This window comes from Trachypithecus francoisi, unplaced genomic scaffold (assembly GCF_009764315.1).
Source record: "Trachypithecus francoisi isolate TF-2019V2 unplaced genomic scaffold, Tfra_2.0 Lachesis_group13, whole genome shotgun sequence".
NCBI classification, from domain to species: Eukaryota; Metazoa; Chordata; class Mammalia; order Primates; family Cercopithecidae; genus Trachypithecus; species Trachypithecus francoisi.
This window is the reverse complement of record NW_022681458.1, coordinates 40649344-40931036: the sequence shown is the minus strand read 5'-3', so window position 1 is coordinate 40931036 and position 281693 is coordinate 40649344. Positions and strand designations below refer to the sequence as shown.

At 42.5% G+C, this 281693-nt stretch overlaps 4 protein-coding genes, 3 long non-coding RNA genes, 1 other non-coding gene and 1 pseudogene across 12 annotated transcripts; 7 read left to right on the top strand and 2 right to left on the bottom strand.

Moving 5' to 3' along the window:
- Positions 1-16717: 16717 nt before the first annotated feature.
- Positions 16718-22194, top strand: LOC117095241. The gene is made up of 4 exons (XR_004441871.1): positions 16718-17461; positions 18821-18965; positions 20601-20653; positions 21683-22194. It is a non-coding gene; the product is annotated as an uncharacterized LOC117095241 (long non-coding RNA).
- Positions 22195-57634: 35440 nt separating this feature from the next.
- CUNH1orf229 (chromosome unknown C1orf229 homolog) lies at positions 57635-68470 on the top strand. Of its 2 annotated transcripts, none has more exons than XM_033232028.1 (2): positions 57635-59033; positions 66626-68470. In XM_033232028.1, exon 1 carries the CDS (start codon positions 57759-57761, stop codon positions 58431-58433), a length of 675 nt encoding a protein of 224 aa, XP_033087919.1. In that variant the 5' UTR covers positions 57635-57758; the 3' UTR covers positions 58434-59033; positions 66626-68470. The 2 variants fall into 2 exon arrangements, with proteins under 2 accessions (XP_033087919.1, XP_033087920.1); XM_033232029.1 differs by lacking the exon at positions 66626-68470 and adding an exon at positions 61961-62754.
- A 4221-nt stretch (positions 68471-72691) lies between these two features.
- LOC117095238 (aldehyde oxidase 4-like) lies at positions 72692-146083 on the top strand. Its single transcript, XM_033232026.1, is given in 37 exon segments — positions 72692-72745; positions 75461-75518; positions 79579-79675; positions 82661-82769; positions 86912-87038; positions 89486-89547; positions 94028-94111; positions 94712-94792; positions 97410-97428; positions 97431-97535; positions 97792-97884; positions 100692-100843; positions 102551-102644; positions 104063-104172; positions 106526-106710; positions 107797-107959; positions 109894-109986; positions 110588-110757; positions 111347-111461; positions 112021-112143; positions 113942-114014; positions 114017-114031; positions 121080-121201; positions 125070-125209; positions 126134-126221; positions 126539-126625; positions 126812-127000; positions 127976-128203; positions 130953-131048; positions 132793-132921; positions 136580-136654; positions 138195-138247; positions 138756-138870; positions 139052-139117; positions 142379-142564; positions 144449-144616; positions 146030-146083. Coding segments are annotated over 37 exon segments (3978 nt in total).
- LOC117095239 lies at positions 122136-124580 on the top strand (annotated as a pseudogene).
- Positions 146084-159745: 13662 nt separating the features above from the next.
- Positions 159746-241846, top strand: LOC117095234 (aldehyde oxidase 2-like). Its single transcript, XM_033232021.1, is given in 39 exon segments — positions 159746-159799; positions 162581-162671; positions 163543-163639; positions 164884-164992; positions 166429-166509; positions 166511-166556; positions 167914-167975; positions 170574-170663; positions 172961-173041; positions 175254-175398; positions 177369-177461; positions 181645-181796; positions 183710-183803; positions 185286-185395; positions 187165-187349; positions 188961-189156; positions 191215-191307; positions 192349-192518; positions 193741-193855; positions 194792-194914; positions 198067-198097; positions 198100-198162; positions 198930-199054; positions 199791-199924; positions 202331-202418; positions 205529-205615; positions 205792-205983; positions 208484-208711; positions 212659-212754; positions 215070-215198; positions 217505-217576; positions 218375-218427; positions 220678-220792; positions 222564-222629; positions 222742-222766; positions 222769-222911; positions 225417-225584; positions 237379-237454; positions 240253-241846. Coding segments are annotated over 38 exon segments (4056 nt in total). The 3' UTR covers positions 237433-237454; positions 240253-241846.
- Positions 210798-257780, bottom strand: LOC117095237. The gene is made up of 3 exons (XR_004441870.1): positions 257650-257780; positions 237211-237321; positions 210798-211344 (listed from the first exon to the last, which is right to left on the bottom strand). It is a non-coding gene; the product is annotated as an uncharacterized LOC117095237 (long non-coding RNA).
- Positions 220074-220242, top strand: LOC117095502. The gene has a single exon (XR_004442037.1). It is a non-coding gene; the product is annotated as a U1 spliceosomal RNA (small nuclear RNA).
- Positions 257658-270407, top strand: BZW1 (basic leucine zipper and W2 domains 1). Of its 4 annotated transcripts, none has more exons than XM_033232024.1 (12): positions 257658-257841; positions 259293-259366; positions 261712-261888; positions 262037-262131; positions 262696-262761; positions 263467-263602; positions 264331-264440; positions 264566-264736; positions 265096-265242; positions 266293-266431; positions 267471-267593; positions 268744-270407. In XM_033232024.1, the coding sequence occupies exons 2-12, from the start codon at positions 259303-259305 to the stop codon at positions 268773-268775; spliced, it is 1260 nt and encodes a 419-aa protein (XP_033087915.1). In that variant the 5' UTR covers positions 257658-257841; positions 259293-259302; the 3' UTR covers positions 268776-270407. The 4 variants fall into 4 exon arrangements, with proteins under 4 accessions (XP_033087915.1, XP_033087914.1, XP_033087913.1 ...); XM_033232023.1 differs by having other exon boundaries at positions 257668-258124; XM_033232022.1 differs by lacking the exon at positions 257658-257841 and adding an exon at positions 258472-258624 and having other exon boundaries at positions 268744-270406.
- Positions 270408-272550: 2143 nt separating this feature from the next.
- LOC117095233 lies at positions 272551-276205 on the bottom strand. Its single transcript, XR_004441869.1, has 2 exons — positions 276159-276205; positions 272551-273882 (listed from the first exon to the last, which is right to left on the bottom strand). It is a non-coding gene; the product is annotated as an uncharacterized LOC117095233 (long non-coding RNA).
- Between the last annotated feature and the right edge of the window lie 5488 nt (positions 276206-281693).

Sequence of the window (281693 nt, the reverse complement as noted above, 5' to 3'; positions counted from 1 at the left end):
GTGGAAGGGACCTGGTGGGAGGTAGTTGAATCATGGGGGTGGTTATCTCCATGCTGCTCTCATGCTCTCATGCTCTCATGATAGCGAGTGAATTCTAATGAAATCTGATAGTTTTATAATGGGCTCTCTCCCTGCTTTCCTCTGCACTTCTCCTCCTTCTGCCATGTGAAGAAGGACGTGTTTGCTTCCCCTTCTGCCATGATTGTAAATTTTCTGAAACCTTCCCAGCCAGGCTGAACTATGAGTCAATTATAAATTGACTTCCTTTATAAATCACTTTCCTTTATAAATCACTCAGTCTTGAGTATGTCTTCATTAACAGTGTAAGAACAGATGAACACAGAAGAGATGTTTGGTCTTACTGAAAATAGAAAAAATTTAAGTTAAAAGTTACAATGAAATGCCATTTTTAATCTATCAGGTTGGCAAAAATACAAAAGTTTGACAATATATTCAGTTGCCAAGCTGCAAGAAAACAGGCAATCTCTTGTCTCACTGATAGGAGTATAAACTGGAACAACCTGTATGAAGGGAAATTTAGCAGTATCTATCAAAATTCCAACTGTATGTAGCCTTTAACCAGCAACCCCAATCTGCGAATTTATCCTGTAGCTTGGCTCATCTATCTGTGAAATAATGTGTTTCCAAAGTTATTTTTTGCAGCATTGTGTGCAATACTAAACTACTGGAAACAACTCAGGTATCCATTCATCTATACAATAGAATTCTATGTAGCTGTATATATAACATATAAATACAGCTACATAGAATATAGCTTTATGTATTATAAAATATATAAACAGAGGGCTGGGCACAGTGGCTCACGCCTGTAATCCCAGCACTTTGGGAGGCTGAGGCGGGCGGATCACGAGGTCAGGAGATCAAGACCATCCTGGCTAGCATGGTGAAACCCCATCTCTACTACAAATACAAAAAATTAGCCAGGCGTGGTGGTGGGTGCCAGTAGTCCCAGCTGCTCGGGAGGCTGAGGCAGGAGAATGGTGTGAACCCGGGAGGCGGAGCTTGCAGTGAGCCGAGATTGTGCCACTGCACTCCAGCCTGGGCAACAGAGCAAGACTCTGTCTCAAAAAAATAAATAATAAAAAATAAAAAAAATATATATATATAAACAGAATGAGGGTTGGGCATGGTGGTTCACATCTGTAATCCCAGCATTTTGGGACGGCAAGGCAGGCAGACCACCTGAAGTTAGTAGTTTGAGACCAGCCTGGCTAATACGGCGAAACGTTGCCTCTACTAAAAATACAAAAATTAGCCGTGCATAGTGGTGAATGCCTGTCATCCCAGTTACTTGGGAAGCTGAGGCATGAGAATCACTTGAACCCAGGAGGCAGAGTTTGCAATGAGACGAGATTGTGCCACTGCACTCCAGCCTGGGTGACAGTGAGACCCTGTCTAAAAAAAAAAAAAAAGAATGAGGACATTCTCTAAACACAACTATAGAAACGCCACCAAGTTATACTGACAAGTGAAACACAAAATGCAAAAAATGTGTACAAAGTGAAGAGGGTAATAGTAAGATCCATATTTACTGGTATTTGCATAGAGAAACTCTGGGAGAACACACAAGAAGTGACAATGTTAGTCACCTATGGAGAGAATGAGTGGAAACTAGACAGAGGGAAATGGGTGTGGGCAAGACTCCACTGATTATATTCTGATTCTGTTCCATTTTTAAACCATTTGAATGTGTTATCTAATTTTGAAAATGAAATTCTAAAAATAACCTTGAAACATTCCTTAAATTGTTCATAAAGTACAGAACATAAGCACACTAAAGCTTGAGAACAACTTGACTAAAATAAGCAACAAAGGTTAAGTTTCTATGCAGGTCTAGGTATTGAAATCATTCTCCTGTAACATACCCATCAAATTCCTAGGTAAGAATGGGAGATGGTTGGAGAATTCTAAAGTCTGCTTTCAGAGTTTAGACTAACCTAATATTAAGCCTCCGTAATAGATTGTGAGTATTAAAGGAGATAGAGGAATCCCAATGTCACTGAAGGTTGAAGTACATAGGTAAGTTAAATATGCATATGTGGGGCTCCTTTATAGGGTGATCACATTTTCTGAACTGTGCCAGGTCAGAGGTGGTCTGAGAAATGCAGCTGTACCATGGAGGCACTAGGACATCACGTTTGAAACCTGTGCTGTCTTGTGGTTTTCAGGGTGAGGGATGTAGAGGTGACCAGTGTTGGAAATCTTGAATTGCACAACACTTTTAGTAGTTGCTTTTAAAGTTGCCACTTTTAGTAGTGGCTATAATGAAAATTATAGCCACCAAACACATGGCAGAAGGACGTTGGTGGGGAAAGAGAGACAGAGGTAGAGAGAAAGCCTGAGGATAGAATCTTTAGTGATTCTTTCAGTTGACGTTGTTATTAAATTCTCACTTCTATCACCTAGAGAATTGCACCTGTAACTGCCCAATGGGTTCACCTTGCCCCCTGCCTACACAGAGCCAATTTATCAAGACAGGGGAATTGCAATCGAGAAAGAATAATTCACACAGAGCTGGCTGTGTGGAACACCAGAGTGTTATTATTACTTAAATCAGTCTCCTCGAGCATTCGGGGATCAGGTTTTTAAGGACAATTTGGTGGGTGGGGGAAGGACAGTGAGTTGAGAGTGCTGATTGGTTGGGTCAGAGATGAAATCATGAGAAGTTAAAGCTCTCCTCTTGCTGAATCAGTTCCTTGGTGGGAGTCACAAGATCAGATGAGGCAACTTATCAATCTGGGTGGGGCCAGCTGATTCGTCAAGCGCAGGGTCTGCAAACTATCTCAAGCACTGATCTTAGGAGCAGTTTAGGGATGGCAGAATCTTGTAGCCTCCAGCTGCAGGACTCCTAAATCATAATTTCTAATGTTTTGGCTAATTTGTTAGTCCTACAAAGGCAGTCTACTCCCCAGGCAAGAAGGAGGTTTGTTTTGGGTAAGTGCTGTTATCATCTTTGTTTTAAACTATAAACTGAGTGCCTCCCAAAGTTAGTTCAGCCTATGCCCAGGAAGGAACAAGGACAGCTTAAAGTTTAGAAGCAAGATGGAGCCAGTTAGGTTAGATCTCTTTCACTGTCTCAGTCATATTTTTGCAAAGGCGGTTTCAAACCTGATAATTCCCAGATGTCTCACGGGGTATGAAATCAAGGGCTGCTCATATATAGTTTATTGATACCAGGTCAACCTAAAATTTGCATTTATGGGCTGATTACTAAATGGTTCACCAAGTCTTTCCAATTGCCCTGATTCTTTTCTGTACTACCTCCAGCTTCTTAAATGCAAACAAACTTTATTTCCCAATACCTTTGGTTATTCATAGATTTCTGAAGTTTTTCATTCATAGTTAGGTAAAAAGAATTGTTTTTTTAAGATTTTATTCTCCACTCTTTCCCTCACTTCTCCCCTCATGTACACCCATTTATTCTACATAGCTGAATCCCCTATGGGTTTTAATAAGGACTCTTTCAACTCAGTGGGTGCCGAATTGTGGCTTGGGATTTAATATCGCTAGTAAATAGATGAAAAGATGGACAGCTGTTTGGGTGTCACTGTTGAGGAACTAGTTTCTATATGTTCTATAAAGTCAACCCTGCCCCCAGGCAGTTTCATTACAGAAACAGGTTCACCCATAGATAAGAAGATCTCATTATTTATCCTTATCTGATGATGGAGTCCTTCCTCAAGTCAATAATAATTCGCTTCTCGGTCTTGAGAACACACTGATTTGGGCAGGAACCAGAGTAAAGGTGTAAGAGATTTTTAATTGCATATAATTACTCAATTATCTATCATGTGTTTAATAATAATGGCCTGTGGAAACTTGGCCAAATTATGATTCTTTGACATCAAGACAGGAAAGAGCAGAAAGATAGATATCATATAAAGAATAGGAGTTGCCTTCCCTTAAAATTCCTTCTACCCTGCAGCTGCAGGCTGTACATCACCACAGCTTCCCTCTGGCCCACCTGCTTCCACTCAAGCCCCTCCTCCTATCTTCAGGTCACATGGACTTCTGATCCTGCCTGTCCAACTCAGGATCACTTTTATTTTTTCCCTCTGGATGGTGCATAGCTCCCTCTGACTTTATTTTCTGCCAACTCATTTATATAAGGTGCTAATGCTAATATCTAAGAGGGAGGAGTCTTGGGTGACCTTCTGTGGCACTCTAGGGACTGCTGAGCAGAGGATAATGAGGACCTCAGTGTGACCATCTTAATTACATTTTGTAATGCAATCTATCTTTAATAAATTTTGGAAAGCGATATCAATTTATTTCTCCAACTAGGGCTTTGCAGGCATTTATAGAATTTTCTCTAGTCTGTACCCCCCAATAGATAAATAAATTTTTTTTTCTCAAAATTGGGGATAATGACAAGAAATTTATTTTTTGGTGAATGAAGCTTTTGCTTTTTATGTGTGATCTGTGTTACCTTCTGAGGATCTTCTTGCCATTTGTATAAATGAAAAATCTGGCCAGGAAAGGTAATAATGAAGGAATCACAGAAATGACAAACTCCAGAAGGTTTTTAAATTCCCAGATTACTCAGAGAAAATCCAACGAATAGCTGTGGATGACCACTCAGAAACTGAGAGTTAGGCACAAAAATAGCCACAGATAATGCTCTATCATGACTTCTAAAACAGAGCGACAGCAAAGGAGTTCCTAAACATACAGATTGATTCCTAGCTGCTTGTTTATTATGAAAAAGCAAGAAATTCATGGCTTCCTGCTCTTTCCTGAGCTGTTCCACTCTTTGTCTCTTGCTTGTGTAGTCAAGGGATCACAGTGGTCCCTGAAACATCCCACAAACCCAAACTTGAGATCTCAAATCATTTAAAGTTGTGATCCTGGTTTTTTTTTCTCCCCAAATCTGGCTGCCCAATCCATTTTATTCTGGAACATGGGAACAACATGTTGATAACTGGAGGATGGCACCCACTACCTGGGACACATAAGGTAAGCAAATAGGAAAGTCACTACATGCAGCACAAATTCAGTGATTCGCTAACTTGCAGTTTCAAACATCTGCAGAGCCCTGTGCTCATCCACACGTGATTGCTGTATCAAGTTTTGGTACTACACTTTGTGACTGTCAAGTCACTGCCCATAAAAGATATGGGAACATTTATGTAGAGGGTGAAAGAAAGGCTGGAAGCAAGACAGAAGTGTGGGCAGAGGCCACAGCATTTGAAGATCTCCCCGTTTCTGGGGGCATCCAGAACACAGACGTGTTAAGGATTTGGAGTGATCCTTGTTCTATAGAAAGCTCCCTCTTCACTGAAGGAGATTCTTCTGGCTTCAGTGCTGTGGAATATAACCTGGAATCTAGAAGGGAGCAGAACACACTGCTTAGAACCTAACATAAGGATCACAAAGCTCCAGCACTAAACCCCAGGGGTTTCAGTTCATAAGAGACCTTTTGTTCTCATGCAGAGCTTTATCAACTGTAACTCACAAGCATGGACAATTTCTCACTCCACTGTTTGATTGATATCAAATCCCTGCTCAGATACCATCTTCTCTAGGAGACCTCCCCAACAGAGCCCTGGCTCCTTACAGAATTGCATTTTTTCAGTCAGCACCACAATCACAGAGTACTTCTCGAGTGCCAGGTGCTATCCACCTCTGCCTCCTGGGTACCTGGTGAGCCTTCTAGCCTTGAACATCTCATTCTGCTCTGCCAGATGACTGGTTTCTTATGTGGGAAGGTTCCTTTCTTTGCATTTCTGTTTTCCTAGACCTTGCACATAAAAGGTGCTCAAAAAATACATGCTGAAATGAAGTGTGCAACAACAAACACACTCTAAAAGAGTCAGAGGGTCCGTCAGGAAGAGGGTCAAATAAGTTTGCTTTCCTTGGAGTGGTCTTTCATTCAACAGATAAAACATCTGTGCTGGGACCTTCAACAGAATCTACCAGAGAGTATCAATTGAGCCAGCCAGAGCAGTGAGGGGATTGAGAACCATGTTATTAAAACTCAGTGTGCTTGGTCTGAAGAAGAAAAGAGCCCATGTGCAGTGTGGGCCAGTCTCAGCTGACAGGGAGGAAGGACTGCATACGTGCACGTCTAAAACGTGCAAGTCACAGTGACTGGTCAACTCAGGATGGAATCCCCCATCCCTCCCATCTCACTCCTGTCCCCTCCCTGCATGTCTAGGCTGGTGCTCTCGATGTTGGATTTCACTCCCTCCCCTCACCCCTTGACAGCTCCTGCTGCCACACCAGAGCTCCCTGACACTGAGCCCTAGCGGCAACCCCATCTTCACCTTTCTGATGCTTGATTAGGCAGCCCAGACCCCTACTCCTGCCCAGAATGCTGTCCCTCCTCAAATTTCTGAAAAACCTGTGGAAAGAGGGAGTAGAGCCATTCACGGCTCTGATGGGAGGCACAGCTAGAAAAGAGGATACAATAGGAAGATGGGATTCCACATTGTGTGAGAGCTGGCCAACACGAACGCCTGGCTTCCAGATGCTGTTCCTGCCAACAGGAAGATGTGCTCTAGGCAGCTTTCAAATTGTTTTACTGTGGCCCATAAAATGCACCTTATGATGGGACCCAGCACATGTGCATGAACACACACACACACACACACACACACAGAGAGAGAGAGAGAGAGAGGAACGAAATTACACAGGACAACACTTATTTGGCTACATGTCATACACTGACACTTCTTCTGCACTGCTTTCCTCTCCCCTCCTTTCCTCCTCCCTTCTTTTCTATTTATTCTTCTAAATATGCTGGTCCTAACTGAATTTTCACAGCTTACTAGTGAATCACAAGGGACAGTTTGAAAAGCACTGAGTAAGATGGAATTTCTGTAACAGTGGCCAGAGAACACCTGCATCAGGGCCTCGGAGATGCTTGGTTAAAATGCAGACTCCTGAGCCTCACTCAGACCTCCTGAAGCTGAATACTTAGGAGTTGAGACCCAAGTGCAAGCTCCAAAATGAACCCCTGCACTGGAAGAGTTTGGAGCAGCTGGCCTCTAGATTCCTTCCAACTCCAAAGACTGGGATTTATTGAGCCCATAATGTACAAAGCGTTATGCTAAGAGTTATGGGAGACACAGATCTATCACGTGGCACCTGTCCTGCTGGAGAGACAGCAGGTACATGTGGAGGAAGTTAAACAACAAGTTTATCGTGAACAGGTAGCTCATGATTCACACAAAGAGGGGTCTAGGCACATGATGCCCTGAGTCCAGAAGATGGGGACCTGTGCACTGTGGTTTTCAGGGAACCCTCAGCAGTGAGAAAACCCCTTGGCCCATTAATTAGGAAAAGTAAACTTCTAATGAACCATGCTTTCCGCACTAATAACCATAACAGCAACCACCGTAACAGTAATATGTAGTTAGCATGAATGGGGCTATTTCATTGCTTGCAACATGTGGCTTTCTGTTAATCCTCTTTGGAGGCTGACAGCAGTCCTCTGGGCTAGGTCGGTAGTTCTCAGATGTGGTTCCTGGACTACCAGCAGCAGCAGCATCACCCGGGAATTTGTTAGAATTACACCTTCTCAGGCACAGACCTACTGAGTCAGAGATGCTGAGGTGGAGCTCAGCAATTTGGGTTTTAACAAGCCCTCCACTGGACCTCCATGAACCTGTGAGTTAGGTTATAGTTTTGTCCTCCTTGTTACACAGAGGGACACCAACACATGTCACTGTGTGTGGAGTGGGCTTCCCAGAGTCGCCCAGCTAGTAAATGGGAGAGCCAAGGTTTGAACTCCAGGAGTCTGGCTTCCCAGCCACATGCTTACAAGGAGTGGAAAGGACTCCCCCTCGCACTCTTCCAGTGCCCTGGATGTCGTACTTGAACCTCAGGCACTCACAGAAGTGTGCTGTTTACCACTCACAGATTGGCTTTATGAACAATGGGAAAATCAAGGCAGCAGACATTGAATATCACATCCATGGAGGCTACATATCAGATGATTCTGAAATGGTACTCCACTTACAAAACTTTCTGGGGTTCCAGTATTTGTGGCCATAAATTAAGTGTGAGCTTGGATTCTTAGAGTATAGCTTTAGAAGGTTGTGTCCACCAACATATGCTCACTTTGCGTGCATATGAGTTGTGAGCCAGGATGACTCACATAGCTTCCAATCTCCACCCCCTCTGTCTGGAAGGTAGCCAGGGAGCTGCTGCCTCTCAGCTTTGAGGCACTTGGTGGCAGAAGGTCCCCGAGGCTCACTTTCCATTTGCCACACTCTAGTTACAGAGCATCCCCTCGATGAGTACCTCCCCTTGTCCCCAGAAAACATCCATAGAGCAGGTCTCAATCATCCCTTTCTCTCTTCCCTCCTGACACCTTCACCCTAGGCAAGGCCTGTGGGGGTCAGGGAAGGACACAGTTGGCATCTGGAAGGAGGGTCAAGGTTTGGGCCTGTCCCAGGCAAGTCTCTCCTCTGCTTATGCCCTGGGAACCTCTTCTCTACACACTCCCAGAATCTCCTCTCCTGCCCAGAGCCTGGGCCCCACCCTAGGCCTTTATCCAGGCCCAGCTGTCTCGTGTCCAAAATCACACTGAGTCCTCCCATGGCCCCTTTACCCACAGTCTAATCCCTTGATAATAGGTATGAAGACATCACTGGCCCATTTGGCTTTCCCCACAAAGTTTCTTTCTATTCTAGAAGCTTCAGAACTGTCTTTTCTCTACCCACTCATCTCATCAGAGGGACGCTCCACCTGTTCTCTTTGCTTTCTAATGATCCCTAGGATAGAAATCCACAGCCCACTCCATTTACAGATGGAATTTTTATGACCTGCCCACACATGGTTTTATAAGATGTATTCTCAAAAATTCTCAAAACAGATGTAGTCTAATTTAATAACAAATCTGCATTATAACGCTTCAGAGGAGGAGATGCTGTCCTGAGGGCCAGCAAACAGCTATTTGTCTTAACTACACAAAAAGTTGGGAAGGGCTGTACCCACCTGGCAGAGCTGTTCTTTCCACTCTTTTTTCTACCTGGAGTCAGACTCAGTGATTTGGGAGAGTCACTCTGTGCCACCAACACTGAAATACTTTGGTTGAGTCATGATCAGAAATTTTGGGCTTTGCTTGGGTTTGCATGGTTTAAATATGCAAGAAAAAAATGGAAAAGATCCCAGGAAATATTATAGAAACTGATGTCTCCAACCTAAAGAAAAAGAAAAAAGGTCTGAGTGTTCGTAATACCAATAACATTTTTTTTTCTTTTTTTGAGACGGAGTCTCACTCTGTCGCCCGGGCTGGAGTGCAGTGGCCGGATCTCAGCTCACTGCAAGCTCCGCCTCCTGGGTTCATGCCATTCTCCTGCCTCAGCCTCCTGAGTAGCTGGGACTACAGGCGCCCGCCACCTCGCCCGGCTAGTTTTTTGTATTTTTTTTAGTAGAGACGGGGTTTCACCGGGTTAGCCAGGATGGTCTCGATCTCCTGACCTCGTGATCCGCCCGCCTCAGCCTCCCAAAGTACTGGGATTACAGGCTTAAGCCACCACGCCCGGCCTCCAATAACATTTTGAGGGTGTCTAGTAACTTTTTTAAAAAGCAAAATTACATTGTTTCCATTTCAACCAAATATGGAACATTAATTGATTTAAATTGTAGAAAAATATTTTATTTATCCATTTATATAAAGATGTATCTACTTAATCTATAAATTATATATATTTAATTTTAAATTATATGCATTTTAAATTAAATGTATATATATTTACTTATATATAAGCATAAATATTATATACTTATATATAAAAATAAAATCCATATAATTTAAAAGTAGACGGTCACCTAAGTAGGTATGAGATTCCCCTCTGTGGTGGTGCTGAGAATTGAATACAGAAACACATCTTAGAAGGGCTGGCATTTCTCCTTCCTGCGTGTCTGAGGCCGAGCCTGCAAGACCAAAGACCAATTTGCCTTCCAATACAACCTTCCAAAGGTTTGGTTTTCCCCATGGAGCATATGTAACAGAGACCTGGATGAAGCTGTGACAGCCAAATGCCACCTCACCACCAGAGAAAGTAATAGGAACTGATCATCATAAAAAAGGCCTTTAAATAAATAAAAGAACAGTATTTCAATTATAAAAGTTGCATTGTCTCTTAAGTGCTTAATTTATTCTCAAAGTGTTCTTTCCTGCTGATTCTATAATATTCTACAGCTAGTCTCTACTACGGACTCACTGTGGACCTTGTTGTGCAGGTTGGCATTTTCATCCACCAGGTTAGAGATAAACATGTGCAAATTGGTTGATAAGACAATTCACAAGCAAGAATTTGATGCAACGAATCTGATAAGATTGCTGGAGAAACGTATGAAAAATTCTTAATACTACAGCAGGAAAAAAGCTATAGAACAATTTAACCAGTGGAGTTACTGGAAGGAAAGAGGAATTGTCATTATCCCCATGAAATTCTCAGTTGGATATCCAAAGATGTTTTATCATCAGGTAATTTTCAGAAATGCTTGTAAGGCTAAAAAAAATTTACCTAGATCTATTGATACTAATTTTTAGAGAATAACTTAGTGATTCCATAGGTTTTGCTGCTGGTTTAGCAATTTCATTTCTTTTGCTCTAGCAGCTATGGTGCTATTGGTTGATGAAGAATTACTGATAACAAAGAAGTCTACAAGGAAAACTGATATTTAAAACACCACAGTTCTAACATACAGATTATTTTGAGGACTGCCTTAAGTCACAATCCCATTTAACATATCTTATCATGTTTCTGTGTGATCCTTAAGCATTACTTCTGGAAGGCTTCCCTGACCTCCAATACCTACACTGCACCATCCACTCCTGATTCTTAACTCAGTACAGTTGCACTATGTTGAAATTGCTGATTTCCCTATAGGGTTTCTCACTGCAGGAACTATACCCATGTCTTAGTCATTTCTTTATTCCTCTCTTTATTCCTCCTAGCATAAATGTTTGGATGGAATGATGGATAGATGGATGGATGGAATGATGGATGGATGAATGGATGGATGATGGATGGGTGAATGCATTGTTACATGAATGAGGTGAAACAATTTTGGGGGGTATTGGGTCTTTCTCTGTAATTTCCTTGAAAATGCTCTACAACTTCTAGAAAAATAAGCTCAGATTGCTTGGTCCTTCCTACAAAACCACAGTGGAATTACAGAGAAGACATCAACATTTCTGCTCATGATTTATTGTTGTTGTCTGTAGATTTCTCCCCACTCGAAAAAAAATATCACTTGGTATTGGAGAAACAGCCAGACACTAAAAATGAATCTTTTTAAATCAGTGCCATTGAAATCAGAGATAGATCCCCAAAAAGGTAATGTTGGTGGGATTTTAGAATTTTTTTTTGCAAGAATTGAGTTTTGTAGAATTGTATGAAAAGATTATTGGAACAAAAAGATAAAAATATCTAAACATTCCTACACTGAACATCCATGGGCTCCTTGCCTAAGAGACATGTCTACTAGGCACTTCTCATGCTTCTAGCAACCACCTTCCTATAGGACAGGGAGCAGCTCTAATGCCTTAAATTGCCCTAAACTGGGTCATGCATCTGAGTCAAACTGGGTCCTGCGTCTACTTCAGCACCTCTACTGCTCTATTAGCATTTTCCCACTGGTTAACTCGGAAACATAATCATCACTTTTTTTTTTTTAAATTTTTATTATTATACTTTAAGTTCTAGGGTACATGTGCATAACGTGCAGGTTTGTTACATAGGTATACTTGTGCCATGTTGGTGTGCTGCACCCATCAACTCGTCAGCACCCATCAATTTGTCATTTATATCAGGTATAACTCCTAATGCAATCCTTCCCCCCTCCCCCCTCCCCATGATAGGCCCCGGTGTGTGATGTTCCCCTTCCCGAGTCCAAGTGATCTCATTGTTCAGTTCCCACCTATGAGTGAGAACATGCGGTGTTTGGTTTTCTGTTCTTGTGATAGTTTGCTAAGAATGATGGTTTCCAGCTGCATCCATGTCCCCACAAAGGATGCAAACTCATCCTTTTTTATGGCTGCATAGTATTCCATGGTGTATATGTGCCACATTTTCTTAATCCAGTCTGTCACAGATGGACATTGAGTTGATTCCAAGTCTTTGCTATTGTGAATAGTGCCACAATAAACATACGTGTGCATGTGTCTTTATAGCAGCATGATTTATAATCCTTTGGGTATATACCCAGTAGTGGGATGGCTGGGTCATATGGTACGTCTAGTTCTAGATCCTTGAGGAATTGCCATACTCTTTTCCATAATGGTTGAACTAGTTTACAATCCCACCAACAGTGTAAAAGTGTTCCTATTTCTCCACATCCTCTCCAGCACCTGTTGTTTCCTGACTTTTTAATGATTGCCATTCTAACTGATGTGAGATAGTATATAATCATCACTTTTTAAACAGAGATTTCTTTCAAATGTTTAATTAACCACACCCAGAATTGTGATTGAAAGCAACAGTTAAGCTCAGGGAAGACAATGACTAGTTTAGCTTTTTTTTGCTTCAGATTAATATACATGTATAATTTTTAACACACTCAAAGTTGCCCAACTCTAATACGCCCTTTCATCACGCCTGGCTCCCAGAACATTTTCATCTACCTTTCTCAAAAGGTAGAGTCCTGACGAGGCTTCTCCTTGCTCGAGACATTCTCTGCTCTGCTCTTAAAGGAAGAGAATCTGAGATCACACACTCATAAATTGTACCCACCTGGTAAAATCTGTATTGAGGGAGTTCTAGAGGTGGTGCCTAAATCTCCATGTTTTCCCAGTTTAGGAACTTTCGACACTCTGGGAGCCCCACAGGACCCAGGCTTGGACAAGGGGACGCCAAGCCTTGTTTATGACTGAGCACATAGACGGCTGCTCAGCACACCTCCTTTCAAAGAAAATTGTTTAAATATACTTTTAGTGGCCAACATTTTTCCTCAATGAAACTAGCTTTATTGTTTTGTGATTATACAAATAATATATGCTCACTGTTTTTGCAAAGAAATTGTAAACAATACAAAAAGTTCAAAGAAAAAAATTAAAATCACCTGGAAGCCCACCATGCAGAGATAACTACTATTCATATTTTGTCAACATCCTTTTCTATACATCGCATATGTCTATATGATTTTGAGCAATTGGGATCATTTTGCATGTGCTGCGTTTAGTTGTGGACACATTTTTTAAGAGTTTTCTTTCTTGTTCTGTTTTGCTTTGGTGAGGAAAGAGAATGCTGCCTCCTCCTCCCTGCTTCTCCCCACTTCCAGCCACCAGGTAGCCAGTGTTAACAGTGTGGTATACGTCCCTCCATTTCTTTCCTGACGTACCTGTAATCATAGTTCACATTCACACACTTATACAAAGGTTTGGTATAAAATAATGTAACGTTTCTGCGTGAGAATGTTCCTCTCATTTCCAACTTACTACCTTTCTTCCTCACCTAGTGCATAAGTAAGTAAGTACATTGAAACCAAGTATTAAGCTCCATGAAAAAGCAATAGTTTTGAGGAAGCAGTAATGAGATAGAGGGTAAGACTGGTGTGCAAAATCTCTCTGCCTCCCTGGAAAGTCCACTTAACATATTTCCTCTCAAGTCACCTCAGTCGTCCTCTATGAATCAAGAAAGATAAAACCCAGAGGCCAGTCAACTCAGTGCACTGTCACCAGACACCTACTATGTGACTGATGACATCATTGAGGCAGTGGGGCTGCAAATGGGATTTATTACTGGAAGGTCTGAGTTTGCACCCTATTTCTGTACATTTAATGGCTGTATGACCCTGACAAGTATCTAGTTCTCATCCCAGTCTCTTCATCTGCAAAATGGGAATGGTATAAGTATCACAGAATTATAAGGATTAATACAATAATACACGTGAAAGTATTTTTAAGTTATGAAGTGTGTTAGACAATATGGGAGATAAAAAGGAAGTGTGGTGCAGTACCTAATTAAGAAATTAAATGTTGGCCGGGCGCGGTGGCTCAAGCCTGTAATCCCAGCACTTTGGGAGGCCGAGATGGGCGGATCGCGAGGTCAGGAGATCGAGACCATCCTGGCTAACACGGTGAAACCCCGTCTCTACTTAAAAAAAAATACAAAAAAATCTAGCCGGGCGAGGTGGCGGGCGCCTGTAGTCCCAGCTACTCGGGAGGCTGAGGCAGGAGAATGGCGTAAACCCGGGAGGCGGAGCTTGCAGTGAGCTGAGATCCGGCCACTGCACTCCAGCCCGGGAGACAGAGTGAGACTCCGTCTCAAAAAAATAAAAATAAAAATAAAAATAAAAATAAAAGAAATTAAACGTTATCCAAAGAGGTGACGCGAACACAGATGGAATCATTTCAGTCCTGGAGCAGTTAATTGCTGCAGGCAGGGCCATATACCCTCATGTCCAAGGGCAGTAACTCCTGTGGATAAGAGATGTGCCCACACACAGAATGCACCAGTTTCATCCCATTAGTAGAATAACACCCTGCATCCCTTGATCTACAAAACATGCTAAGGGAAGACCCTTGCTCTGGGTCACATCCACCAAATACTCATGGCTGGGCCAACAGGAGCAGTGCAGACCCAAAATGCTATCTGTTCGAGGCGAGACACCTCCAGGAGAGCAGCTCCAGCTCATAGGCTCAGGGGGATTCCTATAAGCACACAAGAACCATTATGACATAGAAGCCCCAGCAAGAAGGCAGGCAGGACTGCTGGTGAGGACACGGCTGAATGTGCACCTTTCTAATGATAAAAATGACCACAAACATCCTAATACACATGCCGTCAGACCTACCACTTTCACTGCTAAGAATTTTGAAACAACTTTGAGATCGATCCATATACCATAAAACTCACCCATTTAAAGTGTACCATTCATAGAGTTGTGCAACCATCACCAAAACCTAATTTTAGAACATTTAGCCCACCCCCCCAAAAATATTTATACACACTATCACTGCTAGAAATTTATCTGATGGTCATTTTCAAGAAATTTTTTGCCAAGACATATATGCAAAGGTGTTCATTTTTGGAAGCTATTCTTAGAAGAGTGGGGGGAAATGCACAGTGTTCCTTATTTAGAAACTTCTTCAGTAAGTTATATTACATATATGATGGAATATTGTGCAGATATTAAAGCAAATGAGATGGATCTATATATGGTGATATAGACAAAAATACCCAAGATTCATTAATAAGTTAAAAAAAACAGCAGAATGGTGTTTTTACTCTTACACTTTTTAAAAACATTCTATCACAAAATTATGCCATATTCATAAATAATCACAAGGAATTGATGACCAGTTACTTTTAGGATGGGACAGGGCAGACAAGTGGGCAGGGGTGCTTTCATTCTCCATCCTGTACCTTTCTAAAATGTTTGATTTTTTTTAAGTATACACCATGTTCATTTTTCCCTCTATGAAATCTTTGAGACCAGGTATATTTTGGGATTCTAAATTTTTCTGATTTTAAAAGATCATATGATCTCTACACTATTTATTAAAGTCCTCAGCAGAGTCTGGGGCAACATGCCACATTCAAGCATGGTAATACTTCTGCAGTGAAGTTTATGATTACTTACACCAAGTGAGATCTTTTGAAGACTATGAATCTCTCATTGGATGAGATCAGGGTAAGTTTCTCCACCAAATAGGTGCTTAGGGCTTTTCAAATTCAGAATTGCAGGTAACAGACTGGGGACTTATAATAGCACTATTCAACTTTTCTTATAATAACCCAGTGTGTGAGAGCAATGAGATGATGGACAAATGAGATTTTGTTTCTTATATTTTGCTGTATTTTATTCTATAATTCTTTGCCAGTTTTTTACTCCCCAGAAGCAATTGAGAATAATAGTTCAGAGGAACAAGGAGAAAGAATTCACGAGGACAGAGTGTTCCTCCCCGAATGACAACTAAGGGCAAAGAGGGTCTGCTCCAACAAAAACAAGCTCTAAATTCTACTAGTTGTTAACAATTTAGGCCAATTTGCTACTGCTTTGCAGAGTTGGAACCTCAGAGTGAGGCACTCTCCTTATTGACTTCAACCTTACACTACGAGAGACTCAGAAAGGAGGACAATGCCAGTGGGCGTTCAAAGTCTAACCAGTTAATGCCGCTGAAAATGGTGAGAGACCCCTGCAACAGCTGACGACCACATTTCAACAGTAAGGGACTCGTCTAGGCTTTTCTTTGTTTCACAGATTTCATGGAACAGCACCTTTGCTATTCTCAGGTGGCACACACCTTTGGATGAAACCACTGGTCCTATACCAGTGAACCTGTAGCTTTATTTTGTGGCTTTTGCTACTTCATTTGTGACTGCCTTACTGTCAAAAATTCACTTACTGATGGCAAAGAGAACAGATTTCTAATTTTATTTCCAGGCTGCTGCTCTAGTTCATATCTACACAGATGGGTCTATATTAGTTGGTCATGGCAGAGCTGAATTGGGACAGGGTATTAACACCAAAATGACACAGGTGAAAGAGGTTGTTTCAGTTTCGCCATCAGCCAGAATTGGACTTCATAAAATATTCCCAGACTGCACTGTATCACCTTTGGGCTTTGTGACGCAATGACTAGAATTCTCCACAGCATCCCTAGGAGCTCATTCTGAATTACCTGGTAATAAGCCAACTGGAACTTGGGAAGAGGGCTTCACCTGCCTTCTCTAGTGGGAGGGGCTTCACCAAAACTCAGCTTCCCAGGAAACCAGTGGCTCCTCACCCTTGACTGGAGCAGCTGTAACTTTTCATGGGCTCCAAAGTTCAGTGAGGAGCAGCAGCATTCCCGGACAACTCCTGTGTATTAATTACACATATATTTAAGTTCTAATTGCACCCCAAATCCAGACTTCCTGGTGCCAGACAACTTGTTCATTCCTCAGTCAAGTCCACTTTCTCATGCTTACTTTATGAAAAGGGCACCCATGATAGGGTCAGGGTCCCCCCTCTAGAATGCAGACCTCCTTATTTGAGAACAGAGATCTCCCCAGGCTGCCCTCTTGGAAGGACAGAGGGCAGAAGCCTTACTGAGCCAAAGATCCTGGTATCTGGAGAAGAGCAAGCGCGGCATCCCATTTTGAGAGGGGACAGGTGCAGATATCCCTGGTTTGGTCAGCTGAACTTGAAGACCAGTGCCAAGAGTATCTCACTCAATGCTGGTCACTCAGTGACCCAGGTTCCAAGCAAGTCTCTCACAAAGCTTTAATGAGTACCTGCCCCTGGAGTAACATAATGAAGACAATACTGAGTGCTGTACAGTCATACCTCACTTAACGACAGGGATATGATCTGAAAAACACATCTTTAGGCAATTTTGCCATTGTGGGGACATCACAGAGTAGTATATTTTCATAAACCTAGATGGTATGGCCTACTGCACACTTAGGCTATATGGTCTGGCCTATTGTTCCTAGGCTCCAAACCGGCGCAGCATATTACTACTCTGAATGCTGTAGGCAATGGTAACATAATGGTAAGTATTTGTGTACCCAGATATATCCAAACATAGAAAAGGTACAGTAAAAATCTGGTATAAAAGATAAAAAAATTTACACCTGTATAAGACACTTACCATGAATGGAGCTTGTAGGAGTAAAAGTTGCTCTGGCTGGGTCAGTAAGTAGTGAGTGGATGTGAAGACCTGGCACATGAGTGTAGACTTAATAAACACTGCACACTTAGGCTACACTACATTTATTTTAAAAATAATTAGGTCAGGTGTGGTGGCTTACACCTGTAATCCCAGCACTCTGGGAGGCTGACGCAGGCCTATCACTTGAGTCCAGGAGTTCAAGACCAGCCTCAGCAACATGGGGAAACCCTGTGTCTACAAAAGAAAATATGAAAATTAGCCAAGCATGGTGGCATACACCTGTAGTTCCAGCTACTTGGGAGGCTGAGGTAGGAGGATCACCTGAGCCCAGGAGATGGAGGTTTCAGTGAGCCGATATCATGCTGCTGACCTCTAGCCTGGGCAACAGAGCCAAAAAAATAAAGTTAAATTAAAAAATAAAGTAATTATGCCACAACACTATGACAGCTATGATGTCACTAGGCAATAGGAATTTTTCAGTTCCATTATAATCTTGTGGGACCACTGTCATATATGTGGTCCACTGTTGACTAAAACATCATTATGCCACACGTGAATGCATTTAAAACAACCCTTCAAAGTAGGTATTAATGCCCATATAATTCAAACAAAAATACTTTGGAGAGCAAAGGGAGCCACTGACATTAACACAAAGACAACCAGTGTAAACAGGGATTGTCCTGGGCAAAGCAGGCTGTGTGGTCACCTGGTTCTGGTATCTCCAGGTCACAGACAAGATCCCCACGGCATGGAGAGTATAAGTGATCCATATACCGAGAAGAAGCAGAGCTATTCAATCACAGGGATGTCTGGCTCTAAAACTCACATTTCTCTACACACCACGCTGCCTTTCTCTGTGCCTGCATTCTTGTGTTCACTGCCTGGACAGGGATTTTCATAGGCTTGGTAAGTATGCAGCAAATCCTAAATAGAACCTCAGCACATAAAACACATAAAAACAGAGCCATTTTGGTTGAACTAGGCAAATGGATCTTGCAGTCTATCTATCCTCCCTCTAGCCTCCACTTTTACCTCCTGGGTGAAAAAACCCTGTCTTGGCACTGGTTCCACAGGGAACACCAGAGTCAGCCCCTTTTCCAGAGGTGGAGACAAGCCAAATGGAAGGTATCTGCAGGACGCAGGGAGGATGGTGATTGTTACAGGGTGAGAAACACAGTCGAGTTTGAAAGGTTTCCCTATTTGATTCTCTGCCACTCTTCTGTCCATTTCCACCTACAGAATACCTGCCAGACTCTCGTGGAATGCTTTGAACCTATCATCAGATGGAGTGCTAGTGGCACCTGGGAGAAGTGGGTGAACACCAGGTGTGGCTGAAGCCTGCAGAGCTCCTGTGGGATCACTGAGTGGAAGCACCTGTTCCCAGGTATGCTGCATCCCTGCCACCTCCTCCTCCTGTCCTGTACAGCCTGGGGCATCCCTCCCCAGTCATCAGTGAGCAGGCGGATCAACTGGGCATCAGTTAAAATGCAGATTCTTATTCTGTATGTCTGAGTGGGGCCTCAGAGTCCGCATTTCCGTCAACCTCCCATGTAATACCTGCACTGCTGAACCACGCTTTAAGTAGCACTCCTGACTGATGGATATAAAATGATAGTATCTCCATCATAAGGAGGTGACCAGGAGCTAGGAAGAAAGTCATTCTTACATTGGTCCAGCAATTAAAGATTAGTAAGCTGAGTTCATAACGGACAGATATAAATCAATCATTCACCTTGCAACCACATCTTATGAAACAGAAATCTCTGATTCATCTAGATATTTACTCACATCTGGAGAAATAGCTCAGTAACAGTGTTAAAGCCATTCGTGTTTAAATACCACTTAGTGTGTGTCTGGTTATTTGCTAAGGAAGATAGAGCCTACATCATCTAAAGTTCAACTTTGGGCCGGGCGCGGTGGCTCACGCCTGTAATCCCAGCACTTTGGGAGGCCGAGATGGGCGGATCACGAGGTCAGGAGATCGAGACCATCCTGACTAACACGGTGAAACCCTGTCTCTACTAAAAATACAAAAATTAGCCGGGCGTGGTGGCGGGTGCCTGTAGTCCCAGCTACAGGGGAGGCTGAGGCAGGAGAATGGCATGAACCCGGGAAGCGGAGCTTGCAGTGAGTGGAGATCGCGCCACCGCACTCCAGCCTGGGTGACAGAGCGAGACTCCGTCTCAAAAAAAAAAAAAAAAAAGAAAGAAAAAAAAAAAGTTTAACTTTGGAAATTTGCAGGGAAAAAAAGCAATACATTTCAAGGAAGTTCTTGCAGGGGGAAGCTGTTATATTGGATTACATTTTGAAAAACAGCTTCAGCTAAAACTACAAATGCTTGCTATTTTTCACACCTGCATTTCAAACATTTATAGGGAAAACTGGATAGTCTTTGGGTGGTAGTTCTTGTTCTTCTTTCAGAATAAAGACTTCATTTTAAAACGTGACCCAGATTTTTAAAAATTGAGGCAGCAGAAGTTCTGCAAGGCCCTGAGTATTTAATTAGTGCTGTTAGAAAGTTTCCAGGTGATTTTGAAGTTTTGTGGGAAGCCCTCAGGGAGCGGCAATGGATGGGATGTGGTGGCAGTAACTTGAGGGATTACCGAACTTACCTCCTTTATCTCTTAGTTTCTCTGAAACTTAAAAATACATGCATATTCCAACCAAGCTGATGCCCCATCTAGACTGGTTCCCTATATATGGAGACAGGAGGATGGAGATCCTCGGCTAGACTTTGTTTGGGGACCCTGAATTTAAACTTCCACCACAGGTGTTTACCTTCATCACTTCTTCCCTTGCTCTTTAAATAGATACACCAAAGCAGTGACTTAGCAATCATCCTGGGCATCCTTAGCAATCATTCTTCACAGAGAACCCACTTGGGCACTCTGCTTGTTCACTCAGTAAAATAACATTCCCAACAATAAGGAAAATTATGACATCTAGAAAACCATTATTTTCCCATGTTTTGCTTTTGTCCAGTTGTGTATTTTTCCTTTCATCATATTCTTTTTTGCAGGTTAATGAAGCACTTGCTCAAAGCATTAGTCTCTCTGCCACTGGATATTTTAGGTAAGAGGTATCTGATACTGTCCTACAATTATTCCCTTTTAGAATGGAAAAGGGACTTTGAAAAGATGTGCTCAGTTGTTTATATTTTTAATATTAAGTCTATTATTATTTCTTTTATTTCTTTTTTATTGAAAGGTTTTCATTAGAAAGAGAAACGCTGTATTATCAGAACAGGAAGGCAGATAATTTTGAGATGAGTCCCACAATTTCCTTCCTGCAATGCCTTATAGATTTGATATTAAATGATCCTGTGAATAGTGAGGACAGATAAAGATAGAGGGATTTTTGCAAAGCTTTTAGTGCTTCCCAGCATGGATTTAGTGCTTATACCTTTCAGTCTTAGTGTCTAATAGGATGCAGCACTTTGGGATTTCTAATATTTCTTGCTCTCCAGAAATCTTGCGTTATATCCTGCCTCTTGTGACTGACTCTCTTCTCTTGTCTAATGGGAGATTGGTTATAAAAGCTGTGATGACCAAAACAACCCCATACAGATAGCATGGGAAGTTGAGCAAGGTACCCCATCAGACATGAGAATTTGTCCAAACAAGCAACAGGAAGATCTCACTGGAAGCAATAAGAAACTAACCATGCTTTTACCATATTGAGCATACATGGGCACATCTCCTAGGCTTATTGGGAGGGTTGTCTGGTATCCTGGTGGCATCTATAAATACAAAGCTCACATCTGAAGGTAGGTTGGATCTTCTTGAATGGGGAGGTCATGCCTAGTGTCAGTAACCCAGAGGAAAGACATGAATTTAGGAAACTAGAACTGAGGGAGCTCAGATTCTGTTGGTCTCACAGGTCAACCATGGAAGTTACAGGCACCCCTGGCCAGTGGGTATAAATAATAGTCACCATCATGAGGAGGTAGACCAGAAACCAGGAAGAACCCATGTATTGGTTCAACAATTGAAGAGAAGTAAGCTGAGTTGTAAAGATCAATGAAATTGTCTCTTTTTCTTGTTCTTTTGTTTCCTCCTTTCATTTATCCAAGTTTTATATGAACATTCTAACTCTGATCAGTTGGTCTACGGAGAATCAACCCAAGAGTCCTGCATCCAGTATAAGAAAAAAAGAGGGAAACAGTGCTCCGTTAGGCCAATGTGTCAGTGGTAGGATCAGACATAGACCCCAAAGGAAGTGAGTCTTGGGTGAAAGTCAAGGCCATAAGGACCACCCAGTGCCAACCCTGAGGTTCTGAACTTTATTTTTAGTAAGAAAAGTGAAATTTCCTCACAGCAATAGGCAAAAATGGAAAGCTATCCTGGCATACCAGTATAGAATGCCACCAGAGACAAGCAGCTGGCAGAAAAAGCCAGGCCACCAGCAACAGAGACAAAGAACTGTGAGCTTGAGAGGCTATAGCAGATGACGAGGGATGGATAGTGAGGGAGAAAGACATTAAGATGCAACAGAGGCTCGGTGGCTAGTCTTGGGACCCAGCCAGGGCTTATTGTAAAATAAGCACTTGGTAACTTTATATATCTTTGCCTTGGCAACCAGGAAACTCAAAGTTAAATTTTATGCTTCATTTAGTTATGTTTTGTTGTTGCTGTTGTTGTTTGTAGAGACTGAGTCTTGCTCTGTCACCCAGGCTGGAGTGCAGTGGCATGATCTTGTCTCACTGCAACCTCTGGCTCCCGGGTTCAAACAATTCTCCTGCCTCAGCCTCCCGAGTAGCTGGGACTACAGGTGCATGCTGCCACCCCCATCTAATTTCTTTTGTATTTTAGTAGAGACAGGGTTTCACCGTGTTGCCCAGGTTGGTCTCAAACTTCTGAGCTCAGGTAATCCTCCCGCCTCGGCCTCCCAAAATGTTAGGATTATAGGCATGAGCCACCACACCTGGCCAGTTTTTATCATATATAAATTCCTACTCTCTTATTATTCATTTCATCTCATTTCTTGACTCTCATCTTTTACACTTATTTTAATGATTTGACTATTGTATTTGTATCTAATGTGAATGCTTTCTATAAATAGACTCATGTAAGGCTTGTTTAGGAAATAAGTGAAATTGAATTAAATATGTATGTCTCACATGAATCTTTTAAGTTTCTCGGCAGATGAAAAAGACCTTCCTTATAACAACGCTTGTCATACCTGAAGAACATTATTTAGCCAGTTCTCAACCTTCTCTTTACCAGAATTGATTTTAACTCATTTTTAGCTTTTGAAACAAGTTTACAGAAAAGTTGCATGTATACTATAAAAAATTTTATTTCCCCTGAATCGTTTGAGAGTAAATTGCTGACCTAATGCCCCATCAGCCCTGAATACTTAAGAGTTTAGTCCTACACACTATACAATATACCCATCAGAATCCAGAAATTAACACCGGTACACAACTACTATCTCATTATCAGACTCCGTTCAAGATTTGCCAATTGTACCAATCAAGTATTTTATAGCAAAAATATTCAATACAGAATCTCACTTTTCATTGAGTTGTCCTGTCTCTCAGGTGTCCTGGAGCAGGGATCAGGTCTTCCCTCTCTCTTTGACAACCATGACTTTGACACTTCGGAAGGTTTTGGCCAGTTATCTTGTCCAATGTCTCCCGTTTGGAGTTCGTCTATTGTTTTGTCGTGGTTAGATCAAGATTATGCGTCTTTGTCAGACTATTACAAAAGTGACTCTGTGTTCCCCTCATGGCATCCTGCCAGGCAACACATGACTTCGACGTGTCATACTTGGTTAAGATGGCATCTACCAAGACTCTCCACAGTGAGGTGGTTTTTCTCATTCTGTAGTTAATAAATATTCTGTGGGGAGATACTTTGAAACTACGTCAATATATTGTTCCTCATTAAACTTTCTGTTTATTTATTATTATTATTATTATTATTATTTGAGACAGAGTCTTGCTCTGTTGCTCAGGCTGGAGTGCAGTGGTGCAATCTCGGTTCACTGCAACTTCCACCTCCCAGATTCAAGCAATTCTCCTGCCTCAGCCTCCTGAGTAGCTGGGACTGTACAGGTGCCCGCCACCACGCCCAGCTAATTTTTGTATTTTTAGCAGAGACAGGGTTTCACCATGTTGACCAGGATGGTCTCGATCTCTTGACCTCGTGATCCGCCCACCTCAGCCTCCCAAAGTGCTGGGATTACAGGAGTGAGCCATCGCGCCCAGCCTGTTTATTTTTTACAAAAGTATGGGCTTATGGTTTCCTGTTTTATTCAATGGGTGATAATTTGTTACTATTATTATTTACTTAATACAATTAATTTTATGCTCCAATCCTAACAGCTGATTCCAGGACTAGGGCAGGGAAAGTAAAAAATGAACCTGGAATATTTAATTGTGCCAGAACTCAAGGAAGTATTCACAGAATAATGGGGACATGTCAAAAGGTCACCGAGGTGGATGGAAGGAGCTCCCACTGGTCAAATCTGGTCATAAATTTTTGCTCTTTTTTTCTAAGAACAGGTTTCCCATCATGCAATCATTTTTATGATTCTTCTTTGGACCTATTTTATTTTGCTGTATTTCTCCAAACTTAAACATTTCTAAAAGGCCCCTAGAAAGCATACTGAGATACCATCAGTAGGAGACTGCCTCCTGATCTTTGCTTTTTAAAGTCCTCACAGCATTCTATTTCTGGAATTCACTCTACTGTTGACCTGTGGCCCATTTTGGTTTCTCTCTGAAAGTCAACTTAGATGTGAAGCCAAAATATCACCAGAGCCCTCCCCACTTCTTCATTCTCCTTAGTTGCAGAATCATAACAACTGTAGAGGGAACAGAATGTTCAGAGTCTACATGGTGGTCACATTCCCCTGCAGGCAGGTCTACACAGGAAGCCAGACCAGAACCAGAAGTTTCCCTAACAAACATAGAATTCAAAAGGGAACATCAATAAACTGACTCCTTAGTGCAGTTATGCAAGCCAAACTCACAAATCCGTCTTACTGTCAGCCGAGCTGGGAAATACCCAAATTTGGCAGGGGTTCCCAGCCCACTGCCAGCATTTACCTCTCTTTCTGTTTTTCTCCCAAGCTCACAAGACTTCACAAACTCCTCTTCTGCTTAATGTGTTAACATAGTCACTTTCTGACAGATACTTCTGAAAAATACTGTGCAACTTTTAACACATATATGTCAAAACCAATTTCACTACAAGAAAAATGGTAAAAGAGGAGTTGTCATACTCAGAAAATATTATAACCTGTATTATCCATGATAACACTAAAATCATAGAATATATATACATGTGTGCATGTGTAAAATACTAATATCATAGGGTGAATGGCAGTGTAGGAAGACAAGGAGTTGGAGTATTTGTGAAAGAAAGAGAAGAATGGAGAGTTTATAGGAAAAAGAAGAAAGTCTCATTCATTTAGATGACCATGTTGGAAATGGCAGGTCATTTCCCCAATGCTGGCATCAATTATTTAATATCAGCAATTTTGTCCAGATGGATCAAGTTATGTAATTTTGAGGAACAAAACTTGCTGAGATTTTTGCAGCTAATGAAAACCTTGACCAAGAGTAGCAAAATAAAAGAAAGTTACTCAAAGGTGAGGATTAATTTCAAAATCATGTAAGAAGGTGAAAATCATGCAAAAGGGAAAATTGGGGTGATTTACTATTGTAAAAATGTGCCCCCAAATAGGACAAGAGATTAAAAAGAGAGCTGATCTTATCAAATGACAGCACCAAATGATACCTTTTCATAACATCAGTAGAAGTACCAAAAGATATCCTTGAAGAGCAGCTCAAAACAGCAGTTAACCTGATTGTTTATACTGCAGCTAATTAAAAGCGCAAATGTGACAGATCTGACCACTAACTACCATGTGATGATGATGTCTGTGAAGATGTTCTAATTGGCAAAGGGCTTGAGAGTGGTAAAGAGAATGTCATGTTTCATGATTTGTGAGATTTGTGTTGAACATGGTGTTGATATATTAAATATGTGCAGTTCGCATGCATGGCTGGAGCCAAGCACCAGACACAGAACTGCCTGAGCAGTGGCCTTCATTAGGACACTCCACCTCACAAATGTACCAGCTGAGGCTGCACTGTTCATCAAGAGACACCTAGCCCCAGAGAGTTTACTTTTCCCTGTGTTAAATGACACAATGTTTCTTCATGCTGTAAAAACAATGGTTTGGATATCTGCCCATTTGTTACAAAATGGAAAAATAACTGAGACTTTTTCGACTACATTCATGTTTGTTTGACCAAAAAAAGGTGTTTCAGGCACAAGATTGAATTTTTAATTTTTTTTCACAGAAGAGGAAGTGGGGGTGGAGAGAAATGAGAGAGAGAGACAGAGAACACAAGCGTGCACATTGGAACAGACACACAAAGATACAAAACCCAGATAAAGTGAATGATTTCACATTTCGAAGAGTGGCTTTCAAAAGCAGGCTTATTAAAGCCAGTCACAAAAGGACACATATTGGGTGATTCCACTTATCTGAGGCACCAAATTCATAGAGACAGAAAGTAGAATGGTGGTTGCTAGGAGCTAGGAGAGGGGAACGAGAAGTTAGTGTTTAATGGGGACAGCATTTCAGCTGGGGAAGATGAAAAAGTTCTGGAGATGGATGGTGGTGATGGTTGCACGACAGAGTAAATACACTTAATGGCACAAAGTGCTACACTTAAAAATGCTTAAAGTGTAATTTTATGTTACATATAAAATGCTTAAAGTAGTAATTTTATGTTATATATTATTATATATAAAATAGTAATTTTGTGTTATATAAAGTAGTAATTTTGTTATACATATTATAATAAAGTAGTAATTTTACGTTATGCATTATTATGTTATGTTGTAATTATTAATCACTGCTTTTTAAAAGAGGACTTCTTTAGCAGGGTTTTTTCTTGCAAGGCACAGTTGTAAATGCTTTGATCTCAGATGGAAAGACTACTACAAAGGAAATGATACTTCAAAGTTGAGTGGAGAAAGTTGATCATAGGACCTCTATGTCTGTGTTATTGTTGAAATAAAGAAACCGCATCATGAATAAAAGTCCTTCACTGAAGGTTTTTTTTCTCCTGAGCTGAAAAATATTTTATTGGAACTTTCCAACAAAATCCTCCTGGATATATTGAAATATTACACTTCTTAAGCAGGATCTGGACCTATCCACTCCGTGACTGCCCAACATAGCTCATAAGACAATGCAGTTGTATCACAAGCGTATGTGAGTCTGGGCTTTCAAAGTGTCTCAGCAATAAGTCAAAGAGGAGGAATGGCCACCATCTGTGTGCTTGGTCTCATAAACTGTGTCATTTGAATTCATTTTAGCCTCACTTCCGGCAAAATACATCCTCATTGCCACAGCAACTAGCCCACCAACCAACAATATGGTTTAAAAAGAAAAGTATTTTGGGTTTTCTTTCTTTTCTCAACCATAGTCATTTAAAATGCTGCTCAATATTTTTGAAAACAAAGATATATTGTGGAGTACAGTTTTTAAAATTGTTAGGCTTTTTAAAGTTAAAAGTATATCTTCCTTTGTTGAAATGAAGCAGATTATTCTCCTCATGGTGGGCTCATGTCTCCCCTGCTCTAAGTACTTGGTGAAACGTTGAGGAGCATAACATCCTACGTTTGTGGCATATTTTAACTCTTTGAAGCCAATTTAACTTACCTGATTTCCATATTCTTAGCTGAAGCTTCATTTCCAGTCCTACAATCTAACCACAGTCTATTCTGTCTTATCAGGGGCTCTAAAGTTCACATAGACTGAGAGAAAGGAGAAGGTGATATCTACCCTCATTGTGGTTTTAGAGCGGCCTGTTCTAAAGTTGAAATTGATGATATGACAGGCACTCACAAGATAAGTGGCAAATCCCATATCCCTGGTATGGTAAATTTTTAGTAAAAATGCTGAGGCAGAGCTTTTTTTTTTTTTTTGCCTATCACATAGGCAAATAACAAATAATCATTTTGGTGTCAGCAAGCATGTAGAAAAATGAGTAGTCTGTTTATGGTGTTAGCCATAATTTATTTCAGTGGTTTAACCTTTCTCGAAATATGTATTACACTTCACATTGTGCATACCGTTTGAGTCAATAATGCTACTATTAGGCATTTTTCCTAATGCAACCTGAGCAGGAGGAAGAGGCAGAAAGGTGGTTGGGGAAAGCTTCTGGAGTAGAGATCTAGAAGACGAGTCATGCTCATAGAGAAAGGCAGGCGAGGGGGCAGATGGGGAGTTATTATACAGAGAAATAGCAACACCTACTCGCTGTGTCTGGGGAACATGGGGCCACCTTGTAGAAAGCACAAAGCAAGGGATTCTGGGAAATGAAGCCAGGAGTTAGTCAGGGACCACAGAGGCCATGTTCCCACCCACTGACACATTTGGTGTCTGTCTTTTAGGGGTGAGGATCCAATGGAGGGTTTTCAACAGAAGGAAGTCACGGTTGAGCCTGGAATTTAGATAGTTCAGTCTAGTGGCTGCATAGAGGATGGATTTGAGGAAAAGGCAAGACTAATGCAGAACTAGGAAGTGGGGAGACCCTTTGGGAGGGTGTTGCAATAATCTAAGCCAGAGAGGATGAGGACCTGAACTTAGGGAGTACTAGTAGGGATGGAAAGGAGGGGACAGGTTCCAAACTTACTTCAGATGGAAAACTGATGGATTGATGGCACTTGCTGAGGGAATGGTAAGGAAGTAAAAAGGAAAGAGCAATGCTCATTTCTGCCTTGGGTAATTGGAATTGCATTTCACTCAGTTTTATTTTTCCAGAGCCTGGCCCAGTGCCTGACACATAATAGGTGCTCAGTAAACGGTTGTTGAATTAGCAAAATTTTAGCTTAATTTGTAGTGCTGTCAATATCATGCTATTATCATAGTTGTATACCACAGATTTGCTTTTGCATACCACTAGCATTTGTATACCCCTTTGCAATTAGTGAAACCTTTTCCAGTCTATTACCTCATTAATCTCCATAACAACCCCATGAGCTAGGTATTAATATTGATATGCCCACTTTACAGATGAGAAGACTAAGGCTCAGAGAGGTTAAATTCCCCAATCAAATTACAGTTAGTAAATGGTGTAGCAAAGACTCAAAAACAGACTCTAAATTCCATACTCTGTTCACTATGTCACAGTAGTTCCAGGTTTTTAAATAAGCCACTTCAAATGACAAATCAGCATTTGGTTCATCCACATATACTAAGGCACAATAAAGATAAGTTACCACTCACTAGTCCATGTGTGGTGAACTGTCCTTATTATTCTGTCATAGCTAGAGGGAAAGCCACACATCTTTTATTCTAATATCTTCTGGCAACAGACTTAGTTACTTGAAAAGCCCCTGGAAAACACATGACAGCTGTGCCTCAGAACAGGGGCACATAAGTCTGGACCTGAGCAAATGAAGCCTACTGGCAAGACAAAGTCTTAATGGAAACTGGAACTTGACCCAGATTCCTTATAGTTCAAATCACTGCAGCATCCGTATACCGAGTACTGGTGACACCTTCTCCCAGGCTGTGAAGTCCAGCATGACATGGCCCCTGCTCCTGAGGTACTCTTGGTGAGAGCCTGCCACATCTGAGCATTTAGATATGTGCACTTTGCATGCATTAGACAGGCCTACATGTGTCAGTCAGCCATGCCTTAGCTGGGCAACCTTAGGATAATAACATATGCCCCCTGAGCCTTCGTTTCCTAAACTGTAGGGTGGGAGTTCATAGATATTGGGGACTGAAGCTTTAGGTGCACCAGACTCCAGGATGGGAAACAGGCAAAAGCAGCCAAGAATTCAACTCTTTCAGGGAAACAGGGACTGAAATCCACCCTCATCACAATGGAGAACAGAGCTTTATTCTCTGTGAGAAACAGGGACTGAGGCTGAGCTTTCCCGTTTGTATTAGTCCGGGCTCACTTTGCTATACAGAACGACCTGAGACTGCGTAATTCATAAAGAAAAGAGGTTTAATTAGCTCCCAGTTCTGCAGGCTGTACAGGAAGCATGGCTGGGGAGGCCTCAGAAAACTTACAATCATGGCTGAAGGCAGAGGAAGCAAGCATATCTTCACATGGTGGCAGAAGAGAGAAAGCAAAGAGGGAATTGCCACACACTTTTAAACAACTAGATCTCAGGAGAACTCTCTCACTATCACAAAAACAGCAAGGAAGAAGTCTGCTCCCAGGATCCAATCACCTCCCACCAGGACCATCCTTCAACATGTGGGGATTACAATTCAGCATGAGATTCGGGTGGGGACACAGAGCCAAACCATCACTGTTCATTCCTGACTCTGAGGAAAGCTACAATGGTTGTCAGGAAACTAGGAAATGGTCCAACCAAAAACAATCTCCCCATGGGAAAAGAGCCCAGAGCTGCTGACAGAGGGTCTGATTCTAAACCACGAAACCAGATGAGAGCAACCATAAAATCGATAAGGGATAGACGAGAAAAAATAAAAGAAACTCTCCTCAGGATAAGCTTGTAGACTGAAATTTTAAAAGCATGCAAAAAAAAAAAGCCTAATGCCGTGCAATACAATAAATAAGATAATTTATTATCAAGGGGTGAATAGAGCAAACTGAAATGATTTTAAGATAAGTATGTGTAAGATCCTCAAAGAAATGTACCTATTTTTTTAAATGGGAGACTATGAAAAAGTTGACTATGAATCAAGAATATGTGCATGTGAAAAGAGCCAAATACCCTGATAATGAAAAACATTGTCATTAAACTTAAAAAAACTTGAGACAATACCTAGTCAAAAACAGAATTTGTGAATTTAAAAATTATGTGGAGGAGTTCACTGAGAATACAGCCCAGAGAGATAAAAAGATTAAAAATATGAAATAGAAATTGGAGACATGAAGGACAAACCAAAATGCCCTGGCATGTCTAACGGGAGTTTCAGAAGTAGCAAATACAGGGAATAGCAGAAAGATGTTAGCTAAGAATTTTCTAGAACTGAAAGAAATACAAAATTTAAAGTCTGTAACAAATGCTGAGGAGGATATATAAAAATAAATCAACATGTGGACACGTTAAGGTGACAGATAAAAGACAAAATATTAAAAAGCCACCAGTGTCAAAAGACAGATTACTAACAAAACAATGACACTAGACCATTTTAACAATCCAGATGCCGGAAAACAATGGAGTAATGTATTCGAAAGGCTAAGATAAAATAACTGTCAACCTAGATTTCCGTAATCTTTTGACGTGGTTTGGCTGTGTCCCCACCCAAATCTCATCTTGAGTTGTAGTTCCCATAATCCCCACATGTCGTGGGAGGACCCAGTGAGAGGTAATTGAATCCAGGGGTGGTTACCTCCATGCTGTTCTCATGACAGTGAGTGAGTTTTCACAAGATCTGATGGTTTTGTAAGGGGCTTTTCCCACCCCCGCTTCACTCTGCACTTCTCCTTGCTGCCGCCACATGAAGAAGGACATATTTGCTCCCCTTCCGCCATAATTGTAAGTTTCCTCAGGCCTCCCCAGCCATGCTGAACTGTGAGTCAATTAAACCTTTTTCCTCTATAAATTACCCAGTCTTGGATATGTCTTTATTAGCAGTGTGAGAATGGACTTTTCCAACGGGAATGAAAGAGCTTCTCGACCACAAATTTTCATGGAAAAAAAAACAACAAATAAACTGGAAGGAAACAATGGGATATAAAAAGCAAAGCTCTAATGGGAAAAAAATTATTAAAACTTATCTTACATGGGTGTTTATGTGGATTCAATGAGATACTACATATAGTGTTAGCAATGTGTCTTACACAAAGTAAATACTCAATAAATGGTGCCTATTCATTAATCCTGAAGACAAAGACAACCCTGCCACATGTTTTCATTATAAAAGTTAGGTCTTCTAAAACTCTTCCATGTTATTACTTTAAAATGCCCATACTGAGAATTGTGGTATATTTACTCCAGTATTTTTCTACATAGCTTTACACATACATTCTAATCTATGAATATAATTTTATAACCTGCTTTTTTTCACTTGATATGCTGCTATCATACTTCATCTTCACAACTGTTATTTTAAATGGCTGTATAATATTAAGACTGATTAAGGTAAAAATTTGCAACTTAAACATTATGGGGAGATGAACTAGTATTCAATATTTATAAGCTTAAAAAATTCTGGCAGATTCCATATCAAGAATTCTGTAATAATTACTTAGCCAAAAACCTCTAATTTTTTATTTATTTTAAGAAACATATTGTAACTGACAATATTTGGTATTTTTAAAGATTCTACAAGGAGTAGAACTTTTTAATGGTCTTGTCTTTTCTTTCTTTCTTTCTTTCTTTCTTTCTTTGACAGAGTTTCACTCTTGTTGGCCAGGCTAGAGTGCAATGGTGTGATCTTGGCTCACTGCTACCTCTGCCTCCCGGGTTCAAGTGATTGTCCTGCCTCAGCCTCCCGAGTAGCTGGGATTATAGGCATGCATTGTCACCTCTGGCTACTTTTTGTATTTTTAGTAGAGCCAGGGTTTCACCATGTTGGCCAGGCTGGTCTCAAACTCCTGACCTCAGGTGATCCACACACCACAGCCTCCCAAAGTGCTGGGATTACAGGGATAAGCCACTGCACCTGGCCTTTAATTGTATTTTCTAATCATCATTTAAATGCCAGTAAAAGAAGGTATCCTTACTGCTTATAAAATGGAGTATGCAATGTAGCTTTCAGCTTATTTTTAATTCACTACAGAACATCACCATGGATGCTTCTCTCAGTATAAATCCTGTTATGGGCACAGGACAGGTATATGTGCACCTTACTCTACTGTATCAGGAGTTAGAATCTAAATGTTTTATGCATCTGAGTGTCACATAATACTTTACCTGTTCTATATACAGGTTGATAGAAGCAACTCTGTCTTCTGTTTTCTGAGTGATATTAAATAGTTTGTTCTATCAGCTAAAATTATTTCCTTGTCTTTCTTCTTCTTTATGCACCATAATGTGGAAGGAAAATTCTTGAATTCCATTTGTTCATCCAACAAACATTTATGGATTGCAGAGATGTAAGCTATGACAGACACAGAATCAAGTGGGGCCCAGGAATCTGTGTTTTCAATGAATTTTCCAGGAATGTGTGCCACTGACAGATAATGCAAACCACTGACTGATGACCGAGGATCACTTAGGAACTCATTACAGATAGGCAAGAGATGTGAAAGGCATAAACTGGGACAGTGGGAAGAGGGAGGAAGAAGAAACAGATGTTCCGAAATGCTTAAGAGGTAAAATCAGCAATTGGCCAGGGTTGATGGAGAGAGAGGTAGTACAAAAAAATAAAGAAAGAATAGATTCCAAATTTCCATCATGGATTTTCAAAGTTGTGGTAGTCCCAGGGACCGAAAATTCAAGTAAAGAGGTACACACTTTAAAGAGAGAAGTGTGAGTTCAGCTTGGCTCTGTTGACTTCAAGGTGCCAATGGGAGATCCAGCAGGAAGTGTCAAGAAGAAAGCTGGATATCCAAGTCCAAAGTTCAGGACCTGAGCTGAAGATGTACATTTCAGAGTGATCCACCGAGAAGTGATAGCTGAAACCATGAGAATCCGGGATGATGACACACAGAGAGGGGAGGAGAGAGATTGAGAGAGAGGGTGGGAGAGAAAGAGAGAGAGAGAGAGAGAATGGGCCAAGGTTGAAAACTTGGGGCCCTTAACTCTACAGTGGAGATCACACAATTGTATTTGTTAGCATTTTTAATGTAACCCAAATGTTTTAGCACATCACAGATACTAACAAAGAAAATGTTTGAAAGTTTATTTCAGCATAGCATTTACAGTTTTTACATTAAATCTTCTTGAATCTCATTTTTATAGGGATAAATTCTATTTAAACAGCTATTGAATTAAAAATACAATCAGATTATGTCAGAATTTAGCCCTTGGAATGAGGGAAAGAAGTGGAGTGATGCTAGGATATGAGCCCACTGCTAAAGAATTTAGCTGGAAAATTCTTCCTTGAGAGAGAACAAATCCAAGCCCTTGTTCCTTGAGAGAGAACAAACCCAAGATCTTAGCCATCATCCTCAGACTTTCTAAGACACCCTGATAACTGGAAAAGGGACTGAAGAGTTGTCCTTCCATGGGTCAGATGACTTTGGGATGAATAAACCTTGTTCCAGAAGTTGGGCCACAGGAAAATCGGTCATCTGTTCCTAAAATCACTACCATGCAACTGATTTATTGGACCATTGAAAGTTAAACATTACTTGTTTTTATAAGCAGGTCCAGGCATTTTTTCTGAAATCTACCCAGGAATATCAGAAAGTCATCTGCAAGTAGAATATGAAAAGCTACAGAGACCTGGACTTTAGGAGGAATCAGTCATTTAAAGAGCAACATCTTTTATACTTGGAAATTCTTGACACAGCATGGAAAAGTGAGATTCATTTCTTTCTATGTCTCCGATTGAAGGGGCATTTACACAAGGTCGTAGAAGTACTAACACTAGGGAAACTGGAATATTCTCCTGAAGGGGTCCTATACACCTGTTATCCAAAGCAGTACAAAATTCCTTAAATTACTGAGATCCGAGAGGAGTTCCATGTGTTTCTGCTGACACCATCACAAAATTCAGCAGCAATCCACTCCTCCAAGGTAAGCACTGATGGTCAATATGTTTGTTTAATGAATGAATAAATGAATGGATAGATGAATGAATGAACCAAACTCTATATCAGGACAAAAATGTCATCTTGAGTAATTCACTAAGAATAAATCCAGAGAGATATAGAGATGAAAAACATGAGAGAGAACACAGAAGGGCAAACTGTATTAAGATTATGCCAGGACATGAAAAGGGTGACCCATAGATGCTTTCTGCTATTGTTAGTCCTCAGAGGTATTTCTAGCACCCATTTCGGTGTCCAGAAGCCCTGGGGGTTTTCGGATAAAATACAGAAGCTCTATTGATACCCTTTGCAGAATCTTGGGGGGTTTTGTTGTTTTTGTGACGCTTGCCCATACCAGAGGACTCAGCCATGCACTTCTCAAGCTTGGCTCAGAGGGCTGCATTTGAGCCAAGGCTTAAATAATACAAAAAGAGAAATCAGATCCATTTCCCAGCCCCTCACAGTTCCATCTCCTTGTTCTTCCCATGACAATAGATGACCAAGAGGAGCCAGAATCAGCAGAGGCCAGTGGAGAGGCCCTTCCAAAGCAGTCTGTGTCTCATTTGCTCTCTTATGGCTAACAACAGCCCACCCATAAGACCTGAAAGGTTTACAGATGGATTCCAGCTTTACTCAACCCATTGGTCCTAAGGATATCAGAAGAATTCTTCTTCAAGTGTTTCAGACAAATACCAAAATTACCAAATTGGTATTACCAAGCACCAAAATGAAATAAATTCATGTGTCCACTAGAACACAGTACCAAAATTAAATAAATTCATGTGTCCACTAGAACACAGTACCAAAATTGAATAAATTCATGTGTCTGCTAGAACACAGTACCAAAATTAAATAAGTTCTTGTGTCCACTAGAACACAGTACCAAAATTAAATAAAATCTTGTGTTCATCCAAGCATTCCAAGACAAGGGGGTCATGCTTTGTCATTAGATGTCCTTATTTAATATTAGATTGAGATATATAAAATCGCTGACATAGTCAACCTTTTTTTTTTTTTTTTTTTTTTTTTGAGATAGAGTCTAACTTGTTGCCCAGGCTGGAGTGCAGTGGTGCTATCTTGGCTCACTGCAACCGCTGCCTCCCAGGTTCAAGTGATTCTCCTGTCTCAGCCTCCCGAGTAGCTGGGATTACAGGCGCCCACCACCATGCCTGGCTAATTTTTACATTTTTAGTAAAGATGGGTTTTCACCATGTTGGTCAGGCTGGTCTCAAACTCCTGATCTCAAGTGATCCACCCACCTTGGCCTCCCAAAGTGCTGGATTACAAGCATGAGCCACTGCACCCAGCTGTATTCAACCATTTTTTACCTATAAAGATGGTAATTTTATATGGCTCAGCTTAATAGATGAGGAAATACTAGGAGAGCAAAGGCTAACTGTGCCTAATCCTGGAAACACGGGAAAGCATTAACTAAGGCAGATGTGCCTCCGAAATGCTGCTGAGGTAGAAAGTAGCCCTAGATGCTAATCAAAGACTTCTTAACATTCCCACGCACCATCTCATAGCACAAGTCCCCTTTTCTCCTTGAATGCTATCAAAAACCTCTTATGACGCATCCCTTAAAATTGCTCAAACTCAGTTATTTCAACAGCCTCCTCTGAGCTTTAGGGAGGTCAACTGTGTTTCACAACTGGGAAAGATTATGTAACTAGAGCAGGCAGGCAGCTGTGAAGAGCAAGGGTGCAGCGTGGGTTCCAGGTCTCCCTGGCCCTGACCTGGACTCCATGCAGCCTGGGAAGACACAGGCATTCATTTCCTTTCTTGAAACGGGGTCCAGGGTCTTGACGTGTCTAGAAACCAAGCAACTCCTTCACCTAATCAGTATCTGTCTAAAAAGAAAAATGTCAAAAACGAAAAATACTCCCTTTACACATTCAAAAGTCAATTCCAAAAATGATACAGACACATACACACACATTTAGAACTTCCCAAGTCTTCCCAGTGGAACAAATTACCGAGTCCTTGAATTAATAAACAATACGGACATTGGTTTTAAGTGAATATTATCCTTTTTTTTTTTTTTTTTGGCAGTCTCTTTACTCAAGAACAAGGTTCTTTTCTAGAAAAATTTTAACTTATACACACACAGAGAGAACTTTTCCATTTACAATTCTCAAGAACTCTTTGTCTCACAATTAAAAGGTGGACAAATAATTCTAGATAGCCATGACGTGGTATCCTAAACTCCCCTAAGCTCCCTGACTTCCTGCCCTCAAAGTCTCAGGCATTGACCTACAAATCAGCTCACTTTTCCCTTAAAGTTTCAGCACCAAGCTCTCATGTGGAAGGTTGGGAGCTATGTTGGCATCCACACGGAGACCCCTTTGCATACGCTGGGGGCAAGAAGAAGAGTTTCTCCACAAAAGCTAGAATTTAATCCCTACCCCCACCTTCCAGGATGAGCATAGCACCCTTGTGGGCAACGCCCCAAGCCCTCTTTCCTTAGCTAAGTGGGAAGAAAAATCAGAGGAGGGACAAAGAGGAACCAAAGAGAAAGAGAGCACCAACCTCCTCCCAAGAGAGGAGACCCGGCCCTGCCTCTCCTCTCTCCCACCTCCTGTTCAGAGCAGCCTCAGCCTTCTCAAGCCTCCATCCTGTGGACAGAAAAATCATTCAAGATGAAGACAAGAGAACATCTCAATGTGAGTTTGGGTCCCTCTGCTTGTCATGATGCAAGCTCTCCTTACTGAAATGTCCTCACAGTGAAATCAGTAACCAATCGACTGTCTTTAGCCTTTGACCTGTTTTGGTAACAACACTCCTTCCTTTTGAAGGGGAGTGGGGATAAAGGGGACAGTGAATTTCCCTTAGCTTGTTAAGCACCTATCCCCTCTTTCTGAACCTTTGGCCATGATTTACCACAGCTTTCTGGGGTTAGCTTAGCTCTGCCCGTGGTTATATAATACCTCCACAAAAACCTCAGAGCCCGAAGGATCCTGCCCTCCTCTTGGATCACATGGTACAGTAGCTCACCTAAACTGCTAAAACTCTCAAAATGAGACTCCAAGAACTTGTCTCATAGTCAGTTATATCCTGATGCATTCTGGAGCTCTCGGAATGTGTACACAGCAAGCCAGTGGGGGCTGCTTATCCTCTCTGGAAGGACAGGTGAACTAGCAGATGATGTTCTATGAATTCCTTTAACCTCATTCAGCCTCTAGACCAGTAGCGAGGAGAAGGCCTCATGGCAAGAGCATCTTCTACCCCTCAAACAGAGAGAGGCTGCACCCTGTAAAACCTGCCCCCACTGTTAACAGGGAGGAACTTTCTACACCATCACCTCTTCCACTCTACCCCTCAACCAAGAAGCAGGCTAAGCTCCACTCATAACACTGTAGCTGCTCCCAAGGACCTTCCCTCGTGAAGCTCCCCCGTCAGTGAGATGGTTGCCCCAATGTGCCAAAAAGTGAAACCGACACCCGGAGGGGGCAAAGCCAGGGCAGCCCTGCCAGTCAAGCTCAGGATGCTGAAGCGGAAAGCTGGTCCTGTCTCTTTCACTTCTTCCTCCAATTCTACCCCAACCTCCACATTCTGCACAAGACCCCGTTTCAGGAAAGGACATGAATGCCTGTGTCTTCCCAGGCTGCATGGAGTCCAGGTCAGGGCCAGGGAGACCTGGAACCCACGCTGCACCCTTGCTCTTCACAGCTGCCTGCCTGCTCTAGTTACATAATCTTTCCCAGCTGTGAAACACAGCTGACCTCCCTAAAGCTCAGAGGAGGCTGTTGAAATAACTGAGTTTGAGCAAGGGAACCCTCTGCCCCTTCCTCAGCCCTTCCAATGCGCAGCCCTGGATCCCCTCTCAAGCCAAACCCAGAGATGTCACTATACATGCATTTTGCCTGTTCTCTAATATGATCCATCCTTTCTGTGGGGGAATGATTTGGTTTGTCACCTCATCTGACTTTCCAGGACCCCCACACCACTTCCTCTTGTCTAAGGCCAACTATATTCCCATTTCCCAGGCACTTTTGTAGTGTTTGTTTTCCCTGTCAAAGGCAGCTGAGAGTGTTATACCATCACCGAAATGTCACACAAGAAGACTGAGACCTGAGATCCATTTTAATACGAGTGGAGTTTAGAGGCTTATAGTCCCTGGAGAACTTAATCTTCCATTTGATTTTTAATCTTTTTTAAGTTTTAATGATTGGCATGGCCAGATGGACATCCTTATCTCAATCTCAAGTATGGTTCCAATATGTTGGCACCAGAAGGTTGGACTTAATGATGCCCTTTCAATAACAATATCATTCAATAATAACACCCTATTGCCCTAAAGAACTGGTCATCGTTCATGATGTTGCAACACAGTGACCCACATACAGAGATGAGATGTTGAAATGGGAAATATTAATAAGGTCTAAGGGAATGGTCAATTTCAACAGTCAGTTTCAAAAATTACTGCCTCTAGATAGCATTTCACTTAAACTGGTTTATATCTCAATTCTACTATGCTTTGTTCTCACCTCACCACTAAAATCACTCTCCCCAAAGTCCCCAATGCCCTCTGGGCTACTGGATACAATGGACTCTCTTTGATCCTGAGCCTCTCAGCAGATTCATCACAGTTGACCCCACTCCCTCCTTCTTAAACCACTCGCTTTCCTTCATTTCTGTGATGCTTCATCCTCCTGCTTCCTCCTCCTCTGTTTGCTTTTTGGTGTTTTTTGGTTTTTTTGGGATTTTTTTTGTTGTTGTTACTGCAGATTCCCATTTTTTCTGCCCATCCTTTAAATTTTGGTATTCTCGGACTCCATTCTGGACCTCTTGGGTTTTATTCTATAGGCATTCCCTAGATACTCTTATCCACTAGTAAATAACTATAAGCATTTTGAGGACAAGGCTTATGCCACTCATCCTGTATCCTCAGCCCTAAAACAGTGCCTAAACGTAGGGTACACCTAATAAATATTGGATAGGTTGAACTGATATTTTTTTCTGTAGTCAAATCAAATCTATGGCTGACTCCCAGACCCACTCCATCAGCCCCTGTATTTCCCTACAAAAAGTGTAACATTCACTATACTGTACATCTTAAAGAAAGACAGGGATCATTCTTCCCTGTACCTTTCTCCTGTCCCTTGGGTAAAATTTCTCAGGTTAAACTCCTGAGTAGAGTTTTTCAACCTGTGGTTCACTGCCTGGTAAGGGTCGTAAAGTTAATTTACTATGTTACAAACACCTTTTTTTTTTATTGTTTTTATTATTATACTTTCGGTTCTAGGGTATATGTGCACAACGTGCAGGTTTGTTACATATGTATACATGTGCCATGTTGGTGTGCTGCACCCATTAACTCATCATTTACATTAGGTATATCTCCTAATGCTATCTCTCCCCCCTCCCCCCACCCCACGACAGGCTCTGGTGTGAGATGTTCCCCACCCTGTGTCCAAGTGTACTCATTGTTCAGTTCCTACCTATGAGTGAGAACATGTGATGTTTGGTTTTCTATCCTTGCGATAGTTTGCTGAGAAGGATGATTTCCAGCTCCATCCATGTCGCTACAAAGGACATGAACTCATCCTTTGTTATGGCTGCATACTATTCCATGGTGTATATGTGCCACATATTCTTAATCCAGCCTATCATTGATGGACATTTGGGTTGGTTCCAAGTCTTTGCTATTGTGAATAGTGCTGCAATAAACATACGTGTGTGCATGTGTCTTTATAGCAGCATGATGTATAATCCTTTGGGTATATACCCAGTATCGGGATGGCTGGGTCAAATGGTATTTCTAGTTCTAGATCCTTGAGAAATTGCCACACTGTCTTCCACAATTGTTGAACTAGTTTACAGTCCCACCAACAGTGTAAAAGTGTTCCTATTTCTCCACATCCTCTCCAGCACCTGTTGTTTCCTGACATTTTAATGACTGCCATTTTAACTGGTGTGAGATGGTATCTCATTGTGGTTTTGATTTGCATTTCTCTGATGACCAGTGATGATGAGCATTTTTTCATATGTCTGTTGGCTGCATAAATGTCTTCTTTTGATAAATGTCTGTTCATATCCTTTGCCCACTTTTTGATGGGGTTGTTTGATTTTTTCTTGTAAATTTGTTTGAGTTCTTTGTAGATTCTGAATATTAGCCCTTTGTCAGATGGGTAAATAGCAAAAATTTTCTCCCATTCTGTAGGTTGCCTGTTCAGTCTGATGGTAGCAAACACCTTTTTTTGGTTTTTTTTTTTTTTTTTTTTTTTTTGAGATGGAGTTTCACTCGTGTCACCCAGGTTTGAGTACAATGGCACAATCTCAGCTCACTGCAACCTCCACCTCCTGGGTTCAAGCGATTCTCCTGCCTCAACCTCCTGAGTAGCTGGGATTACAGGCATGCACCACCACGCCCAGCTAATTTTTGTATTTTTAGTAGAGACAGGGTTTCACCATGTTGGCCAGGCTGGTCTTGAACTCCTGACCTCAGTCAATCCACCCTCCTCAGCTTCCCAAAGTGCTGGGATTACAGGCGCGAGGCACCGTGCCCGGCCAACAAACACCATTTTTAATTAAGTCAAATAGGATATAATGACACACAAAATACCCAAATATTTTACACATAGTAAGGGAAAGTATTTATTTCTTAAGGATCTGTCTGTCTGCATATACATATGAGCGGACTGGTAAAAATGTAATATGTACATCTCACAGGTGACTATGGTTGAAAAAAGTTGGAGAAATACTGCTCTGAAGTGCCCATTCCCTATATCCAGGTCAAATGTAACCCCAGTTACTACTTCTTCCTCCAATTCTACCCCAACCTCCACCCCAACAACATAGAGTGATATATGTCCTCCTTTTCAGCCCTAACAAACATTGCAAACTTAAATTCACTCCAGAGCAAGTTCAAAATAAGCCTTTTCATTTAAATAGTTTCATGAAAGGACAGGCTGCTCAAAACTTGGCGACTTGTGTTGTCGCTTCCGTTTCTTCTTCTTTTAAACAAATTTCATCAAAATAAAAATCAATGGGACATGGTATATTTTTCCAAAATACATTTTTATAGCATCAAAATAACTAGATAATATCTATGAAATTCTACAAACAGGTGACAAGATTGGGCCACCACAGATACTACTTAGGCCTGTGAAGGTGACCCACAGTGCTTGCACTCTGTCTCCTCCAGAGGGTTTACAAAGGTGACAGCTAGGCACCTACTCCAGATCCTAGAAATAAGGGTATTCATTGTAGTACACTCTCCTTTCCAATCGTTGTGGCTTTCTGAAATCCTGGGATAATATATCTGGCTGATAGTAACTTGGGAGAGTGTCACCTTCTCTCTTAATGGCTTGCCTTTTTTTTTTTTTTTTTTCTTTTTTCTTTTTTTTTTTTTTTTTTTGAGACAGATTCTCACTCTGTCACCCAGTTTGGAGTACACTGGCACAATTACGACTCACTGCAATCTCCGCCTCCTAGGTTCAAGCAATCCTCCCACCTCAGCTTCCTGAGTAGCTAGGACCACAGAGGTGTGCCACCAAGCCCAGTTAATTTTTTTATTTTTCATAGAGACAGTTTTTCACCATGTTGTCCAGGCTGATCTCGAACTCCCAGACTCAAGCAATCCCCCCCACCTCAGCTTCCCAAAGTGCTGGAATTACAGGCATGAGCCACCACACCTGGCCAATGGCTTGCTTTTTCAATGTGTTCATTTTTCAACCAAGACATATATAGGTTACAGGAAGCCTCTTGACCCAGCACGACATACACCACCGTCTGAGACCTCATTGGAGAGCTGGGATTGTCCATTTGTCATGCAGCCATAGCCCTTCATCCTGGGAAGCATTTGTTCTTCTTTCTGGGAGTTCTCAGACCTCTGAACTCTTCATCCTTACGTGCAGATAGACTGGGCTTCGTTACCTGCCTTTAGTGCTTCTCCCCTAGCCCAGCACTCAAAACAAAAACATGAATTGTATCATTGGTATATGCTATCCAGGGGAAAGGAGAAAAACCTTCTAAAGATTTAATAATATGGAAGCTGTAAGTAATAGGGACAGGTAAACACCTGTAATATTGCTCAATGCAGACTGGCAGAAAATGAGACTGGAGAAACCATCCTGTAACCTGGATACCAGGAAAAATCAGATGTATCAGCAAACACAATCATCCTGCAGGAGAAAGTGACACACAGTCACAATGTGCAGGGCTTAAGGTTCAGGAGCATCACTGAATGAGTTCTGATCCCAGTTCTACCACTTACTAGTTGTGGGGCTTTGGGCAGGTACCTAACCACTCTGAGTCCCAGTTTCCTCACCTAAAATGGGGATTATGGCAGTGCCTGCCTCATAGAATTGTGAAGATTGAGGGATGTAACCCATGTACCTGCACGTGACCAACTGACAGTGTTAGCTGCTAATGTCGCTTATGCTCTTGTTATCACTAATAAGCAAACTCACTCTAGACAGGTGTTTACTCATTCACTTATTCATTCATTCAATATTTACATCAAGTACCTGTTAAATGAACGTTCAGCCTCAAACATGACAGACACACTCCAATTTTGGCCAAGGTGGTAGCATTGTTCATCAAACTTCTCTATGGCTAAAGTAAAATATCACTTGTACATTTCTGCCCAATTTTAAGCCCACCAAAGGGCCTTTTGGTCACAGTTTGACTTTCCTGTAGATGTGCCTGCAGGAAGAGTGCACAGCACTGGCTGCAGTCTGGTTTCTCCCTGTAAGTCAATGCGGTGGGTCTGGTTTCCACAGCAGTCCCTGGGGAGTTTGAGGAGTCTTCTAGGGGGCAATCCAATCTAGAGCTCTGATACAGTCAGGAATCGACTGGGTGAAGAAGCTGACTTTACCTCAAGCTATAATGAATGCCACCTTGCAAAGGCCTGGTTGATCACATGTCTCTTCCCTTAGTGCTATTTCTCCAGGCCTGGAATCCCTGCCCAGTGGGCTGGCACCTGCGTGCTCTCATCTGCACGCAGCTGAGGTATAGGGACCAGAGCGACGGGCTGGGCCCTGCAGACCTCTCCCTGAGCCCACTTCTACCACAGGTAGCCACCTGACCCTGGGAGGACAGTTTGGAGTGCAAGGACCTCATTCTCCAGGGTTATTGACAGGATTCAGTAGTGTGGCACATGTGGAAAGATATAGGTGGCACCATGTGGAAATCAGGTGAAAGACCATCACAGTCATAGGATCTCTATCACCTGCCTCCAGCACTCAAGCCTGCCAGGAAGTGGGGGAGCAGGGAATTGCAGGGCAGTAGGGTGTGAACCTGTGTAGCTCCAGCAGCAGAGAAGAGCTGGCTTCTGGTAAGGACAGGGCTGCCTCTTGGTCACTGCTGTGGGACCCAGCTGAGCAGTCTAGATGGACTAGTAAGCCACCTGCTGATGTCACCTGAAGCCTCCCTGGGTCCAATAAATTCCCTAACTGCCTGCTAATTGCCAGCATTAGGCACTGCTTAAGGGATGTCTTAGGTGTCTTATGTGAGTTAAGGCAGCAGTTAGCTACTGCTAATAAGAGCATATGAGTAGGGAGAAAGTTGTATAAATCAACAATGAAAACCCTTTGATGGTTTCTCTTGAGTTGATGATAAAACATATAGTTCTTAACATTGCTATAAAACATATAGTTCTTAACGTGGCTTCCAATGCCTTGCATGACCCTGCTGACCTTTCCTGAGGCTCCTTGTGCCACAATTACTGCATTTAGGCCACATGGCCTTCTTCAGCATCTTACGTGGGCCCAGCTATTCTTTTCTTTAAGGTCTTTCCACATGCCCCCTGGTTCAGTCAGGGTCCTCCAGAGAAACAGAACCAATAGGATATATGCACTCATATGTCTGTATGCATATCATCCATGCATCTATAATGTACACATATACATTTGCATATATATGCACATAAAGAGATTTATTTGAAGGAATTGGCTTGTGCAATTGTGATGGCTGACAAGTCAAAATCTGTATGGCAGGCTAGCAGGCTGAAAACTCAGGCAGGGCTCCTATGTTGCAACCTTGAAGCAGAATAATTCCTTCTTCTTTGGGAAACCTCAGTTTGGGCTTGGGCCTTCAACTGATTGGATGAGGCTCACCCACATTATCAAGAGTAATCTTTTCTTAAAGTCAAGTGATTGTCAATGTTAGTCACATCTACAAAATACCTTTACAGCAATATCTAGACTAGTGTTGAACCAAACAACTGGGTACCATAACCCAGCCATGTTGACACACAAAGTTAACCATCATGCCCTGCCTGTCTGCCTGGGATTTCCCCCACATCCTCACCTGACTGGGACCTTCTCACGCTTGGATACTAGCATAAAGGTCACATCTTCAGGAAGCCAGCTCTGACCCCTCAGCTTATGTAGGTGCCCGCAGTTGGTCCCCTGGTAGCTCCTGATATTTTTCCTCGATTGCCCTCTCCCACTTCTAAGCACATCTCTGTGTGTCTGTGTATTTCTTCATTGTATCTCTCCTAGTTGAACCTAAACTCCATCAGGGCAGGGTCATGTAGGTTTTAGTCACCACCGCAAGGCTGCTGTAGCCCAGAGTGTCTCTGGATGCATTAGAGAAAGGGTCCCTTCCTGCAGGTGGATGTGCCCCTCACAGTTAGGGTCTGGTGAGCAGAATGTGGGCTGGATGTCATCCCACTGCCTCCAGCCCTTGTGCAGGAGTCAGAATGCATACCCAAGTGGAACAGTGGTAGATGGTAGGTGAGATGGCGCCTTCCATAGGAGACGGGATGAACAAGCATTCCCCTGACACAGCTGTGCAGGGCCCAGGTTCTGGGATGCTTGAACTTTGCCCCAGGGACATCTAAGCCAGAGACCCCTGATGGTAGTCAGCCCTACTAAGAGGATAAATCAAAATCGGCTGGAAGGGGCATGTGTACCTTGTAGAAGCTTTGACTCAGTTTAGCACTCTGTTTATAATTTGAGCAAAGCTTTTTAAAGCCTGTTATTTTTTAAATTCCGAATACAGAGGATAAACCCTTGGGTGAACCCTTGGGCATGGGCCCAACTAGGAGCATCAGCCAAAAATAAAGATGTTTCTAAACTCTACTAATCCTTTCAAAGCCCAATTTGTGTTGTGGTTAATACCCGAAACTCCAGCTGGCTTTGCCACCCCACCCACACAGTCCCCTTGGCCATGTGCATGCCAGGCCTCAGCCAATCTCTCGCTGTTTGGCAAGTTTGCCAGCTTCTGAATTGCTGTCTGGGCCTACCCTCTTCCAGGACAGGATGAGGCAGTTCCCTACACAGATAGAAACCAAGCTCTGCAGCAGAGCTCAAAGCTGCCCTAGAACTGGTCATGAAGGACATTTGAAAAGGCCATCATCTTCAAAAAAGAATGACCCAGGTAGACATGATTTGGAAGAGGTGAGAAGCTGTCAGCCAGGACTAACATGTTTGTTCTATCAATGGTGGATTTAGTCAACAAATATTTGCTGAGCCCCTGCATAAATGTGGTGCTGGGCAAGGCCCAAGGATTCAGCAGTGAACAAGATAGAGGTCCTACTCTGGCTTTCTCCAAGGCCTACCAGCCAAATGCTCCTGGGATGAAAGGGAGGGAACAGCTTCAGATGATTTTCTAAATCAGCTCAGGCAAGGGGTCATTGTGCCCACTACCTCCCCAACTCCCCACAGGCTGTGTGTCCTCGAGTATGCTTATTAAAAATTCTCTTTTGGAATCTTGAAGATCACAGTGGATGGGAGGCAGCACTAGACTGCAGCTCCCACTCAGATGGACAGAGTAGTGGGTGGAGGCTCGCATTGTAACTTTCACTCCAGAACGACTGTAGGAATAAATCAGGAAAGCTGAGAGAACCCACAGACCCTCTGAAGAAAGCAGATTGCTCCTGCAGGACGCAGGAGACACCCCAAATACTGTGAGGGCCCACACTGTGGAAGTGGAAAAGGGGGAGTGTCCATCCCGAAACACACACCATCACTGGGGAACCTGACGATCTAGATCATGGGAGAAGATGCTGACTTTACCTGGAGCTGAGTCCATTTAGAGAGCCAAATAAAACACAGGGGTAGAGGAAGCAGCAGGAAAAGCCCTGTGGGCTTGCTGGGTCCCCTAGCAAGCCATTTCTGCCTTGCCTCACAGGGGTCCTTGAGGAGGGCTGCCAGAGGCACTGGGGAAAGGCCAAAGGAGAAGAAAACCTCCAGCTGAACTTTGTCACAATTTGAACCAATCCAGAAGTCTCCCGGTCAGAACTTGGGGAAGGTGTGAACAGGGTGTGCAGGCTCCACAGGTGGTGGAGGCATGAAAGCCCTGGTTGCTTTCACAGCTGGGAGGTGGGTAGCCTGGGGCAAGTTCTCAGCCCTGCCAACCCAGTGCCAGGAAACAGACTCAGCGCCATTAATGGGGCACAGTGGGAGTGAGACTGGCCCTTCGGGTTGTGTGGGAGCTGGGTAAGGCTGTGACTACTGGCTTTCCCCTACTTCCCTAACAGCCTGCACAACACGGTAGAGGTAGCCATAATCCTCCTGGGAACAAAACTCCATTGACCTGGGAACTATACCCCCATCCCTCACAGTACCTACAGCAAGACCCACCCAAGGAGTATCCAAGCTTAGACACGCTTAGCCCTGCCCCCACCTGATGGTCCTTCCCTACCCACCCTGGTAGCAGAAGACAAAGGGCATATACTCTTAGGAGTTCTAGGGCCCCACCCACCACCTGTTCCTCCCCATACTACCATAGCTGACGCTCTCTTGAAAGCGTCACCTCCCAGCAGGAGGCCAACCAGCACAAAAGTAGTGCATTAAACAACCAAAGCTAAGGGCCCTCACAGAGTCCATTTAACCCCCCTGCCACTTTCACCAAAGCAGGTGCTGGTATCTACTGCTGAGAGACCCACAGACGGTTCACATCACAAGACTGTGCAGACAACCCTCAGTACCAGCCTGGAGCCTGGTAGTCTTGCTGGGTGGCTAGATTCAGAAGAGAGGTAAGAATCACTACAGCTTGGCTCTCAGGAAGCCACATCCCTAGGAAAAGGAGGAGAGTACTACATCAAGGCAACATCCCATGGGACAAAAGAATCTGAACAACAGCCTTCGGCCCTAGACCTTCCCTCTGACAGAGTCTACACAAATAAGAATGAACCAGCCGGGCGCGGTGGCTCAAGCCTGTAATCCCAGCACTTTGGGAGGCCGAGACGGGCGGATCACGAGGTCAGGAGATCGAGACCATCCTGGCTAATACGGTGAAACCCCGTCTCTACTAAAAATACAAAAATTAGCCGGGCGAGGTGGCGGGCGCCTGTAGTCCCAGCTACTCGGGAGGCTGAGGCAGGAGAATGGCGGAAACCGGGGAGGCGGAGCTTGCAGTGAGCTGAGATCTGGCCACTGCACTCCAGTCTGGGCGACAGAGCGAGACTCCGCCTCAAAAAAAAAAAAAAAAAAAAAGAATGAACCAGAAAACCAAATCTGGTAATATGACAAAACAAGGTTCTTTAACACCCCCAAAAAATTACACTAGCTCACCAGCAACGGATCCAAACCAAAAAAAAAATCCCTGATTTACCTGAAAAAAGAACTCAGATGGTTAGTTAACTAAGCTAATCAGGGAGGCACCAGAGAAAGGTGAAGCCCAACATAAGGAAGTCCAAAAAATGATACAAGAAATGAGGGGAGAAATTTTCAATGAAATAAATAGCATAAATTAAAAACAATAAAAACTTCAGGAAACAATGGATGCACTTACAGAAATGCAAAATGCTCTGGAAAGTCTTAGCAATAGAATCCAACAAGCAGAAGAAAGAACCACAGAACTCGAAGACAAGGTTTTCAACTTAACCTGAGAGAGGAGAGAAGGAGACCCCCATATTGTCATATGTTGTTTTATACTCAGTACCTGTTTTAAGAAGAAACAAGGAAACGAAACCAAAGGCAGGCAGCCCGATGCCAGGCACCGGACCCAAAAACCAGGCCTGGGCCTGCCTGCCCTTAGCCTGATAGTTACAATTCAACCCATGACCTAGCAACTGATGTTACCCATAGATTCCAGACATTGTATGGAAGGACATTGTGAAACTTCTCGTTCTGTTCTGTTCCACCCTGATTACCGGTGCTTGCAGCCCCTGTCAGAGAACCCCCTAGATTGTTCAATCAATCACGACCCTTTCATGCAAAACTTTCAGCGTTGTGAGCCCTTAAAAGGGACAGAAATTGTGCATTCAACAAGCTCGGATTTTAAGACGCTAGTCTGCTGATGCTTCCAGCTGATTAAAGCCACTTCCTTCACTATCTCGGTGTCTGTGGGGTTTTGTCCATGGCTCATCCTGCTACAAACCCAATCCAGCAAAGACAAAGGAAAAAGAATATAAAAATATGAACAAAGTCTCCAAGAAGTCAGGGATTATGGTATACGACCAAACCTAAGAATAATCAGTGTTCCCAAAGAAGATTAGAAAGTTTGGAAAGCATATTTGGGGGCATAATCAAGGAAAACTTTGGCAGCCTTGCTAGAGACCTAGACATCCAAATACAAGAAGCTCAAAGAGCACCTGGGAGATTAATCACAGAAAGATCATCACCTAGGCACATAGTCACCAGGTTATCTAAAGTTAAGATGAAAGAAAGAATCTTAAGAGCTGTGAGGCAAAAGCACCAGGTAAGCTATAAAGGAAAATTTATCAGATTAACAGCAGATTTCTCAGCAGAAACCCTACAAGTTAGAAGCGATTGGGGACTTATCTTCAGCCTCGTCAAACAAAACAATTATCAGCCAATAACTTTGTACCCAGTGAAGCTAAACATCATAAATGAAGGAAAGATACAGTCTTTTTCAGACAAACAAATGCTGAGAGAATTCACCATTACCAAGCCAGCACTACAAGAACTGCTAAAAGGAGCTCTAAATCTTGAAACACATCAAAACAGAATCTCTTTAAAGCATAAATCTCACAGGACCTATAAAACAAAATACAATTAAAAAAAAAAAAAACAAGATAACAGGCAACAAATAGCACAATGAATGGAATGGTACCTCACATCTCAATAATAACATTGAATGTAAATGGCCTAAACGCTCCACTTAAAAGATACAGAATTGCAGAATTCACTGACCATCTGCTGCCTTCAAGAAACTCACCTAACACATAAGGACTCACATAGACTTAAGGTAAAGGGGTGGAAAAGACATACCATGCAAATGAACACCAGAAGTGAGTAGGGGTAGCTATTCTTATATCAGACAAAACAAACTTTAAAGCAACAGCAGTTAAAGAAAGACAAAGAGGGCCATTATAGAATGGTAAAAGGCCTTGTCCAACAGGAAAATATCACAATCATAAATATATATTCACCTAACACTGGAGCTCCTAAATTATAAAACGATTACTAATAGACCTAAGAAATGAGATAGGCAGCAACACAGTAACAGTGGGGGACTTCAATACTCCACTGACAGCACTAGACAGGTCATCAAGACAGAAAGTCAACAAAGAAACAATGGATTTAAACTATACCTTGGAACAATGGATGTAACAGATATTTACAGAACATTCTACCCAATAACCATAGACTATATATTCTGTTCTTCAGCACATGGAACTTTCTCCAAGATAGACCATATGTTAGGCCACAAAATGAGGCTCAATAAATTTAAGAAAATTGAAATTCTATCAAGCACTCTCTCAGACCACAGTGGAACAAAACTGGAAATCAACTCCAAAAGGAATCTTCAAAACCATGCAAATACATGGAAATTAATAACCTGCTCCTGAATGATTATTGGGTCAAAAATGAAATCAAATGGAAATTTAAAAATTCTTCCAACTGAAGGACAATAGTAACACAACCCTATCAAAACCTCTGGGATACAGCAAAGTCTCTGCTAAGAGGACAGTTCATAACCCTAAACACCTGCATCAAAAAGTCTGAAAGAGCACAAACAGACTATCTAAGGTCACACCACAAGGAACTGGAGAAACAAGAACAAACCAAACCCAAACCCAGCAGAAGAAAGGAAATAGCCAAGATCAGAGCAGAAGTAAATAAACTGAAACAAAAAAAATACAGAAGATGAATGAAATAAAAAGCTTGTTCTTTGAAAAGATATATAAAACTGATAGACCATTCACAAGATTAACCAAGAAATGAAGAGAACAAATTCAAATAAGCTCAATTAGAAACAAAACAGGAGATATTAAAACTGACACCCCAGAAACATAAAAGATCATTCAAGGCTACTGTGAACACTTTTATGCACATAAACTAGAAAACTTAGAGGAGATGGATAAATTCCTGGAAAGATACAACCCTCCTAGCTTAAACCAGGAAGAATTAGCTACCCTGAACGGATCAATAACAAGCAGCAAGATTGAAATGGTAATTTTAAAAATAACCAACCAAAAAAATTCCAGGACCAGATAGATTCACAGCCGAATTCTACCAGACATTCAAAGAAGAATTGGTACCAATCCTACTGATACTATTTCACAAGATAAAGAAAGAATCCTCCCTAAATCATTCTATGAAGCCCGAATCACCCTAATACCAAAACCAGGAAAGGACATAACCAAAAATGAAAACTACAGACCAATATCTCTGATAAACATAGATGCTAAAATCCTTAGTAAAATACTAGCTAACTGAATCCAAAAACATATCAAAAACACAATCCACCATGATCAAATGGGTTTCATACCAGAGATGCAGGGACAGTTTAACATAAGCAAGTCAATAAATGTGATACACCGCATAAACAGAATTAAAAACAAAAATCACATGATCATCTGAATAGATGCAGAAAAAGAGTCGACAAAATCCAGCAACGATTTATGTTTAAAACTCTTAGCAAAATTAGCATATAAGGGACATACCTCAATGTAATAGAAGCCATCTATGACAAACCCACAGCAAACATAATACAGAATGCGGAAAAGTTGAAAGCATTCCCTCTGAGAACTGGAACAAGACAAGGATGCCCACTCTCACCACTTCTCTTCAGTGTAGTACTGGAAGGCCTAGCCAGAGCAGACAAGAGAAAGAAATAAAGGGTCCAAACTGGTAAAGAGGAAGTCAAACTGTCACTGTTTGCTGATGATATGATTGTTTACCTAGAAAACCCCAAGGACTCCTCGAGAAAGCTCCTAGAACTGATAAAATAATTTGGCAAAGTTTCCGGATACAAAATTAATGTACACAAATCAGTAGCTCCTCTAAACACCAATAGTGACCAAGCTGAGAATCAAATCAAGAACTCAAACCCTTTTACAATAGCTACAAAGAAATAAAATAATTAAAAATATACCTAAACTAAGAAGTGAAAGACCTCTACAAGGAAAATTATAAAATGCTGCTGAAAGAAATCATAGATGACACGAACAAATGGAAACACATCCCACGCTCATGGATGAGTAGAATCAATACTGTGAAAATGACTATACTGCCAAAAGCAATCTACCAATTCAATGCAATTCCCACCAAAATTCCACCATCATTCTTCACAGAACTAGAAAAAGACAATCCTAAAATTCATATGGAACCAAAAAAGAGCCCACATAGCCAAAGCAGCACTAAGAAAAAAAATCCAAAAGCATCTTACCTGATTTCAAACAATTTAAGGACTTAAATCTAAGATCTGAAACTATAAAAATTCTAGAAGATAACATAAAAAAAAAAAAAAAAAAAACCCTTCAAGACATTGGCTTAGGCAAGGATTTCATGACCAAAAACCCAAAAGAAAATGCAATAAAAACAAAGATAAATAGCTGGAACTTAATTAAACTGAAAAGATTTTGTGCTCAAAGGGAACAGTCAGCAGAGTGGAAGAAAATCTTCACAATCTATACATCTGACAAAGGACTAATGTCCAGAATCTACAAAGAACTCAAACAAATTAAAAAAAAAAAAATCCCATTGAAAAGTGCATTAAGGACATGAATAGACAATTCTCAAAAGAAGATATACAAATAGCCAACAAACACATGAAAAAAAATGCTCAATATCACTTATGATGAGGAAAATGCAAATCAAAACCACAATGCAATGCCACCTTTCTCCTGCAAGAATGGCCATAATCAAAAAATAAAAATAAAAAAACAGTGTATTTTGGCATGGATATAGTGAAGAGGGAACACTTCTGCACTGCTGGTGGGAATGTAGACTAGTACAACCACTACGGAAAACAGTGTGTGGAGATACCTTAAAGAACTAAAAGTAGAACTATCATTTGATCCAGCAATTTCACTACTGGGTATCTACCCAGAGGAAAAGAAGTAGTTATTTGAAAAAGATACTTGCACATGCATGTTTATAGCAGCACAATTCGCAATCGCAAAAACGTGGAATCAACCCAAATGCCCATCAATCAATGAGTGGATAAAGAAACTGTGGTATGGCGAGGCATGGTAGCTCGTGCCTGTAATCCCAGCATTTTGGGAGGCCAAGGCGGGCAGATCACCTGAGGTCAGGAGTTCAAGACCAGACTGAACAACATGGCAAGACACTATCTCTACCAAAAGTACAAAAATTAGCCAGGCATGGTGGTGGGTGCTGTAATCCCAGCTACTCAGGACGCTGAGGCAGGGGAATCGCTTGAACCCAGGAGGCAGAGGTTGCAGTGAGCTGAGATCACGCCACTGCCTTCAACCTGGGTGACACGAGCGAGACTCTGTCTCAAAAAAAAAAAAAGAAAAAAGAAAAGAAACCATAGTATATATACATACATGATGGAATACTACTCAGCCATAAAAAGAAATGAATTAATGGCATTTGCAACAACCTGGATGAGATCAGAGACTATTATTTTAAGTGAGGTAACTCAGGAATGGAAAACCAAACATCATATGTTCTCACTTGTGAGAGCTAAGCTATGATGATGCAAAGGCATAAGAATGACACAAAGGACTCTGGGGACTTAAGGTGAAAGGGTGGGAAGGGGGTGAGGGATAAAAGACTACAAATTGAGTGCAGTGTATACTGCTTGGGTGATGGGTGCAACAAAATCTTACAAATCACCACCTAAAGAATTTACTCATTTAACCAAATACCACCTGTTCCCCAATAACCTATGGAAATAAAAAATTTTTAAACTAAATTTTTTTTTTTTTAAACTGTGAAAAAAAAAAGCTCTTTTGATTTTTCTCTTCCACCCCCAGGGTCTAGGAGAGTCAGAATGTTTCCAGGGTCTCCTGTGTTCTTCGCCGTAACTGAAGTTGTGGGTGCAGTTTGCAGGGAGAGGGACCTGGTCCCAACTTTGACAATAAACAGCCCAATCACACTGGAGCAGATTTGAATGACCTGTGTGGATTGGTTTATGGACCTGATATGAGGTCCCTCCCCCTTGACTATGAATTCTCTGCTCCCCTCTTCAGTAATTCTCAATGCATATGGGGGCAGGGGACATATGTCAATTTAAAAGTCATTTCACGATCCCAACCAGTATAAGATTTTCATTTAGAAAATAAAATTACTTTGAATTTTCAAACAGAAAGTTATAGGATTTTTCTATTTATCAAAGGGGAATATGGATTTTAAAGGATTAAGAAATGGTCCTTCCCATCTGGGCCCTGAAAAGGTTGCAGGTAGTCCAACTACTGATTCTTCCAGCTGCACAGCAACCTTCAGCCAATCAGACATCCCCATTTGCCCCAGGTGTGCTATACCATACCATCACTTCCCAAGAGTGGCATGACCTGGACGAAGTTAGGAAGCCCTGCCTGTGGCTCTAGCCATATGCTGACCAATGTCATAGCCAGGAGCCATGTGGGGCTCAGGACCCTCTAAATGAGCCTAGTCCAGATTGAGATGTGCTGCATGTGAAAAGCACACACTGCATTTTGAAGATGTGGTACCAAAGAATTCAAAAACACCTCAGTAATAATTTTATACTGATAAGATGTTGAAATGATATTTTGGATATACTGGGTTAAGTATAAATCACTAAAATTAATTTTACGTTTTACTGTTTTTACATAGCTACTAGAAAAACTTATGTTTTATACTTGACTTCCACCTGTGGCTTGCATGGTAGTTCTGTTGGACAGCGCTGCTGTGGACAATCCCTTTTGCATTGTGACATGAGGGAAAAGGCAGAGGCACCATCAGGTGGAAGAGATTTAGTGGCTGTGGGGAACCAGGAAAGGAAATCAATCATTTGATTAAAACACCTTCACAAAGTCCAGCATGTAAAAGTGAATACCAAGAAAGAGGGGAGTGGATAGGAAAGAAGAGAAGAGAAAGAAGGGAAGGGAAACAAAGAGGAAGAGAAGGGAAGAACAGCAAAGGAAAAGGCTCTAAACCTCATTCATTCCTCCGTTATCACCTCATTCCTGAGCCCCCCCCTCCAATGTCCCCAGCACAACAGACAATCCCACTTCTGCTCTGCTATTATATTTGGCTTCTGGAAAACTCCGCTTGTCACTTTGGTTCAGTTCAACAAGTACATTCTATGCACCTGCTATGTGCAAAGCATTGTGCTGGGCGAAGGAAGAACCGCAGTAAATGGCACAAGTCCCTGCCCAAGGAGTCCAAAGTCTAGTGGAGAGCCAGCTGTTGAAAGAGGTGATTACTGCACAAACCACCCAATGCTGGGGACCGCATGCTGAGGCAGCACAAAGAACTGAAAGCTGTTTATTCATCCAAAGAGTTCCCTGACTCTGCCCCAGCTGGGTGGCAAGTTTCTCTAAAGAAGGCATCATGTTATATTTTTTCTGCATCTGTCACCGAGCTTCTGCACTCAGAAAATCCTGATCAGTTGAAAAGGCTGGAGTGATGTGGTGGCTTTGAAATCACATGCGGGCTTCAAATCCCAGCTCTGCCTCTTAATAGCTGTACATATGACCTTAGGCAAGATTTTCACCTACCTGTGCCTCAGCTTCCACAACTGTAAAAGAGCAAAAAGATCTACCTAGTTGTGTCTTTGTATTTAATGAGCTTAGCTCTGTAAGTGTTTACCACAGTGCCAGCACATACTAACAGCTAAATGTTAATGATTATTGTAACGACTATTGTTATTATTCCCCAACCAGTCCTTGGTGTTCCCAGCATCATGTTTGTTTTCTGTTTTTCTTAGCCTGCAACACCCTCGTGGAGAAATGAGTGAAGAAAGACTTCCGATGGGGTCACAGGGGCAGAAGGGGATAGGTGTCTGGGGTCTGGCAAGGATATTACAAACAGTACTCCATTATTCCAACTTAGTATCAGCTGTAACTTCCCTTAGCCACAAGACTTGTGCCAGCCTCAACTGATTAAATATTAATACATGTTTAATGCATTTGAAAAGACTTAGTACAGTTCTGTACTAAGGTACATAAGATATATGGCAACAAATTGTTAATTGTATGATGGTAGCTTTTTTGTGGTTGAAACTCTTAGACTCATTCCTTTTCAATAACAAAGACAAAAGAGGTAACAGAGAGCAGACTGAGATACATAATCATTTATACATTTATTCAACACATTTTAATGGAACATCTAAAAAGTTGTGGCCAAGCACTTAAGGAATGGTAAAAATAAATTAGGGATCCTACCTCACAGAGCTTATAACTTAGTTTAATTATGTATTGCCTTATAATGAAAGCAATGCAAGTAGAAAGTATTGTACCAGGCACAGCCTAAATGCACTCCCATGGATGGTGATGAGGAGATGACATCCAGCTGATGGGTAGGATCTAGACAAGTGGACATAAAGAAAAAGAAACTCCAGGCGGAGGAAAACACAGAAGCAAAGGTTTGGGGGTAAGGAAGGAATCAGGTATGTCTCAGAATATAGACAATTTGACTGGAGGGTAGGCTGTGAAGGGGAAAATCTGGAGATACAATTAGAAAACTAGCCTGGATCAGATTATAGATGGTGTATTAGTCTGTTCTTATGCTGCTAATAAAGACATACCCAAGACTGGGTAATTTATAAAGAGGTTTAATTGCCTCACAGTTCAGCATGACTGGGGAGGCCTCAGGAAACTTACAGTCATGGCCTACAGGAAGCAAACATGTCCTTCTTCACATAGCAAGAAGTGTGAAGTGAAGCAGGATGGCAGGGGTGGGTGCGGTGGGCTGGGGAAGCCCCTTATAAAACCAACAGATCTCATGAGACCTCACTATCAAAAAAACAGCATGAGGGTAACCGCTCCCATGATTCTATTACCTCTCACTGGGTCCCTCCCAGGACAGGTGGGGATTATGGGAACTACAAGATGAGATTTGTGTGGGGACACAGCCAAAGTATATCAGACGGTCTTAAACATAAGTGAAAGCCTTCTTTACATAAGTTAAACATCAGTTTAACTTTACATAAGTTAAAGACAGGTTTTACCCTGTCAGCTGCACAGGTCTGTAATTGTAATTTGATCAAGGAAACAATATAATCAGAAAGATTGATCTTGAAGACTGTGTAACATGAATCAGCATGAGACAGAATAGTTGGGAAACTACTTTAATAATCAAGAGGTGACAAAGGCTTGAGGGAGGACATACTGGTAGTAACAGAAAGATTCAAGGGACAGGATTTGCCCCCACAGCTGGATGGAGTGGCCAGGGAAGGGATCAAAGATCAGTCTAAGGTTGTGCTCAGGAGAGTGGGAGGACAGGGGTGCAGGCACCCCTGTCTCCTTAACAGAAGCAGGCACCACAGGAGGAGGAACTGGTTCAAAGGGAACATGGTGACCTGGAGTTTAGATTTATAGCCTGGCAGGCAGCCAAGGGATGTATCCAACAGGCAGTTAGTGCAGGTTGGCAAGAGATCTGGTGCAGACAGATTTATGAGTCATGAATGCAAATTAGTAATTAGAGTCATGAGATTGGATCAAACTCACTGGAGGGTGAAACTGCAAAGAAGGAAGAAAAGCAAATGCAGAAGGTGAGGAGAAAAATGCAAAAAGAAGGAGAAAAAAACTGAAGAGGAAGGACTGGGCCAGGGTGGCCTCCACGGGGAACACCAACCGAGAAGGCAGATCTCAGAGAGAGGAGTAGGAGTCAGGAAGCACTAAACGCCTTGAAACAGGATGGGGTCCTGAGGCTCCTGGCACACTCCGAACATGCGCACACCTTCAGACAGAGCCAAACCCCTGCAAGGGGAAGTGGGTTACCCTTCGACAGCCAGATTTTAAAGACCCTAAAAATTCCCCCAGTTTATGCCCCACCTCTGCCCCCCTGTACACACCTACTGAAAACAAACTCTCCTCTACCGGCCTGAAAACCGCACCATCCTAACTCTGACGTGGATGAAGGCACCCCGAATTCCAGGAAGCCTCTGTCAATGTGTCTCCCGAATCCAGAAGTTCTTAGGGTCTGGGTAGAGGCTGGAATCCCCTCCCCTGACTCCCGGCCCTCCCTTTCTGGTTACCACACCCGCAAGACTCATGGACTCTTGTCTGCCGCTGGGCAGTGGCATGGATGGCACCGTCCTAAACATGCAGATGGGCGGGTCACTGTGCAGGGAGGAGGTCGCCCAGGCCGGTCCTCAAACGGAGGGAGCACAGGCAGTATGTCCGGGATGGGAGGGGGAGGCCTTTCTTTAACGGGAGGAAGGGAACGAACGGCACAAGAAAGGACTAATGGACATCTTGGTGATATTTAGAAAAAAATGCGCACACTCAAACCGCCTGCCTGGGAGGCCACCGCTCAGGAACCTGCTGAACCGCAGCTGACCCTGAACCGGTCCAAAGCTCCTGGCCATTTTGACCCAGGTTCTCCCCGTTCCCAGCGTCCGCATCCCGCCAAGAAATCTGAGGCTGCAAAAGCTTTGGACGCAAAGCGCCTCGAGACCCACGCAGGATTACGGTTTGCCCTGGACGTTAGACTCGGTTCAACGGACACCCTCTGCTTCCACGCGGGACGCAAATGCTTCGCGTTTTCAGATCAAGTCAAAGAGCCCGGCCGTCCGCCACACCCCCCACACCAGACAGAGCCTGGGAGAGACCGCCGGGCCGGGCGGGGCTCTTGGGCAGGTCTGCGCAGCCCGGCACGTGGAGGCCCTGTTGCGCCAACATGCGCCCCGGGGACACGCAGGGACGCCGCGGCGGTTGGGCGCGGCCGCCACATTGACCCCCCTCCTCGGCCCATCTCCCCCAGCGCCGCCACTTCGCAGTCCCCGGGGACGCAGGGACCAGGGCTACGAAGCAAGGCCCAGCAGCAGCGACTCCACTTCTCCCTGCAGGAAATCCTTGTAAAGAGCACAGCAGACGTCTTGATGATGCAAAGCATGACTGGTGGCATGAGTGACGGGGAGCGAGAGGGCGAGGCAAAGAGGAGAATTTAAGAAGAATATGCGTAGGCCGTTCTGATTGTTTTTTCCAGTTGATGCATAATTTCTTGAAAAGCATCTGAGTAGGAAACAGATGGAAAGTTTTGAGTAATCCATACTGTAAGGAGAAGTACTCTAAATGGCTTCAAATAACTTGATATTTCTTTCACTCGCATGTCAAACTTAAAAAAAAAAAGTCACAGTAATCTCATTATCCAATTCATCTGTGTTTTAACATAATGCAAGTACAAACGGATGTATACTCTGCTTTCAGGAAAGCAATTTCCTCATCCAGTGCCTGCTCTATGCCGGTAAAAGAGTTTAACTGAAGTGGACACCTGGCTTTCCAAGTGTAGGAAAGATAGGGTGTTGCCTTCTTGGAAACTGAGCAAGGACAGATACATGCCAGTGTTCGTTTGAGGATTATATAACCAGTGGTCTGGACTCACTGAGAATACTGGACAACGTATTTCACTACTGCGGAAGGGCCGTCCTCCTTTTCAGAGCATTGGTTTGCTGTGCTCTGCAGAGAACAAGGCCTGGGGCTGGAGCGAGGAAATGGGTAAGAAGAACTTGGAATTAACAGCCTGAGGTGCAGAAAGGCGACCCAGGATGGTGAGTACACTGGTATGGACTGGTGGAGTCAATTTGACATTAGAATTATTTTTCCAGCACAAGACACTGAATGAGCTATTTGGCAGATTTATATGCTTACCACCTTGAAAAAGCAGTAGTCAGATTACACTAACCCTCTTTCAATTGCAGCAGAAAATTACCTTGGAAAACTGGATCAAATCCTTCCTCTTGAAATCCTTCCTTCCTATCAAGGACAAGCGGTGTTGAACTCAGCAAAATTCCGATCTTTGTGTGTCTGCTATAACTTTCTACATGTATATAATGAGAAAAGAAGACTGCCAATGATTGTTAGTTACAAAATGCAGCTTGAGACGATCTCTCAAGCTAAAACTTTATAAACTTGTTACACCGGCTGCCAACCTAAGTCACAGAGAAAGGCTCTCTAAAAGAAAAGACACTGGTTTGGAAATATAGCATTACAATGGGAATATGCACGCTATAGTAAACTATGTGCATATTCAGGGAGGTAAAGGAAGACAAGAGTTTTTAAAGGAAAATGTGAGAAGGATTACATAATTGTTTTGAAGTATACTTGGCTTACAAAGATCAATAACAGGTGACACCAGTCCAAGATTGGACAGGCAGTTGTTGGGCAAATGTCCGTGTAGAATTTTTTTGGGTTTTTTTTTTTTGTTTTTTTGTTTTTGTGCAAGGTTTCAATGGCTTTTGTACAAGCTTGTGGTTTTGGTAGAGTCTTTTGTGATAGTTTTTGTTATTAGTCATATAAGCATGAGCACCCTCTTTTCGTGGCCCTCTTTGGCTCTATTTGTCAGGGATTTCCTAACATTAGTGGCTCCATTTGGATTCTGATAGCTTTTACACTGCTTTAAATGTAATGACCCTCCTGAACTAAGCCAAAATGACTAATAATGGAACAGTCCTCTGTGAATGATTATTCTTTATTATGCCTCTTTGCATATACAAAGAAATTATTTAAAGCCAAGAAAATCTTTTTTACTGATTATGCTATAAAAACATCTTGTGGCCTGACACAGTGGTTCATGCCTGTAATCCCAGCACTTTGGGAGGCCAAGGAGGGCAGATCACTTGAACTCAAGCGAAGTATTGCTCCTCACAAGATGGCATTAGCTGCAAGGGTCTGCCGGCAGACCCTGACCCAAACGGCAGTTGAATAAAACGTACACTGACACACAGATATTCTGCTTTGCCAGTCCAGCTGAGTGTCCAACTGCCTGCACACCATGAGAGGTTTGTCACTGCGGGCCAGCCCTGAGCAGCTTGTACTCCAGGCATTTATTTAGTATAGAATTAACAACAGAGACTTTAAGTAGACACACTTGTGGATAATTAACATGGTTAAGAGAGTAGTTCTAGGAAGGATTAAATCTCAGTTAGGGCAGTCTAAAGTAAATACTATTAGGGAGCAATTTCCCTGGTCGACCTACCCCCAGAGGGCCATCTCACTCAAAGGTTAGTTAATGGAGGTCGGGTAAACAGACTTAATGGGGAAGCCTCTATTGTCCCTACTATTTACCCTATGACCTAATGCTCTAAGGTGAGAACGGCTGCCTTCAATTATTACAAGCTATGTAACCTTTTTGGCATTCCAAAAGATTTGTGACTATTCCCTATAACTTTCCCTAATATTTTCCTTTAATATTTCTGCCACCATCCTGAGTGAATCCCAACACTCAAGAGTTGGAGAGCAGCCTGGGCAACATGGTGAAACCCTGTCTCCACAAAAAAATGAACAAAATTAGCTGGGTGCGGTGGTATGTGCCTGTAGTCCCAGCTACTTTGGAGGCTGAGGTGGGAGGATTGATTGAGCCCAGGAGGTTGAGGCTGCAGTGAGCCGAGATTGTACCACTTATCATCTTGTGCTTTGGTTTATCGTGAACAGACAAGTACTGAAATAACTTGGGAAATTCTGTGTATTACATCCAAATTTACTTCTTAGGTAAGTTTTGACACTACTGAATAAGAGTGTATTTCACTTACCAATCTTTAAATTTCCTCTAATTTACATGAAAAATTGTTAAAGGAAAAAACTGATAGTCTAAATTTAAATTCTATTTTATTTGGTGTGTTTAACTTTTTTCTGTTATTATATACTGAACTCTACTTCAGTTTCCATATCTCTCCAGTGGGTGCTTATTTTTTAAAGATTACATACTTTTTTTATTTTTTGAAACTAAAATGACCGCTTTTTAAAATTTAAGATAACATTACACTATTTTGACTTTATTTTAGCTTTTCTTGACAACAAAAACCCACAAAAATAAAACTGAATTTTAAGCATTCAAACAAGCTCACATGGGAAGAAAGATCACTAGATTTTATAAAAACTATGCCTTTGTTCTACATACCATTTTTTAAACAGGCTCTACAAATTTTCAAATAATCATTAAGCATAAATGTGATGAACCTGGAGTGCTTTCTCTACCCTTCATAATGTATTTCTTTCAATTTTGATAAAACTTCTTACTCAAACTCCAGAATTTTAGCTTTTGAACTGATTGCAATTTGCTTATGCTAGGATAGGACCTTATAGAAAATAGTACCAATGTCAAAGGATTTAAAATAGAAAATTAAACATAAAAAAAACTTTAAGTGTATTTTGCATGATTTGAACATGTTGATTCCCTATGCTTTCTGCCATATTTAAAAAAAAAAAAACAAAAACTCTGCTTGGTTTATTGGCTAAAGTAAGTATCGTGTACATTTAGTCTCCAATATTCAAAGAATTAGGAATTCTTTTTTATTTATCCAGAAAATAATGAACATCTGTTTGGAAAGAGAGAAAAGCTCATACAAGTTAAATAATTTTGGAGGAATTAATAAATTTTTTAAAAAACTACTTTGCTGCTGATTAATTATAGTGAGTTATTTGAAATGTTTTTGTTTTTAAACCATATTCCTTGTCTTTTTCTGAATTTTCCTTTTAGATTCCACTAATGGACTCTAAATGCTGTAAGCCATGGTCCATCCCTGTTGCCTGCTGTACAAAGTTCATGAACAGAAGTTGATTTTCTAATGGATTTAAAGACAGTCGGTCACTAGTATAAACATTCATAACTAAAATGCTTAGAAAATTAGGAACAATTCTTAAATATTCTTATTTCATATTCACAAAATATCTTATACCTTCAAGTATACATAAGCAATTATGTTTCTAGAGCTTCAACAAAAATATAGTGTTTAATTCAGTATAATCAATATAGCATTTCTCAATTGTGTGCAGTACTTCTATGCTATTTTTATCAAGAAAATGAAAGCCTAGACCATAATGTTTCTATTACGAGAAAAAATGAGAGAACAGAAAGGATTTTGTGGTTGCTCACTCAAGAAATTGCGAAATTTTTTATTTAAGATGCTATGCCTAAAAATTATGCTTACTGAGTTTTCATCATTTGTCTGTATTAAATACTGAGGTATAACAAGTGATAATCCACAGTTACTATGAAATGAATATTCACTTTTTTTAATGCACAGGTCTGTAGGCAATTCACCGGACTTTCTAAGGCTCTCAGCTATCAAGGAATTATTGATTCAATCAATGAAATGTTGAATAAAGTCACCTCCTAAGATGATTTATAGAAGAAGAATTTAAGGAAACTGTGGAAATAATTCCATAAAATGATGGAAATATTTGCCACCATAACACCAACAAAGCAATGTTTAGACGAATTCTATTCATTGATTTTTTTTCTTCCCTATGTTTATACTCAAAAGTGAAGATTGTTTGTTTTTGAGACAGGGTCTCGCTGTGTCACCCAGGCTGGAGTGCAGTGGCACCATCTGGGCTCGCTGCAACCTCCACCTCCTGAGTTCAAACTATTCCCCTGCCTCAGCCTCCTGAGTAGCTGGGACTACAGTCATGTGCCACAACGCCTGGCTAATTTTTACATTTTTAGTAGAGATGGGGTTTCGCCAGATTGGCCAGGCTGGTCTTGAACTCCTGGCCTCAAGTGATCCACCCACCTCGGCCTCCCAAAGTGTGGGATTACAGGCGTGAGCCACCGCGCCCAGCCAGATTGGTTGTATTTGATTACCCAAAATAGATCTACAGATGCTCCCAAATTTACCATGGGCTTATGTCCCAATAAACCTATTTAAATTGGAAATATCCTAAGTCGAAAATGCATTTAATACATGTAACCTACCAAACATCATTGCTTAGCCTTGCCTACCTTAAACACACTCAGAACATTTGCATTAGCCTATAGTTGGGCAAAACCATTTAACACAAAGTATCTTTTATAATAAAGTATTGAATATTTTGTAATTTTTTGAATGCCATACTCAAAGAGAAAAACAGGATGGTTTTATGGGTACTCACCGCTATTGTACACAGCTGAAGGCATCATCATAAAGTCAAAAAATCGAACCATCATAAACTGGAGACCATCTATATTGTGTTAAGATGAGAATGGCCAAATGTCTGCAGTCAGTATACCTACCGGTTATGTTCAAAAGGCATAAATGGTCAATACTTTTCGCATTCGAATTATTTTCAAAATTGTTCAGTCTAGCATATTCTTTTTTTTTTTTTTTTGAGACGGAGTTTCGCTCTGTTGCCCAGGCTGGAGTGCAGTGGCACGATCTCTGCTCACTGCAAGCTCCGCCCCCCAGGTTCATGCCGTTCTCCTGCCTCAGCCTCCTGACTTGCCGGGACTACAGGTGCCCGACACCACGCCCGGCTAATTTTTTGTGTTTTTTAGTGAGATGGGGTTTCACCGTGTTAGCCAGGATGGTCTTGATCTCCTGACCTCGTGATCCGCCCACCTCAGTCTCCCAAAGTGCTGGGATTACAGGGGTGAGCCACCGTGCCCGGCCCAGTCCAGCATATTGTAACATAAATATTCAAAAGTTGAACAACAACAGGCTACTTTTTGTCCAATTTTTATATATACAGACTTTTTAGTGGCCCTGATTTTCAACAAGCTGATTTTGTACATGGCATCACCATAAGGCCACTTGACTTAATACATTTTTGAATTCCCACTCATTCCCTCTTGCCTTTTTCTTTTGCGCTTTTCCTTCCTTTGCATTCACTATTTTTAGTTCAGGAGCAGCTTGTGTGGGGGTCAAATGAATGACGTGAAATGTGGCAGGCTAAACAGGAGTAGGAAATTAGGGAAGCAATTTATATTGTAGACAGTCTCGGGAGTTTTTATTGGAACTACAGCAATGAAAATACCAACACAATAATAACCAATATTTGCATGCCAGCTTCCAGTTTGCAAAACATTTTCATGTCCTCCGCTTCCCTGAGTCTCGTAGCAGCCCTGAAAGTTTGACCCTGTGTACTTAATGTTGCTTTGTAACTTTTATCGGATCATTGTATGCAGTTATCAGTTTCTTGAGGGCAGAAACTATGTCTTGTAGTTCATGAACATGCACACATATATACACCACACAGAAACAAACATTATTAAACCGAGTGCCAAGTGGTTAAGAGATTCAAGTAGCAGATTTGCTGGGTCTGATAATGAAGGAACTATTCTGGCTGTCAAGGAGACCAATGACACCATCAGAGAGGACTGTAAGAAAATCCACCGCAGACGGGCCAACGGGAGGGGCCTGAACACAGGAAGACCAGGGAGAGAACACCTAGGAATCCCCCTAAGAGTGTGTAATCCTGAGCCCTTCACATCTTGTGCATGGAAGTCATTATTTTTAATGACTAAATTGCTTTCCGTGGTATCTATTTCTCCAATTTTTTTTTCCGTTGAAGTACATTCATTCTATTACAAATTTTTGGTAGTATAAGCAATGCAAATGTATAAGCATCAAGTAAAACATAATGGTTATATCCTAGTACTTATTCCCAATTTTGTTTATTTGAATTTTCTCATTTTAGATTTGTTAGATATTGATATTATTAAACTTTCCAAGAAAAAATGTTAGTCATATTTATCAATTCTATTCTTTTCCCATTTTCTAAATATTTTTCTACTTTTATCTTTCTTATATACCTATTCCTCATTTTTCTTGATTGAGTTTTCTTTTTCTACCTTTTTTTTCTACCTTTTTTGTAGCAATGGGGGGGGTCTCACTATATCGCCCAGGCTAGTCTCAAACTCCTGGCCTCAAGCAGTTTTCTCACCTCTGCCTCCCAAAGTGCTGGGATTACAGGCATGAGCCATCTCGCTGGGCCTTTTTCTACCTTTTTAAATTGAAAGTTTAGTTCTTTTCAATCATTCTAATTTAATAAAACCATTTAAAGCTATAAAATTTCCCCATGTATATGGCTTTAGTTGTATTTCATAGATTTTGATATGCAATCTTGTCATCGTTATTCTTCTATAATCTATATTTTCTGCTTTTATTCCTTCTTTGAGCATAAGTATTTAGAATTTTATTTTAAAACTTACCTATGCTTATATGTTTTTGTCTTTTTGTCATTATTTTCCAGTTTGGATTCCACTGTGATCACAAATGATTGTTTAAAGGGGAAAACAAGGAGAAAATTTGGGAAACCTGGAACAAAGTGGGAAAAAATGTAAACATGAGACAGAGCATTAAAGAGTTAAGAAAAATAGTGAAAACAAGGCATGAATGAGAAGAGGAAGTGAAAGGACCCAAGGGGCTGGACAGAGCAAAGGACTGGGTTGGTCAGTATGGGCTCGACAGCAGGGTCGGATTGTTGAGTAGGACACGTGATATGAGGCAGTGTTAGGAGTCCAGAAAGATGTGGGGAGGGAGGGACACAAGGGTATTGGAAGAAATGAAAGAGAATCCTCAGGGAAAACCCAGCAGCTCCTTGTTTGCGAGGCCAGGAAATGTCTTCCTAGATCTACTCTTGATTCTACTCTAATGGCTCAAGTGTTCGACTTAATAACATCTTTTTCCTTTTCATTTATTGGGTGAATTTAATTATTTTGCTATTTTCTATTAAATAGGAGGAATGGATTTTAACATTGAAATGTGCCAGGAGCCCAGGAACTGTTCCACTCATATTATTTTCTTCATTCAACATTCATTTCTGACTTCCTATTATGAACACTACTATGTCGTATGATAAATACAAAGAGTCAACTTCTAAACATCTCACTTATTTACAGCCCATGCATGTATGCCAGCTCCCTTGTCACTGAGCAGAAAGCAGCTACTCCCACCTGAGAAAGAGTAACTGCCAAGGTAGCAGTTACTTCTGAACCAGAAGAAAATTCCATATACCCACCATCTACCTGCAATACCACACTTGCCAGGAGAGTAGGAGAGGAGATGCATATCCTGAGCCACTCATTAGCCCTTTCTTTCAATGTGGCATTTAATTAATTAAGCTGCCCAGAAATGTCATGGCATTCACAAGTCTACAGAGTGGTCCTGGCACATAGTACTTAGCAGCCAGGTCACTAGAGCCAGGCTGCCTGAGTTTGAATCCTGACTCTATGGCTAGAGTATGATCTTGGGCAAGTTTCTTAAACTCCCCATGCTTCAGTTTTGTTTTGTTTTGTTTTTTGACCTCTAAGTGGGGGTTGTAATAGTACCTGCCTTGTTAGTTTTTGTTTTGTTTTGTTTTTCGAGAGTAAATGAACCCATGTTTAGAAAAGTGACTGGTACAAAGTAAGCACTCAATGTAACTCTTCTTCTTGTTATTCCAGAATGGTGGCGTCCTCACCAATGCCCAGTCACAGACAGTGCTGGCCCCACAGAGAGAATGCAGCTACCTGAGAGAACACGGATAGAGGTGCTCAAGTTAGAAAGAGCTGCAGCATCACTCAGTCATTTGTATCAGAAAGTAAAATAGCCATTCAAAAATTTGCAAAGCAAATTGGAGAGAAGCCAAGACTTCCATAGAAATTAGTTGATGGGGATTTCCTACATGGAGACTTTTTCTTCAGCAAGTGTATAAACTGCAGCACAGACCTGTCTGCGATGAGCATTAAGAGCCCTGAAATAAAGTATGGGGCTCAACAGGGACTCTGAACAATGTGGACCACCCAGAAGAGGGAGTCCAGGAAGAATGCAGACTGTTCTCTCAGCCACAATGCTGAGGTTTAAAACGTATTAGTTCTTTAATGAGGAAGAACAAGAAATTGAGGGCAAAACACTCTGAAATCTTTAGTTATAAAGGCTCCATTACAGTATGGCTTTAGTTATTCTTTTTTAAAAATCCTCGTGTTCTTTATAAAGTCATAGTGAAATCAGTCCGGTGCTTGACATTGAAGAAACAGTGACCCAGACATGGACGGACCCTGCCCTCATAGAGTTTACGATCCAATAGGAGAGACTGATATTATACAAGTAATCACACAAATGTCATTGCAAGATTTGATAAGTGTGTAGAAGAAAAAGAAGGGGTCAGTGAGGATAATGTCAGAGGACTTTTGGATTTAGGAATCAGAGACAACTTCTTTGAGAGAGCAATAGTAATGCCGTGCCCTGAAGGATCAGGGGGTATTCGCCAGGAGAAGAGCTACAGTAGACAATACCAGGAACAGCATGCTGAGGCTTGGGGATGGGAACTGTGGGGTGTGGTCCAGGGACTGGGAGAGGCCTATACCTGGAGCATCCTCAGTGAGATGGAGAGCTGGGGTGGTGGGGACACTGTGGGATATAAGGGAAGAGCTGGACCCCCAAGGATTGTGTGGGCAACGTTAGCATCTTCATTTTTTCCCAGACACAGGGTAAGTCATGGAAGGGATTTAGGCACACAAGCAACATATTCCAATTTATATTTTTAATGGATCATCCCAATTGCAGTGTGGAAAACGAGTCTGTGGGTCTAGAAAGGAAAAGAGAAGTCTATCAGGGAGGCTTTCAGCCTGGCCATCAGAGTCAAGGTCATGGTGAACACAACCAAATACAGAGACCCCTTTGCTAATACTAGATCCTGAAAAGGTCATGTCTGTCTTGGTGAGGCGGACTCCCCATTCTACAAAATGGCACCAAAACCACAGAAGAGATCACTGAAGTAAAGTTCCTCAAGCAATAAAACATTTTTTGGATTAAATTTTGTTTAATCAAAAAGTATCAAAATGCGATTTAGCCGTTATGAAGTTTGTGAAAAGAATCAGTGGGTTTGACCCACTGAAATAAGTAACTGGGAATGTGATGCTGGAGGCTGAGGGGCCCCCTGAATTCAGGACAGTGGAGCAATAGATAGAGGAATTAGGGAGACAGCAAATCACTGCAGCAACGTTATTGAAAGTAATATTGACGACTTTGACTTCTGCTGCAAACAATGCTCCAAATATTTCACTGCTGAGTTCAGCTTTCCCTGACTGTAGTCAGCCCTGTTGCCCTCGGAGGCAGTGCAGGATCTGGCCCAATCAAAGGACAAGACAGAGGTAGGGTTGCAACCTTCTTGGGTCCTCAGTGCTTTTGACTTTGTGGGCCCCTTCCTCTATAAACACAGTATTATGGATACTAAGTAGGTCTGCTAAAACACACAAATTTTACTACTGCATTGGTTATATATATGTAATATATATAATATATGTATAACCATATATATGATATACATTATATATATCTCACCCAGGCTAGTTTATATTCATTGTTTTCTTCTGATTTTAGAAGAAAATCTAAATTTGTGGGCCCCGAAAGTTGATATGTCAGCCCTGCAGAGGGCAGACTCCAGGAATCACAGGCAGGTGAGTCCCCAGGGAGGAGAGGGGGATTTAAACATGCCATTACTCTTAGAGGGTCTCTACCCATGGAAACATAGCTGGTTGTCCCTCTGAGTACACTAGCATCCCAATAAATGTTCTGGCCGTAGGTGGCCAGATGCGTGTACCAACAGATTCGTATTCCCACAGATCTGTGTACCAAGCTGCACTAAGAGAATCAGTCTGGTAACCTAAAATAATGTAAATGTTTTCCAACTGATAAAAACTTAAGCCGAATTAAATTTAAAGGAGTTTAACTGAGCAATGAACGACTGGGGGCGAATTGGGCAGCCCACAGAATCAGAGCAGATTCACAGAGACTCCACGGGTGCCTCGTGGTCAGAACAAATTTATAGACAAAAAAGGTAAAGTGACGTACAGGAATTGGAAGTTTGATACAGAAACAGTGGGATTGGTTACAGCTCGGCATTTGCCTTATTTGAACGCATTTTGAACATTCAGCAGTCTGTGAGTGCTTGAGGTATGGCCACTGGGATTGGCCAGCACTCAGCCATTGTTACAGGTGCATACTGTTTAGGATTTCAATTTTGTCTGACTGGTAAGCTAGATTACAGTTCACCCACAAAGACTCAAATATAGAAGTAAGGAGTCCTTCTTAGGCCATATTTAGTATGTTTTAACACAACCTTTGTATCTCTTGAACGTTAATTGAAATCTAATGTATAACTTGTCACAACACTTCTAGAAAAGGATGTTTCCTCCTACTTCCCTCAAGCCCACAATGGCTTTCTCCAAAACCCACCAAATTCTGACCCCAGTCTCGCTTCTCTGACTGTCTTCCCCAGAATGTCTGTCTTCCTTTTGTTTCCTCTCTACCCATTCCCCAGCTTGCTCTCAACAAGACACAGAGAGCAGTCTAGAGAGGAAAACATACTTTCTCTGAGCGGTAGAGAGAGGGGAAGACGGAAGGCTGAGAACACCTCTTGTCAGTTTCTGCCCTGTCACAACTGCAAAAGCTAAAAGCCCTTTAAAAAATAAGTTATTTTGTTACAATGCTAACACAGAATGTACTTCTAGAAAGGCCCTTTGCTGAGACCAGTTTGTCAGGAAGCTGCTAGGAGAGGCAGTGAACACAGGCGAGTGGGTGCAGTGCTAGAGAGGCTGGTGCTGTTTCTCAGTCTGACACATTCGTGGAGAACTGCTGCAGGGAGACCTCGTTCCTAAGTGAAAGGAGATCAAAGGGCAATGTCATCCAGCCCTCCACATGGAAGTTTCTTTCAGCTCCTGGAGTATGGAATTCTCCAGGCACTTGGTGGCAGAACAGAGGGTTCCTTTCTTGCAGATGAACCAGAATTGAGAAACACCAAAATTAAGTACAGATTGCAAAGTATGCAATCTGTAATGCAAAGGCATGGAAAAGGCATGGAAATATTTGAGGAAGGCAGTGCATTTTAGACAATCTGTCTCAAGGAACCTTATTCCCATCTGGAGGATGCTCTATTTGTCATGCAGGGACAAGTGGTAAGTGCATGTTTAAACAGCTGGTGCTTTTAGACTCAACAGCATGGCCTTAGGATCAGGTCTCCAGCCCTGCAAGGGCATAAAACTCCCAACACGACCTGCGTTTCCAGGGAGGACGAGGCTTCCCCACTCAGACAAGGAGAAGTCTGTAGTTTTACACGTTTGGGGAAACAGATCCAAGCCTGCTGATAATGCAGGAGCTCAAGAAATATCTAACTTGAAGGTATAGTTGCTGATTCTCACAGGCTAAGAGTGACAGGTCATCACTGTATCATTACAAGCTTGAACAAAGAGCTGCAGGGCTCCAGAGCAGTTGGTGTTCCATACATGCATATTTCTGTTCACCAGGGAGACACTGTAGCTCCATCTGCTTGAAAAAGACGTCAAAATAGCCTGGACTCAGAACTGTCAACACATCTCTGGAGGGTCGTGCTGGGTCTTCCCGTGAAGCATGTCCCATCAGTGGCAAAATGAAGCCAACCCAGCTAGTGATGAAGGTATCTAGGGTCAGGCTCTACAATTTTTGAAAACTTGATGGATAAATTGCCCTAACATTTAAAAGCTGCAATAGTTTCACACGCAGTGGAAACTATTACTCTCTTAGGGTAGACTATTCCAGCATTCCAGGAAAACAGAATTTTTCGGTATCTCACCAGATGGTTGAGGAAACAAGCAGTGTGATATTACAAATAGGACTTTCATAGGGCACAGACTCAGATGTGCAAAACATGTGACTAAATCACTGGGTGCCTCTGATCCCTCATTTGTAAAGTAGGGATTGTATTCCTATCTCAAAGATTGTGATGAAGATTAAATAAACTAATGCATGGAGACGTTTTGCCTGGCATATACTTAAGTACTGAATAAAGGTTAGCTATTACCCACAGTTACACACACACACAAGTGCATGTGCACACACACGTACACATTTAGATTATATTTCAAGCCCGATCCACCTGGCAGCAGAAACTCAGTCCTCCTCAACTGAGAGGAAACTCAAAGTTCTTGTAGCAGCTTAGAAGAACAATACCTTTGGGACTGACACTCACCTTAGGCATCCCTGTCTGCTCTATTACCTTTGTTCCTGGCATCTCTGCCAAGAGTTTCAAAGGACTGTTTTGAAATACTCCACCTGAACGTTACCTAGTTTGTTTGTTTTTGTTGTTTTTGTTTTTTGGGGTTGTTATTGTTGATTTTTGTTTTTTGGGGGGGTTTGTGTGGTTGTTTGTTTTTGCATTCCTGCAATAAGAGCTCGACTCCGAAGGCAAGGAGTCCTCACTGATACATGAAGAGCAAGAAAAGAAATTGCATGAGGAAAGCACATCAGCTCATAGTTCAAACTGTCCTGACACAACAGGAACATGACTCTTTTCTAGTACTTTACAATTCCCATGGAGTGTTTGCTTACATTGTCTACAAGCTGGTGACCCTTAAATTGGCATCTCCAGTGTGGACCCCTCCCCTGACCTCCTGATTCCTATGTCTGACTGACATGTGCACTTGAAAGTCAAAAAGGTCCAAGAGAGAACTTTCATGTCCCCCAGTCTTCTCATCCCAGCAAAAGGCATCAACTTTCACCCTGTTGTTCAATCCACAAATCTAGGATTTATCCTTGAGTCATCTCTTTCCTTTACCCCTCCCATCTAATCTATCAACAGGTCCAGTTGGATCTACCTCCAAAATTTATGCCAAGACTTTCACCTTTTCTCCATCTCTGATGCCACCATCTTATACCCTAGTCCAAGCCACCATCACCTCTAGCCCAGGGTACACAAAAATGGCTTCAGATCTAACCTGCAACTGCCCTCCTACCAGCAATAGTACATTCTCTGTACAATGGAATGCTCTACTGTAAATAACATCACGTTGCATCCTAGCTCAAAACTCTCTGATAGCTTCCCTTCCCACTAGATCCCTCTAAGACCCTTGTCCTGGCCACCAAAGTGTCTCTGACTTTCTGTCAGCACACCTTCCCCAACTCCCCACACTCAGCTGTGCTGAACTCCTTTCTGACACACCAAGCTCCTTTCTTCCTGGGGGCCACTGTACTTGCTGCTCTTATCCCATGCCTTCTCTTGGTGAGCTTGTCCTTTAGGACTCAGCCCGAGTACATGCCCATACTGACTACCTAAAACTAAACTAGTCTCTCAAGTCACCTTGCATCACCTTACCCTGTCTCCAACAACTATTTTTTTAATTTTAAAAAAAGTTACTTTTATTTACTAGTCCTTGGCTTTGTAGACATTCTCCTGGGGAAACCGGTCTTAGACTCCAAAGGAAACACGTGAAGATGCTGGTTTGACTCATTCATGAAAGAGAAAGACACGGTGCTGCCCAGAGCTGCTGAAAGTGCTCGTGGGCTGGGCGGAGGGAGCCCTGGTTGGTATTCCTGGTCTGGCAGTGCAGCTATAAACCACCCACATCAGGCTGCCACTGTCAGTTTGGGCTTCCTTGGGGCCGACAGGCATCTAAGTAATTACTCTAACATATCTGCTCTTTAAAAGAACAGAAAACAAACACACTCTATCCCAGTGAAGGCTGTGTGTGTGTGTGCGTGCGTGTGTGTGTGGCATGATGCCTTCCCTTCCCCATTCTGATGAGCTGATTTTTTTCGTGAATGGAAGAAAGGTAAGTTTTTGACATGATTATTATGAATTTTCATGTATCGGGGTTGAAAGTCAAGCTTTTTTCACTGTGATGCCACTTCTTATTTCTTTAATCTTTCTCTTCTGTTATTTTCCAGTCATATTGTTAGTTTAAGTTTCGGTGCAAAATTATTAAAGTGTGGGGGCTTATGTTTGCTTGTAATTTTTCTTTTGAATCCAAAAAGAACTCTTACTTGTTATAGTGGGAGTGATATCTGACAGCTGAGCCTCAGGGCACAGTTGTGAAAAACTGTTATCCCCTCTTCATTTGGATATTAGCTCTACCTGAGCTCACCAGCCCTGTTTTCATAGAGGGTATATATGACATTGAGAATGATAATGGCAAAGAACTCTCAGATGATTTTGTTTTGCCTTAATACATTCCCACAGGCTGATTGATTCACCTAGAGGTCGGTGCACCCCTGGCCTGGGCAATACCAAAAGTCAGCAATTTCCCCACCAGTAAGAGAGGTGGAAACGTGAATGCTTAGCTTGTGCCTGATGTTCTCAACTCGGTGCTGTAATGAGTAAATGAAAAGTTTGAGGTGCTTTAAAGTCAGGATGCATATCTAATTGTTTGAGACAATTAGAAGAAAACTAGATAAATAATAAAAGTAGAAAGTTATTTTAGAAAGTAATTTGTTGCCGGGCGCGGTGGCTCAAGCTTGTAATCCCAGCACTTTGGGAGGCCGAGATGGGCGGATCACGAGGTCAGGAGATTGAGACCATCCTGGCTAACACGGTGAAACCCCGTCTCTACTAAAAAAATACAAAAAAACTAGCCGGGCGAGGTGGCGGGCGCCTGTAGTCCCAGCTACTCGGGAGGCTGAGGCAGGAGAATGGCGTAAACCCGGGAGGCGGAGCTTGCAGTGAGCCGAGATCCGGCCACTGCACTCCAGCCTGGGCGACAGAGCGAGACTCCGTCTCAAAAAAAAAAAAAAGAAAGTAATTTGTTGTAATGGGCCGGGCATGGTGGCTCACGCCTGTAGTTTTAGCAGTTTGGGAGGCCAAGGAAGTCAGATCACTTGAGGTCAGGAGTTTGAGACCAGCCTGGCCAATATGATGAAACCCTGTCTCTACTAAAAATACAAAAAAAAATTAGCTGGCAATCCCAGCTACTCTGGCGGCTGAGGCAGGAGAATCACTTGAACCCAGGAGGTGAAGGTTGCAGTGAGCCAAGATTGTACCATTGGGAATTTTGCCTGTCAGATAGCAAAAAATAGTCGTTTTTAGGAAGCCTATGAACTAATAAACGAAAAAATGAAAGAGAAAGGGCAGAACCAAGAAAGCATGAAGTTAGTGATCCTGAGTGACGTGCAGCCAACTGGAACATCAGAAGAATAATTGCTGAGTGACAATTTGCAATAATTCCATACCTGGAACATTGTATCGGATAAACGGATGTCTTTATAGCACAGCATAGTGTCATCAGGCCATGCTCCCCCAGTGTGGTGGGGGCAGGATGAAGGCATAGTAGACCCGGCATGCTTATCATCAACCCCTACCCTCTGTCTTGTTCCAACCTTGAAATAATTTCCACTGCCACACAATTGTGGTGGTAAAGAAAATACAACTATAAAGCTTTGTTTTGTGTCTGCGGTGCCACTGTACTTAGTCCCTTACACACACAAGATTTAGAGTGGAAGATTGCTGAGCACATCTCTGACTGAGGAAATCTTCTGAGGACTTGAAAGGAAACTTGGAAATAGGAGGCAATGTATGAAGAAATAATGTGGTTTGTTGCCTTTTTCTGAGATGGTAAAAATAAAAAGAATGATGTCCTCTTTCTCTGGGTTCAGTGTTGCTACCCTTCCAGGCAAGTTTCTGTAATCGCTTCCCTAAGTTCTTGTGCTTATACCCAACACAAGAACTGCCTGCATTCCTCCAGGGCCAAGGAGGGCAGATGTGCCCACTGTAATCCATTGGCCGGAACAGCCTGGAGCAAGATGTGAGGGGCAGGGCCACAGTTCATATCCCCTGCACTGGCACTCCCACCTCACTGGGGGAACAGGAGCAGCTCCCTGGGACATGCTCAGTTAGTGGCAGAGGCAGGGAAGCAAAACCCTGTATTTTAGAAGTCTCCGGCTCACCTTTTTGATGACTTTCTGTGGCCATGAGCTATCTGAGTCCTTTTAGAAACTCAGTGTCTCTGTGTATCTGTTCCCATTTGGGTCCAGATACAAATGGACCCAAAGCCAAGGAGGAAAAACAATCTGGAATTTATAATTGTCATATATATTAGAAAATTCAGAGACATTGGAATAATATTCCAGTATTTCTTCAAAATTCTACTTCCACGTGTTAACAAAAAGTTTTTTGTTGTTGTTGTTATTTTTTTCCTGTAAAGTCACCACCTATTGTAAAGTGCCACTACACTCCAGCCTGGGTGACAGAGTGGGACTCCGTCTCAAAAACAAAAACAAAACAAAAACAAACAAACAAACAAATTTCTGATGTATGGGTTGTCTTTGACCTAAGTAGAGTTGCCAGAGTCAGCATATAAACGTACAGTACACCCAGTTAGATTTGAATTTGAATGCAGGGGAAATGCTTATACTTAAATATTATTCATTGTTTATATGAAATTAAAATGTCATTGAGCATCCCATCAAAAACATGACTCCAAAACAATGGACCGAATTGCCCTAACTTGTTGATATTATCCTCATAAACTCTCTGACCTCATTTCACAATGTAGGTGATAGAGAGGAATGCTGATCCTGAAGTAAATCTACTGTTCTACGTGAGGAAAAGACGTATCCTTTTATTTTACTGTAGTCTGTCTGGACTGGGCAGTAAGAGGGAACATGCTGAGACTTATCTAGGAAGTTGCCTGTGTTTGGTCTAGATAAACAGCCTCGTGTTTCATTTGTACAGTCTAGCTGGAGTGCAGAGAATGCATCTAAATGTGATAGATTCATTTGTTATTTGTTGTATTTTTTACTTGAACAAAACCCAAAAAAATCATCCAGTGAACCATGAGTGTCCTCACTTTGGAAAGAGCTTTATGGCCTTTGAGGCCCAAGGTCACCCTGATGACAGCTTCATATTCAGAGGTGTTAATATAAAAAATATCTAGCCAAGCTTTTGTCTAGCCAAATGTTCAGGGGTGCATGTCAATGACAAGAGCATCCCACAAAGACGTTTCACTGACTGGTCCCATACCATTTCATTAACCTCATCACAGGAAACAAACTTTTATAAATATATTTCAAAATTCCAAAGTGTAGCTAATATACTCCCAGCTCTCCACCACTGGTCTTGACTCCCCATTCCTCCAAGACCTGCAATAGACCTTTGGTGAATGCTTCTTCCTGAAGAATTCTGGAGTTTGGGTACAACTATAAAGGAGTAGGAGGGAGTGGTTGTGGTTATACGAATCTGTCTATGAGACAACATCATGCAGAACTACACACAACACATACACACGTGAGTGCTATATGAGAGGTGAAATTTGAATAAGTTCTATAATCTAGTTATCAGGATTGTACCAGTGTCAATTTCCTGGTTTTGATGTTGTGCTGTAGCTCTGCGGGATTTTATCATCTGGGGGAAGCCGGAGGATGAGTATATAGGACAGCTGGTACTATTTTTGCAACTCCCTGTGAGACTAAAGTTATTTCAAAATAATAAGTTAGTAATACATACTTATTGAGCACCTACAAAGTGCCATGCTCTGTGTTAGGCTCTAGGGATCCAGTGATGAACAAGAGAGTATTATCCCCTCTCTCTGTCCTTTTGTCTCCCAACATAAACATCTAAAAACACTATTTCATTGCTCTCTATTCTTTCCTTGCCAAACTTATTTAAGAAATGGTTTGTACCTGATGCTTCATTTTCTTTCCAGACTTCATCTCTCACGACTTAACTCCTTATAGTCCCATTTCCTACCCTATCATTTTACTACTCTGTAGAGGACTGCCTCCTAATGTCCCAATCCACTCACATTCCAGACAGGCTGAATCCCCACTCCCTGCTCCTCCTGTTTCCCATATACCCAGCCTCAACAGCTCAATAGTCAGCCAGCTCTGCCACCCCCCTTTCATATCATTCCTAAATCCACTACATTCTTCACCGTGCTTTCTCTAGACATTATAAAATGAAGACATTCATCTATATTGGGAGCGAGCTGAAATTTCACAGACTCCCAAGTAAACGTGGCCAGAACCAGCTTCAGGCAAAACCAACCCTCAGCCTCCCATTTCCCCATCTTTCCCATACCCCCTATCTACCTTTCTTTGTGGTGCCCAATATAAATAAGTAGGGCCGGGCGCAGTGGCTCAAGCCTGTAATCCCAGCACTTTGGGAGGCCAAGACGGGTGGATCACGAGGTCAAGAGATCGAGACCATCCTGGCTAACACGGTGAAACCCCGTCTCTACTAAAAAAAAAAAATACAAAAAAACTAGCCGGGCGAGGTGGCGGGCGCCTGTAGTCCCAGTTACTCGGGAGGCTGAGGCAGGAGAATGGCGTAAATCTGGGAGGCGGAGCTTGCAGTGAGCTGAGATCCGGCCACTGCACTCCAGCCTGGGCGACAGTGCGAGACTCCGTCTCAAAAAAAAAAAAAAAAAAAAAAAATATATATATATATATATATATATATGTAGTTCTGGGCAAACAAGACTCACCTGGCACTTCCAGCCTCCAACTTTTGATTAGATAGTTCTGGGCTGGGGTCAGGGATATTATTTTTAACTTGTTTCTCTAGTGGGTGGTTTGGATGAATAGCTAGTATATGAGGAATGAATATTGGTGGATAAAGAACTCAGTGACGAATGACCAGATTCCATTGTAAATCCAGGTTCCACTGCACACGTTGGCTGCCCCATTTAGTCTCAGGACAACTTCTACATATACTGTGGGGCTGTGAATCTTGGGCGCACTAAGAAAGTCTCCTACATAAAGGATCAAGAAACACATTTCTGGCCAGGCACAGTGGTTCACACTTATAATCCCTGCTCTTTGGGAGGCCAAGGCGGGTGGATCAGTTGAGGCCAGGAGTTCGAGACCAGCCTGACCAACATGGCGAAACCCCGTCTCTACTAAAAATACAAAAACTTAGCCAGGTGTGGTGGCACACGGCTATAGTCCCAGCTACCAAGGAGGCTGAGGCTGGAGAATCTCTTGAACCCTGGAGGCAGAGGTTACAGTGAACCGAGATTGTGCCACTACACTCCAGCCTGGGCAACAGAGTGGGACTCCATCTCAAAAACAAAAACAAAAACAAAACAAACAAACAAATTTCTGATGTAAGGGTTGTCTTTGACCTAAGTAGAGTTGCCAGAGTCAGCATATAAACATACAGTACACCCAGTTAGATTTGAATTTGAATGCAGGGGAAATGCTTATCCTTAAATATTATTCATTGTTTATCTGAAATTAAAATGTCATTGAGCATCCTATACATTGTCTAGCAAGCTTACCTAGGATAAGTCAACAGAAGATAGAAGTAACTGAGTCAGGCACTTCTATTGAGGGTGGAGGGAGGGGGCATCAAACTAGCTGTTGGGGGCCCAGGGGAGAACACAGCTTCACAGAGCTGTTTGAAGGTCTGATCAAGCGAGAAGTGACCTCCATCTTTGAGACAGATAGCAGCTGGGTTCTTTGATTGGAAATTTCGGGACACCAAAAGGAGAAATAAAGAATTTCCTTGCGTTCCACACCCTATTCAGTAGGCCCTTTAACTAAGGTATGACCCACATGACTTTTAACCTCCTAACTGCAGGTAAAAAGCAGGACTTGCTAGAGCAGTCTAGCACCCAGAGGTGGCATCGCTGGCTCAAGCTGGGGACAAAAGAACAGAGGAGAGGGATGTGCAGCCCTTGTAGGATGCTGCAGAAAATTTCTCAACTCTTAGCCACAGCTACCAGGAGTATCCTGACCCTGTATTACCTCTTCAGGGGCAGCCATTTCCAAGATGAAAATTAATCTTAACCTCTACCCAAGCCGATGATAACCTCCACCCATAAAATGCTTTTTAAACTTCACCCAGAGAAGGTTTCAAGCGAATTCCAGTATATGCTTATAGAACCTAAAGCAGGGGATTTACATATAGTATTTGTTCTCCCTTTGTATGCAAACACCTTACAGGAAAAAAGGTGTTTTTTCCTGTAAAACACCTTTGTTGTTTTACATAACTGGTTCAGGATTGTAACCAATGATTGTTGACATAACTGGTTCAGGAGCCGTGGTTATTAAATTAATAATGTCTAGTCCCATACAAATATAATAGCATTACATTGCAGTACTAGGAAAAGTTAAGCCTCACAGGGGAAATTTTTCTAAGTTCTGCACACAAACCACATCCCACCACCTCTACAGCAATAATGTTACATGGGTTCAGAATCCATTGTCCACAACTCAGAATTCAGCAGGTTTTTTCACAACTCATTTGGATGCAAACCCCAACCTAACTGGCATGAGGCTCTATGTAGTTTTCCTGTATCCTACTTAATGTGACTGTGCACATGTTTCACTGAGGAGACATCAATATGTTTGATTACAAGGTGCTGCCCTAGACCAACTGGGAGTGCTATATTATTACCTTTCTAAAATCTGAATGATTTTAAATTCAGAAATGCATCTGGACCTGAGGTTTTCAGACAAGGCAGAGGAGGCCTGCAAGGATTTCTTCTTACCTTTCATCAGTGAGCTCATTCGTAAGGAAAAGCTGAACAATCTCTCTAAGCAAGAAACCGTGGCCAACTTGGTACAAGACTCAAGAAAATATGTTGCTTGTTATAAGTATGCAAGGGGGAAAATGTAGAAATCAAAGCAGTCTGGGCCCCCCCCTTTTCCTTGACTCCCTTCCTTTGAGTTCGTCTTACAGGCACTAAATATTCCTGTGGAGGAGGAGGCTGCGGTGCCTGTACAGTAATGGTGTCAAGATACAACTCCACGACCAAGGCGATCCAGTATCCTTTGGGTTGGCATCGGCCCCTGGCTGCTCTGGGCATGCCTGGGAAGGGTGTGGAACTGCCACTTTTCTTGTCAATGTGCCTTGCGCCCCTCCTCTCTCCAGGTGGCTAATGCACTCATGCTGCCTCTAGGCCTGCTCTCCCTATAACTTCCCAAACTCCAGATCTTTCCACAAACGTTCTTCCCATCAGAATGTATCTACCTTGTGTGCCTGTCTATCAGGCTCTGCTCTCTATTGCTGTAAAAACATTTCATTTGTTTCTGAGTAGGAGATTTCAGGATAAGATTAGGCAAGAATGGCTTAACACAAAGAAATTACCAGGAATATCTTGATCTTGTATTATCTCTTCATGGTCAGCAATTTCCAAGATAAGGATTAAATCTTAACCTCGACCCAAGCCAGTTGTAGTCCTGGTGGAAGATTCAGGTATGCAACATATACTAAGAGTTGCTTGCCTGGAAAGGCTGAATGAGACCTTAAGTCATGCTACATGATTGAGTCAGCATCTCCTTGACCTAAAAATGTAGTTTTGCTCACTGATTGAATCTGGTGATGAAGGAGTTGTCTAGCATGAGTCCCAAGTTTTTGCCTTAGGTGCCTGGATGGTGCCATTCACAAATTAGGGAATTTGGAAGAGGAGGAGCAGGGAGGGGAAAGTGGTAAGTTTAGCTGTGGAGTAATTATGGGACACCTACAAGGGATTGTCCAACAGGCACCGAGATAGACAGGTCTGTTACTTAGAAAAGAGATCTCATCTGGAGCTATGACTTACTGGAAGTTATTTATAACTTCAGTATGTATGGAATGCTTATGGTATACCAGGCACTGTTCAAAGAAGCTCACATATGTTATCATATTTAGACCCCAAAACAACTTTGAGATGGGCGTTATGATCACTCACACTAAAAAAAAAGAGGAAACTAAAAGAGAGTTAAATAACTTGCTCAAGGTTTCACAGGCCAGGTAATGGCAAAGGCAGGTTTTCAGCCCAGGCCACCTGGAAGGTAACAGGAACTGTGGGAGAGCATATAAGAATAGGACACTATAGGCGGGGTGCAGTGGCTCAAGCCTGTAATCCCAGCACTTTGGGAGGCCGAGGCGGGCAGATCACGAGGTCAGGAGATCAAGACCATCCTGGCTAACACGGTGAAACCCCGTCTCTACTAAAAAAATACAAAAAAAAAACTAGCTGGGCGAGGTGGCAGGCGCCTGTAGTCCCAGCTACTCCAGAGGCTGAGGCAGGAGAATGGCGTGAACCCAGGAGGCGGAGCTTGCAGTGAGCTGAGATCTGGCCACTGCACTCCAGCCTGGGCTGCAGAGCGAGACTCCGTCTCAAAAAAAAAAAGAATAGGACACTATAGAACAACAAAAAGAAAAACGGGCAAAGAAAGAAGGCCTCACAAAGGAGACCAACAAGAAGTAGCCAGAGTTGAAGGAGGAACATTGAGAGGAGAAAGCTCCAAAAAGACAGAGATGGTCACTAGTATGAAACACTAGGAGTGGTCCCGGGACATTGGATTGCTCCCAGAGCAATGACAGCTGAATGGTGGAGCTGGAAGGGAAGGTACAGTTGGTATAGATGTGATTGGAAGGCAAGGAAGCCATAGAGAGCTCTTGAAGAAACGACCAAGAAAGGAAAGAAAATTGGGCAAATGTTGGAGGAGCACACAGGTTTTGGATTTTTTTTTTTTTAGCATAGAAAACATTTGAATTTATTTCTAAAGGCAGGGAATTTGGGGAAATGAGAAGCCTAGACAGAAAGAAGGTAGGAGGACCATTGATGATGGGGCAAATCTATGTGGCGCCAAGAGTAGATGGGATCCAGAGATCGGGGAAAGGGAGGAAGAAGGGTTTTGTACACTCTGGGCCTTGTGGAGGTGAGACTGATTGCAAATATTAGTGGCCATAGGCTAGGGGTGGAGGGAGCTCATGGCTCTATTCCCTGCATGAGGTATAAGGGCAAGACTGAGGAGAGCAATGAGCACAGGAAGAGTCATTGAGAGAAAAGGCAGAGGGAGGCAAGATCAAAAGGAAACAGACCTTAACAGGGAGGGAAGCGGAGGACATGAAAAACAAAGATGTATCTGTTGCATGAGGTACCTGGGGCCCACCCTCGTTCTGTACACTAAGCACTCTTCCAGGGTCCCTAGCTAGTTGGCTGGGTGGCTTCCAAACAGCTTTGTTGATTCGAAGGGCTAGGGAAACCACGATCAGCACTCTATGTTTTCTTCAGAAGAATAGCATTCATGCTGCCAGCCTGGGTAGGGAAAGAAAGGAAACATTCCCTGGGAAAGGGGCAATTTCCCATACCTGAAAAGAGGCTGGGACTTAGCCTGAGTGGGTATGAAGAAGCTAAACTTAACTAATGAAGCCTGGACTCCATTCCTAAGCAGGAAGATGGAAATCTGGTACTAGCCAATCTGCCATGTCATTAACACAGGCGCCAGGATGGGAGAGATGGTCAAGGCAAGGCACAAAACAGTGACTTTCATACTTGGCCATTCCTTGGTTGGAATCATCCAAAGAGCTTTAAAAAGTGATTAATTGATCCCTCACCAGAAGTTCTGTTTAACTGGACTAGGGTACAATCAGAATATCTACAGTTCTTAGAGCTTTCCATGGTTAAGAACAACAGGGCTAAGCTACCCCACGGTGGTTTACTAAGTCGGTAGATTATTTTTATGGTGAATAAAAGGCTTCCTTTCCCTGGAATGAGAAAAAAAAATGGAAAATGAGGGTGTCTTGAAGGTCCTACACAAGGTCTTCATTATTCTTTTCTTACATTTCTTTCTGCCATTCTGCACCAGTCACACCTAAGTTTTTTCTTGGACACATCCATAAATTTATGGTTTTCTATCTAGCCTGCTCTTATTCTCAGGGAAATACAGTCTCCTGACTCTCCTGGACTGAAATAACTCCCGAGCTATGTTACCCACTCCCTATGATTCCAATGTGTTCTCTTTACCTAATCCCATCACAGCCATTATCCAGCAACGGCGTGCCTGGTACCCATCTGCTCTCTGTATGGGGCTGCAGTCACCACCGTGGAAGGTGTGGGAAGCATCAAAACCAGGATTCACCCTGTGCAGGTAAGAGCAGAATGCAGTCTGGACCAGCTGATGGCATCCCACGTAGTCTAATGTACTCCATTTAGGTCACCACCTTTGAATTCCTTTACGCTTTTAAATTCTCATTTTGTAAGATTCAGTGCTCCATAGCTACAGATCTTTTCAGAGATCTTGTCAAGAGCCTTTCATTGATTTTAATATATCTTAAACCCAAGACTTTCTCAGCCCTATCCTTGCCCTAAAGTGAAAAAAGAACAATCCAGTTTGACTAGAAAATGATATAACAAATCAGAAGTTTATGGAAAAAACTAGTTGTCCACTCCATTTCAAAATTACTAAATTCTGATGGAGAAGCCAGTTATGCGTACAAATACTCCCCAGGTGCTCTCCAGATGTCTGACAAGTAAACATACAATATGTTACAATGAAATACAACTAAAATAATGAAGCATTTACTAAAACTTGGACAACTTTTTGGGAGGCCGAGACGGGCGGATCACGAGGTCAGGAGATCGAGACCATCCTGGCGAACACTGTGAAACCCCGTCTCTACTAAAAAATACAAAAAAAACTAGCCGGGCGAGGTGGCGGGCGTCTGTAGTCCCAGCTACTCGGGAGGCTGAGGCAGGAGAATGGCGTGAACCCGGGAGGCGGAGCTTGCAGTGAGCTGAGATCCGGCCACTGCACTCCAGCCCCGGCGACAGAGCAAGACTCCGTCTCAAAAAAAAAAAAAAAAAAAAAAAGAAATGGTAATGTAATTGTTATATACTAGAATAGGAACTTCTGCAAAGGTTGAGTTTTAAAGGCAATGTATAGAAAAATTAATTATTAACAGCCATATTTTCCCATGAGATTCCTTCTCTTAGAAGACTGTGGTTAGAACACAAAGCTCTCCTTTCAAGAGCTTTCTACGATGACAATGTCTTACCTTTGATGGGCACTTGTTAACAGTAGAAGGTATTTTTAAAATTAGAATTCTTTTTTTAAAAAAAGTATTATGGATACATAAGTTGTACATGTTTATGGGGTATATGTGATATTTTCATACAAGCATATACAATATGTAATGATCAAATCAGAGTAAATGGTGTCCATCACCTCAAATATTTATCATGTATTTGTGTTAGGAACATTCTATTCATACTCTCTTGGTTCTTTTGAAATACACAATAAAACATTGTTAACTATAGTCACCCTATTGTGCTACCCAACACTAGATCTTATTCCTTCTATCTAACTGTGCTTTGGACTCCTTCTTTATATCCCCCTCTCCACTACCCTTCCCAGCTTCTGGTAACCATCATTTTACTCTTTATCTACATGAGTCCATTTTTTTTTTTTTAGCTTCCACATATGAGCAAAAGCATGTGATATTTCTCTGTCTGTGCCTGGCTTATTTCACTTAACAAAACATCCTCCTGTTCCATCCACGTTTTTGCAAATGACAGAATCTTATTACTTTTTACAGGTGAATGACATTCCATTGTGTATATATACAACATTTTCTTTTTCTACTGTTAAAAGAAAACTTCAGACAAATTAAATTTAACAGAGTTTAATTGAACAAGGAAAAAAAATGATTCACAAATTGGGCAGCCTCCAGAGTCACAGCAGATTTATAGAGACTCTAGGGATGCCTTGTGGTCAGAGCAAATTTATAGACAAGAAAAAGGAAAGTGATGTACAGCAATGGAAGTGAGGTACAGAAACAGCTGGATTCAGCTGGGTTGGTTATAGCTTGGCTTTTTGAACACAGTTTGGACAGTCAGCAGTGTATGAGTGGCTGAAGCGTGGCTGCTGGGCTTGGCTGGGGCTCAGCTACTGTTGCAGTAACATACTTGTAAGTCAGGTTTTCAGTCTTGTCTGTTGCTAAGTTAGGTTACTGTTCCTCCACAAGAACTCAAATATGGAAGTATGGACATTTCTCAGGCCATATTTAGTTCAATTTAACACCATTTATGTGTTGGTGGACACTTATTAATAGATTGATTCCATACCTTAGCTATTGTAAATAGTGCTGCAATGAACATAGGAGTGAAGATATCTCTTTGATATACTGATGTCCTTTCTTTTGGGTATATCCCTAGAAGTGGGATTGCTGGGTCATATGGTAGCTCTATTTTTAGTTGTTTGAGGAACCTCCAAACAGTTTTCCATACTGGTTGTACTGAGATTCCCACCAACAATGTATGAGGGTTCTCCTTTCTTTTTTTTTTTTTGAGACGGAGTCTTGCTCTGTCGCCTGAACTGGAGTGCAGTGGCCGGATCTCAGCTCACTGCAAGCTCCGCCCCCCGGGTTCACGCCATTCTCCTGCCTCAGCCTCCCGAGTAGCTGGGACTACAGGCACTCGCCACCTCGCCCGGCTAGTTTTTTTGTATTTTTTTAGTAGAGACGGGGTTTCACCGTGTTAGCCAGGATGGTCTCGATCTCCTGACCTCGTGATCCGCCCGTCTCGGCCTCCCAAAGTGCTGGGATTACAGGCTTGAGCCACCACGCCCGGCCGGGTTCTCCTTTCTTAACAGAAGATATTAATTAAGTCATTTTACTCTCTAAATCCTGTGTTCTTTTTCTGTGAACTAGGAAGTGTAATTTAGAGGAACAAGTAAAATACTCTGAAGTCATGCTCGTGTGAGTTTTGGTCCTTACTGTAATTAATTAATTGTGTGACCTTGGGTGATTTTCTTGACTTTTCTTCATCTTCAAAATTAGGGTAATAATGGTATCTACTTTAGAGGATGGTTATAAGAATAAATGAATAGTCATAATAATAGGTGTCTTTCAGCCATAAACTTAATGACTTTCTTTCCCGTTAAGATCTTATCCCACACTTGACTCATCCCCTTAACAGTCATAAAAGCACTTTATGCTGTACTGGTCAGATTTCTTTCTCTCAAATCTTGATAGTACAGATAATAGATTTGTTAAGTAGTACCCTGCAGCAAGCTTATACTGGCTCATAAAAACCAGTAATAAATTTTGCTTGTACTGGCTCATGAAAACCAATGATAAATTTTAAGGAATTTTGCAAGCCAGTCTTGGAACACAGCCATTATTAAAAATTAAACTATATAAACTTACAATTAAATAATTTATAAAATAATATCAGCCATAGTGGAAATATTTATACTACAAAAAATGACACAAAATACAAATCAGGACTTTTTTTCCTTCAGAAGAGCCAGCTGTTAAATATTTCCCAGCATATTTACAGCACGTTAACATACCACATCTGAAACAACTTGCCATCTAGCAATAAGTCCAACACAGCCATACTTCCCTCTCACATTTGAACAATGGCTGTCCTTTCCATTGAGCCACAGGTGAAGTCTTTGGCTTTCATTTTAGGAGCCATGCTGTTTGGAAAATATTTATTTAAAAACATTTGAATCACACTCAAGCCGGCTAGCTGAGCACCCTGAGAGGCATAGGCCATGGCTCACATCTGTATCTTCGTGGCGTAGGGTCTCTGTATAGAGTAGACAAAGTATATTGTCATTTCTCACTCTCCTTTTTCGTTGTTTTGTGTGTTCTGTCATTATATTTGAGTATATAAAGTTATATGTGCATAAATTACCTATGTTACTAGCATGCTGCTAAATAGCACTTCACCATTCTCAAAGCATTCATATTGATTATGGTATTTAATTAATAACAACTTCTATCATATAGATGGAGAAAGGTATAAAAATGACTTGCCAGAGACTACATTAAATGATTTGTACACCGTCATTCATTTATTCCTATAACCATCCTGCAAAGTAGATACCATTATTATCCCAATTTTAAAGATGAAGAAAAGTCAAGTAAATCACTCAAGGTCACACAATGAATGAGTTGAAGTAAGGACTAAAACTCACATGAACATGGCTTCAGAGCATTTTGCTTCTTCCCCTAAATTATACTTCCTACTTCACAGATAAAGAAACGAGGATCTAGAGAGTAAAGTGACTTAATTAATACCTGCCACTAGGCTGTTCTTAAGGACAAAAATAATATGCATATGGTTCCAAGAGATAAAAGTGTTTTTCTTCCAGGATATACCTTTCATCTTTTACCCTGAAGTTATTTCTGGAAAGCTAAATATATAAGTTCCACTGCTTATTGTTGTTCAAGGTAGAGAAGCAAGAGGTCTAAAGCATGAATGATGTACACTGTCTCCCAGGAAAGACTTGCCAAGTGTCATGGCACGCAGTGTGGATTCTGCAGCCCAGGGATGGTGATGTCCATCTACACACTGCTGAGGAATCACCCGGAGCCAACCCCTGAGCAGATCACCAAAGCTCTGGGAGGTGAGCATTCTTGAACCTCTGCAGGCAAAGCCCAGGTTAGAAAGTGCCCAAGTAACTAAAAAAGGGTGTCCCAGGCCATGGAGAGAAGTTGTAGCACAGCTTTGGGGTTCCAGGCACCTGGCCAACAGGTAGGCCTCTGTAGTAACTGTCTTGATGCGAGTCCTTTCTACTTTGCCTTAGCAACAGTGATGCCAGAAATTGGGGTGATACTGGTTTCCTCACAAAACTTTTTCCTCTAGTAAAGCCCTTTGTAACTCCGCAAAGGCATTGAAATGGGCTGTTTCTAATACTTTTAACACAATGTTTTCCAAATATGGAAATTTGGATAGTGTGGAAGAATAGAATGTTACTGTCTTTTTGTTTGTTTGTTTGTTTGAGACAGAGTTTTGCTCTTGTTACCCAGGCTGGAGTGCAATGGTGCAATGCTAGAGTTATAAATGTTAGGTTCACTGATAATCTTCATGTTCATATTTTAAGAAAAACAATAATATAAAGTAAAGTTCAAAGAAATGTAATTAGTATAAGCACATAACTTCTCAAATGATTAACTGGTTCAAATCATTGTTTCATTTAATCTTGTCTTTTCAAGACTAAGGGAATAGAAGATAATTTTTGAATTTTTTTTTCTCAGAATCAGAAGAATTTCTGTAACGTGTGTAATTAGCTTTCCTTTAGTGGGCCTTTAGTAGGGCTTATAGACTGAACACTGACTATGTGGCTAAAAACAAAAACAAAACAAAGCACCCTAGTGCTGGCTCACACCAGCCTTTAACGTTTGCTTACAGTTTATCAGCAAGAAGGTATTCACTGCCTCTTAAATACTTCTAGTTCATGTCATGTAGTTATCTTCTAGGCATTGTAGCTCCATCCTTCTACTCTAAAGAAGAATTCTAAGTTCACAGCCTTCTGTATTTTTTCTTCTTAGCAAAATGAAGAAACAGATTATGATGTCAGCAAGCATTCTTGTATATACAGTTTCTTCCTAAATTATTCTCATTATAATGAAAATAAAGGAGTATACCTGTTACTCAGGTTTCATATGATTCACTGCATCAGGTTCTACAACACTTTACTTACAGATGTTTAAACCTGCCCAGTCCTCACATTGTTTCTAGAATGTTTAATCTGTAATTGAAAGTAATTTTATATTTACTTTTTGGTATAAAAATAATATACTCATATTACTCAAAATGTCCAAAAAATTAAAAAACAAGGAAAAACTCATTCATAATTCTGCCACCAAGACACAACCACTGTCAAATACGTCTGTGTTTTCAGTCTTTTTTTATATATCGGTTTTGTTGCTTATTTTAAACACTTGTGACCATTATATATACATTTTTTAATTATATGTACAATTTAATAGTATAAGTATTTTCCAATGTTATTAAAACCTCTTCATTTATATCATTCTTACTGGCTGCAAAATATGAAGACTTTTTTTTTAAAGACAGTGATTTCCCTCACCCTTTCCACCATGTGTTGGAATTGTTGACCGGTTAAAACAATACCAGGTACTTACTGAAAACCGACTATGCTGTTCTGGAAAGGTTCAAAGACATCCAAGTCAGCTTTACCTTCTTTAGGAGCTTAAGATTCATTGAGGGAGACATACACACATAAATGACCCTACTCCTCAAGCATAGGGGATGCTAGGTCTACAGAAAGATCCAGACAGTAAATGGTACAACTCTGGCCTAGGGTTTAGAGCAGACCCCATGGAGAAGGGGAATGGACGTCTTGAAGAATGTTTCCAGTCCCTCTTCCCCTAAGAAAGCACTTGAGCTGGGCGCAGTGGCTCACACCTGTAATCCCAGCACTTTGGGGTGCTGAGGCGGGTGGATCACCTGAGGTCAGGCGTTCGAGACCATCCTGGCTAACATGGTGAAACTTCGTTTCTACTAAAAATACAAAAAATTAGCCAGACGTGGTAGCATGCGCCTGTAATCTCAGCTACTTGGGAGGCTGAGGCAGGAGAATCACTTGAACCCAGGAGGCAGAGGTTGCAGTGAGCCAAGATTGTGCCATTGCACTCCAGCCTGGGCAACAAGAGTGAAAAGAAAAAAGAAAGAAAGCACTTGAAGAAGAAGAGACTACATGAGAAAGGCTTGACTAAGTGCCACACATGAGATGTTATAGGGTGGCAAGTATGCGAGTTATAGGGTGGTAAATATGTGATGTTATAGGGTGGCAGGTATGCCACTGCTCTGGAAATAAGACAAGAAGGAAAAACAGCTTTGTGGTATTTAAGAAAGAACATGTAATCACAAGGTCTATTTTTGAAGAATATCTCCAGGGGAAACATTTGTTCCAAAGAACCAACTGGCTGGGTTTAGGGAATAAAAAAGAATCTAATTACTAGCATAGTTATTTCTCTGAAAACATTAAGGACAGATATGCAATATATTCCTCTGTTATTCATTAAAACGTGATCCCTTCTTAATCAGGTAATTTGTGCCTCTGCACTGGATACCGACCAATTGTAGAAAGTGGAAAAACTTTCTGTGTGGTAAGTTTTAAAAAAAATTCATTCTATTGCCTTATTAATGAACCTTTGCATAAAATAATCTATTTCATTCAATAATTTCTAAAATAGCACAACATTGAACTTTCTAATCACTGAAATTGCTTAAATGCCCACTGTTGGTATTTTCTTTAATCAACTCTTAGCATCTATCTTGTTTATAGCCCCAAATTTGGCGCTTTCCTAAGAAGTATAGTATATTGCCCATGACTTCAAGAAATAAATACTCTATTGAAGAAAATGAAACAGAAACAATAAAAGTGTAATTTAAAAGCAAGATTTTAAAAGTTCAATGTATCCTATATATTATATACATAAATTTCAAAGGAACCTGGATTAAATAGAATTAATGAATGAGAAGAAGAGAGATAGAGGGGACTTATTGAAGAAGGGGAGTTTTGAGGTAGGTCCTAAAGGAAGTAATAGAAATGAATGGCTGAAGAAAGGTCAGTAGAAAATTCCAACCAATAAAATGTGTGAAGGTAGGAAAAAGAAAGCTAACCAAGGTTCCGATAAGAAATTGATGCAACTGGCCGGGCACGGTGGCTCACACCTATAATTCTAGCATGTTGGGAGGCCGAGGTGGGTGGATTACCTGAGGTCAGGAGTTCAAGACCAGCCTGGCCAACATGGTAAAACCCCTTCTCTACTAAAAGCACAAACAATTAGCCAGGCGTGGTGGCGCATGCCTTTAATCCCAGTTACTCGGGAGGCTGAGGCAGGAGAATTGTTTGAACCCTGAGGGCAGAGGTTGCAGTGAGCGGAGATCGTGCCACCTCCCTCCAGCCTGGGCAAAGGAGTATAACTGTGTCAGAAAAAAGAAAGAAGGAAGGAAGGAAGGAAGGAAGGAAGGAAGGAAGGAAGGAAGAAGGAAGGAAGGAAGGAAGGGAGGGAGGGAGGGAGGGAGGGAGGAGGAAAGGGAGAGAGAGAGAGAGGGAGGGAGGGGGGAGGGAGGGAGGAGGGAGGAAAGGGAGAGAGAGAGAGGGAGGGAGGGAGGGAGGGAGGGAGGGAGGGAGAGAGAGAGAGGAGAGAGAGAGAGAGAAGAGAGAGAGAGAAAGAAAGAAAGAAAAAGAAAGAAAGAAAGAAGAAAGAAAAAAGAAAGAAAGAAAAAGAAAGAAAGAAAGAAAGAAAGAAAGAAAGAAAGAAAGAAAGAAAGAAAGAAAGATGCAACGGAAGCATTGGAGAGAAAGAAAATACTGCTTGAAGCTAAGAACTTTAGCCTTGGCTGGGCGTGGTGGCTCCTGCCTGTAATCTCAGTACTTTGGGAGGTTGAGGCAAGCGGATCACTTTACATCAGTTCGAGACCAGCCTGGCCAACATGGTGAAATCCCGCCTCCACCAAAAAATACAAAAATTAGCTGGGTGTGGCGGTGCCCACCTGTAGTCCCAGCTACTCAGGAGACTGTGGTGGGAGAATCTCTTGAACCCAGAAGGTGGAGGTTGCAGTGAGCCAAGATGGCACGACTGCCATCCAGCCTGGACCACAGAGTGAGACCCGTCTCAAAAAAAAAAAAAAAAGGCCGGGCGCGGTGGCTCACGCCTGTAATCCCAGCACTTTGGGAGGCCGAGACAGGCGGATCACGAAGTCAGGAGATCGAGACCACCCTGGCTAACACGGCGAAACCCCGCTCTACTGAAAATACAAAAATTAGCTGGGTGCGGTGGCGGGTGCCTGTAGTCCTAGCTACTCGGGAGGCTGAGGCAGGAGAATGGCGTAAACCCGGGAGGCGGAACTTGCAGTGAGCTGAGATCTGGCCACTGCACTCCAGCCTGGGCAATAGAGCAAGACTCCATCTCAAAAAAAAAAAAAAAGAAAAAAAAAGAAAGGAAAATAAATGTAGCCTTAAAGTTGATAAACAACATGTAGTCACTGTTTGCAAACCAGGAGTAACACAATGACAACAGTATTTCAGGAGGAGAATTCTTGGCACCTGCCAACAGGAAGGATAAGCCTAGGGAGATGTGCTGGGAAGTGAGGGCATGGACTAGTGCAGTACCCCATGCATGAGGAGTGACAACCCAGACCAGTGTGGCATATGTAGGGACAGAAAGATAACTTCCCAGAAAGGAATTGCCAGAATCATAACCACCAGACAGCGAAGAGTGCAGTGAGAAAGGAATCCAAGTCACTTGCAAAGTTCAGAGATTGAGGAACAAAATAGGACAAAAGAAGGTGGGGAAAAAAAATACATTTCATGTAAAAGGAGACAGAGTCATACTTTTCTTTTTTTTTTTTCTTTTTTTTTTTTTTTTTTTTGAGACTGGGTCTCTCTCTCTGTTTTGAACTCCTGGGCTCAAGCCATCCACCCACCTCAACATTTTTTTTTTTTTTTTTTTTATTATACTTTAAGTTCTAGGGTACATGTGCATGACGTTTATATCATGTATAACTCCCCAATGCAATCCCTCCCTCCTCCCCCCTCCCCATGATAGGCCCCAGTGTGTGATGTTCCCCTTCCCGAGTCCAAGTGATCTCAACATTGCAAAGTGCTGAGATTACAGGCGTGAGCCACTGCACTTGACCAAGACATACTTTTGAGAAGGTTTCAGTTAGGAAAACTAATTTGAAACAATTCTAGGTGCACCAGGCCATTCCAAGTACTACGAAGTCTTTGAAAAAAAAAATGTACCTTTTATGCCAGTAAAGAAGAATTTCAAGAAATTTTACAAACTACAGGCTAGTTTATTTTAAATCCTGGGCAAGATACTATTTATTTTAAAACATATGAATAGCCAATATTTCACCATTTTGACCTACAAAAAATAGCAACTTCTTCATATGATTTGCACAGCATTGTCACAAAATCCAAGTCCCTTCTTAACTTTGTAGAAAATTACCTTTCAGGCTGGGCACAGTGGCTTATGCCTGTAATCCCAGCACTTTGGGAGGCCGAGGAGGGTGAATCACTTGAGGCCAGGAGTTTGAGACCGGCCTCGTTAACATGGTAAAACTCCGTCTCTACCAAAAAATGCAAAAATTAGCCAGGCATGGTGATGCACATCTCCAGTCCCAGCTACTCAGGAGGCTGAGACAGGAGAATCACTTTAACCCAGGAGACAGAAGTTACAGTGAGCCAAGATCGTGCCACTGCACTCCAGCCTGGCACGACAGAGCGAGACTCTGTCTAAAAAAAAACAAAAGGAAAGAAAAAGAAAGTGACTTTTCAACTAAAGGTGTCAGCTGCTGCTTTTGCAGCAGTTCTTATGTGTCACATACTGTGTCAAACTTTTCTCATATTTAAATCTAACAAACCTGATTAGGATGGGTCTTACTATCCTAATTTAACAAGCTCAACCCAGCTTGTATGTGTTAAAGCAGGAACTAGAACCCAGATCTCCCTGATGCCATGTAAGAAGCACGGTGTCTCCAAATCATCACACATCATTAGACAACTTGGTTGCACATTGAACAGGGCAAACAAGAATAATTAGTCTGGCTGGGCACGGTGGCTCACACCTGTAATCCCATCGTTTTGAGAGGCCAAGGCTGGCGGATCACTGAGCCTGCGAGTTTGAGACCAGCCTGGCCAAGATGGTTAAACCCTGTCTCTACAAAAAATGCAAAAATTAGCCAGGCATGGTGGTGCGCACCTGTAATCCCAGCTGCTCCGGAGGCTGAGGTGGGAGGATTGCTTGAGCCTGTGAGGTCGAAGCTGCAGTGAGCTGAGATCATGCCACTGCACTCCAGCCTGGGCAACAGACTCAGACCCTGTCTCAAATAAACAATCTGATAGTTGTAACTGACAAATAAATTCAGGCTGAAAATACTACTATGGATCTGCATGACTGTCTTGAAAATTAAAGTTAAATGGTTTGGGACTTGAATCATCCAAATAATTCAGAATGACTCTAATACCCAAATGAACTCAGGTTTTCAGTTATTTATATGTGTGTATAGAAAGTCTTAAAGGCAGTTTTTCTTCCCAGGACTCTATTAAAGATACATGCTGTATCACCAGTAAGATAAACAAGAGCAATCTCTTTAGGTTTTGGGGGTAGATTGGTTCTGGGAGATTTTTTTTAGAGATGAGGCCTTGCTGTGTCCAGGGTGGAGTACAGTGGCTATTGACAGGCATGATCATAGCTCACCAGAGCCTCAAACTCCCACGCTCAAGTAATCCTCCTGTCTCAGCCTCCTGGGTTGTTGGAATTATAGGCGCATGCCACTGCACTCAGTGTTTGGGTTTTTTAGTTACCACATTACAACTCTATTCCATATATCTCACTTCTAGTAGGAAGCCTTAGCTGGCTGACCCCACCCACCCACCTCGAACCCCTTTTGTCTTCCCCTGAGACTTGAGTGACACCATTTACAAGACTCTATCATGAGCTTGGTGGCACATTCCCTATAATTTTTTCTAATTGTTAAGTGACAGTATAGCTTGTTACTTTCTCCATCAGGTACTCAAGTAGGTGTTTAAAGAATCAACCAATGGATTTTATTTAAACTGCTTTACCTCCTAAGGAATCAACTGTTTGTGAACTGAAAGGATCAGGAAAATGTTGCATGGATCAAGAAGATGGGTCTTTGGTGAATAGATGGGAACAAGTAAGTATCTGGTTTTTCCACCTCCCTTGGGATTGACTGAGAAATACCCACATAAATCCAAATTCATTCAAGGTTTCTATTCTTTTCAGTGAATAAAGTACAAACTAAGTGAATACAAGGCATAAATATCTTAAAGAGCTCCCGAAATTGGCCAACCCATGACTTCCATAAGACTAGTCACCACAGAAGGCTGTTTTCCTTCAGTACAACTTTTTGTGGCTTCATCTGAGTTTGCCAGTCACTTCCCCACACACACCCCAAATCAACAAGCACTAAGGGTCTAAGCAATGGTGCACTTTCATGCTTATGGCAGATGAAATCCACAAATATCTGAGACCCAGCATAGGAGTTTAAAACCTTAGCTAATTCCTGGCACCAGAGGAGGAAAATCAGAATCCAGTTAATCTTCAGGGGAAACCAACCCACAGTCCTGTGAGGGTGAAAAAAATTTCATTCAGGAACGACCTATGGTTCTGGCTCCTCCATTTTGTGTTGGGGGTGTCAGAGGTAGAGGCCTTCACTCTGAAGTCTCACAGTTCCTGTACCTCTCTCAGTAACTCTAAAGTTCCATTTGTATTTTGTTTTTTTGTTGTTGTTGAGATGTGCACCAAACTGTACGATGAAGACGAATTCCAGCCCTTGGATCCATCCCAGGAGGCTATATTCCCTCCTGAACTCATAGTAAGATACTTTACTTTTGTTGTCTCATAACATGGTGTTGTATATGCCTTTTTGTATTACACGATAGAATTACCCAGTTTTAGACATTAAAATTTGGAAGTGTGTCCAACGTGACAATGAAGCAATAACCTATTTTTAGAAACTTGTTCAGTTCTCCTATAAATAATTTAAAGCTGGCCGCTTAGAAGAATGGCGCTGCCAGGACCTCAGAGATGCTTTGGTTCAACCCCCTCTGCTGAAGATCCTGAGGTTAAAGTGTAGGTGACTTTCTCAAGGTCATACAGTGACACTGTAAGATATCTTACAGGCATTTTGGAAGGTTGGTGAAGTAAAAATCAAATGATACTTAGAATAATGGCATCACACTATTCATACAATTAACCTCTATGGTTTCCACTCAGTGGAAAGAGAGGGAGAGAAAAATAATGTAAGTACTGTGGTATGCCCACCATTTCATTCCATGACTATGTCTTGGAGAGAGTATGAGATGAGAGATGGGATTCTACTAGCTTCTCAGAAGGTTTCAGTCCCCATATACCATGCATAGTGTGAGAACGTGGACACCCCAGGTGTAAGTCTGGTATTTTTAAATTATAGATATAGTTATATATATAGATGTATACATGTGTATATATGAGGGGTCTTCAACAAGTTCATGAAAATTTCATATTATGAAAAAACTGTACATGGATTTCAACATTTTTTTCACCAAAGTAAACTCCTACTAACTTGTTATAACACACCTGAATAGGATCTAGTCTGAGGCACTAAAAAGAATATGACATCTGTTTAAAAAGAGCCCAAGTAACATGGATTCTGCTAAAATTGAAGCAAGAACAAACATCAAATTTAGGGTGAAGTTTAGGTGGAAAATGGTGAAGTCATCAATGCTTTACAAAAAGTTTATGAGGACAATGCCCTCATATAAATCAACAGATTACAAATGGGTAACTTGTTTTAAGAAAGGACGAGATGATGTTGAAGCTGTAGCAGCACACCACCCACATCAATTTTCAAAGAAAAAATTCATCTTGTCCATGCCCTAATTGAAGAGGACTGGTAGTTAACAGCACAAACAATAGCCAACACCATAGACACCTCGCATGGCCAACACCATAGCCATCTCACATGGACAACACCATAGATAGCCCAGTTTACACAATCCTGACAGAAAAATTAAAGTTGAGCAAACTTTCCACTCAATGGGTACCAAAACCGTTAAGCCCAGATCAGCTGCAGACAAGAGCAGAACTTTCAACGGAAATTTTAAACCAGTGGGATCAAGATCCTGAAGCAGTTCCTCAAAGAATTGTAGCAGGAAATGAAATGTGGCTTTACCACTATGATCCCAAAGATAAAACCTGATCAAAGCAATGGCTCTCAAGAGGTGTAAGTGGCCCAGTCAAAGCACAAGGGGACCAGTCAAGAGCAAAGGTCCTGGCAACAGTTTTTTGGGATGGTCAAGGCATTTTGCTTGTTGACTTTCTGGAGGGCCAAAGAATGCTAACATCTGCTTATTAGGAGGGTATTTTGGCATCCTCCTACAAGATGTTTGTCAAGCTTTAGCAGGAAAATGCCCAGGAAAGCTTCCCCGGAGAGCCCTTCTACACCACAGCAATGTTCCTGCTCATTCCTCTCATCAAACAAGGACATTGTGGGGAGAGTTTTGAAAGAAAGTCATTAGATATCCCCCTTACAGTGTTGATTTGGCTCCTTCTGATTTCTTTATGTTTCCTAATCTTAAAAAAAAAAAAAAATCTGTAAGAGGCACCCATGTTTCTTCAATTAATAATGTAAACAGATTGCATTAACATGATTATTTCTAAGAACCTCAGTTCTTGAGGGATGGACTAAATGGTTGGTATCATCACTTACAAAAGTGTCTTGTGATGGAGATTATGTTGAGAAATAAAGTTTATTATTTTTATTTATTAATTCCATTTCTCGACAAACTTTATGAAGTACCTTCATATCTAAATATGTATGTGTGTATATGTATACACATATGTATACTTATACATGTATATATGTATACTTGTATATATGTGTGTATACATATATATGTATATACATGTATATATGTGTACACACACACAACACACATATGTATATACATTCCATTTGCACTATTCCTGGTGAAAGATTAAAGGATTTTTTTAAGGTTAATTTTGCCTATAAGCAGTTTTGTCCTACAAAAAAAACAAAAAACAAAAAAACAAAAATAAATACTTAATCCCCCTAATCCCCAAAGATGAGCCCACTCTGAGTCACTGTTAGAGTAGAACCAGAACCAGAAGCCTGTGATTTAACTCCTGACTAAGCCACTTTCACGGTACCATGCTGCTTCCTCTTTACACGCTCACTTCACAGACAGAGTTTATTCTATATCCAGTCATCAATAGACACCTGTCATGATGCTTATTCGGTGGTACCCACACAGATCTTATTAGTCTGGGTAGTTTCAAACAGACCACCCTTTCCTGATCCCTAGAAGTTGGGATTCTTCAGAAAGCTAAAATGACCAGCAGCCTGCTTGGATGCCCAGAGCAGCAGATACACTCACAGCTTGTTATTCAAGAGCCTTACTTGAAAACAAATCGGCTTTGCTTCTCTGCAGAGAATGGCAGAAGATCCAAACAAGGGGAGAGAACCACATGGATCGCCCCTGCGACCCTGAACGACCTTCTGGAGCTGAAAGCCAATTTCCCCAAAGCCCCGCTTGTCATGGGAAACACAGAATTGGGTAGGTGGTTGTTACCCATGTTCTTTAGTCTAGACTAAGTAGCCCAAATATTTGTGTTTCTTTTTAAACTGTTCATCAATGCAATTCATTTTTATTAATGATATTTATGGTCCTTTATAACGCTTTGGATCTTCTTTTGCAAATGAATCATTTAAGTCACAATTTGCCCTCTGGCTTATCAGTAAACGACATCTATTGGCATCCATTGTCTTCCTTTTCAAGCATTTCTAATTACTTTAAATACTTTTCCCTTCAGGACCCAGCATTAAATTCAAAAATGAATTCCATCCAGTTTTTATATGTCCACTTGGGCTTCCAGAACTACGTTTTGTGAACACCACAGATGATGGTAAGCACCTTCTTTTTCAAATAAGATGTAATCTTTGGTGTTGGTGGGCTGTTGGTAATGGATTACATGCATTGGGCAAATTTGAGCAATTCATAGAATATCTGACCTCATTTATTCAGTCAAAGCTATTTATTCAGCACCTACTCTGTGTCCTCTATGATCTTTTCCAAACTGACCCATTCAGCTGCATCACTGAGTACTATATGTCATAGGAGCCACAGTGGTGGGAAGACGCCACATAGCTCGGCCAGGTGTGGAGGGGTTGAACAAATAAGAAAATTGAAGACATCTGTTAGCCAGTAGCAAAGGTTCTCGCCACACATTACTCCCTCATTCACAAATTTGTCAAAGCTATTCCCACATCCACACACACTCACTCACACACTCACACACAAAAAGTCTGGACCACAAGATTTGAAATATAACTGTGAACAACAGTCTTATTTATTTTTACACTCTTTTCACAGCTTACCAAGTGGTTTCACATCTCTTATGTCTTGATCCTCATGATAACCCTGGGACTTGGACAAAGCAAGTAGCCTTGGTATTTCCATTATCCTACCAAAGATACAGAACCAAAGGGCTTAGGTAGCTTCCCCCAGCGTCACACAGCTAACATATGGCCTAGTCAGGACTAAATCCTAGGTCCCTTCACTCCTTCCACACCATGCACTGAATAAGGCTGTCTGAAAAACATATCCCACCATCTGCTACCCACACTAAACCTTTAAATGGAGAACAGGCTATAGGAGCTAAAACTCCAATAAAACAGGGCTCTCTCAATGAGAAAATGGAAATCAAGTGGATAATGTCATGCTATCCCCTCTGACCTGCCAAGCTGCAGTCAGTCTGCTTGTTCATTTTTTTACCCATTGGAAAGTCTGTATTAACAGACTCAGGAAGAGACAGAGCAAGAGGAGGCCAGCCAGGTATGGGAGAGGGTTGGGAGGATGGTGGGGGCGGGTATTTAGTTATTTTTAGTTATTTTTAAAGTTGTTTTAAATAAATGTATTTAGTTAGTCATTTTAGGTTTCGTTATTTTCAGAAGGACAGGGGAGGTGGAGCCTGTTCAACTAGATCAGTGTTTCTCAACCTTTTCTTCATTGTCACCCTTGTAAGGAGCGATAGGCTTTGTTTCCCAAATCTTCCCTCCCTGAAATTTTAATACCACAGGTAAACTGTATATCTGTTTCTGTACATGTCCTTAGGTTACAGGTAGCCAGGTCCGTGCACGTTTGTGTCTTTCCACAGAGTCAGGCTTTTGTTGGTGCTATTTCAATCATAAAAGCCACTAGCTACACGGAGTTCCCAAGGAGGCAGTTCTCCTTAGTACCTCCCGTTCACTCAGTCGTCAGAGCTGTGGGCACACAGGCTCAAGCCACTCCACAAGACAGTCAATATTGCAAACCATACAAAATAATACACTTAGTCTATATGTAGATGTTGTAAGTTAAACATTCTACAGTGAAGTAACATTTAGCATCAAGAGGAAAAAGATGGAAGAAAGGGCTAATGAACCAGTGCAGAGGGAGGGAAGAAGGCAAAAGGAGTCATTCTCTGGGCTGGCAGCCCGTTGATCTTGCAGGGAAGTCTGAGGTGCCTTCAGGGCAGACGCTGAGTTTTTACGGTGACTGCAAGCTGATGTCAGTTAAAACTGCCATTTCAATACATATGTAACAAACCTGCACGTTATGCACATGTACCCTAGAACTTAAAGTATAATTTAAAAAAAAAAAAAAACTGCCATTTCAAGCTACTGAAAGCCAAATCTTTTATAGTCACAGAGTGTTCTGGCAAGATAGTGGAAGAGTGTGCTTGTTTATGTCCTTATCTGGTTGGACGTAGTCTTTATTTTTTTATTTGTTCACTAAACAAAACATCTTATCCTTGTTGGCAAAGTGCCTTATGAAATACAAAATGGAGTCTTCTTCTAACACGGAGTTAGTTATGTCAAGGGTGTTGAATACAAATAGGTGCTTTATATATAAGAAGAGTGAGATTTTGGGCTGGGCACGGTGGCTTATGCCTGTAATCCCAACACTTTGGGAGACAGATAGGCAGATTACTTGTGCCTATGAGTTTTAGACCCGACTGGGAAACATAGTGAGACCCAGTCTTTACAAAAAAAATGTAAAAATTAGCCAAGCCTGGCTTGCATCGGTACTCCCAGCTACACCAGGAGGATTGCTTAAGCCTGGTAGTTGAAGGTTGCAGTGAGTTGTGATCGTCCCACTGCACTCCAGCCTGGCAACAGTACTGCCCCCATTGAGAATACGTGGAGTAGATGACATCACTACTCAAATCGTACTCTGTAAGCACACCCACAAACAAAACTCTGACCCAAGGTACAGGAAGGTATCTATTATTGTCATCTTTTTGATAAGAGAGCAATAGGAAGAGATGGCTGGGGAAGACGGGCTGATGGGCCACACACGTTGTGCAGGTCAGCTCCCACTTAGGCTTGATGATCTTTAAAATACCTTGTAGGACCATGGCAGGAATTTTCATATTGGATCAATTTATTCAGGAAAACTAAATTGGAAATAAAGAAAGTAATAAATTTCAGATATCTGTGGTTGATATGTGCTAAAATGTATGGCATACATGACTGTATACATGACTGGGGAAAAGGATTTGGTACTAAATATTTGGGAATAAAGCAAGCTGCTAGAAATATCTTTAATTATCTTTAGATCTTGTCATTCTAAGTAAATAGGAAAAGAGGAGATATATTTAAAAGACCATTTACATGCAACCCCTTCTGGTTACAGTTCCTTTAAGCTGACATCTCACTACCATGTTTTCAGGGGTGACAATAGGTGCGGGATACAGCCTAGCCCAGTTGAATGATGCCTTACATTTTATCGTTTCAGAGCAACCGAAGGAGAAGACTAAGACCCATCGAGCTCTGCTGAAGCATCTGAGGACACTTGCAGAAGCCCAGATTAGGAATATGGCCGTATGTTCTGTTGTTCTATGAGATAAGTCACGGTTATAGACAGTCATACAGTTCTGTTCAGTTTAACAAACATTCCTCTGAAGAGGAATGTCAAGTCAATGTTGAACAAGTTTGTACAATATGAGTATGAGCATGCATATGCCCAAGATGAAGGCATCACGTTGAGTGTGTATGTGTGTGTGCAAAGTGAGTAACACATGGTACAGCAAAATTATGGTGCTGGAGCCACAAGATTCTGGAGAAGCTGCTTGACCTCTATAAGCTGCTGTTTCTTCATTTGAAAAATTAAGGCCCAGTGTAAGGGGAGATGTCAGTCAAGAGGCACAGAATTTCAGTTAGACAGGATAAATAAGCTTTAGTGATCTGTTGCCCAACATGATGATTATAATTAGTAATAATGTATATTTCATGACCACAAAGAAATGATGAATACACGAGGTGATAGATACTTTAATTAGCTTGATCTAATCGTTCCGTTATGTATACATAAATCATAATGGCACATTGCACCCCATAAATATATATAATTATTGTCAATCTAAAATTTTTAAATAAAAGTAAAAACTATAGACGAAAAACATCACACCAAAATTTAAGATAAAAAAAAGTCACACCAAAAATTAAGATTCAATCAAACAGACTATCTCTAAGGTCCAAATAGACAATCTCTAAGGTCTCTATTCAACCAAACAGACTATCTCTATGTCCAGGTCTAAAATTCCATGAAACATGTCTTATCCAAGGTATAGTAAACACAAGCCTGCATTTCCAAAATACTCTTGTATTGCTGGTTCTCCTCTTAGGCCTTTGCACCAAGGTGAATTTCTAAACATGTGTATCCCACATGTCCATTCTTGGATATCCCCCAGTTGTTTAGCTTTATGGAGTTTTCTTATTATTTAAGACTTAAAAATGATTAGTTTGAATCATTCCTCATTTCACATATGACGGGCAGTTCAGCAGGATTTAATAGGGCCAGGAGATACTTCCTGTCTCCTGATTTCCTCTGGTCCTTCGGCTGATTCTCAAAACCCACTATGTGTTTTCACCTTCTGCATCTTCTGTCCCTTTTCTGAAGCATATTGCTCCTCTCAACATCAACTTGTCCCCTTAAGTCTTTCAAAGGCCCACTGTTTGAGGCTGTGTATGAAGCAGCCTTTACTGGAGCTTAGGGCAGCAAAGCGGCCTGTACTCCCTAGCAGCACCACAGGCATTTTGAATGCAATGCTCCTATTCTGGTTCTTTAGGTTTCCCCAGGCTCCAGTCTCTCTACCTACTGCATATTGGTGCACACTTTCTTCCCTTTCACTATACCCCTTCTTCTCCCTAACCTGCTGGCACCAGCCCCTAAATTCCCATTCACTTCCCTTTTTGTCTATCCTCATAAGTAAACATACCTATCAAGGAAGGCTTCTAAACAAAGATAAATGCATACTAGGGCCAGTTCTCAAAGAAATGTTCCTCTTCATTGCACATGGAAGAGGAATATTTTCTCCAGCAGTCAGTTTGGATGGAGTCAGGAGTGGGAATCTTGCACAATATATTATCTATCTATTTAACTGCCCCCAAACTCTGCCAGCTCTTTCAATGAAGCAAAAAAAGAGAGAGAGAGAATTAAAAACTTACACAAGAACCCTGTATACATAATTCTGTATTTGTCTAATAACTAAGTATAGCTTTTAAAATGCCATCTTTTTTCTTATTTAGACTTCAGGAGGACATGTGGTAAGCCGGCCTAATTTTTCTGACCTAAACCCCATTTTAGCAGCAGGAAATGCTGCCATCAATCTGGTAACTAAAGGTAAGAGACCTAGCTTTAAGCATTTTTTTTCTGTGCTCATCACTATCAGTTATATAGCTCCCGCTGTAAACCATTAACTAGGGACCCAAGTACTTCTAATTTAGATTCATAGGCTATGTTTACATTATCTCAAACCTAAAAGTGAAACTGTGACCAATTATCCTGCTCTCTGGCTATTCTATGTGTAGTAGGTCAGATGCTTTACTGCATCTGACAATTTCTCTTAAATATTTGGCCACATTTATGATCAATCTAAATTGCAGTATCAAAGCAGGTGAAGAAAAATTAATGCGAAGTATCTCTGTGGCTTTAAAGGTTTATGCCATATTTTACCTCAGAGATTCATAAAGATGGCCATTTTTCCTATAGCACTTTTTGTTTTAAACAAAATCAAGTTTGTGAAGCATATTACTTATTCCTCCTCTCTTTATTCAAAGACTCCATGAGCTTTGTGGAAAGAAAATGATTTAAACTTAAAGAAATAAAAATAAATGCATATTATTCATAGGGCTATTAATGTAAGATATCTTCTTTATTAAAATTACATTTTAAAAGTATGGGTCAAAAAACAGTATGGTAAGCTGTTTTAAATATATATATATACACACACACACATATATGTATATACACACAGACACACACACACACACAATCATGTATAAAAATTTTTTAGCCAAAAACAGACCACATGCATGACAGTGGTTCCATAAGATTACATTAATAACACCATATTTTTGCAGTACTTTTTCTGTGTGTTTAGATATGTTTAAATACACAAATATTTACCATTATGTTGTGATTGCCTACAGTATTCACCACAGTAACATGCTGTGCAGGTTTGTAGCCTCGGAGCACTAGCTACACCCTGTAGCCTAGTTGTAGCTATTGCTACACAAACCTAGATGGTATGGTAGGCAGTACACTACAACATCTAGGTTTATGTAAGTACATTCGATGATATTCACACAACAAAATCACCTAACTACACCATTTCTCAGAATGTATCCCCACTAAATGTCTCATGACTATCGGGAATCCCATCTCTGCCACCAGTCCCACCTCTGGTACTTTGCAAAGGTCACTCAACCTCTCCGGAGCTCAGTGTTCTCATTTGTGAAATGTATACATTGTACCAGGTTGTTTCCAAATAGCTTTAAAGCTCTTTGAGGCCAAATTTTATGAGTAACATTTAATGGTCTATAAGAACCAGAAATGACTTTGCAGCTTATCTGACCAACCCTGCCACTCTGAAGCTGAGAACCCCAAAGTTTCCATGACTTGCCAAAGTCTAGCTGGAGCTAGAAGCAGACATGGATCCCAGCTTGCACCCTCTTTCCACCACACATCACATCTGTCACTGGCAACATATTCTCCAAATTGATAAGCACATCCTAACCAAGGGTGATTTTCTCAAACAGAAGGACAACGGCAGATTCCTTTAAATGGTCCTTTCCTTGAGAGATCACCTGAGGCGGACTTGAAATCAGAAGAGATTGTGTCATCTGTTTATATTCCCTACTCCACTCAGGTGAGGGTTCCCTGACTCACTGCCCAGCCCAAGGGAAGCCCCGCTGACCTGTGCGATGAGCCTGCAGACAGGTTTCCAGGACAATGCTCTAGGGAGATTTTCTGGGCTGCCACACAGAGAGGGGCAAATTTCCAAATGACCATTTGATTTGCTTTCATATCAGGGCCACATTATGACTTTTATGGGCCCTAGGCACTTTTGCCTTTTTGAATCTCTTCCTCCATAAAAAATAAACTCTATGCCTATATAGCTATATCTATATATAAAAATGATTGTAACAATATAAATCCAAGCTGCATTCAGTGTCTTATATTCATTTTTTTTTTATTTTGAAAGATGTTTTAAATTTCTACTTTTACTTTAGATATAGGGGCTACAGGTGCGGGTTTGTTACATGAGTATGTCGCGAGAGGCTGAGGTTTGGATACAGACTCCATCACTAGTGAATATATTACCCAATTGGTAGTTTTTCAACTCATGCCCCCCTCCCTCCCTTCCCCATCTAGTAGTCTGCAGTGAATTAAAAGTAAAACATTTCCCTGGGCCCCTAAAAGTATCCTAGGCTCTATCTCACATGAAAGGTTCTCCTTTTGCAAAGCCAGTCTACCTAACGGGCACAGTGGCAGTGGTCCTGTAAGATTATATTACCTAAAGGGCCCACTGGCCTTGCAAAAGGAGAATCTTTCATGTGACTTGAATTTTCAGTCTCAGGTAAATACACATCTTACCCAAGATTAAGTAAATCCAGTCAACATCATCTACAGCAAGTTTCTGGCTGAAAGTTCACTATCATAAAATTACCTCCAAGTCAATCAACACTTATTAACCAAATAGTTTAAATTAAATTATTTACTTATTAACCACCTACCAATCTATATCCCAGGCACAGTGTGGTAAACCCAGAAGACACTAAGGGTTTATGACACAGAAGGGGTCCTGTCCTTGCAGATCGGTAAATCTAACAGGAAGAGCTTGAAGTAGGAAATAACTAATACCCTCAGACAGGAAATGAGTGGACAGCAAGCCACTCAGAGTAGCTCGGTGAGGGGAAGAGCCTTTCCCTAAAGGGAGGAAAGGGGAGGAAGGGTGATGGGGGTGAAGCATAGAAGATGGTAGCCTTTGAATCAGTGGAGAGAAGGGAGGAGAGTCTGGGGGTTGGGGATGGCAGTTTGGGAGGCCAGGGAGTGGGGCATGAGGCTGGAGCAGCCCATGAGTGCGATTGAAAGGGAAGCTGGGCTCCATTACTAAACACATCCACTGCTCCATCAAGGAGTTTGTATGTGTTCTAACAGATGGCCGCCTCTGAAGGCTTTGAAGCAAAGTAAAAATTAAATGAAAGTAGTATTTTAAGAACATAAATGGAGTAGAACGTTAAAGGATAAATCAGATCGGGGAGAGACTAAAGACTGAATGACCAACTAGGAGGCTGATGCAGCACTTCCGGCAATAAATCAGGAGATGGTGGTGAGGGCAGTGGCAACAGGAATGTAGAGGAAAGTCTCCATTCATCAGTAGAGCAGAGTAAATATGATCAGTGTGTCTCAAACACTTCTCTGTCACCAGTGTTTTGTATGACAGAAATGTTTTATCCTTGACAAGGTCCATGGTGGTAGGATTTAATATCTCCCCCACGCCCGCCAAGATGCTGGCCACACAAAGAGGCTTTCCCAATTCATGGCTCCAATGTTCCACTCTAGTCATGAGATTCAACCAAGAATGACAGGCCTACCCCTAGAAAGAACTGGGGAGACCAGTAGTTGAGTGGTTTTCAAGCTTTTTCTTTTTCTTTTTTTTTTTTTTAAACAATACAACTCTTTATTCTAATGAAATTTACATAGAACAGCAAACTAAAACAGATGAAACTGAAGCTGTGGTAGTTCCATCTAAGAGCCATCCTATCTGCTGATCTTCCCCTCATTCAACTCAGCAGCCCCTAAGGCACCACCTGATCTAACCCAGCCTTCTCACTTTAAAGAAAAGTAGGAGCCAGTTTTTTCCATCACTTGCCTGAGGCCACATGTGACCATTCAGAGTTGAAAGGCATAAAGCTTAGCCAGTAAGCGTAGACTCTGGAGTCAGGCTGCTTGGCTTGGAACCCCAGTTCTGCCACTTGCTGTATGACCTTGTGCAAGTTACTTAACATCTCAGTTTCCTCATCATAAATTGGAAATGAGCAGACTTGTTGTAAGGACTAAGTATTAATATATATAAGCCACATCGGACAGTACCCATATATGGCATATATGTCGATTATAGTCAGTCACAGTGCCTAGAGATCCACTCATCGAAGGTGTTGCTGTATGGCAGACTGTGGAGTAAGCACTAAATGTTCTGAGTGTTTTCCTATCTCCAGTGGCACTTTGTGTTTGGACTCCGGATGGCTCAGCGTCAGGAGAACGCATTTGCCATTGTCAATGCTGGGATGAGCGTGAAGTTTGAAGACGGCACAAACACAATCAAGGAACTTCAAATGTTCTGTGGAAGCGTGGGCCCCACCACTGTCTCTGCAAGCCAAACCTGCAAGCAGCTCATTGGGAGGTATGTCATAGTACATCTGGGGCATGATACTCAGGCCTTTCTAGTTTAGATTTTTTTTTAATGAAACTAGCACTTGGGGAATTTTTTTCTGATGATAAAAATACATACAATCATTTAGAAAATTTAAGCACTGAAGAAAAGTATAAAGTACAAGCCACCCAAAAGCTGCCCTTTTCAAGGTACAATGATTCTTTTATTACAGGTTTATGCAATGCGATTAATACACAAATTACTTAGTTTGAGTAGATATTATCTTTAAATTTTCACTTTTAATTAGCCTGTATAGTAAGTCTCCAATACTGTGTCCTAAGACATCTGAAAATGTCCTTAAGCCACATTTGAAAAAGATGAAATGTTTAAAAGGTTAAATGGCCTCCCTCCTGTCGCTCTCATTATCGCTAACATTTAAAAAGTAATTTTTAAAAATGTTTCCAACTAGTGCTTCTATAATACTTTCTATCCACTCATTGTTAACAATTAGAACTTAATGTGAGTTTTTTCTCAGATACAAAAATAACTTCATGCTTCCAAAAAATGTATATAGAAACATTTATTTCTGAAATATTTTACTGCTATCTTCAATAATTTTTTATTTACCAAATATTTACCTAGCATAGTGTGTATGCCAGGCTGGAGGATAGTTGCTGGATTTACAGCAGTGGACAAGATCAACAAAGTCCCAGATCTCAGGAAGCTTTGGCTTTAATGCTTTTTTAACCCAGGTATTTAAGGTAAATCAACATGCCCAATCCTGGAAACGAAAAATAATAATATAGGAAGACTTAATGTGGAAAGTTTGGGAACCACTGCATCAGATACTGAAGAGAGCTAACAAACTCTCTTGAAGATATTTTGTCTAGACTTCAAAGGTGGATACAACTTGCTCTCCATCTTTCCTTGCACGTCAGTTTAGTGTCTGTCTTTGCCTACAAGGATGCTCAATTGCAGATTATTTTTAATAGTAAAGAAACTAAAATTAAACTAAAATCCAGCAACAGGGAAATTGCAAGACAAATTATGGTACATCCAAATATGATATTCTCTCTTTGCCTTCTTCTATGAAACATTAACATTCTTTCCTTCTAGGCAATGGGATGACCAAATGCTGAGTGATGCCTGCCGATGGGTCCTGGATGAGATCTACATCCCACCAGCAGCTGAGGGTGGCATGGTGGAGTACAGGCGAACCCTCATCATCAGCCTCCTCTTCAAATTCTACCTGAAAGTGAGGCGAGGACTGAATCAAATGGTAAATGGCTTCTCTGGGTTTCAGGGTGCCTTGACATTCTCAGCACAGATCTGCACATGAAGGACTTCCCCGCCTGCCTTTGATAACACGTGGAGGCTTCCTGGGCTGGGGCCCTCAATGTGGTGCTCCCAGTCTCCAGCGTCTCCTCCTGGACCACTTTGCTCCTCTCCTTCCCTCTCCCTTCCTCACCCCTGGGCTGAGAAAGGGACAACTTTATTATACCATTTGCCTTATTTGTGTGACAAACACTAACATGCAAGATCAGATTGACCTACAGTAGCGAAAAGCCTTCAGTAAGTAAATCCATATCTTTTCCGTTTTTAAAGAACATGTTCTTGTTAAAATAATAAGTAAAATTAAAACAATGCTTTACTATTTAGAAAATGTGAATAAGTTAAAAAAGAGGAGAAACTCTTTTATAATCCCATCACCCATAGATAAACACTATTACTATTTTGGTGTGCGTGCTTCGAAACCCTTCATTATGGATGTATATGTATATGTGTATGTATCTGTATAACTGTGTGGTATAGCTTGCTTATTTCATTTAGTAATGTAATCATCTTTCAATGACATTAATTATTTTTCAGTGGCATCATGACATAATAGTTGCATGGCATGTTTAGGGATAGATGCACCATTCATTATTTGATCCATTCCTTATTTTTGACATTTAGACTGTTTTTACTTTTCTGTTAACTATTTTTTTAGCCTAATCTAGTTTAAAATAACCCCCACAGCAGTGTTTCTCCAAATATGATCCATGATCATGAGCGCCCCCTTGATGAGCCACGAGGTGATCTCAAAATGGCAGACAGATGACTACACCTACAACCCTTTAATGACTGAGAGCTTTGCTCTCTTAGTTCAGCCACTCCTTGTTATTATTTTATTACCTTATTTATTATCAGTATTATTTTAGTATATTCTGTTATACATTGTATACTCTATTATGTATTATATAACATATTCAATAGAAAAATATGTAATCAGTATATAATTTTATACATATTCAGTCTAAAAGTATATACGTGTGTATTTAATAGATTATATCACATATAAAATCCATATTAATGGTATTGATAATTAACCATTATCAATATATAATACATAATAGATATAAAAGAAAAACATATTCAATTATATACTTAATAGATAAGCATATTTAATAGATTATCAAATATTATCTTATATATTACCTTCTATTTATTATATATTCTATCATTATAAAAGAATTCAAAATATGGAGAAGCAAAATTTTTTAAATGAACTGTAATCTAATAATCCTACCATCACCACTATTAACATTTTGGAATACATACTTTTATATATATATTTTTTTTTTTTACAAAACATGGGATTATACTGTACATAAATTTTTGTAACTTTTTTTATTTAACTATATTATATCATGAATTTTTCAATGCCATTAAAGACATTTCTGCAAAGTTATTTTTTATAACTGCGCAATATTGTACTTGGATGTACCATCAGTTCCCTATTGTTGGATATTTGGCTTAATTCTAGTTTCCTTACTATCACAAATAATCTGCAATTGAACATCCTTGTAGATTAATGTTTCCCTACTCCCTCAATTGTTTATTTGAGATACATGCCCACAAGAGTGGCCCAGGTTTGAAAACACAGCCCACATTTAGAAGCATCCATATTTCCATTCATTCAAAAAAAGACCTTGTCATGAAAGGAAATCTTTACCTCCTGGAAATAACATTTATTTTTCTGTGCACATAAATAGATGTAGTTATTATTCAAGCAACTGCTACTAACTTACAGAACTTGAAGCTCAGAGCTTTCTCCCAGAAGAACTGGCATCTAAGATCTAAAAGAATAGATTGGATAACTTTATCTCCATGTGTTTTTCCAAGCTGCTCACTCAGATTGTAAAATTAACTGTGAAGTAATCTTCTGTTCAGGATTTTCAGAAGTTTCCCGACATTCCAGAAAAGTTCATGAGTGCTCTAGAAGACTTTCCCATAGAAACACCCCAAGGAATTCAGATGTTTCAGGTTGGTGGACAGGGTTTTTTGTTTTTTAATGTTTATGCATTCAGATGTATGCATTGGGCATACTTCTCCTTCTTTTCAATAACTGTATTTAAGATAACATCTATTGAAGCTAGCTGATGTTACCTATTGCTATACACACACAACTTGCTTGGTTTAGCTTCTGTGCTTTTACTTAAGGCTACACAAGAATTAGATTCTGAATCATTATTCTCCACTATTTTCAGTTTAGTTACCTCCTTCGCTTGCCCAATACCTGTTCTTCCTTTAAAACCCAAGTCAACATTTACTGCCTCTAGAAAGCCTTCTCTGCCTTATTACAACCACCCTGAATCTAGGATGTCTTCTTTTTGGGGGTAAGAGGAGAATTGTAACAAGAATATAATCCCTTACCATAGTACTTAATCTTAATGGATATTTATTAACCTGAACTTATGGATATGGATACCCAATTGCCTATAATTTTTTGTTTTTTGGGTTTGTTTGTTTGTTTGTTTGTTTGTTTGTTTTTTCCCCAACACATGAGTAAGCCAGATATATCAGACCTAATTTTCAGGGCATGAGAATTCCTCGTGGCAAACTAATTTACTTTGTCCGTTAACAGTGTGTGGATCCCCACCAACCCCCACAAGATCCAGTTGGACACCCAGTCATGCACCAGTCGGCCATTAAACACACCACAGGGGAAGCCGTATATATTGATGACATGCCCTGCATCGACCAAGAACTCTTCCTGGCTCCAATCACCAGCACCAGAGCTCATGCAAAGATCATGTAAGGAAGTAAAAGAGATTCTTAACGTTACTGAAACACATTCACAGTTTCACATTCAAATCAAGAGCTTATTATATATTTAATTCAAATAAGAATACTAATTTCCAGCGTGGTGGCTCACACTTGTAATCCCAGGCAGATCGCTGGAGCTCAGTAGTTCGAGACCAGCATAGGCAACATAGCGAAACTCCATCTCTACAAAAAATTAGCCAGGCATGGTGGCATGCACCTGTAGTCCCAACTACTGAGGAGGCTACCTGAGACCAGGAGACCAAGGCTGCAGTGAGTTTTGATCGCGTCACTGCACTCCAACCTGGGCAACAGAGTGAGAGACCCTGTCTCACAAAAAAAAGAAAGAATACACATTTATTTTTCTGGTTGAGAATCAGTCATTTTTTAAGCATAGTTATGTAAGAATCCAAGGATATGAAACAGTTAGAACATCTACTAAATACTGGCATTTTTCAACATAGAATATTGCTCCATGATTTAAGTTATGACGTCCATTATAGTTTTTCCCTGTGTTTGAGGAATCACTGGGAACTGGCCCCTGAAACTTTAATGTCTACCTTCAAATTTTCTCTCCTAGATCAATTGATATTTCAGAAGCCCTGGCACTTCCAGGTGTTGTTGACGTGATAACAGCAGAGGATGTTCCAGGAGATAATAACTATCAAGGAGAGATTTTCTATGCACAGAATGAGGTGGGTGATTTATGTGTGGCTTATTATTCAAATGCCTTGCTGGAGATGCCAAAATGATTATTGGTTATGACTATAGCCATCCATGGATCCATGTTCACATCACAAAGACTTGTTGGAAACCAATGACTCTGCCTCAGTGGTAGAATTGTGGACCCTTCTTGAATTGTGGACCCTTTTGAGATTCTGAGAAAAGCCAGAAGTCCTCAAAGAATACTTCTCAAAAGTCATGAAAGTCATAGAAGCAGCACAGATCATAAGACATTGAAAGAACCAGCAGAATGTTAGGTTAATTGGATCACTGTGTATGCTGAGGGAATGGTGAGTAATATGGCCAAGAACAACCAGAAGGGAGATCATTAAAGCCAGATAATTAATTTCTACATTCAACTTTGGTCCCCCTAAGTCGCACTCAAACCGCTGTTGTAAATTTATTCTCATAGGTAGAAAATAATCTTGCTTTTGGTCACAAAAATCCAATAGGTAAATGTAAGAATGTGGGAACAGTAATTCCTTTTTAATGAGTCTGTGTTTTCGCTAATTACATGTGGCTTTTCTGCAGGTAATTTGCGTGGGTCAGATCATCGGCACTGTGGCCGCTGATACCTATGCCCATGCAAGAGAGGCAGCCAAAAGAGTGAAGATCACTTATGGAGACATAGAGCCAAGGATTATCACAATAGAGGTAGTCAGACCGCTTTGTGTCTTCTAGAATGACTTAAGTGGTGGACTTGGGGCACAGTTCAACCCATGGAGTCATAAAATAGTATAAGTTGGGCTCCATCTATCCTTTGTTCAGTGTTACCTGTAGTTTTAGAGTGAAGGCTCCCACAATTTGCCCCTCAAGACAGAAACTGAGTCCTTTCCTGCTTAGACTCCTCTTTCCCACCACTGCTTCTACAGGGACCCGTGGAAATGAAGCATTCTGTGCCCACTTCTCCTGTGACCTCTTGCCAAGGCATGGGCTAAGAATGCAGATAAGCAACACCTGAGAAATGTCCTTATAACCTCATATACAAAAGCAGTCAGCTGGAAAATCTAGAGCACTGTGGAAATCAGAAAAAAAATGAAACATTTACTTATTACAACTATTGGGTCCTCTGTCTCCCTGCCCACTTACTGCTCAAGCACAGACAGGCTCTGGAGACAGACTACTTTGATTCATCATCTGACTCTGCCACTAGCGGCCTCTTAATAGCAGCAAAAGCTTTAAACCCCTCATACCTCAGCTTTTCCATCTGTAAAATGGTAATTCTAAAAGTACCTACAACCAAACGGTCATGGTAAGCTTAAATGAGAGAATCCCAGTAAAATGCTTAGCATAGCACCTGGGACAGGGAATGCATTCAATAAATGTTACCTATCATTTTTGTTGTAGTTGTCATGAATGAGGGTAAGGACATGTTGTGTGCTCTTGTACTTTATGTCCCCAGTGCCTAGCAAAGCTCTAAACCCACAGTAGATGCTCAATAAACATATGTTGGATGATGGAGGGATGGAGGGATGGAGAAATCGATGGATAGATGGATGCATAAGCAATATGGACACCCTCCAAACCCCCACCCACAAAGTAGATTCAGTCTTGAGCATCCACTTCAATTCTCCCCTGTTCTTCCCAACAGCTGCCAAGTTCAAGTTTTTTCCAGTTATCCTTTAAACGTCCCTTAAGGCTGCCCCTTTCTTTTCATTCTCACTTTCACTCCACCCTCCAGCCTAGTCCTCACTATCTTCTTTTCAGATTTACTACAAAAACCACTAAAAGAGGTTCTCTTCTTCCATTTCAGCCCATCTACCTAACATATTAACTTTCCTAAATCACTAAGTTAATTAGGTCACTTTTCCTATTTAACACTATGCCCTTAGATAAGGTCCAAACTCTTTAGTATCAAATTAAGGTCTTTAATAGTCCAGCCACATTCCACCTTTCAAACCCATCTTCCACTGTTTCTTGATAGAAAACCTGCACCCTGGCCATTCTGGCCTTGTGCTCATTTTGGCCCCTCAGCTTGGTTTCAGCCTCAAACTATTGTTTTATGATGTGCCTTTGACTTCAAATGATTCAGGATCCAACTCAGGTCACCCATTCAAGGCCATTCCTGAGCATTCTGGGACCCATCAGCCTCCTCCTTCTTGACCTCTCTTTACTCTTGAGTAACCCTCTAGCCCGAGAGTCAGCACCTAACTGCCAAACTGACTCAGATCATCACTCAGCAATGGACAGGTGGGAAGCAGGTTTATATACCCTTGTGTCCCCCTCAGCCCTTCCCCAGAGCACTGTACAAAATGAGTCACCAATGCCTATAATCCATTTGTGTTCGCCTTCTTCTGACTCTTCACGCAGCCCTGGCTCTGATTTTCTCAGTGTAATGAAGATCTGATACAGTGGAAACATGGAAGCATGGAATTTTGATGGGAAACAAATTGTTCACTCGAATGCAAAATTAAATCTTTTGCTGTTGTTTTGATTTGTTTTTCCACTGCAGCAAGCCCTAGAGCACAACTCATTTCTTTTTGATGAGAAAAAAATCGAGCAAGGAAATGTAGAGCAAGCCTTTAAATACAAATCATTGAAGGTAAGTAATCTTAGCGAGAAAGGGGAAGCTTCTGAAGCCAAAGACTCTAATTTCAATCATCTACACTGAAAACTACTAAAACTCTAAGGCAATATTTCTCATTCAACTGTGATTTTTAAACAGTAATTTAAAGTGCAGAGGAAATTTACAGGTTGGTGAATTTTTGTATATGTATAAACATGTGTAAATACTACCCACATCAAGACATAGAACGTGACCGGGCACAGTGTAATCCCAGCACTTTGGGAGGCCAAGGCAGGCAGATCACTTGAGGTCAGGAGTTCAAGACCAGCCTGGCCAACATGGTGAAACCTTGTCTCTACTAAAAATACAAAAATTAGCCAGGCGTGGTGACACATGCCTGTAGTCCCAGCTACTAGGGAGGCTGAGGCATGGGAATCGCTTGCACCTGGGAGGTGGAGGTTACAGCGAGCCAAGATTACACCACTGCACTCCAGCCTGGATGACAGAATGAGACTCTGTCTCAAAATATAAAAATAAAAAATTTTAAAAAGACATAGAAAATTTCTGCACCCCCAGCATGCTTCCATGTGTCCTCTCTTAGTAACCTCCCAAGGTATTATTCTAATATTTATCACTATAAATTAGTTTCATCTCATTTGCACTTTATATAAATGGAATCTTATAACCTCTTTTATGCCTTCTGCTTTTATTTAACATTATGTATGAACAATTCATTCAGTTGTTGCATAGATTCGGTTTTTTTCATTGGTAGTATTCTGTTATGCAAATATTTCACAATTTATTCATTCTACCATTCAGGACATTGGAGTTGTTTTTAATTTGGGGGCATTATGAATAAAATTTCTATAAACACTATTATGCTTATATTTTGGTGAACATAGCACTTATTTCTAATGGAATATACCCAAGAATGAAATTGCTGAATAATAGTTTTTTTTTTTTTTGAGATGGAATCTGGCTCTGTTGCCCAGGCTGGAGTACAGTGGCATGATCTCAGCTCACTGCAAGCTCCGCTTCCCAGGTTTATGCCATTCTCCTGCCTCAGTCTCCCGAGTAGCTGGGACTACAGGCGCCCGCCACCACGCCCAGCTAATTTTTTGTATTTTTAATAAAGACGGGGTTTTGCAGTGTTAGCCAGGATGGTCTCGATCTCCTGACCTCATGATCCGCCCACCTCGGCCTCCCAAAGTGCTGGAATTACTGTTGTGAGCCACCACGCCTGGCCAATAATAGCATATGTTTATATTTAGCCTTAGAAGTTAATTTCAAGCATTAAAAAAAATAATAAAACTTGTACCAATTATACTCCTGTTAGCAACCAAAAGAGTTCCATTTTTTCATTGTTGTCATCAGCCTTTTTAGTTTTATCTGATCTGATGGGTGTGGAGTGATATCTCGTTGTGGTTTTAACTGGATTTCTTTGATGACTAATGATGTTGAGCCTTTTCATATGTGCATTGGTCATTTTTATATTCTCTTTGATGAAATGCCTGTTAAGTATTTTGCCTGTTTTTAAATTTCTTAAGTTAAAAGTAACAATTAGTTATAATTAATAATACAATTTGGCATTATAATTATATATAATTAATTTTAATACAATTAATGACATAATTTATAGGAGGTTTTAAATATATTTTTGATTGGCTATGGATATTGACAATACCTTCTCTCAGCTGTGCCTTTTCACTTTCTTTGTGGTGCCATTTTACAAACAAAATTTCTTTTCTTTTCCTCTTTTTTTTTTGAGACAGAGACTGTTGCCCAGGCTGAAATGCAGTGGCATATTCTCCGCTCACTGCAGCCTCAACCTCTTGGGCTCAATCAGTCCTCCCACCTCAGCCTCCTGAGTAGCTGGGACTACAGGCATGCACCACCATGCCCAGCTAATCTTCGTATTTTCTGTAGAGATGGGGTTTTGCCATGTTGCCTAGGCTGGTCTCAAACTCCTGGGCTCAAATGATCCCCCTTCTTTAGCCTCCCAAAGTGCTGAGATTACAGTGTGAGCCACCATGCCCAATTTCTTCCATTTATTTATTTATTTATTTTTGAGATGAAGTTTCGCTCTTGTTGCCCAGGCTGGAGTGCAATGGAATGTTCTCAACTCACTGCAACCTACACCTCACGGGTTCAAGCGATTCTCCTGCCTCAGCCTCCCTAGTAGCTGGGATTACAGGCTTGCACCAGCATGTCCTGCTAATTTTTGTAATTTTGGTAAAGATGGAGTTTCACCATGTTGGCAAGCTGGTCTCGAACTCCTGACCTCAGGTGATCTGCCCACCTCAGCCTCCCAAAGTGCTGGGATTACAGGCTTAAGCCACTGCGCCCAGTCTAATTTCTTCATTTTAATGAATATCAATTTTTCAGTCTTTTATTTATAGCTAATGATTTTGTACTCGTTGAAGAAATTTTACCTGTCCAAAGGTCATGAAGATATTCTTATGTTTTCTCCTAGAAACTTGATTGTTTTAGCTTTTGCACTTAGGTCTATGATTCACCTCAAATTAAATTTTCTGTATGATGTGAGATATGAGTCAATATTCCATCTTTTTCATGTGGATATTCAATTGACCCAACACCATTTATTGAAGACTATCCTTTCCCTTACTGAATTGCAGTGCAGCTTTTGTTGTTTTCCAGATGTCTACATATGTGTTGTTCTACTTCTGAGTTCTCTATCATATTCTATTTGTCTATTTACCTATCTTGCTAATACCAGTGTCTTACTTGCTGTAACTTTATAGTGAGTCTTAAAACCCAATAATTTAAGGTACTTTTGCTGCTGCTTCTTCAATATGACCTTAGCTATTATAGGTCCTTTGCATTTTCAGATAAATTTATCATTAATTCATAAATTCCGCCAAAAATAATTTGTTGGGATTTTGATTGGGATTGCATTGAAACAATATATCAATTTGAGAGAATTGAAATCTTAACAATATTATGTCTTCTAATCCATAAGCATGGTACACTTTGCCTTTTATCCAGGTTTTCTTTAACTTTTCTCAGTAATTTTTAGTTTTCACTATAGAGATCTTGCAACTCCTTTTTAATATTTATTCCTAGTATTTTATGCTTTGTGATACTATGGTTATTTTTATTTAACTTTATTTAACTTGTTGTGTCTAGTATATAAGAATGCAGTGAATTTTTGTATATTGATCTTGTATCTGGCAATTTTGCTTAATTCCTTTACTATTTTAATAGACAGAGATTCTCTTGAATTTTCTATGTACATAGTTGTATGACAGTTTTATTTATCTTTTCCAATCTTGACACTGTTATTTGTTAATTGATTTGTTTAGACTTAATGTTCTGGCTAAGATTATTTTTTTAAGTTCTAGGTTTGTGTGTATGTGTGTGTGTGTGTGCATGTGTCTGTATTTTAATTTTATTTAAGTTCTGGGGTACACATACAGGATGTGCAGGTCTGTTACATAGGTAAACATGTTCCATGGTAGTTTGCTTCCCCTATTAACCTATCACCTAAATATTAAGCCCAACATGCATTAACTATTTTTCCTGATGCTCTCCCTCCCTGCACCCCCTAAGAGGCCCCAGTGTATGCTGTTCACCTCTCTGTGTCCATGTGTTCCCATTGTTTGGCTCCCATTTATGAGTGAGAACATACGGTGTTTGGTTCTCTGTTCCTGCGTTAGTGTGCAGAGGATAATGGCTTCCAGCTCCATCCATGACCATGCAAAGAACATTCCTCATTAAAAAGTGGGCAAAGGACATAAACAGACACTTCTCAAAAGAAGACATTTATGCAGCCCACAACCAGAAGAAAAAAAGCTCAACATCACTGGTCATTAGAGAAATGTGAATCAAAACCACAGTGAGATACCATCTCATGCCAGTCAGAATGGCTTTTATTAAAAATTCAAAACAACAGATGGTGGCAAGGCTGCAGAGAAATAGGAATGCTTTTACACTGTTGTTGGCAATGTAAATTAGTTCTACCATTTTAGGAGACAGTGTGGCGATTCCTCAAAGATCTAAAACCAGAAATGCCATTTGACCCAGTAATCCATTACTGGGTATATACCCAAAGGAATACAAATCATTCTCATATAAAGATACATGCATATGCATGTTCATTGCAGCACTATTGACAATAGCAAAGACATGGTATCAACCCAAATGCCCATCAGTGATACACTGGATAAAGAAAATGTGGCACATATACACCATGGAATATTATACAGCCATAAAAAAAGATTTTTTTATATTTTAAAAAATAGCAGGCCAGGCACGGTGGCTCAAGCCTGTAATCCCAGCACTTTGGGAGGCCGAGACGGGCGGATCACGAGGTCAGGAGGTCGAGACCATCCTGGCTAACACGGTGAAACCCCGTCTCTACTAAAAAATACAAAAAAAACTAGCCGGGCGACATGGCCGGCGCCTGTAGTCCCAGCTACTCGGGAGGCTGCGGCAGGATAATGGCGTAAACCCTGGAGGTGGAGCTTGCAGTGAGCTGAGATCCGGCCATTGCACTCCAGCCTGGGCCACAGAGGGCGATTTCGTCTCAAAAAAAAAACAGCAATATTGGCTGGCCATGGTGGCTCACACCTGTAATTCCAGCACTTTGGGAGGCCGAGGCAGATGAATCACCTGAGGTCAGGAGTTCGAGACCAGTCTGGCCAACATGGTGAAACCGGGTCTCTACTAAAAATACAAAAATTAGCCAGGCCTGGTGGCAAGTGCCTGTCATCCCAGCTACTTGGGAGGCTGAGGCAGGAGAATCATTTGAACCCAGGAGGCAGAGGTTGCAATGAGCCAAGATCATACCACTGCACTCCTGCCTGGGCAGCAAGAGCAAAACTCCATCTCAAAACACCACACACACACACACACACACACACACACACACACAATACCTAGGTCCCACCTCAGACCAGTCAAATTAGAATATTGGAATATGGGAAAAGGGCATTAATATTTTTTTAAAAGCTCCCCCAAGTGATGCTAATGTGTGGCCAGATAACCACGGTTGTCTTTAGTAACAGAATCACTGCTGGTCTTTGGTAAGAAAAAAGAATCTTCACAGGATCTATTACATTATTCTAAGTAACTAGAATGGCAAGTGGTGTAAGCTTTTATCTTTTATTAAAACCTGAGAGAGACCTTTAGGATGTATATTTCCTAACATCATTCTGTTTAAGTAGAAAATGTAGACTGCCTCCCAATTATAAAAACAATACACTACCTTGTAAGAATAGTAGGACACAACCAGTAAACTTATGAGAGATGTTCAGATGTCTGACAGTAACTGCTACTTATACCAAACATTCATTACTCCACAGGATTTTATTTTTAAAATTAAATGAGGTTTTATAAAAACTGTAAATTTGGGTCAAAGATGATTTAATAATAATAATAATATCAGCTAACACTTATCAAGTACTTACTGTGCCAGGTGCCATGTCTAAGCATTTTACATGTATTATATTATTTAATCCTAATAAGAATCCTAAGAGATTAATATTATTATTAAACTTATTTTAAGCTACTATTTACTGCTTACTATTTAACATGCAAGCAGGACAACTCTGAGAAGGAACATATCAGAAGCTTCATTTCTCAAAATGAGGAAACTGAGGCTTATAAAAGTTAGATAATTGGCTGAGGTCTCATGTTCAGTTATCAGTAGAACCAGGACTGGCTGATCCCAAGGCTCTAGCTCTTAAGCACCATGCTATATATTTTTTAATTATTATTCTCACCCAGAGGGCAGCAGATTGACAGAGTACCATTTGGAACCTGTGCCAATTGGGATTTTGGAAATTGTGAGAGTTCAGAATTTTGGCACAAGTAGGAAATTTGAAACATGAAAGGAATTTTGGCAGGAATGACTAAGAGTCACACAGCATGCCAATATGGAGCAGTGTGGTGTCGTGGTTCACAGCATGAGTCAGTCAGGCTGCCTAGGTTTGAATCCCAGCTCCGCCACTTACTATCTGTGTCACCTTGGGCAGCTTACTTCACCTTTCCATGTCTCAGCTTCCCCATCTGGCAAGAGGGGGGTAATGATACATACCTCATCAGATTGATAGAAGGATTAAGTAAATTAATTGTCTATAAAGTGCTCAGCCTTAGAAAATTACCTAGTATATTGTCAACACCATCTGATTGTTAAGTAAATAAATTTGGGTTTAAAATATGCCACTTTCACATAAGGATTATTTTGAGCTAAAGGCAACTGAGAAGCAGCAGACACAGAAAAAAGTTATCTACCCGCCTCCTATTGACCTAAAAGTAGGGCATAAATGTCCCTTTATGAAGATGTTTCCTGACCCCTGTCTTGTACCAGAATGAGCAGAACAAGAGACAACTCCAGACTCTTATCAGCCCAGAGATGGCCCTGAAATAAATCTGCATAACAAACCTTACTCAAATAACCCTTATCCTCCATTAATTTCCCCTGTATATTTATCTCTCCACAATTTGCCACCCCCAGAAGCTCAAAACCCATTTCCTTTGTCTTCTCACTTCTCCACAAATGTATTGTCCTTTGTTAAAATAGTATATAAGCTTCTGGGTCTAACCACCTAATCACTTCATTGGGATTTTCCATTCATTTCCGTGACGCCCTCCCATATGCATATGAAAAAAAAACCTTTTTCTGCTGTTAAAAAAAAAAGAAAAAAAAGTCCAGCTCTCCATAAGCTAAAGCAATTCACTCTTCATAAGCAAAACACCGGCCAGGCGCGGTGGCTCAAGCCTGTAATCCCAGCACTTTGGGAGGCCAAGTTGGGTGGATCACGAGGTCAGGAGATCGAGACCATCCTGGCTAACACGGTGAAACCCCGTCTCTACTAAAAAATACAAAAAACTAGCCGGGCGAGGTGGTGGGCGCCTGTAGTCCCAGCTGCTTGGGAGGCTGAGGCAGGAGAATGGCGTGAACCCCGGAGGCGGAGCTTGCAGTGAGCCGAGATCCGGCCACAGCACTCCAGCCTGGGCGACAGAGCGAGACTCCGTCTAAAAAAAAAAAAGCAAAACACCACCAAGAGCGCCCATGTTGGAACTTATGATTAAACATTGCCTTGTGTTTTGTGCTTTACAGGTGAAGTCCATGTGGAAGGACAGGAACATTTTTATATGGAAACATTGTCTATCCTGGCTCTCCCAAAAGAAGATAAAGAAATGGTGTTACACCTTGGAACACAGTATCCAACCCGCGTGCAGGTAACTGGAGGAGATATAGGCTTCACCCCTAAGCAGTTGTGTGATCTCCTGGAAGTCACTGGGCATCTACATCCTTTTCTGTAAATTGCGAAAGGTGATAAAGATCACTCCTGAGGTCCCTTTTGGCGGGGGGTATGTGACTCTGGGTTCCAATGAACAACATGTATGTCCCAAAGTCACCATTGCCACTTATTCCTAACATTTCCTGAGTCACAATCAGTCAGCTACACAACAGCAGACATTGCCTTGAGAGTTACTAGGGCACTGGGTACCCACAGCCTGCTGTAGCCCAGAAGCTAAGGCAGTATCAAAAGCAGTCCCAGTAAAGGATTTGAGTAGACATTTCTCCAAAGAAGATATGTGAATGAACAATAAGCACATGAAAAAATGCTCAGCATCATTAGTCATTAGGGAAATGCAAATCAAAACCACAATGAAATACCATTTCCCACCCACTAGAATGTCTATAATCAAAAAGACAGACGATAACAAGTGTTGGCAAGGATGTAGAGAAACTGGAACCTTCATACATTGCTGATGGGCATGAAAAATGGCATAGCCACTTTGAAAAATAGTTTGGTGGTTTCTTAGGATGTTAAACAAACTGAAAATATAATTCAGCAATTCTGCAAGTAAATATCCACCCCCGATAAATGCAAAAACACCTACGAACAAATGTTCACAGCAGCATTACTCATAATAAACAAAAGTATAAACAACCCAGTGTCCAGCTGATGAATGGAGAAACAAAATGTGGTATATCCATGCAGTGGAATATTATTTAGCCATAAAATGAATGGAGATTTTGTTTTGTAGGCTCCTATGTAAAGGAGGCTTTTCAACCTGAGAGCAGACCGAGGAGGTTGGTGATAGTGTCACCAGCACTTTTGTCGCTGGGTGCCTGGGCTGGGAGAAACCGCCCAAAAGAAGCACTATGATTTTGGCCACACAATTGTTGGATGAGTTAATGGGCTGGGACCAAAACGTCACCCCGGACAAGAAGCGCAGCAACATGTGGTGGGACCACAGAACATTTATAAATATTATCTCTGTGGTTTTTGTTCTGCAGAATTGTTCACATATACACATTCTAATCTTGGTCCATGTGAAGAAATTCATACTGCAAAGCTACAAAAACAGTCTGAGAAGAGTTCTCATTTTATGAAAGGTGGCTATGAGAGAGGTGTTTTTTGTTTGTTTGTTTGTTTTGCCATACTTACAGAGCTTACTTGCAAAAGTAGAATGTAGAACCAGAAGGAGGCCATGCTCATTTGGCATTGTCTCAAATCCAGCAGTCTTCTGAGGCGGCTGCCCTAACAGGCAAAAATGAAGAAAAAATTCAAGTTCTAACAGACAACATTGATGTACTTCTGCAGAAGATTGAAGAATTAGGGTCTGAAGGAAAAGTAGAAGCCCAGGGGATGATGAAATTAGCTGAACAATTAAAAGAAGAGAGAGAATTGCCTAGATCCACAACCTTGAAAATTGAAAGTTTTTCTGCACACACACACACAAAACAAATGGAAGTTTGTGAAGTGTGTGGAGCCTTTTTTTTTTTTTTTTTTTTTTTTTTTGAGACGGAGTCTCGCTCTGCCGCCCAGGCTGGAGTGCAGTGGCCGGATCTCAGCTCACTGCAAGCTCCGCCTCCTGGGTTTACGCCATTCTCCTGCCTCAGCCTCCCAAGTAGCTGGGACTACAGGCGCCCACCACCTCACCCGGCTAGTTTTTTGTATTTTTTAGTAGAGACGGGGTTTCACCGTGTTAGCCAGGATGGTCTCGATCTCCTGACCTCGTGATCCGCCCGTCTCGGCCTCCCAAAGTGCTGGGATTACAAGCTTGAGCCACCGCGCCCGGCCTGTGGAGCCTTTTTGATAGTAGGAGATGACCAATCCTGGGTAGATGACCGTTTGTTGGAAAAACAACACATGGGATATGCCAAAATTAAAACTACTGTAGAAGAATCAAAAGAAAAGTTAAGAAAAAGGACTCAAGAACCTGATCGTGATGAGCATCTAAAAAAGGAGAAGCAAGAAAAGGAAGAGAAAAAGAACGTGAGAGAGGAAGTGAAGGAGAAAGGAAAAGATGAAGGGAAGAAGAAAGAGAAAAAGAAAGGGCTTATGACAGAGAAAGAAGAAAGAGAAGGTGTTCATGAAATAGGCACTTGATATGGTTTGGCTCTGTCCCCACCCAAATCTCACATTGAATTGTAATAATCTCCATGTGTCAAGGGTGGGGCCAGGTGGAGATAATTGAATCATGGGGACAGTTTACCCTTACTGTTCCCATAGTAGTGAATAAGTGTCACAAGAACTGATGGTTTTATAAATGGGAGTTCCCCTGTACAAACTCTCTTGCCTGCCGCCATGTAAGACATGACTTTGTTTTGCCTTTGCCTTTTGCCGTGATTGTGAGGCTCCTTCGCCATGTAGAACTGTGAGTCAATTAAACTTTTTTCCTTTATAAATTACCCAGTCTCGGGTATGTCTTTATTCGCAATGTGAGAACAGACTAATACAGCACTCAAGCCAAACTTCAGACTGAAGATGCAGCAGGTCTTGAGACCACAAAAGATCATGAAGCAGAGAAAGAAGGTGAAGCAGAAGTAGAAATCAATGAAGAAGCAGAAGCCATGAGCAGTCAGAAAGAAAACATAGATCTCGAAGTTGGGATCAAAGAAGATCAAAAAGCCAGAATTGAAAGTCATATAAGCACAGGACAAAAGTTGGGACAGAGAACAAAATAGAAAATCCAAGGAGAAAGAGAAGATTTGATGATTAATAAAAAGTAGTGTGAAGTCTGGTAGTCAAGAAAAACAGAGTGAAGACACAAACATTGAATCAAAGTAAAGCGATACTAAGAATGAGGTCAGTGGGACCAGTGAAGACACTAAATCTGAATGTGACACTCGGTTCATTTAAAACCAATCTGATAAGACTTTAGATCAAAGTACTACTGTTCGAAGATTTTTGGAAGAATGCTGAAAATGACATAAAGTGAAGATTGACATTTAACAAATGAGGTGAAAGAAAACTATAGTAGCATAGAAAAAGTATAAAGCTCAGTCAGTTTTTAAAATTGTTATTATTAAAAATTAATTCAGGACTGATGTAACCTACCAGTTTTCAGAACATATGTTAATAGTATGTATGCCAATGAAAACTTAGGTCCTGTATCATATTAAGACTTTTTAAGAAATTTTACTTAAACATGTGGCTTGCTCAGTGTTTAACTGCAAGTTTTCGTTCTTGGACTTTGAAAACAGGATTAAACGTTAGTACTTGTGTGAATCAGACTAAGTGGGATTTCATTTTTACAACTCTGCTATACTTAGCCTTTGGATTTAGAAGTAAAAATAAAGTTTCCCTGACTTTCTGTTACAAAGTTGATTGCCTCTGTCATTGACAAATTTTAGTATTATTCTCCTTCTAATAAAGTTATTGACTCTGAACTAAAAAAAAAAAAAAAAAAAAAAAAGGAATGGAGTACTGACACATGCTACAACATGGATGAAACTTGAAAATATTATGCTAAGAGAAAGAAACCAGTCACAAAAGACCACGTAGTGTATGATTCCACTGACATGAAATGTCCATAATGGGCAAATCTATACAGACAGAAAGTAGATTAATGGTTGCCCAGTGCTGGGGGTTTGGGGAAGATGAGGAGCAAGTGCTTAATGGATACAAAATTTCTTTGCAGATGCTGAAACTGTTCTAAAATTAGATTATGGTGATGGTTACACAATTCTGTAAATATAAGTATTTGTTGAATTACTAGATTTCTTTTACTGGGCAGAGGGGAAATACAAGGATGAGAAAGTAAACTATTAAATTGCATTTACATAACTTTGGGAACTTACATCTTGCAGGAATATGTGGCTGCAGCACTGAACGTCCCAAGGAATAGAATTGCCTGCCGCATGAAAAGAACTGGAGGAGCGTTTGGAGGGAAAGTGGCCAAGCCTGCTGTGTTAGGAACTGTCAGTGCTGTGGCCGCCAACAAATAAGAGTCACAGTGGCATCATTAGTAGTCCAAATAGCATTGATGCCATCTGCATTCTTTCAGCCCAGCACCCCAGCTTTCGTCTCAGCTTTCAACTCAGCTGAGGTTGGCCACGTGGAAGGAACGTCAAACCCCAGCCCCAAAAGAGACACAGTTTGTCATGAAATAAAGCAGGGGTTCTGCAACCACCTGGGAATGTTCACTTAGCCTCTGTGTCATCCAGCTGGAATACCCAAACACTGGAATAGCCATGACTTTTGTGAACCTTGTAACTACCAAAGTTCACTTATTCAAACTAACTTATCCCAGGCTACTTCTACAAACAGAAAAACCATGAACATCTTAGCTCATTGGCACTTTCCAACAATAGGAAAAACCGTCCTATAAATTGCAGGTTTGCAGGCACTGGGAACATTCCATCAGCAACCAGAGGAGTCCTCGATGGACATTTTATGAAAGGGGAGTCTGAATGCAAGGAAGGTTACGCTCCATGGAGTATTGGAGCTCAACCCTTTTAGCTTCAACATTCCCTTTAAGGCAAATATTTAAAATCGCAATTACTTTTGCACCAACCTAATATTTTAATGCTCTCTTAACTATCTCAAAGTGAAATTCACAACAGTAAAACCTACTATACATAATTGCAAAACAATAATACAATTCCTTAGTATAATATAAAAAAGAAAGTAACTTGTAACCAAATAACGTATCACTGCAATATATAAGTTCTCAGACATGACTAAACCAGAATAATTATGATCTTTTTGAAGAATACTAATGCCCCACACACTTCCAAGGAGCTTGTCTAAAGAATGTTACTGCCCTCACTGACAACCAATAAGCTAGATTATCTCAAGTCCCCCTCCCCCATCACTATGTTTCTACAACTTTATGAAGCATCCAGTGTATTAAGAGAGTCATTTCCTACAGGATTGGCCGTCCAATCCGGTTTATCCTAGAACGTGGTGATGACATGCTGATAACTGCTGGCTGCCACCCACTCCTCGGAAAATACAAAGTAGGTAAAAGCAAAAGTTAATCAAACTGCCTAAGACATTGTTCAGTGTTAACTAACCAATAGTAAAGACAATTACTACATCCTACACCACTTGAAAGAGATATTTAGATGTTGCCTAAAACCACTCAAAACTTTCTATTGGTATCATGTTCAACTTGGGCACCATCCTTGATATTCCTCTGGTTCCTGTCACATCCAATCACATATATAAGCTAAGCATACATTGACAATTGTGACAAGATGTGTTTGTGTACAGCATGATTTCATTGCACAGAAGGACTATTGAGAAAAATGCCTTACTTGCTATCACTTTGCAGATTGGATTCATGAACAATGGTGTGATAAAAGGTGCTGCTGTCAAATACTACGTCAATGGCAGGTGCACTCCTGATGAGTCTGAGATGGTGAGAAACATGCCTTTCCCATAGGTTACCAGTTGAGCTGTATGTATTATACTTTATTTGCATAAAGATTTGTCTTACAAATCAGATAACTTCTGCCTGTGACAGGTTCAAATTAGATAAAATTCAGATAAGTGGTTTTGAATATCTGTCAGATGTGAGATTTCACTTTGTTTTGCTTCAACTCAGGCGGTGGAGTTCATTGTGCTGAAATCTGAAAATGCATACTATATTCCTAATTTCCAGTGCCGGGGTAGGGCTTGCAAAACAAATCCATCCAACACAGCCTTTCGAGGATTTGGCTTTCCTCAGGGTACGGTGGTAGTCGAAGCTTACATAACTGCCGTGGCATCTCAATGCAACTTACCCCCTGAAGAGGTAATAAGTCATAACCCCCTAATAAAATGCTGAGATCACTGCTTCCAATATATCTTAAATGCCTATATATGCTTTATGTCAACCCCATGTGGATTCAAAAACAATAAAGCACATCATCTATGTATCAGTTAGATTTTGCTATGTGGTAAGTCAACCACGAAACTTAAAGAACAACAGTATTTTCATGATTCTGTGGGTCAGCTGGGTAGCTCTTCTGGTCTGGGTGAGAGCAACTGGAGCTCATGGGCTAAGGTAGCTTCACTGGCATGTCTGGTGGTCATCACGCTGGCTCGTCTAGGATGCCTCAGTCGGGAAGGCACATCTCCACGTCACAGTCTCTTACCCTCCAGTATGCCAGATTCATTCTTGTGGTGGTGGTCACAGAGCTGCCACGAACAGCAAGAATGTGGTAAGCCCTGGTGTACAAGTGCTTTTCAAATCTCTGTCCACCTCACATACTTACTGTCCCATTGGCTAGAGCAAGCCACACTTTAGAATCAGTGTGAAGCCACCCAGGGGACAGAGAGCACAGAATGGTTACAGCCATTTCTGCAGATATTTTGCCACAATTCAAGGCTTTGGGGAGCTAATTTGAGAACAGTTAAGAATGAGGCAACATTGTGTGGGTGTAAAAGGATTTTGAATCAGGAGAATTTTGTCTCACCACTGACAAACTTGTGACAGAATTCACAATGGTTGGAACCAACTATTTCTCAGGGTGATTGTGATGTTAACTAGATAATACACTTAGTCTAGAGCCTGGTGCATATGGAATGCTCAAGAGTAGTTTATACTGTTTTTATTATTACTCTGTTGTTTATACATGTACACTTGCACTTGCATATTTATAGCCATTAAAATAGTTATCTTTCTTTAGAAAGACTTTCTGCATATCAGGCATATAATAAAAACACATACTGCACATGTGAAACAAGCTTCTATCCCTAAAATCCATTTTATTTTATCATCTTTCAGGTTAAAGAAATAAACATGTATAAGAGAATTAGCAAAACACCCTTTAAGCAGACATTTAATCCAGAGCCATTGCAAAGATGCTGGAAAGAATGTCTGGCGAAATCTTCGTTCTATGCTAGGCACCTGGCCGCAGAGGAATTTAACAAAAAGAATTACTGGAAGAAGAGGGGACTTGCCATAGTCCCCATGAAATTTTCCATTGGGATCCCCACAGCTTACTACAATCAGGTGAGACTGGGAGAGATGTCTTCTCAGCAAAAGCTTTTTTCCAAATGACCTGCTGCCTGAGAAGATCAATCATGTGCAACAAGGGATGATCCCCTCTGGGGACAGACAAAAGAACTGGGGCAGTTTCCTTAGCAGGAAACAGAGTGGGTTTAGGCAAGCATTAGGGACCACAAGAGCCAGGGCAGACCTGGTGGTCACACTGAAAGCAATCAACAGTAAAGTCCAGCCCAGGGGTTCGGGGCTGGTATAGAAGCGCCCCAAACATGGGTATTGGCATATGGGGCCAAATTTCAAATCCATGAGAAAACTGGGAGTAACAAGAGGGTCGCTTACTCTTTCCCAGTTCCTTAGTGAGTGCAGCAGGGTAATCTGAAGACAGTTTTCAAAACCACATGAGAACAGACAGAGCTACATGACTCACATGGAAACTTGGAGCTACTATAATGAGGCTCAGTGACTACCCAGCCTCCTTTTTAGTTTCACCATAACTAATTTGTTTCTGTGTGTGTGTGCGTGTGTGTGTGTGTGTGTGTGTGTGTGTGTGGTGTTCAGTGTCTGATTATTTTATTCTTTTTCTACTCCTATTAATCTCTGAAATGTTCCCATAATCAAACCCACGCAAAGGAAAGAACACAACCCCTTCATGGTGTGAATGAGGTGTGCCCAAGCTGTCTCTTACCAAATTACTTCCTGTGCACACACTTCCCCAGAGTCCGCTAACAAGGTAGGAAGCCAAACAAGGAGTGGGGGAAAGGCCATGAGCACTGCTCTCCCTGGAACAGGTGTTCATCTTTCCCCCAGGTAGTACTTCTCAAGCCAGAGTAACACTGAGACCTCCTTTAAGAAGAACCTTTTTGTGGACTCTCAAAAGTTGCTTAAATTATTTATGTTAATGTTCGTCAACTATATATAACCAAAAACCAAAGAATGAGCTTCTTTTGCTCCTGCCTTTATAAAACACAAGCAAATTTGCAAAATAAGTAAAAATAATCTATTAATGCCAGTAGCATTCAAAATAACATTAATGTAACATGGTGAATGATGCTGCTTTTCTAAAACCAAATCCTCACTCACAAAAAGATAATGGCTCTGGGCCTGGCATGGTGGCTCACACCTGTAATCCCAGCACTTTGGGAGGCCGAGGCTGGTGGATCACAAGGTCAGGAGATCGAGACCATCCTGGCAAACACGGTGAAACCCTATCTCTACTAAAAATACAAAAAAAAAAATTAGCTGGGCGAGGTGGCGGGCACCTGTAGTCCCAGCTACTCGGGAGGCTGAGGCAGGAGAATGGCGTGAACCCGGGAGGTGGTGGAGCTTGCAGTGAGCGGAGATCACGCCACTGCACTCCAGCCTGGGCGACAGAGCAAGACTCCGTCTCAAAAAAAAAAAAAAAAAAGATAATGGCTCTGGCTGCTGCTTCACAAGTCTTTGTGAAGTTTTTAATTCTAAAAGTCTGTGGGTCACTGTCTCACCTCTTGGCTCTAATATGCTCCATCAATTAAAGTAATCGTACTTGGTGCTTATATAATTATCAACATAAAATCTAGCATGGTATCTGAAAGCACATGGCAATACTCATTTATACAGGATCATCCACTACTCTTGTTAGGATTGTCTTGGAGGTGAAAACACACAGTTTAAAAGTTCTTATAGAGGACTTAATGATTCTGCAAATACAGTGTCATATTCTGGAGACTGGAAGAGATGAGTTCGTCGATATTTGAATGCTTGGGGGCAGGGGTACAGACATCAACAAGGAAGTAGGATCCTGGCTACGTGCATGAGCATATGATGGGGATTGCTCTAAAGAAAGATTCCAGCCACTTGCAGAACCACCCTACGTAGCCAGCCTCCTTCTTTCTGCCGTCTGATCCCTGGAGCCACATGCACATTCTATAGATTCTTCAATCAGAACCACCAGCCCCAGAGATGGACAACAGCAATTAGTTTGAAAGGCAGCATGGCATGGTCGCCAAGATCACTGGGCTCAAGTTAGGAGCTGTGGGCTCCAGTCCTGATTTTACCACAAATCAGACAGCTGAGTTTTACCAAGTCTCCCCCTCTCTAGGCTTCTATTCCCCATGTGCAAAGTAAAGAATTTGGACAAATCAGTGGATCCCAAATCTGGCCAATCATTAAGATCACCTGGGAGTTTAAAAAAAAAAAAAAAGGTATTTGGAATTCACCTCCAACCTGTCATTCCTGCCACCAAATTGGAATCTCCAGAATGGGACCCCAGCCATGTGATTCTAAAAGATCAGTGTTTGGAAACCATTAAAACACCTCAAGGTTCTTCCAGTTCCTCTAGTAGCAAGAAGAGGCTGTGCCTGTAAATGTACTCATGTGAGTTATATTTGCTTTAAAATTAATTTTCATACCCAAGGAGGGAAGAATTATAAAATGTTTGTGGGTTGGGGCTTTGGAGAGGCAGCTCCCAAGGCAACCACACAAGACCTCCAGTAGGCAGAAGACGGGAGTGATGGGCGATAAACACATTCATCTATCTACATTGATGGTTTTGAAGCCTTGCAAGAGGTTGTCTATAGCCACTAATAATAGCATTCTTCTCCAGAATAATATAGTATTCTCTGGAATATTTTTAATGAAATAAAGATATTTAAATTGTAAAAGAAAAAATAAAAGATTGACTTAATGAAACAAGATTGTTCATCCAGCAACCTAGGCTACACTCACAACAACATTTGGCTGTATCAATTTCCAAACTGGTATAATTATTTCCCTCCAGGCGGCAGCTCTCGTTCACATCTATCTAGATGGCTCTGTCTTGGTGACTCATGGTGGCTATGAACTGGGACAAGGCCTGTATACCAAAATGATTCAGGTGAGATCAGAATCTGTCTTCTCCAATATAGAAGAATATGCATGTTACATTCAACTTAACAGCTTTTTCTTGAGAAATGCCATCACACTAAATGCACAAGTCAATTGTAAGACTTCTGACTTTAGGAAGGCAAAAATGCAGGGGAGTGAGGGAAATAAGTGTTAGGATGAGGAAATTATTATTTTTTTAAGACAGGGTCTTACTGTGTTGCCCAGGCTGGAGTGAGTGCGCTGGCACAATCACAGCTCACTGCAGCCTCAACCTCCTGGGCTCAAGCAATTCTCCCATCACAGCCTCCTGAGTAGCTGGGACTATAGGTGTGCACCACCTATAGTATACCCAGATAATTTTTGTATTTTTTGTAGAGACAGGGTCTCACCATGTTACCTAGGTTTTGCACTCCTGAGCTCAAGTAGTCCACCCCCATCTGCCTCCCAAAGTGCAGGGAATACAGACATGACCCACCATGCTCGACCTAGAATTAAGGAAATATTTTCTATTGTTCTTCCTGCATACAACAGAATCAAGTCCACAGGTCTTCTGAAAAATGTGATTCCAGATTTCAAAGATAAGATACTTGTAAGCTTTCTGGCAACTGCTCAGAGCAATACTGTGTTCATCCAAATCCTCAATTAGAAGTGAATGCATTTAGTAGGATAAAAAATTACGCTCTTAGAATTAACAATCTACTTAGGAACGTTACATGACTGGCCCTTATGTGTGCCAATTTAAGAAAATGTTTCAAATATGGTTGAAAGAGTAAGAGATTACTGCATTCAGAAATTTGCCCTTTTTTAAAATATGAAATAAGAAATTTCCCCTTTTTTAAAATGTGAAATAAGACATTTGATTAAAAAACATGAATGGGAAACAAAGCTTCACTCCCAAAGAGAGATAGAGAGAAGACATTTTCTTTAAGGAAAGAATATTATTTAATAGTATACTTGGAATTAGGAAATCACATAAACCCACAGGGCCTTCTCTGAATATATCTTGCTTCTTCACAACAAAACCCTTATGCCTCCAAAATGTCCCATGAAGGAAACATAATCTGTTAAATTATCTGTAAACCACAAGGAGAAGACGAAGGTGAAATATTAAGACAAGGGCCTCGAGCTTGCCTGCACCTGTCTTACTACACTAGATGTCCCAGAGTGAACATCCTGACACATGGCTTCCATGAGAGTGGCATTAAAAGAAGGCATTGGTTGGCCACATGTCGCTGAAAAGGAATGTATCTTTAACAGTGCCATTTAAAGTCTTCTAGTGCACTAATCTACATATAAACTCAAGATACCAGCTAAAATGTTTGTCTCTATAGAAGAATAGCCAGGTGGCCGGGCGCGGTGGCTCAAGCCTGTAATCCCAGCACTTTGGGAGGCCGAGACGGGCGGATCACGAGGTCAGGAGATCGAGACCATCCTGGCTAACACGGTGAAACCCCGTCTCTACTAAAAAATACAAAAAAATTAGCCGGGCGAGGTGGCGGGCGCCTGTAGTCCCAGCTACTCGGGAGGCTGAGGCAGGAGAATGGCGTGAACCCGGGAGGCGGAGCTTGCAGTGAGCTGAGATCCGGCCACTGCACTCCAGCCTGGGCGGCAGAGCCAGACTCCGTCTCAAAAAAAAAAAAAAAAAAAAAGAAGAATAGCCAGGTTTATACTCAGTTCTAAAAAGACTGTAACTTTTAATTTGGGGGAGAGGCTTAAAGTCCATGCAATAAATGTTTTTCTTCTGATTCTGGCAGGTGGCTAGTCACGAACTCAATATCCCCCAGTCATACATACACCTGTCTGAAACAAGCACAGTCACAGTGTCCAATGGCGTCCTCACATCGGGATCAATGGGGACAGACATCAATGGAAAGGCTGTGCAGGTGACTTTTCTTTCATTTCTCAGTAACTCAAAGACAGTGCTGGAAAGAACATTGTCCCATCCTTTCTTTTGTAGAACATGAAACCGAAGCCAAGAAAGGTCAAGTTCTAGGACGTTTGGCTAATGACTGACAGAGCCAAGGCTCCGCATCAGGTTTTCTGAGGCTCCCATTTAGTGCTTCTCCTGCCATGCTGAGTTATTTTTATAGTTAATGTTCTGTTGCATGTGAAAACCTGCACCTTCAGCAACCTCCCTTCGTCTTATCTGAGACTCTCTATCTTCTCTCACCGCAGCATACCAGAGCAATGCAGGGTTATCCCATCCTGGTTCCACAAAGGGCTCAGGCCAGTCATTAACCTCTCTAGGTATCTGTTTCCTCTTTTGCAAAACTGGAGATATGAACACCACCCACCTCATAGAATTGCTGGGCGGATTACAGGGATTATAGAGTAAAGCCACCACCACTACCTTCCTCTCCACTAGAAAACTATTGATTGGCCATTAGTCACCCATAGAGACCATCTCCACAAAATGACAAGCACCTGGATGAAAAGAGAAGCTTTGAGCCTATGAAATATATTCATATATCGTATGAACCATGGCTTCCCAAAGTATGCTCCTTGGGGTAGCGGTCCCATGAAATGCTTGGTGGAAAAAACAAAGAATTCTACAGTCAACAGATTTGGAAAATGTTGCATCCTTACTGTATCCCACTCACAGAGGCTTCTAAGGCATATTGCACTTTTTTTTTTTTTTGAGATGGAGTCTCGTTCTATTGCCCAGGCTGGAGTGCAGTGGTGCAATCTCAGCTCACTGCAGACTTCACCTCCCAGGTTCAAGCGATTCTCCTGCCCCAGCCTCCCAAGTAGCTGGGATTACAGGCACTTGGCACCAGGCCTGGCTAATTTTTGTATTTTTAGTAGAGACGTGGGTTTCACCATGTTGGCCAGGCTGGTCTCAAACTCATGACCTCAGGTGATCCACCCGCCTTGGCCTCCCAAAGTGCTGGGATTACAGGCAGGAGCCACCACTAAGGCATATTGCATATTAAAGGCTCTGAGAAGTTTTGCAGTAGAGAAATCTGCTCAAGGAAAATGCTCTGGAAAACTCAAATTTTCATAAAACCATGTAAATGACTGAGTCAATTTTTCCACCTTTCATCCAGATGTTAATTGCCTTGCAAGCACACGATGCAAAGAGACACCCAATAAACAACTAGCTATGATCTCAGGCATGGTAAGACAGGGACACCCCAAAAAATGAGGAAACAAAAACATTTTTTGAAAATTTTCTGTATTTGATGATGATTTTTGATGAGTCATCATATGAAAGTCATAAATTTGTGTGACTTCACAATTATTTTATTAATTCAGCATGGGTTTAACAAACATTTACTGAGGCTTACCAGGTGTCAGATCCTGTTTTAAGCACTAGGGGTGTAGCAGTATCACATTCTGGCAGACAGTAAATAAATGCATGAAACTGTTACTGTGAAGAGTGCCATGTGACGCTCCAAGGCACTTGCAGGAAACAGCGTCACGCCTTCTCCTCCCAAGGTTGGTTCAAGTTCCCTCTGTGGGCTTCCCCTTTCTTTCCCCTGAATAAAATCTACCTAGAGCTTTCTATTTACTCTAAGATCATTAAAACTCCACGGATCACTTTTATTCACAGAAATAACCTCATTTCAATAATTAAAATGTCTAGTCCAAAATTCCAAAATGTACTTCAAATTGCAGTGTCTCTGCTACCTCCCATCAGGGTCTGCAGGTAGAAAGGGGGTGGAGGTGGCTTCTCCCCAACTCCCTCCCTGTACTTTTTGCGCTCCCCTCCAGCTTCTTAACCTACTTTTCAGACCCCTGTAGAGTCAGAGGAGAGAAGGGCATAGAGGTAAAAAGCAGAAAAGACCTCACCTGGCTGGCATCAGTGTAATCTGGCCATTATACATCTGATGCCTTCTGAGAGTCCCTCCCGGGCGTCTTGGGCATGGGCAGGTCCTCTCCTCTGGCTTTAGCCTCTTGTGCCCTGCCCCAGCTCCACCTGAGCGGCAAGTCCCCTCCAGTCTCTTTCTATTGAGGCACTTCACCCTTTCCAGGAAGGCCTTATAGATGAGTTCCTTTTCAAACCTGGAGATTAGAGGTCAGAGGAACTGGAGGGAGGGACCAGGTTGTAGGGTCCAGGAGGGAGTTATTGCTTAATGGTTTTAGAGTTTCTTTTGGAGTTGATAAGGAAGTATTAGAAACAGATAGCGGTGATGGTTGCACCAAAAAAAAAAATGCATGTAAGAATAAGATTGTTTTTACAATGGATACAGTTCAAATTACGACATGAAAAATTATTTTAGGACTATGTGAACATTGCCAAGCCACCTTTGAAACAAAGTAAAATTCTTCATCTGGAGTCCAAAAATGTAGATGTAGGAAAACTCTAAAGGGAACAGAAGCCTTTCCGTACACTGGCTTCCATCTGGCTTGGGCAGAAACGCACCCAGCAGATTGAGAGAGTGCTCCTTGGAATGCAAAGGGTGAAGATTGGTCCTCTGCGTGTCCTTCAGACAGCCTGCAGCTCCTCGGTGGGCTTGCATGGTGGGTTGATTATGAAGAGCTTTCAAGGCTCACCAAGACTCACAGCAACCCAAGTTTCTAGACTTTTTTCAGCCAACAATCACATCAGATTTTCAAAAGAAACATACAGCAGAAGCTGAGGGGGGTTTTTTTGGTTTGTTGTTGTTGTTATTTTTGGTTCTTTTTTTGAGATGGGGTCTCATTCTGAGGCTGAGATGAATAAGTAAAAGCAGAGATCTGAATGGATTTTTACTGGAATTACAAGTGGAAGCCATGCTGGGGTTCACAGACACTCAGGAGTCAGCAGGTGTAATCTCAGGAATCCAAGGTTTTACTTCAGTAATTTTTATGTTCGTTTTAATGATAAACTTTTAAAACTTAAAGTAAGCACAGGTATATTTCGTATCATCCAAATGATTGCTTTATCACTGAATATTGCTGTGAGATCTCTGTCCGCATTTGGGACCAAGAGTATCCTTTGTGCCAAAGCAACAAGAGCAGAGATGGACTTCATATGTAAATGATGTTTCCTTGCCCCATGGAGAGCGGACGATGGCAAGAAATAAAATGCAAATGAATATAGGGGTGATTTCAGTAAGAAGAGTGGGGAGAAAATCAATCCATCCACTAGCACATAATAGGCATGTCAAACTCCAAAGTACCTGTGCCACAGCAGTCAATACTTTTTCCATATTCCAAGCAGCAATTTAGCTCCAGAAAACATCATGGATCAACTAAATTAATGTTGTTATTCTGAGTTTTATTGGCGTGTAGATGGGTACGCACACTCTGTGATTATGTTTTTGTTTTCTAGTTATAAAAGAGCTACAACTCTAAGGAGACTCTACCCAGCTTCATGTTAGCATATATTACAACATTATAATAAAAATAATTTTAAATCAACACTGCAGTATTCACAGAATGTGTTTTCCTTTGAAGAGATTCCATGTCTTACTTAAGTTTAGGAAACCCTGCCTAGATGACTAGGAAGCAGGTTCACCAAACTGATGGTCTGCATTTGAATCAATTTAAAGAGTTAACATTTTGCTATTCCTTGTGCCTTTTATTTCTGACATTATTTCAAATGTTTATTTTTAGAATGCCTGCCAAACTCTTATGGCCCGTCTTCATCCCATCATCAGGAAAAACCCTAAAGGAAAATGGGAGGATTGGGTGAGTTCTCTACATTATCCCTTTCCAGAAAGGCAACTACATCCAGATAGGAAACAGTCCTAGACGCATGGGCTGAAGGGTGGTGCCCCTTCAAGAAACAAAGCATGTACTGGCATTTAGTTCTATTTTTTCAAAAGGGTAAAAGAGATGACTGTATACATTGAAACCTGGCTTTATTTCAGAGCCTCGTTTCTCACTAAGCATAAGAGCAGGACAGGCTCTAAAGTAAGGCATACCTAGGGCTGCTGTCCCTGTTTCATCACCACTAGCCTATGGGGCAAGTCACTTACACCATCTGAGTCTGTTTGGCTGCTGTAAAAAAAAAAAACAAAAACAAAAACAAAACAATGCTGTAGACTGGGTGGCTTATAAACAACAGAAATTCATTTCTCACAGTTCTGGAGGCTGGGAAGTCCAAGATCAAGGCCTCTGCAGATTTGGTGTCTGGTGAGGGCTCGTTCCCTGGTCCACAGATGGGGCTTTCTTGCTGTGTTTTCCCAGGATGGAAGGGGCAAGGTAGCTCTCTAGGGCCTCTTTTATGAAGTCACTAACTAAACTCATTCATTAGGGCTCTGCCCTCCTGACCTAATCACCTCCCAAAGACCCCACCTCTTAATACCCTCACCCTGGGGGATTGAGATGTCAACATAAGAATTTTGAGCAAACACAAACATTCAGACCATAGCCTCAGGATCGTGGAGTTTTCTTACCTGTACAATAGAGATAATAGTCGTCCTAAGATCAAAGGATTGTTGAATTTCTAATAATAATAGTTATTATTACCATCTTGATTATTATTCCCCACTCCTGTACAGTTTACTCCAGCAGGAAAACTGACATAATCATATATTGAGACAGCCAAATTATTTGGGAACAAAGCAGGGTAAAAATGCCTATGTACATACCTATATAGAAGTACCTAAATATAGCCTAGCCCTCTCCTAATTTAAAGAGCCAAAAAGTGGCCGGTCACAGTGACTCACACTTATAATTCCAGCACTTTGGGAGGCTGAGGCGGGTGGATCATTTGAGGTCAGGAATTCAAGACCAGCCTGGCCAACATGGTGAAACCCCATCTCTACTAAAAATACAAAAATTAGCCAGGTAGTAGTGGCATGTGCCTGTAGTCCCAGCTACTCGGGAGACTGAGGGAGGAGAATCCCTTGAGCCTGGGAGGTGGAGGTTGTGGTGAGCCAAGATCCGGCCACTGCACTCCAGTCTGGGAGAGAGCGAGACCCTGTCTAAAAAAAATTTTTTAATTTAAAAATCAAAAAAAAAATGCAAAAAGTGTGAAAAATAACAAACTTTACACTGTGCAGCAGCCCTACAAAACACAGAGTCCCAGAGTACAGCTAGCAGCTGCCCTTAAGAACCTCTCTTGAAAAGCATGACCTGTAGCTTGTACCCAGGCCTAAGTCTCGCTGCAGGGAAGTGTGGGTGCAGACCTTGGGACAAACAAGAGAGGGCAAGCCTAGCATGGAAGGCATTTCCATTACTTCCCCCAAATTTATATTTTTTTGTAACTCATCATCTCTTTCAGATTGCAAAAGCCTTTGAAGAATCCATCAGTCTCTCAGCTACTGGATATTTCAAGTAAAGGGCATTTTTACTTTGGTTTAAACTACACTTGGGCAGGGGTGATGCACACTCATCAGTCTGGACAGATGTCCAGATAGTGCCGGAGCTCTGCTGTGCCCAGTGTTAACCCCTTAGTCATGGGATCGTGGAGGGTAGGGAAGGCGATCTGGGGGAGGGCCAGGGGCTGGGGACTATCCAGAGGCAGCAGCTGTTCAGCAGCCCAGAGGGACACCATAGCTGTCTCTACATGCCCTGGCCCATCCCAGGAACTGTGCACTGGAGGGCAGGGGTCCAATACCGGCTGGTCTTCTCCCTGTGTCTTCGGTGGAGCCTTGCGGCCCTGACCTCATGATCCTTGCAGGAGAAGGTGGGGAGGCCTCCAGCCACTGGGTGCAGACGCTGCCTGGAGCCCCTGTGGGTCAGCCCTTCTGCTCTGCTCATCTCCAAGATTTCGCACCTTGGGGTGATTCAACCACAAGGGGGGAAAGTGCCTCTTCTCCTCACTCCTGATTTCTCTTCTCAGAGGCTACCAGACAAATATGGACTGGGAGAAGGGGGAGGGTAATGCTTACCCGTATTATGTTTATGGAGCAGCCTGTTCTGAGGTTGAAGTCGACTGTCTCACGGGGACTCATAAGGTAAAGACTGATGTTTCTATTCCATCTTCAGTGTAAACACTAACACTGTAAAGAATAATCAATGTTGTAAATAACAATAAACTCGATCCTCCCAATGAAAAAGTAGGGACAGGTATATAATTTTAGTAAACATCTATTTTAAACAAGTAATATTTTCCATTATCTATTTTATCTGGCACAGCTTCTTAGGACCGACATCTTCATGGAGGCCGCTTTCAGCATAAACCCAGCCCTGGATATTGGACAGGTGTGTGATTCCAGAACCACCCCACAGGGACTTTTGCTCAATCCCATTTAGCAGCTATTCATTCAGAATACTATTTTCCAACATGCTCTAAACCTTTTTGGGGGGATGGAGTTTCACTCTGTCACCCAGGCTGGAGTGCAGTGGCGCAATCTCAGCTCACTGCAACCTCAGCCTCCCAGGTTCAAGTGATTCTCCTGCCTCAGCTTCCTGAGTAGCTAGCATTGCAGGTGTCCACCACCATACCTGGCTAATTTTTGTGTATTTAGTAGAGATGGGGGTCTCACCATGTTGGCCAGGCTGGTCTTGAACTCCTAGCCTCAAGCAGTCCTTCCACCTCGGCCTCCCAAAGTGCTGGGATTACAGGCATGAGCCACCGCACCCCGCCATGCTCTAAACCTTGTTCATATCGAGTGCAAGTATTCTGTAATACATATTGTATATTATGCACATACATACACACACATAGATAAAATACTGAAAGTAAATTCAAGAAAAAGTTATTGGTTTACCTACATGGCAGGAATATGTATGATTTATTCTGCTTTATGATTCTCTGTGTTTTCTAAATTTTCTTCAATTAGCATTGATATGTTCATAATTAGAACATTACATCGATAAAATAAAGTTACATTAGTGTTCATATTAGTATTGAGTTTAAACAGACTATACAACTTACAGAAATTTAAGAAAAAAGAAATGTTTAAACACAATTTCCTCCGCTTACTGAATTTAATTCTGATTTTTATCTTGCAAATAAATAAAATTAACTCACTCAAAGTCTTTTTAAACTTGGCGTTGAAACTTTCCCAGCTATTGGCATAGCCTTGCTTTTTTCTAGCCCTGTTACTCAAAGTGGGGCCAACAGACCAGCCGCATTGGCTCATCCTAGACCTACTAACCAGCTCCCAGGTGAGGCCAAGACAGCTGGTCTACAGTCTGCACCTGAGTAGCAATTGGGAGCACTTGAATAGCCTGGCTTCAAACTCTGACATATGGTGCTTTCATCTGCCAGCAGCTTCTCACCATCCTAGGTCCTAAGAGACTGGTTTACCTCGCTAGCTGGGCTGATGGGCTTTATAAGGACAATTTGATTGGTCCCCCAGTGTTTCTCAAAATATGGCCCTTAGACACTGCAACAGAAGCACCTGTAATGCTTATTGGAAACACAAATTCCTGGGCCCACCCCAGGCCCAGATGTACTCCATCATAACTGTGCCAGGCTGTTATGGCCTAGCACAATTTTGTTAGGTAAAAATTGCTCTCAAGCCTGTAAGTTTGAGAACTACTGCTAACCCCAGGCCCTACCTCCTCTCCCCATTTCTCTTCCCCTCCTCCCAGCTAACTCCTGCCTTGTTATTGCTTAAGCAAAGGCAAAAAGGAAGATGATCAGGAAACCTCACATTTGCCCCATCAGAAAAGGAAAGAAAACCAGAAGTGTGTTAGGCTGAATCTCTTGGGCTTTTACCTATTCCTTTAGAGACATGCATTGTTATTTCTAAATTTAGCATTTAAATTTACTTACCTTATTCTCACATTTTGTGTTTTAATAAAATGGAAACTTTAACTTTCCAATTTGTGAACTCTCCGATTTTTTTAAAAGGCCACTTTAAAAGCAACCTTTTTCCTGGAGCATAAATGTATGTAAATAGAGCTCATCATGGCTTTTAATAAATATAGTTATTTCTTCCAATCTACCCTGTTTAGCATGATCTACTCTTCTTAGTAACATAAAGAAAAGTCAGCTGGGCACAGTGGCTCACACCTATAATCCCAGCATTTTGGGAGGCCAATGTGGGTGGATCACCTGAGGTCAGGAATTTGAGACCAGCCCGGTCAACACATAGTGAAACCCCATCTCTACTGAAAAAAATAAAAAACTTAGCTAGACGTGGTGGCACACACCTGTAGTCTCAGCTACTTGGGAAGCTGAGCAGGAGAATCACTTGAACCTGGGAGGCGGCCGTCGCAATAAGCCAAGATCGAACCACTGCACTCCAGCCTGGGTGACAGAACAAGACTCCATCTCAAGAAAGGAAGGAAGGAAGGAGGAAGGGAGGGAGGGAGGGAGGGAGGGAGGAGGAAGGAAGGAAGGAAGAAGGAAGGAAGGAAGGAAGGGAGGAAGGGAGGGAGGGAGGGAAGGGAACGGAAGGGAACGGAAGGGGAGGGGAGGAGTGAGGAGGGGAGGGGAGGGGAGGGAGGGGAGGGGAGGGGAGGGAAGAGGAGGGGAGGGGAGGGGAGGGAAGAGGAGGGGAGGGGAGGGGAGGGGGAAAAAAGTCGAGAAATCCAGATATAATGAATTACAGTGTCCTAATTCTATTTATTCTATGTCGTATTCCCTCAATGTTAACTTCTTTTTCACCTACTTCTATAGACATTTATGGAGAACCTATGTGCCAGGCACCATGCTAAGAACAGAATATAAGAGAGCCAAGCCTGAGATGCTCATAAGCTAGTGGGAGAGAGGAGGAGAGTGAGAGTGAGAGGTGAACAATGAAATGCCCTCCAAGCTCCGCCACAGGCAGGAGTGTGTTCCAGGTGCAGTGAGCCTGCAGGAAGCAGTTCCTAAATCCAGCCAGGGAGTGCTGGGAGGACCTTAAGATACCAGAGGGGCCCTAATCCTTTAGCTGAAACATGGAAGAGGAATAGGAGTGTGCCAGGTGGACAAGTTGAGGTGGGAAGGGGTGAAGACAGTCAGGAGAAACTGTATTTACCAAGACTCAGAGATGAGAAAGAAGCTGGTAGGTTTGGAGAATTAGCAGGAACGTAGCCAATGTCAGGCACCCAGAGTATGGGGAACCCGAGGATGAGGCCAAGCAAGGTTGCAGGCACCAGTTCAAAAATGGCTTTCAAAAATGGCTTACTGGCTGGGTGCGGTGGCTCGTCTGTAATCCCAGCTCTTTGGGAGGCTGAGGAGGGCGGATCACGTGGTCAGGAGTTCGAGACCAGCCTGACCAACATGGTGAAATCCCGCCTCTACTAAAAATACAAAAATTAGCAGGGTGTGGTGGTGGGCACCTGTAATCTCAGCTACTTAGGAGGCTGAGGCAAAAGAATTGCTTGAACCTGGAAGGCGGAGGTTGCAGTGAGCCAAGATCTCACCACTGCACTCCAGCCTGGGTGACAGAGCAAGACTCCGTCTCAAAAAAAAAAAAAAAAAAGAATGGCTTCTTATGATCCAGAGCTCCACATTTATTCACACTGTAATATTTATTCAACCAATATCAGGTTATATCCTATAACCTGTGAAATTTTTGGCTGTAGATTGAGGGAGCATTTATTCAAGGCATGAGATTCTATACCATAGAAGAACTGAAATACTCCCCAGAAGATGTGCTGTATTCTCGGAGTCCAGATGACTACAAAATCCCCACCGTCACTGAGATACCAGAAGAGTTCTATGTCACCTTGGTGCGTTCCCAAAATCCCATAGCCATCTACTCATCCAAGGTAAGAACTTAAACCTCTGTGTTAGTTGCCTGTGGCTGCCATAACAAAATACCACAGACCAGGTGGTTTAAACAACACCAATTTATTTTCTCACAGTTCTGGAGGCTGGAAGTCCGCCACCAAGGTGTTGGCAGGTTGGTTTTCTCCACGGCCTTTTTTCTTGGCTTGTAGTCAGCCATCTTCTTCCCATTTCTTCACATGATCCTCCCTCTGTGTGTGTCCGTGTCCAAATTTCCTTTTCCTATAAGGACACTAGTCATGTTGGATTGGGGCCTGCCTGAATGACCTCATTTTAACTTAATCATCTCTGTAAAGCCCTCATCTCCAAATACGGTCCCATTCTGCATGCTGGGGATTGGGACTTCACCAGATGAATTTGAGGAGGACACAGTTCACCCCATAACAACCTCCTTTTTCAAGAAATTATAAAACCATCCCCTGAATTTACTATGTCCTTTGAACTGCAAATCCCAAAAGGAGAAAGAGAAAAGAAAAGCATGCTTGTGGCAGAGTGACACTGACTCCAGAAGCCCAAGCTGGGTCTTCATGTTTTGCTAGAGATCAAGAAACAAATCTAAATCAAACAAGGGTCAATAAGGCAATGAACAACTTGGCTCATGAGGCTAAGTGCCATTGTGAGATAAACTAACACTGTAGGCAAATTCCATCCGCCCAGAGCTTTTCTGCACCCTTCCCACCTGTCCTCCAGACACAGTTCTTACTGACACTGCCTCTTCCACACCCTCTCCAAGTCAAAACGGGCTTTTAACCAACTTTCTTCCTGACTTTTTCCTCTGAGGTGTTCATAGCCATTGATACCTGAGGTGTTGGTGCCATGCTCCCTGGAGCAGAAGGCCTTCAACTGGCCCATAAAGACCTTGGCAAGAAACGGTTCTCAAATACAAGTGTGAGAAAAAACACAACTTCCCAAACTTATGTTCTGATCTGAGCCCACATCTGGACAGATAGGTGGTAACTTTAACTTCAGATTTCCAGAGTATTCCCTCTTTCCTGGGAGTAGGTCACGATTGCTAGGAAAGCGAGACTTCCTGTCTGAGTGGTCTCTGTCTCCATTTCTACACCAGACTTTGGCCAAGGGCATTTCTAAGCTGGCCCAGCACAGCACACAATCCTGCCACTTGGGGTCTAGCTGCCTCCCTGCCAGTTCTGCTCCAACTAGGGAGCCAGACCCCTCGACTCTCACCCCTTCTTCCAGCCTCAGAGGAACCCCTCTGCCTACTGGCCCCCTTTCTCCCTCCATATTTGCCTCAGAGGAACCTGGAATTTTGACAACAACCAAAGCCTGGGGAAGCCTTTATCTGCTTCCGGCCTTTGTCTCATCCCTCCACCAGGGCCCTGGACACAGATCACAGACCAGACCACCTGGAAGAAAGCAAAAAGAAAAATCAGTACAAAAAAGCATTGGTGAATCATTTGAAATATAATGTCACCATAGTGGTAACTCGAAAGCATCCAATCTATGCCGGCAAAGTTAACACACACGAAAAGAGGCAACCACCTCTCACTGTCTTTCAAGTTCAACTACAAAGGCTGTGGTTGTTTCATTTTGGCCTTGAGTTAGACACAAATGTTCTGGAGCCAGAGTTGGAGCATCTTACAGGGCACCAAAGGCAATGGGCCTTTGTAGCCCCTCCCCTCACATCAGCTGATGTGGTATTTTAATTAACTCAGTAACCAAATTGCATTTTCACCAGCTACTCTGAGGTGGACACCCAAATCACCATGCAGGGGAATTTGATTCTGGCAATTTGGAAGCACTCCACTCTGAGGATTATAAAGCCAGAGAAGAATGTGTGTGTGTGTGTACACAAATTAGTCCTAAAAGAACCACGCATTCCTGACAGCCTTTTGTTTTTCTCTCAGGGATTGGGTGAGGCTGGAATGTTCTTGGGGTCCTCCGTGTTGTTTGCCATACATGACGCAGTGGCTGCTGCCCGCAGAGAGAGGGGGCTGGCCAAGACCTTCGTCCTGAGTAGCCCGGCAACCCCTGAGATGATTCGGATGATGTGTGTGGATCAGTTCACCGACATGGTAAGGGAGGTCCCTGTTGTAGTCATGGACTTTCAGGTTGTTGGTATGGATCTGATAACCATGACAATATTACAGGGCAGGTTCATCTTTTTCAATGAAAATTCTCATTTTGCCTTCACCTGCCACTTCATATGCTCTTTTTCTTCTTTTTTTTTTTTTTCGAGACAGAGGCTTACTCTGTCACCCAGGCTGGAGTGCAGTGGCACGATCCTGGCTCACTGCAACCTCTGCCTCCCGGGTTCAAGCAATTCTCCTGGCTCAGCCTCCCAAGTAGCTGGGATTACAGGTGTGTAACACCACGCCCGGCTAATTTTTGTAGTTTTAGTAGAGACGGGGTTTCACCAGGCTGGTCTCGAACTCCTGACCTTGTGATCCGCCCACCTCTGCCTCCCAAAGTGCTGAGGTTACAGGCATGAGCCACTGCACCCAGCCTCCGTGTGTGCTTCTTAACAACTGCAAAGTGAGCAAGCCTCTTCAAATTATGATTTGATTCTTTCAGACCCCAAAGAAAAACACACTCAATCGAGCCAGTGTTAATAGCAAATGGACATGGTAGGTTGCTTCTTTAAACATTTAATCAAAATGTAGCTGCTGTGGCATTTTGATTACCTCAGTAACCAAATTGCATTAACTAGATATCTGATCTGGTCAATCATGCAGAAAGTATTTGTTAAGCCAACTAATAAAAATAACTTAAATGAAAATATCAAGTCACTGGGCACACCTTGATATGCCTTGTAATCACAGAATACACTTCCACTTTCCAGGGCTAAAAATATACCCAGAACTAGCATCTGAGCCTAGTCCTCTACTGAACTGCTTACTGTAGCCCTAAGTGAGACTTTGGTATAAAATTAGATTGCACGTTATGACTTGAAAATTACAGGGCTTCTGAGTAAGTGGCATCTTATCCCAAAAAGAAGTTTATGAGGATAAGGAGGTTTATGACTCAAGGACTGAAACAAATATGAGAATTATATACTTTTGACATTAATAAAATGGACATTGACTTGTTCATTTTTAAAAAACATGATTGTCTTCTGGCCAGGCATCATGGCTCACACCTGTAACTCCAGCACTTTGGGAGGCTGAGAAGGGCAGATCACTTGAGGCCAGGAGTTTGACACCAGCCCGGCCAACATGGTGAAACTCCATCTCTACTAAAAATACAAAAACTAGCCAGGCATGGTAGTGCATGCCTGTAATCCCAGGTACTCAGGTTACTGAGGCACAAGAATCACTTAAACGCAGAAGGTAGAGGTTGCAGTCAGCCAAGATCATGCCACTGCACTCCAGCCTGGGCAACAGAGCGATTCTGTATCAAAATAATAATAATTTGACTTCTTAATTACAGCATTTTTAGTAGAATAACATTTTATTAACAACTATCTTTCTTCTTTTGATCTTTTTTAGATTCCCAGAGATGACCCTTCAACATTTACACCTTGGTCCATCCGTGTGTCTTAAGCCTATGTTTTCTAGAAAATGAAAGAATACATGATTGACCTTAAGAGTCTCAAATCAGAACAAAATACAGGTTGGCTCCCAACTGTCAATGATAATTTTAGCATCTTTCAGGTTTTCTCTGTGGTTTAGATCACTACATGATTATATTTCAGGATGCAAATTTTCACCAAAAGGTATAATGAAGCTTAGAACCAAAAACTCAAAAATTCTCATTTTAGTTTGCATTATTCTGAAAATCTACATCAGCATGATAGAGTTTTTATTAATCTGGAACAACTTAAGAGAGACTATTCATGCTTTGTTCTTTAGAAATCTACCCAAAGTTCGGTCAAATTGTCCACCCGCAAAACTCTGAGGATTGGATTCCCCCAAAGCCAACGGTGTGCTAGTAATGGACAAATCCCTGGTTTATGGTGTTTGACCATTTCCATGGTGTCAATTCCCCTACCTTGGCCAATTCTAAGCCACTGATGTGAGGTCTCAGAATGTGAAGTTGAAAGTTTGCCGTCAGCTCTTGGGAGTGGGGAAGAGCTATCTCCAGCACTGTGAACTCACCACAGTCTTCGGGTTCCTGCCACTCCCACATGGTCCATTTAGAAGAGGCTTTGGGAAGTAACCATCCAAAACCTCCAACTGGTCCTCATCTGCCATGAGCCACATCCATGGTACAACTTCTTCCTCACCCGGGAGGCCAGGGAATCATTGTTTATGCTGAGTACATCAAAACAATGATCTCAAATCACTTTTGAGTCCCTTGTTTTGGCTTAGTGTCCAAAAGATGAAATCAGCACTATCTTCCTTTTGCCATCAAAGGGGCACAAAATCCTCAGGGTTCTTTTTTGGTTGTTTCTTAGCTATTTTACATGGCATTTTCCTGCAGAAATGCAGTCTTATACCAGAGATGGTGTTCAGTCCCATGTGAGGTTTGGAAACACAGTAAGAAAAGAAACTTTTGTGTCAAAAACACAATAAATAAACACTTGTCAGGGATCTGTGTGCTAGATATTAAAGCTCTGCATCTATGAACAGTAATTTTGTGACAGAAGGATAAGTTTAGATGTGTGTCAGACCAGGTTAGAAGAGAAGTCGGGTGGTAGAAAGGAAAGACTTCTTTCCAAAGAAAAAGGCTCACCAGGCCATGTCTCTTATTCTATTTTTTTCGATGTCTCTTATTCTGAGAGGAGAGAGACAGAGAGAGACAGAGTCAGTCTTTAAGTGTTTGAATTCATTCAATAATCTAGATTGCCCAGAACCTAACCCATAAGCATTCACTGTGCCAGACAGAACAGCAAAACTCGGGCCACTGGTATATTTTTCTAACAGTAAACTAGGAAGGCACATTGACCACAAACATAAATTATTATAAAAGTGTTATACTTCATAGACTGTAAGGGCAAGGCCTCTGATATCACAGAATTGCATTTTTACAAAATCAGTCTGATCATTTCAGCAGCATTTTATTAACTTGTAGAATTAGGATGGGAACGTATTCATAAAAATAGTACATGTTAAAGAATAGCAGTTTTCAAACATAGGGCTAATATCCTAATGCCTTTAAAAATTAGATTGACAATTTAGAGTGTCTGTTCTATTACACACTTAATTCATATCACTAATTTAGACAAATATCTATCATTGTGTGTCCAATTCTAAAATGTTATTACAGTGAGAGTTGGGCTAAAAGTATAAGATGCCATCTTTTTAACCAATAGATTCTGTAAATGATCAAGCACCCTTTTAATGATAAAAGCCCTCGATCATTAACTCTGGGCAAAACTGCGAATGCCTGTTACTAGTCATCATTACTGATGCTTCATTGTGGATTTAATAAAAGTTTATCAGAAGACAAATGATGTGTAGCAGTTACCACACTTGCTGTGCTTCTGCTTTCAGGTTAAAGGGCCTGTGGGGTCAAAGATATCGTAATTCTTTTGAGCCAAAAGTTTATGACGGAGCTGTTTTGCATCACCTTGCAGAAACTGGGAAAACAAAGCTGAGTGAATAGTAGTAGGGATGGAGTTGATTTCCCTTCAGCATCTTGAAACTGCCGACACTCACATGCGCTCAGGTTTTGGAAAAGTTCAAAAACGTCTGGGACAGGGTCTTAGAGGTCTATGTTGCTTCTCTTTTTTTTTTAATATTTAAGTTCAGGGTACATGTGCAGGTTAGTTATACAGGTAAACTTGTATCATGGAGGTTTGTTGTATCAGGTACCAAGCCTAGTAGCCATTAGTTATTTTTTCGATCCTCTCCTTCCTCCCATACTCCACCCTCTAGTAGCCCCAGTGTGTGTTGTTCTCCTCTATGTCCGTGTGTTCTCATCGTCTAGCTCCCATGTATAAGTGAGAACATGCTGTATTGGTTTTCTGTTCCTCTCGGGGCCACGCTGCAGTTCAATTTCTGCCTTTAACCAGCTCTACTTCTTCCACCTTCCTCTCCCAGGTGTTGATCCCTAAGAAACATCCTACTCCCCAAACTCTATCTCAGCCTTTCTGAAATATGCCCCAGTGAGACTGCCCTGGGAAAGGTGTGAACTTGAGGAAGAGGCTGTCTGCCCTGAGGCAGCCCCTGAAGGAACTGGCAGCTGAGGATATGTGCTGACCCCACTCCCTGGCAGGGTACAAGTCCTTCCTCATGGAGGACCTGAGTGGAAGTGGATCACACAGATCAGTGGATCACTTCCTGGCCCACCACACAGATCTATCAAAGTTATTCTTCCTGGTAGTTATTCTTCCTTAGTTTGCTGAGGATAATGGCCTCCAACTCCCTCAACGTTTCTGCAAAGAACATGACCTAGTTCTTTTTTATGGCTGTATAGAATTCCATTGTGTATATGTACCACATTTGTATGTACACATATGTTCATTGCAGCACTATGTGCAATAGCAAAGACATAGAATCAACCTAAATGTCCATCAATGGTAGACCAAATATGTTGTTTCTTTTAAGGAAAAATAATTTCTCTGCACTTGATACTTTCAGTGTTATAAACTGGCCATATTTTTCACACTCTCAGAGCACAGAGGCTGAGACAGAATTTGCAGAGTAGGATATTTCTTAGGGATCAACACCTGGGAGAGGAAGGTTGAAGAAGCAGAGCTGGGCAAAGGCAGAAACTGAACTGCAGTGCAGCCTGAGAGGCATCAACAACCCGGCAAGGACTTCTGGGAGCAAACACTGCCCCACAGAGTTACCCTACCTAGGCTGAAATGTGCCATCAGGGGATGGCACTGCCCTGGGAAGGGTGTGACGTTCAGGAAGCCGCTGTCTGCCATGAGGCAGCCCCTGAAGGATCTGGCAGCTGAGGTCGTGTGCTGACTCCTCTCAAAAGTGGGCACCAGTCCTTCCTCATTGGGGATCTGGATGGCTGACTTCCTGGCTTACCACACAGATCTATCAGAGTTATTCTTTCTGATTTGTGAGTTTATTAATATGCAGATCTTACAGAAGTATAAGTAACAGTCACATTTAGCTATACATTGGATGGATTACCTTTATAGAAAAGAATAATTTTACATTCAAAAAAATACACAATTTACATATATGTAACATTTCTATATTTTAAGTCAGCACTTGCCTCAGAAATTCCATGTTATATTTTCAGGGTTTTTTTTTTTACTTACTGAAACACATATGATTAAATTCATTTATCAGCATACTGTGTGCAGATGCTGCTATTAATTACAAATGAAACCTCCAAAAAAAATCTCTTACCCAAGTTTCATTATCTGGAATTGACACTAGTCAAAAAAATTGACTTGCTGCACATAAATAAATGATCATGTAGATATATTCAAGAAGATGACTTTCTGCAGAGTTCTAAAGCCCTGAGCCCTGAGTTGACAGAAGCTGAATCTATCTGTAAGCAACAGTATGAGAAAACATGAGTTTATCCCAAAACGTCATAGGAATGCCTACGTGTTAATTGTAGTGTTAATAGTGTTAATAGCTATTTAATATTAATATTTCCCAAAACTTATAGTCAAAGAACTCTGGTCACCAAGTCAGTCACTTCATTCACCTGCTAGGGAATATACTATGAGACACTTCCTCTTTGTCATTTACTAAATTTATATCTATATATAGGGATTCATTTGTAGAGTCTTTCATTAGTTCCAATTATCTAGTTGTCTATCCTTATACTAATACTGTATTAATATGTACTGCATGGCATGTTCTTTTTTTTTTTTTTTGAGACAGAATCTTGCTGCTCTGTTACCCAGGCTGGAGTGCAGTGGCGCGATCTCAGCTCACTGCAACCTCCACCTGCCAGGTTCAAGCAATTTCCCTGCCTCAGCCTCTCAATTAGCTGAGACTACAGGTGTGTGCTGCCACGCCCGGCTAATTTTTCGTATTTTTAGTAGAGACAGGGTTTCACCCTGTTATCCAGGATGGTCTCAATCTCCTGACCTCGTGATCCACCCTCCCTGGCCTCCCAAAGTGCTGGGATTACAGGCGTGAGCCACCGCGCCCAGCCACTGCCCTTATTTTTTCACGTTCTTGTTAGCTATTTGGTTTCATACCAAAAAAATAGTCATTTTGTCCAATTTCCCCTAAAAACTTAGGTGGAATTCTAATTCAAATTATAAATATATTTATATTTACATTTATAAAATGTAATATATAAATTAAATGTATATATTAATTTTAATTGAACTTACTTTTTTATTAACTTTGCATCTAAGAACACTATATGTCTTTCCATTTGTGTAGATTTTGTTTCATAAGTAGATCCTATACTTTTGGAGGGAGGAGGTTAATTTTATTCTTATGTATTCTACATTTGGGAGCTACTGTGAATGGAATTTTTTTTTTTTTTTTTTTTTTTTTGAGATGGAGTCTTGCTCTGTCACCCAGGCTGGAGTGCAGTGGCCGGATCTCAGCTCACTGCAAGCTCCGCCTCCCAGGTTCACGCCATTCTCCTGCCTCAGCCTCCGGAGTAGCTGGGACTACAGGCGCCCGCCACCTCGCCCGGCTAGCTTTTTGTGTTTTTTAGTAGAGACGGGGTTTCACCGTGTTAGCCAGAATGGTCTCGATCTCCTGACCTCGTGATCCACCCATCTCGGCCTCCCAAAGGGCTGGGATTACAGGCTTGAGCCACCGCGCCCGGCCGTGAATGGAATTTTTTTCTACTTCCATTCTTAAGTGCTTATTTATATAGTAGCAAAGGCTATTAATTTTTTAATATTTATATTATATCCAATCACCAGTTCAGGTTTTCTTCTCTGTCAGTGTTTATATCAATGTTTACCAGTTATTTCATTTTTATTACTTTACTACATCTATTACATTACAACCTCCAAGGCAATGTTATACAACAATGGCAAGAAAGAGAATCCATATCTAATTTCTGATTTTAATTGAATTTTTTTAACTTTACCTTTAACAATAATACTGGTTATTGGTTTTTGTAAACAGCCTTGTTACATTAGTTTCTTTCTGTTTTCTTTTCTTTAGAGTTTTTCTTAGGAATGGCTGCTGAATTTATCAAGTAACTTAATAGCATCTATTGATTTAATTTAACACAGTTTTCCACCTTTTTTTGATGTAATGGACTAAGTTAGTTGATACATTTCTGATGAACCACCCTTATGTCCCAGAAATAATCCTTACTTGGTATATTATCCCTTGATACACTGATGGATTTTATTCACTTAGATGGATTTTATTTTACTTAGAATTTTTCTATCTATATTCATAAACAAGGTTCTTCTGCAACTTTTTTGCTATCTGTGTTGGGTTATGGTATTTAAATTTTACTAGGTGTATAAAACAAATTAGGGAGAATTTCCATTTATGTATGCTAGGGAGCGTTTAAATAATATTGCCATTATCTTAATGATTACATGAAATTCATCTATAAGTTCATTTGTTTCTGGTTCGTTGTTCAATGACATTTTTAATCTTTTGCATTTTCTTCCATAACAAGTTGTCTGATTGTTTACATTAGCGTGTTATCTCTTTGACCAGTCTATATTTTTATCCTCCTTTTATCACTTTAAGTGATTTTCTTATAAATAGTATACAGGATACCTAGATTTGAGGATTTCTTATCATTAAATCTGCTAGTCATTATTTTTAAGTGGTAGGATTCATTTCATTTAGATTTCTCATGATGGTTAACAATTTTAATTATTTACTTCACACCCATTATATTTATTTTATACCTATTGTATATCATTTAAGTTGCATATAAGGTATATTATATGTTTTACACTGTGGTTTCCATTTTTTCCTTTTTGTTTCTTTGCTGGTGTACTCAAACTATGAGCAATTCCATTTCTTCTCTTGTTACTTTGGAAGTTCAACTGAACAATAAGTTGTTCACTTCCATTTACCTGCTCTGACAGACACGTATTTCTCCACCTCTATTTAAAAAGAAGATAGCAAATAGTTCTCCTGCAAAAAGTTACTCTTTCCTGGCCTCCTGCTCCATCTGTCCCGTATTTCTGCCCTTTCCCCCAGTAAGCTAATACTTTGGGAACTTTTACTTTTCCTCCTCCCCACAGCTGTCCCCAAGCCTTAAGTTGCTGCAGTTGTGTGTGTGTTCATTCTAGACTGTTAATTGAATTTCCCTCGCCATATGACTCTTTTTAGCATTTATATGACACATTTCCAAATAGCCTACCCTTATCCATTTAGACTTTCTCTCCCCTTCACCTTCTTACCTGAGCCGGGTTTTGTTTGATTTTTTTCCTGAGATGGGGTGGTCTTCCCCTGGGTGAGAAGTTTGCTCCACTTACTGGGTCTCCAATGCCCTTGTTGCCTCTCCGCAACCAGCAGGTGCTAGTCTACTGCCCTCTAGTGTCCACTGTGGCAGATGAGCGCTCCATGCCAAGTGATTCTCCGTCACAGAAAGCCTGATCTTTCAACCTAGTACCTTGTAAGAGTCTATTATCCTTGGAGTTTAAATATGGTATCAGGTGATACCAGGTGGCTGTCCTTTCTCTTCAGTCCAGCCATGAACTTGAGAAGCATTCTAATCTGTAGATTCAGATTGCTCTTCAGCTCAGAGAAAATGGTTCGTGTTTAATAATTATTTCTCCTTTATCGATCCCTCTTTCTACTTCAGCTATCCTCTTTATTCATGAGGTCTCTTGCATTTAGAGACCTCTTACCCTGCTCTTCATGGTTCTACTGCTGTATGTCTTTGCCCTGTGCTGAGATATATTCACTGCACTTTGTCTTCCAGGTCACTAATTTGGGTTTCAATCATGAGCATCGTCATCTGCCGGACTGTTTATTAGCTGGTTTATGTTTTCTTCAGAAAGTCTTTTTGGGGGATGCAGTCTAATGTTCTTGTTAATATTCAAATTGACAGTTGTCCCCTCCAACAGCTCTCTTTTGCTAGGGGTGAAGATTATTCTATTTTGAATAATCTTCTCTGAGGCTCTTGGGCCTCAGGCCTGCCCTCGCAACATACCACACACTGGCTGGCTTAAAACAACAGAAAGTTGTTATGTCACAGTTCTGGGGACTAAGAGGCCAAAATAAAGCATCAGTGGGGTCATGCTCTTCTAGACTCTCTAGAAAAGATACTTCCTCACCTTCTCCTAGAGCGCAGTAGTTACCAGCCATCCTTGGTGTCGGTTGCCTTATGGACGCATCACTCCAACCCCTGCCTGCGTCTTCACAGGCTCATCTCCTCCACGTGTGTCTCCAAACCTCCCTCTCCTTATAAGGACACCAGTCATCAGATTTAAGGTCTACCCTAATCCAGTATCACCTCATCTTAACTTGATTACACTTACAAAGACCCATCCAAGTAAGATCACACTGGAAACAAAGTTCAACCCACAACAGGCTACCTTAAATTTTTTTATTCATCAGCTCAATGGGCTCCAGCTTAGTTAATAGGGTACCCTAAGCGGCACTGGCCACAGGTTATAGAAATAACCCTCATTCACTCTCCTGGCAGGGTAGAAGCAGGAAGGCTGCCAGGGCCCTGTTGAGGCAAGTGGTTGAATCTCCTCAGCCTCACAGCCCTCCTGCTCCCCATAGGAATCCTTGCTGAGACTGGGACAGGAAGGGTTCGGCCCGCCCATCTGGCAGTCTTGACCTCCTATTCACACTAACGGCTTTCTCTCCATGTGCCCCGCCCCACCCCCACGACAAAGCTCTTCTCCCGATTTACAGCTTTGGCGGTGATGGTCTCTAAGCACCCCCACTTCCAGCCTGCGGAGGAAAGAACCCCTCTCCTACAGAGCCCGAGGCCTTGCTGGCACTCAGCTTTCCCTAGGTCCAGCTGACCCTGGCTCAGCAGAGGCAGGAAGATGGAAGCTGGGGGGCAAAGGGAAGGAGACTTAAAGTCAAAAAAGCTGAAAACAAAAGATCTGGAACACAGATAGTTAATGATCAGCCCAAGCTCTCACGGTCCTGTAAAGCCCCCACGGTCCTTCTATTACCTGTGTGTTCATCTTTGGGTTTTGAGAGCTCACGACAGAAGGCAGTGGCCCAGAGACTACACAGCAGCGGCTGGTACTTTTCCATTTACATCAGCAAGAGGATGTGTTACAGGGTTTTTTGTTTTGTTTTGTTTTTCCAGAAATAAAGTTTGTTTGACTTTTGGGAGAGGGCAGTGTCATTTCCAATATTAATTCTTTCACCAGGTGCCAGGGATTCTCTGATGTAAATCATAAGATCTTTTTTATAACAAACATACAAGCACCTGGGTCAATATAGGTGAAATGTCTCTCACCTACCGGAAAAAAAATCCATTTAAAAGTGAACAAATTTAGTCTTCCCTTTTCATTAAAGAAGAAAAGGCCAGGTGTGGTGGCTCACGCCTGTAATCCCAGCACTTTGGGAGGTCGAGGCAGGCCAATCGCTTGAGGCCAGGAGTTTGAGACCAGCCTGGCCAACATGGTGAAATCCCATCTCTACCAAAAATACTAAAATTAACCGGGTGTGGTGGTGCATGCTTGTAATCCCAGCTACTTAGAAGGCTGAGGCACGAGAATCGCTTGAACCCAGGAGGTGGACGTTGCAGTGAGCCAAGATCAAGCCACTGCACACCAGCCTGGATGACAGAGTGAGACTCTGTCTCAAAAAAAAAAAAAGAAGAAAAAGAAAAGAAGAAACAAACAAACAAAAAAAATGTAATGGTTGCTTTTTTCCATTGTCCTGAATAAGAACTGAAGGTCAGAAAAACTTGGCAGAGACTGCATCCACGATCCCTTGCTGTGGGCAATCTTACATTCACTGTGAAGTGGGTGGTTTTCAAACTGAGCTCCTGAGAGTTCTGGGAGTTTCTCGAAGGAAAGAAAGCCAGACGACTTCAGGCCTTTACCCCAGGCCTCTCAGCTAGGGCAATAAACTTTTTGTTTAATTTGTTTACACTTCACAAAATGTGATTCAAACAAAGATTTTCCTGGCTCTAAGGAGTTTAAAAAACCCTTCTCTAAAGCCATTCACGGTCAGTTTTCAGTTTCCCAGCAACTGAAGTATTATGTTCCCTAATCCAAACTACTTTTATATCTTCCAAATCTAATGCCATAATCCAGTTTTAGTGCTCTAAAACTGTTCTACTTGACATGCTTGAATTTTATGTGGACATTGACTGATTTATTCTGATAAATATTTTGAGGCACCGTAATTCATGCTTCCAGAGTAATTACTGGCACGTGCTCCTGTCAATGCGAACCGTGTGCTTTTTTGGTTTAGCAGTTGCCCTCTTTTAAAGGGAACAGTCAGAGGGGGAACAGATTGTGGACCCTTACAACCCAGTCCCTGTGTTGTTCTCCTTTAAATGGAGGCAACCATAAGAAGCCTGTGTCTCTGCACACTCCCTTCTCCCCTAGCCTGCCTCCCCTTCATCCCTGATCCTCACAGAATCGACTCTACTCATCTTTCAGGCCTAAATTTCCCTTCCTTAGGGAGGCCTTTTCTGAGCCTTGTCCCTGAAGAAACAGTTGATTTATCTATGTGTGTCACAAGCATAAATCTTTAATTGCATGTTACTGTCTTACTAAAACTTAAGGGCCGGCCAGGCACGGTGGCTAATGCCTGTAATCCCAGCACTTTGGGAGGCCGAGGTAGGTGGATCACCTGAGGTTGGGTGTTTGAGACCAGCCTGACCAACATGGAGAAACCCCGTCTCTACTAAAAATACAAAAATTAGCCAGGCATGGTGGCGCATGCCTGTAATCCCAGCTACTCGGGAGGCTGAGGCAGGAGAATCGCTTGAACCCAGGAGGCGGAGGTTGCTGTGAGTCAAGATCATGCCATTGCACTCCAGCCTGGGCAACAAGAGCAAAACTCTGTCTAAAAAAAAAAAAAAAAAAAAAAAAAAACCTTAAGGGTCTCAGAGGATGGAAACGTGTAGCTCTTGTTTTCCACCATATGCTACCATTTAGCATAGTGCCGGGTGCAAAGCAGAGCAGAGGTTGAATTACTACTGGTTGAATGAATGAAGAATGAATGAATAAAACGTTAATGCCTCCTTCATTTAAATTACTTTGGGTAATCAGTCAAGCCCCTTCCATGAATGAGTTGCCGTTTATGCTGCACATGGCAGGGGATACAACCAGGGAACTCCAGGAGCTAATTGCCTAGTTGGGAACATGACACACAAACACTGCAAAGATAATCAACTAATCAGTGGCACATTCGAGACAGGTTTCTTGGTTCCTAGTTTAATAAATGAAAAGTAAAGAAGCAATGGGTTGAATCTGCAGGTGCTTGGGGATTCCAGAGAAAGGCAAGGAGGGAGGTTTGGAGCTGCTTTCTGATGGTAGCTAAAAAGGAAGGGAGCGAAATCACCATGGGGCAGGGACAGGGTCCTCATCATTGCAGACGTGGGAGAAGTTTCTCCAGTCATTCAACAAACTACTCTCTGGTAGGCATCTTTCTAGGCCCTGGGATATAGGGGCGAACTGAAAGTAACATCTGTGCCCTCATGGAACTCATATTCTAGTGGAGAAAGCGAATAAAAAGATATCAAGTGTCCATGTCAGGTAGTAATGATTGCTATGGAGAAAATGAAACAGGGTGGTAGAAAATAGAGGGACGGCCCCATCTCTACAAAAAATAAAAGATTAACCAGGCGTGGTGGTGCGTGCCTGTTGTCCCAGCAACTTGGGACGATGAGTTGGGAGGATCAGAAGGGGGGCAGAAGGATCACTTGAGCCTGGGACATTGAGGTAGCAATGAGCCATGATTGCACCACTGCACTCCAGCCAGAGCAACAGAGCAAGATCCTGTTTCAAAAAAGAAAGAAAAAGAAAATAGTGATGGGAGTGCTACTTCAGACTACACGATCAGGGAAGAGCTCGACCCAAATAACAAGAAGACACCAGCCAACGTGGCCCAAGGCCTGAGATGTGAAAGAAGTTAGCATATTGGAGAAGCAGAGAAAAGGCCAGTGTGACTGAAGGTACACTCACAGAGAGGGGTGGCACTTGGTCCCATGAGGCCTTTGTGGCAAGGTGTGTGGGTTTACTCGGTGCACTGGGAGGCCCTTGGAGGGTCGTAAGTTGAGAAACGCCAGGTTTAAGTAGAAGAAGGACATGAGAAGAGTAATTTGACTAGAGCAGGAGATTTTTTTTTTTTTTTTTTTTTTTGAGACAGAGATTCCACTATTTTTTCCCAGGCTGGAGTGCAGTGCTGCGATCTCGTTTCACCACAACCTCCGCCTCCTGGGTTCAAGCGATTCTCCTGCCTCAGCCTCCCGAGTAGCTGGGATTACAGGCATGCGCCACCACACCCGACTAATTTTTGTGTTTTTAGTAGAGACAGGGTTTCTCCATGTTGGTCAGGCTGGTCTTAAACTCCCAACCTCAGGTGATCCGCCCATCTCAGCCTCCCAAAGTGCTGGAATTACAGGCATGAGTCACCGCGCCTAGCTGAGATTTTTTTTTTTTAAGAGCAAGGGAGTCAGAGGCCAGAGACAGGGACAGGTTGTGGAAGGCTTGGCACACTGGGCTAAAGAGTTTAAACCTATGTTCCAAGCAGAGAGCTATTCAGGGGTTTTGAACTGAAGTAACATGATCAAAAAGTCCTGATAGCACCAGGAGCGACATGATCAAAGTGTGACCTGAAGGTCCTTCCTAATTCACAGCACGATCTCTAACTTCTCTCACAGGACTGCTGCAGATGTATTTGACAACTGTTTAATACATGTAAAACACCCATATACATACTCAAACCAACACTCAGGCAAGTGTGTAAACACTCGTCTCCACGTGTGCATGAAAACTGGAATGCCTGAGAACCCAGGCATTAGAATTGTCAAGAAATTTGGAAGCTGCCAACTCCATTCGTTGAGGAGTAGCTCTAGGAAGGATTCTGAAGCCACATCGGGACCGGGGAATGACAGGACCTTCCTCAATTAGCCAGAGCAAGAGGATGCCAGGTGTTTGCCATACTGGCCTGACAGATACACTGCCACACAGTGAATGCTCATCTGAAGACCAAGAATTGACTCTAATGATGGTGCCAGGGCTCCAAGAACTGGTCAAGGAAGTGTTGGGGAACACAGTGGTCTTGCCAGCTCTCCTGAAGCCAGGCACATAAGCAGCTACTTGCTTCACCCATACATGAGGCCAAGTGCTAGGCATTACTTCAGCTGAAAGAATAAGAACAGCTTGATTTTATCTACAGATAGCTAATTGGAGATGTTCATAAAGAACAAACAGGATTTTTTTTTTTTTTTTTTTTTTTTGAGACAGGGTCTCGCTCTTTCACCCAGGCTGAAGTACAGTGGCATGTTCACAGCTCACTGCAGCCTCAACCTCCCAAGCTCGAGTCATCCTCCTGCCTCAGCCTCCCAAGTGGTTGGGACTACAGGCATGTGCCACCACACCTGGCTAATTTTTGTATTTTTTAGTAGAGACACGGTTTTGCCATGTCGCCGAGGGTGGTGTCAAGCCCCTTGGAACAAGTAATCCTCCCAAAGTGCTGGGATTACAAGTGTGAGCCACACCACACCTGGCTGGGTTTTCTCTTTTTAAAAATCAAGGATTCTGTCTATACATCTTACAGGTGTTACAAGCCAAATATCTCAGTTTTAATTCCTGCTTTGCCATTTACTCTGAGTGACTCCGAGCTAGCAATCTAACTTCTCTGGGCCTCAGTTTACTTATCTGTACAGTGGTTGCCTTAACTACATCACTGCGTTGCAGTGGAACAATTCTGTGGGTGGGGAGGAAGTAGGAAGGCACCCCACAACTCCACTTCAGCTATGGCACAGACTGGATTTGATCATACGATCTCCTATGAGGAGACATTTCGGCAGCTAAAATTAGAAGAAAAAAAAGCTGGGGAAAGACAGAAAGCCCACTTTTGTCTTAGAAAAAAGTGAAATCCATCCAGGGTCTGTTTCCAGGGCTGAGGCAGTGTGCAGAGCAGGCTTAAGCTTAGATTGTTGCTTACGGTTTTCACGCCGATGCCCTCAAACTTCAGAAAGAGCAAGAAGAGGTGTGGGCTGTGTACTGAGTCAGCTTCAAAGTCAGGATTGGCGGGAGGCAGAGTGAGGCTCAAGTTAAGAGGCTGGACTAGACAGGGGCCCTAGCCTTAAGCTGTGAAACAAGGAAGTCTCCACCTCTTGTGCTCCTGAGGCTCCAGGCCACCTGCTTCTACACAAATCCTTACCACTCAATTCTGTGGCTGGGGCACACTGCATTCCCACCGTGTCTTGTAAAGCAGAACCTGTTTACAGGTGCAATGCCTTGCGCGTCACGATCAGACGAGCTGGTTTTCTTCGTGAACGGGAGGAAGGTAAGGGATGGGCACTCCTACCATGGTGTGCAGGGGCAGCAGGAAACCACGAGCTGGAGGGCAGCTCTTGTGGCCCATTTGGGCTGAGCCCCTGCAGTCAGGGGCAAGAAGCCAGGGACTAGAAAGCCATCCTAATGTGACCTGTTTCCCACTCAGCCAGAGCTCAGCTCCTGGAAACGTGGGGAGGACTCCGTAAAGCCTTGGTGTCGGATGAATCTGGCTTCGCTATTTACTGTATAACGTTGTGCACGCCACTTCCCCTCCCTGAGTGTTGGCGTCCTCATCTTTGAAATCCACTTCTAGGACTATCGTAAAGATGAAAAGAAAGCTGTCCCTTTCCTTGTTTAGGAGCCCCCCTTGGAAAGCGCCTGGTGCCAGGCTGATTCACGGACACACTTTATCTGGTGACACGTCTTGATCCTCAAAATTAGGAGGACAAGAAATAGGACCTTTTTTTTGTTTGTTTATCAGCTTAATTTTTCTGTTGAGTCCTCATCGTACAGAATTGGCTAAAATGTCCTCACAGTCGATTGGAGTCCCCTGCTTTCCCTGGGTTGTAGCTAAGCTCCATTTTGGTGCCTGTATAACAAGGGCAGGGACTCTCCATTGCCAGTTGTCCCAGCATCCTCCCTCCAGTCCTCACCATCCACCCACACAGGCCCCTAGTTAACCCTAGTGCCCTCTGCAGGTCCTTCGCTTCCTGAGTCCCTGTCTGTCTCTCAAATGAACCATTCTGCAGCTCCCAAGGCACAGGGCTTTTCTGGGGTCTTGTCACTTCTCCCCCAAGGACCCTCAGCCCCAGGACTTGGTCATTGTCTACCCCCAACCCCAGAGCTTAGTTCAAGAAAGGAGCCTTAAAGTTCTTATCGATGCCCTTCTGACCCACACTCCTGTATGCAGACTCCGTAACCAGCAACCGCCATATGTTCTTCCAAAACTGTCATTTGAGGGTCTGAGTCCTTACTTGCCTGACCCACTGGCCTAGGTTTTGGAGACTCAAAAGCCAGAGGAGGCTCCTTCCTCTACTTTCCACTCCACATCACCTCTGTGCCATGAGCCCAGAGTGAAGTAGCTGCAGTCAGAGCAGGGAATAAGTCAGGGGTTAGAAGAAATGCAAGGAGGGTGTGGTAGGGGTGGGAGTCAGTCACACAACAGAAATATCCGGCAGGGCGCGGTGGCTCATGCCTGTAATCCCAACACTTTGGGAGGCTGAGGCGGGCAGATCACCTGAGGTCAAGAGTTCAAGACCAGTCTGGCCAACGCGGTGAAACCCCGTCTCTACTGAAAATACAAAAATCAGCCGGGCACAGTGGCAGGCACCTGTAATCCCAGCTACTCAGGAGGCTGAGGCAGGAGAATGGCTTGAACCCGGGAGACAGAGGTTGTAGTGAGCCAAGATCACGCCATTGCACTCCAGCCTGAGAGACAAGAGCAAGACTTCATCTAAAAAATAAAAATAAAAATAAAAAAAACTCATCCAACCACACTCTCAATCCATGTGCTTAAAGGATTAGCAGTGGGGGTAGGGGCTGGCAGAGAACAGCCTCTTCTTCCATTGATTTGGATCCCCTGAAGATCCAGAAAGCAGCTGAATTTTAACATCCCAGCTTGGATGCATCTTCCTTGTTTTTTTAATTCTTTGAGATCTACAAAACTTTATGTCTTCCTTCTGGGGAGAAAGGAAGACCCTAACATGGATAGTTCACTGTATCTTCCTTTCCTCCAATGCAACAGAATGACTAGATGTGTTCACAGGACACCCCTAAAACCTCCCCTTTTTTTTTTTTTTTTTTTTTTGAGACAGAATCTTGCTCTGTCTCCCAGGCTAGAGTGCAGTGGTGCAATCTCGGCTGCTCACTGCAACCTCCATCTCCTGGGTTCAAGCAATTTTCATGCCTCAGTCTCCCAAGTCGCTGGGATTATAGACATGCACCACCATGCCCAGCACCCCCCCTTTTTTTTTTTTTTTGTATTTTTAGTAAGACAAGGTTTTGCCATGTTGGTTAGGCTGATCTTGAACTCCTAGCCTCAAGTAATCCACCTGCCTCAGCCTCCCAAAGTGCTGGGATTACAGGCATGAGTCACTGTGCCAGGCCAAACCTCCACTTTTCAAGGAGTTGGGGATGTTAGTGTCCACCAGGGCCACCTGGGTCCTGAGCTGGGACATCAAGTCTCACTACTGGCTCCACTGCTATTGAGGGAGTGGCAGGCTCAAGGGCCTCCCCAGGACAGCAGCAATTCTCCATTTCCTCTTCCTTCCTACCACTCTTCAGACTCCTGCTGCGGCAAATGCATTCCCAGCCAGAGGGATCTCATAGGGGCCAGAATCTCTGCCTACCCAGCTTGCCTCCCTACAGGACCCTTCATTGCATACATGCACACACACACACAAACACATAATGCACACACACATACACACAGGCACACACATGCATAAACGCACACACATGCACACACACACACACATGCACACAATCCAAGTCCCTCCCAGATTTGAAATATTTCAAGACCGAATTGGAAGATTCCACAAAAACAGATAGTGGAGCAAATATGAATAACACCCTCCCAGAGGCATCTTTACACAGCAGTGTTCCCGGCTCACTCATATATGTTGCCACACTTGCCCTGTGAGTCTTCTGTCCTGTGAACGTGTGTGAACGTCATGTGCCCTCACAGCACCAAAAAAACAGGTGCAGACGAAATCAGGCCTATTATACCCTAATCCCTAAAGGGGTCACAGATACAAGTCCCATAATCATCTCTCTTCCGTTCCCAACGCAGGTGATGGAGAGGAATGTGGACCCAGAAGGGACTCTGCTGACCTTCCTACGAAAGAACTGGACCCTTTTGTCAAAGTCCTGGCTGTGTCTGTGTTTGCCTTAACACTTAGGCCAGCTGAGAATTATGAGGCTGAATCAAATCTCTCCATTTAAACAGTCAGCCCCCTTGGCTCTTGCTGTCTATTTGCTTTTGGCCGTGGTTTTAAGGCTATGAGGTTAATCAGGCTGTTTTTGAGAGGATGAAGTTTCCCCGGAGTTTCCTGTATCAATAGTACAGTGAAATAGAAGCAAAGCTCTTTGTTTCAGCACTAATAATTCCCTTACAGGCTTTCCAGAGCCCCACCAGGCTTGTTATGTAATAGAGGCTTGTGTTGCATTTGCCCTGCCCTTTTTCGAAACCAGATTCTCCAGATTCAGTGAGAACCTGTATCACAGGGAAAGATTTCCTTTCCCTACATGTGTCTTCTTACCCTAGCTTTTCCCTGCCATTTCATATTCTGGAATATAGATCCTCTTCATAGCAAACATATTTTAATTGGCAAATTAAAATATGGATCTCTCAGTTCTCTAAGAACAAAAAATAAACAAATGACAGAAATTACTAATTGATGAAATCAGCTTCTAGACAAGTTTTGTTTAAAAGTCCAAGGTTTTTAATTGGTTGTTGATGTTTAGAAATTGGAAAATTTCATATTTTTTAAAATCAAGATTTTTCAGCTTCTCTTGGAAAATGGGGAGATAGCCATCCCTGCATGGCAATATGCTTCTCCCTCTTTGTGAGAAAACAGGCAGGGAGAGGTTAATATGCCAAGTGTCAAACTAAGACCTGAAGGAAGTGAATGGCTTCTCAGACCTGCACCCACCCCGCCAAAAGACCTTCCTCAGAAGTGACCCCCTAGGGAGCAGCTATACTGAAAGCAAATGCTCTCCTTGGCATCTTTTCCTTGACTGCGCCCCTTCCAGTACGCCTCACAGGAACCAAGTACGCCTGCGGAAGAGGAGGCTGCGGCGCCTGCACCGTGATGGTGTCCAAGCATGACCCCGTGTCCAGGAAGATAAGGTATCCCAGCCCAGAAGCCAGGACAGCACTTTGTGTCTTGCTCGTGTTCTTAGTTCACAACTTTAAGAAAGGTTCTTAGATTCTTGCTGTGTACGGATCTTAGACAGCTCTGAATAATCCAATAAAAGTGGTGAGCCGTCTACTCAGGTAACACATAAACTAACTATATTTTACACACCATTTCAGGGAGATCCCCCAAGGCCCATCTATGCACCCCAGGTTAAGAAACCCCAATGTAGGTCAGCTATTGATTTTATGGATGAAGAAACTGAGACTCAAAGAGATGAAGTGACTTGTTCAAAGTCATACAACTAGTAATCTATAGAACAAGGACTGGAACTCCACACTTTCTGGCTCTGAAGCTAATGCTTTTTCTTTCCCTTTTTTTGAGGTGGAGTCTCACTCTGTCATCCAGGCTGAAGTGTAGTGTTGCTATCTTGGCCCACTCTAACCCCTGCCTCCCAGGGTCAAGTGATCCTCCCACCTGAGCCTCCCAGTAGCTGGGACCACAGGTGTCTGCCACCACATCCAGCTAATTTTTTGGTATTTTTGGTAGACATAGGGTTTCACCATATTGCCCAGGCTGGTCTCGAACTCCTGATCTCAAGCAATCTGCCTGCTCCGCTTCCCAAAGTGTTGGGATTACAGGCATGAGCCACCACCACCAGCAGCTAATGCCCTTTCTACAGTTGGGCTGGACCAGCCCTACAAAGCAAGGACCTGGGCCAAGATTTCATCTCTTAAGGACCAGATTCTAGAAGTTGGGGTTCTCCCAAGTCCATTGGCCCAACAAATCAAGAGATGGCTTCAGAACACAGGTTATCCTACACTGTTGAATGACCTTATCCAGAGAGTTTTAAATTAGGAAGCAAAAAAAATCCCAAATGTGTCTATATGGATAAAACCTTTTGCTTGTTATGAAGTCAATGCCCCAGTGAATACTATTGAAGTCCAACCACACTCCTAGTGACACAAGTTCATTCCCTTACTCCCGGGTGGGTCTGTTCTGGGCTTGGAAAGTGTTTCTGAAGTTCAGAATGCCTAGATTCACCTTAAGGACCCCTATTCCTACAGACAGCACAGAGTCAGCAGAGAGGACTGTAAATTCTTCCTCTCCAGTTCCCCATCCCCTCAACTCCATGATGGGCTTTGGAAGTTTTCCACTGTTCTTCCTGGTGCCAGGCTTCCCCATGAGGCAGGACTGTGTTACTCCCCTTGACTTTCCTTGTGTTTCTTGTACAAAGACACTTCTCTGTCACTGCATGCCTGATGCCCATCTGCTCTCTGTATGGAGCTGCTGTCACCACCGTGGAAGGTGTTGGGAGCATCAAAACCAGGCTTCACCCTGTACAGGTAAGAACACATCCTAATTTTCTCACTTCTTCACTTTATCTTTTTGCCAAATGCTGTGTTGGCTGTACTGCCTGAGGCTTCTAGGTTGTGATCAGATAAGCAGAAGCTTTGGATGCCTATTGACCAGGGTAATAACATTTGTTAAGTGATTTAAAAGAAAACTGAAAACTCCATCCACATTTGATTAATCATCTTTTTTTTTCACTTTTTCTGCTTGAATGAGAAGCGGAATTATTGAAGTATTGATTAATGGTCTGGAATAGGTATCATACAAAGAATATTACACATAGAATAAAATGTCTCTGAGGATAACCGAATAAAATTTAGGATTATTCCCTGTGGTACAGAGATCTTAGGAGTAAAATCAGAATCGGGGTAAGAGGAATCTAAAACTTCACCAGAATATGGCAACAATTGTTTCTCTGAATCTTAACCTGAAGCTGGAACAAAGAGGCTGGATTTAAGAGCAATGTGACATATGTTGACAGAGAGCACAATGATTCCTCTGACATTGTTACAGAAGCTTGGGGGTCATAGGACCAGATTAACCAACACTGAGTCTTTCTAGACAGGGGGAGCCCAGAGGGCCTCTGGGTTTAACTACATGATCTCCTTGGAGAATGAACTCCAAGGAGATGAGCAAAGACAAATGATCCAGCAGAATGTACCAGAGTCTAGTAGGAGGGCAGAGAGGATGCTCACAGCAAGGTTGATAAACCCAAATCCTAGGATTACATTACATTCTGCGATCTAGAGCAGGGCTTCCAGATTTAGATACAAACTTTAATGTGCCTAAGACTCACCCAGGAGCTTGTTAAAGATGCAGATTCTGAGTAAAGAGATTTGAAGCAGGAGCCTCAGGTTCCTCATTTCCTGTAAGAGCCCAGGTGGAGTCAATAGTGCTAGTCCATGGATGACACTTTAAATGGCAGCGACCCAGGACGTGGACCAAAATCTCAGACCTTTGAAAGGAGAGCTCCCTTTGTGCCAATACAGAAGAATTTAAGGAAGAAAGCAAAGTGAGTTCAACAGTCTCCAAGTTAATCAGAAAGAGGTAGCCTCATAGAAATAAGTTGTGCAAGATGCGGAGGTAGTCAAGAAAACTATTTTTGAAACTCCCACACACTCAGTTTATACTTATTGATTTCCAGAGGATTCTTTGCGCTCTGATAGTGGAGGATGCATGCTACTAATTCCCAATTAGAAGGATTTGAGCCCTTGACCTTGGAAAATGATTATCAGAGGACGTTGCTTCTGAGCCACTTCCTCCAGGAGCAGCCTAGGGAAAGGAACCCAGGCAGAGTCTGACCAAAGGGAAGGGTACCTTTGCTCAGGGAGTGGGTTCTACCATTGCCAGGGAACTGCAGGCTGTGCAGTGTGGTAAGAGTTGTTGGCAGCAAGAAGGCACAGCTGAAACCATTCATGTGTCTTTCCAGGAGCGTATCGCCAAGAGCCACGGCACCCAGTGTGGATTCTGCACCCTTGGAATGGTGATGTCCATGTACACACTGCTCAGGAAACCACCCACAGCCGTCGGAGGAGCAGCTCATGGAAGCCTTGGGGGGTAGGTCTAAACAGAGAAAACCCACCCCACCCCCACCCCCCCAACCAGGGGCCAAGTGGCAAGTGTGTTTCTGGATAGATCCAGAAACTGCTCCACACTACCCCCAATGTCATCCTAACCCCTCTCAGGCCTCTGCTTCAGTTGGTTCTAAAGTAGCTATAGCACCCACGTACAGAGAATGCCAAGCTGCTCCCTGCTTATCAGAGCATGTGCTTGGAACGGCCTGCACAGAATTAGCACAGTGTGCACACTCCACACCACCCACTTAACACCCCATTTTCTATCCAGTGACTTATTTGACTTCCTTTGTTAAGGGCCTGTATTAGTTTCTCAGGGCTGCCCTAACTCAGTACCACAAACTGCTGGGCTTAAAATAGCAGAAATGGGCCGGACACAGTGGCTCATGCCTGTAATTCCAGCACTTTGGGAGGCCAAGGCGGGCAGATCACCTGAGATCAGGAGTTCAAGACCAGCCTGGCCAACATGGTGAAACCCCGTCAGCCTGGCCAACACGGGGAAACAAAAATACACCGGGCATGGTGATGCTTGCGTGTAATCCCAGTTACTCAGGAAGCTGAGGCAGGAGGATCATTCGAACCTGGGAACCTAGAATTTCTCTTCCACTCCCACCCCCTTGGCCTTCCTCTTTGGAAACCTGAGGCTCTCAAATGTTATTACATGAAACAGCAATAGAACGGAAAGTTCATGCAGTAGAATTACCTGCAGACCTCTGGAATGCAGATTCCTGGGCCCACCCCTAAATGGTTGATTCAGGAGAACTGGAGCAGGGTTAGGAATCTGCATTTTTTTAAAATGCCCGTAGGAGATTCTGATGTAATTATCTAAAAGCAACCGAGGAGCATCACTGACAAACCATCCAAGTCATGATGGTATATCAGGGCCTTAGAAACTGCCTAGGTTTTCTGTTTGAGGATCCCCGCTATTTTACCTAGTATCTGAAATATAGTTGTCAATAGCTCTACATCGACTTAATAAATTAATACATGAAGCAAGTGAGCTCACCAACTAGGCTATCATCTTTAAGACAAAGAATAAAACTGGAATTGAGATAGCGGGCAGGATAATATTCCAAGTAGAGGAATAAAGCATTAAACCACTTGGCAGATGTTAAAATACCCTTTTTTAAAATGTTGGGAACCATGCTCAGTGCTGCACGCCTGTAGCCCAAGCTACTCAGAAGGCTGAGGTAGGAGGAGACCAGGAGTTTGAATACAGCCTGGACAACGTTGTGAGACCCCTTAAAAAAAAAAAAAAAAAGCTAGATCTATTTAACTTTCAAAAGAAGCCAGTAAATACAAAGCCTACTAACAACCATGCTTCTTCTCTGATTGATTAGGTAATCTATGCCGCTGCACTGGGTATCGGCCAATACTTGAGAGTGGAAGGACTTTCTGCATGGTGAGTAGGTGACTGTGGGGATGTCTTATGCAGCAAGAATGACAATGACAGCTGATCAAGGCCGGGGACAGAGGAATTAAAATTTCTTAGACCATCTCAACAGACTGTCAGGGAGACTTAGTGAGTTAGCTCCAACCAACTCAAAAAGTTTTAGCTTTTTGTTGAGGACTGGGGGAACGTTGCAACACCTTTGATGTTGTCCAATCAAAACCACAGAGGGAAGCCAGGTCATCCAACCAGCTGTCCAGACATTTTCTGCAACTAGTTCAGCAAGGCATCTGGACAGGCAAGTCAGAGGGCATCGGCAAACGCAAGGGGACAGAGGATGCAAGGGGGTGGAGCTTGCTTTGGTGAGGCAAGGTCAGTTCCAGAATCCAACCAGTTGAGAAGTTGTGAGCAGACAAGAAGCTGAATATGTAGAGTGGAGCCCAAAATTCACTCCAAGTACAAGAGCACAGGGAATTTCCTCTACAAAATGGGGATTCTTCACTGGGCTCTCGAGAAAATCACATAAGTCTTGCTTGGCACTTAGTAAGAGTTCCACAAATAGTTACTGCTATCATTGAGGACGTCATTGACATGTGAATAGTGTTTGACAGGGAGACCAGACAGGCACATCTGGTGGTTCTCTGCTGAGGACAGGATGAATGTGGGCAGTACAGCCCTTAGGCCCAAAAAAGGGGGACCCCATACTTTACAGGGCCCCTCTCTGGTCCTCCTCCAGCGATTTTCGGGAGTTCATGGCACCAAGATGACTTGCCCACCTGAAACCTCACCCCTGTTCTAGATCATTCTCCAGGGATGGCCTTGACCCCACTGTTAGACCACACATAAGCCTCTTATCTGAGTCTGTCTAGTCAGCCTGGCAACAGCAGTGTCTGCACCCCTAGGTCAGAGGGTGGCCAAGGAGCAGCTGTTTGTGGAGGGAGTAGACTGAGCTTGGCTGTTCATGCTGCAGTGCTCAGGCCCCTCACAGCACAGAACAGAGCCAGGGTAGAGGAGAAGGCCTGCAGGCACCAGGCTGGGGGCCTTTGTTTGCACTCTTTGCTGAGGCTCCACAAATCATAGAGGTGGGCCCAGAAGTAGACCAGGAGGTGTGTCCCATGTCCTAGAACCAGGCAGGTCACCTGTGCATGCATTTCCCAGATGTCTACTGCTACGTGAGGGAGCCAAAGGTAACACGCTGAGAAGTAAATGAAATAGCTTGTAAGTCCAGCAAATGGCTGGTGCAGAGTGAAAAAGCACTTGTGAAATATAAACGAAAAAAGTCAAAGGAAGCATCTTTGCCTATGGATACAGATGTTATTATCCACTTTCCAAGCACACTGACTCTGGGGATAAAGGCAAAAATGTGGTCAGACACCCCACCTGGTAGCCAGCATGTCTCACAGGACTTCAGCGGGTAAAGCAACCCAGTCTCAGAGGGAATACACAAGGCTAATATCCAATGGGCCAAGAGATGACTGGCTTTTTCCATGATTGGTTCACGGTGCACCGTGGAAGCTCTCAGAGCTTTGAGTAAGAGAAGTGCTACTTGCTTGGCCCAGCTGTTTTTGCTTCTTGGATAAAATTGAAAAGATGGCAGCTCAAGACATTTAAGTAGAGACAAAGACCTGAAGTGTCTGGAAGAAAGTATCATGCTAGGAACTTAGGAGAACTTACTCAAGGAAGAAGATACAAGAGGTTAGTTTGGAAGAAATGGGAAGCAAAAGAGTGGGCAAATAGAAACCTGCTTTAAAACTAATTGTCAACTCATCCCCAGACAGCACCATCCACATCCCAAATGTCTGGGAGATCTGGTTTCTAAAATGGTTTTCTTTTTTCCTCTTATAAATTATTATTGCCCTGCAAAGCATCTATCAATTAATTTTCCACTAGGAATTAACCTAAAAATTCATATATGTATACAAAGCTGTACGTGTAATGAACAAAAATGTTCATATACTATGTACTATACAAATGCACTAATACAATCCCAAATGTGAAAACATTATCAGTGGAATAGGGTAATGATAGTTTATTTCTTTTACATTTCTCTATATTCTATATTATCATTTTATATTATATATTTTGTAAATTACCTATCAAATTATGTATCTTATATACTTTATATGTATTATTCTTTTGTTTTTTTGAGGTAGAGTCTCGCTCTGTCGCCCAGGCTGGAGTGCAGTGGTGCAATCTTGGCTCACTGCAAGCTCCGTCTCCCGGGTTCACACCATTCTCCTGCCTCAGCCTCCCAAGTAGCTGGGACTACAGGCGCCCGCCACCAGGCCTGGCTAATTTCTTGTATTTTTAGTAGAGACGGGGTTTCACTGTGTTAGCCAGGATGGTCTTGATCTCCTGACCTCGTGCTCCGCCTGCCTTGGCCTCCCAAAGTGCTGTGATTACAGGCGTGAGCCACCGCGCCTGGCCCTTTATATGTATTATTCTTAAAAATCAGCAAAAAAGAAAGACCTTGTGATTATTGGTGTTCCAACAGAAACCACCCACAGTGGTTTAAAAAGTCTGAAGTCTCATTTAAATTGCCAACCTTTCAGGGCACATTCCCATTTACCTACTCAAAAGTTTTTAATCTAAGGCATTTCACCTTCTTAGGAGTCAAATAGCTGTCAACAGAAAGGAACGGGAAAATGCTGCTTGGATTGGGGAGAAAATGACTCTTCCCCACTTGGCAAGAAAAGTGAGGTAAGTCCTTTTGTTCGTTTTGTCTGCTCACTGTGAGTCTTGCTTAATGCCGACCCAGTGTTGAAACTGTGCTTGCTTGTTCTAATGGTCATTCTCTGCTTACAACTGTCTGAAGCGCATGTGCAAAGAAAGCTCTCTTTCTCTGGGAGTTGAGGAAAGTGGTGATCAAAGCCCACCCTCCGATTTTCCCCTTCGTAGTCAAAAAGGCTGGGACAACAGGAAGACAAAAACACTCAGATCAGAAACAAAGCACTTCGACTCTGGATGGGTCACATTCTCAGGTGGAAGTGAATTCTGTACTTGCCCCTGCAGAGCTGTCTTCTGTCATGTCTCCTCCTTTGTAGACAGAGGGCGCTGCAGCCCCAGAAGGCTGAGGAGCCGTCCACAGTCACACACAAGTCAGTGACCCCCCCAGCCAGGAAGTCCAGCCTTAAAGATTCCAGTCTCTGGCTTTGCTGTCTGAGAGATGCTCGTTTCCAGGAAAAAACGGCACTGCCAAATTCTTAAAGATATTACTTAGAGAACTTGAAATACAGGATAAAATACAGAATCAGCTCCCAGCAAGCGAGGAAATCTGAGAGCATAGAGAACCACAGACAAACCCGTGTGTTTCTATCCTTCACACATAGCTTTTTCCCATTCTTGGCTCCCACCATCACCTTAATTGGGTCTGAAGAAAGTGTGCTGTGACACAGAGGAGTTCTGCCCAAGGGACGGGGCTTCACCCCTCAGAGCCGCTTCACAGAGGATCAGTGCCTTGCTGGGGTCAATACATCCTAAAGTCAATTCTCAGTTTTGTGGTCTCGGGAATTTTATTTGGGCAATGACTCGGCTCTAGGGACTACCTGACTCACTTTAACCAAACTCAAAAGACCATGACATTTAAACTGGAATGAGCCCCATATTCATTTATGAAGAGAAACACAGTTATAAAGTGGATCTTGCCATCACTGAGTCACAGATCCTTTCCCTATAGGAAAACACACTAGGAAGCCAAATTACAATGAGAAGGCTGCTTGGTGAGCATGGACACAAAGCAATTGCATAGCCTTAATGGGCAGCGTCAGAGAAGACCCTTCTCTTCCACCATACTGGACCTGCGTGAGGCCAGGTGTCTGCCCGAGTGGCTCTCCCTTCTCTTTAAGCGATGTTAAGATCTTCCACTTGGGTAGCCGTTAAGTCTTGGCCTGGGATCTGTTTAAGAAAACTTTTCATTTCTCAACGTTCATTTATTAATTTTTTATATTTTAATTCCCTGGCACAAATTTATTTCTAGGTGTTAGATATATACCACATTATTGCCCTCAGGCACTGTCTATACTTCTAATGCCAACTAATGCAAAAACAGATCATTCAGATGTGGCCCTGAAATGCCTAACCTATGGCCCTACTAAGAACCTTATCAAGGAACAATTACAAGTGTTTTTATTTTTTTCTGGAGCCTGGGAAAACCTCAGAGAGATAGAAAAAGAGGGAAAGTGTTGGACAAATGTCAGGTCATTTTACCTATTATCACAATTACCCTTCAAAATATGGGTTATTTTCATTTAACCCTTAGAGAGGTTAAGGATCTTTCCATTGGAAAGGTTAGAGTGCTGACCTCAGAGTGAAAGAACCCTGATCTGTCTACCTTTCATGCCTGCATATTCTCTTCTCCAGCACACCCACATCCACCTCTGTGCTCCACAGTTCTCTCTCTGTTTTCCTTACCTCTTCAGGAATGTTCTTCTGGCAAGAAGTGTTTTCCAAAGCTAAAACAGATCTAATTCAGACAGGATTACAGTTTGGGTAACTTTTCACTGTGCTTTGGTTTCCTACAGGGTAAAATGGAGATAATTTACTTTCTTTATACAATTATTGTGAAGATTAAATAAATTACATGTAAAAGCGTTTGGAATGCAAGCACTTAATAAATGTTAACTATTGTTATTAAAGTCAAACTGTGTGTGTGTGTGTGTGTGTGTGTTTATGCATGGGCATGTGGGGCACAATGGAGAGGATTTCCCTAATTTATTTAACCTCTCATAGTTTTTCATAGACTGTCTTGGTGTTTTCCAGAATACTCTTTGTAGTATTTCATAGAATACTCTTTTCTTTAGTGTTGCATTAGTGGCAAATCAGTATTTCTCTTAAAATAAGATTCCTATTTTAAATTATTTGATTTGAACTATTTCCCTGTCCAGGGAGACTAGGAGAGTTATCACTACATTCATGTTGCCTAATTCCTATAAAGAATTACAAGGCTGCTTCCAATGAAGCTGGGCTGACAGAGCCATCTGTTTCTTCCTTTTATAAAGATTTGCACGAAGTTATTTGCGAAAGAGGAGTTTCAATCCTTGGACCCAACCCAGGAGCTCATATTTCCCCCAGAACTCTTGGTAAGACAAGCTGGATATTTTATGTACTCGTTTAAATATCATTGGTTATAAACTCAGTTTTATAAAGCCTCCATTTTCCTTCCCATGAAATTGTCAAATTGTGAAAATGTTCGATAAGATGAAGATGCCTGCTTCCCTCCCCGCCACTCCCTGCCTGACCCCTGGCACATTCCCTGAAGCCTCCGCTGCGGCAGTTTTGTAAATGATTTCTTCATTACTCTCATCATTGTCATTTGGAATGTGTCACTAGTGGCTGTCCAGGAGACACAGCACTGCTAAGCTTCTCCTTGGTCTTCTGGCCCATTCTAGCATACTGACCCCAAGGAACACTTCCAGGAGAGGCCCCTACCTTTCAGCCTTCCTCCCGTCAGCATGTTTCTTTGCAGAAATCCAGCAGTCCTATTCTATCAAACACCAGTTTCTGAAGGGGTTCTAATGTGTCTGTTTATTCATTCAACTGGTATTTATCCATCCAGCAACATGCCAGACACTGTTGTAGGTACTGAATATAGAACAGGGAACAAAACTAACAAAACACCTGCCCTCAAGGAGCTTGTAATCCGGTGAGAGAGGCAGACAATAAGCAAAATAATGGATAAAAGATACAGTGTGGCCGGGTGCAGTGGCTCACGCCTGTAATCCCAGCATTTTGGGAGGCCAAGGCAGGCAGATGGTTTGAGCCCAAGAGTTAGAGACCAGCCAGACATGGCGAAACCCAGTCGCTACAAAAAATTAGCCAGCTGTGGTGGCACTCACCTGTCGTCCCAGCTACTTGGGAGGCTGAAGTGGGAAGACTGCTTGAGGCTGGGAGGTCAAGGCTGCTGCAGTGAGCCAAGATCGTGCCACTGATCTCCATCCTGGGCAACAGAGTGAGGCCCTGTCCTCCCAATAACAAATAAATAATTTTTGAAAGGATATAGTCTGTTAGAGATTGAGAAGTATTAAGGAGAAAAAAAATAAAGCAGAGAAAGATAGGATGCATGGAGTTGCAATTTTATATATCCTGCCCAAAGAAAACTCTGAGAGGACAACATCTGAAGAAAGTCTGGAAGGAAGTGAGGGAGCCAGCCCTCCCAGCTGAAGAGGGAGACGAGCAATCCAGGCCATTGGAACAGCAAATGCAAAGGCCCCAAGGGCAGGAGAACACCAGGCCTGATCAGAGGCAGAGCGTGGTCCAGCCTGGCTGGGGCAGAGTGAGCGAGGGGAATGCCAGGGAGCTGTCAGGGGCAGACCGTGCTGGACTTCATGCTGCTCGGCTTTTACTCTGTGTGGGGTGAGAAACTAACAGGCTGGATAGAGGAGGGGTGTGCTCCAGTTGAAGTGGTAACAGGATCATTCTGGCTGCTGTTTTGAGAATGGCCTGCAGAGGGGAAGGGAAGGAGCATGAACCTTGTCAGGGGACTAACGCCATCCTGAGAGATGGTGGTGGCTGCGCCAGTCTGCCCGGGTGGAAGGAGTGAGAAGCGAGTAGATTCAGGATGTATTTTGGAAGAAAAGCCAGTAAGATTTGCTGGTGGATAAGCTGTGAGGATGGAAGAGAGAGACAGCTTGTCAAGGCTGACTCCAGCTTTTGCTGGTGGATAAGCTGTGAGGGTGGAAGAGAGAGTCAGCTTGTCAAGGCTGACTCCAGGGTTTTGGACAGCTGGGAGCGTGGAATGGCCATTTACAGAGATGGGGAAGACCTCTGGAGGAACAGGGGATTTTTTCTTTTGGGAGTTTCTCTTTGGGGGCTTGGAAGGGGGTTGGATATGAGGAGCTCAGTTTTTGCCATATTAATTTTTTATCTTTATAGCTCTAAGCCAGTCCTAAAGACATATTAAATTTGAGATGCCTATTACACATCTAAGAGGTAACGTCAAGTACTCATTCAGATATGAACTTGGATTTCAGAGGAAAAAGCCAGGCTGAAGATATTAATTTAGGAGCACTAGTGTAATTATGATTTTTAAAGCCGTAAGACTACATTATGCTAAATTAATCCACACTGAATGGTCAATAACAAGTGCCAGCTTATATTGTTACTTGTCCCCAAAAGGCCATCCAATTACGAAAATTCAGGCATTAGCCAATGGGTATAGTGAGTATATTTTTGGGCAAATGTACCCCAGAACCCCTGACATCTCCGTAGAGGAACACATCTCCACCTGAGGCCTTGGATAAGCCAGGAGGACAGGCATGCACACGGGCACACATACTTGTCATTTGCCCTCAGAGGATGGCAGAGAATCCAGAAAAACGAACACTGACCTTCTATGGAGAGAGAGTTACCCGGATCTCTCCTGGGACCCTCAAGGATCTCCTGGAGCTGAAAGTGAGACACCCCAAGGCCCCTCTTGTTCTGGGCAACACCTCACTGGGTAAGTGATTACCCAGTTTTCATTCCACCCTTAATGCTGGGCTGAACTTTCTGTCCCTTACTCTGTTCTCAGTCTACAGAAACGACTTTTTAGGGACGAAAAGTTCATCCTTTATAATAAAGCTCTCCAAAGTTGGATGTGCATATACCCTGGACCCCAGAGGTGTGGGAGGAAAGTTTTAGAGGGTTTTTTGTGGGGGTTTTTTATTTGTTTGTTTTTTGTTTTTTGTTTTCTTTTGAGACTGAGTTTTGCTCTTGTCACCCAGGCTGGAGTGCAATGGCGCAACCTTGGCTCACTGCAAGCTCCGCCTCCCAAGTTCAAGCAAATCTCCTGCCTCAGCCTCCCAAGTAGCTGGGACTACAGGCACCTGCCACCACACCCAGCTAATTTTTGTATTTTTAGTAGAGACGGGGTTTCACCATGTTGGCCAGGATGGTCTCGATCTCTTGACCTCATGATCTGCCCACTTTGGCCTCCCAAAGTGCTGGGATTACAAGTGTGAGCCACCGCGCCAGCCTTTTTTGCATTTTTAGTAGAGACGGGGTTTCATCATGTTGGCCAGGCTGGTTGCAAACTTCTGACCTCAGGTGATCCACCAGCCTCAGCCTCCCAAAGTGCTGGGATTGCAAGCGTGAGCCACCATGCCTGGCCTAGAGGGTTTTTTATCATTTACTTTGTCTTATTCTTTCTTGTTTTTGTTAAATATTGAATGAATATAGTAGAATTTTATAAAATATGTATAGGGATATTAACAATACAGTGCACACTCAGTTACCACCCACATCCACTTTAAGAACACAAACTTTACCAAGAACTTTGAAGACCCCTGTGGGCCCCCTCAAGCCACATCCCCTCTCCTTCCCTTCCTCCTTGAAGGTATTCACTAGCCTGAATATTGTGTTGGTCATTCTCTTCCTTATTTTTATAGTTTTACCACATATATTTGAATCCTTAAACAATATGTTGTTTAGCTTTGCATATTTTTGAACTTCACATAAATGGACTGGAGGGAGAGTCCTGACCTCTGGTCGGAAGTCAGGTTACAAGGTCTCCCACTCCCAATAAGAAGAAGAATCCCAGGGTATTATTCTTCTGCAATTTGCTTTTTGTTCAACATACTTGACCTGAGATGCATCCATATTGTTGCACGTAGCTGTGCTGTATTCCATCATATGAACATGGAACAATTTGACATCCATTATATTGCTGGGGAACAGCTTGTTTTGGCATTACAAATATTCTTCTATATGTCTCCTGGTAACTATGTGCAGGAGTGTTTTTAAGAGCATCTTGGCCGGGTGCGGTGGTTCACGCCTATAATCCCAGCACTTTGGGAGACCAAGACGGGTGGATCACCCAAGGTCAGGAGTTCGAGACCAGCCTGACCAACATGGAGAAACCTCGTCTCTACTAAAAATACAAAATTAGCCGGGTGCGGTGGCTCATGCCTGTAATCCCAGATACTTGGGAGGCTGAGGCAGGAGAATCGCTTGAGCCTGGGAGGCAGAGGTTGCAGTGAGCTGAGATCATACCATTACACTTCATCCTGGGTGACAGAGCAAAACTCTGTCTCGGGGGGAAAAAAAAAAAATCTTATCCTATTTCCTATTTTTATATGGACATAGTGAGTGCATAAATAGATACATACATACATAAATTTACTTGGCAGGGGTATATAACCACTGCTTTCACATCTGTACACATGTCCTGTCAATCTCTAATGTATCTGAATCTCTTATAAGAAAATTTCAAGGCCTGGAGCAGTGGCTCATGCCTGTAATCCCGACACTTTGGGAGGCAGAGGTGGGCAGATCACTTGAGGTCAGGTGTTTGAGACCAGCCTGGCCAACATAGCAAAACCCCGTCTCCACTTAAAAAAAAGAAAATGTTAATGCACAAAAAAAAGTATTTTCTCTTTCCTAATTGTCTCTAAAATAACTGTCCCTTTCCTAACTGTCTCTATGCTTCAGGACCTGCAATGAAATCTCAAGGACATTTTCATCCAGTTCTCCTCTCTCCTGCAAGGATCTCTGAGCTGAGTATGGTGACAAAAACAAGTGATGGTGAGTTCCTGGTGTTTTTAGTAGGATGTCGATGAGGCGATATCTGCACTAAACTAACACTTGCCAAATAACTCAGAACCTCCTCATCTGTTTGTCTTCTCCTGCATATTTAAAAAATGAAGAATAACTGGAATGAATTTAAATACATCCCCACCATGAAACTTTACTGTCAAAATCTTTCTGGGGAATAGGAGTATCCAAATAATATCATTTAAGACCTTGCAGTTACCTGCCTATAAAATGCCATGATGCCCCAGACAATAAATTTGCAGTGAGACTTTGATGAGACGATAGCAACAGAGAGCAGATACTGTCCATCAATTGGAGGATGGACACTCCCAATTCAGCACTCTTTTGTTCTGTTTTGTTTTTTGTTTTTTGTTTTTGAGACAGAGTCTCACTCTGTTGCCCAGGCTGGGGTGCAGTGGCACCATCTCGACTCACTGCAACCTCCACCTCCCGGGTTCACGGGACTCTCCTGTCTCAGCCTCCTGAGCAGCTGGGATTACAGGCGCCTGCCACCACGCCCAGCTAATTTTTGTATTTTTAGTAGACATGGGGTTTCACTATGTTGGCCAGGCTGGTCTCAGACTCCTGATCTCAGGAGATCCTCCTACCTCAACCTCCGAAAGTGCTGGGATTACAGGCGTGAGCCACCATGCCTGGCCAACACTCTTTTTGTTACTGCCATTACACCCCTCAGGTCCACCACACAGCCTGTCCAATTAGCTATGTGAGTTGACTGCTCAGTTTGGTCTCCGCAGCCAAAGCAGAGCTAAAACAAACAATATACCTTCCTTTAGGGCTCTTAAAATTAAAACATGAGTACCCTCTAGTGGCTTGCAGGAAAGTTTCCATGATTCTTGAACTTTTCCTAAGTCCCAGATGAGTGAAGGACACTGGGCGGGGTGGGGTGCACTGGAGCCAGATGTGTTCCCCACCAGCACACCCAGGAAATACATTTTTGCACAGCTGTAATTTTAACTTACACATTTGTTTAAAGTTTGCATTCTCAACCATATCACCTACATGTTTGGCTCAGTATACATTGGATTTCTCAAAATTGTTAGTATCCAGAAAGTCATTGCATGTTTATCCCATAGACCCATGAACCCCAAAAAGCATGGAGTTCCACTGAAATGCCCTTTCTGAGACTCAAAGTTAAAGTTCTTTTCATTGGAAAGAAAGATAGATTTTGTGACCAGAGATTGAATAAAATACGAATAGAACCACAGTAAGTAGAATGTTCTCAGTATAGCCTGGCAGAAAGTGTGTTGTGCCTAGCGTGAGGTAAGGTGGTGATGTGTGCAATGGAAGTGGAATTATTTGGCTTCAAATTGTGTTTGAACTCTTATGAGAATTCAGGCAACAGAGCAGACAGGGACACTTCACTCCCCTCTGGGGTTGAGCTGCCCTTTTCCATCTATGTCAAATAAGAGGTGGTGATGCTGGTCGATGTGATGCTTCTGACCTTTTTTTTTTGAGACGGAGTCTCGCTCTGTCGTCCAGGCTGGAGTGCAGTGGAGCTCACTGCAAGCTCCACCTCCCGGGTTCACGCCATTCTCCTGCCTCAGCCTCCCGAGTAGCTGGGACTGCAGGCACCTGCCACCGCGCCTGGCTAATTTTTTTGTATTTTTAGTACAGACGGGGTTTCACCATGTTAGCCAGGATGGTCTTGATCTCCTGACCTCGTGATCCGCCCACCTCGGCCTCCCAAAGTGCTGGGATTACAGGCGTTAGCCACCGCGCCTGGCCGCTTCTGACCTTAATAATAATTATGTCTTTTTGTTTCTGGTTTCTGCCCTACTAATAAGGCACTGCGTCTTCTCCTGAGGGAGAAGGAATTGTATGACCAAGAAAAAGAAAGCTTGGTTTTCCTAGCACTCCTGCAAAGATAAGGCAGGCCAGGATGTTCCAGAAGTTAAAGAACAGGCTCCAGTGAAACCTGTGATAAGGAAGCAACAGACCATCACTGATGGGTATGGGATGAAATTAGATCCCCTGTTACAGAGTGCATTTTAGGAGACGCTAAAACAGGAACAGGATGAGAACTCCAGGCTGAGACATTCCAGCAGGGAGGGATAGTTTAGATTTGTTTAGCATAAGGATAACAAGGAGCAGCTCATGGTTCCCTCATCAACTAAATTAGCTGAGATTACTGAGGCAGCGGGGTGTTGCATGAGTATGCTGGCAAGGTGGGGGAGGTGTCATGCCAAGTACATTCCTAATATTGATAAAATACAGCTATGTAGGAGGGTGAAACATTCTCAAAGATTAGTCAACAAGAGATAAATCACAGCCCAACCTGATAAAAACAGACTAACTGCAATTAGAACCAGCCCGGCTAGTAATGTCAAATCACTCTACATTAGCGTTTCATTCTGCAAACCCCAGGGTGTGAAGGATTAATTTTTAAAGGCTGCCTAACTCATCTCCTGAGGGTTTGGGTGACTACTTCTCTTTTGAAGACTGGTTTGAACCCTTTCATCCTTACTGAAGAAAAACCCTGAAGCTCATGCTAATATCCTGCCAATCCTCATAACTTATGACTCCAAAGGTTGTTGAAATTTTGAATTATTTCCTTGCCAGTTAGCAAATAACATTACTTCAGTCCTGCTAGATGCTCTCCCATTACTTCCCTGGACCCTTCCAGGGAAGTAATAGAGATGAGGGAGCCCCCAACTTCCTCATGCCCAGTAATGCTCAACATAAATGGCTGGGGCAGCTCCTTGCATGGGCCAATTGACCAGTGCCCCTCACAAAACTGATTGTTGAAGATTTTGAGTATCAGGTGCAAAACCTGAAATCAAAGCATTATAGATTTTAGACAATGACCTGGGGAATTGAATGACCTTTGCCTTATTTTAATGTCATCCGATTTATCTCCCTTAATCACAAAGCAACTTTACATAGCTTCACCACAATCAGGAGGAGATCATGGAAAATTCTAGTAAGGTTTGCCACCTGCGAGTTTTTGCTGTCATTCCTTCTCTCCAGCCTCTATTTCCTTGTGTCTATCCAAAGAAGAGTGTGGACCAGCCCAGGGGATCTCACTCTGGCTGTGTAAAAACACCTTGAAGCCTTTTAAAAAGCTGCAGGGATCCAGGCTGGGCGCAGGGGCTCATGCCTATAATCTCAACACTTTGGGAGGCCAAGGCGGGAAGATCACTTGAGGTCAGGAGTTCGAGACCAGCCTAGCCAACATGGTGAAACACCATCTCTGTTAAAAATACAAAAACAGACCAGGCGAGGTGGCTCACGCCTGTAATCCCAGCACTTTGGGAGGCCAAGGTGGGATGCTCACCTGAGGTCGGGAGTTCGAGACCAGCCTGACCAATATGGAGAAACCCTGTCTCTAATAAAAATACAAAGTTAGCCGGACATGGTGGTACATGCCTGTAATCCTAGCTACTCAGGAGGCTGAGGCAGGAAAATCGCTTGAACCTGGGAGGTGGAGGTTGCGGTCAGCCAAGATCACGCCATTGCACTCTAGCCTGGGCAACAAGAGCAAAACTCTGTCTCAAAAAAAAAAAAGAAAAAATACAAAATTAGCTGGGGCCGTGGCAGGTGCCTGTAATCCCAGCTACTTGGGAGTCTGAGGTATGAGAATCACTTGAACCTGGGAGGTGAAGGTTGCAGTAAGCCAAGATTGCACCACTGCACTCCAGCCTGGGCAATAGAGTGAGACTCTGTCTCAAAAAAAAAAAGCCGGGCGCGGTGGCTCAAGCCTGTAATCCCAGCACTTTGGGAGGCTGAGACGGGCGGATCACGAGGACAGGAGATCGAGACCATCCTGGCTAACACGGTGAAACCCCGTCTCTACTAAAAACTACAAAAAACTAGCCGGGCGAGGTGGCGGCGCCTGTAGTCCCAGCTACCCGGGAGGCTGAGGCAGGAGAATGGCATGAACCCGGGAGGCGGAGCTTGCAGTGAGCTGAGATCCGGCCACAGCACTCCAGCCTGGGTGACAGAGCGAGACTCCGTCTCAAAAAAAAAAAACAAAAGCAGAGATTCTAATTGAATTAATCTGGGAGTGGGGCATCTGTGCTGTTTTTGAGTTCCCAGCAATTCTCTGTGAGCCAATGTGGATACTCACTGCAGTGGCGAAACACTGAGGTCCTGGTGCCATGATTATAATTGGCTGCTCCTCTTATGTCACCAGTAAAAACAAGTTGCTTTCCAGGACTGACAATAGGCGCTGGCTGCAGCCTGGCCCAGATGCAGGACATCTTGGCTGAGAGGATAGCTGAGCTCCCAGAGGAGAAAACACAGACGTACCGAGCCCTCCTGAAGCACCTGAGGAGTCTTGCAGGCCAGCAGATCCGGAATATGGCAGTATGCTCCCTGGTTCAATCACTGGGCACACCGCACCTATTTCTGAACCTCACTAAAATGTTGGGATATGCATTGGCAGAATCAGTATGCAAAAAGGTCTCAGCAGATTGAAGCAACAGGCGCAGTAAAAGTTTAAAATTAATAAACATATTTAATAAATATATTTAAGAAAAAACTATAGGCCAGGAGCAGTGGCTCACACCTCTAATCCCAGCACTTTGGGAGACCAAGGTGGGTGGATCTCTTGAGGTCAGGAGTTTGAGACCAGCCTGGCCAACATGGTGAAACCTGTCCCTACTAAAAATACAAAAAATAGCTGAGCATGGTAGTGCACGAATGTGATTCCAGCTACTCAAGATGCTGAGGTGGGAGGATTGCTTGAACCCGGGAGGTAGAGGTTGCAGTGAGCGGAGATCATGGCACTGCACTCCAATCTGGGCAACAGAGCAAGACTTTATCTAAAAAAAAAAAGAAGAAGAACTATAAGTCAAGCTCAAAAGAGTGGCTAAGCATCTACTAATCACAGGTGAGAAAAGGATGTTATGGTTTTGCTAGTTTCATGATAAGCTTGTCCATGAACTTAGTTTCGTCTTAGGCTGCATTAACAAAAGTAGAGTATCTAAAACAAGGAGCGGGTAGCCTTCTCTACTCTGGACTGTTCAAACCACAGCTGGAGAAAGATGGTCAGATCTGGGAGGCATACTTGAAGATCTGGTTGATTTTGACCTCAAAAGAAAGGAAAAGAGACAAAGTTAGGTTTTCAAAACACATATGCTCCTTCCCCTGCATACCCTCAATTGTATAGCAGAAATCTTTGGAAAAGCAGATATGGAAAATCAGGGAGGGCGTGATTCCTTTAAAACATCTCTCAAGTGATTCCAAAATGTTCCCTCCCAAGTCAGGAACTCTGGTGAGGAGAAGGTGGTGGGAGAATGAGGGACTGGAAACCACCCTAAAAAGAGGACTAGGGGTGGGATAACAGGCAAAGGGAACATGAGAGCTGTCTTGGACTATGTCTAGACTCCTGAGGTCTGATGTGTTATTAATATGAGCAGAGAGTAGAATAATAACTGACAGATGAGGGTCCAGGGAGCCAGATTTCAGCTCAGGAGAAACAAAAAAAAAAATGTAAAATGGAGCTGCTCATAAAGGAATGAGGATTTCCTGTCCTCACCTGTGTTCCAGCCCAGACCACTGCACTGGGAGGTCACCGTAGATTCCTTCCCTATACCGGGAGGAGAATCTTGAGTTCAATGGCCAGTCATTTCCCTCCCAAATTCTGAAATGCTACAGGTTCCATCAGATCTGAGTGAGGGCTCCCAAAAAAGAGTGAAAGGGCAATTCTCTGTCCAACTGTGTGGATGCCTCAGAACACTGACACAGCCCATGTGAAGTCTTTTTCAGAAGCCCACGAGAGATGAGGCTGTGCACCAAGGCAAGATGGCACCTGTGTGGCCAACACCATGGCCATCTTCACTGTGGCCAGGGCTGAGTGGGGTGGCTCAGAATAGGCCACTGAGCCTCCCTGCTTGAATCTGAATCCCAGGCCTGCTCCTTCCTAGCTGGAGACATTGGTCAAGTTTCATAATTTCTCTGTGCTTCAGTGTCTTCATCTGTAAAATAGGGATAATGACACCCACCTCACTGGTTGTGTGTCAGGGGTTAGACAGCGTGTGGAACACACCGGGGTTAGGTAAGTGCTAGGCACCCTTGAGTCCTCTTCCCATCCAAAGAAGCCAGTGGGAGGGGCCCTCCCTGACAAGCTGAACCCATGCCCTCTGCAAAAGAGAGAAAGACTGAACTGGCTGAGATTCCTCTTGACCCTTTCATGGCCACTAAGAAGACCATGGGCAGGTGCCTTCGGGGTAGAGAAGCGGAGAGATAGAATGGCTGAGCTGTAACTCTCTCCTTAGTCCGTAGGGGGCCATGTGATAAGCCGGCATTGCAGTTCGGACCTGAATCCAGTTCTTGCTGTGAGCAATGCTACCCTCAATCTGATTTCAGCAGGTAAGCTGCCTCCGAACGCTCTGAACAGCACCCGGAGATCTTTTGTCTTTTTTATTTATTCTTTTAAGGAATTGCTTTAAGTCAGAGCCCAAGTGTCTGGTTCTCAATTCACCATGGGGTGCCCAGCTCATGAGGGTGGGTGCACTGATCCAAAAGGCAGTTGGTGTTTCCTTCTGACACCACACACACACAACCTGGAGCCACACACTCAGGTAGCTCACGTTCACCCACGTGTCTTGCTTGATCAGTAAACACCAGAGGTGATGTGCAGAGGCTAAGCTGAGGGTGAGGTTGCAGTGTGCACCCTCCCTATGGGCCAAGGGACTGCTCCCTGCTACCCCGTCCTCATCATGGGCTCCCTCCGCCAACACACCGTCCGAGGCCCCCACACAGTGCCCTCAACGTTGTCTCCCCACCCTGCAGTTGTTGTGTAAGAAGCTGCAAGGCTGGTGAGGACACACAGTGGACGTCCACACAGGTCATGGTGGGCCCCTGGGAAGGGGTGGCCGTGATGGATTTTAACTGCTAGCTGAGAGGAATGTTCCTTTGGAGTGGCTGCCCACTAAACCTCCCTTTCATCTCCCCAAGCGCCCAGCACACTCACACTGCCCCCAGCTGCCCCCGCCCCCAGATACTAATACCCAGTTGACTGGATGCAACTACATGCCAGACTGTGCTGGGGCGTTGGTCGTTACCATTGCCTGAAGGTCTGCTTTCCCAGCTCAGCTAGAGTCATCTCCATCCGGAGCACAGCCCCAGCTCCAGTGAAGGTGGTAGATCAGCTTGCTGGCCCAGCAGCAGGGAGGGGCCAGGCAGAAATCAACCGTGGGAGCCTCCTTCGGGGCACCCTGCCTCCTAACGAGCATACCTCCATTCCAACCAGCACAGTGCTCACTGTGCCAGGGATCAAACGCATGTCACAGTCCCCAGGCCGTGGTTTGACCTCCTCACTGCACTCCTGTGGGCCAGAGGGCACAGCTGTGGTCACCAGGAGGGGGTAACTGGGCTAGAAGGAGGTTTCAGAATTTTTCACTTTGTTTTTAAAGGTGTACGTGTCTGTCTCAAGAGCTGACAACAGCAGGAAGAACAAAAGGCAAAGTCAGTGGCTTGAACTGAATTGAATAGTTAAAAGTGAAAACAAACTGTGTGTTGGCTTCAAGTTGTTCGCTTAACAAGGGTTCGTAAGTGACCATAAGCTCTGAACAGGTTCTGTGTAGTTAACCACAGGCCCAGTGAGCCTTCGAGGCAGAAGAGACCCCAGTTCACATAGCACATATGCTGATGAGAGAATAGTAATGTCACAACGGTGCCACCGCCTGAGACCCCATGATGGGACCCTGTGACTTTGCCGTGGACTCAGACCTCAGCCTTGCTCTCTGTAGAGGAAGCTGGCCTTTCCTTCTCCACTGCTGACATTTAAAAAAATAGAATAATCTTGCTCTCCTTGTTGTGACTGTGCAGAAATATCATTCTCTTCCACAGAAGGTACGCGGCAGATTCCTCTAAATGAACATTTTCTTGCTGAGTTGGCAAGTGCAGACCTTAAGCCAGAGGAAATTTTGGAATCTGTGCATATCCCGCACTCTCAAAAGGTCAGAATTCCGCTGGTTGCTTTTGAGGGTGGTTTTTCCTTTTTCATAACTGAGTCCAGTCATCTTTAGAAATCTAAAAACAGATGGAAAGAAAATAACTCTGCCCTGCAAACCTGTTTCCTGTCCAACTGCGGATTGGGCCAGCACCAAGGCTCTCCGACAGCCAAGAGCAGGCAGCTCTGGGTGTGGATGTGGGGCTGTTGCTCTAGCTGCAGGGTGGAGCCTGCTGAGGGCCTGTGGTCACACCACCACGCCCCTCATGGCCACGAGTTCAAGCTCTCAGGCTGTGGAATGGAGCGTCTCTAACTGACCCACAGCGAGATGGGGGCTAGGGCTCACTGTCCCACACCCCACTCTAGCCAATAGTTCATGGGCGCAGGAGGGCCTCTAGATGTTTGCTAACTCAGAATCCCTGCGGCTGATGTGGCCACCCAGCCAGCTATGGGGTTGACCTTCTGTCCTCACTGCCTGCTCCCTGTGCCTCTGCTAAAGCTGTACCTGAAACCAAGAGGATAGTCTTCCCAGAGAGAGGCAATGCAACACACACCCACACACACCCTAGCTCAGCCTCCGAAGTCCTGGAGAGGAGCAGCCAAGACTCTGGGGCACCAGGATGATGAGGATGGCCCACTCCGCATCTGGGGCCTTCTGCTACAGTAGCAGTAGTGTTCTTCTACAGGAGCATTGGTCGTTACCATTGGCTGAAGGTCTCTGCTTTCCCAGCTCAGCCAGAGCCATCTCCACCTGGAGCACAGCCCGGCTCCAGCCAGGGCAATAGATCAGCTTGCCGGCCCAGCAGCAGGGAGGGACCAGGCAGAGATCAACAGTGGGGGGCTCCTTTGGGGCACCCCTGCCTCCAACAACCATGCCTACATTCCAACCAGCACAGCTCTGACTGTGTCAGGTGTCTTGTTAGATTGTGTCTGTGTGATTAATTAGTAGCTCCAAAAGCCGGGGGGGCAGCCTGGTTATGGAGGAAGTCATAAGTTATGCTTTCAGCCATGTGTGATCTGCATTAGTTTTTCCTTTGGAATGGAAACTTCAAAATGTGTTCCCATTTAAATTCATGAAAAGGCAGCAGACGGAAAAATAAGCCCACTCAAACATGTGCACCCTTGGTGGCAGCACAGACGGAAATGCACAAAGGGGCACAGGCCATCTTCGTGGACCCCACCTTGGCTCACCAAAGGTCATGGCACCAAGGGGTCAGCTGGGGCAGCCATCACCTCTTGACTCTTCCTCCTGACACAAGATTCCCTAGCCACTGTTGGAAAGCTTTGCTCGGCTCCCTTTTGTGCTTTACCAAGTGGAAAAGTGAACATTTCTACAAGCCAAGCAATGTGGTGGGTCTCCTTTGTGCTTTTAGCAAATCACCTTTAAAAGCCCCTGCATTAGGAGGGTTCCTCCACCCTCATGAGGAAAAGGCATCTGAAAACTGGAGGGAATGGCCCCTCGCAATGCCAGCACATGGATGGGTGTCCAGGAGTAAGTTCCCACAGCAACCCGTGCAGAGGCATCCTGGCCTCTGAGGGAGAGTGCGCAGTGATCCCTGTTCCTTGAGGGTGTCCAAGGCCTTGAGAATGGGACTTGGGGAGGACCCTATTCTCACTTTGAACGAGAAGGCAGCCAAGGTGTCCTCTAATTGTGCCAACTGTCTTTGGTGTCTTGTTAGATTGCGTCTAAGTGATTAATTAGTGGCAACAAGACGCATAAACCTCGTTCTTAGTTTTGACATATCAGATAACCCCAAATGGTTTTTGTCTCCACAGTGGGAATTTGTGTCCGCCTTCCGACAGGCTCAGTGCCAGCAGAACGCCTTGCCCCACGTGAATGCTGGCATGCGAGTCCTTCTCAAAGAAGGCACAGACAGCATTGAGGACCTTAGCATCGCCAATGGAGGAGTGGGGGCTGCCACCATCAGTGCACACAGATCCTGCCAGCTGCTCCTCGGGAGGTAAGCCAAGAGCCCCCACCCTGAGGGGGAAGCTTGCTGTTAAATAAAACAAGTGGAGATCTGTCTCTGGCAAGCATCAGTAAAGCCCTGGGAAGGTGGAAACTCTTACATGAAAATCACTGCTTGTTCTTTCTGTCATTTTACTGAATGAATTAAACCTTATTTGAATTTGATTAATTGGATGCCACTCTTTGGATGAGGTATACAACAAAAATGACCTGGCCTGAATTCAGCCAGCAGGTGATTTTTTCCCATCTGTGCTCATTCTCTTATATAGATCAAGAGCCTAGTCGTCCTGGTGCCATGGCTTATGCCTATAATCCCAGCAATGTGGGAGGCCAAGGCAGGAGGATTGCTTGAGCTTGGGAGTCCAAAACTAGCCAGGACAACAAAACGAGACCCCATCTCTACTATATATATATGTTTTTTTTTTTTTTTTTGAGGCGGAGTCTCGCTCTGTCGCCCGGACTGGAGTGCAGTGGCCAGATCTTAGCTCACTGCAAGCTCCGCCTCCCGGGTTTCCGCCATTCTCCTGCCTCAGCCTCCCGAGTAGCTGGGACTACAGGCGCCCGCCACCTCGCCCGGCTAGTTTTTGTATTTTTAGTAGAGACGGGGTTTCACCGTATTAGCCAGGATGGTCTCGATCTCCTGACCTCGTGATCCGCCCGTCTCGGCCTCCCAAAGTGCTGGGATTACAGGCTTGAGCCACCGCGCCCGGCCTGTTTTTTTTTTTTTAATTAGCTGGGAAGGTGGCATGCACCTGTAGTCCCAACTCCTCAGAAGGCTGAGACAAGAGGATCACTTGAGCCCTGGAGGTTGAGGCTGCAGTGAGTAGCAATCATGCCACTACACTCCAACCTAGGTGACAGAGCAAGACTGTGTTTCAAAAAAAAAAAGAAAGTCTAGCAAACCCACACTGGGCAGTGTCCAAGCAGCACTAAGGCTCCCACCATTACATGCACTCTATTTCTTCCTCAGTGAAGTCAGTCTCCAAGTCTGAGTCCTGTTCAGTTCACAATGGAATCGGCCCTAGTGGTCTATTTTGTTGTTGTTTTTGAGATGAAGTCTCACTCTGGCACCCAGGCTAGAGTGCAGTGGTGCAATCTCAGCTTCACTGCAACCTCCGCCTCCTGGATTCAAGTGATTATCATGCTCAGCCTCCCAAGTAGCTGGAATTACAGGTGTGCACCACCACACCCAGCTAATTTTTGTGTTTTTAGTAGAGATGGGGTTTCACCATATTGCCCAGTCTGGTCCCAAACTACTGGGCTCAAACAATCCAGCCGCCTCGGCCTCCTGAAGTGCTGGGATTACAGGCATGAGCCATCATGCCCAGTCTGCTCTGCTTATTTAATAGTTGGTTCTAGCATGTCTGGCTCTGGAACGTGCTCATGTTCAAGTTGCAATGGAAGAGGTCCCATTCTCACCCTGCCATGACCCTTGGGCCACTCGATGCAGCCTCCCCAGGCCTTGGTTTCCCTAAGCAGCTTGATTAGGTGATTTCTGAGTTTCCAGAGGTAACTCTGGGGTCTCTAAAAGGTCACTATCCCACATCACGCCATGCTAGAAACTGCCCTCTAACCAATTCCTTCCTGCCTCTGACCCTCCCAGGCGCTGGAATGAGTTGATGCTGGATGAGGCTTGCAGGCTGCTTCTGGATGAAGTCTCGCTCCCAGGCTCAGCCCCAGGTGGCCGGGTGGAATTCAAGAGGACCCTAGTCGTCAGCTTCCTCTTCAAATTCTACCTAGAGGTTCTGCAGGAACTGAAGAAGCTGGTGAAGCTGTTCTCTGTGCCTGTGGGTGCTCTGGTGTATTCGCTGGCCGGGGCTGCTGAAACAAAGTAGCATAGCCTGCCTGGCCTGAACAATACAAACATGTTCCCTCACAGTTCTGGAGGCTGGAAGTCCTCAACCAAGGCGTCAGCAGGCCTGGCTCCCTCTGAGGGCTGTGCAGGGGACTCTGCCCCTGCCTCTCCTCTAGCTCCTCCTGGTTTGCTGGCAATCTTGGGCACTCCTTGGCTTCTAGAAGCATTACCCTGATCTCTGTCTTCACATGAAGTTCTCCTGTGGGTACCTCTGTGTCCAAATTTCCGCTTCTCACAAGGGCATCAGTCATATGGGATTAGGGCCCATCTTAAGTACCTCATTTTAACTTGATTACCTTTGCAGTAAAGGCCCTGCCTTATTTGGATAAGGCCACATTCTGAAGAACTGGGGCTGGAGTGCTGGGAATTCAACACAGATATTTAGAACAGACACAGTTTGACCCATAGCATCTGGCTCTTATGTGTTCCTTGCACCCATAAGCTCACAGCTTTCCCATCACTTTGGCAAACTGTCTTGTGCACAGCCTGTGCCATTACCTGTCACCTGCACTGAGTCAGGCCTTGTCGGTTCCCAGCTAGCCCTCCTCCTGGGATCCAGCCCTGAGGGGCTACCTGAGGCTCATGATGCCAGACTCTCTGCAGTCCGCAAATGTTGACTGCGTGCCCTGAACACTGAAACACGCAGTCCGTGATGTCCGTGCTGCCAGTGTGCAGTTTTTTTCTTTTAAAATCACCTTCATTGAAGTGTAATTTACACATCATAAAATGCACCTATTTAAATTCAGCACATGTTGACCAATGTTTATATCTATGTAGCTACCACCTCAAATTTTTCAATATCCCAAAAAGTATCCTATGCCCCCTTGTGTCACCATCTTGCCCCTGACCCAGGCAACCACTAATCACTTTGCTGGCACTAGAGATTCATTTTGTCTCTTCTATAATTTTATTATCAACCTAAAACATAAAATAAAATTTTATTTTTCAAAACAACCAAAACTGCCCAGGCATGGTGGCTCACACCTGTAATCCCAGCACTTTGGGAGGCCAAGGCAGGCTTGGGCACAGTAGTTAGAGACCAGTCTGGGCAACCTGAGGAAACCCCATCTTTACAAGAAATGGAAAAATTAGCTGGCCATGCTGGCACATATCTGTAGATGCAGCTACTTGGAGGCTGAGTTGGAAGGATCTCTTGAGCCTGGGAGGTCAAGCCTGCAGTGAGCCGTGTTTGTACCACTGCACTCCAGCCTGGGCAACAGAGCAAGAGCCTGTACAAAAAAAAAAAAAAAAAAACAGACCAAACCTGATGCGCATGCTAATGTTTAAATAGCTTTCCAGATTTTTCTGATTGTAAACTTTTGGAATAGGCTAAGCAAAGCAAAACATATTATCTCTCTCTTTCTTTCTCTCTCTCCTTCTCTCTCTCTCCACCCCTCCCCTGACCATGATTACAACTCTCACCCTACCTTGCACTCCCTGTTCCCCAACCACAGCTAACCCCAATAGCCCACTGTTCTAAGGTATCTGATTTTCACAGACTCGGATGAAGACCCTCATCAACCACACTCAACAGGATAATCCTTGCTGCCATTTAATTTCTGAATCAAGACACCTGACAAATTTCAGTGACACCCAGAGCAGCCTCCCTACCGCTACCGCTCTCCTGGGAGAGTTGAGTTCCTGAGAAAAGCAATCTGGCTTTGAGTCCTTTTGTGTGCAATGGATGCCTGCTTATTCTGGGATGGCTTATCTAGCCATTTTCCTTGCTTCTCCTCCTGCCTCTGCCCCCGCTCTCTGGCAGGCCTCTCCCTCCTCAAGGTGGCTTGAGGATCAGATTCCAAGTTGTCATTCAGGGTCCTCATTATCTGGAGGGAGGAGGGAAACAAGAAACATTCATAAAACATGAAGCCGGGGCAGGTAGTATGGACCGTGGTTATGCATGCTATGCTGGATACATTAGCCAAGTCAGTTTCACGTAAACCAAAGCCCAGTTTGACCGTAGCTAACCAGCTTATCTTTATTGTTTTGAACCATTTTTCAGGACAGCCGTCATCATTCTGAAGTTTCAGACCAATTCCTAAGTGCTCTCGAAGATTTCCCAGTCACAATACCCCAGGGAGTCCAAACATACCAGGTCAGTGAGTTTGATTTAACTGAAACCTGCAAACTAGAGCTGTGCTGAGCGAACAAGCTTTTTCAGAGCTGTGGTTTCAGGTCTGACGTTCTAGTCATTGCCAGCACAATGGCTCTTTGCTTAGTCTGCGTCAGGGAGACGCTGGAATCCTGAGGTCAGGCCCAAGCTGTTGCTAGATGAACTCAAGGCTGAACCATCCAGCTAATCTACAGTCTAATCATTATAGTCTCTTCAAAGTGATATTCTTTGGGCATTTGTTTGATATTTACTCAGAAGAGCAGCCGAACCGGAAGGTTCAGCCCCTAGCTCTGATTGCAAATGTTTAATCTCCAGTCAGCAAACAAGAGCCCTGCAAGTAACTGAACTCACCCTTCTGGCAGGACAGTTTAGACATTATGGATTCTTGCTATAGCACAACCCCTCTCCCACCCCACCTCCACACACATGCACACACACACACACACACACACACAGAGCTTCCCTGAGAGGAGCTCCAGAATAAACACTATCTACACCTCCTTACAGCCTAGTGATGTTTTTATGCCACTCCAAAGGGCAGCCAGGACACCTTATTCTGGATCCGGGGGGACTCCGTTACATCCCCCAAACCCTGTGCCAGAGGCCCCAGTTAAGTCCATACCTGGGCTTCTGACATGGATTGTAGCGTCCCAGCTTGGGAACTGTATCACTTTAGGCCCCATCATCGGGAAGACAGTACCGCTGGACAGACTGATCACTGGAAAGGTGAGGAGGCAGGACAGCGAGACCCCTGAGAGCACCACCAGGGAAAAGAAGATGCCAGAAGGAGAAGCTGGGGTGCCCCTTCACCTACTTTGCCATTTATTGCCACATAACTGAAATGACAATTCACTCTTCCAGTGGCATCATTAATGTGTCACACTCATCATCTGGCCCACTCCAGTGTTTGTCACCCGAGGGTCACCATCCAATTTCTCAATCCTAGCTCAGGAGTGTTGGTGATAGGCCAGGCCACTTCTGACAAGTAAAGGCTTCTGAGGCAACTCTTGTCTTCCTCTGTAGAATGTGGATCCTCACCAGCCTCTCCAAGACCCAGTTGGACGCCCCATCATGCACCTGTCAGCTCTTAAACATGCCACTGGGGAAGCCATGTTTTGTGATGACATTCCCATGGTAGATAAAGAACTTTTCATGGCTTTGGTGACCAGTAGCAGGGCTCATGCAAAAATCATGTAAGTAAACGAAGAGCTTTCAAGAGCCTTTTAAAAGCATACCTGGGATCCCCTCAGAGGAATGTGCCCACGCTCCTGCCATGTCCTGAACCTAAAGAACCTAAAATGGAAAGAATAAAGAAAAGGTTGCCAGCTCCAGGAGGAAGGGAGAACATCTAGAAATGAGCATCCTGGAGAGAGAATAAAAATCACTGGCCGGGCTCAGTGGCTCACACCTGTAATCCCAACACTTTGAGAGGCCAAGGCAGGCAGATCACCCGAAGTCAGGAGTTCAAGACTAGCCTGGCCAACATGGTAAAACCCTGTCTCTACTAAAAACCCAAAAATTAGCTGGGCATGGTGGCATGTACCTGCAATCCCAGCTACTTGAGAGGCTGAGGCAGAAGAATCACTTGAGCTTGGGAAGCAGAGGTTGCAGTGAGCCAAGATCGAACTACTGCACTCCAGCCTGGGTGACAAAGTGAGACTCTGTCTCCAAAAAAAAAAAAAAAAATCACAGTTACAAGCCCTTTGTTTCCCTCCTAATCTCACAAAACCTCAGCTCCCTACTACAGCCTCAGACATGATTCAAAGGCACAAACCTGATAGCTGGTATTGAGGTGGTAGTGAAATACCCACTCCATGCCCAAGAATGAATGGCCCCTGTCCCAACCTTCAAGAACGCCCCTTGCCATAGCCACACTATCGCGTCTCCACCTCCGGTCCCCCAGTAGCTAAAGTGTTATCTCCTGGCCCAGTGGGAGTCTCTTGGACCCTACTCCTTGGCAGGTCTGTTCTGATTGGTCAGGAACTAAGCTGGATTTGTTGTCATATATTCCGATTTTCAACCATGCTCTATCCCTCCTTCACATGTGGGGCCCTCAAAGCTTGCTGATTTCTACTTTCTCTTTTTTCAATTTAGAGACAGAGTCTGGCTCTGTCATAAAGGTTGGAGGGCAGAGGCACCATCATAGCTCACTGCAGCCTTGAACTCCTGGGCTCAAGCCACCCTCCCACCTCAGCCTCCTGAGTAGCTGGGATTACTGGCATGTGCCACCGCCACACCTGGCTAATTTTTAAATAATTTTTTGTTGAGACAGAGTCTTGCTGTGTTGCCCAGGCTGGTCTCCAATTCCTGGCATCAAGTAATCTCTCCCTTCTTGGTCACCCAAAGTGCTAGGATTACAGGCATCTGCCACCCTGCCCAGAGTGATGTCTACTTCTTAAATATCTCTTTGTTTAGATCAATTGATGTGTCCAAGGCCGTTGAACTACCGGAAGTGGTTGATGTGATAACAGCTGAAGATATTCCAGGCACCAATGGTGCTGAAGGTGACAAACTGCTGGCTGTAGATGAGGTACGTCCAGGACATGCTCTCCTAGATGATTCTGTGTGGACAATCACCAAGGTACCCCTCCTGCCAGCTGTCCAGCTCCCAGCTCTTCCTGCCTTCGGGAGGTGGAAGCGCCGAGCCTTCTGGCGCCTCTTCACCCTGCCTTTCTTCAGCCCTACTAGTCTGGAAATAACATAGTAAAAGGAAATGTATTACAGAAAAGCAACAAGTCCTAGCTCTGCCACTGCATGCTCTTGAGTCCATATGAATTTTTAGGGACACAAGTCAGTCCACAACAGGAGCCACATTATACAAAAACTTTGTTTACCTTTAAACTCTAAAATATCATGAAGGCAACACGTGCCAACCAAGCTGGACAGAAGACATGGTAGATTCAGGTTACGGCCAATCTCACATCCACTCTGAGCCTCACATTCACTGAGTTACATGGCCAATGGAACTGTCTGTATTTTTTAAATTATTTTTTCTTTAAAAATATTTTTTAGCCAAGCGTGGTGGCTCACACCTGTAATCCCAGCACTTTGGGAGGCTGAGGAGGATGGATCACTTGAGTCCAGGATTTCGAGACCAGCCTGGCCAACATGATGAAACCCCATCTCTACTAAAAACACAAAAATTAGCCGGGAGTGGTGGCACACACCTGTAATCCCAGCTACTCAGGAAGATGAGGCAAGAGAATCATTTGAACCTGAGAGGCAGAGGCTGCAGTGAGCCAAGATGGCACCACTGCACTCCAGCCTGGGCAACAGAACGAGACTCTGTCTCAAAAAATATATATAATTTTTTTCATTTTTAGCCAAGCAGATGTAGTCAAATGTGACTCCAATGTGGCTACTATTGCTAAGTGGGGACATCTAAGACACCAGCCACTGCTAAGGTTGAGCTAAGCCTATTCCCACCCAGAATTCTGTATCTGCTTCAGGTGTGTACTTTCCACAGGTAAACTGTGTGGGCCAGATCATCTGTGCTGTGGTTGCTGAGACAGATGTACAGGCAAAACGAGCAACTGAAAAGATAGAGATCACCTATGAAGATCTGGAACCTGTAATCTTCACCATTAAGGTAAACAGGGCTGGCCAGTCTCTCCCTAAGGTTGTAGAATTAAAAGTATCTTTGTAAAAATCTTAATGACAGATCTAATTTTTTTTTTTCTTGCCACTGGTTTGCTCTGGAAAAATCAACTTTCTTTGGAAAACATTACTTGTATGAGCTGAAATTATCTTTGGTTCCAAGGAATGGAAAAAACAGAAGTTTCTCACTTTCAAAAAGTCTAGAAGTGGGCAGCCCAGGGCTTATAAGGCATTCTGTGTGTTTAGGATCCAGCCTTCTTATATCTAGTCACTCCATCATGCATTGCTTCCGGGAGGGCACATTTGGTCCACAATAGCCACGGAAACTCTAGCCATTACATCCATATTCCAGACAGCTGAGAGAATCAGGTGATGAAGAAGGGTGTGCCCCCTCCCTTTAAGGACACTTCCAGTCCTTAAAAGGAGGCATGTACATGGCACATGCCTTCCTCCATCTCTTTGTTTGGAACCTGGTCGCGTGCCACACTTAACTGTAAGGGGAGCTGGGAAATGTGGATTTTATTCCAGGTTGCCAGATAACCACTACAGATCGGAGACTCTATGAGTTGAGGAGGAAGGTGAGGATGCATACTGGGAACAGTAATGTTTTGAAGGTGGAGCCCAAATGCGGTGGAACTTTCATGGTGGAATTCCACAGAAACTTCACTCTCGTTTCTGAGTCTACATAATGATATTCAAATGGTATTTCAGGGAAGATAACGGAGTGAGGACAGACAATTCAGGTGTGGACTGGGGTTTGCAGGTTCTGACTCAGTGAGGGACAGGTTCAGAGTCATTGACTTGAGAAAAGCTTACTTGTTTGTGTGCTTGTGACAGAACATCAAATGTGTCCAGAGGCTTTTGTGAACCACTGGGACATTTTAAAACATAACTAAACAGTACAAATTGCTCAATATTTAAAGTGTTTTAAAAAAAATGTTTCTTGATCTTCCTAAACCAAATCAACTTTGTTCTAAATTCCCATTTGCCAAGTTTGCAAGAAATCCAGGCGATTTTTCTTGGCTCATTCCTCTTCCTTGGGTTGAACGAGGATCCTAATAAGGGTTTTTAAAATTTCCCTTCTAACCCCACTTTCCTCAAGGGGGAAATAGCACCCAGAGGACACACCCATGAACTATTCTAGAATTCAGAATGGGTAGTGATTTAGAGTTCCCTTGGATTAGGACTGTCCAGAGTCAGCAAAAAAATTCCTCCACAAGTCATAAAATTGTCATATATAATACCAATAGTGCTTCATCCATCTGTTCATTTATTTATATGACTTTATAGATCAGAGGCAACATAGGATCATGGTTACAAACACAGTTCCTAGAACCAAACTGCCAGATTTGAATAGTGGCTGTACCACTTACTAGCTATGTGACCTTAAGCAAGTTATTTAACCTCTCTGTGCCATGGTTTCCTCATCTGTAAAATGGAGGCAGTAATAATACGTATCTCATTAGTTTGTTATAAAATTAAATGAGTTAATGGGTGTAAAGCACTTAGAACAGTACCTGGCACATGGTTAGCACTCACCCAATATAGCCTATGTTATAACAAGATTATACTGTCTTGGCTGGGCACAGTGGCTCATGCCTGTAATCCCAGCACCTTGGGAGGCCGAGGCAGGCAGATTACTTGAGGTCAGGAATTCGAGATCAGCCTGGCCAACATGGTGAAACCCCGTCTCTACTAAAAATACAAAAATTAGCCAGGTGTGGTGATGCATGCCTGTAATCCCAGCTACTTGGGAGGCCGAGGCAGGAGAATCGCTTGAGCCCAGGAGGCAGAGTTGCTATGAGCCAAGATCACGCCACTGCACTCCAGCCTGGGTGAAAGAGCAAAACTCCATCTCAAAAAAAAAAAAAGATTATACTGTCTTATGACACATGTACAGTATGGCAATAAACATACTTTCACATGTACCAGGATAGCTTCTGAGATCTTAGTATAAGAGAAAATGAAAAAATTCAGCTATATTGTTCATTGTCTGCTGCTTTGAAAAAATCAAGTGTTCATCATTAGATAAAATGTTTCTAAAAACTTAGCCTGGGCTTGAACACTTCCTTTATCACTTATTTACAATGTGACTTTGAGAAAGTTCTTTTAACCTCTCTAAGCCCAGTTTCCTCATCTAGGAAACCAAGATCATAACAGAATGAATGTAAGGATACATGTACATACACTGTTATTGCACAGTGCTTAGCACAAAGCAAGCTCTCTATCAATATTAGCTGCTCCCAGGAGGATCATCAGCAAGAAAGGCTATGGCATCGGAGGCCATCAGTCTAGGAAGGCAGGAGACAGGTGTCATTCAGAAGTGTGGAAAAATATCTAGGTTCTAAAGGCTAAACAAGGATCCGCTGTCAGTAGGTCATTAAAGAATCGGTCTTTATTTGTAAGTCAGTGCATGTAACTGTCAGGGAAAACACACACACACACACACACACATAGAACAAAGAGCTAGAAAAGCCTGTATGAGATGATGCCAAATACTCAAAGAAAGGACCCAACTTCCTATTAGATTGGTGCAAAAGCAATTGCAAACTTTTATAGTAAAAACTGCAATTACTTTTGCACCAGCCTAATACAATGTATACTGGGCTTTCCTGCCCCAGAGATGTGTAATAACTTGTGTCTTCCCCCTCAAGACAGCCTCAGTATTTTTCAGATTCCTGAGTGAGAGGTTCTTGTATCTGAGCTACCTAAGTAGTCTAACACAAGTGTTTTTCTTCAAGAAAGAGGTAAAAGAAAAAAAAAAACAGGCAGATTCCTGAACCTCACCTATCATGCATTTGACTTATCTCATGTTCCCTGAAGAGTCACATTTACATAAGAAATTAGTATTTATAGTCCAGGATCATCATAGTGTCCCCAGCCCTCGGTTCTGAACGTAGCTTCCTTCTGAAGGTTTCGCTAATCCTTCTTGCTGGTTTTCTCTGTAAATCCAGAAGACCTTTCCCCAGACTTCTCATCTCTGCAGGGAGCCTACTGCTTTAATACTCCCTTGCTTGTTTGACAACTTCCATCTGTCCCGGGAGACAGTGATTTTCCAGAGCATACTGGTTTTTAAGAAAAAACTACCAGTGGAACAAAAAGTCGGAAGGACTGGCTTTTGTGCTTTTTTTTCCTGCCATTTAGGATGCCATAAAACACAATTCATTCCTGTGCCCGGAAAAAAACTTGAACAAGGAAATGTTGAGGAGGCCTTTGAAAAAGTTGACCAAATTCTTGAAGGTAAGCTCCCGGGGATAGTTAATAGACTCTGCCTGATTCTATTCTGAAGCAGCCATCAAAAGCATATGATTTCCCCTCAGAAAGTCCAGCCTCTAAAGTCTTGGTGCTTTGCCAAATTTTCTGTTACACCTCTTCCTTTCAAATTGTGTGTGTGTGTGTGTGCACATGCACGCGCGGTTTTGGGGTTGAGGGGTAGGAAGCATTAGAATAAATAAAAGAAAATCTCTAAGATTTTGGTTTGGGCAGAGTAAGGAACAAACTTGTCACTTTTAATTTGTTATCCAGAACTGTAGTCTCTGAAACACATTGTTACAGGACAAATGCCTGGGTCCTTGTCAGGATAAATCCAGGCCAGCCAGGCAGGACACGGTGGCTCACACCTGCAATCCCAGCACTTTGGGAGGCCGAGGCAGGTGGATCACCTGAGGTCAGGAGTGCGAGACCAACTTGGCCAACATGGTGAAACCCCATCTTTACTAAAAATACAAAAATTAACCAGGGGAGGTGGCAGGTGCTGTAATCCCAGCTACTTGGGAGGCTGAGGCAGGAGAATCGCTTGAGCCTGGGAGGCAGAAGCTACAGTGGGCCGAGATCGCACCACTGCACTCCAGCTTGGGCAACAGAGCGAGACTCCATCTCAAAAAAAAAAAAAAAAAAAAAAAATTCCAGGTCAACCAGTCCACATCTTACTGGCTTTTGAATTCTCCAAGACGGTGGCTTCCCACCAGCACACACCTTAGGAGTTGTTCTGTGCTTATGCTTAACAGGAGAGGTCCATGTTGGAGGACAGGAACATTTTTACATGGAAACGCAAAGAGTGCTTGTTATTCCAAAGACAGAGGACAAAGAACTGGACATTTATGTGTCCACACAGGACCCAGCTCACGTGCAGGTGAGGTCCAGGATAACGCCCACATCTCCACCTTCCTAATTCCATGATGGCAGTCGATCCTAGAGCCTCACAGTTGCTGGCCATTTTACCTGCAAAAACCTGGAATCCAAGCATTAGACATCAGACATCAATAATGCAGTCAAGACCTCAGAACCTTTTGTTTTTGTTTTTGGTCTTTTCAAGTAAATAAAAAAATAGGCACAGTAACATTAGGTTTCAAGAGTACGTTCATTTACATCATGCTTAGATGAACTCTGTGATGAGATGACACCACTAAATTATTTCTGTACTTGATTTTTCTCTAAAATAATCATCACAGATAACCTTTGGAGTCAACACATCACTTTATAGTACATTTTCATTTCCCCAGTCACAAAGTGCTCTAGGTTTAGCCGCAAACACATCATCTCCTTGGTAGGTTGTCAGGAGTTCACCGGCTTTCACCTCCTTGGGACTTTAGGTCTAAGCATTTGACTAGGAACCCAGCTTCTCACAGGAATCCAGGGCTCTGACAGTTTTCCTTCTGGAAAATACCATTTCTCTGCTAGAAGGGCTGCTCTGTGCAGACCAACAGTGGTTACAAACTAAACAGAGCCCCACCAGACAGATCCAGATTATCTCCATTTTTTTTTTATCAATGGTAGACATGAATGAATTTTGCTGTGATGTTGTTTCAAGACACAAAAAGCTTCTTTGCCATTTCACTCATAACCTTCTTGTTATCTCACTTTTACAGAAAACAGTGTCTTCTACTTTAAACATCCCCATCAACAGGATCACCTGTCATGTAAAACGAGTGGGTGGAGATTTTGGAGGGAAGGTAGGAAAACCAGCTGTATTCGGGGCGATTGCAGCTGTGGGTGCCATCAAGTAAGTATGGTTGGGGATGCCATTTGATACAGAATGGCATCAAATGCACAAAGCTGAGGGCAAATCAGTGGCCGACAGTCATCTGGGCCGCCGTCATAACCATGTGTGTGTCACTGGGCAATTCAGCCTCCTGCCTGTTTCTTTAAAAAATGTAAATAATCATACGTACCCTCCAACGCTTTTAGAGTTATTGCAAAAGTCAAATGTACACAGGACTTTGAATAACTAACATGCTATTCAAAGGAGCAGTGGGACTATTAGCTGAACACCTCCTGAGCTTCAGGGAAAGTGAGCCGTTGAGGGATGGGGCAAGTCACCCTGCCCAAGTGGAGTGTGCGAGGGGAGGCTGCTCCCTGACTCTTCTTTCCTGCTCTCAGACCGAGAACAGGGGGAGGTAAGGAAAGAAAGACTCTTCATCCTCTGCCTCCCTGCACCTGGGAAGGGCTGTGTCCTCAGAGTCTGCTCAATGGACAGATGATTCACCCTCAAAGACAGCTCCCAGGCTGACCTCAGCGGAAGGCTCACTCCTTTGCTGTTCATGCCTCAGATTTGTGTTTAGTTGGTGCTGCTTTTTCTGTTAATGGTTCATTTTCTGTGGCTAACTATTGTGTCAGAGCCCCAAAGGGCATGCAAAGTTCACAGGCCCTGCTTCATTTGACAACTCCTGTAGTTCAGAGCTCGATCCTGAAACATTCAGACACACGTCTCAGTCCTCAACGAGAAGCGGGATAAAGCAGGATCTGAATCCCATCTCCAGTTCTTTCCATAATTAACTGCTCTCCATTCACACCCACTGAGGACTCAGCACAAGATAATCAGTTCACTGAATTCCCCCCAGGCGTTGTGCCTTTAAGACTTCTCAAACACGACTGCAAGTTAGAATCATCTGGGCAGCATGTAAATCCCAGTGCCTAGGCTGCCCCATACCGACCCAGGCATCAGTATATTTTAAAACTTCCCCAGTGGTTCCACTGTGCAGCCAAGTGTGGCAACCAGTGCCTTAAGATTCAACTCTACCTTGGTACACAAGGGCCGTGCATTAAATGATCCCCAGAGTAATGTTCCCAAACCTAATAGTAAGTAAGAGTTGCCTGATGTCATAGAAATTCCTGCCTTAGCTGGGCATGGTGGCTCATGCCTATAATCCCAGCACTTTGGGAGGCTAAGACTGGAAAATCACTTGAGCCCAGGAGTTCAAGACAAGCCTGGGAAATATGGTGAAATCCCCATCTCTACAAAGATTTAACATAAAATAAAATAAAATAAAATAAAATAAAATAAAATAAAAATAGCTGAGCACAGTAGCACGTGTCTGTGGTCCCAGCTACTCTGCAGGCTAAGGCAGGAGGATTGCTTGAGCCCAGGAGGTCAGGCTGCAGTGAGTCGTGTTCATACCCCTGCACTCCAGCCTGAGTGGCAGAGCAAGACCCTGTCTCAAAAAAGAAAGTTCTGCCTCCCCATCCCAGCACCACTGAATCAGAAGTAGCAGGGGATAGACCTGGAAACTGCATTTCTCTGATGTTCCAGATTGTCCTCACAATTAGGGAAGACCAGGAAACCCTGCACTAGAATAGTGATTTTCAACATTTGCCTGAAGACACCTGAATCAACATCACTGAGAAAAATGCATTCTAAAGCCCCTCCCTGACCCACTGACTCCAAATCCTAGTACAAAGGCCCAAGAATATGCATTTTCACCAGCGTGCCAGAGGATTCTTCAGCACTCCAAAGTCTAGAAGCCTCTGCTCTGGAGACAGAGAAAAGAGGAGAGGCTCCTCCCTGCATGAGAGCCCAACTTGGCCAGCATAGCCTTCATGGATGAGAATGGACACGCTGACCCAGACATCCTAGGATGAGTGTTTGGCCTTGTTTTCCCAGACGTTTGCATTTATCTGTTCACATTCTTTCTCTTTGGTAATAGTACACTATCTCTAGTACACTATCTACTAAAGATAGTACGTTATCTCTAGTGGTGGAGATAATACAAATGCCTGGATGTGGGTGAAGGTCAAACTTGAAGCTATAGAATTCAACTTAATTGCATGTGACATTAATACTTTTAATGAGATCTCCAACCACTGAGTTATAGACCACAGAGACAATGATGATTTAGTCATATATTAATTCACATTAGTGTCTAGCATGTTGTATGATATTAATACTTTTATATGGGATAAATGAAGGGATAGACGGTTGAATAAAGAATGGGAGAATGGATGGTGGATGGATGGATAATAGGCAGATACATTGATGGGTAGGTAGATAGTTAAATAAGGGGATGGATAAATATGGGTAGATAGGTGAATGAGAGGATGGATGGATGGAAGGATGGATGGATGGAAGGATGGATGGATGGATGGATGGATGGATGGGAGGGATGGAGAACCTAAGATTTATTTTCTTTAGAACAGGTCATCCCATTCGTCTTGTCCTTGATCGTGAAGACGATATGTTAATAACTGGAGGAAGGCACCCATTATTTGGAAAATATAAAGTGAGTATTAAAGATGAATTATTAAAATATCTCATTTTGCCCAGGCACTGTGGTTCACACCTGTAATCCTACCACTTTGGGAGGCCAAGGCAGGCAAATCACTTGAGCCCAGGAGTTCCAAAACCAGCCTGGGCAACATGGGGAGAGCCTATCTCTTAAAAATTACAAAAATGAGCTGGATATGGTGCCACATGCCTATACTCCCAGCTACTTGGGAGGCTGAGGTTGGGTGGATCCCTTGAGCCCAGGAGGTGGAGGCTACAGTGAGCTAAGATTGCACTACTGCACTCCAGCCTGGGTGACAGGGTGAGACCCTGTCTCAGACATAAATAAACAAATAAATAAATAAATATCTGATTTTATCTGAATGGCTTTGCTCTTTTCTATCATTTTGATTCTGCTAAATTCTAAAAACAAACTTAGCATCTAAAATATTAAATAAGGATACTGTGTATTTGAATATTCATAACATTTTATGAGGAACTTTTAATAATTCTAGTAAATAATTGTGAAGAAGTTTAATGATAAAAATACAATTTCAAATGATGACCAAAACACTACTTGAAGGAATAAGGATTCACATTAGTGGCTCCTCAAAACAAACAAACACTGATAGAAGGGACAAACATTGCTATGCCAAACCTTCTTGACTCTACAAATATTTTTCGGAGGAAATGTTTGGAAACAATTTGACTGTTTTAACTGCAAAATCATTTTTCACAAGTGTTTTTACCAAGTGGCTATGATACTGTCACAAAAGCTCTTTGCATGTAAGAAAAAATAATACAGTAAGTAGTGAATTTAAAATTGTTTCAAACTGCATTTACTGCATTTTTATGTAACTATAATATAAACATCTTAAAAATACTTGCTGGCCACGAGCTTACAATACTACTTTTCAAATTTGTGATTGAGCTATTAGGATCATTCTAATGTAATCTAAGTCGCATTGAACATACTTTACCTGGGAATTGCTTGCAGCATATTCATAGTCAGATTTCCTATCTGATTTTGTCATTGCCTTTGATTATCTTCCCTGTATTACAAAAACCACAGTTTTCTATAGCACAGGACAATTGTATTTCTTCCATTGGCATTAATAATTTTTATAATTGGAGAGGAAGACCCTCTCTAATAGTTGGCCAATTAAACTTTTCATTTGCCTTCAAATGCACAGATATTAATAGTCACAGCTATTATTGTCCTATAGAACTGAGAGAAATGTAGAGACACACTGCTAAGATTGGAGCAGTTGCGGTTGTGGTGATAGTTGTGCTCTTATCAAAGTTATGAGATTGTTTTAGTACTAACACTTGTTAAGAAGATTCTAGACTGTTAATATTTTGGTAATTATAGTAATATAAAGTATAAAAGAGGGAAATAGATTTTTTGAAAAATCCAAGTTTTATTTTATATTTTGGCTGGGTGTGGTGGCTCACACCTGTAATCCCAGCACTTTGGGAAACTGAGGCGGGTGGATCACCTAAAGTCAGGAGTTCAAGACCAGCCTGGCCAACATAGTGAAACCCTGTCTCTATTAAAAATGCAAAAAATTAACTGGGCATGGTGGCATGCACTTGCAGTCTCAGCTACTTGGGAGGCTGAGGCAGGAGAATGGCTTGAATCCAGGAGGCAGAGGTTGCAGTGAGCCAAGATTGCACCACTGCACTATATATCCTGGGCAAGAGAGAGCAAGACTCAGTCTCAAAAAAAAAAAGAAAACTCTAACTTTTATTTTATTTTTTAAGAAACAATTTCTTTTTTTTTTTTTTTTTTTTTTTTTTTTTTTTTTTTTTTTTGAGGCGGAGTCTCGCTCTGTCGCCCGGGCTGGAGTGCAGTGGCCAGATCTCGGCTCACTGCAAGCTCCGCCTCCTGGGTTCACACCATTCTCCTGCCTCAGCTCCTGAGTAGCTGGGACTACAGGCGCCCGCCACCTCACCCGGCTAGTTTTTTGTGTTTTTTAGTAGAGACGGGGTTTCACCGTGTTAGCCAGGATGGTCTCGATCTCCTGACCTCGTGATCCGCCCGTCTCGGCCTCCCAAAGTGCTGGGATTACAGGCTTGAGCCACCGCGCCCGGCCAGAAACAATTTCAATTCCAATATAATATATATAAACAATTTCATGTCTCATATATATATACATATATATACACAAAACCCTTCAGACACAGCTAACAAAGTTTTGCTAGGTTATTCAGAACTACTTGTAAATTAGGATAACATGTGTTTATGTGCAAATAGATTCTTCCAAATTTTTGAAAAGTTTATATGAAACAGTTTAAGGATTCTGCTACCTTATTTATAGTACTATTTTGCTTAGCAGTCCTTTCTTCATGAAAGTCAAAGGTAAACTTCAAAGTCTAATGTTGACCCTGTAGTTATATAGTCGTGTGGATCCTTCTGTTGTATTTATCCCTGCTTTCAGAAAGGCAAAGGGACCTGGGTCAATCCTCATTTGGTAGAACTACAGTAGGGAGTGGTGATTTTTCTTTTCTTTTTAATGTGGACTGTATAGACAAAATGGTCTGGGTGGGTGGAGGGGAGTCGCAACATTGAAAGAATGCAAGCTGCCTTAAGCTCTTCCCAAACAGTAACAACAGCACGAGCTCAGGTTTGTTAGGTCAGGTAAGCATGTACAAAGCACCTTCACCACCTAGCGAAAAGAGAGCAGTCCCCATGCATCCATTCAAGGACCTCAGCTTCAGAGGCTTTCCCATAACAAGAGACACTGTGATTCATTCCAACACATTCTGGAATTCCAGAGACTTTTTCACCAGGGAGGAAACCACAGACTAAATTAGAAAGAAAAATGAAGGAGAATCTTCCAAGAATAAGGACAAAGAGGGTGGCAATTATAGTCCAGGAGACAAGCTAAGTCTTTAAAATTCCATGCTGACTGTGAAGCCAGAAAATCACATGTTGGAAGGAAAGAGCTCAGCAAAATTCAGCTCAGAAGAAGTCTCCATCAGTCAAGCAAGGCATGGTACACCATAAAGCAAACAGGGAGCTGAGTCTGACCTCTGTCCTGCCCTATGGGGGAACTGGGCTATGTCTCACAATTGGCATGCGAATTTTGAACATTTCAGTAAATAACCATCATTTGGTGACAGGTAGGATTCATGAACAACGGGCGGATCAAAGCTCTAGACATTGAGTGCTACATTAACGGAGGATGCACGCCGGACGACTCTGAGCTGGTACGTACACCAGAAAGCAGCAACATGTTTGACCATGAGTAGAATGCCAAATTTCTAGATGACTTTTTACGAAGTTTATTTCCTAACGTAGTTAAATTCCACAAGCAGTTTGACGCTGTACTTGACTTTCAGAGAAAAGAAAAAAAAAGTGGTGATATGTGAATATCCCTTTTTAGGTAACAGAATTTCTAATACTAAAGCTGGAAAATGCATATAAAATTCGCAACCTCAGGTTCCAGGGCCGTGCATGCATGACAAATTTACCATCCAATACGGCGTTTCGTGGATTTGGCTTCCCACAAGGAGCCCTAGTAACAGAATCTTGCATCACAGCTGTGGCAGCCAAATGTGGCCTTCCACCAGAAAAGGTAAGGTTGTAACCAAGGCCATAACCAAAGTTGCTGATGAATGGGACCAGTGCGAAACCCAGCTTCTTTGACCCAAGGAAACACACTAGAAGAACCACATGAATTAGCCCTGGCTCAGAATTCACCTCACCCTATCTTACTCCTTCCTTACTTATGCAAACATCTCTTTTTTTAATTTGTACAAAATAATTACTCTATTTAAAATTCAGACCACACCCAAGTAATCAAAAAAAGGGAATGCCCCTTTTTCCACCCCCATCCCTCTTGGTCAGGGATAATCATTGTTAACAATTCCATGTTTATTGTTCTACCCCTTTTCTATCTTTGGCCACCCATTTGTATTCATACACACATACCTAAACATTGACATATAACACATATGTGCACATGTATGGTTATTTACCAGAATGGGACCATAGCATACATATTACTCTGCCTCTGCCCCTTCCTTCTCCTACAGGACAGTATGCCATGGCCATCTTTCCATGTCAGTAGAATGGTCTACTTCGTTCTTTTTCATGACTGAATAGTACTATGTAATATGCACATACCATAACTTATTTAGCCACTCCACTATTAGTGCTATTAATATACATTCTGGTTGTTACCATTTTTCACCACTAAAAAGTTGCTGCAATAAACGTCTTGGTACATATGTACCCAGGTATATGTTTGCCTTATTGTATATCTATAGGATAAATTTACAGAAGTGGTATTACTGGTGCACTTGAAAACTTTTGAGAAATACTGCTAGAAGAACACTCTCTGAAAAATACTACTTTTCACAATAGACCAGAAGGTGCACAGGATGTACAGTATGCTGGACTAGAGAGAGGCCGCTTCTGGAATTGAGATCATGGTCAATAACTTGCTTCCACTCCTCAAACATTCCAGTCAGAGCCCACCCTACCTTTTCCATTTCTGTCCCCTGTCTCCCCAATATAGAACCCCTGTTCCAGCAAGACCTCTCCCATGTATTGTCCCTAGAACTGTTTTGTCCCTAAATTCAACAGGAATTCCAGGTTTGTAATTGTGGGGGTACTTCCTACAAACAAGAAAACACCTAATATTTTGTACAAGGAAGGCAGTAGTTATCCTAAGAGAAGTCACGTACAGAGTTCCATGGGTACCAAAGAAGGAAGGCATCACGTTGGCATGGGGAGAGGGGAACCAGGAATCACTTTCTGAAGAAGATGGCACTTGAGATAGGCCTTGAAGAATAATAGGCACTGAGGTTGGAAAGGTGTTCTAGGCAAGTAGAACAGCATGGCAAGAGCATCAATCTCTGTGTGGTTCAGTTTCCTTATGTATAAATGACTCACCTCACAGAGTTCCGGCAAGAATCAAATAATTTGACATTCATTACGATATTTGTTTTATAAACTGGAGAGTATTATTCCAATGTTGTTGCCAATAATAATAATTCTTTTATTGTGATTAGAATAAAATGGAGATGATTTAAAAAAGAAACAAAACTTCTAGGCATATCTCAGCAGGCTCTCCTTTGTCAAGTGTTGCCCGTTTCCAGGACATATCACATAAAACACGCCTTATTCAAATAAACCGTTTTCTTTCTTTTTTTCTTTCTTTCTTTCTTTTAGAGACTGTGTTGCCCAGGCTGCTCTTGAACTCCTTGGCTTAAGTGATCCTCCTGCCTCGGTCTCCCAAAGTGCTAGGATTACAGGTGTAAGCCACGACACCAGGCCCAAAGAAACTATTTAAAAGATTTACCCGTGGCCGGGCGTGGTGGCTCAAGCCTGTAATCCCAGCACTTTGGGAGGCCAAGACGGGCGGATCACGAGGTCAGGAGATTGAGACCATCCTGGCTAACACAGTGAAACCCCATCTCTACTAAAAACTACAAAAAACTAACCAGGAGAGGTGGCGGCGCCTGTAGTCCCAGCTTACCCGGGAGGCTGAGGCAGAAGAATGGCGTGAACCCGGGAGGTGGAGCTTGCAGTGAGCTGAGATCCGGCCACAGCACCCCAGCCTGGGTGACAGAGCGAGACTCTGTCTCAAAAAAAAAAAAAACAAAAAAAAAAAGATTTACCCATACATTCCAAAGGCACTTAGAAGACTTAGAGGGGATCTGCTATTATTTGCAATGCTGTTCCTCCCTGGCAGAACAAATTGTCAGTTATGACAATGAATCCTTGATTTAGGGTACTGCCTACCAGCTCTTCTCCATCCTCTGAACCTTGTAGAATAAAAAGAAAAGAAAAGGGGCCTCCCTAGGCCCCTCTATCCCACTGCCTTTTGTGGACTAGTCTCCACCTGCTACCCTCCACTTCTAGTGTGGAGTGACCCTAACTGGTACATTGATGAAGAGGTAAAAAATAACCTCTACTATTTTTGCAAAAGCATGTGTCATTCAAAGAAAAAATAGACCCTGTCTTCCCTTCTTTACAGCTTGTGCTTTAGTGGAGATGCTTTTCAAGTCTCTATTTGGCCATCCGTTTCTGTCTTGACTGAATTTGACTGAATTTCCCACCTGTTTCAGATTAGAGAGAAAAATATGTACAAAACAGTTGACAAAACCATCTACAAACAAGCATTCAACCCTGAGACCCTGATAAGATGTTGGAATGAATGTCTGGACAAGTCTTCCTTTTACAGCAGAAGAATGCAAGTCGAAGAGTTCAATAAGAAGAATTATTGGAAGAAGAAAGGCATTGCTATTATTCCCATGAAGTTTTCGGTTGGCTTTGCTGCAACAAGCTATCATCAGGTAAGACTTGTATATAGGATAAATAACACTCATGCTAGACACGCTCCTGGCCCAATCAGCTTCTGTGGACTTTGAAAAATATCTCATTTCTTAGAGCACTGAACCAACCTAAGTTGGTTGGCAAGGTTGGCCAACCAACCCTGCCAACACCTAAGAGAAATGTACAGAACTGTCCAGAGCAGCACCCCCATCTGCAAACATTTTTAATACAGTGCAATATTTGTTTCCTTCTTGGGAAACAAATCCCTAATCAACTGAAGTCAGGAAGACCTGAGAAATCCTCGGCTCTGTTTTGACTAGCTGTGCAACATTAAGTTATTCAACATCTCTGAGCCTCAGCTTTCCCAGTTATAATAACAACAATAATAATAATAACAATAACTCTGTCTTAAGATTGATGAGGACTCAGTAAGCTAGGGTTCCTGGAACACTGTGGATGTCATCCAGAGCATCCCTGAGCAACTCCCAGGAGAGCTCAGACACTCCTCTCAGGGCTCCTCCTCCTCTGGTACCATCCTCCACAGTAGGATGAGACCCCCTGAACCTCTGGGTCACATTTCTGTTCAGGCCTAGCATGCCCCTTCTATAAACAGGCACAAGAAGGTTAACTGTCATGTCTGCAAGCTAGATGGAATCAAAGGCTGCAGCATCAGAGAAACTTGAGAGCTGCATATGTGGTTTCCTCTCTGATGCCAAATATTGTCTTTTCCAAACCAACTGCAACACCAAGTGAGTGTCCAACCATTCTGTTCTCACACTAACTACCAGAGTTAGTGCAGACTCCACAGATCAAGGGTTGAGTCCCACAAGACCACGCCTATTTCAGATACCAGCTTCAAATGGAGGGTCCCGGCTACTCACACTCCTGCCTGGCCAACTACTAATTTGGAGGTTTTCACTACCCCCATTTAGGTTTGATAATTTGCTAGAATGACTCATGGAACTCAAGCACTTTACTTATGATCATTACCAGTTTACTCTGAAGGATACAACTCAGGAACAGCCAGATGGAAGAGCTGCCTAGGACAAGGGATGGGAAGGGAGCAGAGCTTCCCTGACCTCTCCAGGCACACACCCTCTCAGCACCTCCACATGTTCACCAACCCAGGAGCCCCCAGACTGCATCATTTGGGATTTTTATGGAGGTTCCACTACACAGGCATGATTGACTACAGCATTGGCCATTAATGATTGAACTCAATCTCTAGCCCCCATCCCAAGAAGATGAGGAGGAGGACTGAAAGATCAATGCACACCGCCTCTGAGCCCCCATCCTAAAGCTACCTAAGCCCTTCTCATGAGTCATCTCATTAGCAGAAAAAAACAGTAAATTCCAAGGCTTTATGAACTCTGAACTAAGAACCAGGGGCAAAGATCAAATATTTACTTTTTATTATAACATACCTCCCTTCACCTGTATGGCCACACCGCATCTAAACCACAGCCTACACTCTGCCATCATTCATGGGAACCAACATCTCATCTCATCACAAAGAAAACCTTCAAATCAAGCAACGACTTTTAAGTTTCCATTGGAATATCCTCCAGCTGCCCCACAGAGTTCTAAATTGAGGCACCCTAGAATCACCTGGCTAGGAATAGAAGGGTGTTATTCCAGGTCAGCTGATGACTCACAAAGCTGGAACACCTACCCTCTAAATTGGCAGTGAGAGCTCTATCCTCAGTGGGAGTCAAAAGGCCCACGGTGAGTAAATCCTATTATTAACAGCTACAAGCCTCGATGCTCCCGAGTCCCTCTGAGCCAACCCTGGACCTCCAGGCATCTGGAGACACAAATGGGCTGAAGCCTTCATTCCTCCTCCTCCTGGAGGGAAAAAAATACCACCTTTCCCTTTGTCCAATTTATCAAACATTGATGTAGTGTCCCTGTGATTCAGACCCACTCAGAGATTTTTTTTTTTTTTTTTTAAAGACAGAGTTTTGCTCTTGTCACCCAGGCTGGAGTACAATGGCACAATTTCTGCTCACTGTAACCTCCGCCTCCCAGGTTAAAGGGATTCTCCTGCCTCAGGATCCCAAGTAGCTGGGATTACAGGTGCCTGCCACCACGCCTGGCTAATTTTTGTATTTTTAGTAGAGATGGGGTTTCAACATGTTGGTCAGGCTGGTCACAAACTCCTGACCTCAGGTGATCCACCTGCCTTGGTCTCCCAAAGTGCTGGGATTACAGGCGTGAGCCACCATGCAAGGCTGGGACCTGCTCAGAAGTATTTACAGGACACAAAGATGAGTTAAGACCAGGTGCCCCTCCGTGGCAAGACTCTCAGAGAAGAGCCTCTTACCTCCAGGATTCCTTACGTATGGCTGCTCTAACAAAGTACCACAAACTGGGTGACTCAATAATGATGAACTTACTCTCTCACAATTCTGGAGGCCCGAAGTTCAAACTCGGGGGGTCAGCAGGGCCATGCTGCCTCTGAAGGCGTCAGGGAAGAATCTTCCCTTGCTCTTCCAGCTTCTGGTGGCTCCTGGTATTACCTGGCTTGTGGCAACATAACTCCAGTCGCAGCTGCCTCCATCTTCCATGGCCCTCTTACAAGGACACCAGTCATTGAATTCAGGGCCCCCACAATCCAGTATGATTTTATCTTAAGTAGTTGCATCTGCAAAGACTACATAAAGTTGTGTATTGAGGTTTCAGACAGACATGAATTTTAGGGGGCAGGGGAGGGACACTCTTCAACCCAGTATTCCTGTAAGGAGAAGTACAAAGAAGGAAGTGATCGATCCTTCCCAGATGGGGATGAGACACATGTGAGGAAGTTTTTGGGTTGTTTTGTTTTGTTTTCTTTTGTTTTTTTGAGACGGAGTCTTGCTCTGTCACCCAGGCTGGAGTGCAGTGGCGCAATCTCAGCTCACTTCAACCTCCGCCTCCTGGGTTCAAGCAGTTCTCTGCTCAGCCTCCCAAGTAGCTGGGATCACAGGCACCCACCACTATGCCTGGCTAATTTTTGTATTTTTAGTAGAGATGGGGTTTCACCATCTTGGCCAGGCTGGTCTTGAACTCCTGACCTCTTGATCCGCCCACCTCAGCCTCCCAAAGTGCTAGGATGAGTACAGGCATGAGCCACGATGTCCGGCCAAGTGAGGAAGTTTTAACAGAACGTAGACTGTGGGACGTGGCCCTGCAGGCTGGGCAGACAGGTAAGGAACAGGAGGAGAAGCTGGCCAGAACAAGAGATCGGACAGAAGCAAGGAGCACAGGTCAGAAAGGAGACTGCAGTGGGGCCAGTCTCGGAGGCAAGGCAGGGGGCCACAAGGACTGTACAAGAGACCAAATCCCACAGGGCCTCCTGGTGGAATAAGGAGCCGAGCTTTCCCTTACAGGCTATGGGGGGTTTGCCCACCTTGCCCATGGCAAAGCCTTCTTCAGTCTGTGATTCTCTTCCGTTGTCATTTGCCATCCCTGAGCAGCACAGGAGTTGGACCTGTCCTCCCAGGTCTCCCAGGGCACCATAGGCCACTCTCATTATCTCACTGATCATCCTACACTACAGTGACTTGCTCTCCGGCCTGTCTTTCCACCACACTGTGAGCAGCTTGAGGAAGAGCCATGTCTTGTTCATCCTTACGTATCTAGAGCTGAGCACAGGCAGTACACACTATGTGCAAGTACCTAAAACATTTAAATAACTAGCTTAATGGTCAGCCTGTGATTTTAAGCATCAGAGTGACTTTCAAACAACTGGAACCGATACTACCAACTCCTGAGGTATCCAAAGGGGCTCCTATGAAAATCAGGAGGAATGTTCTATACAGGCGACTTTTTGCACAAAACAGAACTAAACTTCAGCATCCTACCAGGAAAGTTTGCTTCTCTGACCCCCTCCACTCCCTGAGACTGGTGTTTCACTACCTTATGCTTTATATTGAACCTCACCAAATGCTAACTTGCACTGAGCTATGCCTTCCGATTCTTTTACTAGGCAGCTGCACTGGTTCATATCTACACAGATGGGTCTGTGTTGGTCACTCATGGAGGCAATGAACTGGGACAAGGTATTCACACCAAAATGCTGCAGGTAAAATAAATAAAATTAAACCATTACTCTCTATATACATTGTTGAAAGTTGGGATTCATCTCTTAGGGTAAATGCTGACTCCCTGTATTCAAACACTGAGATCTTGACTATTTAGTTGGAAGGCTTCTTACATATCAAATAGAAAGGCTGAGGTGGCAGAAATCCCATGTGTATGCAGATAGTCCTGGAGCTTGGCCAGGGTTCATGGATGGGGGTGATCATTAGTGAAAACGCCACAAGAAACCCATGGAGCCCTGTGGTGGGAGCTCCAAGCAGGCAACCAGGGGCAGGAGTTTCTCAGCTTTTGTAGTTTTAATGTTTACATTTTAGACAACAATATTAGGTTGCTAATGTTTTATTTTGACAAGTAAGGATGAGTATTTCATCAACAGCCATCATCCTACAAGTTTTATAAGATATTTCACACACATACATACACACCAATTAGTAAGAATGTAATCTCAGGAGAAAACAAGAACAATTCTTTAAATAACCCTGTGACAAATGTATTAGATTTTTTTTTTTTCTTTGAGACGGAGTCTCGCTCTGCCACCCAGGCTGGAGTGCAGTGGCCGGATCTCAGCTCACTGAAAGCTCTGCCACCCGGGTTTATGCCATTCTCCTGCCTCAGCCTCCCGAGTAGCTGGGACTACAGGCACCCGCCACCTCCCCCGGCTAGTTTTTTTTTTGTACTTTTTAGTAGAGACAGGGTTTCACCGTATTAGCCAGGATGGTCTTGATCTCCTGACCTCGTGATCCGCCCGTCTCGGCCTCCCAAAGTGCTGGGATTACAGGCTTGAGCCACCACGCCCGGCCATGTATTAGATTGTTATAGCGTGCATCTGTAGCTTTTGACCATCCAGCCCCTTAGGTCATTTGGAGTGCTGTACCTCTCACATGCCATAGATTTCTGAAAGACTCCCCAATTCGAGTACCTTTCAGCTCCATCCCCACCCTTACTCCCACACCTGCTGCACATCTAGGCACAAGACCCGCCTCTGGTCAGTCAGGGTTCCGGAATCCCACTGACTCTGGGAAAGGACACATGATTCAAGCAAGGCCACTCAGAGCCTTTCCTGGGATTGATGTGTAGATGTTGGGAGAAAGGAGCCATCTTTCCCCTGTGGCTGTTTAGGTACTATACTATAGGGCAGGGGCCGCCACAGGCAGTTCTGTGCCATGGATGGAACCTGTTTACTGATGTCAATGGTGTGGCCATCGCAGAAAGAAAAGCAAATTGAGAGGCTGAGAGGAGACCTTGATGAGACCACAAAGCCCCTAGATACACATGTACTTCACACTAGCTCCATCTATCCTGCCCAGTTATACGAACCAATAAATTCCCTTTGGATTTTCACCACCAAGAAACAACAAAGTCATCCCTTTTTTTCATTTTGCATCTTTCTTGAGAAACTTCATATTGAATGACATTAGTCCGAAGATTAGCATTTGGGAACAGGATATCTTGAGAAGGTGCTTTTTGCAAAAACAAAAAGACAAGAGAAGCCAAAATAATGTTTTTTCCTTGTCCTTTCTTCTCTTTCATTTCTTTCTTTTTCATTTCTTGATTAAATATCTTCATCTCCACATGTGTTTGCTAGAGAAACTGGAAGGAAAAGAACAGAAAAGAAGCCAGGTGCAGTGCATGCACCTGTAGTCCCAGCTACTCAGGAGGCTGAAGCAGGAGGGTCACTTGAGTCCAGGAGTTCAAGATCAGCCTGGGCAACACAGTGAGACTCCATCTCTAAAATAATAATAATAATCTTTTTAAAAATATTTTTAAAAAACAGAAAAAATGAACAGCAAATACTGGAGGAATATAAGCAAGGGAGAACAAATAGAAAAAAAGTGGGGAGGATAAGAGCAAGAAAAAGGACCTCAGGGTCGTTCCAAGTTCATCTGATACTGATATCGAGAGATTTCAGACCAAATTCTGAGCAATCTCATCTCAGTCTTCCCCCTCTCTCTCTCTCTCTCTCCCTCCATTCCTCTTTTTCTTCCTGCCACTGAACCAAATAAGTGCCTAAAAATCTCAATTTGGCCTACTTCCTACACATTTAAAACTCAGAAAAAAGGAAATTCTTAACATTCTAAATGGACTAAATTTGAAAAGAACCACTGTGGAATATTACCAAGAAAACACTGTAAAAATCAGCATGAGGCCTTACAAAAAAAGTAGTTTTGATGCTTATAAATTATTTTAGTCTTAAAAGGGTATCATGGATGTAATAACAAATCATTTTTATTAAGAAAAATGATGATTCAAATATTCATAGAAGTCCTTGCTGGACTTGAAAATATTTGTTAATCATAGGTGGCCAGCCGTGAGTTAAAAATACCCATGTCCTGTATGCACATCTCTGAAACGAGCACAGCAACAGTACCTAATACAATTGCTACAGCAGCGTCTATCGGTGCAGATGTCAATGGCAGAGCTGTGCAGGTGAGTCTTCCTGTCTCTCCTTGGTGTGCCTCTCCCACATCTCTGGTTTTTATGGCTAGATACAGGTACAATAGTTGACTTCAGAGAAGTCATCTGTGTCACTAAACATAGTCTGGGATAACTAAAATATTGGGAGAGTGTATTTGGAGTAGGCTAAATTGAGATGACAGATGCAAAATGTAAAGGCTCAAACACAGTAAAAGTCCCTGTCTTGTATGCATATCAGTCCCGAGCATTGTTTGGTCATTTGAGCACCCAAATTGATGGAGGCTCCACCATCTTCAACATGTGGCGTGCCAAGTCGCCATGGGTGTCATCATTCTAGTGAGTATGGAGGAGCCGGTGTGGAAGACTCTGAGCCAGATCTGGAAGTGATGCAACCTCCACTCACAGTCCATTAGCAGAACCAGTTTCGGGCTATGTCTAACTGCAATGGAGGTTGGGAAATGTAGAGTAGTGGGAAACCGTATGTCCAGCTGATATGGAAGAAGGGGAGAACGGATTTTGGTGAACAGGCAGTCTCTGATCCTAGGAGACACAGCAAGAAGAAATCTGATTGCCAAGTAATGCAGAGCTGCGCAAGTTTCTTCCAGCATAACCAAGTTCTTGCAGGCAAATAGGCAGGCAGACCCAGCCAAGAAGACAGGGTGCAATGGAAGCATTGTCTTCAGTGGTATTTTACCGAGTACTTAGAGCTTTTCTTTGTACTGATATTTTTTTAACTGATATTTTTTTAAAAGTGCTAAATTTTCACTGTCTCAGAATAGAATCATGACTTCATATTCCTTAATTCAAATATCTGATTGCATGTACTTTTGAAATATATCTATTTGTCATGTTTCTGTTGCAAACTGTTCACTTTTCCACTGGGATATTGTGGTGAGCCATATTTTCCCAGAATGCTACAATGATACCACCAGTAGGAACCCCTTTCAAATCAGTCCAATTTTGTGGTGATACCACTTAAGGAATCAAAAAGCAAAGACTCTTTTTTGCTGGGAACAAATGTGTAAGAAACCTCAAATGCATGAGATCTAATGTGGAGTAGGGTCAAACACAAGAGAGGAACAGCACAGAGTGTATGGGAGTTGTCAGCCCAAAATAAGTGTCAATCCATCTTCTAGAGTATTAAGTTTTAGGTTTCTGTTAAAGATCAGAAACTTTGTGGATCTAGGTCATTATAAAGTAAATTTAATTGTTTTCTCATTTCATACCCAAAGCCAAGGCCTTTATTGTATTAGTTTGATGGTGGTTGAATGAACAGATGGAGGGTGAGATCAGACACAGGGGGATTCTGGCATGTCATTGTTACAGACTGGAAAGCACAAATTTGAATGAAAATAGGATGTTTATTCCATTTGGAATAAACATGGCTGGGTGCCGTGGCTCACGCCTGTAATCCCAGCACTTTGGGAGGCCAAGGCGGGCAGATCACGAGGTCAGGAGATCAAGACCATCCTGCCCAACACGGTGAAACCTCGTCTCTACTAAAATACAAAAAATTAGCCAGACGTGGTGGCACATGCCTGTAGTCCCAGCTACTTGGGAGGCTGAGGCAGGGGAATCGCCTGAACCCAGGAGGCAGAGGTTGCAGTGAGCCGAGATCGTGCTGCTGCACTCCAGCCTGGTGACAGAGCAAGACTCCATCTCAAAAAAAAAAAAAAGAGAGAAATATACAAAAATACAGAAGATGTAGGAAAAAAAAATGCTAAGGGGCCAGGCACAGTGGCTCATGCCTGTAATCCCAGCATTTTGGGAGGCTGAAGTAGGCAGATGGCTCGAGCTCAGGAGTTCAAGACCAGCCTGGGCAACATGGTGAAACCCCATCTCCATAAAGAAGACAAAAATCAGCCAGGCTTGGTGGTGAGTGCCTGGAGTCCCAGTTACTCAGGAGACTGAAGTGGGAGGACTGCTTGAGCCCAGATGTCGAGGTTGCAGTGAGCCAAGATGGTGCCACTGCATTCCAGCCTGGTTGACAGACTGAGACCCTGTCTCAAAAAAACAAACCAAAAAAAGAGAGAGAGAGAGAGAGAGAAATTAAGAACCTGAATATTCTAAGAAAGAGGATCTGAAAGTAGAAATTCAGCTGAACCCATATTTTCACAGGAAGTAAGACAGGAAGGAGAAAAAAAAACCTCCGTAACCAATACTGTTGTCAAGGGCAGGAGTTGCGTTCCTGAGTTTTCAGGATCACGCACTCCATAGCACTTGCTGACCTAATCAATGAACATTTGTTCACACAAATCGTAACCACCAGAACCACTGGGCTCTTCTCTAATGTGGATTCCATTCTTTACTACTTCCAGAATGCTTGTCAGATCCTTCTGAAACGCCTTGAGCCCATCAAGAAACATCCGGAAGGTACATGGGAAGACTGGGTAAGTGTTCCACTCCCTTTGTTACTACAAATGAGAAAACAATCTAAACCAGTACTGAGACAGCACTATGCACAGCCATCACACACAGAGACAGTTCCTCTAAGTGTCACAGTGATGGAGCATGCCCCCTGCTTCTTCCCCAGTTGAGTGGATTTCTGCAAACAGGCAGGATCTCTAAAGGTTGAGGAGGCTACTCCAGGATGTGTACCAGGTGTGTATGGAGAAAGCACACAGGAAATAGCAATCACTGGAAGGAGAAATAGAAGTGTATGAAGAATACACTCTGCTTAAGTAAGAAATAAGAGCAAAAGAATGAGCCTTCCTAAGCCACACACACACACACACACACACACGTGCGCATGATGTTTTAGGTAGGTTAAGAAAACTAAAAGGCCTATTTACTGTTGAATATGGCTCAAAGGAGACGACTAACTTAATCCAACTTTGCAATATCCTATGACTTTTTTCATTAGAACAATTATTTCACATTTACACACATGCTTACTATAAAGTTCTAACATTTAGAAATGAAGTCCAAATACCTTGTGCACTGAGCCCCTATCTCATGGATGTGCAGCAGGATTCTGTTTTATGTTTGTTCAACCCAGACTTCTAAACTCAATCAGAAGGAAATTGTTAGTGTGCCAGTTATGGAAAAATAATATGATTATGAGTTCTATTATTGGTAGCAAAGTACCAGCAACAATGATGAGATGTCAGTTTTAGATTGGACATTTCTGTCTTCAACTAGCAGATGGTATATTTGTTTTGCTTTAACTAAATATGCCCATTTTGCAGATAGAAGCTGCATTTGAACAAAGAATCAGTCTCTCAGCCACTGGATACTTCAGGTAAACATCACAATGATATCTTGATGTAGCTGAGAAAATACGACATAACTCAATAACTGTTGATGGCTGTTGTGATACTTTGGTTCTTGTCTTCTTAGTTTAAAAGAATTTAAACAAGAGACACAGCAAACAAAAAGAGACACACAGCAAAAGATGTGCAGCATTGAGTAATCTATTGCAAAAAAAAAAGAATATTTTGAAAATGAGGTGCAGAGTAGACAGTACACCCTGAGAGAGAATTCAGGGCAGGCTGTCCGTAAGGATGAGACAGCAAAGACTAGCATCGCAGATGCTCCCTTTATGGGGGTTTTACATGATTATTCATAAAGAGGTGGGAAGAGGTGTTACTAGTAAGCATGTTCTGGATGGTCTTCTAGGTGCACATGTGCAGCTGTACATGCTTGCTCATACATTACATGTCTCATTAGTATCTTCAGTCTCCACCCAGAGGTGTGTGTTTTACTATTAAAATAAGCAAAGGGTCAGTTTGAGGACAGGTAAAGTCAAAGTGTCCATGTTCTCTACATGGGAAATTCCCTACTGAAGATAGCTTTGCTTGAATGAGTGCAATTACAATGGAAATGCTGAGGCTTTCGTGTTGATTGTGCTGTCACCACAGTGCTGGTGCTGCGTCCAGAGAACATGGTCACTTTCTTGACTACCTAAACTGCCTCAACTCTGGGCCGCAGGTCCCTCATTTGTAAAATACATTTTTATTATGTGACTGCTGAGGTCCCTTCTAGGCCCAAAATTCTATGATTTCACATAGGCCTTTCAGTTATGTCAAAAAAAAAAAAATTAAACAATAAAACACCCTTATTGGGGAAAAAAAGATTAGATGCTTGACTTACAACATCTAATCATTATAATCATTATTTACTATTTATTTAATCATTATTTACAACATCTAATCATTTACTATTCTTTATTGTGAGTAGTAAAAATATATTAACATTAGAAATGACTTGCATCTCAATTTTACAAATCTCCCTTCCTTTACCATAAAACCTGTCTATTTTGAAGCTCCTTACTAGACAACGGAGAATGGGTAGGATGATAATCACCAGTCATTGTCAAATTCAAGAAGCATGTGACATTAGTTTTACAGTCTGATCAGACAAACCACCAAACAATAGACACACACACACACACACACACACACACACACGAAACAGTAAAGCAAATCCTCATGAAGAATGAGGAAATAAGGAGATAATAGCCCAGCCCAGAGCCTTAATACATAATGAGTTCTAAATTCCTAAGTTCAGTTACCCAAGAAGAGAGTAAACCAGCCCTCTATCTGAATACATCTTCTATTATAGATTAATGCATTGAATCACTAGTCCTTTTTTACCAACCCTGAATTACCATCGGCTCCCTGTGAGTTTGGTTAGCACTATCCATGGGGTCCCTCTGGGAACAGTGGTTCCAGAGGGACCACTTATAAAATTCAACCGAGGTTCTCAGTGGGCAGGCAGGCTAACGCTTAAATCCTTTGTGGTCAAGATACAGGCACACTGTGAGGTCCGGTCCCAGACAATCTACTGGCTTCTCCCTCTTTCTGACATCCTAACTGTGCCACAAGGAATATCCTCTTTGATGAGTTTAAAAGGCAATTAAAATGAACATAAATCAAATGAAATGCTATACTTACCCGGCAGGGGAGATACCATGATCCCGAAGGTGGTTTTCCTTGAGTGAGGCTTATCTTACCTATTTTACTGCAGAAATGCTGACCCCTGTGATTTCTCCAAATGTAGGAAACTCAACTGCATAATTTGTGGTAGTGGGAGACTGTATTTGTGCCCTCTCTGGGAAGAAAAATGAAACACTACCATAAAACTTTGGTAACTTTTGGCCGGGCGCGGTGACTCAAGCCTGTAATCCCAGCACTTTGGGAGGCCGAGACGGGAGGATCACGAGGTCAGGAGATCGAGACCATCCTGGCTAACACGGTGAAACCCCGTCTCTACTAAAAAATACAAAAACTAGCCAGGCGAGGTGGCGGGCGCCTGTAGTCCCAGCTACTCAGGAGGCTGAGGCAGGAGAATGGCGTGAACCCGGGCGGCGGAGCTTGCAGTGAGCTGAGATCCAGCCACTGCACTCCAGCCTGGGCGACAGAGTGAGACTCCGTCTCAAAAAAAAAAATAATTAAATTAAAAAAAAAAAAAAAAAACTTTGGTAACTTTTAAAATAAATCAACATTGGATCTCCCCCACTCAAGCTAAAAGGCTTTATTTCTTCCCTCAGGGGCTACAAGGCCTTCATGGACTGGGAGAAGGGGGTGGGGGACCCATTTCCTTACTATGTCTATGGAGCTGCCTGTTCTGAGGTTGAAATTGACTGCCTGACAGGTGCTCACGAGGTAAGTCAAGTCTAACTTTCCTCTTGGCAAGTCAAAACAACAACAACAGTGTGTTGTATAGTAAATAGCCCAATTTCATTATGTCATTCTCTTATAACAAGATTCTTTCAATTCCATGGGAAGGTCCAGAGATCTAGCCTAATCCTGAATTTCCATGTAAAAAGACAATATAGTAGTCAAAAAGGAATTGCTGATGACAGTCTAAAATGTATTAAATTTTTTATTTCATTTAGACAACAAAATCACTTTCCAAGTTTTCTCCCAAAAAAAAGCTTCTATTTATAAAGAAAAGACACATTTTCTAATCTGAAGGAATAACTAACTTAGTAAATAGTCTTGAGCAAACATTTTGAAAGCACATAGCAATGTGCTGTTTCTCCAAAGTCAATTATCCAAAAAGTGTTACTGAAACACATTTTGGAGGAAGAGAGGTATGAAAATAATTTTTATATTTTCTATTTAATTGAACAGCCAAGAAACCACCCGTTGGAGACAGGGAATCATGCTTAACCCAAAATTAACAACTTGCATTATAAAGGATGCAATTTAACCCAAGGGCCTTGGTATAAATCCCTAAAGAAATGAAACTTCTGGGGATCTTCCAGAATTTATGACGCTACAAAAGTCAAAATTTGGTCTTTTCTGTGCCTTTCAGTTTACATTTACAGTTTAAGGTTCAATAATTTCAGTATTACTTTGATCCCTTTAAATAGTTTATTTCTTAATGAGGCAAAACTTCTTTTAACTAAAGAGAAATCAGAGCAATTCAATGACAGGTTTATTGCGGCTGGCCATTTGTGGTTGGTGAACTAAATCATCCATCAACTCAGTGTTAGTGCACAGCCATCTCTTTCCACTGCCCAGCACTTACAGTGCAAAACACACCAGGTTTCAAGGTAGAAGTAAACTGAAGGTCCACTCTGAGGTGTGTCCAATCTCCCTCCCTATCCAGGTTGAGGATAGATGAAGGCTGGTCCCAATGGCCAGAGTAGGTTGTCCAAGAGGCCAAGGTTTGAGTCAAAAGAGAATTGCCAAGTCCAAAGAGCTAGAGAGAAAGTAGGAACCGAGGTATTGAGCCCAAACAGAGAATGATGATCTTGTCAGAACAAGCACTGGAAAATGGGGGCAGAAGGGAAGCCCTGAGATACTCCGGAGATAGGCCACAGGCACTTAGAGGCTTTTAGTGGCTCCTTAACAACCTGCAGGCCCATACCCAGTGCCAAAACAAGGGCCAGATTAATGTGGTGCTTCTCAGAGAAGGAAGTAGATTAGCAAATCAAAGGTGGTCTTGACACTTGCTCTGAATACCTTCCAAGATCTTGCAAATCCACAAACTCATACATGCCAGTATGGCTCTAGGATTTTCACAGTAAAATGGCAATAGTACCACCTGCCACAGATTATCATGAGGACTACATGAGCTCATAAATTATATTCCAATAACAAATTCAGGTTGAGAATCAGATGAACAATCAGGCACAACAATTATTTACCAAGTGACTCACTCAGACACACTAGCATGTCATGGACTTTGGAGTCACTTAAGAGGAGTCAAAACCATGAATGCATGAGATCCTCCAGGGTCATGGACAGTCCTGGCACTCAATTTGAAGACTTCAGCAGGCATCTTAACAGCTCTAATGTTGACAGGGTTCAATGCAGTGTTAATTAGCCAGCAGGAATTCTGGAAAAACTGGAGACCATTTGAGTACACCTGAAAACGATACTTTTAATTCAAGATTTTTGGTGAGGTAATTTTTATTTTGGGCAGAAAATCAGAACGGACATCATCATGGATGCATGTTGCAGCCTAAATCCGGCCATTGATATTGGGCAGGTAGGTGCTGGCCCATCTGGGAGGATGCCCCTTCCTGGGAGTCATCTCAGGGTAGGTAAAGGCCTTCTAAAAATGACACAATGTCACAAAGCTTGAAATTGTCCCCTTCCAGATTGAAGGTTCGTTTATTCAGGGAATGGACTGAAATACTCCCCAGAAGGTGTCCTGTACTTTCGGAGCCCAGATGAGTACAAAATTCCAACCATCACTGATGTCCCAGAGGAGTTCAAGGTCTCCTTGCTGCCATCATCACAAACCCCACTAACCATCTATTCATCTAAGGTAAGCACCCAAACCTACCACTGCACAGTGTCATGGATCGGGTAGCATATGGCAAATGAAAGCAGGCAGACAAAATAGTAAGTCAATGTTAACTGTCATCAGGAACAAATCACTATAGACTGCTAGAATTTGGAGATGAATCACCCATGGCAATCATGGGCCAAGGATTTTAATAATTTCCTCTTTCACTGAAAACTCTAAAACTTGCCAAAAAGCTTTGACTTCTTAATAGAATAACACTTTTACTTAAGACCGTGAAGACTATAATATTAAACAGGATTGGAGGTGCAATGTGACTGAAATACTAGCAGTGGAAGCATGGACAGAACCCTGGACTAAGGTCGCAGAAGACCTAGGTTCCTGCCACAGCCCTATCCCCTCCCCGTGGTCTTAGACAAATCACTCACCTCAGAGGGGCTCAGGGTCCTTACCATACCCAGCAATGCATCTAGAACAGTGGGTCTCAATTTGGGGTGGGGGAGGTGGGGGAGGTGATTTTGTATAAGGCAGCCCCCGCCCCCACTACAAAGAATTATCTGGCACAAAATGTTAATAGCATCAGAAAGCAAAGACATCAACCCTTAGTAATTGCTAAAGTAATGAAACTGCAAATTAAAATAAATATTATTTGTTTGCCTTGCTCTATGCAGATGACGTGAAAACCACCCTCAGAGTAAAAACTTCATCTAGGTTTGAGATGTATTGTTAAAGTTTCTTGACTCCTCTTAAGACTTTAAAATCTTTCCCAGCCATGGTGGTGCACACCTGTAGCTTCAGCTACTCAGGAGGCTAAAGCAGAGGATTGCTTGAGCCCAGGAATTTAAGACCAGTCTGAGTAATAAATAAATAAGATCTTTTGGGAGACTTCTTGCTAGTACCCATCCTCCAAAAAAACAAAAACTATCCAACTACATCTGTAGAAATGTCATCATGTCCAAACTGGATCCCACTGTCAGCCCAGGAACGCCAGGAACTTCCTCTAGACCTATAGTGATGAGGTCAGGGCAAACCTGAAAGGAAGGACAATCAATGGGGCCTTTGGATTCTCATTGGACTGGAAATCACTCTAAGGGGCAAAGGCAAAAGGGAGCTAAGAGCCCACAGAGAGCAGCTTTTAAACCACCAAGAGTAACACAGGGCAGACAGGACCCTTGAGTCCTTGTAGTTGCAGACAGTCACTTACAAGCAGACACTCAGGAAAATCAGGGGTTTGCCGGTCCCACATGGAGGGTACTATGTAAAAACGACAGAGAGCTACCAGGTACCAGGAGCTGTGCTAGGTGCTTTTGTGTTTCCTGATCCTTGCAACACCCTAGGCATCCCTGCCCACACTTCACTGACAAAGGAACAGAGAAGATGATCTCACTTACCCAGAGAAACACGGGGAGTTAGGGTCAGGATTCAGACTCAGTCTCACTAACTCAAAGGTCGCAAATTGGTGGCCTACTGGCTAAATCTAGCCTGAAGATTTACTTTTCTTTGGCCTACACGGTGTTTTTACAAGTTGGGGAATTTTACATTAAAATACAGATACCTAAATTCTCTTGAGAAAATGGATGATCTGGTAATTTTGGCTGCATCCTTGGAAAGGCAACAACTAGCTACAACCAAAGAACAGCTGCCCCTTGTAGATAGGACATGGGGGTGCTCTTCCTCACCTTACTTTCCACTGCTCCTTATTGTCCTTCACCTGCCTGCATCACTCATTGACAATACCTGCCTGCTCCTTGCAGATGATGGGTTTACAATCTTTCATCTGGTATCAAAGTCTGCACTCTTTCTTCTAGAGTACCATGCCTATCCTGACCCTGGAGTTTAAAAAGGCATTTTTCTCTCTGCTGATAAAGCTGGCTAGTTGAATCCATTGAATGTGTTTTATTAAGTAGGGTACTTTCCCATTATTACACAAAGGCACTCATACACAAACACCCCCTACCTACGGAACAAAATTTAACCCAGACAGGATTCAAGATTTCAAGATCTGGGAAACTCTGACTATGCTGGGAATTTTTTTTTTTTTTTTTTTTTTGAGATGTAGTCTCACTCTGTCACCCAGCTGGAGTGCAATGGCATGATCTCGACTCACTGCAACCTCCGACTACTGGATTCAAGCAATTCTTCTGCCTCAGCCTGCCAAATAGCTAGGACTACAGGCGCACGCCACCACACCCAGCTAATTTTTGTATTTTTAGTAGAGACGGGGTTTCGCCATGTTGGGCAGGATGGTCTTGATCTCTTGACCTCGTGATCCGCCCGCCTCAGCCTCCCAAAGTGCTAGGATTACAGGCGTGAGCCCCTGTGCCCGGCCTATGCTGAGATTTTTAAGAATACTCAAGCTTCTGATTCAGTCAGTAAGTCAGCCAACAAACATTTATTGAGAAGATTTTGTGTACAAAACACTGTGCAGGGGTTGGGGATACAATGGGTGAACAAGGCCTGGTCCCTACCCTCTAGAAACTTGTAGTGTAGTATAGAAATTTCTTAAACCAGTGTGCCTTCTTACAGGGCCTCGGGGAGTCTGGGATGTTCCTGGGGTCATCTGTGTTCTTTGCCATTGCTGACGCTGTGGCCACAGTGCGAAGAGAAAGAGACATTGCTGAGGACTTCATGGTGCAGAGCCCAGCAACGCCAGAACGGGTTCGAATGGCCTGTGCAGATCGATTCACAGAAATGGTAGGGAATTGTTTATTTTCCTAAAAGATGATTTGTCTATTTCCTGCTTCTCAGACCTCTTGGGTAAATGTATAACCTAATCTGTGTCTAGCTAATCAAATTATGAAATGAAAAAAGCAAGTCACACAAATACACCTTGTATATACGTAGTAATTTTTGACGTTTAAAAAAGTGTTTCCCAAGTGTTAATTTGATCATCTCAGCAACCTGAAGTAGGATAATTTATTAATATCATGCTGCAGCTGGGAACGGTGGCTCACACAAGTAATCCCAGCACTTTGGGAGGCCGAGGCAGGCAGATCATGAGGTCAGGAGATCGAGACCATCTGGATCACTTGATGAAACCCCGTCTCCACTAAAAATACAAAAAAATTAGCCAGGCATGATGGCATGCACCTGTAGTCCCAGCTACTCAGGAGGCTGGGGCAGGAGAATCGCTTGAACTCAGGAGGCAGAGGTTGCAGTGAACCAAGATCGCGCCACTGCACTCCAGCCTGGCGACAGAGTGAGACTCTGTCTCAAAAAAATAAAAAATAATAAAAAGTATATTTTATATGTATATATACACACATACACACACACACATATATATATACACCTTGTATACATGTAGTAATTTTTGATGTATTTTATATATATATAAAAATTGCTGCAAAAACTAATAGCTAAATGGAAAGCAACTGATTGATTTCTCCAAACAGTGGTTAAGTGTTCTCTCTCTCTATCCTACCAATTCCATCCTGCTCTTCAACAAAAACAAACACACACACACACACACACAGAAATCCATGTGTCATATAGCCATATTTGATAATGTCACTTTCTGTGTTCCCTATACAGAGAGTAGACACAGACTGCCTGTCATTTAGAGGTAGGGTGATCCCATTGCGAGCTACTGCCTTTCTCCTTCATTCTCTCTTTTTTTTTTTTTTTTGGAGACAGAGTCCCGCTCTGTCACCCAGGCTGGAGTGCAGTGGCGCAATCTTGGCTCACTGCAACCTCTGCCTCCCGGGTTCACACCATTCTCCTGCTCGACTACAGGCATCTGCCACCACACCCGGCTAATTTTTTGTATTTTTTTAGTAGAGATGGGGTTTCACCATGTTAGTCAGGATGGTCTCGATCTCACCGTGTTAGCCAGGATGGTCTTGATCTCCTGATCTCGTGATCCGCCCACCTTGGCCTCCCAAAGTGCTGGGATTATAGGCGTGAGCCACCACACCCGGCCCTTCCTCCTTCATTCTGTTTCATACCAATGCCTCCCAGCCCAGGAGGGAGAGGCCTAGGGAGTTATCCATGTGGATACACACATGGCAAATCCCACCTGCTGAAGGTTACAGCAGGTAACTTTCCAGAGGTCATGGAGCCTAGCCTTTGCCAATTTCCTAAGCATCCTAATTTAAGTAATACCAGGTAGTATTGACTGAGCACCACACTAAACATTTTACGCATATTAGTCATTACTGCAACTCTTATCAGGTAACTACTGGTATTTTCTTCATTTTACTATTGAGGAAACAGGTGCAATAACTTTCCCAAGATCACACACCTAGTACTTGGGGGCTAAGATTCAAAACCAGGCTGCCTGGCTTCACTATAATAGATGGCCTCTCAGAGAGAAAAGAGTTGATTCTCTGCTTCTTAAAAGAAAATTTCTAATTTTCAAATCGATATTAAAAGAAGCCCAAATACTTAACTGACCTCTTCAAAATAGCCGACCATAGAGTGAAAAGATCTTATAAAAATATTGCTTAAAAGGAAGTCTCATAATTATTAATTTCCTTCTCCTACATAACCTATTCCTATTTCCATCTTCAAATCTAATTCAACAATATTTCTTATACTCCAATAATACCAGTCACCCTGTAATTTCTCTCCAAGTCTTCTCCCAGTCTATGGATCTGATCCTTATCTGATTCCACTGTGTACAGCAATGATTACAATTACCTGCCTCCGGCCCGTCCCTCCTCAGATGGGCAGGGCGGGGAAACCAGCACCGTCCACCCACTCCAGGAACTCCTCCGTGCGGATCTTGGCCTAGAGGTCAGTCATCTGCCGGTTCCTGACTCTGCTGGTGATACGGTCACTGTGGAATGGTATCATCTCATACCCCAAAAGCATAAGCACTTCTGACTTTTAAAAATGTTCTCATTCACATTTTGCAATAATAAATACCCTTTTCTGGAATGGGGCAGATTAAGAAAACTAAAAAACACAACAAACAAAAAGATATTTCTAATCTTCCTTTCTTGCCTGAGGTTAATGTTTTCAGTCTTCCAATGGTCTGGCTCCTAAAAAATGAATTCCTTCACGTCTAAGATTTCAGGCTATTTTGAATAGTCCGGTTGTCTGACAAAGTAGCTCTGTCACATACGATGGTGAGAAGTGAAACACTTCGATTTCATTTACCATTTGGGACTTAGTTTCTTAGCTACCTGGTCCATATGATGAAACCGTATTTCCTCTCAAGTCTGATGGTTTCTTGATAAGACTAACACATCTTTGCAGATATAAATCATCTATTAATTTGTGCCCATCAATCAAATGCTCAATGTTAGAATAACCTAGCATTTTCTAAAATACTTGCAGATACATGGTTTATAAATATCACTTCATGTTATAACCTGTGTTTGCTATTTTAGACCTCCTTTTAATAACATGCATTGCATTTTGTCTTTGTAAAAGTAACACACGTCCATGATGGGAAAATTAGAAAATGCTCAAAAGAATAAGGTGAAGTCCTTTGGGAGGCCGAGACGGGTGGATCACGAGGTCAGGAGATCGAGACCATCCTGGCTAACACGGTGAAACCCCATCTCTACTAAAAAATACAAAAAACTAGCCGGGCGACGTGGCGGGCGCCTGTAGTCCCAGCTACTCGGGAGGCTGAGGCAGGAGAATGGCGTAAACCCAGGAGGCGGAGCTTGCAGTGAGCTGAGATCTGGCCACTGCACTCCAGCCTGGGTGGCAGAGCGAGACTCCATCTCAAAAAAAAAAAAAAAAAGAATAAGGTGAAGTCAAAATCAGCCATAATCCCACCAACCAGAACTAACTATAACCATGTGTGAGTGTGCATGTGTGTGTGTGTGTACACTTTTAACCATCCTTTAATTTATATATGTTTATGTGTACAATATATCTTATTTGTAAACTCATTTAATAAAATCCAGATATCCCTAATATAAGTCTTTGAAAGATTTGTACAATATAATTGGGAATGACGGCCGGGCACGGTGGCTCACGCCTGTAATCCCAGCACTTTGGGAGGCTGAGGCAGGCGGATCACGAGGTCAGGAGATCGAGACCAGCCTAGCTAACACAGTGAAACCCCATTTCTACTAAAAATACAAAAAATTAGCCGAGCACAGTGGCGGGTGCCTGTAGTCCCAGCTACTCGGGAGGCTGAGGCAGGAGAATGGCGTAAACCCGGGAGGCGGAGTTTGCAGTGAGCCGAGATCGCGCCACTGCACTCCAGCTTGGGTGATAGAGTGAGACTTTGTCTGAAAAAATAAAGAAAGAAAGAAATTGGGAATGACTCTACTGAGCCTCAGTCGCGGAGAAATCTGGACTGGGAATTTCATGAGAAAAGTATCCCATGAAACATCACTCAAAAAACAGTTGCTTAAACACAAAAAGAAAATACCTGGCCAAACTCGTTTATCCTACAAACTCTTGATCTTTATCTACAGCTACTGGAATAAATTTAAGGGGCTAGGGCAGGACAGAATGTTTAACTTTTCAATAAAAAACCCCTTGTTATTAAGGCTACTTAGGCCATATGGAGAATGATCATTTATCCTTTTTTTTTTTTTTTTTGAAGACAAGGTCTTGCTGTGTTGCCCAGGCTGGAGTGCAGTGTTGCAATCTCAGCTCACTGCACTCTCTACCTCCCAGGTTCAAGAGATTCTCCTGCCTCAGTCTCCCGAGTAGCTAGGATTACAGGTGCGTACCACCATGCCCAGCTAATTTGGGTATTTTTAGTAGAGATGGGGTTTCACCATGTTGGCCAGGCTGGTCTCGAACTCCTGGCCTCAGATGATCCTCCCGTCTCAGCCTTCCACAGTGCTGGGATTACAGGCATGAGCCACCGTGCCTGGCATAATCATTTATCCTTCATACTTATCGCAACCTACAATATTCCTAGCCATTGCACTGAACTCACATATATTTGAAACAATAAGAAGAAAGCCCTCTCCAAATACTTGAGAAGGCTTCGGTTAGTTTGTTCGAGCCTCCAGCCCCCGTCTCCTCAACTGTTCACCAACATAGAGAGGAAGCTGGTTAGAGGCCAGCCTTGATTGGGACCTCCCAAGGAGTGGGAGGAAGAAGTGAGTCTTAGTTTAACAGAGGCCAAGAAACACACAAAATTTAGATTATTCTACTATTACCTGTTGCAGAAAACGGCAATACTCCTCTATCCTTATAGAAACTTAAGCAAGAATCCCAGGAGCCATCCTGGCATTTATCTCCCTCATACTCAGTAGTTAGTCCTTCATCATGTCCTGTTCATTTTTACCCCCAACAATTTCTTGACCCAGTCCATTTTCTCCATCCTTAACCACTATATTATTCATTCATCCCACAAACAGGTGTTGAGCATCTAATGTGTGCCAGCCATTGTTCTACAGAACAATTCTGGGGCTACAGTAGGGAATGAAACAGAGACCCCTGCCGTGGTGGCGTTTAGTTTCTGGTGACCCTGAAGCTAACTACCATCTCTCCATCCTGGATCAAAGTTGCCTGCTGGCTGGTCTCCCTACAACCCCTGCAGCCAGAGGCTTGTGGTGTGGCAAAGCAGACCATGCCACACCAGCACACACATTGGCAAAAAGCTTCCCTTTGCTCATAGGAGACAGGAAACTTCTTAACTTACCTTCCTGAGCCTACAAACCTTCAGAGTCCAGCATGTCCAACCCCACCACCTCTCCAGCCACACATGACCCTGCCCAGCCACACTTGCCTTCTTCTACCATTCTTCATGTCAAGGACAGAGACGCTCACTCCTGCTTCAGGGCTTCTGCCGTGCTCTTCCTTCTCCTTGGAACCATCTTCTTCTGTTCAACTTGTTAACTCCTACTTGGGTATTCAACAAATTCATTTGATCCCTTCCTTTCTGCACAGTTGGAGGTCCCAGGAATATAGTGGCGAACCAGACTCACAGGTCTCCGCTCTCAAGGCATTTATAGTCCAGCAGGGAAGGAAGACAGTGACTGTGAATTATAAGTGCTTGGCTGACCCTGGGTTATACTAATACAGCCCATAGAACAAAGCCTTTCTGACTTAGCCTTGCTCTTTTCTTGAAGTTAGAGGGGTCATAGATGGGATCCCACTTTGGTTACTCTTCATGCAATTGTTCATTCATCTAACATATTTATTGAGCACCTTCCATGTACCAGGCACTGCTGGGGAACTAAAAAAATAGTGGTGAGCAAGGCAATCTCTGCCGGCATAGAGCTTACATTCTGTGGGGGAAGCCAGACAGTAAACAAGTAAACAAATGCACAATATTATTCCAAGTGGTGTTGAATACTGTGAAGGAAAATTGAAGAGAAAGGAGGTAGAATGTGATGGTGAGATTATTTGATTATAGTTTCTTGGGGAAGTTGCCTTCCCTCTGAGAGTGTTCACATTTGAGCCAAAGTCTGAATGAAGCAGGGGACCAAGTATAAAGCTGGCAATGATACAGTCCAGGCCGAGAACAGCTCCTGCAAAGGCCCTGTGGCAGCTTCAGAAGAATCAAAGTCTCTTGGGACTAAGCAGCCCTCAGAAGTGGCCCTTTTGTGTCTGATTTGCCTCTCTGGTAGAAAAATCTTACAATTGTTCTCCAGGCTGAGAGAGAAAATAGAAGTGTGGCCACATCATTTATTTTCACATCAGCGAGTGAAACCTGGATAGTCCTTCTTCCAATCAGCAATTTTCCTAGTCTTTATCATACACTTTATCACACTTCAGATCTACTTCTTTAGACCTTTAGTGAATATAATTCATTCATCCCCTTAGAAGCCACAGCAGGCCTCCTGAAGTTCTTATAGCCTGGCTGCTCACACAGACCAATTTCTAAAGCATCTTGGAACAAATCTGACTCCATATCAGAATTTACTTTTTTTTTTTTTTTTTTTTTGAGATGGAGTCTCGCTCTGTCGCCCAAGCTGGAGTGCAGTGGTGCAATCTCGGCTCACTGCAACCTCCACCTCCAGGGTTCAAGCGATTCTCCTGCGTCAGCCTCCTGAGTAGCTGGGATTAAGGCGCCTGCCACCATGCCTGGATAATCTTTGTATTTTCAGTAGAGACAGAGTTTCATCATTTTGGTCAGGTCTCAAACTCCTGACCTCGTGATCCACCCGCCTCGGCCTCCTAAAGTGCTGGGATTATAGGCATGAACCACCACGCCAACCAGAATTTACATTTTTAATACATTTGATCAAACGACAACATGGTTTCTAATTGAAATATATAATGATTCACACTGGTACACAATGCTGTACTATGCAAATGTATATATAGAAAGAGAGAAATAAGAAACATAGATATTAACAGTCTTTGTATTGGACCTTTGAATACTCTTGTCAAAACACAATTTGTTCTAATGAACAAGAAGGTCAGGGAGTCAGAATGTCTGTGTACTGGAGCATGAGTATTGAAAAGTTCAAGACCTCCTCTTTTAATAACCTCCTTATAGCCATAAGGTAAATAACAGCCTGACTAGATCTATTTCTTAAACAGAATGATGATAAAACGCTCAGTACTTTTCCCTTGGAATAAAATAAAATAATGCATGTAAAAATACTGTGTAAATATGAGTCACTCTGTAAATATTAGCGTTAAAGTCATCACCAAAAACCCATAAACTGTTAATGAACTTCTTCAAAATATGCCTCTCCCAAAAGGCTTGAAAAGTGTTTCCACATTAAATCAAGTTGACCTGCGAGGCCAGAATAAACAACATAGAAGAACTAGTTAGTTCTTCTAACTAGCAGCCTCATTTCCATGGGTAAATTAGCTTCAAAAAAGGCAGGCATTGGCAAGAAGCCTAAGGCATGTTTGTTACCAAAAATAATCATACTGTATGAATGAGCATTTACTATGTCAAAAGGTTTTTTTTTTTTAAACATGTTTGGGTTTGTTTAACCTTAATCACAGCATTGCTGGCTGCCATTTTTGCATGGGCTCTTTCTCAGGTGGTTAATTTCTGGTGAGGACAGTGTTGCTGGTGGTGGTTTCTACTCTGAGCCCAGCAGGGCAGCCTGGCTCAACTATGTGTGGCCAGAAACATCATCTCTATGTAATTTCCTTTTCGGTGATGGGAGAAAGAAAAATATATACTTCTTGGAAAATGTGTTTTGTACAGTCATCTTAAATTCCACAAGGGGGAAAAAAGTAAACTTCCCTTAAAGATATACATATTTAACACTTTCAAATTAAGACTTCTCCTTAGAAACAGTGATTTCATTTAAAAAAAAAAAAAAAAATCTTTAGGATTCAGAGACATGAAGGGTTCCACACCCTCAAAAGTTAGAAAAATACTGACTTGGAGAATGTGGAATAGGTCAGACTTTTAAAAAAAATCATGTTATCTTAGTATCACCAGCAGCAAAACGTATTTGTTGAGTAATCACTAAACATGGTCTATGTGGGCTGCCATAGTGGGAGGCCATATAGAGCCAATTAACAGCTTCAGTTTCCATCTCCTGGAAGTTAAAATCAGACACCTCAGCTTGGGAACAGGTTTATAAGTAGGTTTCAGCTTACCCCACTTCTGAAGGGGCAGCCTGGAACACGATGACTCACAAGAAATCCTTGCAATCATAACAAGTGGCTCATGTCCTACGTTAGGCTGACGCATGATCTTATCGTACCCTAGTGGGGAAAAGTCCTTCATTCTTAGATCAGTCCTCAATTCCAAATGGCCATGCCTGTCCTTCACAGAATCTGCATTTCTATGAGATTGATCAATGGCTAGTTTCTAACGTCCTTCGCCTTCTTCCTACGCTGCAAACCCTAATACGGTCGCCCTCCACAGACTCCCCTCCCTTTACAGCACTGCGTCTCTCACATCCCCACGTCCCATTTTCCCTCCCTGTTTCTTTTGCATTTCTAGAAGCCCAGATTCAGTGAGAATTGGCAGCATTAAAAGCGCCACCTGTTTAGTTCAGTATCTGGAGCGCTTCCTCCCCACTGATGAAGGAAAAGAGGCACCTGAACATTTTGCATGCTGCCGGCAGCCTGGTTTACCCACTCCTCTCAGGCAGTTCACTCCCAAACGCTAGCCATTCAAATGTAGCCTGCTCAACCCCATACTCTATACACAGCCCTGGATTTCTCTGAGCTGGGGAGACGTCTACCAGCCCTACAAGACTGCATTCTATTTCTTGGGGCTCATATACCACAACATGTGAAAACATGAAATCTCCAGCCTGTTCAGCTAAAATCTCAGCTACAGATAGTTGGCAGGGCCTTAGACCAGCACAGACATGCTTCAGTCACCTGGATTCCTTGAGATGAACACAGAGCAGACTGCACAGCTCAGGACAGACTGAGAGTAGAGTCTCCCATGGTGTCTTCCTCAGAATGCTCAACCTATTGTCCTGTTCCCATGAGACACACACGCATACATGCATGCATGTACACACACAGACTCACATGCACGCACACACTCAGACAGGCATGTACTCATTCTTAACCACGTTCTTCTAACCTCTCATGCTGTCTTGGAAGAGGTTTTATTGGCTGTGAAACTGGTTCCACATTGAATACGTTTGTCCCAGGATGCAGGAACTGAATCATTTCCCTGCAACGCTTGGTGACATTTCACAGAGTAGCCATTCGTACTCCTGAAGGGAGATTCTCTGATACTGTTATTGAATGTATACTTTTGTATCTAAAAACTCTCCTGTGTGATCTCTTCCTCATTAGGTTTGTAGGAGCAGAGGAAAGGGAGAGATAGGGAGAACACCTAAAAGGGAAGAGGAAAAAGCTGGAGGCATTCCTCAGTTTAAGGGAGGAAATAAGAGATGCAGACTATAAAACAGGAGAAAAGACAACCATCTCGTCCTGCCAGGGAGAAGAGTTACAATGAACTGCTTTAGCTTAGTGCTTGAGACAGGCCCTGAGTTAGAGTGAATCTGGGTTTCAATTCCAGCTCTACTATTTTTTTTTTTTTTTTTTTTTTTGAGATAGAGTCTTGCTCTGTCCCCCAGGCTGGAGTGCAGTGGCGCAATCTCGGCTCACTGCAACCACCACCTCACAGGTTGAAGTGATCCTCCCACCTCAGCCTCCCGAGTAGCTGGGACTACAGGTGCACACCACATACCCAGCTAGTTTTTGTATTTTTGGTAGAGACAAGGTTTCACCATGTTGCCCAGGCTGGTGTCAAACTCCTAAGCTCAAGCAATCTGCCCACCTCAGCCTCCCAAAGTGCTGGGATTACAGGCGTGAGGCACAGCACCCAGCCCCAGCTCTACCTTTAATGCTTTATTTAAGTTACCTGATCACTCAGTTTTCTTATCTATAAAATGAGGGAGAGGTGGGGTAGTGGAGAGAATAACTCTAGTTACTTTACAGGATTGTTGTGAGAATTGAGTGAGATAATATATAAAGCAGTTGGCAGTTGTCACACATAGTAAATGGTCAATACATACTGATGAGGATGATGGTGAAAATGATTGAGTCAGGGATCCCTAAGACCACCCTTAGGTTTAAAGATTCACTAGACGTGGCCAGGCACAGTGGCTCTCGCCTGTAATCCCAGCACTTTGGAAGGCTGAGGCAGGAAGATCACTTGAGATCAGGAGTTCAAGATCAGCCTGGGCAACATAACGTGACAGATTAATTGTCAGGACCTTAGACCAGTACAGACATGCTTCGGTCACCTGGATTCCTTGAGATGAACACAGAGCAGACTGCATGGCTCAGGACAGACTGAGAGTAGAGTCTCCCATGGTGTCTTCCTCAGAATGCTCAACCTATTGTCCTGTTCCCATGAGACACACACACATATAAGCATGCATGTACTCACACAGACTCACATGCACGCACACACTCAGACAGGCATGTATTCATTCTTAACCACATTCTTCTAACCTCTCATGCTGTCTTGGAAGAGGTTTTATTGGCTGTGAAACTGGTTCCATATTGAATACGTTTGTCCCAGGATGCAGGAACTGAATCATTTCCCTGCAATGCTTGGTGACATTTCACAGAGTAGCCATTCTTACTCCTGAAGGGAGATTCTCTGATACTGTTATTGAATGTATATTTGTGTCTCTACTAAAAACCAAAAAAAATTAGCCAGGCGTTGTGGCACGTGCCTATAGTCCCAGCTACTCAGGAGGCTAGGGTGGTAGGATTGCCTGAGCCCAGGAGTTTGAGGCTGCAGTGAGCTTGATTGCACCATTGCACTCTAGCCTGGGTGATAGAGCAGGACCCTGTCTTAAAAAAAAAAAAAGAGAGAGAGAGAGACTAAAAATTCCATAACTTAAGCAGAAGAGTAGACCCAAATCTGCCACAGCTAAACTGAGGAGTTTTGCCCTGTGTCCAGCCCAGACCTTGCAGAACAGGCTCATTCTCAAGCCAAGCAGCTCCCACGGGAACAGCTAAAAAGAAGAAGAAGAAAAAAAAAAAAGGGAAGAGAATAGGGAAGGCCCTTTGGGAAGGCAAACCTAGCCCTTCATTTACATTTCAATACAGAGGGCAAAAACTAAGAACAGAATTTAGTAAAATGTCCTAAATGATAGAAGTTGGGTGAATTATTTGGCTTCTTTTTGTATTTTTGTGAAATAAATACATATTAGGAGCAGGGGGAAAGCTTTTTGGTACCTTCATAGCTTTCCATCATTAGGGAAAAGTTTGCTTTGCTTTTTAACACATTTGTAACTAAAAGTCAACCCTTCAAACAAAAACGTAACGGGGAGAGGAGGGATGTGTGTTCTGCTTTGGGCTTGAACCTAAGGGGGAGAATTCCCCAAAGAGGAGACAGGCATTAAGAACCACGAGAAAGGATGAACAATTCTTTGAGCTTGTAGCCCAAGACAGTGAAATGAGACTGGGGTTTGACCAGCAAGAACACAATATCACACAAACCATTTGACTAAAGGTGCACACAGGGCTGTTATCATATCACTGTAAAGACGTCCAGGTGTGTGGGCTCCAGTGTACACACTTCCCAGACTAGCCACATCCCTACTCCCAAATGAATTCATGGGATGTGTAATTCTCTTTGGGATTCATACCTGGGAAGCAAAGAAGATAGGTAACTCACTGAAGTGCCCTCTTTCTAAGCCAGGCGCAGTGGCTCATGCCTGTAATCCCAGCACTTTGGGAGGCCAAGGCAGGTGGATCCCCTGAGGCCAGGAGTTCCAGGCCAACCTGGCCAACATGGTGAAACCCTGTATCTACTAAATACAAAAATGAGCCAGGCATGGTGGCACACACCTGTAATCCCAGCTACTCAGGAGACTGAGGCACGAGAATCACTTGAACCTGGGAAGAGGAGGTTGCAGTGAGCTAAGATCGCACCACTGCGCTCCAGCCTGGGTGACAGAGCAAGACTGTGTCTCCAAAAAAAAATTCTGAAGTGCCCTCTTGTTTAGCAACATTAGATATAGCAGAAAGGACAACACAAACCCACCTTCTTTTCACAGTTGTCAGTTGAAGGGAATGACACAGTCCCATGCCCCAGGAACATTCAGCCTCTTCTCATCCCAAAATTTTTTAAACCCAAAGATTTGATGTAATGCTCCTGTTGAAATAAATGGTGTTATGGTACATTAAGTGTTTAATTTGCTTTCTTTCTTAGATCCCAAGAGATGACCCTGAGACATTTAAACCTTGGTCTATCCCTACAGCATAACACTGCTATCATTCCCTAAAAGGTAAGATCGATAAGCTAAAAGATAATTATTCAAAGTGGGGAAAAAATCAGCCAATCCAGGCTTTCAAACTTTGTTCTATAGAAATCAAGAATTGCACAAGTGCTTAAATCATGCTTCATTTCAAAGTCAGCATATCTTATCCAATATTTAAGTCCTTTAACACTAAATATGCATGGTTCTGGGAACTGACAAAGGCAGGCCAGGGTGTTTTAACCAACATGGTAGTTTTTTTAATTTTAAAATAAAATATGAAAATACACTGGATTAAAATATTTAAAGAGCCTACTCCCTGATTCTTTTAAGAATCACAACTGGAATGCAAAAAAGCAAATTGAAATCTACTGATTACTCCATTTATAGTTAACTAGCACTATCTGGAAGAGTTATCGCTTTGTAATCACTGAGTTCAGCTGCTACAATTTTGTGCTGCTGCTTAACACTACACACAGAGCACAGAAGGCTTTGGAGAGTGGCCACAAAAACTCCTTAGGAAATATATGCTGATAAGAAGAAACATGTTTTTTTGTTACAAAATTAAACTTCTACTTTCTGCACACTTAGTGGGCAATAACTGAAAACACTGTGGAAGAGAGAGAACTATGACATAAACTCAGATAAAAATAAAATAAAATTTTTTCATTAAAATTTAATTTTCCAGTGTAATTGTCTAAAACCACCCACAAGTATTAACACATATAATATACATTTAATTCCATTGTGCTTTGTCATATGAGAACTTGTGTTGATATTTTTACTAAATCAGACTAAATAACCAATGAGAATTTGCTTCTCCTTTACAACAACAAAAATCAAAATAGGCAACACTTAAAATTACATCTTACATTATTGTAAAATAGTCATTTTAAAACATACACCAGGCCAGGCGCGGTGGCTCAAGCCTGTAATCCCAGCACTTTGGGAGGCCGAGACGGGCGGATCACGAGGTCAGGAGATCGAGACCATCCTGGCTAACACGGGGAAACCCCGTCTCTACTAAAAAAAAAAATACAAAAAAATTAGCCGGGCGAGGTGGCGGGCACCTGTAGTCCCAGCTACTCGGGAGGCTGAGGCAGGAGAATGGCGGGAACCCAGAAGGCGGAGCTTGCAGTGAGCTGAGATCCGGCCACTGCACTCCAGCCTGGGCGGCAGAGCGAGACTCCGTCTCAAAAAAATAAAAAATAAAAAATAAAACATACACCAACAAGCCAGGCATGGTGGCTCATGCCTATAATCCCAGCACTTTGGGAGGCCAAGGCAGGTGGATAGCTTGAGTTCAGGAGTTCAAGACCAGCTTGGGCAACACAGTGAAACCCCGTCTGTACACCACCTGGCATGGTGGCACATGCCTGTAGTCCCAGCTACTTGGAGGCTGAGGTAGGAGGATTGCTTGAGTCCAGGAGATGGAGGTTGCAGTGAGCCAAAAGTGTGCCACTGGACTCCAGCCTAGGCAACGGAGTGAAACCCTATCTCAGAAACACACACACACACAAATGCAGAGCAAATTATCTAAGCTCTTTAATTATTATCTCTTTCTATCCTTCTTTCTCTTTCCAAGTATGAAAGTTAAATGTGAATATGATGGCAAATCCTCTCTAATTCTTATGTACAACAAGGCATATAAAGTACATGGCATCATGCCTAACACATAGTACTCAACATAGTTACACACACACACACGCATGCACACACAGATAAAATGCCAAATTTTAACCAACTAGACATCACCAGTGAATGAATGGGGTTGTCAAGTTTTTGTACAGACTTTTTTTTTTGAGTGGGGGGAGGGACATGGTCTCACTGTGTCACCCAGGTTAGAGTGTAGTGGTCCAATCTCGGCTCACTGCAACCTCCGCCTCCCAGGTTCAAGCGATTCTCGTGTCTCAGCCTCCCGAGTAGCTGGGACTACAGGCACACGCCACCACACACAGCTGATTTTTTTGTAGAGACAGGGTTTGGCCATGTTTAGTCAGCCTGGTATCGAACTCCTGACCTCAAGTAATTTGACTGCCTCGGCCTCCCAAAGTGCTGGGATTACAGGCGTGAGTCACTGTGCCCAGTCTGTACAGATGTTAAAATAAAGACCATCATCTTCTATGCATGGTGGCTCATGCCTGTAATCCCAGCACTTCAGGAGGCCAGAATGGGAGGATCACTTGAGCCCAGGAGTTCAAGACCAGCCTGGGGGACATAGCAAGACCCTGTCTCCAATTTTTAAAAAATTAAAATTAAAGAATTTTTTAAAAGACCATCCTCAAATTGCAAGACAAATTTAAAAAACAAAAAAAACTTCTTGTCACTTTACCATTTATAATTACTTTTGTGTGTCAGTTACCCATGCCATGCATGTTACCCATGCCATGCAATCAACACAAGATGCAGATATAAATTGCATTCTGAATCTGTAACTGTCATCCTTTACCTGCAATTTCAAATTTTTACATTCTTCAAAGTAACATAATTGGCTCTTGTATATTTGCTTTATAAGGAAGTGTTCAACATTGATCTTATAAATCAAATTTATACCACACTAAAAACATATACGTGTGAGTGTATTCCCCATAACATTTTAAACCTCTGCTAAAAATATTCAAAAACTTCTGATGTCATCCAGCTTCTTATTTTATAAAGGAAGACATGGAGGCCACAGGAGAATAGTAACTACCCAAATGTACTTATTCATAGCTGTAAATCCTATCAACCCAATTGTCAATCATTTATTGTTCTTCTCCCTATATATCAAGTTGAGAGATTTGCACACTGTATTTCATAATTATTGTCTTTTCTTTTTTTTTTTTCAGGTGTTTCAGTTTTTCACAAGTAAAAAGATGGCTTGTTAATCCTAACTGGGATCCAAACTGATATTCTTATACTGTTGTAGAAAAAAATAGACACAAAATTTAGAAACGTTATCCAACTTTGATTATATTAACCCAATGAAGCATTATTTGCAAAGCATTTCACTTAGACTTTCCAGCCTAGAGGCCACCAGAAAAGCACTGCTGTATCCACAGTAAGCAAGTTTAGTGCTGATTTGTTTCTGAAAAGATCACGTAAATGTTGCTGTAAAAGCAAACTTTTCTTTTCTGTGTCCATCCAATCTAAATGGACTGGTAATATAGGTTATGATTATAGAATGAAAGATACTTCTTGGTAGATAAATATATGATGACTTTTCCCAGTGGTGTATTTGATTCAGTAGCCACAAGAGAGTTCTGCAAGTTTTGTTTTGCCATAGATTGACCATAGGTCTATGTACATGCATTTGACAGCAAAGGAGTGGTATATCCCTCATGTACCTCTACTATCCAACTGATTAACCTTCTTTTGGATTTGGAGGAGGGGAAAAAGCAATATAAAAACATTTTCAATATCTTGCCCCCAACCCCTCTGTGCTGCTGTTGTTGTTGAAAAACATCCAATCTAGTATCAGAGTTTAGGAAATATTGCATATTTCAGTTTCCCATAGATTGAGGTGAGAACATAGAGCAAAAGAATTATAAATTTTAATTACCCCCTACATTGTGGTTTAAAATATATAGGATCCTCTCTACCAATAACTTTGAGAAGGAAAAACAAAAGAAAAAAAGAAAGAAGATATATGGGATCCACCAAATTACATTCATCTGAGTTTAGAAGTCTTCGGAGCGAGGAACCAGAATATAAATTAGGCCCTATTTGACCAGAAAGTCAGGGGTAAGCTGATTTTCCACTAGCCAGATTTCACAAGATCAAGCTTACCAAGCCATGGTCTGCAGTGACCCCTGCAGTGGCTGAAGGAGGGGAGGCAGAGCTGAGAACGCTGGGCGATGGGTGAGAGAAGGTAGGCAATAAGGCATAAATACAGCCTGGAGGAGGCTGAAGGTCCTTAAAGCCATGAGCATGTTGTTGTGAGACGCTGGGGTATAGCTGTCCACAGGCCCATCTGTGGACATCGGAGGCGTCCCTACACTACAGGAGCCCAAGGGATAAAGCAGGACAGGAGCACAAAGAGGAAGGAGGCAGGAGCAGCAGGGTTATGGGCAGGAAAAAAATTACACAAGACACAGGAACATTAAGAGTTGAGAACCTTAGAGGGAGTGGCTGGGGTGAAATAAGTTGAAAGCATTTTTTTTAGCTCTTTTGAAAATAAAATCCTTAATCTAATAAGAATGTGAGAAGTTTGTCTTATCATGTGTATCATTTTAAATGATGGTAAATATAATTCTATTTTTTTTTTTTTTTTTAAGAATCTTTTCAGTTAGAGCTAAGGATGGTTACTGGGCATTTATTTTCCATTTGTCATGGTTCAAAACCATAAAGCACTAAAAATAGAGGGGCTTGAATAAAAATTATTTCTGTGAGTTGATGCACTAAAATCTGGATGGCATGGATGTTAATAAAATACTTTTTAAAAAAGATACAGTGGAAGCCATATATTTGAAACCAGTTCTTTGGGCTCAATAAACATTATTAAAATATGAAACAGACTAAAATGTTTAAATACGTAAAACATTAACATGGCTTGAATGTTTATTAAAAAGGTAAATCAAAGACTTACTCTCATACTGCTATGGCCTGAATGTTTATGTCACCCCAGAGTTCATACATTCAAACCAAACCCACAAGGTGGTGGTGTTAAGAGGTGTGGCCATTGGGAAGTGATTAGGTCATGAGGACTCCACTTTCATGAATGGGATTAGTGCCCTTATAAAATAAAAAGACCCCCAAGAGCGAGTTAACCTCTTCCACTACGTGAGAACACTGCAAGAAGGCACCATCTATGAACCAGAGAGGGGGCCCTTATCAAATACTGAATCTGCTAGCACCTGGATCTTGGACTTCTCAGCCTCCAGAACTGGGTTCTGAGCAAAACGTTTCTGTTTATGAGCAAGACATTTCTGTTTATAAGCCAGTTTATGGTATTTGTGTTAGAGCAGCCCAAACCAAGACACATACCACCCCCATCCATTCAATTCTCACACATGCACAGAGAGTAACTTCTGCTTTCCCAGAAGGCCCAGCATGTAACCTATCCCAGAATGCCCAGCCACTCTTGGCAAAATCAGAGCTACTCAGCTGGCCCTACAAACAGACAGGACACAACTGCCAAATGTCAGAATGTTTGAGGAAGGATAAGTACCTGGTTCCTGCCCCTATTTTCACACCTGCTGTGCCCCTTCTCTCTGTCTAGACAATTCCATTCTACCAGCTTCCCAACATCAGCGGCAGCCTGATGCCTGTAAGGGTGAGGGAGCATAACTCTTAATGCTCATCGTGGGCTTCATGGAACCTCCTACTTCTTACTCCCTGGGCCTTAGAGCACAGGAGACGTTTATACTATTGCCTTCTGAGCCTGGGTTCTCTGAGAAGGTTTTCTCTTTTGTAAAGAAAAGCCTGCTCTCGGTTCCATCCCAGAACAGTCAAAATTAATACTCTATCTGTCTCATAGAATTGAGTAGACAAACAGCAAAAAGATAGGCTAATTTGTAAGATGTCAAAAGGAAGTCAAAAACTTAGGCAGAAATAGTTGGAGACAGAAAATAATGGAATTTTCTCAGTCCCCCCCACAACCCTGAAAGTCGATGTTAAGATGTCACTGACTACAAAGCAATAGTGTTCCTTCCTTTGCCAAGCCACAGCAGGACAGGCTCCCCTGTGCTCCTGTAACTTCACATTTAGATGATCTTACTGGCTAGCTATTGGTCTTGTTCCAAACCATTCTGCACGTAACTGCCAAGATAATCTTTCTCAGCATCTGTAACTACCCACTGTCACTGTGTAAAAGAGTTGCATTCAACAGGACAGTTTCTTCTTCCAAAAGGGACTTCACTGTCATCTGTGAAGTGGTCACCTGTTGTTTTTATCTGACTGCTGTCTCTTCTTTGGGAAATTATCCATCCTCCACTCCATGTGTTCCAAACAAGCTGCTGCGAAAGGTATGAGATAAGCTGGGTTAGAGTCTCTCCTGAGAGATAGGCGCTTGCACAAGGTACACAAGCTAAAGGGCCACTGTAGCAGGTCGCCTGGATGGCCACAGTGAGTCCACAAGCTCCTGCTGCTGAGCTCTGCCCTCAATTCTGTGATCTACTCAGCACCTTTCCAGTGGTCAGTTTCCTAGGATTGCTGCAACACATATCACAAGCTGGGTGGCTTCAGTATGTATTCTCTCACAGCTCTGGAGGCTAAAAGTCTGAAGTCAAGGTGCTGGCAGGACCATGGGTTGTCAGGAAGAATCCTTCCTCGCCTCTTCGGGCAGCTCCTGCTGTTCCTTATGGCTGCATTACCCCAACCTCTGCCTCCATCATCTCATTGCCTTCTTCCCAGTGTGTCTGTATCCAAATCCTCTTCTTTCTCATAAAAACACCAGTCATTGGGCCGGATGTGGTGGCTCACGCCTGTAATCCCAGCACTTTGGGAGGCCGAGGTGGGCAGATCATGAGGTCAGGAGTTTGAGACCAGCCTAGCCAACATGGCGAAACCCCTTCTCTACTAAAAATACAAAAATTAGCCAGGCATGGTGGCAGGCACCTGTAGTCCCAGGTACTCAGGAGGCTGAGGCAGGAGAACTGCTTGAACCTGGGAGGCTGAGGTTGCAGTGAGCCGAGATCACGCCATTGCACTCCAGCCTGGGCGACAGAGCAAGGCCCATCTCAAATAAATAAATAAGTAAATAAATAAATAAATAAAACAAAACACCAGTCATTGGATTTAGGGCTCACCTTAATCCAGTAAGACCTCTTCTTAGTTTAATTAATTATACTTGCAAAGACTTCATTTCCAAATAGGGCCGCTTCTGAGGTTCCAGGTAGACACAAATCTGGGGGGATACTATTCAACCCTCTCTACCAATAAACCTTGCTGAGGCTAATGGATAGTTTTGGGGTAGAAGTGACCCTCTCTCCTTTATGCCCCTATTGTGTCTGGTTCTTACATAACACACAATCTGTTTGTCTGCATGTGTATCCTTTCTTTCTAGATGAGCCACTGTCTGATGACAGGGATTGTGTCTTACTCATCTCTTACCACAGGGTCTATCTCAAACTGATACTTACACATGTATGATTAAGGAACAGCCAAAGAATGTGCTCTATGACAACGAAAGTACAGATTAAACCTACACTGTGTAACTCAGATACCCATGAGCCAGGAGATCTAAGGAAGATAAAAAGAAAGAATCTACAGTTATTTGACAAACAAACCAGGCTTCACTTTTTTATTGGATATAAATCTGCTGGAGCCACTATTTATTTTACTTGCATGTATTCAGCAAAATTTTCCAAAACTTGGAAACAATGCAAAAAGAAACAAAAATACTGTGAGACGTTTCTTTTCTTTTAGAAACAGGGTCTCACTCTGTCACCCAGGCTAGAGTGCCCTAGTACAATCATGGCTCACTGCAGCCTCAAACTTCTGGTCTCAAGCAATCCTCCCATCTTGGCCTCCAGAGTAGCTAGGACTACAGGAGTGTGCCACCAGGCCTGGCTAATTTTTTAATGTTTTGTAGAGATGGGATCTCCCAATATTGCCCAGGCTGGTTTCAAACTCCTGGCCTCAAGCAAACCTCCCCACTCAGATAACTTGTCAATGTTATCCTCCAGCACTGTCTAATAAACCCATTACAGAGTAATCTGATGCTCTAGGGCTGCCCTACCTATATGGTAGCCACCAGTCACATGTGGCTATGTACATTTAGTTTTTAATTATTTAAATAAAAAATTCAGTTCCCTAGTTTCCTTAGCTACATTTCAAGTACTGTATTCAGTAACCACATGCAGCTACTGGGTACCCTATTAAACAGCACAGAAAAGACCAGTATGCATCACTCCAGAAAGTTATATAGATGGGTTTGCTCTAGGGAAATGTAACTTTATATATCTACTATTTATTAGGGCCCGGACCACATTAGATCATGTGGTATGTAGAATGACAGCACGCCAAAGACATCCATGTCCTAATCCCTAGAACCTATGACTATGTAAGGTTACATGGCAAAGGGAAATGAATGCTGAAGATGGAATTAGGTTTGCTAATCAGGTATCCTTAGAATAAAGAGATTATTCTGGCTTATTTGAATGGACCCTATGTAATCACAAGAATCCTTAAATGTGGCTGGGCTCGGTGGCTCATGCCTGTAATCCCAACACTTTGGGAGGCTGAGGCGGGGTGGATCACGAGGTTAGGAGATTGAGACCATCCTGGCTAATATGGTCTCTACTAAAAATATAAAAAATTAGCCAGGCATGGGGGCGGGCACCTGTAGTCCCAGCTACTCGGGAGGCTAAGGCAAGAGAATGGCATGAACCTGGGAGGCGGAGCTTGCAGTGAGCTGAGATGGTGCCACTGCACTCCAGCCTGGGCAACAGAGCGAGACTCTGTCCCCCCCAAAAAAAGAATCCTTAAATGTGGAAAAGGGAGGCAGGAGAGTTCGTATTAGAGTAGCTGGCTTTGAAGACGGCTTTGAAGATGTCAGGGGCCACAAGCCAAGGAACGCAGGCAGTCTCTGGAAGCTAGCGAGGTGATGAAACACATTCTCACCTAGAGTCTCCGGGCAGAATGCAGCCCTGCTAACACCTTCATTTTAGCCCAGTGAGACCCATTTTGGAATTCTGACCTTCAGAACTATAAGATAATAAATTTGTGTTGTTTTATGCCACCAAGTTTAGGATAATTTGTTATAGTTGTAATAGGAAATAATACAGCTGTTAACTTGCAAACATTGATAAATTACAAAGAATTGCTGTATAGTTGAAAAGAAAACCCATTAGGTTTCAGTGTTATTGCCCTTAGGACATCAACCAGTTTTGTTTTGTTGTTTATTTGGGTTTTTCCCCCTGATCTGCAATCTTATTCTGATGTTCTTTTTTCCATATTGGTTTTTCACATCTTCCTTTGAACTTGCTTTATTACACTTGCTCTTTCATTGACTATATCTTTGACATCTGCTCACTACATATTGTATAGGAGTCACTATATATTGTACAGCTTTAAGGTCACAAGTGGTTTTTGGTTCCATGGATGAATCGTATGGTGGTGAAGTCTGGGACTTTAGTGTACCCATCACTCAAACAGCGTACATTGTACCTAATAGGTAGTTTTTCATCCCTCACCCTTCTCCCACCCTCCCTCCTTGGTTTATATGCTTAAAGTTAGATGCTGACATGCAGCCAGCAAAGGAAAAATAAACAAACACAGGACTCTGAGGTTCTTCCATATGTAAGAAGAGCCTACATAATTTATACAGCGATTAACCTGATGAACATAGTTTATTTACAATTTAAATGAATAAATTTAATATTCTAAAACAAATATAATCTATTGACTAAATGTAACTAATGATGAAACTCCATACAGACAACCCCATTAAAAAGTGGGCAAAGGACATAAACAGACACCTTTCAAAAGACATACAAGTGGCCAAAAAGCATATGAAAAACAGCTCAATATCACTGATTAGAGAAATGCATATCGAAACCACAATGAGATGCCATCTCATACCAATCAGAATGGCTATTATTAAAAACTCAAAAAATAACAGATGCTGGCAAGGTTGCAGAGAAAAGAGAACGCTTACACACTCTTAGTGGGAGTGTAAATTAGTTCAACCATTGTGGAAAGTAGTGTGGCAATTCCTCAAAGAGCTAAAAACAGAACTACCATTTGACCCAGCAATCCCATTACTGGGTATATACCCAAGGGAATATTAATCATTCTACCATAAAGACACATGCACACAAATGTTCACTGCAGCACTATTCACAACAGCAAAGACATGGAAACAACCTAATACCCGATATGGTCTGACTTTGTGTCCCCACCCAGATCTCATCTCAAATTATAATCCCCACGCGTTGGAAGAGGGGCCTAGTGGGAAGTGATTGGATCATGGGGCAGATTTCCCTCTTGCCATTCTGTTGATAGTGAATTCTCATGAGGTCTGGTTGTTTGAAAGTGTGTAACACCTCCCGCTTTGTGCTATCTCTCTCCTGCTGCCATGTAAGATGTGCCTTGCTTCCCCTTTGCCTTCTGCCATGATTGTAAGTTTCCTGTGGCCTCCTAGCATGCTTCCTACACAGCCTACAGCACTGTGAGTCAATTAAACCTCTTTTCTTCATAAATTACCCAATCTCAGGTAGTTCTTTATAGTCGTGTGAGAACAGACTAATACGATGCCCATCAATGAGAGACTGCATAAGAACCTGTGATACATATACACCATGGAATACTACGCAGCAATAAAAAAAGAACAAGATCATGTCTTTTGCAGGAACATGAAGGGAGCTGGAGGCCATTATCCTTAGCAAACTAATGCAGGAAGAGAAAACCAAATACTGCATGTTCTCACTTATAAGTGGGAGCTAAATGAGATGAGAACTCATGGACACAAATAGGGGAACAATAGACACTGGGGCCTACTCGAGGGTGGAGGGTGGGAAGAGGGAGAGAATCAGAAAAAATAACTATTGGGTACTAGGCGTATCACCTGAATGACAAAACAACCTGTACAACAAAGCCCTATGATATGAGTTTACCTATATAACAAACCTGCACATGGTCCCTTTAACCTAAAATAAAAGTTTAAAAGCATACAAACAACAAAGACCACAAAATAAAAAGTATTGGCCAGGACATAGAGAAATTGAAACCCTTGTGTACTGCTGATGGGAATGTAAAATGGTACAGCTGCAGTGGAAAACAGTATGGTAGTTCCTCAAAAAATTAAAAATTGGATGGCCCAATAATTCAGCAATTCCATTTCTTTTTTCTTTTCTTTTCTTTTTTTTTTTTTTTGCCCCGAGATGAAGCCTTGTTCTGTGGCCCAGGCTGGAGTGCAATGGTGCGATCTTGGCTCACTGCAACCTCTGCCTCCCAGGTTCAAGCAATTCTCCTACCTCAGCCCCCCAAGTAGCTGGATTACAGGCATGTGCCACTACAACTGGCTAATTTTTGTATTTTTAGTAAAAACAGGATTTCACCATGTTAACCAGGCTGGTCTCAAACTCCTAACCTCATGATCTGCCTGCCTCAGCCCCCTAAAATGCTGGGATTACAGGTATGAGCCACCATGCCCGGCTGGCAATTCCATTTCTTTTATGTTTTTTGTTTTTTGTTTTTTTGAGACAGAATTTCGCTCTTTTTGCCCAGGCTGGAGTGCAATGGCACGATCTCAGCTCACCGCAACCTCCCGGGTTCAAGCGATTCTCCTGCCTCAGCCTCCCGAGTAGCTGGGATTACAGGCATGCGCCACCATGCCTGGCTAATTTTTGTATTTTTTGTAGAGAAGGGGTTTCTCCATGTTGGTCAGGCTGGTCTTGAACTCCCGATCTCAAGTGATCCACCCACCTCGGCCTCCCAAAGTGCTGGGATTACAGGTGTGAGCCACCGCACCTGGATCATTTCTTTTATGTTTGTAGCAAAAGAATGGAAAGCAAGGTCTCAATAAGATACTTACATACCCACGTTCACAGCAGCATGTTTCACAGTAGCTAAAACGTGGAAGCAACCCAAGCATCCATCAATGAAGGAACGGATAAGGAAAATGTGGTATATATTATACAAATAATAGCCTTCCAAAGGAAGGAAATTTTCACACAAGCTTATAACATAGACAAACTTTGAGGAACCTTGATGAACCTTGCTAAATGAAATAAGCCAGTCACAAAAAGACAAATACTGTATGATTACATTTATACGAAAATCTTAAAGTAGTAAAATCAGAGAGACGGAAAACGGAATAGTGGTTGCCAAGCATGTGGGGAGGGAGAATCAGAGTTATTGTTTAACAGGTATAAGGTTTGTTTTGCAAGATGAAAAGAGCTACAGAGATGGACGGTGGTGATAGTTGTAGATTATAAATATATTTAATAACACTGAACTGTACATTTAAAAATGGTTAAAATAGGCCGGGCGCGGTGGCTCAAGCCTGTAATCCCAGCACTTTGGGAGGCCGAGACGGGCGGATCACGAGGTCAGGAGATCGAGACCAGCCTGACTAACACGGTGAAACCCCGTCTCTACTAAAAAATACAAAAAAAAAAACTAGCCGGGCGAGGTGGCGGGAGCCTGTAGTCCCAGCTAGTCGGGAGGCTGAGGCAGGAGAATGGCGTGAACCCGGGAGGCGGAGCTTGCAGTGAGCTGAGATCTGGCCACTGCACTCCAGCCTGGGCGACAGAGCGAGACTCGGTCTCAAAAAAAAAAAAAAAAAAAAAAAATGGTTAAAATAGTAAAGTTTAGATTATGTATGTTTACCACAATTTTAAAAACTTAAAAAAAAAGAAAGATAAACTTCTTTCTTTTCCTTTTTTTTCCTTTTAGTGAATAAAACAAGAGCAGAGCCTGTACTGATTTAGTTAAGACCTTTTTCCATTTCTTTGGTTTCTTTGTTCCTTGTGCTCAAGAATTTGTTGAAATGTAAACGTCCTCCAAGCTTATCCAGATAAGTATCATGAAAATATACTCCTCCCAAAGCCTCTCAAACACCATTGTTACCAATAGTTAATTTATATTTTTATCCAAAAAGTAAATAAATCAAAGTTTGAGAGCCATTTTTCAACCTCCACAAGTTGCTAATAATCCACAAAAATTAAGGAAATATCACACACACACATACACACAATCCAATCCTCTTCTCCTTAGCCCTAATGTTCTTCTTCCCACTCCTAAATTATCTATCCCTGGAAGAAGCAAGAGTCGATCTATCAGAACCACTTAACAAGCTTTTTCAAAATTCCCACATCCTGCTGCCCACCCCTACCCTCTCCTGATATACCATCCAAAGGGGCAATGCCAGAATCTGGGTACTTTTTGTTTTGGGAGGTTTTTTGGAACACGGTCTTACTCTGTCAACCAGGCTGGAGTGCACTGGCACCATCATAGCTCACTGCAGCCTCAAACTCCTGGGATCAAGCAACCCTTCTGCCTCAGCCTCCTGTGTAACTAGAATTACAGGTGCATACCACCATGCCCAGCTGATTTTTTTATTTTTAGTAGAGATGGAGTCTTACCATGTTGCCCATGCTGGTCTTGAACTCTTGACCTCAAGTGTTCCACCTGCCTTGGCCTCCCAAAGCTCTGAGATTACAGGTGTGAGCCACTGCACCTGGCCTAATCTGGGTAGCTTAAGAATCCACAGAGGGAAGAGAAAGAAAAGCAAGTATACAAAAAGCAAGTTGTCGGAGGGTTACATTGACTTAGTTGAAATGGAATCCAACAGGGTCTTATCCTCCAGCTCACCAATGCTCCCCTTCCCCAGAGTAATTTTTCTATAATATTGACAGTCTGCTGGTATCATATAGATAATCTCTAGTGGTCTCCACTACTGACCAGATTGTCACACAGTGATCTAAGGCAATTAGGCAATTGACCAACGCAGCAATTGGCAGGTTCTCTTCATAAATATCCACAGCCCCCACTAAAAGTTAGAGGTAGGTCAAACATCTCACATGACAGATTCACTCTGAGAGGACACAACAGCCTGACAGCAGAATCATCTCCCCTTCTATAATAGTTGGGCCAGTGATAGCACCCTCTGGGAGGAGAGTACTCAGAACCAGTAGCAATCCACACCTGGAGGCTGCTGCCAGCATTGCTTGCTGGATTCCTCCACTTTCCTCGAATGAGGTTCATAAAGCAAGTATAACCTTTCTAGCCAACCACATATCTTATTTCTAACATCCACTATACCAATGAACAAAACCTTAAAATGGACTCTTGGACAATTACTTGAAATGTGTAGGTAACCAATTTGGAAGTGTGGATTCATAATTTGGATTCATGAAATGCTAATTAACTACACCTAGAGTGCAAGTTGACGCTACCTAGAGTATAGAAAAATGTTAACTTATGTTTAAATACATCATATAGTTTACACTGAATTTCTTAAGCACTTTAAAGTAAATTACCACATAGAAAGCAGAACATAGATGAAGACCAAACTCCTTAGGATGGGATCTTAGCCCTTGTCAAGCTAACCCCCTCTTCATCTTTGCCATCACTGCCCCAACATACACATACACAGATACACATACACCCTACACCACACACAGCAAGCTCCTCCCTGTTCTAGAATGTGAAAGTTACATTTCAGGCTGCTCCACATGCTGCTCCTACCTCCCTCTTCTCCATCTGACCAACCTCTTCTCTTCTGCCAAGACCTACCTCAAATGCTTCCTATTCAATCCTTTGGGAACCCCTTTCTTCTCAACCCTGTCGAGTTGGTCACTCCCTTTTCCATATTCTAATAGCATCTTGTATAATACATTCGTGATGGTATTTGCCTTCTCCCTCGCTGGACAGTGCAGGACACAAGCACCATGACTGTCTTTGGGCCTCCGTTACAGCACACCAGGCACATAAGGAAAGGCAGAGTCCTTCCTAAAGAGTTCTCACCAAAAGCATTTCTCAAAGGCAATTAAATCTGTTGCTTGTACATTGTTCTTCCCAGGCAAGAAATTCTTAAAATTTCTGAAGTCATGAAACCCCAATGTTCTTAATGTTATTTTATAGACTTTTATACCTGGTAATATGGTTTGGATGTTTCTCCCCTCCCAAATCTCATGTTGAATGTATTTCCCAATGTTGGAGGTTGGGAGGTGATTGGATGATGGAGGCGGATCCCTCATGAGTGGTTTAGCACCATCCCTTTGGTAGTAAGTTCTCACTCTGAAATCCCGTGAGATCTGGTTGTTTAAAAGTGGGTGGCACCTCCCACCTCACTCTCACTTGCTCCCACTCTTGCCATGTGATGTCCCTGCTCCCACTTCACTTTCTGCCATGAATGTAAATTTCCCAAAGCCCTGACCCAGAAGCAAATGCTGGTACCACACTGGTGCAGCCTGCAGAACCATAAGCCAATTAAACCTCTTTTCTTTATAAATTACCCAGCCTCAGGTATTTCTTCTTTTTCTTTTTGAAACAGAGTCTCGTTGTGTTGCCCAGGCTGGAGTGCAGTGGCATGATCTCGGCTCACTGCAACCTCCACCTGCTGGATTCAAGCGATTCTCCTGCCTTAGAGTAGCTGGAACTACAGGCGCATGCCACCACGCCTGGCTAATTTTTTGTATTTTCAATAGAGACGGGGTTTCACCGTGTTAGCCAGGATGGTCTCGATCTCCTGACCTCGTGATCCACCTGCCTTCGCTTCCCAAAGTGCTGGGATTACAGGCGTGAGCCACTGCGCCGGCCTCAGATATTTCTTTATAGAAATGTAAGAACGGCCTAACATGCTTAGGTTCTGAAAGTTCTTCATGGAATTTAGGTATTGAAAAATGTGAATTGAATTCAAAGCACAGGTATAGAGAACTACCAGATAATTTCATTTTAGTGCGTACTATAGTCACCTAGTGCTAAGAATCTCTGTGCTAGGCAAGCCTTATTGTATAATGTTCCCTGATGCTAAAGCCTTCTACACTGGTTAAGTTCTGGAAAATGAAACTGCTTTTTTAAAGATTTATAATTAAAATTATAAAATTTTATCAATTTATAAAATTTATAATTTTATCCCAGAAAGATCTGGGAAATCCTCCAAGACTGCTTTTTAAGAGTAGGACCTGAAATGGATCATTAGAAAAAAGGTTCCACTTTTTCTTATCAGATAAATTGACATTAAGTTTACTTAATGGTAGTCCATGGCCTTCTTCTGGAAGACTAATGATCATCAATTCTATCTATAGTTAGCTTGCTCTGAAAGCAAGACAGCCTTACTTTGTCACAAAGTTTCTGTGAAGAATTATAAAATGCACGTGAAAATATTTTGTAAATGGTAACATCCTCTATAAATTTAAGGTCTACTGTGACCACTCTATTACTGCTAATAGTAGTACATACCAAGTAATAGCAGTAGTACTACTAATAATAGCAATAAGGCAGCAATTAAGTTCTATGTAGTTTAATTGCTTTTTCATCTTAGATAAAAACTTTCCATCGGCTGGGCGCAGCGGCTCACACCTGTAACCCCAGCACTTTGGGAAGCCAAGGTGGGCGGATCTTGAGGTCAGGAGTTCAAGACCAGCCTGGCCAACATGGTGAAACCCCCGTCTCTACTAAAAATACAAAAATTAGACGGGCATGGTGGCAAGCACCTGTAATCCTAGCTACTCGGGAGGCTGAGGCAGGAGAATCGCTTGCACCTGGGAGGCGAGGTTGCAGTGAGCCGAGATCCCACCACTGCACACCAGCCTGGGCAACAGAGAAACTCCATCTCAAAAAAAAAAAAAAAAAAACTTCCATCATACTGAGGCTCCCAAAAAATGAAATGTAGGTTTAAAAAAAGACATCAAAGAAAGATGGCCATCTAAATATGCCAAGGAAACAGCTATGCATTGGAGATAATTTTCCAACACACAGATGTTTGGATCTGGTGTCCTCAGTAACATTTCTTAATCTTCAGTTCTGCAGTAATATTCTATGAGATATGAACTATTAATTACAAGCAATAAAGTTTTTTCTAAACAATCCTATAGCTAACATACCACACGCCATCACACTGTTCTCTTGTTGGTTTTTATTTTGCTTTGTTTTAATAAATGTCTTGAATGCTATATAACTTAGAATGCACATATTTAAATCAACCCAAATATCACTTATTTGGCAACTCACCTCAAACTATATTCTGAATAAGCACTTTACAGGAGCAAAGAGTTTTCACTTTAACCTGTCATTATTCTGATGTTGAGAGGGGAGAGAAACAGAAAATGCATGTATGCCAAATGTCTTGAATCCCTAAGCCTCCCAATTATTTTGGCCTATTCAAAAACCGAGGCCAGGTGTGGTGGCTCATGCCTATGATCCCAACATTTCAAGAGGCAAAGGTGGGAGGAATGCTTAAGCCCATGAGTTGGAGGTCAGTCTGGGCAACATAACCAGATCCTGTCTCTATTTAAAAAAAAAAAAAAAATCTAAAATCTAAATAATAGAGTGTGTTTGCTAAAAGACGGTATTTATTTATCAAATATTACTAAAATGTTAATGTAACTAAGTAGTGCTTATTTTTATTTTCATCTTGATTATGTCAAATATTATTAATAATTATAACTATTAAAATCATTCTATGCAGCAAGTAAAATAAATGGTGTATATGAAATTTGTAGCAAGTGAATGATATTTAACATTTTTTTAATCTAAAATGACATTATTTAAAAGCTCATTGTACCTCAAAGCTTTTTCGTTGTAAAACTTTTGTGGCGCCTATGAAAATACTTCCAGCCACACATACATACATAAATATACGCATACATATATAGATGTGTGCATCTAGAAGTATTTCATATACCTATGCTACAATATTGAAGCCAGGTTCATAGGCTGTTCTACAAGCTTCTACAAGACTCAAAGCATAGGAATAAATACTTTCCCCAGGTCATTTTTCAAGGGTAACAATGTGCTTTTCAAAACAGGCCCTTGACATTCTTCTAGTTGTTAGGAATAAAAACCTATTGTTACTTGCTTCTGAAAAAGAAACACTTAGGTATCCATTTCCATCAATGAAGTTAAAAGCAGTATTACATTCACATGTTGCACTTAGTACCTTTCTTTTTAAGTAGTTCAAAATTTTAAAACCCAAAAGTACTAATGGGATTCACAGCAATGGCAGAGTGAAGAGATCAGCATATCCTTTTCCCAAAACCACCATAAAACTGGGCAAGGCTAGGCATGCTGATTCACACCTATAATCTCAGCACTTTGGGAGGCTGAGGTGGGAGGCTCACGTAAGGCCAGGAGTTTGAGACCAGCCTGGGCAACAAAGCAAAACCCCATCATCACCATCATCACCAAAAAAAAAAAAAAAAAAAAATTAGCAGACACAGTTGCTCATGCCTGCAGTCCCAATTACAAAGAAGGAATGTGTTCACATCCATGACTAAGAAAGCCTTAAGGGAAAAAAGCAGTAGTTGAGATGAGGCTTGAAACAATAAGTAGGATTTTGACAGTGGAAAATGAGGGAAAGACATCTCAAGAAAGGTCAAGACGTGTCCTATCTGACCAAAGCATAAAGTTCAATTGTTTGGAAACTTTTTCTACCATAATACAATTTACAAACAACATTTCCCCTGCTAGCTGCACAGTACCTATTCCCATGGGTGCACCCAAAAGCAGAGAAAAGATAAGTGGCAGGGCGTGGTCTGTAACCGCAACACTTTAGGAGGCCAAGGTGGGAGGATTATTTGAGGCCAGGAGTTCAGGAAAACCTTTAATACACTTTACATTTTAAAGAAAATAATCTGCTTACTTTAATATCATTTTTAGTCAAAAATCATTTGCTACATACCCCACAATGGATGGTAATAACAGGTTAAGAACCAAAAATGTGATGGGAAGTAAAGGCAAAAAACATTGGTCAGAGCTATCCCTGGGTATAAAGAGGCATTTAAACAGTGAAGATAAATGATTCAGGTTACAGTTGAGAAGATTGTTCTGGAAATGTTGAGAAAGCGGATGGTACAGTTAGGAAGTTATTGCAAAAGTCCCATTTAGTTAGGGGTAACAGATGCCTAAATCCAGGTGGTACTGGGGAAAGATGATGCAATTTTACAACGTGGCAAAAATAGAAGCTTTGTGAGGCCATAGGCCTGACGTGTCACTATCTCTACTGGTCTCTAGCTGAATAAATATTTGCTGAATGAATAAATAAGATCTTGGTGGTGAGGCAGTGCATTATAATAGTGAAGCCAGACTGCCTGGCTTCAACTGGAGCTCTTCCATTTACTAGCTCTATGATCTTAGACAAGTTACTTGACCTCGATGCCTCGGTTTTTTCCATCTGTAAAATGGGACTAATAATAGTGTCTAGATTATAGGGTAGTTTTCAGGATCAAATGGGATTACTATATAAAGTGCTTAGAAGAGTGCCTGATACATATAGGTGCATATTAGTTATTTTTATTTGTGAAACGTTGTCCTTTAACAGAACTTCAGATGTGAAAAATACAGTTCTGCGGGAAGAGCAATCGACAGCATTGATAGTGTTAAACCAGCCATGAAGTGAAGATGCCCGATAGTGTGGACTGGAGCCTTGGGAGAAAGGATGGGGCTAGACACTTAAGAGATCCGACTCCGGCCACTTCCCTCTGCTCCCCACTGCCCTCCCAGTCATACTAGCTTCTTGCGGTTCCTCCAACAGATCAGTTTGTTTCCTGCCTCCTTCCCACTGCTGTTGCCTCAACTTGGAAGGGCATAGAGCCTGGATTTAACAACTATTTGCTTAATGATTCAGGAGATGATCTTGGAACTCTTTTAAGTGGAGGAAATGTTAAATCCTTGAGAATGTATGACACTGCCACAGAAGAAAGTATGCAGAAAGAAAAGGTGTCAGTACAGAAAAGATCAGTAAATACCATGCGAAGGCACATTCAGAGCGTAACCAGGATAGCTGGAGCCAGGATTCAAGGAGAGACGCACTCAATGCTCAGAGGAGGCAAAGAGGGTGAAGAATGAAAGAATCACTGGGTTTGGCAATAATTTCAGGAAAGAACGCTGAGAAAGTAATTTTCCATGAAGTTGCGGGGGATGGAAGGGGGTAGAGGTCATATAGTTAATTAAGGAAAAGAAGTAAACTTATTTTATCAAAAAGTTTAGGGAAGAGAAGCCACTCTCCTCCTACCAGTGAGGAAGCAACTGGAGAGAAGTAAACTACCGTACAGTGAATAAAAACATGGGGCTACATCCTGGAGGCGCTGTGCATCTCTATCTGCCCAGTTTTGTCACGTCCACAGTGTTTTTCACACGCACTATCCTATCTGATCGTACCCCAGCTCCCTGATGAGATAGCCTCTAACTGAGGGGTTCTCAAGGTGTGGACCAGCAGCAGCATCACAGAGAACTTGCTGGAAATGCACATTCATGGGTTCCACACCAGGCCCACAGAATGAGAAACCACGGGTGGGGCCTAGCAGTCTGTTCTAATAAGCCTTCCAAGGGATTCTGATGCTCTCCAAGTCCCCATAGCCACTACACTCGGGACACAACCGATGCAAGGCGCGGGGACCGCGGTTGGAGGACAGAATTTCCCCTTCTGAATCCTCGGCCTGTGTCCTCTTCGCTCCTAAGGGAGGCGGTGAACAACGAGACAGCCCCTCAAAGCAAAGTCGCCCCGCAGGGAACTCAGCTGGAGCGAGCTCCGCCCATCCCGGCCAGGGCGGAGGCGAGGTGTGGCTTCCTTCCCCAAGCCACGCCCCCATGCCAGCCACCGGCCTCCGCCCCCGCACAACCCGAGCGCCCCTGACCTCGGGCTTCGACTTCCGGCGCTGGAGGAGGGGGCCGGCGGGGAGTGACTCCAGGAGGACGCGTCCAACTTCGAGACCGGTGGGGGCCGGCTCCGCTCTTCCAACCCCTCCGTGTGTTAAGAGGGCGGACGACGCAGCAGCGGAAGAAAAATAAGCTAGTCTAGGACACGTGTCCAGGAGACGTGGAACCCAGTAATGGAATAAAGAAGTCTTGAAACGTCTCTCCCGTCCCTCTCCCGGTCCCTCACCCTAATTCGCGCGGAATGGAAAAGGCGGAAGCGACAGGCCACGATCAGGGCGGGGCCGGGCGGGGGGCGTGGGGAAGGGGAAGAAATCTCGCGATAGGAGAGCGGTCCGGGCGGGGGTGGCACCTCTCTCTCCTCCTCCTGGCGTTAGTTCCGGTCGCAGAGGAGAAGCCGCCGCAGTTGCCGCTACATCGGGGATTTCTGGCTCTTTCCTCTTCGCCTTAAATTCGGTGAGACGCGGCTGCCCGCTCACCCCGGGCGGACGCTGCGGGCCGTGGAGGCTGGGCAGAGGGTGAGGGAGGCGGCGGGCTGAATGCGGCCGGGCTTGGATGGGCCCGAACGGAGGCCGCCACTTGAGGCCGGGCAGGATCCAGGGCCTGAAAGGCCGCCTCTTCGTCAGGGAGGCCGAGGGGCTGCGGCGGCCCAGGTCGGGAAGTGGGGTGCGGGTGCGCGCCGCGGCGCTGGTGGCGAAGGCAGTGGCCGAGCCGGGCTCCCTCCGGGCCGTGCTCGGCTTGGCTAACAAAGCCACCGTGGCCTCTGTTGGGTGATGTACGCGTGGGGGCTTCCGGCGGGCGGGGCGGAGGGGTGCCACCACCACACTGCGGCCGCCGCCTCCGCCGCTGCTTTCGCTGGAGGGCTAGCGGATGTACCGGGCGGCTGGGGCCCCGGCGCAAAGCGCCTCAGTACCTGTGGTCAACTCGTTGCGGCGGCCGCCACCGCAGGCGACAGGGTCAGTGGAGAAGGAGCCGCGGGACCCTACGGCGCCCCGCTGTGGCCAGTGGGGGTCCTCGGCGGGAGGCATGGGAAGGGTGCGGATTGGGAGACACGTGCCCAGGGAGGAGGCTGGGACTCTGGGATATGGGCGAAGGAGGCTGGGCTGGCTGTTAATTTTGCAGGCCTGAGTGGTGCAAGGCGACCGCTGTTGCGGTCACAGGCATGACCTAGGCAGGATGGTGCTGCCTATAACCAGGCCCGTCAGAAGAAGGGGTTCACTTTTTGACAGTGTTTTAGAATTGGCATACACATTTTGGATGCCTCCTGACTATGGTGGTAATCTCACTTTGTTTTCTGAGATGCTTAGTGGTCGTGGAAGATGTAAGTGAATGTAAAGAGGAATGTGGAGGAAACTGAACAATTAGGTTTATGATGGGTGATGACTGTAGCATTACAATGTCCCCTGAAAGTGTAGTTCGCAATACTAATTTGAAGGGTTTCTTGTAGAGAGAAATGCAGATTTTGGCGTACATTTGATTCAAGTGAAGGTAATTCTTTGTGCCTTCACCAAGCTGAGAGTGCGTGTTCCATTTGATTCCTATGTGACTAGACTAAGGTTTGATGCTTTATTTTAAAAATTAGTATTATGGCACTGAAATTAAGGCTTTATTTCTCCTTTCCTAGGGTGTCTTTTATGAATAATCAAAAGCAGCAAAAGCCAACGCTATCAGGCCAGCGTTTTAAAACTAGAAAAAGAGGTAAATATTTATGTTTCGATGTCTCTTCAAACCTCCAGAATATCTTGTGTATCTGCCTCCTCTGACAGGCACTTGCATAGTACTAAAGCCTCAAGAGAAGATACCAGAAAGAAACTTGAATTTCTTGTTGACTGCCATTCACATACACCTTTAGTATTTCTACTGCTTTACTACTCAAGCCTTAATTTTTAGTATCAATGTATCTCTAAGCCGGTTAATGAATCTTCTTTTTAGTGTGAAGGTAAAATACTTTTTAAAACAAAAATAAGGGCTCTGTTTTCACTAGCAAGCAGTCTTATTTAAGCAAACTAAAAAGAGCAAAGATGTTAATTTATAAAAAGAGAACTAATGTAGTCACCCAGATTTTGTGAAGATTTGTGAGAGAAGACTCAAACTTCACCCATGGAAGTTAATTGTGGAATAGGATTCACATTGTAATGTCTTTTGAAATACAGACTTAGAAAAGTATTAGAATTATATTACTATTTTTTTTTCATTCGTGTGTACTTAGGTGAGTATTGAATTCTGTAGCAAAGTGCTGTGCTAGTGATACAAAGCTAAATAAGATGTAGTCTCAGATATATTTTTAATGTTTTTGGTCGAAAGCATATTAACCTTATTTTACAGGTGGTTTTGAGGAAATGAAGAACTGGGTCAGCTACTGGTTGTAAGTTGTGTTAAGTAGCAGACATTTTGAGATATATATTGTAAAATTTTAAAATCGCTACTCATAGGCTGTCTGTCCCCCTGTAGTAGTGGTGGGGAGACCAAAGTGTGATTTGATTCTAATCTTTGCAGATTCATTTAGATTTAGCTGGTAAATTTTCTTTCTTTTTTGAGACGGAGTCTGCCTCTGTCGCCCAGGCTAGAGTGTTGGAGTGCAGTGGCGGGATCTCGGCTCACTGTAAGCTTCGCCTCCTGGGTTCATGCCACTCCTCCCCTCAGCCTTGTGAGTAGCTGGTACTGCAGGTGCCGGCCACTACATCCGGCTAGTTTTTTGTGTTTTTTTTTTTTTTTTTAGAAGAGACAGGGTTTCACTGTGTTAGCCAGGATGGTCTAGATTTCCTGACCTTATGATCCGCCCGCCTCGGCCTCCCAGAGTGCTGGGATTACAGGCATGAGCCACCACCCGGCCTTAGTTGGTAAATTTTCTTAAGGAGCAGTTGTAAACTAGAACAGTTTGACAGTAAAATGGGAAAGTGTATCTCTTGAATATGTGGATTACTGATGTTGCGGTGATATAAGTAATAGCAAGTCGCTTTACCATTATTATTAGCATTAGGGAGAGATGTCGCTTCCCCAGCTCCAGATAGAGATCATTCATGGCCTGGCTGTTGATGGTTAGGGTACTGGGTAGGGTATACAGCAATCCCTGTCTGGGACTGAGGGAGTTTCCAGACACAAGACTTTCAGTGCTAAAACCAGGAAAGTGCTGGACACACAGAGGTATTTGTCACCCTAGTACTGTGTGAAAATTAAGATGCCATCTAGCCTTGATTGGGAAAGCAAAACCCTATTATGGAGTGTGTGAAAGTAACTCAGTAAAGGTCAGGTATGTGCACAAGGCTGTGGTTTGGGAGCTTTCTGTTTTGTTAATGTCATGTAGAATTTACAACAGCTTTATAGGATAGGTACTATTCTTATCCCCATTTTACAGTAGGGGGATTCTGGCATGGCGAATGAGACTATTTGCTCGAATTCAAGTGGTTAAATGGTGATCAGGATTTGAATCAGGCAGTTTAACTCCAGAGCCCATGCTCTGAACTACTACACAACACAGTATCGTCTCTCGATTACCTAATTTCTCTCTGTTTTCCTTCTGAATAATAGGAAAAATCTGCCTCACAAAGTTGTTAACAGGATTAAAGCAAATGCTTAATATAGTTTCTGTCATATTGGGTGCTCATTAAATGTACTTTGTAAAGCTCACCTTCATAAATGTCAAAGGAGTGGTTCAATTTTTTTGTTGTCTAATGTTATGGACATTTAAAGAAAAGGATCAAGAGCTCCAGTGTCCAGGCAAAACTCAAAGGAATAAAATTTATCTGTTAGAGGACGGCCTAAATTTTGGAAAAGCCAAGAGGCAGTAGGAGGGCGTTCCCAGTAGAAATTGCCTCATGGCAGTAGGAGCACAAGACACTAGCACATTTAGCTCACTTGTGAAATTGTTTAAAAAGTTGCACAGTTCTTGTGAGTGGGCCATCTTGTCTTGCACTCGCAGAGGGGAAACATGCAAAGGATGTGAATTTAACTTACTTAACAATTGCATCTTCATAAGGTGATAGTTTTCTGACATTTTGGTAAATCTTTTAAAACTAAATGTTTTGGGTCCCCTGTCTCCCCAGATGAAAAAGAGAGGTTTGACCCTACTCAGTTTCAAGACTGTATTATTCAAGGCTTAACTGAAACCGGTACTGATTTGGAAGCAGTAGCTAAGTTTCTTGATGCTTCTGGAGCAAAACTTGATTACCGTCGATATGCAGAAACACTCTTTGACATTCTGGTGGCTGGTGGAATGCTGGGTAAGTGTCTGGGGTTTGTGGGCTTAATAATTTAGAAAGGTATAGTGTATGGAGATTATGGAGACTCTAGAATATGAACTATTTGGCAAACTTGTTAAAATGGAGTGTTTTTTTGGTTGTGTTGTATTTTGGTTTTATCCAACTTTAGCTCCAGGTGGTACACTGGCAGATGACATGATGCGTACAGATGTCTGCGTGTTTGCAGCCCAAGAAGACCTAGAGACCATGCAAGCATTTGCTCAGGTAAATGAAACTTTACATAATTGTTTTCAGTTAGCTACTATCCATGTGGTATATTTGAGGAATATTCTACTTTTAAGAGTTGTGGTTAGAAAGTTGAAGGAATTTGATTTTAAATTTTAGGGAGACTGTTCTTGGTGCAGCGGGATCAATTAGAAACTTAAGGTGTGTTAAGGTGAATAAAATAGGGAAAAATGAAATTAACTCTCCTGTTCCTATTTGTCCTGAAATTACTCAATGTTTAAGAAAAACGTCAAGCTAAAAAAAGTCATTTTCGTATTGTGATTTCTCTAGTTTATCTGCATATATTTATTTTTAAAGTTAAATAAGTTGTGAGCTGATTAGCTTGTTAATCAAGATCTCATTGGAAAGTGTCATATGTATTTATGTTTGTATTAATTTAAGCAAAGAATTAAAATACATGTAACCTGGACATTCTTATGTGTCACTAGGAATTCTTCTCAAGCTGGTTTAAACAGCTCATAAACTTATATCCAGTGAAAGGTTTACTACTTTGCTATTCTAGAAATATATGAAGTTACTGAATTCATTTAATGTTCTTCATAGGTTTTTAACAAGTTAATCAGGCGCTACAAATACCTGGAGAAAGGTTTTGAAGATGAAGTAAAAAAGGTATGAGGAATAATGTACTTTGTGGAAAAGAAAAAAATAGGGTTAGAAGGAGGAATGTTAAATCCTAATCCTGCCACAGATTTGGGGTAATTTTGTTTGGTTGGTTGGTTCGTTGTTTGGAGTGTCACTCTGTTTCCCAGGCTGGGAGTGCAGTGGCTCAGTCTCTGCTCACTGCAGCCTTTGCTTCTGGGTTCAAGCAATTCTCGTTCCTTAGCCTCCTGAGTAGCTGGGATTACAGGCATGTACCACCATGCTTGGCTAATTTTCTATTTTTAGTAGAGACAGGGTTTCACCATGTTGGCTAGGCTGGCCTTGAACTCCTGGCCTCAAGTGATCTGCCCTCAGCCTCCCAGAGTGCTGGGATTATCGGCATGAGCCAACACGCCTGGCCCAATATTGCATATAGATGCGCAGAAAACCTGATGCGTTTATCAATGACCAGGCATTGTTCGATACTAATTCACTTAATGTTTATAAAAACCCTGTGAGGCAAGTTTTATTATCCACATTTTACATATGAGGTGCAGAGGCTGAGTAACTTGCCCAAGATCATTCAGCTAGTGAATATTGTAACTTAGATGTAAACTTGGATGGTTAGATCCCAGAGCCCACATGTTGAACCAGTAGCCAGTATAATATGCTTTACTGTTTCTCTTAATGTAATGTAATTGCTGTTTTAACCCTTAACTGTTTTACTTTTTACAGCTGCTGCTGTTCTTAAAGGGTTTTTCAGAGTCGGAGAGGAACAAGCTGGCTATGTTGACTGGTGTTCTTCTGGCTAATGGAACACTTAATGCATCCATTCTTAATAGCCTTTATAATGAAAATTTGGTTAAAGAAGGTAATCAACCTTAAAGGATGATCTTTAGTTGACTCAGAGTGGGGTGGATAAGAGCATGGTTTACTGTTCATAGATGTGACTTCTGTGAAAGTCTTCGTTTATTAACCAGCCTTAAATGTAATAAGTTCAGTCTAATTCACTAAACATTTAATGAATACCTTTAGCATCCAGATTTAATGGCTTTCTTTAGGCATACAATAGATAACCAGATTTAGACAAAATGTTGTTATATGTAATGCAAATACAGTGAGAAATGCTTTGGGAACCCCGGAAGAGATTAGTACCAGTAGGGAGACTTGGAGAAGATGATGTTGGGGAAAATGTCAAGCTGGAAGGGAAAATCAACTCCCTGTTTGGCTCCAATTGTCAGATTATTCTGTACGGTAATTTTTTTTTTTGAAGCTTTTTTAAAAAAACTGCTTACAGTAGTATTTAAGTTGCCTTAGTGTAATTCTCACAACAGCCTTGTCAAGTGTAGAGACTGTTGCCCTCAATTTATACTTTAGGAAACACTTTAAGTAACTTGGCCAGAAATATACAACTCGCAAATGGTGTAGACTAGGGAAACTGGAGAGGTGATAAACTGTGGCCCAGGAAAGTTCAGAGTTAAGTTTGTGAGGAAAGTCCGTAATCGCATGTGATTGAACTATGAAGGGAAGGATATAGGGGGGATACAGTGATTGAAACCAGGAAGGTACTTCTGTTAAGTAAGCTATTTTCTTTTACAGGGGTTTCAGCAGCTTTTGCTGTAAAGCTCTTTAAATCATGGATAAACGAAAAAGATATCAATGCAGTAGCTGCAAGCCTTCGGAAAGTCAGCATGGATAACAGACTGATGGTTTGTAACTTTCCTTCCCATTCTTGCCAACAGGTGTAAATGAGAGAAATTTCTCATTTTAAGACTGAAAAGAAAGTGTTAAATCTGATTTAAAGAAAGTTTAACCAGATAAATTCTTCTTTTAGGAACTCTTTCCTGCCAATAAGCAAAGTGTTGAACACTTTACAAAGTATTTTACTGAGGCAGGCTTGAAAGAGCTTTCAGAATATGTTCGGAATCAGCAAACCATCGGAGCTCGTAAGGAGCTCCAGAAAGAACTTCAAGAACAGATGTCCCGTGGTGATCCATTTAAGGATGTAAGTTTTTGTTTAAACCGTCTTTTTATGGCTAAGCTTCTAGCATAGAGATTTTCACTAATTTGAGGAACTTATTTCACTAGTATGAGATTGAGTTAATAGTAACAGGATGTTATACTGGAACTTTGCCTCAGTCTTTTACATAAGCTTCTTCAGTGCCTGACTGAGGCCCAGAAATGTAAGGGACTGGAGCTCAGGACACCTTTCAGTTCTAAAGGTCTCTTTCTATGTGGTACATATGTGGTTGTCAGTTGCATGGAAAAGGAGTTGTTAGTTTTTCTTAAAGGTCTAAACTTGATGTGTGAAGTATGTACGTAATCAAAACTGACTTTTGTTACTAAATTTGGATTCTTTTGCAGATAATTCTGTATGTCAAGGAGGAGATGAAAAAAAACAACATCCCAGAACCAGTTGTCATCGGAATAGTCTGGTCAAGTGTAATGAGCACTGTGGAATGGAACAAAAAAGAGGAGCTTGTAGCAGAGCAAGCCATCAAGCACTTGAAGGTATTAGAACCATGCCTTGGCAAAACAAACTATTCTACTTTTACGTGGGGATAAGTGAACTGTGACTATACTTTTTAAAGAGGATTTATTGCATCCTGTGGTTCCTGGGGTTGGCCTACCAGTAAATAGACAAATAGTAACATTAACTATGAGAATAATCCTCTGAATTGGTCTGTGGTTCATAGGTTAAAAACAAGAATATGGCCTGGCCAGGCACAATGGCTCACACCTGTAAAACCAGCACTTTGGGAAGCCAGCGCGGGAGGACTGCTTGAGCTCAGTTTAAGACCTGCCTGGCAACATAGTGAGACCTCATCTCTACTAAAAATCACAAAAAGCCAGTCATAGTGGCACATGCCTGTAGTTCCAGCTACTCAGGAGGCTGAGGCAGAGGATCACTTGAGCCCTTAAGATCAAGACTGCAGTGAGCTTATGATGGCTTTGTCAGACAGAGCCTGACAGGGCGAGATCCTGCCTCAAAAAAAAAGAACATGATGAAAAGGAACTTAAGCCTGTAATTAGATGTTTGCTTTTGAAGGAGGTATTGGAAAATACTAATATTGTTTGACATTTACTTGGACTACTTGGCATAGTATTGTTTATTTTACTTAGCTACTTAAGTCAATTTTCTGGTTTGTTTTGTTTTGTTTTGTTTTTGACAGTCTCACTCTGTCACCCAGGCTGGAGTGCAGTGATGTGATCTCAGCTCACTGCAGTCTCCATCTCCTGGGTTCAAGCGGTTCTGCCTCCTCGGCCTCCTAAGTAGTGCCTGGCTAATTTTTGTATTTTTAGTAGAGACGAGGTTTTACCATGTTGGCCAGGCTGCTGGCAAACTCCTGACCTCAAGTGATCCATCGCCTCGGCCTCCCAAAGTGTTGGGATTACAGACGTGAGCCACTGTGGCCAGCCTATTTTTTGAATTTCTGGTAAATGAGCTATAGTTTGCAGTGATTATAAAAGATGAATTAAGTTCTGTATTGTAGGAATGTTGTAATGGACGGTTATTTGTAATTAATGACTGAATCTTCTCTCTCTCCCTTCCTTTAACAGCAATACAGCCCTCTACTTGCTGCCTTTACTACTCAAGGTCAGTCTGAGCTGACTCTGTTACTGAAGATTCAGGAGTATTGCTATGACAACATTCATTTCATGAAAGCCTTCCAGAAAATAGTGGTGCTTTTTTATAAAGGTAATTTAGATTTTGAATTTTATAAATAACATTTAATAAAAATCCTTGTAAATACAAAATGATCCAAATGATGAGTTATCTGGACATCAGCTGCCTGAAATATTTTACTTCTAGTTATGAGTCGCCCCTGATTAAATTGGGTGCTTTTTAGTGCACTGGTATTTGTTTAAAATATCTAAACCCTATTCACAAGTTAAAGTATGAAATCCAAAGCCATCATTATGCGTCCTCAAACTTTGCCTCCTATACTCTAACCAGGTGTACATTCCCCAAAGTTCAGCTAGGTTCGGTGGCTCACACTTGTGATCCTAACACTTTGGGAGCCTGAGGCAGGAGGATCGCTTGAGCCCAGGAGTTCAGGACGGGCCTGGACTACATAAGGAGACCTCGTCTCTACAAAAAATTAGCCAGGCAATAGTGGCGCAAGCCTGTGGTCCCAGCAACTCAGAAGGCTGAGGTAGGAGGATCGCTTGAGCCTAGGAGGTCAAGGCTGCAGTGAACCAAGATTGTGCCACTGCACTCCAGCAGCCTGGGCAACAAGTGAGACCCTGTTTCAAAAAAAAAAAACAGGTCCTGTAGTCTTAGCTCTATATAGTCATAGCTCTAGAGTTTTCAGCCTGTGTGAATCCTGCTTCTGTTCATCTTACTCTCCCACCCAGTGTTGACTTTCAGTAGTCCTTCAAGGCCAGTTCAGCGTGCTTCTATAGCAACCCCAATTTCAGTTATCGTTCCCTTTTCTCTTGATCCCAATTTTAGAAACCTGGTCTAGTGGTTAGTAAAGACAAGACCTTTCCTGGGAGAAAATCCATTGCAGTTGGTCATAACACTTTGAAATTCTGCACTAATCAGACCAGCCTTGATCCTGTTGAGTGTAGTTGGTGTGCACACATGCATTATTCTATCATCCAGTTCTCATGGATGTTTTTAACTTTTCAGCTGTTTGTTTGCTAAGCAGGCGTTTGCACATTAGGTGATGGTTCTAACTCTGTCTGAGTAGAGTATATTAAAACTCCCCTAATGCAATGAGTTTTCTTTCCAGCTGAAGTCCTGAGTGAAGAGCCCATTTTGAAGTGGTACAAAGATGCACATGTTGCGAAGGGGAAGAGTGTTTTCCTTGAGCAAATGAAAAAGTTTGTAGAATGGCTCAAAAATGCAGAAGAAGGTAAGGATTTTCCTTTGTTTGTTTGATAAAGCTAATTTTTATGCGGCCATAATATATCTTCATACGTGCTTCCTTCTTTCTGATGCCACTTTGTACCTGGAGTAGAGATTTTTGTTAACTTATAAGGCAGGTGGCAAAAGCTAGAGTTTAATTATTATAGTATATTTATGGCTCAGCCATAATAGTAAATGTTCTTGGTGAAATGGAAATTTTTGAGAATATCTAATGTTTGGCCGGGCGCGGTGGCTCAAGCCTGTAATCCCAGCACTTTGGGAGGCCGAGACGGGCGGATCACGAGGTCAGGAGATCGAGACCATCCTGGCTAACACGGTGAAACCCCGTCTCTACTAAAAATACAAAAAACTAGCCGGGCGAGGTGGCGGGTGCCTGTAGTCCCAGCTACTCGGGAGGCTGAGGCAGGAGAATGGCGTAAACCCGGGAGGCGGAGCTTGCAGTGAGCTGAGATCCGGCCACTGCACTACAGCTCGGGGGACAGAGCAAGACTCTATCTCAAAAAAAAAAAAAAGAATATCTAATGTTTGTAAATTTGTGGATTTCTTTTTTTTACTTTTCTGTAATTAAAAATACAGAGACAGGGTCTCACTATGTTGCCGAGGCTGGTCTTGAACTCGTGGGCTCAAGCAGCCCTCCTGCGTCACCGTCACAGAATGCAGGGATCGCAGATGTTACTGCACCCAGCCAGATTTTGGGATTTCCAAGTGAATGCTTTTGAATATCTTCCTCATCTAAATAGGGTATTAATAAAATTCCTTAACAGCTTCAAAGTTATATGGAGGCTGGGTGTGGTGTCTCACACCTGTAATCCTAGCACTTTGGGAGACTGAGGCGTTCAGGTCACTTGAAGGCAGGAGTTTGAGGCCAGCTTGGCCAACATGGGAAACCCTGTCTCTACTAAAAATTTAAAAATTAGCCAGTTTTGGTGGTGGGCGCCTGTAGTCCCAGCTACTCGAGAAGCTGAAGTGGGAGGATCACTTGAACCCTGGAGGCAGAGGTTGCAGTGAGCCAAGAGGGTGCCACTGCACTCCGACCTGTGGGACAGAGGGAGACTCTAACTTAAAAAAGCTTTGAAGTTATAAATGGGTACTTTTGCTTTCTGATATATAATGTTTGCTTTTTTCCCCTTTTCTAGAATCTGAATCTGAAACTGAAGAAGGTGACTGAATTTTGAAACTACACCCTCAGTAAAGCAAACAGGAGTTGTAGATAAAATGTCATGTCTCATGTGTCCTGGTTCTTACATCTTCCTACCTCCCTGTATCAAGCATGATATAAGGGCTTTCATGGCAAATTTTATTTTAACTGTTTCTATGGTTGCTGGAAATGTTGGGTTTAGTTTCTAAAACCATGTTTTAAGTAGCTACAGGAGCTATAGATTTGAATCTAATGTTGCATTCGTCTTTTCAGTTATCTTCTACCTCCTGTATTTTCTACTGTAATAATGTAATTTAAGGACTTCCACAATGAACAGTTCACTTTATTCCCTGGGTTTTCTATAAACAGTTTTCAAGATATGATTTGGTTAAAAAATAATTTGTTATAAAAATTCTGTTTGCAAATTAAACTGGAAAAGTATCCAAAGTCTCAAAAGGCAATGATTTGTGTGATAATAAGGCATGCCCGGAGCCCTACTCATCAATGAAAAACCCATATGTAATAATCGAATTCATTTAACATGAATCTTGAGTATGTGGACCATTGCTTGCATGTTAACTTTTTTTTTTTTTTGCATTTTTAACTCCAGATGTCCTAAAGCTCAATTGTTTGCTCTCTGGTTTTCATCCTTAGAGAAGCCATGGAGGACAGACTTGAGAAGTTTAGGAAATCATAATGGGAAGAAGAAAGTTGAGCTTTTTCCCCTTGAGAAACTTATGCATTTAGTTTGTATCTTTCCAGGCAAAACAAATGGGTATTCTTTTCATACAACCATTTTCAAATGAACCTTAGAAAAGTCTTAACATTTAAGGTATTTTATGCCCAGAATACACTTAGATTGATAGGAAAGAACTCATAACGGAGTTTGAGTGAAGAAAATGACTGATGTACTAAACCCAGTAGAAATTGTTGAAAATGTTAAAGATCAGCATGTTCTAATTGGGAATCTAGATATAGCTTAGATTTCCTATTGTCTTAGAGTATTTGCTATAACAAATGAAGTGCAATGACAATTATATATTCCTACTCGGTCATACTGGACTGGCTTCGTTCTCTTAACATACTCAGTAATGACTCAAGCCTCTGGCTATGAACATACCCTCGTTGCCATTTTTTAATTGCCATGAGCCAGATACTTCTTGGTATACAATTGATCCATTTATTTTAATGGCTGCCTTTTCATTTTCATCTTTTCTTGCTGCTACCCATCTATGTATGTAGTCATTAGGGGGAAATGTAGCCCCATTTTTTATGGGAAGACTTTGTGTTAAAAGGGAACATTTTGAAGGTTTTAACTGGTGAAACTAGCCTGGAATAATGCCACCAGAGACTGAGTGGAAACCGCCCCTTTTGAAGGTGCCATTCTTATGAGCCAAAAGTTTGTCATTTAAAAGTTCATTTTGAGGGAGTAACATGTAATATAATTTGAAATAAAGGTATAGAACCTTAAAAAGAATATTATAACTGATTGTTGTGAATGGGGTGAATTTGTTAAATGAATAACTTTGATAAAGTTTTTCATGCACAGACAAAATGTATTCACTAGATTTCTATGTAGTGATCTGCTTTTACTTTGTAATTTGTAGTTCTCAAAAGACTTTTTTTTTAAAAAATAAAGTCCATACTTACACTTAGGCTTTATACATCAGTCTTTTTTTTTTTTTTTTCTTTTTTGTAAATTCCATGTTATTACCTAGTGGTATTGTATGTTGTGTGTTCAGATGTCTTTACTGTATCTGTATACCATTAAGTAATAATTAGACTCCCAAACTGTAAACCACCTACACAGAATTCTGATGTAGCTAAAACTACATTAATATTTCTACAGCCAATTCATTGCATGCTTCTGCCGTACAAAGTGTGCCATTTTATACTGTGTATAGTGAAAAAGTGTCCCAGAACTACATTATAATCTTTGATCGTTTGTTTCTTCATAATGACAGAGGAGTGTTTACTTAGTACAATATAGTAGTGGGTATCACTTGTGACAGTAATAGTGTAAAGAAAGGGAATGCTTTATAAAAAGACTACAGATTCCATTCCATATAAAAAGATTCCATTCTGAATCTTAAGTGGTAATTTTAGATTTCAGGTGCCAGTGCCAGCCTATGGCCTCAAATATGTAATTCCTAATATAGATGTTAAATTGTACTTCTAATTATGATTGGATGAATGTTGATTTTTCTAACAGTGTCAGTTTCTAAGGATGTCTCCTCTTGGAAACTAAATGAATTTTTAGAGCTGGTCATAAGTTTCTTAGCCTTACTCTTGAGTTATAGAAGTTATTTCGTTATATATATAGATGTTTATTCCATTCTTATTTAAAAAAAAAAAAGCTTCCCTCCATATACCAAAAATGCTACAGGATATTTTGAAATAGCATAATGATTTTAGTTAGGGGAAATACATGGGACCAAGAGGTTGGACTTCTAATTGTTTTTCGAAAGCTTTTTTCCATTATACCCCCAGCCTTTTTAGACTTTTTTTAAATAGAGTCCCCCATAAATTTTAATACCATAGATATGCTGCATATGTACCGTATCTCTGCTTTATACATGCAAAGAGTAAATTTTTTTTTTTTTTTTTGAGACAGGGTCTCACTCTGTTGCCCAGGCTGGAGTGCAGTGGCATGATGTCAGTTCACTGCATGCTCTGCCTCCCGGGTTCAAGCAATTTTCCTGCCTCAGCCTCCTGAATAGCTGGGATTACAGGCGGCCACCACCACCCCTGGCTAATTTTTGTATTTTTAGTAGAGATGGGGTTTCACTATGTTCGACAGGCTGGTCTCAAACTCCTCTGCCTGCCTTGGCCTCCCAAAGTGCTGGGATTACAGGCGTGAGCCACCACGCCCAACCAAAAATTTTTTTTAATCCTTCTTGGTAGTGATTGACCCCCATTGAGAATGCATGCTCTAATCTTTTTTAAAAGGGAAGAAGACCTAGTGATAGGCCTTTGCATTGGCAGGCATGTCTTTATACTATGAAGTAGTAGTTTTTCTGTCAGGGTCAATAGAAAATAGATGAAATTCATTTTCAGCCAATCTTTCACTGGTTGTGCTTTGTACCTTAACCCACCACAGGCAACAGGCAAAGCATTTCCCACTGTCTTTCAAGGTCTTAACAGATTCTTACCTGATTGTAAATGTATCACTAAGTAGAATCATTTGGGTTCCTTTTATAAAAATCAGTGAAAATCCTCTAGATGAATGAATTAAAGTTGTAGGCATAACACTGATAAACAGTATTGAAATTTCACTGAGAAACGTCCGCTCTCATAAGTAGGCTGCTTGCAGAAACTGACAACTATTGGTTGGCTTTAAATGTAATGTAGATGCCAAAGTTTTAGTGTACAGTGTTAACTTCAACTACCAAACTACCTTTGTACAAATATTCCTCAGATACTGTCTACAGGTGCCATGTAAAATAGGTTAATAGGTATTTGCAAATTCTGGTAAATTGCCTTGCTATGGTTTTTCATGTTCAGTATTAGTCACCTAGTATCAATATGAAGTTTTTCTATTCCCCAGCCTACTAAGGCCTAAAGGTTAAAATGCCAGGAATAAAAAGGTTTTCAGTGGGCTTAATTTAAGTGGAATCTGGATGATGTGGTAAGTAGTAAGTACTTTTGTCTTCAGAGTAATGAGTTTATAATTCGCTTTTGTCCAAGAACTTTAAGTGGATTAATAACAATCTTTGACCATAATTATATGAAACTGGATCAGAAAGGCTTCCTGACTCCTTTTTCTTCACTTTTTTTCTCCCAACTTAACTATAGGCAATTAACATTTTAAATCTAATTATTTTTATTTTCCAGTGTATTTATTATCCTTTTATCTTTATGCTAGGAGTATAGTCTCACTTCTTAATGAGTTGATGGGATGAAGATATTTTTAAATGTACTCAATCACTGTCATTTTAGTAACCCTGAATCAGAACCTCAGTTGTTAAAGGCTTGACTACTGTAGTGCCCTAGAGAGGACAGCGGTTAAAATCTGCAGAATCCCTTGCTTTGTCGTCTTCATCCAGAAGGACTGATACCTTGTTAAACTGTGATATGATTAGAATGTTTGTGGTTGTGTAGTGCATTTGGGGTGCTACAGCGTTAATCAAATATAATTGAGCTGTTCTGTTTCCAGTCAGTGTAACCATTTAAAAATACCTTGGCAAAACAAGCTAGGAGCTAGTTCGTGCTAATATTCTTAAGGACAACAACAGTTTACAGCTTTTTTTTTTTTTTTTTTAAATCTGAAATCCTGAAGGCTGTGCTTAAAAGTTAACTTAGAGATAAACCTGTTGGAAATAAGTGATTCATTTATAGACTGAAGTCTCTATGACTTCAAAAAGATACTCTGCAGTCTCTGGCATTTGAGGGACAAAATATTTTCTCTGTAAATACACCTCATTTCCATTCTAGTTAGGAGTAATGGCACCCAGCACAGCACACACAATGGAGAAAACTGGATAGCTGGCAACTCATTTAGCTGTTGGCACTCTGAACAACCTCAAATACGGCCATCCAAGCCAGTAATTCTATTGCTGCATTATTTCTGTGTTTAACTGTGAAACTTGCTGCTTGTCTGTACCCTTGAAATTGAATAAAATTTCATGAGACTCCTTGTTAATGTAGAGAAAAGCAATGACTGTTGAGTTGGTTGTACACTAAGGCCTCAGTCCTTGACCTTTCCCATTTTGCTCAGTGTTTTAAATAGGATGTAAAGGCCTGTTTCCAGGTATTTTTCCTCCAGACTCATTTTTACATTTGTATGACTCACATGTACTTCAAACTGTACATGTTCCAAAAATGCCAGTGTTTAATTCAAAAGAGATGAATGCGATCTACTCCAGAATGCTTCGAGTCCTGTCCACTGTAACTTCAAAATAATCTCAAATGTCACCGCAATTCAGGCCACCAGCATCTCACCTAGTTACTAAGTGATTTTTGCATCCACTTTTGTGCATCTCATCTTTTAACAGCAAGAGTTGTCTTTGGATATAGTTTACCAGTTTAAAATCTTTGTCTTTGCCTAGATGGTCTTTCATGAACTATTCAGCTTCATCTGCCTTTTCCTCTTCATCACTATGTGCTGTGTAGTTGGCAGAGCTTGTCCCATTCAAACCTGCAGGTAATTGAACAAGCTGATTACTAACTGGATTAGTATCCAGGGAATAGTGAAGATAGGAAAAAGGAGATTATAAAACCCATCAGCTAATACCATTTGTGTTTTGTGTTTTGAGCTGGCCTTGCCCTGTCGCCCAGACTGACATGATCACAGCCAAGTGCAGCCTCAAACTCCTGGGCTCAAGCAATCCTCGCACCTCAGTGGCTGGGACTGCAAGTGTCACGCTTAATACTGTTATTAAAAAGACAACTAGGAGGGATGTTTGCTTGTAGAATGAAAACAATGTGAATTCGAAGTATTAGGAAGCAACTTTTCTTGGCAAGATTAGATGCAAGCTATTTGTGTTCTGTGGTTAGTATTGCTATGACTGATGTGACCAAGACAGAATGAGAAGCTGGCAGTCCACAAATGTGAAACATACACTGTCAGGCCCTCTGCTGAGCTTTAAGATTATGGTAATGAACAGCACTGGATCCCAAGATTCAAGCCCATAGGAGGAGATAGGAAATGAAGAGCAGACTGAATGCAAAACAAAAGGATGTGGGAGGGACTGGCAAATTGGAGAGTCCAATCTCAAGGATATAATCTGTAAATTATTAGGATACCATGAAAGACAAATTGCACTTGCTGATAAAATATGGTTTGCAAGCCCCTAATATCTGAACAAAACAGTGCATAGCTACAGTCTAATGGAGAAAGATCTGTCTCCATCTATTAGCTGTGTGACTGGGCAAATAATTTAGCCTCTGAATCTTGTTTCATAAACCTGTAAAATGAGAACAGCAATCCAATTTTGATTAAATGATATCATTGCTGGGCACAGTGGCACACACCTGTAATTTCAGCTACTGGGGAGGCTGAGATAAAGGTTTGCTTGAGTCCAGGAGTTTGAGGATATAGTGAGCTATGATCATATGTGATAATAGCCACTGCCCTCCAGCCTGGGCAACATAGCAAAAAAAAAAAAAAATCATATCATTTTACCCAGTGATAAAATGACAGTCTCAACTACATGGGGCAGTTGAGAAGTTCTACTTAAAGGTGCTTAACCTGGCATGTATTCGCTCAGTGAATGGTGACTGTTTTTCTGTTCACCAAGGATAGGTGCATGGAAAAGCCAAGAGCTGTGGGCAGTGCGCCAAAGTCCTAAATACAGGAGTTTTTGTTGTTTTGAGACTGAGTTTCACTCGTTGCCCAGGCTGGAGTGCAATGGCACGATCTCGGCTCACTGCAACCTCCGCCTCCCGGGTTCAAGCGATTCTCCTGCCTCAGCCTCCCGAGTAGCTGGGATTACAGGCATGTGCCACCATGCCCGGCTAATTTTGTTTGTATTTTTTGTAGAGATGGGGTTTCTCCATGTTGGTCAGGCTGGTCTCGAACTCCCAACCTCAGGTGATCCACCCGCCTCGGCCTCCCAAAGTGCTGGGATATAGGTGTGAGCCACCGCGCCCAGCCCTAAATACAAGTTTTTATGTCTGATAGGAACTGGTGGAAGGTAATTTAAGTTCCAGCAGCCATCATTATGATGCCTGCTTTAGCAACTAAAAAAGGAGAAGCAAGATAGTAGCTGAAATCCTCATAGCCCAGTAGTGAATGATAATCATGCTTTGTATGACTGGTCAAGTATTCAGTCAATCTCACAAAATCCTTTGTAATAACAGTATAAATATTATCAACTTCTAAGAACAAGAGAGAAGAGTTAATGGCAGGTGAAAAATATCCAACTGTTAGAAGAAGGCAAGCAGATATGACCAACAGCCCGGCTTGGTCTTAGCTTTCTCTGTTCTGCCAAGCCCCTGTGGTGCCTGCCGCAGGTTGCTAACAACAACCCAAGAAGTTGATTGGAACTGCAAAACTCAGCAAGGTCTTGGGAGTCAGGGATGCTAGTTTCTTCTGAGAATGGGAGTGAGTAGAGTGGAGCTGAAAACAAGTTTATTGAATGTCTTAGGCCATCCCTTCCCCTTATGCTGGCAGGTGAGTTCCCCTGCACAAATTCAGCAGAAAACAGAAGTTTCACCATCTGCAAAAGTTGGGAAAAGGTGAGGAGAGGGTGATAACGTACTGGGGATACCAGACAGATAAGAGTAAAAAAGCACTATATTAAAAATAAAAATAATGGCCAGACGTGGTGGCTCACACCTGTAATCCCAGCACTTTGGGAGGCTGAGGCGGGCAGATCACCTGAGGTCGGGAGTTTGAGACCAGCCTGACCAACATGGAGAAACCCCGTCTCTACTAAAAACACAAAATTACCTGGGTGTGGTGGCACACACCTGTAATCCCAGCTACTCAGGAGGCTGAGGCAGGAGAATCGCTTGAAATTTCAGATTTAAAAAAAAAAAGCTGTAAACTGTTGTTGTCCTTAAGAATATTAGCACGAACTAGCTCCTAGCTTGTTTTGCCAAGGTATTTTTAAATGGTTACACTGACTGGAAACAGAACAGCTCAATTATATTTGATTAATGCTGTAGCAGAGGTTGCAGTGAGCCAAGATCTCGCCATTGCACTCCAGCCTCGGCAACAAAAGCGAAACTCTGTCTCAAAGAATAAATAAATAATAAAATTAAAATAAAGTCAGCACTTTGGGAGGCCAAGGCAAGAGTTGCCTGAAGCCAGGAGTTCAAGACCAGCCTGGGCAACAGAGACCCCCATCTCTACAAAAAGAGTAATAAAGCCAAGTGAGCTACTTGGAGGCTGAGGAGGGAGGATTGCTTGAGCCCAGGAATTCAAGGCTGCAGTGAACTATGATCACACTACTGAACTCCAACCTGAGTGACAGAGTAAGACCTTGTCTCTTAAAAAAAGGCTGGGGGTGGTGGTTCATGCCCAGCACTTTGGAAGGCCGAGGCAAGTGGATCACCTGAGGTCAGGAGTTCGAGACCAACCTGGCCAACATGGCGAAACTAAAAGTACAAAAATTAGCCGGGCATGGTGGCAGGCACCTGTAATCCCATCTACTTGGGAGGCTGAGGCAGGAGAAGCGCTTGAACCTGGGAGGCAGAGGTTGCAGTGAGCCAAGATTGCACCATTGCACTCCAGCCTGGGTGACAGCAAAACTCCATCTCAAAAAAAAAAAAAAAAAAAACTGGGACAGGCCACTTCTAGTGCCCTTAAAAGGAGAGGTCATGTAGGCTGGGCATGGTGGCTCACGCCTGTAATCTCAGCACTTTGGGAGGCCAAGGCTGGTGGATCACGAGGTCAGGAGATAGCGACCATCCCGGCCAACATGGTGAAACCCTGTCTCTACTAAAAATACAAAAATTAGCTGAGCATGGTGCACGTGCCTGTAATCTCAGCTACTCGAAAAGCTGAGACGGGAATCACTTGAACCAGGGAGTTGTAGGTTACAGTGAGCCGAGATCGTGCCACTGCGCTCCAGCCTTGAGACAGAGTGAGACTCTGTCTCAAAAAAGACAAAAAGTCTATTCCCAGCTCTGTGAGGTTTATTCTGAGTTCAAGGCTCCAGTATCAGCCAAGAAAGGGCCCCTCCCTAAGTTAAATTCCACATCTTTGGACTCTCTCCAAGCTTAAAATTTGAATAATCCTAACACTTTCCCTTTTTCACCACCAGCCATAGAGATGATTACTGCATCTTGCAGTTAGTACCTCTGTAATGTCAGTATCCCCTCTGGGCCTTTCCAGTTCTCCAGTGCATGTTTTTAAATACTTTCTATTAGATCTCCCTGTTATAATTAGGTTTCTCCTCTTTCCTGACTGGGAAGAATTGGTACCAGGACTGGTCCTATAAAAAAGACTCTCAAAGAGGGTATTTGGGGTTTGGTTTGAACTTAAATGCACTGCTGAGTTTTTTGCCAGTGGGAAGTGGCATGCTAGGAATTCATGGTGTGGAATACCACATAATTAATCAAATTATCAATGACACAATGAATTAAGTGCTTTGGGGGATCAAGTGGTTGCTGCATTTGGCCATTATTGCAGTAATGATGACTACAAGGACTTGTACACAAGAGCACCTATGGAAAGAAGATAACAAGCTCAGGTCTCTAAACTTTCAACTCAAGACGTGCTCATAAGACCAGAGAGCTTCTCTGATTGCCCTAAAAGAATCTTATTTTGTGTAGCCTCAGGACCAGCTGATAGATACAAAATTTAACTATGCCCGGCCAGACAAATTTGAACTCAGCTATTCCAAGTATGTTCCAATAACTAAAAGAAACAGTCTAAATAACTGAAAGAAAGATAATGATGTTTCACCAAACATAGAATAAGCATTAAAGAGAGAGAAATTGCAAAAAAACACATAGAAATTTCCAGGTTGAGGCCGGGTGTGGTGGCTCATGCCTGTAATTGTAGCACTTTGGGAGGCCGAGGCGGGCAGATCACCTGAGGTCAGGAGTTCGAGACCAGCCTGGCCAACATGGTAAAACCCCATCTCTACTAAAAATACAAAAATTAGCCAGGCGTGGTGGCAGATGCCTATAATCCCAGTTACTCAGGAGGCTGAGGCAGGAGAATCGAACTTGGGAGGCGGAGGTTGCAGTGAGCCAAGATCACGCCAGTGCCCTCCAGCCTGGGCGAGAAGAGCAAGACCCCATCTCAAAAAAAAAAAAAAAAAAAAATTCCAGGTTGAAAATTGCAATAACTAAAATAATTCACTAGAGAGGCTCAATATCAGATTTTAAGCTGGCAGAAGAGAGAACTGGTGAATGAGAGAAGCTATATCAATTGAGATTATCCAGTCTGATGAATAGAAAGATAAAAGAACGAAGAAAGATGAGAGTCTCAGAGACCTGTGGAACACCATTAAGGACACAAACATGCACATTTGAAGTCTCAGAAGGAGAGAGAGAAATGGGTAGAGAGAATACTAAAAGGAATAGTAGTTAAAACTTTCTAAATTTGATGAAAAACGTTAACGTGCACACCTAAGAAGATAAATCACCTCAAGCAGGATAAACTCAAAGAGGTCCACACCTATATTCCATTATAATCAAAACGTCAAAAACCAAACACAAAGGGAAACTCATGAAAGCAGCAATAGAGAAGTGACTCATCATGTACAAAGGATCCTCAATAATATTTAAAGCTGGTTTTTCATCAGAAACGATGGAGGCCAGAAAGCAATGAATGGGATGACATATTCAAAATGCTGAAAGAAACAGAATGCCAAACAAGAATTCTATATCCTGCAAGGCCGGGTGCAGTGGCTCAGCCTGTAATCCCAGCACTTTGGGAGGCCGAGGCGGGTGGATCATGAGGTCATGAGATTGAGACCATCCTGGCTAACACGGTGAAACCCTGTCTCTACTAAAAAAAAAAAAAAAAAATACAAAATTAGCCAGGCGTGGTGGCGGGCGCCTGTAGTCCCAGCTACTCGGGAGGCTGAGGCAGCAGAATGGCATGAACCCGGGAGGCAGAGCTTGCAGTGAGCCCAGATCACGCCACTGCTCTCCAGCCTGGGCAACAGGGCAAGCCTCCGTCTCAAAAAAAAAAAAAAGGAATTCTATATCCTGCAAACCTGTATTTCAAACATGAAAATAATTAAGATATTCCTACTCAAACAAAAACTGTAAATTTGTCACTAACATATACTTAGTCCATTCCTGCTGCTATAACAAAATGCCTTAGACTTAGTAACTTTATACACAATCAAGTCCACGATCAAGATGTCAGCCAGCAGATCCAGTCTCCGCGGAGAGTCCATTGTTATGGACGGTACTTCCTATATGTTCTCACATAGTGGAAGTGGCAAAATTGCTAACTTACGACTCTTCCAAGGTCTCTTTTTTTGAGACCGAGTTTCGCTCCTGTTGCCCAAGCTGGAGTGCGATAGCGCGATCTAGGCTCACTGCAACCTCTGCCTCATGGGTTCAAGCAATTCTGTCTCAGCCTCTTGAGAAGCTGGGATTACAGGCACATGCCACTATGCCTGGCTAATTTTTGTATTTTTAGTAGAAACGGGGTTTCATCATATTGGTCAGGCTGGTCTCGAACTCCTGACCTCAGGTGATCTGCCTGCCTCGGCCTCCCAACATGCTGGAATTACAGGCGTGAGCCACTGTGCCCAGCCGGGATTTTCATACTGATTATCTCTGTAACGGGGAATAAGGAGATAGGTAAAGTGGGACTTTCACATTTTGATCTACATTCTTTTGTATTATATGAAAATTATTTTTTATTTGAGTAATAAAATATCAATGTTGAATCCATAGTCATCAATAAAAAGGAACCAACTACTGCTGCATGCAACAATATGGATAAATCTCCAAAGCATATATGCCAAGTGAAAGAAACCGGGCCAGGCTCAGTGACTTAGGCCTGTAATCCCAGCACTTTGGGAGGCCAAGGCAAGAGAATTGCTTGGGCCAAGGAGTTCAAGACCAGCCTGGGCAACATAGTGGGACCCTGTCTCTACCAAAAAAAAAAAAAAGGTTTTTAATTAGCTAGGCATGGTAGTGCACACCTGTGGTCTCAACTACTCGGGAGGCTGAGATGGGAGCCAGAGAAGTCAAGGCTGCAGTAAGCCATGACTGCACCACTACACTCCAGCCTGGGCAAAAGAGTGAGCGCCTGTCTCAAAGAAAGAAAAGGAAGGGAGGGAAGGAAGGAATGAAGGAAGGAGAAGAGGAGGGGAGGGGAGGGGAAGGGAGAGGAAGGGAGGGGAGGGGAAGGGTAGGAAAGGGAAGGATAGGGAAGGGAAGGGAAGGGAAGAGAAGGGAAGAAAGAAAGAGGGAGAGAGGGAGGGAGGGAGGAAGGAAGGAAGGAAGGAAGGAAGGAAGGAGGGAGGGAGGGAGGAAGGGAGGGAGGGAGGAAGGAAGGGAGGGAGGAAGGGGAAGGAAGAAAGGAAGGAAGGAGAAGGGAAGGGAAGAAAGAAAGAGGGACAGAGAGGGAGGGAGGGTAGGAAGGAAGGAAAGGATGGGAAAAAAGAAAGAGGGAGAGAGAGAGGGAAAGAAGAAAGGAAGGGAGGAAGGGAGGAAGGGAGGAGGAAGGAAGGAAGGAAGGAAGGAAGGAAGGAAGGAAGGAAACCAACCAGACTCCAAAGTTTCCATATTGTATGATTCCATTTATGTGACATTCTGGAAAAGACAAAACTGTTAAGGTGCCAGCTGCTGAAGGTGGGGTAGAGATTGCCAGAAAAGCAGTATGAGGAAACATATGGGCATTGTGGAGATGTTCTTTCTTTTCTTCTTTTTAATCAGCCATATGCTAAGAAAATATTGTAACTGAATATTATTGGGGATGGTGTCTACGTGTACATCTGTCAAAATATTGTACCATGCGCTTAAGATGGGTAAACTTATTGTATGTAAATTACACCTAAAGAAGGCTGATTTTAAAATTATCAAAATATCAATGTTGAAAACATCAGTTCTCAAAAACTAATATAAGCTATGGATGCCTTCAAATTCCCAAGCAAAAGAAAAATTTAAGGCAACATGTATGAATTTACACAATACCATTAATTAAGGTCCAGGGATTAGAAACACAGGGGTTTGACCCAGGGAGGTGGTGTGTTAGGGAGGGAAAAAAAAAACCAAAGAAACACGGGGTTTTCAGAGAGAGAGATGTGAGACACACAAGGAGAAATCTTCTAGAACCTACAATCCAAAGTGCTTTATGGCTGGGAGTGAGCTTGAAAAAAAAACAAAACAGTTTTCTATGAAGGCAATGTAGTGGGAGTTATTCGATGGTTGGCATTTGCCAAATTTATAAACCTAGCAAGTAGAGTGAATTTCACAAGATTCAAGAAAACAAGGCTTATGGTGAGATGTAGACTGACAAATGTCTTAGTTGCCAATTGACATACAAAATGAAAAACCAGAGTCTTGTTATTAGGATAAAAAGCC

What these genes read in the sequence shown, in the direction of transcription:
- CUNH1orf229 (XM_033232028.1), top strand. Translation starts at nt 57,759, where the DNA reads ATGCGCACACTCAAACCGCCTGCCTGGGAGGCCACCGCTCAGGAACCT.
- BZW1 (XM_033232022.1), top strand. Translation starts at nt 258,539, where the DNA reads ATGTACCGGGCGGCTGGGGCCCCGGCGCAAAGCGCCTCAGTACCTGTG. An exon ending in TTTTAAAACTAGAAAAAGAG is followed by an intron (nt 259,367 to 261,711) that starts GTAAATATTTAT and finishes CTGTCTCCCCAG; the next exon opens with ATGAAAAAGAGAGGTTTGAC. An exon ending in GGTGGCTGGTGGAATGCTGG is followed by an intron (nt 261,889 to 262,036) that starts GTAAGTGTCTGG and finishes ATCCAACTTTAG; the next exon opens with CTCCAGGTGGTACACTGGCA.